This window comes from Salarias fasciatus, chromosome 8 (assembly GCF_902148845.1).
Source record: "Salarias fasciatus chromosome 8, fSalaFa1.1, whole genome shotgun sequence".
Classification (NCBI taxonomy): domain Eukaryota; kingdom Metazoa; phylum Chordata; class Actinopteri; order Blenniiformes; family Blenniidae; genus Salarias; species Salarias fasciatus.
This window is the reverse complement of record NC_043752.1, coordinates 544,922-818,384: the sequence shown is the minus strand read 5'-3', so window position 1 is coordinate 818,384 and position 273,463 is coordinate 544,922. Positions and strand designations below refer to the sequence as shown.

Sequence of the window (273,463 nt, the reverse complement as noted above, 5' to 3'; positions counted from 1 at the left end):
CTGCCTCGCTCACTTGTTACTCTGTAATCCAAACTGTAAAGGCCCAGGAAATTAAATAATCACGCCATTGCTGCAGGATTATCCCATTTAAAATGATTCCAAACCAAATTTATATCAGAATAGAGCAGAGTTTGCGGTGCAGGAGAGAGTGTGTTCACCAGGAGAACCGAGGGTTCAGAACAGGGTCAGGATGAGTGTCAGCTCTTCAAGTGAGACTTTTTAAAGGCGGAAGACGAAACAAAAATCTACCGCGGACATTAAGGCACTCTGAGAGACACTCAGCCACGTTTCAATGTGTCTGAACGGACGTTGCAAGACTTTAAAGTGTGAAGGTGTGGCAGCGAGAGGCAGCGAGACGCTGCGACAGCGTCACATCACAGTAAACCTGAAGCGGCCTCGGCTCATCAACCAACCTGTTTTCCAGCGTTATGCAACAGTTCAAAGGTCAAACCGCCCTGGATCCTCACTGTTGACTCATGACAGTGACTCTCAGCTGGAGTGAAGGCGCGGCTCTTCAACAGGAACAAAGACATCACAGCTGCTATTCAGAGCCGGGATCCGACCCGAGCTCCAGGCTCCGAGACGCCGCCTGGCAGGAACCTGGCATCGAACACAGCGTCGCCACAGAGGGCGCTAGGGGAGCCCGACCGGGTCAATCAGTGTGTGACTGGACCCTGGCATTAACAAACTCCACATTTATCCACAGGAAAGTGGACTGGCTGAGAGCTAATCACTTCTGCACTGATCGCTTTTCAAATTACAGCAATCAGGATGAACTCCAACTTCAAGACAGAAAAAAAACTAATTCTCACACTGAGTATGATAAAGTTACTCAGTTTTAAATAAAACCAGTGTTCCCAAATGTTGGACAACATCAAAAAGACAAAATCAAATCTTAAATAATTAATTATGAGAAGCTTCTCAAAAAAAACAAGTCTTTAAAGGTGTTTTAAAGATCCTGAAGAAACTCTGTCTCCTCCAGACTTCAGACCACGTTTGTTTGGTTTTTTTTTTTTTACAATAAAGGTTTTTATAGTCCATAGATGTTCCATAAGACTCAAAACTCTTCTGCTTTGCTTCTTTTACTTTTCAAGTATTTTACTAGAACTAAAGAGGACCGAGGATGAAGCCTTGGGGAACTCCTGAGATCACAGTGAGCGCAGAAACAAGGGGAAATGTCAGCAGAGCATCTGGAAGACGTGTTTCTTGTGTGTCCAACTGGGTTCATTCAATCCAACACTGATTTGATTAATCAGCTGATTTCTGTAACCATTAATATTTCTGACTCCAGTTACTCAGTGTGGAGGTTTTTCAGCTTTCTTCCACTACTTCAGCATTTATGTGGGGTGGCTGTCATTCAGTGGGGAGAGCCGTCGTCTCACAATCGGGAGGTTGTAAGTTCGATTCCTGTCTTCCCCTGTCTGCATGTCGAAGTGTCCTTGGGCAAGACACTGAACCCCAAATTGCCCCCAGTGGACGGACTGAGCGCCTTGCATGGCAGCCGCCTCCACTGGTGTGTGAATGTGTGTGTGAATGGGTGAATATGATAATGTAGTGTAAAGCGCTTTGGGCTCTGTCAGTGCAGGGTAATGCGCTATAGGAGTGTAGTCCATTTACCATTTATCAAACACATTAATTATGGGTTATTGATCAGGCCAGGATCATCTGGGAACCAGAACATTTGTGTTTCTGGAGCTTCAGCCTCAACAAACTGGAAGCTAATGGCTTCACGGTGTAGTGGACTGCTCTCACACCTCACAGTGACCCTGACCCTGGGGCTCCAGGGAGGCGTCACACTGGTCCATGTCAGTGCCGGCCTGACGGAATCCCCCCGATTGGCCCTACACGTGTTTGTTGTTGTAGAAGCCAGAAAGCCTCACGGCGGCGGCTGACACTTGGTCCATATGATCCAGATCGATGAGAGAATCTGAACCCCCCCAGACTGCAGCGACAGGAGGGATCTCCCTGACGGAGGGCCATCCAACACAGGAGACTGTTTTCAAAGAAAGTTCTGATGACCTGAGACCACAGCTGGATGCCAGAACACATCTGGGCCCAGGCAGGACGGACAGAGGCGGCAGGAAAGATGCAGACAGAGGAGGCGGGACGCGGGCGGGACGCAGGCAGGACGCAGGCCGGCTGCCCTCTGCCTCCCCGCCATTGGTCCATACGCAGCAGCCTGCGTCTCGTGCACCATGTCTGCCTCCATCCTCCTGCGCGAGCGGGTCGCTCCTCCCTGCTGAGCTGATCAATCAAACGCGCTGAGCTCCGCTGACAGTTACTGCCTCATGCAGATCAAACCAGCTGAGCAACACACACACACACACACACACACACACACACACACACACACACACACACACACACACACACACACACACACACACACACACACACACACACACACACACACACAACCAGCCGATCCCTGCTGCTTTCAGGCGCAGTGACGCGCGGGACGCGCCCAGCAGGACGCGCCCCGCCGCGCGCGCGCGGCTCGCATCTCTTACCGGCCCACGGTCTGGTTGGCGAGCTGTCTCATCCGGTTGAACTGCTTCTTCATCGTGGGTTTTTTTCTGCGTGTCCTCCGCAGATCTCACGGAGGGGAGGGAGTCAGATCTCCGTTAAACCTCCAGCGGGCGCATCGCGCTGCGGCCAAAACACCGACACACGGCCCCGGATTAAATCCGCCTCATGTCGCTGATGGGGACCGCGACGCTCCGCTCGGTCATCCGCTCCGCTCCGCTCGGAGGGTCCGGGAGGATGCTGGACCAGCCTCTCTCTCTCTCTCACTCTCTCGCTCTCTCGACAGCATGACGTGGGCTGGTGCATCATGGGAAATGTAGTTCATTCTAACACGACTGACAGATCGATTGATGGATGGATAAATTCCAAATGAAGTTAACAAATATTAACATAATGCAAGACAGTAAATTTTAAAGCTGGCCATGACTCGAGCCACACGAAGACCTTCAGTTTTGTCCAACATCCTGATTGTTTGTACAAAAATTGTGTTTTTTTATTTTCATTTCCCAAAGTAAAGTATTCAAATTGCCCTGGGAATTAATGCTTGAGCAGTAAACACGAGCATAGCAGTCTGAGCTTGAATAAATTAGTGAACGACAATAGCAATGTTTGCAACTACGGTTCTATTTGCTGAGTGGAAAAGGTAGATCAAGCTTTACACGCTGAAAGAGCAACACCAAGTGATCTATCTGAAAAACTGCAATAATGTAAACTCAAATGGGCTAAATCACGTTTCAGGGGGATACTGTCATACTTTTCAATAAATATATTTCTTTATTGTAAAGATGAAACAGATAAGGAAGCATGATTTGGGTGGATTCTGGTGCAAAACATTGAAAAAGGTGGATTATTGGAGTATTTGGGCTTTAAAGAAGCGGTCTTACCAGGGCTCTGCAGCCTGATTGCTTTATCCTTCAGGAGTTGCTCACACACCTGGAGCCCACCACTGATGAGAAGAGTGGCATTTTGGGTAATGTCGTCTCTCATAATAAAATTGAATCTGAACAGATGGAGGAATTTATTAGCATGCAATAAAAGAAATATTTTCATCTTGAGATGTTCTCAGAGTTAATTGTTCTTAATTTCTTTATGTGTGTTTCCTCACTTAGGGTTTTAAAAGTGTATTGCGCCTCCTGGTGGCTGTAAGAGTCAAAAGCTGCTCTCAGTTCAACCAGGATGAGACAACCAGAGCTATTTATTCTCCTTAAAGGACAGATGACAAGTTGAAAATAAATCACCTTTATCACGAGAATGGTTCGGATATTAATTAAAAGCATGTTTAAAAATAAAAACAAATCACTTAAAAGAATACTCCGAAGATTTGGGACCCACGCCCTATCCCTATCATTCACACAGTGAGATAAGCTCATAAATACCTATTTGTGTCCGTTCGTCCAGCTGCTGGCTCCCAGCTGTTAGCATCGTAGTTAGCTTAGCTCAGCTGCTGGAGGTGAAGAGGAGACAGAGCCGGACTGATGAAAGTGGACAAAATACTCCTCACAGTGGTCCAGGGGACGGCGTATTAGCACGTGAAGTAAATCCGAATGGTTATAAAACATTTTAAAAGACGTGTTTTCTTTTCAATCCATTAAAATAACATTTTGATACACACAGACCTGCGCATGTGCAGTGCTCTGCGGAAGGATATACCGGCGCACAGCGGCTGAGTCTATGGCTTCTATATTTATTTACATTACTCATTATTCTCTAACATCATTTCCAGTTCTCTCTCTTTCCTTCTCTCTTTCCTTATATCCTGTTGCTGTTTGTTCTATTTCTTTTCTTCTTTTTCTTCTTCTTCTTCTTCTTCTTCTTCTTCTTCTTCTTCTTCTTCTTCTTCTTCTTCTTCTTCTTCTCATAGAGGTTGACAAACCTGAGTCATATTCCTTGCTTGCCATGCACAAACTTGGCCAATAAAAGCCGATTCTGGTAAACGAGGTCCGTGGGAGCCGCGAGTTGGTGTAGTTCCAGCTCATGGCGCATAGGGGCGCTGTTAGCTATGTCTATGCCGTGAGCCCCGGTATACCAAAGAAGAAGATCGTTGTATTGTAGTTCCCATGACAGTCTGTAGGGGCGCTGTGAGCCCGTGTCCGGGGTGTTGTCCGCCGCTGAAGAAGAAGTGGTGTTTAGTTGTAGTTCACTTGTTGAATGGCAGCAGACTGAAGTCTACACGATCTCGCAGTTTGGAACTAATTCATCAAATTCAACACAGCGTTTCCGCGGATCTGTCCGGAACTGTTGGCTGAGTCAAAATGCGGGACCGAACCAAAGAGCTCGGAAATGTGAGTTTAAAAGTTAGCGGCTAACCTTAGCCGCTGAGCGCTAACATGCTAGCTTCTGAAGTTCACCAACTGAGTGAGAAAGAAGGTTTAAACCTCCGATTCTGCTCGGATCATTGAATCCCACACACCTAACCCGAATGGCGGGTCAAAATAAGCATGTTTGGTGGTTTAATAAGCCCGAGTGTGAACTTTCCCTGTGACTTCCGTTTGTACTGAGCGGCTCCACGGGCCGAACAGGGACAGAGCAGAGCAGAGCAGGACAGGGCAGGACAGGACAGGACAGGGCGGCTGCTGCTGCTGCTGCTGCTGCTGCTGCTGCTGCTGCTGCACCAAACACTCCAAAAACACCCAACTGCCCCACTTTGGCTTCATCTCTGTTTCTCCGATCTCACCGCAGAACGCCGAGGCTTCCGACGACGACGAGGAGCGCAAAGCTCTGATGTTCAGACCGGATGACAAGGAGAGCGAAGCGTTCTTCAAAAAGGTGAATGTCCTTCAGAGTGTCAGCTCTGCGGTCCGGATGAAACTCAGCTGTCAAACTGCAGAGATGGGCGTAAAAGCGCCCGAGCGGCTGCCATGCAGTTTGAGGTTCAGTGTCTTCCTCAACAGCACTTCAACAAGTGGACAGGGGGGGTGATGGGGAATCAAACATGCAACATTCTGATTGAGAGTCAGTCCACTTCTCCACCAACCAGCCGCTGGATGGAAAGTGTGGAAATGTAAGACTAATAGATTTAGTTTTGTGTTTGTAGTTGTGGAAGTCTTCAGTCAAAGGGAATTATTGTTGGTTGTTTCACATGAACTGGGTCGTTTAGCAAAGTGAAGACAGTAACTTCACACGAGGCAGAAAGTACGTTAGGCTGCACGGTTCAGTGATGCACAGCTACAAGAAAAACAAAATGCCACAATTAGATAAAGTTTTTCGTATTTGGACCAAGTTTCCTTTGGAGAAAGCTGCAGGATTTCTCTGTTATTTTGATTTTGTCTTGTGTTTTGAGTTTTACTGCCTCGTTTGAAGAAGATCTGCTCTTCAGACGGCTTTATCTGTGCAGCAGAGCAGACTGAATCCTGGTTCTCTCGTCCTCAGGCTCATGAAATCCACGAAGCTCTGCAGAAACTGAAGAAGATGGTGTCAGACCTGGAGAACAAGCAGAAGACGGTGCTGGGCGAGGCGCTGCCGGACGAGAGTACGTCAGCTCAGCCATTAAAAACCAAAAACCGAGCAGCTGTCAGTGTGTCGGGGTCAGAGGTCACGAGACTCCTCCTCACTCTGACCTCCTGCTGGGTGAGTGAAGACTTTCTGTCCCTGCAGGTAAGAAGAAGGAGCTCCAGACGCTGCGAGAAGACATCAAAACGCTGGCGAGCCAGATCCACAAGAAGCTGAAGAGTGAGTCGTCCTCAGTTCAAGGTTCTTCTGTTTCCATCCCAGAAACTGAAGCTTCTGTTCACAGGTATCGAATCCAAGAAGGGAGACGAGGATGGAAAATATGTTCCCCTCCACATCCGGATGCAGCGCACTCAGGTACACCTCCAGCTTCTTTTACACCTCAGAATAAAGTTTATCACCTTATTTTATAGATTATTTACAGTTTTATCAGTGATGTTGAAGATATCTGTTCTGTTGCTCAGTGTCTGAGTCTGTAGAGCTCAAACGGAGATCTTTATTCTCTATTAAAACCGTTTTTAACAAATGTAAATTAGAGAAAAAATGTGACTTTGGCCGGACGCTGAGTGAACGAGTTGTTTGTGTTTGTGAGCGACACTCAGTGCTTTTCTCCCTGCAGCACGGCGTCCTGTCGAAGGAGTTCGTGGAGCTGATGGGTCACTGCAACACCATCCAGGCTCAGTACAGAGAGCGGAACGTGGAGCGGATCCAGCGGCAGCTGAAGATCAGTGAGTTCTCTCTCTGCTCAGACCACTTCCTGTTTTGGCGCGTCTCTCCGCCACATCACTTTCTGTTTTGATTTTAAAATCACCTGAAGGTTCAGCGCTGCTCTTTCTGTGCTCTGAGTCATGAATCTCTGTAAAGATGTGAAACATCAGAGTCTGGATGAGTTCTGGACTAGTCTTTCAGTCGGATCCAGTTGAGTCTTCAGCCAACATGGATCTGTTGACACACTGTTTAATCGGCCGGCTGTCATTTAAAGTCCTGTTTGCGACGCTGTGATTCCAGCCGGCAGCAACGTGACCGACGAGGAGCTGGACTCCATGCTGGAGAGCGGACAGACGGATGTTTTCACCCAAAACGTGAGTTTGTGAGTGTGAGGCAGCGGTGGAAGCCGCCGTTAACGCTGTGAACTGAGGTGGTGACAGATGTGTCCTGTTGTCTCTTACTGCTCAAACGGGACCGCGGCTCCGGTAAGAAACCCCGGCAGCGCCTAGACCAGCCGTAGTCTGAGGCCAGCGGAGAGCTGGGAGGATGTCAGAGGGTGTGAGGGCGGTGTGACCTTTGACCTCTGGGCTGCGTGTCTCACAGATCCTGATCGACGCCAAAGCCACCCGGCAGGCGCTGAACGAGATCGAGTCCCGGCACGACGAGATCCTCAAGCTGGAGCGCAGCATCAAAGACCTGCACGACATGTTCCAGTACCTGGCCATGGAGGTGGAGGCGCAGGTACCGCCGCCGCCGGCCCCGCCGCCGCCGGCCCCGCCCCCTGCCCTGCTCCGCCCCCCCCGCTGCTCGGTGTGACGGTTCCGTGTCTCCTGCAGGGGGACCTGGTGAACAGCATCGAAGCCAACATCAAGGAAACGTCCAACTACATCGAGAAAGCCAAGGACAACACGGAGAAGGCCGTCACCTATCAGCAGAAGGCCCGCAAGGTACGGCCCGTCGCCATGTCGGCAAACTCCTGTTGACCAGGGGGCTCCAGGCCGGAACCCCCGCAGCCCCAGATTAGCATTAGCTTAACAAGAGTCTTCAGGTCGTTGTCAGAGCGTCTTCCTCCCGCTGACTTCTCTTCTTCGCTGGATTTTTGGTTTGGATTTTCACCTGCCTGTCGCTCTTCTTCTTCTGCAGAAAAAAGTTTGGATCGCCATCTGCTTGGCCATCCTCATCATCATCATCGCCATCGCCGTGGCGACGAGCTTCTCTTAGTGGCTGACAGGCGTGGCTCCTCCCCCTCCGTCATGGAAACTCGGGAGCGGGTGGAGTTGCTGGTTTTGCCCCCCACCTTCACATTTCATATCGGTCGTCCTCTAACAGTCTAACAGCCCCTTCATCATCATCGTCATCCTCGCCGTCACCGGAGGAGAGAAAAGCTCTCCGGTGTTTAAACTCACGACTACAATCGTTCCCGGCAGTGCTGAACAGTTTCTGTTCTGCAAAGCAAAAACCAGGAGATTCTCATCACTGTTACGTCGCTCCTTCCCCCTTCTTTAAAAAAAAAAAAGGAACCAAGTGACCTTGAGCAAGGCACTCTGCAGTATTGGAAACCCAACACTGGCGCTGGTCATACTGTACTCAGGAAAACTGTGTCGTTATGTTTGTGCTTCTGGATGAATTTGGAGAAGTAAAGATCAGTTTTATAAAGTGGGACTTTTCCTTTGACAGACTAATATAAATGTACATAACCTTTATTGCTGATGATTAAAATGAACTTTATACAGATGATTTTTTTTTAAACTTGAAAGAAATTTCAGGCTGCCTCCATGTAAGAAGTGTAAATACAGATGTTTTTGTGTGTGTGTGTGTGTGTGAGAGAGAGAAATGATTGTGTGACGCTCGTCTCCGTTGCTTGGCCGTGAGAGCGCAGACAGGAAGCGGCGCTCCTGCTTTTACCCGCCTGGTATTTATGATTTGAACCTTGTGAGCTGCTGCAGCCAGGTTTTGTAAAGCGTGCACTAACACTGTTAAAGGGACGAGGAGAAGCTTCGGCCTGTAACGCTCTGCTCTGATTGGACCTTTAACCACAGGCTCTGTGCTTTTATTTTGTACATGTGTTTTGGTCACTGTGTCTTCACTCAATTCTCCTGTAAACAAATAAATTATCTGTCGGACTCGTCCCGCTCTTCATCATTTCAAAAGCAGAGTTTCCAGACTATAAGTCAATTTTCTTATTTATCTGATCGAGTCACCCGTGAGAACAGTGTAAAGTATCACCCGTGGCCACTAGAGGTCGCAGTTTGAGAACCACAGAAAGGTTCAGTGTTTAACTGAAGTTCAGGAGGTCAAGAACAGGTCAGACAGGAACAAACATCGATTCACAGAAAAGCAAACAGAGCTGATTAAGATCATTAACCCTTTAACTGGATACTCAGGGTCACAAGACTCAAAGTGAAGAAATTCTCATTTCCTTTTTCACTTCTGCAAGAAAAAATTCCCATAATCACAAAAATACCGTTATTTTACAAAATATTACAAAACTAAAGTTAAATCTATTAGGAAATATTAATTTGCACGTGATTACACACATTGGGCCACTCTGGTCGTTGTGGGGCCATGAAAACATCTTCACTCTAACGCGCATCGTTCAACTGTAACAGTGGAATAATCTGATTTTCTAGTAGTTTTCAGTGCTGAAGTTTTTCCACATTTTCTGACTGGATGGACAATCTGAGAATCTCAACAAAAAAAAAATCGAACTTTAATCTGAAAACAGGTGAATGGAAACACCGACCGCCTCCCCGCTGAAGGTAAACTCACCTCAGCTGCACCGGACTCAAACCGGTGATCAGAGAAGACCCTGATGGAGCAGATCAATCAGACTGAGCAGACTCGGGTGTTTCCATATTTCTCTGCAGTCTGCAGCAGGAGACACTCTTACAAAATCATTTCAGTGCTTCAAAATGTTCAGATTTTAAACTGGAATTTTACCTTTCACGTCTTTAAACATTTCCCTCATTTTTAAAGTTCTACAGATTATTTAAAAAAAAAAGAAAAAAGCAGAAGCTGGATGTTATTGAATCCACTGTAGACGAACAGATCCTCTAATTTCCCGTCTCTTTTCACTGATTACTAAAAAGTGTCACCAACCTTTGAAAGAGCACAAACATCAGCTAATTTTTGGTCTTTTTATTCAACTGTAATTGTCTTAATCTTCAAGTAAAACAATGTGGAATTACAAGGGATCAAAAAAGGAATGCAACAAATAAAGAGACGAAAACAAAAAAAAGTAGTAAGACCATCACCGTAAACCAGGCATCCACCTTTTCCCAGAACAATAAATCCACAGCTGACAGTCTGTGGAGCTGCACCGTCATTTATTTGTACAAGAACAGAGAAACAATGTGATGGCAGGAAAAGAAACCGTGACTTTTCAGGTTTTGAAGCAGGATAAAAGCATTTTGTCTTTTTTTTTTTTTTTTACTTTATTCAATTTGTTGGCTATTTTGATTTTGTGTTTTAAGTAAGAGAAGATCAACACCTGGCTCCAGGGGCGTCTCAAGGCAATCTGAGGTTCAGAACCATTTGGCCGAAGAGGCACTCTGTAACACTGACTGGAAACACCCGACGGAGGCGGGCCGCGATCAAACCACCGCCGGAGGAAAGATCTGGGAGTGAAACCTTTTTCAATTAGCAGATCGGAAGGATTGAGGGGCCAATTGATCAATTTTTTAAGCTGAAGTAAAACACCCTGAAGTGGGCGGGGTCAGGGCGGAGGTGGGAGGGGCAAGTTATCAGATGTGCAAATGAGGAAAAGGGCTGATTTGAGACGAGTCCAGTGGAACCGAGGGCGAAAAGGGGCTCAAGCAAAGACGCTCCAGCATAGTGCAGCAAAGATCCGCTCTCTTCCTCAAACCCGGGAAGAAATAATAAAATATGCATAACTTATCGACTGACTACAAAGAAACCAGAGCCAGAACAGATGACCACATTTCTCAAAACCAACTTTCTAAACCGCCAACTTACAATACAACTGGTCACTCCAAGGTGTTTTTTTTTTTGAACGTCAAACAGATTACAGGGGGCGCCGTTTAATCTCATCTGAACTCGGAGGGTCTGAGTCTCCAGTCTGTAACGCTTACAGTACGTCGTGTGAGCCGACCTCCACCTCCCGCGCCTGTCGTCCCCCTGAAGTCCCAGTGGTGAAACGTTCCCACCGCACCGCCTCCCTGGTCGCGCCGCCGCCGCACCGCCGGCAGCCCCGAGCCTCCCCCAGCAGTCCGTGTCTGCGTGGCGAGGGGACCGGATCCAGCTAGAAAAAGGGGGAGGGGCTTCAGAGGTGAGGGAGGTCCCCGGCTTGTGCAGCGCGCCGTTCCCTTGCTGTTCCTTAAGAGTGCAGACGGAGCAGCAACCACTGGGGGGCGCTGGCGTGCTGTCGCGTCGTGCTCTGCAACACTTGCTTCCATTTTTTTAAAAAAAGTCCCTTTGGCACTCTGGTCATGTCTTGTTGTGACGTTGGTGACTGGAGGAGGAGCGGGTGCTGGCCGCCGGAGAGCGGGCCTGAACCGCGGCGAGCGCGGCGACGCTCCGCAGCACCCGGTCGGGCGTCCCCTCGTTCCCCGAGCCGCTCGCCGCCGCCTCCTGCGGCGGCTTGTGGGACCTCCGGCCGTCCTTGCGGCTCTCCCGGCGCTGGCCCCGCTTGTCCCTCTGGTCCTTGCTCTTGGCTCGGTCCAGGCTGCGGTCCCGCTCGCTGCCCGACGAGGCGGCGCGGGAGCGCGAGCTGCGGCGCTCCGTGTTCTGGGAGCTGATGCTGTGCGTGCGCTGGCTGCTGTTGCTGCTGCTGCGGCTCCGGCTGCTGCGGCCGCCGCAGTCGCCCTCGCCGTCGCTGCTCATGCTGCTGCAGGCACTGTGGCCCCGGGATGAAGGCTGCCCCTCTCCGTCGCCTTCCTTCCCCCCCGACGACTTCCTGCTGCCCCTCTCCTTCTCCTCGGGTTTCGGCCTCTTGTACTCCGCCTCTAGAGGCGGGACCAGAGAACCGGGGCACTGTCTGGTGGAGCGGGATGACGAGCGACTCGTCTGATTGGGCGTCGAAGGTTTGCTGCCACTGTTTTTATTGTTGTTTAGACTCACAGAGTTGCTCAGGGGAGCTGTGGGCACACTTTTGCTTTTGGACTTTTGGTTTTTGTCCACGGAGGATGCAGATTTGGCCCCTGAGTCTCTCCTGGTGGTGTGACCGGGAGTGTCCACCCTGCCTTTCATTGCCAGGAGCTTGGCGGCTGCGTTGAGCGCCGAGCACCTCTTGCCCAGGACCTCTGGCTCCGGAGGCAGCGGCGGCGTGCTGTTCGTCTGGACTTTTCCGTCTTGTGACGGCTGAGACACGGCAGATTTTCTGGTGATCCTGACAGAAGACGTGTCGCTGCCGGACTCTCCTCCCGTCGACGTGTTGGTGGTGTTTGATGTGCTTTTGTCAGAGCCGTGCGCAGGTTTGGAGGCCTTCCTCTCCTTGGTGCCCTTGTCCTTCTCTTGGTCCTGCAGCCGGCGCTTGGCCGAGCGAGTCAGCCGGTTCTCCTTCCGTGTCTCTTCGCTCTCCGAGTCAGTGGAGGAAGATGAAGACCTTGAACGCCTCGCCGAACGGGAAGTCGATGTGGCGGACTCCTTCTCACTGCTGTCCACTTTCTTCTCCCCTCTCTCTTCCTTCTCCTCCTCTTTCCCGGTTTCTGAGGTGACGTCAGTTCTCTTCTTCTTGGCAGGATGTCTGTTCTCATAAGTCCTCTTATGATGAGCGTGTCGAGTGAGAGTTGACGTCGAGCATCCAGACGATGGCGAAGAGGAGCGTGTGGAGTCCTGACTACTCTGACGACTCAGAGATCGCTTCTGTGGCAGAAGTTTATGATCCTCATCTGTTTTCTCTGCTGACTGTTGGCTTAGATCTTTCTGCAACGTGGCTTCAACTTTTTCATCTCCAGCACCTTCCTCCTTTTCTGCATTGGACTCTTTGGTGACAGAGGAACTTTCCAATTTTCTCCTTTTAGGTTGGGACTTGCATATATCCTGCTTGTTGTTCTGCTCTTTGTTAGTATTCGTGTCTGCATCCACCTCCATTTCAGAGTCACTTATAGAGTTTTCCGGTACTGAATCTGCAGACTGTGTCTCAGATGAAGCACCGGTGGGTTCAGGGGTTTGTTCTTGGACAGTGGCTTGTGTGATGGACACAGGAGGAGCCGCTGTGGTAACTGAAGTTATGGATGCGGTGGCAGACGTGGTAGTTTTATAATTTCTGTTCTCATCTGCAGCTGACGTTTCTAGGGATGGTCTTTTAGGAGAGGAAACTCTTTGCGGCGCAGCAGTGGAAGTTGTCACGGGGGTCTTGGTAGTTTTTTCTCCAGGTGTCGCCATCGGGGGAGAACCAGAGGTATCTAATGTAGAGGAAGCTGTGACTTTAACGGTTTCCGTTTCAGGGGACGACGTTGCTGCAACTGTGTGAACCTCAGAAGATGCAGGGACAGATGTGGTAGGGACAGATGTGGCTGGGGCAGAGACAGATGTGGTAGGGACAGATGTGGCTGGGCAGAGACAGATGGGGTAGGGACAGATGGGGCGGTGGCAGAGGGAGATGTGGCTGAGACAGATGTGGCCGGGGCAGAGACAGATGTGGGAGGGGCAGGGACAGATGTGGCGGTGGCAGAGGGAGACATGGCTGAGACAGACGTGGCTGGGGCAGAGACAGATGTGGGAGGGGCAGGGACAGACGTGGCGGTGGCAGAGGGAGACGTGGCTGAGACAGATGTGGCCGGGGCAGAGACAGACGTGGAAGAGGCAGGGACAGATGGGGTAGGGACAGATGTGGCGGCGGCAGAGGGAGACGTGGTCAGGGCAGATGTAGCCGGGGCAGTGGAGCAGATCTGAAGAGGTGGTGCAGCACTAGGTTTGAGAGGCTCTCCAGCTGGTTGAGTCAAAGCAGATACTTCAGTTGCTGATGGGGTGGTTCGGGTTTTGGTATCTGGCACATTTGTCGTTGCTTGGGCAGACAAAGATATCGCTGTACTTACTGTAACTGGGGAAGGTACAGATGGCTGTTCAGGCGTGGTTGGGTTTGAATTTACTTGATTTGTTGGGACTGTTGCTGCTGGAGCTGCTGATTTTGATGGACAAGCTTGTACTGGTTTTGCTTGGGCTGTCGAGACTGACGGACAGGTCTGAATTGTTTTTATTGTTTGGTTAGATGGACAAGCTTGGGTTGGTGTTTCTTTCACTGATGTACTAGTTTGGGGAGTCTTTGCTGCTGTTGGGTTTGATGGGCCAACATGAAGAGCTTTTACTGTCGCTGTTGGGTTTGTTGGACTAGCTTGAGGAGTTTGGACTTTGGTTGTTAGGTTCGGACTATTTTGGGCAGTTTTTACTGTAGTTGTTGGGATTGATGGATTAGCCTGAGGAGCTTTCAGTGTTGGATTTGATGGGCTAATTTGGGCAGTTTTTATTGTTGACTGGTTTGATGGACAGGCTTGAGGAGGTTTTACTGCTGTTGGATTTGACAGACTCGCTTGAGGAGGTTTCATAGTAGCTGTTGGGTTTGATGGACTTACTTGAGGAGGTTTTATTGTAGTTGTTGGGTTTGACCGATTAGTTTGCACAGTTTTCACAGTAGTTAGGTTTGACGGACTAGCTTGGGCAGCTTTTACTTCGGTTGTCGTCACTGGGACTGAAGCTGAGGAGGCTGACTTTGGTGAAGTTGGGCTCAGTGACGTGGAAGATGCCTTGGCGACGGCATGAGTTGTGGTTGCAGCGGACGCCACAGAGGACTGCGCTGGATTGCCGTCAGCAGCAGTTTTAGCTGTGAGTGATTTCACTGTAGTGGTGGCTGGTTTCATCACCCCTGAATCTGCTGCAGAAGTCTCTGTCAACGCAGCTTTGTCAGTCACAGCAGATGGAGTGGGAGCAGCCGGTGTAGCAACTGCGGTGGATTTGGCAAAGTTCGAGTCTCGTCCCGTCGTTTTCACAGTCAGAGTTGAGGAGACTGGCTCAACAGCAGCTTCAGAAGCAGTGGTAACCCCAACAGTTGGAGTGGTAGAGGACACGATACTGGTGGATGGCGACAGAGAGGTGGTAGTGAGTGGAACAGTGGTGCATGAGGACAGCGGGACAGAAGAAGTAGAAGCCTGTGCATCTTGAGCTGAACTGACAATCTGAGCGGAGGTAGGAATGGGAGAAAGTTCAAGTGTAGCTGGGGCCTGGATTGAAGTTGAAACAGGTTTACTAGCTTCACCCGTCTTAATTATGAGTGCTTGATTGGGAGCAACAATGGAACTCCCACTCTTAGTGTCCGTTTCCTCGGCTTTGGTTGACGGCGAGGTTGTGTTTGTGTTGGCAGCAACGGGGGTCGGGGTCTCAGACAAGACTGAATCTGAGCTCAGTTCAAGTTTTGATACAGCAGACGCTTCAGAGTTGCGTCCTTCACCAGCAGCGTCGGATACTGTTACCGAGTCTTTGCGGGGACGACCCCTCTTTCGTTTCGGGGACTGAGGGGGCTTCTCTTCCTCGCATGGCGAAGTGAGCATGGGGCTGACCATGTTGTCAGACTCCATTACTCTCTGAGAAGTCTTAGGGGGCCGGCCCCTTTTTCTTTTCAATGGTGTTACAAGAGAATTCAAGCCGGACTCCGTGGTGCCTGACGGGGCCTCTTTTCCAGGCACAGAGTCCGTTTTCTTGGACTGGTTTCCTCCTCGTCCTCGTCCCAGATGGTGGTGCTGCTGCTCTCCGAGCTGAGCCGCCATGCGGGATTCAGTTTCCAGCCTCCGGCGCACAGGGAGATTTCTCAGCACAGGCATGTCGGGGGAAAGGTGAGGCGGGGAGTAGGGCGGATAGCTTCTGACGGGCTGTGGGATGACCGATGGACTAGGGGTGGGGTCCTGGCCCTGAGGGGATTTGGTAACAGTCGCTTTAGTTTTGCCGTCAGAGCTCAGGGGCGTGTTGTCTTTGTTCGGTTCGTCGGCGCTCTCTTCTGCTGCCGCCTCCTCCAAAGAGCCTCCAGTGCCGCTTCCCCGCCGCCGCCGCCGCCTCGGCTCCTTCTCCTCCACCACAGTGACCAGACGGCCCTGGGAGCTTCCGCAGGACTTTGGCCGACGGAGAGTCTTCCACCAGGCCTCGCAGGACTTCATCATCAGCAGACTGGCGTTTACGAGGCGATCGGGAGCTGGTCGAGGGAGGAGACATGGCGCTGTGGTCTTTACTGTCCTCATCTTTTGTCTGATGGTCCACAGGGCAGCTGGAGTCCAGCGAGGACTCAGAAACCCTCCTCTCGATGTCCTTGTCGTCCCGACCAGCTTTGGAGTTCTTGCCGTCAGTCTCTCCACCAGTGGGATGTTTCCCTGCAGGGGGGGAGGTGGTAGCAGGGGAAGGCACTGGATTGGGATGGGTCCGGTTTGGTTGAGTCCTGGTTTTGACGGTGTGGTGATCTCTGGCTGGCGAGGACGCCTTTGAGGACTTGGAGTCTTGGAGCCTGGCCGAGGAGGAGGTTCTGGGGTGTGACGGGGTGGTAGACACGGCGCTGGTGTCTTTGGCGGCCCCTCGTCCTCTCAGACCACGGAGTCTTTCAGGCACTTCTCTGGGGGTTGTGGGCTCCGGCTCTATGTCGGGCGAGGCTCCGCGGAGCCGGCCGCTGGTCCTCGTGGAGGTCACGGTCTTGTCTTTGGGTTTGCGGCCGCGGCGGGAAGGAGGCGGCTGAGCCGGCTCTGCAGAGCTGGGCCTCGACAGGAAGTCGTCGTCATCGTCGTCAGATGACGCGTGGAGCTTTAGGCCTTCCTCTTTGGCCTGATCCAGGCCTTTCCTGGCAGCCTCCACCTGCTCCTGAACACACACACACACACACACACCGGACAGGGTTAAAACTCTGCAGCTATGGTGCCGTTTTATTTAATCACTGACACTTTATGATATCTAGATCCATAACAATGAAAAACTATTTAATGAAAGAGTAAAACAGATGAATCTTCACCTCTGCCTGCTTCAGCTCCTCTTTGCACACATCCTCCAGTGAGGCTTCCAGGAAGTTCATGGCGTAGCGTTCGATGGGAGTGAGCTGCAGACAGACACGTTGTGATGAGACACAGTCAAAACACTAGCCAGGATGTGTGCTGCTTTTTGAGAGAGAACACTACAGTCGCACACCGAGACCGGTCTGGGGAGGGCTTCAGTCGCACTGCTGTGGAGCCCAAACCGTCTCACACATCTGGCAGTTTCATGAGCTCAGTCGTATTGTCAGCCAGTCGATGTTTAATTGATATTTTGTCTGATAATTTCAGGATTGCACAATAACAACCGTGATGTGTTGCCGAGTTCTGAGAACCCCTCGTGGAGATGGACCACAGACTCTGTGGAAAAGTGCAACAACAACAACAACAAAAACGCACAGAATACACTGAAGTGTGTAGAACTGGGTGATGGTGCACAGAAGGAAAATGTGGTTTAACAAGAGACACGCATCTAAGTGTCGCTGTGAATGGAGCACTACAGCGTCTACGACGCCATGGAAACGTGCTCCGTGTCAAAATGCTCTATTTGGGTTCATATTGCTCTGTAACCATAGAAACATGGCGGTCCCTGTGTCAACAGATGCAGTAACCATGGAAACGGGCTGAAAGTGGAGCAAACAGACAAAGTTCTGCCTGGTTTTGGATTGAAACCGACTACAATCAGTTAGACAACAGCCTGAACCGACAGATGCAGAATCCCCTGACCACATGGCTCACCTGCTCCACCAGGGCGGCGATCTCCTGCTCAGCTTTGGAGAGCTCCTCCACCTCCTCCTGCTCGCCGCCGTCGTCCAGAGGGATGTTCTCGTTGAACTCCGCCAGCTCGGCCACCTGCTCGGCTTTGGCCTGCGAGGCGGCCACGATGTCCTCCTCGTCCTCGGCGCGGCACAGCGCCTGCAACCGGGAAACACAGCGGATTTTAGATGATCTGCAGATAAGGGGCGGAGCTCTGAGCCTCTAATGGTCATTCTGGAATTTCCTGAGGAAACTCTGTGGTTGTATGCCGACATTTAATTCACAGCTTGTGTTATCGATCATTTTTGTGTTTTCGTGCTCCACATTTCTCTGTGTTCGTCTTCAGTTCGTTTTCTATCCATCTCCCATAATGCTCTCCCTTTCCGGCGTCACTCTGCCCTCCACCGCTGCCCGTTTGCTGAAGCTGAAGGTCTGACCTGCTCCAGGATGGTGGTGCTCTGCTTGTTGACTCCCTCCTCCTCCTCGCCGTGAGGCAGCGACAGCTCCACCGCAGCCTCTCGCTTCTCGCCGTCGTTCATGTCGAACAGCTCGCGGATCGTTTGCTGAGCAGCGAGAAAGACACAGCCGCGCCGTTTTCATTTTCACATGGAGACCATGAGACCACTGACCCACCAAATCCATGAACCAGATCGGAGTCCCTGACACATCTAACCCGAGATCAAACCACTGCAGACTATCATCAATCATGCTTCAGTCTAAAAGTAAAAGCGTCAAAATGTGGTAAATTTTGAATAAACGCCACACTGATAGCTGTACATTGATCATTTATCACATATTTCCAGAGTAATGATAAACATTAATGCTAAAACTGGAGAAATGTGTCATTTTATGCTCAGTCCAGTGCTTCAAAATGTATTTCATGAAGTGAAAACTGACTGCAGTGTTGATATATCCTCATATAACACTCTGAGGTGAATTGAATCACATTTTTTAAAGATAGAAATGGTTAAAATCTCCATTTTCAGCTCACAGCAACACGTCTGACGTGTCTGGATAAACTCAGCAGCTCTCCATCGACAGGGTGAGGCATGAAACACGTCCAGAAAATCTCTGGAAGCGGGCCAAAAGAGAAGAAGAGGCACCTGTTTGAAAAAGGCAGTGGTGAAGTTTCCTCCTTCGATGGCCATATCTCCCAGCATCCTCTTCTGGTTGGCTTTCTTCAAGATGTTCTCCTCCACCGTGCGCTCGCTGATCAGTCTGAAGAGGAAACGGACGTGGTTGAATTGATCCCACTGACCTGCTTCCGCCATGAGGACGTTTTAGAACAGAGATAAACACTCGGCGCTTCGCTGTAGAGTAAATCTAGACCCGGGACAGGACTCGATGGAGCCACCTGTAGATGTGGACGTCCCTGGTCTGCCCGATGCGGTGGCAGCGGTCCTGAGCCTGGGCGTCCATGGTGGGGTTCCAGTCGCTGTCGTAGAAGACCACGGTGTCGGCGCCGGTCAGGTTGACGCCCACGCCGCCGCTGCGGGTGGACAGGATGAAGCAGAAGATGCGTCGGTCCGCGTTGAAGCGCTCCATGAGGGCCTGCGGCGGAGGAAAACACTCGGGGGGGTGAACACTCGTCTCCGGGGCGCGGCTCCTCGGCGGCTGCCGGGCCGACGCCGGGCGGCGCTCACCTGTCTCTGCTCCACCCGCGTGCTGCCGTCCAGACGCAGGTAGATGTGTCCGTGGTAGTTGAGGAACTGCTCCAGCACGTCCAGCATGCGCGTCATCTGGGTGAAGATGAGCACCCGGTGGCCGCCGGTCTTCAGCTTCCTCAGCAGCGTGTGGAGGGTCTGGAGCTTCCCTGCACACACACACACACACACACACACACACACACACATCAGAAACACAGAGCAGAAACATCCAGAAAAGAAAGGCTGAGCAGCGCGAGGAGGAGACTCACCGCAGTCGTACTGGATGAGCCGCAGGTCGGGGAACTGCGTCCTCATGTAACACTGGATGCGATGGAGGCTGCCGGTGAGCGGCGCCGCCTCCGCGGCCAGCATGGCGGAGAAGACGGCCTGCTTGTGGCTCAGCGACGGAGGAGGGTGGCAGCAGTGCATGGAGATGGGCGGAGCCTCCACCGGGGGGATCGCGAAGGTGAACCTGCAGAGAGACAGAAGAAGAAGAGTGAAGCCGGAGAGCCGAGGCGTGGGTGAGTCGGGGGTCAGGGGTCACGTACCTGTCGATGACGTCCGCCAGCAGCTCCAGCCGGTCCTCCACGCCGTGAATGGCCTCTCTGACGGCGGCGCTCTGCCGCCACAGGTCCGGCCGGTTCTGCGCCTGAGCCAACAGGCAGCTGCTGTGGCCCGAGCGGCCCCAGTCCGCCTCGGGCCGCGGGGGCGCCGGCGAGGGCCGAGAGCCCGGCAGGAAGGTCAGGAAGTCCAGAACCTCGCGGCCGTACAGCGGTCGGGCGCCGCAGCGGCGCTCGTTCACCCCGAAGATGAAGTCCAGACGGCTGTCCTGCTGCTGCTTCAGGCTGTCGGACAGCCACTCCTGAAACAGGGAGGGGAGGAGAGGAGGGGAGAGCAGCTCAGAGAGACCGACGGCTGCAGGGACAGGAAGTAACAAAGCCTCACCTCTTCACCTGAACCGTTTGCACTTTTCAACATTTCAAGGCAAATACCTGTATTAACGTCAGTGTAGCAGTACAACAACAATAGTTTGAGTGTTTCAGACTTTTCTTCCTCGTGTGTGTGTCTGTACTGACGCTGCACTGCATCAGGAAAACCTGCGATCACGTTGTTGAGGGTTGGGATGACGATATGACTTGAGATAAAGTGCTTCAGTATTTGGTTGTAATTTCCATTTTTTGCTGTCTGTGGGTGTAGTACACTAATTACTCCACCAGGGGGCGTAACTGCACTGTGGATCATCAGGTGGAACCTTGGTGAGGAAGAGGAAAGAGGAAGGGAGGGGTTACCATGTGGAACGGAGAGCGTGGAGGCGGACGGGGAACTCTCCTGGGAGGGGGGCCGGCCTTCGCTCCCACGCCGGGCCTGGACTTGGGGGTGACGGCGGTCTGACTGCTGCTGCCGTCCCGCGGCGTCAATGAAGACTTGGACACAGACGAGGACGACGTCACCGGGGTGGAAGCTGGAGGGGGAGAGGAGACGTTTCACCTGGCGTCACACTGCTGGCCGGAGACCGACACCGCGGCTCTAAAGAACAGGAGCGGGACGGCGGGGAAGGCCGCGGCGGCGTCCTGAGAAGAAGAAGCTGGAGCTGGTTCGTCTCACCTGGCTGCTCCACACCTGTCGGAGGAGGAGGAGGAGGAGGAGGAGGAGGGGGGGGCTGCACTACTTTGAGGACAGGGCGGGGGGGCTGGGGCTGGCTGGAGGCGGAGCCGGGGATTCTGGGAGGAGCTATGGTGTAGTGGGCGGTGGCGGGGCCGGAGGTGCGCTGGGTGATCTGCAGGGGAGCAACGGTCCGGATGGGGGTGGTGCTGGCGTGGGGGTGGAGGGAGGGGGGGACCTGGGGGGTGACGCGGGGGGACGGGGCCACGGCCAGGGTGGGCACGGCGCCGCCCTCCTTGCCTGTTGACTGACGCACAACGATCTTCACCACACCGGGGCTGCTCACCATGGACGAGGGCACTGAGAACACACACACACACACACGGAAACGTGAACCCTGGCTCTGACACACACTCCTCAACGACCTGAGAGAACGATCAGAGTCCGCTGGACACAAAGGTCAGCAGCTGCACGACTCAGGAAGTTCACGCCGACAACCGGTAACAGCATGAGGCTGACACAACAACAAACAACACAAAGCAAAGGAAGATGCTCTACGGTCTGGATGTCAGAGGAGGAAGATGCTCTACGGTCTGGATGTCAGAGGAGGAAGATGCTCTACGGTCTGGATGTCAGGAGGAAGATGCTCTACGGTCTGGACGTTGGAGGATAAACTCCTGGATGCACTCCGCCTGAGGAGCAGCAGGAGCTTCTCACCCTGAGCGGCGGCGTTGTGCGGCAGGCGGTTTGCAGAAGGGGCGGCGGTGTTCACGGCGTGCGTGTTGGTGGCGGTCTGGACCGTCACCTGCGCCGGCTGGCTGATGAGGTGATGCTGGACGCCGCTGGACACCAGGTGCATCACGTTACCTGCAGAGCAACGAGGCCAGAGCGCCGTCAGTCCGGAACCCTGAGCTTCAATGTGAAAACCTCTTTGACCTGCCGGGACGCCGTGGAAACGCCGGGTTCCTGAATTCAGCAGGGCGGGGTCTCACCCTGGAGGGGGCGCGGCGCCGCCGCCGGGACCTGGTGGATCTGAGCTCCAGACAGCGTCAGCTTGTTGCCCTGCAGCTGGAAGGTGACCGGCTTGCTGCCCTGACAGGAAGACACCGGGCGGCCCGCCAGCGAGGCCAGCTGGGCGATGCTGACCACCTCCCCAGCTTCAGCACAGGAGAAGCACAACACACGGGGGTCACAAGGTCAACTCACCACCAGTTCAGTCACTGATCATCAGCAGGTCCAAAAGGGTTTTCCTGACTGCTTTTGGAATCAAACCGTTCGGCGCTGAACTCACAGGGGAGCCTGGCCTGCATGTCCGGGCTGAGCAGGACCCTCTGGGGCAGGACGGCGCCCGGGTTGGGGCTGGGGTGGGCGGGCACGCCGGCCACGCAGGGGCCGGCGGGGGGCCGGACGGTCAGCACCGGCTTGGGAGCGCTGGATCTGACCGCGGTCTGGGAGGCGGGGTTCAGGGAGGGGCGGGGAGGAGGCGCCGTCGCCACCGAGCACACCACTGAGAGGAGGAGGCAGACGGAGGTCAGAGTGCGTCCGCCGCTCGCAGGGTCTCTTTCAACGAGCCGTCGGTCTGGTACCTTGCTGAACGACGGGAGGCGGAGCGGGTGTGGGCGCCACCTCTGTGACGGGCGGCGGCTTCGGGGTCTGAGCGGCGGGAGCGACGGAGCAGGTTGGTTTGTTCATCAGGAGCACCGGTCGGTTGTCGCCTTTAGGAGGAGGCTGGAACATCCTGGGAAGGAAATGAAGACATGTAGGAGCAAACAGGAAGTAGCTCTCCTCTTCCATCAGCAGCACCGAGCCGGCGCCATCACTCTGCTGCTCGGCTGGTCCGGGCTCCAGGTCCTACCTGTTGACCTTCATGCGGACCGGTCGGGGCCTCGGGGGGGGCTCGGGCGACTCCACGATCTCCTGGATCAGCTGCCGGCTGACCTTGTGGCGCGGCAGGAAGACGTCGGCCTGGTAGCGGGACACGCGGCGCTCCAGGGCGACCAGGTGGAACATGGAGAGGTCGCAGCGCTGAGAGGCCAAAGCACAGGCAGAGCGTGGAGATGTGAGGAAATCACCGAAACCCAAAACCCGAAGGCCTGAGCCGATCGGACGGTCGAGGTGAAAACGTCTCCCTGCCGCGGACCTTGAGAGGACAGACGTCCAGCGCGTCCTGCACCAGCGAGGCGGTGTGGAAGATGATGGGCTGCGTGATGAAGGGCGACTGGATGGGCCGCGGGTCGAACAGGTTGGGGTGGTTGCACACTTTGCGCAGCTGCATGAGGATGTTGATGACGGACATGAAGTGTCCGCTGGCCAGCGTCTCCCTGGTCCTGCGGATCAGAGAGCAGCGACAGACCGTCAGGAAGGATCAAGAGGCTGTTTGAACCGGCAAACGGTGACGCCACTCCGAGACCGCCTCCGTTGCTCTTGCAGTTCGGTGGGAAACTTACGACGCCTGCGCCATGAAGTCGTCGTAGAGGAAGCGCTGCCTCTTGGAGAGGCGGCAGCGCACCACGTGCTCGTACTTCTTGGGCATCTGCTTCTCCACGTCCACCTTGATCCGGCGCAGCAGGAAGGGCCGCAGCACCTTGTGCAGCCGCTTGACCAGGCCCTCGTTGTACTCCTGGCTGCCCTCGATCATCCCCGTCAGCGGGTTGGAGAACCACTCCTTGAACTCGCGGTGCGACTGGAAGACGTGCGGCATCAGGAAGTGCATGAGGGACCACAGCTCCATCAGGCTGTTCTGCAGCGGCGTCCCGGTGAGCAGCAGCCGCCGGTGACTGTCGGAGGAGAGGGTCAGGTGATCTGGGTCGACGCTACGAGCCGACGGGCCGTCGAGTCGCCGGCCGGACTCACCTGTTGAAGTTCAGCAGACTCTGCCAGCGCTGGGACTTGAAGTTCTTGATGTTCTGGGCCTCATCCAGGATCAGGTAGCGCCAGGACTTCCTCCTGAAGGCCTGATGGTCCTGCAGAACCAGCTTGTACGAGGTGATGCACACGTGGAAGGCGTTGGGCTTCGTCCAGCCCTGAAGAGGAGGGAAAACAACACAACTGAAGTGAGACATCTGCTGTGTCCATGCTCCCCATGTCTGCCGCACCACCGACGCTCAGGCGCTCTCATGCTACATTCTGGGCTCTGGCGTTCCATGTACGCACACGGATCCACTCATCCTCAAGGTCCTTTTCCGATTCTCCAGACTGTTTTTTTGCTCTTTTATTACATATTTATATAAAATGAGCACATTCTTGTCAGCATATTATCAGCATGACAGTTTATTTGGCCTTTTTCTGTTTCTGAATGGCGAGCGATCACTAGATACTTCCGCTTCTGTCAGAAGATCGTCTCCTCTCTCCTGACAGTGTTTTATCTCCGTCCACCAGCTTCTCTCCCTCTGGGTGTCTTTATAGGCGGAACTGCAGCCTGATGGCTTCACACACACACTTTTCAAAGTTAGCATCTGTAATGGTTATTTTGCTGTGGCGCTCTGGCTCATGCGTACGCACAACACAGTCACAATATTAGGGCTGCGTGCGGACCCTCGCGGACAGGAATTGACCACAATTTTTACGTCACAGCAACCGATGCGGAACGCTCCATACGCAGACATGTGAAGCATGGACCAGGCTTAAGGCTCAACTTACAAAACAAGCCTTCAAAACGACAAGGAAGACACACTTAATAACTACAACACATGCAAAACAGACACATAATAAACACAAATGTAACAAACAAATGTCAGACAAATACAGAACTAACAAAAATGAGCAAAACATCTGTAAATAACATCAAAGTAACCAAAAAGCTATTATAAAGTCACAAAGAAATACTGAAAATATGTGCTAAATAAACACAAAAAGAAATAAAACTATTATCAAGCAACATGAAAAAAACATCAAAACAAAGAAAAAAATCTGATTTGGCTCAGAGACAAATGAGCCAGATGTTCAACTGTATATCTAATGGATCATTTTAAAAAAATAAAGGGAAATGAGAACAGTGAGGAGAGACATTCCAGATGAGAAGAAGCAAAGCGGAGCCGTGTGGCTGGTCTGGACCGATCCGTACCGATCCGGACCGATCCAGATGCGTCAAAGCCTCGTCCTCACCTGTCTCTTCAGCTTCCTCTCCTTCTGGCTGCCGAAGTACGTGAGGATCTTGAAGCCCGGACACCAGCGCTTCAGCTCCATCTCCCAGTTCAGCATCACGCTGGTGGGCACGATGATGAGGTGAGGACCCCAGTTCCCTGGAGCACAAACACAACCCGCCGTCAGCTGAGCGGCGGCGGGACGGGAGCGACGCAACAACCGCAAAACATCAGCAACACTGGGCTGAATTCTCGAGGGTGTGCCTGAATTAGATGTCCGTACCCTTCTCACAGGCGAGGTGGGCCAGCAGGGCGATGGTCTGGATGGTCTTACCCAGACCCATCTCGTCGGCCAGGATGCCGTTGAGCTTCTTCTCGTACATGGTGACCAGCCAGTCCAGACCGATGTGCTGGTACTCTCGCAAGGTGCCGTGGAGCAGGAAGGGGATGGGGGTCTTCACCTGGACAGAGAGGCAGGGTGTGAGCGTCTCCAGACCCAGAGTCCAGATCCAGAGCGCCCGAGAGCGCCGGACCCACCTTGGTGGTGGCCAGCGTGTAGCCTTTGGGCTGCAGACTCTCCGCCGTGGCGGCGATGTGGCTGATCTCCTTCTTGGGCCGAGAGCCGGAGGACGGAGGGCTGTGGTCCCCCTCCTTCAGCAGGACCTCCATGCCTTCGTCCCCACCCTCGTCCTCCTCGCTCTCCCCTTCCTCCTTCTCACTCTCGTCCTCGGCGCTGTCTCCTGCCGAATCTGAGCACATCGAGGCGATTTAAGGCTTTTATCATCCAAAAGCATCTGATGCTGAGATCTAGGAGCTGGAAAGACGGCAGAACTGCCTGGGACAGAAGAGAGCGTGACCTCTGACCTGAGGAAGACGAGTTGCTCTCCACGTCGCTCTCGTCCTCTTCGCTCTCCGCCTCCTCGTCGCCGGAGTCCTCCATGTCGGAGCTGGCCTTGGAGCCGGAGGCCGAGGCCGACGGCGCCTCGAAGTCAGAGGCGTAGGCTCCTCTGTACTTCTCCAGCAGCTCCTCCATGCTCATGTCTCCTGCGGGGACGGCGGACAGACGCTCGACTCGCTGCGTCCCACCGGGAGGACGTGACGGACGGCAGCGACGCTCACCTTCTCTGGCCAGGTCGTCCAGCTCCTCTGCGTGGTTCACGTTTCCCTCCACCTTCTCCTGAGCGGCGATGGTGTCCTCCTCGTCCTCCGCTGGGAGACAGGAAACACACAGGCGTCACTTCGGGCGGCTCAAACCTCAAACCCCCCCCCCACCTCCCCGAGAGCAGAGCTCACCGTCCTCCTCGTTGGCGGTGAATTCCCCGTCCTCGTCCTCCTCCTTCCGCTCCTCCTCCTCCTCCGCCGACGAGGACGTCTCCTCGGAGCACTCCTCCTCCGAGCGCTGGTCCTGCGGAGCGCAGAGATCCGGTCATGCCAGGACTGGCCCGAACGCCGCCGGGGGACGGCGGTCCGCTCCGCGGTACCTGAGGCAGTTTGAGGGTGCTGATCAGCTGGTCCAGAGGCAGCAGGCCTTCCTCCTTCAGCAGCTCGATCTCCCGCCGGTGCGTCTCGGCGTCGTTGCCCTCCTGCTGCTCCTCCACCTCGATCGTCTCCTCGTCGTCCTCCTCCTCGCCCGGAGGCTCGAAGTCTCTGTCTGCGACGGGAGGAGAAGGCCATGAGGAAGAGGCAGCGCTGAGAGCACAGGCTGCAGAGGATGATGGGAAAACAAATGATCGGCTCGTTGTGCCTCTGAGCTGAGGTTCGGTTCAGATTTCATGAGACTCGTGAACCCACATCGATCTGCACGACACGATGAACACTCAGAAAACGTTCTAAATCAGACAAAAGCTGAGAGTTCTGGACGGAAACAGCGGAACCGGTGCCGGTTCTGCCGAGGCGCTGCAGCTGAATGACCGTGAACCTGAACGCCTCACTCATCGGGCGCTGCAGACTGGAGCAGCCGGTCTGACCGGTTTCAGCCGGCAGCAGGTACAGGAACCCGGATGTGAGGCGCCAAAGAAAGTAAAATGATTAAAAAAAAGGCCTCGAATCCCAATGGGGCCGGAGATCTCAGCAGCGGTTTGAGCAGGAGCGTGACAACACGCCGTTCCCACACAGCGGCGGCCTTGACGGTGGAGCGCCGCCTTTTGTAACCGTGAAACTGAGGAAGATGAGGCGCCAGGCGTCGCCATGACGACGGCCCCGTCTGAACCGGCGTTTCAGCTCCGCCAGGCGACGGACGAGGGGAACCGCTCACCGTCCTCGTCCGCGGCGGGCGGCGCCGAGTTCTGCGCCGCCGGCGCGGCGTCGGCGGGTCTGCTGGGCGCCAGCGACTTGCTGAGCAGGTCCGAGTATTTCTCCGTCTGGCCCACGATGAAGTCCAGCTGCAGGTCCAGGGCCTTCTTCCGCTTCTCCTCCAGCCTGGACTGCTGCTTGTACTGAACCACCTGCAGGGAGAACCACGCCGCTGAGTCCAGCCTCAGAGGAACAGAATAACACACACAGTCACACACTCACTCACCTTCTCCACGTTGCTCCAGAACGCCCGGACCTCCTTGGCGATGGAAGAGGCCACCCTCCGGATTTTGGCGTGCTCGTCCCGCTTGGCCTTCTCCTCCTTCTGCCTCAGATCCTCGTGGTGCCTCATCACCATCCGGACCACCTGAGCAGCGAGACAGCGCGGCGCTAACAGCAGCTAGCGGCACCAAAACTGTAGGAACCGCCCGGGAGGAACCGTCCGGACGGAACCCTGACGGGAACGTTTAGCGCCTCAGCTCTAGCGGCCGTACCTTCCTCGCCACGCCCCTCTTCCAGCGCCGCTCCTGAGCGAAGTCGGCCGACAGCCACTGCATCTCCTCACACAGGTAGTCCCAGTGCACCTTGGGCCTCTGCGGCTCCGTCAGGCGGGTGAGGCGCTTGGTCGACCAGAAGCCCTCCCGCTTCAGGGCCTGGGTTCGATGCTCGATGTCGGCTTCCTGCAGGCAGACGCAGAATGAGACGCTCTGCGTTTCCAGACGGGGGGCTGAGGCGCCGCGACTCTTCAAACCCAGCCCCGATCGTCCCGCTCGGTCTGAACGAACAGAAGGAAGCTCACGTGTTTGGCCAGCTCCGCCATGTCGGTGTGGCGCTCGCCGCGGGGCCGCTGCGGCGTGCTCTGGTCGCTCGGCGAGGAGGCGGAGCTGTAGCCTCCCAGAGAGGACGGAGACACGAACTTCCCGTGAGGACCCCGCAGGGGGGACGACTTCTCCCGCCGAGGCGTGGACCAGTCGGACGGGCCCGGGGACGGGGACAGGGACAGGGAGTGGGAGTGGGAGGGGCCCGGGTAGCCGGCGGCGGAGGTGGAGGGCGAGACCGGGGACGACTTGCTGGAGACTCTGTCTGCGATCCACTGGCGAACCTACAGGAGGAGCCGGTCACATGACCGGGGGGAGGGGCGGTTATTCCAACGACAATGGATCAGGCTAGCAAAGCGTTTCAGAAGCGGCGTGTCGGTCTGAACGGTGGCGCTGCCAGGAGGAAGGTGTGTGTGTGTGTGTGTGTGTGTCCCGTGGAGCGAGCCTGTCTGCTGCCACTCACCTTCATGAACAGTGTCTTTCTGTCTGTCCTGCTCTGTCCACGCTGGAAAACACACACGGCTCAGCATGCGGCCAACGCAACACACACACACATCACCACACAGCAAGGCGGCGAGGCTGCACGATACACGCCGCCTCAGACCAACCGGTCCAGCTCACGGTTCAGAATGCGACACGGTCCAGCACCGTGCACAGAACCACCACCTAATCCACTTCCGTCCATCTTTGGACGACGAGTCTGCGACATACCGTGCAGCCGGACACGTCCAGAGAGACGGCTCCGGAATAAAACCACAGAGCGACAAGCAGGATGAAGACATGCTGGAAAAACCACCAAGATCAACTCTGAGCTGAAACCACCGCCGTGATCTTTCTTCTGTCTAAAGAAAGAACATGACTGTGTTTGTGTGTGTTCACTTATTTAATGTGGAATCATAGAAAAGGCAGTTTCAAAACTTCTGCGTCTCAACGTCACTTTTCAGTCAGTGAGTCCAGAACATAATAAATCCAACTTCACTCACATCTTTTCTCTTTTGCTCAATAAGTTAAACTTCTCTCCTAAAGAGCGACACGGTGACAGACTCTCTGATTCGCTGCAGCGGACCGAGACACGAGGTAGAGCAGCCCTGCGTGTTCTGAACATCTCCGCCTGAAGCCGATCGATACGTCGCCTCCGAGCTCTGCACGGCGAGCCACTCATGACAGGAGTGTGTTAAAAACATGCGCAGACCGTCACACACACTGATGTGGGAACCACGAACGAGTAAATACGAGAAACCAGTGACTGAGTGGACTTAACCAGGAAATTCACTTCAGAGTTCGGATCAGACTCTGAACAGAAGTTTCTGAAACATCCTGACAGACGCTGATCTGTTCAGGTGTGTGTGAGGAGCGAGGAGCTCCCGGTGTGTGAGGAGCGAGGAGCTCCCGGTGTGTGAGGAGCGAGGAGTGAGGAGCTCCCTGTGTGTGAGGAGTGAGGAGCTCCCGGTGTGTGAGGAGTGAGGAGCTCCCGGTGTGTGAGGAGTGAGGAGCTCCCGGTGTGTGAGGAGCGAGGAGCTCCCGGTGTGTGAGGAGCGAGGAGTGAGGAGCTCCCTGTGTGTGAGGAGTGAGGAGCTCCCGGTGTGTGAGGAGTGAGGAGCTCCCGGTGTGTGAGGAGTGAGGAGCTCCCGGTGTGTGAGGAGCGAGGAGCTCCCGGTGTGTGAGGAGCGAGGAGCTCCCGGTGTGTGAGGAGCGAGGAGTGAGGAGCTCCCGGTGTGTGAGGAGTGAGGAGCTCCCTGTGTGTGAGGAGCGAGGAGCTCCCGGTGTGTGAGGAGCGAGGAGCTCCCGGTGTGTGAGGAGCGAGGAGCTCCCGGTGTGTGAGGAGTGAGGAGCTCCCGGTGTGTGAGGAGTGAGGAGCTCCCGGTGTGTGAGGAGTGAGGAGCTCCCGGTGTGTGAGGAGTGAGGAGCTCCCGGTGTGTGAGGAGCGAGGAGCTCCCGGTGTGTGAGGAGTGAGGAGCTCCCGGTGTATGAGGAGCGAGGAGTGAGGAGCTCCCGGTGTGTGAGGAGCGAGGAGCTCCCGGTGTGTGAGGAGTGAGGAGCTCCCGGTGTGTGAGGAGTGAGGAGCTCCCGGTGTGTGAGGAGGAGCTCCCGGTGTGTGAGGAGCACCCGGCAGGCGTACCTTCAGCGGCGAGCTCGTCTCGCTCTTGTCGGCGTCGTGCTCGTCGTCGCTGCCTTCCTCCGGGCTGCTGGCCCGACCCGAGCGGGCGTCCCGGGCCTCGGCGTCCCGCCCCGCCTCGTCCTGCTCCATGTCCTCGCACTCCTCGTCGCCGGAGAAGGAGTCGCCGCGGCTGTCGTGGTCGTGGGGCGGACTGGCGGCCGTGCGGGTCGGCGGCGCGGCGGCGTCCGGAGCGGCGACGGTTAAGGCCTCGGAGGTTTGATGGAGCTGAAGGAGCGCGCTCCCGCTCGCTGCCGTTTGGCTGCACGGCGCCCGATCTGAGGCTGCGGCGGCGGCGGGAGCGGCGGCAGGGGGAAGGCACTCCTCGGGCGCCGTGCCGGAGCTGTGGGCGTTGGCTAGCGTTCCGGCGGCGCTCTGCTGTTTGCTCACGTGAGCCAGAAGCGAAGCGGGGACCTGGAGCAGGGGGGTTTCTCCTGGTCGGAGGAGGAGGCGCGTCGGGTCGATGCCGGCAGGCGCCGCCGTGGACTCGCCAGCCGTGGTTTGGACACTCGGTGACTGCGTGGCGGCCGCGGCGGGAGCTTCTTTGGTCCCATCATGAGAAGAAACGCAAACCTCGGGCGGCTGGTGGAGGAGGGGCGGGAGAACCGAGACGGGCTCGCCGGGTCCCGCTCCCTCAGGGGCCGAGGGAGAAGCCGTCCCAGAGCAGAGCGCCACCGTTGGCTCGCCGCTGTCCGTGTGGTCGATGGCGACAGTGGCGACTTCCACCACGCAGACCTGGCCGGCGTGCGCCACCTCCACCGCCTGGTCCAGCAGCAGGTGCTGCTCCACCGCCGCCTGCAGGCCGTGGGCGTCGCCGTCGGTCTGAGCGGCGCCGCTCCCCGGAGGCAGGGCCTGCTGGGAGATGATGATGGTGTCTCCCTCCAGGTCCTCCTTGACCGTGAACTCGTCCGAACTCTCCAGCAGCGCGTTGAACAGGTTCACCTCGTAGCCCGGCGAGTGGGGGATCTGCGCGTCGCCGCCGCCGCACACCGTCTCCTCGGCAACCTCCTCCACCAGCCCGCAGAACTCGTACACCTCCATGGGCTGCGAGTCCAGCTCCACCTCGGCCTGCACGGCGCCGGCGGCCAGCTCGATGGCGGCCTGGCACACGCTGCCGTCCTCGCGCTGCAGCAGGTAGCTCTGGTTGAGGTGCACGTTGGTCCAGGCGCCGCCGATGTGCGCCTCCTCCCGGACCACCACGATCTCCCGAGCGTCAGCCGAGCGCACCAGCTCCGCGATGGAGCCGGACGGCTCGGCCTTGACCACGCCCCCCGGCTGCAGCGACACCACCAGGCCGCCGTCGAACAGGGCTGGGCCGTCGGCGGGCTTGGCGGCGCCGTCGGTCTGGAGGGGGCTGCCGGGAGCGCCGGGGTAGAATCCAGACGGCGCCTCCTTCGCGGTCGGGGTCTCAAGTACTTCTGGATGAGGTTGTGTTTCAAAGAGCACTTCAACGCGCTCAACTGCTTCCACGGAATTCACCGCCTGTATTCCAGCGGCGGCGGCGAGCTCGGCGGCGTTTCCCGACAGCTCTTTAGCCTGGCCATCAGACGGGTCTGAGTCCTGCTGAGAGCGGTCCGGCGCCACGGCGGCGTCCTGAACTGTAAATCCAACACTCGATTGAGGGTCCGAGGGCGGCGATAAGGCTGCGGGGGGCGGGGCCTGCGTGACGACGCTTCCACCCGTGTGCTCGTTTCCAGTGAGTTCCGTGTTCCGTCCGGCCTCCGGGTTATAATCCTGCTCTCCCCCCGTAGTAAACACAGATCCAGCAGCGGGGGGCGGCGGCTCGGTCTGGGTGGCCGGACTGACCGGCCGGATTTCCTCTTTACCAGTTTGTGCCACCGTGCCGGCGGCAGAGGGGCGAGGGGGAGGCGGCTCCATGACGGCGGCGAGCGGAGGGGCCGGGCGGGGGGCAGCTGCGACCGGCTGCGGGGCTCGCCCGGGCGACTCCCCGGCCACATCGTGTGCAGCCTGGGGGTCGCCACCCAGCACGTCCACAGCCGGAGAGGCGAGCTGCCGCACCGCCGCCTCCGCGGAGCGTCCTTCCTCCGAGCTGCTCCGGCCACTCACGGCACCTGGGGGGCGACACGGGGGGGCTCCAGGTTATTCAACAGAAAGAACAAGGCAGACCAACGGTCACTGACACCTTCCTCATTCACCTGCTCCCACTGAGAGCAAAAAAAATCACCATAAACTGATATAAAAATCAGGTCAAGACGCCAGAAAGAAAAGAAATCGCAGCATTAAGAAGAGACAGAGACACAAAACGACATCTAAGAAATAGAAAAGCTTCCAGAGACGCTGAACAAGTTAAAACTGACACACTGACAACAAAAGGCACACATCACAGCAAAAAGAGATGAAGATGAGCAAAGAGCGGCCGAAGATGTCCAAGAAGTGTAAAAATGATAAGAAAACAGAGACGGGAGTTTCCTCACCTGTCTGTTGTGTGAGACACAGCTCTTCTGTGCTTTCTACTTCCAGGATGCTGAAATTAGGGTCTCCTCCACATATTCTGAGGAAGACACCGAGAAATCCAGACAGAAACTTTATTAGTGAAACCAAATGAAGACACGGTCAGACTGGGGGGACGGAGGACATGATCAGGTGCAGGAGACACATTTATTAAAGGGACAAAACATTAATAAGAGAGATGCGACAGAGATGTCAGTAATTCACAAACCCTAGATATCCTAAACAAACAAACAAAAGCTGGGTTCATCAATATTAGTTTGGAACAATCAGGAAATGACAGGAGGAAACATGCAGTCAAACTTTTTCATTGTTTACTTGTGTGATACTGTTGGGTGTTAAGATACAGCTGGAATTAAACAGCCAAACACTCCAGAACCACAGCAACTGGGTTCTTTAACCTGATGTGAGTGGCTCTGCTTTTAGTTTTGATCACATCTGCCTGGAGCGCTTTGCTGTTTGTGAAGATTCATTCATATATATCTATATTTTAATGCAGAGCGTGAAAGAAAGAAACCCAGTTTACTGCAGGTTTCTGTTCACCGGCTGTAGGACTACCAGGGTGCATGGTAAATGTGTGATACATCACACAGAAACAGGAAATAGCCCAAAAACTATCCACACATGTTTTAAAATCCCCCCCAATACCAAAAATAAATAAATAAAAGCACCTCGGGCTGAGAGCATCACCCACCCTGCCTCTGCTGCATGGAGCTTATTTCACTGTGATTAGCAGCAGCTTGCTCCACAATGTGAGAGCTGCTGCAGGCTGGACTGGACCTGGTGTGTGTGTGTGTGTGTGTGTGTGTGTGTGTGTGTGTGTGTGTGTGTGTGTGACAGAGAGAGAGTGGGTTATTTTGCAGCAGTAATAAAAAATAGCCGGTGAAGCGGCGGCGGCTCTGTTAGCTGCAGCAGCACCAAGTTGCCTTTGCTGCAGTCCGCTCGTCTCCTGCATGTCTTTCATTGTGTCCACATGGACGTGCACGATCAGTCCAGCCTTTACAAATCATGTATCCTGCGGGGACGTGTACGTGCGTGCATGCGTGTGCGTGCAGCCGGCTGCGTAGGTTTTAGGCATGAATCGCCTCTTTTTTTTTTTCTTTTTTTTTTTTATGTGGACGCTGTCACGGATCCCACTGGGGCAGGAGCAGCCGGGGGAAGCGCGCTGCTCCCCGGAGCCGGACGTGTGACCGGTTAACGCCTAACGTTGCCGGTCCGTGTGTGCCGCCGGAGCGGCTAGCTGGCTAGCGCTAGCCGCCACAATAATAACAGCGCCAGGGTGGCATGAAGGGAGAGCCCGCTGCTAACTAGCCGAGCTAAGAAGAGTTCCATTTGATGCGCAGGCGCCCCATCCCACCCGCGGTTATGTAATGCTCCAAGCTCCAGAGAAAGCCGGCTGGCGCTCGGAGACATTTGATAAGTTACTCGGTGGCGGGGCGACAGAAACACCCCGAAAAAGTGGCATTAAAAGCCGCTTGAGCATGCACCACCGAGGGGGACAATCACTCGTGACGTCATTGCGTGGGGTCAAATCTCTCTATGGAAAAAATTATTCCTTAAAATTATTTAATCTTGGACAGCAAAGACTGCCTTTTCCAGACGATATTGATAAAAAATGCGAAAACCAATGTTTTAAAGTTTCATATAAATTTTGCAACGATTACACGGGGGATTTGGGGGGACCCGCGACTCCCCACTGCCAGCTCTTTCAAAGCGACGGTGTTGAAATGCGGCATTAACTGGGATATTTTCTACTGTGAGATGGGAATTGTTCTTTGTATTATCTCCATGTTTCAGCACCATGTCTCCTTCCAATGTCCTTACATTAAATTTCAAGATAGTCAGCTAAAGAAAGGCAACAATCCGATGTGCAGTCCAGTCGCGTCCTTTCGTTAGTCCGAGCCCCCCTCAGAGCCCCCCTATTACTTCCTCCTCGCCCCCCTCCCTCTCAAGGCCGCCATCTTAAGTTCCCACCTACCTGAAATTTCCGACCAATTTTCTTTTACTAAATTCTCGTTGAAGGAGTCGTCATCCGCGCAAAATCGCACTCAATCCGTGATGCCAGTAGTCCAAACCGCCTCCCGGTACCCAACGAGGTACCACTAGGTCTGTGGGAAGAAGTTAAAGTCCGGACCGGGAGAGCAGGGTTTCGGCGCAGAATGTAGCGGTCGCGGGGAGGAGACTTTACGCAGCGAAATGGTGGCGGCGCGCGGCTGCTGACAAAGTACACAACACCGCCAAGTATCGCGAGACTTCATCCAGCGCGCCACTTGAATCGGAGAAAGTCTGCCGACTGTTCGTTGTGGTGATAAAACCGAACATTTAACACTCAAGCCTGCGGCGTTTTGAACACTTCTCTTTGTTAATGGCGATAAAAACGAACATTTAATAATCAAATCCGCATCAGTTTAACGACGTTTGTTTCATAGTGATGATATAATTAAAATTTGGACAGTTGAACACCAGGTGCGCCTCAGCGAATCTAATATTTTGATCAATTTAATGGATTTTACAAATCAAACCGGAGAAATATAATAACAGCATCACCGTCAATCCAAGTTGTAGTATTGGTTTGGATTGACCTTTTACTGATAACAAGGACATTTATCCGAAACATTTAGAATTTTTGACATGTTCTTATCAAATGGAGCTTTATATGAATCAATTTAAGAATCAAACATCCCAGATATGAGAATAAACTAAGAACGTTTATTAAAAAAAAACCCCTCATATTTAGGTGCAAGACTGCATCGTGACAAACACACACGGATAGTTTGTGTATATATGTTTAACACTGCAAATACATAGAATTTATTTAAATATTGAATCATTTTTCTTCAGAAATAGTTGGAAAAACTGAAACTGTGTGATGTGAGCAGTACTGAGACAATTTTTCATAATTTTTAGTTGTTGATAATAATATATAATAGATAATTATATATATATATATATATATATATATATATATATATATATATATATATATATATATATAGTATCATATACTGCATATTGTATTAGATATATTATTTGTATTATATAGTTTAAAATCCATTCACTCTGCCATTAACATTGTATATTTTATATGTTATTATATAGTTCTTGTTATATTTTTAAGACTCATGTTGTACATACAGTTAGATCTTCCTTGTTTGTTCGCTCTCTATCATCAACCCTTAGTAGATTTGCACTATTACTTGTTCGTATCACACCTTTCATTACTTTTTGCACCCCCCTGTGTACTATGTGCCTCTTGCTCTTGTAAATTTCTCCTTCGTGAGATTAATAAAGTCTTCTATTCTTTCTTCAAGTGTAACACGAGTGTGAAACTGAACGGTGTCTTGTTCGACCTAATCTATTGGTGTCTGAACAGAAGGAAAGTAACCTAAAGTCACCCTGCAGCTGACAGGGGCCTCATGCGAGACCTTGATCCGTGAAAATCAACAGATTTTGATTAAAAAACTTTGCCCTGTCAGAGAAAACCAAAAATTACAACTAAGTTTAAAGACCTGCCTGGTAAAAAATGTCATTTCATTTCAGCTCTTGTATGTGCATCTTGTGATAATTACAATGAAAAATACTAAAGACGCTCCAATATTTATTTTGCAATGACTTTACTCTCCAGAGTGTTTGGACATGAGCAGGGCAGCACTAAACCCAGCCGAGTCTGAACTGCAGTCAGCGGTCATGTCATTCCCCTTCCCTCACTCAGATCGGCTGCTCCACCTCCTCACCCGCGCTGGTCTCCGTCCTGAATGGTGATTGGTCAGACGCTGGCTGTAGAAGACAGGTGTCCGTCTCACCTCACCGACTCGCCTCGTCTCAGCGTGTTCTGGCCTCACAGGCGAGAAGTTGTGATCACAGCAGAGGATAAATGAGGATGAACAGTGTTTAGTGGGGCGTTCCAGGTCTGGATCTGGGTCCACTTCGGTCTATCAAAGACCTCAGATAGTGCCATTTCAAAATCTGACTGAAATGAAGGATGGGGTGGGGTGAATCAGAGACTCAGGTCCTGTGATAAACTGGTCCTCTAACCAGGAGGAAGCTGCTTTCATCTGGATCACCCACGGTCATGCTTGACAACTCTGATCCACACATTCAAGGAAAAAAAAGACCCTGAAAGTCAAATAAATGACCCACACACCAGAGTAAACAACAATTCATTTAATAATTAATCTTTGTGGTCTCTAGGGGAGGGCTTTGAAAGGTATAAAATGGTCATATTAAAATAATCGACCCAGTCTTTTCCCTCTCAGGATACCCACTGTCTAGTTGTCCTTATATGGTTTTTCTTTCAGTTCGTCAGCACGTCCCACCTCTCTCTCTCTCTCTCTTCGTGTACATAACTTACTTCTGTTGGATGAAACAACTTGACAGGTTCATTGTACAAGGCTCCCATAGTCCTAATGGAGACAACACACAGCCATGGACACACAGGCAGACCTCCTCCCTCTCAGCATCAATAATGGTGGCGGATGAGATCCGTGAGGAGGCCACAGGTCAGAGGTCACAGCGGAAACCGCTTCAACGCTCACAAGAGTCTCCGGTCGGACAAACACACGTTCGTCTTTTGCATGATTTGAAAGGTGGACTGGGGAGAGAGTACTGGCTGACACCCGAAACAATGACAAGTAACGTAACAGTGAATATATTTATTATTATAGAAGATAATTAATGTTAAGAATAATAATTACAAAGGCAATTTCTCTAGACTACTATAATCTGGTCCTGCTCATAGAGTCAAGAGGAGACTGGGGAGACAGTTACAGGAAGCTCTAGAAAGGCTGTGTTCACTCACAGCGTCGCACGAGTTCATTTCATCCTTAGAAAACTAAAAGAAAGGAAGCCGAGGCGGCGGACGTGGATATCAGTGGAGCTGAAGGCGCCAGCAGAGCGGGAAACTGAGGTATGATGCTCACTGATCTGAGCGACGGGTCTCGTCGGCCATCTGTCGTCTCACAATGACAAAGACACAAAAACAGAACGGAAAGCACCACTTTCACCACCGCGTTCCTAAAAAGAGAAGGAGGGAGAAGCTCGTCCACCGCGCCGGCGCCGGCAGCAGGGCCGGCCGGGGGCGTCTTCAGGGCGCAGCACGGCCCTCTGGGCGTCCTCCGCCTCTCCACACGGCGCTCTCAGCTGAGCAGGAGCCAACAGCCGGTTCCAAACAGAAAACACAACACAGGGATGCACAGAAACCATGTACCTTTAAATTGCACTGATAGAACCATTGGGCGTGTTCCGGGTCCTGCGGTCCCTCCTCAGGGTCCGGTCTGGCCCGCCGGGGCCGGCGTGGGGGGGGGGCATTCAGCGGTCCGCAGGAGGAGGAGGGGGCAGGTTGAGAGCAGCACAGTGATCCTGACGGGTCCCCGGGTCTCCTCCAGGCCCGTCCCTGTACTATCTGGACTCGCCGTCCTTGTGGGCGCCGTACAGAGCCAGCTCGCCCGGCCCGCCCAGTCTGGAGCCGCGCGGCGGCGTGGACGACCGGCTGCCGACGGACGGAATGAGCGGCGGCGGCGCCCCCACCGACAGCGCCCCCACCAGGCCCGCCGGGGTCTTGGTCAGGATGCCGTTGGGCATGTGGTGCGGGTTGAGCGGGCCCAGGCGGGAGTACAGGCCCGGGTGGTGCTGCGGCGCGCCGGGGGCCCCCGGGGGCAGCGGGTGGGACAGCAGGCTGGGGTGGAGCTGCTCCAGGTGGGCGGCGGTGGCGGCGTGCGACAAGCCGGACAGGTGAGCGCCGTGGGGGAGGTGGGGGTGCATGCCGAAGTAGCGAGCCCGCTCAAAGTCTTCCCTCAGGATCTGGGCGCGCTGCTCCTCGTCCATCAGGCCGCCGCCCGGCGGGCCCAGCTGCGGCGGGCGGTCGAAGGGGTGGGCCATCAGGCCGAACTCAGGCCGGACCGCCGAGGACGAGGCGGCGGAGGTAGAAGTGGGGGGGTGGTGGGGGCCGGCGGCAGCGGCGGCGGCCGCCACGGCCGCGGCCCGCTCCGCCTCCATGAAGCGCTGGTGCTGCAGCAGCCGGGCCAGGTGGGGGTCCGAGCGCAGGGCCAGGTGGGGGTCCGAGCGGAGCAGCGCCTCCCGGCGCTGGTGCTGCTGCTGCTGCGCCGCCAGCTCCCTCCAGGGGTCCCAGGTGAAGCTGTGCGGGCCCTGCGGGGGCCCCTGGTGGGGGCCGTGGGGGAAGCGCTCCCCTCCCGGGCCCACCACCAGGGCCGCGGGCCCCGCGCCGCCCGGGTAGGCCTCCATGGCGCGGGACCGGTCCAGCAGGGACAGGTGCTGGTGGTGGGACTGGGGGTTGGGCGTCGGGGGCGGGAGGGGCACGCCGGGGGTGGGGGTCAGGGACAGGGAGGACGAGGACGGCGTGCCGGAGCTGTGGTGGTGCGGGTGGCTGCCGGGCCGGTCGAAGCCGTGGCCCGGCAGCGGCGGGGGCAGGGTGATGGGGATGTGCTCGGGCTCCTCCTTCCTTTCCTCCTTCACCTTGACGGGCGGCAGCAGCAGGGGGGGCTTGGACGACGGCGTGGCGGTCCGGTCCGACTTCTTGGCCTGAGACAAGGAGGCGATGGAGGCGGAGGAGGACGCGGCGCCGCCGCCGCCGTCTCTTTGGGAGTGTGAGGACTCGCTGTGGAGGCCGTGTGCGTTGGGGCCCAGGGGGCGGGGGTACAGGTCCAAGGGGGAGGGGGCGGAGCGGGCGGAGGGCGGGGGCGTGGTCAGCACAGAGGAGGACGAAGACCGCGGTCTGTCTCTGTCTGCCGCCAGAGAGGAGGGGCCGAGCGGCGGCCCCCTCGAAGACACGCCGTGCGGCGGCCGCTTGTCGCCGTCGCGGTCTCGGTTCAGGCTGCGGGTCAAGTCCTCGATGGGCCCGCCGCCGCCCAGCGAGCTGCTGTGGCCGTTGACGTGAGACACCGGGGTGCTGCTGCGGGGCTTGAAGGACGGGGCGACCGGGGACATTCTCACCGGGGGACGGCCGTACAGCAGGCTGTCTCTGCAGGACGAACACAGCAGCATTTCATTACCAGTGTTTCCCTGTCTCTCTGCAGCGCTCGGGTGACTTCGACCTCGTTGTTCAGATTGTCTCATGTTTTTATATTTTGCTCTAAAAGTCCTGAGTGAAGCTCGGTTGATGACCGGAAGACAAACTGAAGGAAACCGTTATGAACCTGACAGCTGCCGTCACACATTCCAGTCAACATGTAAAACAGAAAGACTCATCGCCTCATCAATATCCGGCTATACTTCCATTTAAATCCAACCACTCTGTTATTTAAGGTAACCGTGACTCTGTTCTGCACTTTCCCCACTGAGGCACTAATAAAGGTTCCTTATCTTATCCTGTTTAAGTGTTTACTGAAGTTATTGCACCAATATAATCAATACTTGCATGTCTTTGAATTGCTTCACTGCATCAGAATGTATCTAAGACCGATTAAAGCTATGATGATCGCCCTTTGACCTGTGAAACCTCTGAACACATCTGGCTCAGGACACTGACTTCCTGAAGTCTTGTTGGTGTTTTATTGTGAAAAGCCTTCCTTCACTTCCTGTGCGGTCTGGGTGTCTCACCTGTCTTTCTCATCCTTGATGTGGGGGACGTCTCTCCTGTCTCCGTCCTTCCCTCGCTCCCTCTCGTCCCTCTTCTCGGGCCCTTTGGCCCAGCTGGGGCCGGCGGGGAACCCGGACGGGGCGCCGTGGAGGCGGTTCCAGGGGTCGTGGTGGTTCGGCGCCGACAGGCCTCCCACCACGCCGGGCGGCGGGTCTTTATGGCCGAACACCGAGCCTGCTGCGGACGGGAGGAACACCACCGGGTCAGAACGCCGTGGACACCAGTTCACACCGCTAAACTTCACAATGCAGAGTTCGGGACAGAAAGATTCAGGCCTTTTTGAAATGTTAGTCATTTGAGTCCATGTCTAGAAAATACTCGTCTTTAAAAACACGATGTCCAAATCCATATGAAAGACTGAACATGTGTTTGGAAGAACAACTGGAATGTGGAGCTCAAAGTTCCACAAACGCCACCGACACCTGAACACGTCAGCGGATCAGGAGAGAACCGAGTCTGGGTTCTTCAGGAAAACGAGTCCGACGGAGGAAGAAAGAGGAGAAGAGTGACGAGATCAGACTGACCCAGCGTTGGGCTGCCCAGTCCTCCAAAGGCACCAGAACCCAGAGTTCCCAGCGAGGTGAAGGGCGGCGAGCGGCCGTACGGATCTACAACACACACACACACACACACACACACACACACACACACACACACACACGGTTAATCCATCAGAAGCTCTGGCAGAAGGACGGCGACACTGATGAAGACAAGCAGAGTGCTGCAGAGTCACACCAGACTCGGAGCAGGAACCTTTTCCCGGAGCTTCTCCGACTCTTACAGGACAATCGGAGAATAAAACACCAGACTGTGGTGAAAACCTGTCTGTACTCAGACATAAAAACAGCTGCTGCCGGCCCGCCATTCACCGAGCCACATATCGACTGTTGTTTCAGTCCTCCAGTATTTTTTGGGGGGAAAACAGTTTGATTGTGGTAAATACTGAATAAAGTTAAACAATTCCTTGAGGTGAAGAATGGAAACGTGTATAAAGATATGTACATTAAAAAAACAACAGCAACAAATAACTTCAGGTGGGACGACGGGTCTAGAAAGTGTAGTTTTCATTCTCCACGAGGAGGACGTCCCCTCAGGGTTCAAACCGAGGCGCTCTTACCCAGGTGTGCAGACGGAGCGAGGAAGGAGGAGTGTGGCGTCGACGGAGAGATGAAGGGAGTGGAGGACGGATTGACTGCACCTTGAAGACGGAGACACTCGCATTACTACACTGCAATTCAGAGAACCGCGAAACTCCTGGACGAAAATAAATGAGTGCCATCAGCGCTCTACACACGCCACGGCTTCACAGCTTCAGGGAAACCAAACAACAACTGCGGGCTTTCTATGATTAACAAATGACATGCAACGTTTGGGACTTCAGACCAGATATTACCAACAGTTTGTCTCTCGTTAGATATTTCAGAGTCAACCCGAGAGTTACGGCTGCAGAGGGGAAAGAACCACAGCCTGACCGCCCATCTCCTCCTTTACTTTGAAATCAATGAAATCCTGAGTTGGATTTTTCTCTGGTGGGCTGGAAACAGAACAAGAGACAGGAACCGCAGCGTCTTCGGTTCTTCACTTGACTTTTAGCAGAGATAATCCAAACTTCCAGCTTCCACGGCTGCAGTTGCATCTTTAATATGTTCTTAAATCTCCCCAAGGCTCCGCTCAGCCCCCATTGGAGGAGCTCCCGTTGGGACAGAACACACTGGACGCGGAAGCGCCACGCGTGCGGAGTTTGTGATCACCTACAATGTTATTAACCTTTCTGACTGCCCGCACACAACGCGCATAGGAGCGCGCTCTGAACCAGGGCCAGTGCACGCCATTGAAATGAACGCGCAGGGGGCTGGCAGAACGGCGAAAGGGATTTGATTGGTTCCTTAAGAGCGGTCCACGCCTTACGATTGGTCGGAGTTTTTACTGTCCTTTGGCCGCTACAGTTGTCAGATTTTTTTCTGCACCTTTTTCCGTCCACATAATGTATTGACTTCTCCCAGGGGGCGAGGAGCATTTCACTCAGTATGACAAAAAGTGTTTTGGGATAACATCGTCTACCCTAGCTTTAAATAAGTTGGGCTGACTGTCATTCGGGATCTAAGCGTCCTCCTCTGTGAGTACTGGACCTGTTGACCTGTCCTGGTGTTTCCAGACTTCCCTCAGACTTAAATGAAGCTGAATACAAACGAATGGAGGGAAGAAGTGACCGGCAGTGAGGGGATGAGCTCCCGTCCTGCAGCTGGACCCTCGGGTCTGTTGGAGAAGAGCCGTCCTGTACCTGCAGCTGAGAAGAGGCTGGGAGGTCTGGTCAGGTCGTGAGTGGGAGGCAGGGCTCCTCCCATGTGGCCCAGCTGCCCCAGGCCCCCGGCGCCGGGGAAGCGGGCCAGCAGGTCGCTGCGGAAGTCCAACTTGTGAGGATCGGCCTGCATCAGCTGAGAACAGGAAGCAGAGCGGTGAGCTGAAGGCGTCCGGCGCCCCGCGGAGTGGCGGCCTTCTGAGAGGAGACCCTCACCTTGACCTTCTTCTGATGGCTCAGGATCATCCAGGCCACGTGCACGTGCATAGCGCACCACTTCCCCGGTTTCTGCACAGCAACAGAAATCAGACGGCGTTAGCGCGCGGCTCCGGCGCCTGCCACTTTCAAGCCTTTGCACACAAAGTCAGACGCTGCTCAGAAAGATCTCGTCAGTGACTGCCGAGGGCTCGGCTTCACTTCGGGAATATGCATTGAAAAGAAAGAAGTCAAGAAAGAGAGACGGTGAGAATGAGTTAGTAGGGACTCAAGGAAAAGACTGGGGGATTTCGGGGCATCCGACTGAGTGTGCAAAGGCAGAGAGCAGAGCAGCAGCAGTCCAGGTTAGGAGTGAGATGAGTGCAGAGAGTGAGTGAACAGTGAGACAGTAACGACAGGCTGAGAGCTTTCAGAGGCCAAAGATTTCAGAAACATCTGTTTTTGCTTACATTACTGATTTTCAACGATGTCCCAAATGGATCAGTTAGCTACGAGAGAACAGAAGTGTGAGACCACTTTTAGTCAACACAGCTCACTCCGTCACGGGGAAAAGGTTTTGCACTCTCTGCTGCACTGACGAGGCCCGTGCCGCGGCGCCGGGCCGCCTAGAGCCGAGCGCCGCCGGCAAAACGCCGGGACGACGCAGACCGAGTGGGTGGGTGGGGGGGCGGGGCTTACCCTGGGGTCTTTGGGCTGCAGGTGGTGGGGCACGACCCCGAGGCGGGCGGTGATGTCGGGACCCGTTCCCTGAGGGACGAGAGGCTGTCACACACACAGCACAGGCCGCGGTCAAGATCTGGCGTCTTTCACCTTCATATGATGTGATTTTTATCTGCTCTGACCGACTAAAGCAGCTTTTCTTCATCTCTGAGTTACATTTTCTTCCTTTAACAAAATGGTTTTTAAACAAACTACAAAATAAATCAGATTTACAGGTAAAAATGGACAAAAATATTGAAGTTCTGTCAAGAAATCCATGTCTGGTCTACGTGTGACATTACACTGTTCAGATATTATCACTAGTTACTAATCTGATTACTTCAGAAACTGGATATTTTCATCTTTCGTGTGGATTTAAACAAACTGACATTCAGACCACACATGAAAGTAGTCCCAAACATTCCCACGTTACCAGAATAAACAGGGGTTTAAAAGGAGAGAATCCTCCCAGACGTGCGGCTGGGTTCTGCTCACCTTTGGCTGAAAGGCTCCCTGCAGCGAGCTGAACGGGCCGGTGGGGGGAATGACGGGCTGGATGCTGGGCACGGAGGGCGGCGGGTACTGAGGGAAGAACTGACACCAGACACACGCCGCTCAGGCTCAAGCTAACAGGTGAATTCTTCTACGTAGAAGCAGCAACATTCCAGCCAAAACGTAAAAAAATACTTTGACTCGAACGAGGAACGAGCTCAGACACTCACCGGGTGTCGGTACAGCCCGTCCATTTTGCCTGCATACTTATCAAACTGCAAGAGAAAACGTACAGGGGTTGAAAGGCCTGGCGGACCCCCCTGCCTCTGTGCGAGCGGCGGGCGGGGGGCGGAGCCGGGTCTCACCAGAGGCGGCGCCGTGGCCGTGGGGTGCAGGAAGGGCGTGAAGTGTTGGTGTGTGTGCGTGTGTTGGTGCTGGTGGTTGTGCTGATGGAACTGGAAGGCCAGCGGCGGGATGCTCTGCTGGTTCTGGGACGTCCGGCCCGAAGAGCCCGACGCCGAGCCCGACGCCGCGGAGGCAGCCGGACCGCCGGGCGTGGAGCGGCCCGCCGCGGTGCCCTCGGGCCCGGGGACGCTGCGCCGGCCCTCACGCTCTGGAGGACGGAGGAAACAAAAGAAAAGCAATGACGATGAAGATGAACACTGAACATGTAACACACCGACAGCAACATTTACTACAAGAGCCGTCTCTCAATTGGAAGGTTGCAGGTTTGATTCCCTATCTGTCCGCATGCATTAGTCATCAGTTCTTCTCCGTGGAGCGCACCTGCTGCTGCTGCGGCCGACTGGGCGGGGCCCTGGAGCAGCGGCGGCGGGGGCGGGAGGCCGGGCGAAGGCGTGAACAGGGCCCCCGAGTTGGCCCTGGACGGCGGCCGCAGGGGCCCCGAGGACCCCGAGCCCCTCATGTAGGGCAGAGACACACTGGTGGAGGGGGTGGGGGGCCGCACGGACGACGAGGAAGACGCGACGGACGAGGCTGGAGGCTTGACGGGGGTGCCGCTCCTGAGAGGACAGAGGGGGGGAGGGCGGAGTCAGACGACAGCCTTTCTAAACCCGACGCTTCGCCAAACCACTCACCTGTTGTAGATGGGGTGAGAGCGCCCAGACAGCGTGAGGAGGAAGGTCTTGGACTTGGCGAGCGGCGGGCTGCCGCCGTTGTGCCGGCCGCCGTTCCCGTTGACGGGGCTGGAGCGGGCGGCGGCGGCGGAGGCGCTGACGGTGGAGTGGGGGAGCAGGCAGGAAGAGGTAGAAGAAGAAACCGGCTCTGGGAAGTGCGGCTCCAGGCTTTTCTCCTGGCTGCGCTCCAGGCCGGACACTCGCGGGGTCACCATCAACCGCGACACGCCGCCGCAGCGCGCCGGCAGCGGCGAGCAGCTTTTGCCCATGGAAGTGCCCATGCTGGAGGGGGCGGGGTCCACAACTGCAGAGGAGAGCAACAGTCACTACAAACAGGAAGCTCTGACGAGATCCAGCTGCTTCACGCCTCTCCTGTGAGGCTGCAGATACCGCCGGCTCCTCTGAACTTAACGTAACGATCAGAGACGGAAAACCAAACCGGCTCCTTCTCTGTCCACGTCTTAATACAACCTCACTGTCTGCAGCGTAAAGCAGCAGGAACCGGCCACCGGGGCTGAACGTGTGAGTGTCTCAAACCTTTTCTTGTGCTGACTGTGAACACCGGATCCATGTCGTTGTCGGAGGCCTGTGGAGCAGAGCGGAACGAGAGCGTCACTGCGAGGTTCACACACCGCTCCTCACACTACAGAGCACCGGGCCTGAAGCAGGGAAATCCTGACGACACTGAACACACCAGAGCTGGCAGAAGCTTCATAAAGACACTGAAGAGGAACCAAGCAGCAGCCTTTACACCATTTGGTCAAGACCAACCGAACCGCAGAGCAAACCGTCATTCTTCTCATCAGCACCGCTGTGAAGCCTGCAATCCATCAGGAGCACGGGTGGAGGATCCCCGGCTCCCCGGAGGGACGGGTGAGGTTTGAGCAGCGACGCCTCGGTGCTCCTCTTCTCCATAACACCACTGTGACTCAGCAGGAAAGAGGGATGGAGGGAAGGATGGAGGGTTTTTTTTCCCAGCAGCAGAGTGCTGCCTACAGCGGGCCAGAATCAAGCATTAACAGACTGAAAGTAGAAAATATCAACGTCTCACACGGGGATAGATTCAGAGCGGCGTTCAGTACGACCGCGGCGTTCGCTCGGTGCTTTTATTCTGACGGCTGTGAGAGTGGGTGTGTGTCCACACTTCTTCAGCTCTGCTGTTCTGATTCAGAAATGTCAGAAAACTACACAGTGTTGTCAGGATGTCCCCAAACAGCAGTCCCAGCGGGCCTGGAGGACGGTCAGCGGCACACACCTTGTCTCCTGTGTCACTCTCCGTGTCACACTGAAAGGAAAACACCACAAAAAAATAACATTTACATTAGAATAAAGTCCAGAAAGTACGGAAAACCGTGTCTGGGAGACGTTCTTTGTTGTAAAAATAGTGGGGAAAAAAAGTCAACTTACAATGTAGCCCGTCTCCAGAGGATGGCCCTGGAAATGAAGGACATGGATTCAGTAACTCCAAACATTCAGAGTGTTAAAATGTGATTGATTAACAGGAAGAAAACATGACGAAACAATAACAGAAGTCAAACTCCTGCTTACAGGAAATAATAAAGAATTCCAGCCATCAAAGAAAGACGAGGGGAAAAGTGTCTCTGCCTCAAAGTATCTACAGGTTTCAGGTGAAAGTTGTTTCCATTTCAGATTGATTATTTCATCTCTCCCTGGCAACATAAAGCTTTCTGAACTGAAGCGTATATTAATTTGAGACAGTCTCATGAGATTCACTGTGGTTGTCCTCGGCTCCACCTCGTCCAGTAACCCGGCTGTCTTTCTGTCCTTGTCTTCCTCTCAGAGTTTCCATGTGTGGCTCCTGATTGATCTTCTCTCCACTGCTGCTGGTTGCGTCGTGGTGTGTGTGACGCTTCCGTCAATACTGGGTTCTTTAAACACCCTTCTGCTCCCTTTCACTTCATGTCAGGCTTTGAGTCACATTCTGGTGCTCTTACAGGTGAAACAGACGAGGTGCTCTGAGTGGACTTGTCTGATTAATTGATTGATTGATTGATTGATTGATTGATTGATTACCCTCTGAGTGGGAGTGAGTCAGTTTGACTAGGTCATTTGCGACCGGCTGTGTTCTGCGAGGCTGGCGGCTCACCTCTATCTTCCTCCTCTTGTTCTGGCTCTTGTTCAAGCAGCTGCTGGAGTAGCTGTGCGGGGCGCCCTCCTCCGGCTCGGACAGCGGGCCGCCGCCGTTCTCCTCCGGCCCCCTCTTCCCCTTGTTCCTCCTCCCCAGCATGTCAGTGCGCTGACTGGGCTTCAGAGAACAGTCCATCTGGGGAAAGACGGAATTTAAAGCGTTGCTTCAAACGATACCATCAAGAATGGACGTGAACACCAGAAATAAAATAAATCCACTCTTAATGGAGACGTTCTGACTGAGATCCTTTCTGCCTAGTTTCTACTGTGAAAAACCTTAAAAATAGAAAGGATGATGCAACGCTGAGCAGCCTGCAGGAGGCCGTTACTTCAGCTGTTTGTGTGTACGTTCAATTATATGGTGTGCTCTGTAGCCGTGCTGTGGTCGACCTCTAATCAAGGGTACTTCACACCGAGTCCTTCCCTTCTCTAGGATCTCAACACATCAAGAACAACACGACAAACTGCAGCACTGATTAATTAGGCCCCTTCAAATCCTCAACTTCCTGTCCCCCCCCCCCCCCCCCCCCCCATTTCAACTTGATACTGGAAAGATTCACTTCCTGAGGCACTGGCTAATTAAACCCAAGAGGAGAAATAGTCACACATTCATCAGACTGCTTGTAACATGAAGGTGAGAGCTGAGCAGGGTCAGGAGCAGGGGTCAGGACCGGCAGGGGGCCGAATGTCCGTTCACTAACAGCTTCGACAGACGAGAGTCTGTTCAATTCAGATACAAGATGTTTAACCGTCACGCAGACATTCAAGGGTAAAGGTCACGATCCTCAAATCATGTTTAATATATCCAAATGTTCAAAGAATCTTTTATTTTTAATTACATTGGTTGTTTAATTGCCAGATGAGCAAGTCAGGAAGACATTCAATTCTGCTTCAGTGTCACGGCTAAAGAGAACAGGAAGTGGTGAAATGTGCAAAAGCCGCTTGTTAAAACACAACAGTGCGATTAAAATGCGTGAATTCTGTGACTGGTTTGAATGTTCATGCAGAGGGAAGGTGATTTTCAGTGCAACAACTGCAGCAACAAAGTACAGTTAAATGAAGAAGGATTAATAATTATATAAAAGGCTGGGCAATAAGAAGCAGTCGCATCCAAACTGAACTGGGTTTAACAGCACGATCATGAGCGGCGCCATTAACCTCCAGTCTGACCCGCCGGCGTGAGGAAGACCCCGAGCCGGCGGTGGAAATGATTCTGGCCTGACCCGATAATACTGGAGAAAACAGCTCATCTGTAACTGTGCTGAAGCCGAGCTGTGAAGACTCAACAGATTTTCTCCGCTATCGCCACAGAAGCAAGACGGGAACAGCGTTTCCTCCAGGAGTCCAGAGCGTCTGCCTTTCATCTGAACTCACGTTACAGTTGTACTTATACTGTTAATTGTTTTATGCCAAATGTTGTCCTGTACACCAATCTAAAACCTGCTCTTGCCTAAAAATGTCACCTTGAGGTCTTTTGACTGAGAATTAAAGCTGAATTGAGCTCAGAGTAACAAAGTGTAGGAAATATCAAGAGGCTTCTATTAAACAAGTCCAGGTAAAGAAAAGTGCTGTGAAGTGGAGAGACGTATCAAATTAATTCAGAATTATGCAATATTTATGTAGAAGAGGCCAACTGAAGCATATTAAGTGAGGTCCAGTGAAATCCACTTTACATTATCTTTAAAAGGTTTCGGTTTCTGCACGCTCTGCTTTATTGTGCTGACCGTTAAGCTGAAGAATAAAAAACTGAGTTCCTGAAACGTGATAAAAGGTAATGTGAAGGACAGCCTGGTATTTTGTTCCTATATATGAAGGAGAAGTGATTTAAAGCTAAAATCCTCCCGCTCCTCTTCCTGTCTCCTTCGGGCTGATCTGTCTTGTTCATTGATCCAGAGTACGTCTCTCAGGTGAATCCAGGTGTTTCCTGTGAGGTGAAGCCTCCGGCAGCAGACCTGCGACGCCCCGTCGGTAACCTGTCAGCGTTTCGAGGAGCTTATACAAGCCACATGAGCGGGAACCAGTCTGACGAGGCCCTTTCCTTTTAGGCAACAGGATATACAGGTTCTGGACATGCATGATTAGGAACTACTTCCTGATCCAAAAAGACAAAGTGAAGGAAACCTGGAGAACAGGAGCATCCACCACATCGATCACGTTCTCATCCATTAATTTGTTCTTATAAATCAGCTCTGGCTGGCATTTAGAGGCGTCAGTCTCAGAGTGAAACAGCTTCGTCAACAACGCTGATAATAAACTCAGACTGATAAAATCATACCGTCTGTAGTTTCTTTTACACGCAGTCAAACCGCTGGCGCCGCTCTTAATAGATCATTTTTAAACATGAACACTGCTGAATCAGCTGTTTATCGCAGCGAGCGACATCACATTTAAAAACCAAGAAGTGCGGCGGAGGTGTGACCGAGCCGGCGCGTCTGATTTACTGTTTATCTGCTGAGTCGTCAGCGGCCGAAGCTCATTACAGCAGAAGTTAAAAACCAGTGAGAAACACACGGTCGTCCCCATAGACGCCATCCTGTCTGAATCTCATCAATCAACAACTCAGTAGCTGGAATGAGGAGACAGCGTGAACATTTACCCACACACACACACACACACACACACACACACACACACACACACACACACACCACACACACACACACACACACACACACACACACACACACACACACACACACACACACACACACACACACACACACACACACACACACACACACACACACACAGCTGGCTCATCTCAGAACACTCAGGACTACATTTACAAACTTTTAAAGCTGCCCGACCGGCGTCTGCGGCGCTATTTGAGTCATTATTTGAGGCAGCGACGTGAACGAAACCGTTCTTTTTAAATGTGCCTCACAAGCCGGACGAAGCGTCTTCTGCTGGAGGGAAGGAGACGACGTGACGGGCTGGAGCGCAGTGGCGAGGAATGGGACGAAGCGGGGGAAAGGGCCGTGAGGACTGGCTGCCATGCTCCATGAACACTGATCAATCACTGCGTTACTGATGTGGGTGTTAGAAGCATGACAGCTGAAGGTGGGAGCGGAAACGCCAAATCGGGACAGCAACATTATTTACTCCTCAAAAGGCTTCAATTTCAATTCTCCACACCAAGAAGATCCATGAATTTGAAAAAGTTCTGTGACATTCACTTTCTACATAAGAAAAGTCAAAATCAGCAGCAGGAATTCCAGTTCTGATGGTTTCGATACCATCTCCAGAGAATCCAGCTGAGGGACTCTGTGTTTTAGCTTCAGTCCGATGGCTGAAATACGCTCCGGCGCACAGCCAGAGCCTTCTGCACATCTTCTGCATTCCTCATGTGTGTAATTTGGTTTGTTTCCAGGGAGCTGACAGGTACGTAGCAATCACAGTAAATCCACTGATGACCTGTGGATAATATTAGTCGGGACACAAATCCTTATTTCAGCAGTTTTGAGATTTAATGGACATCTGGCTAAGAACCGGTGTCCACATGAATTTAAGCCCATGCTCTGCCCTGTACTGGATGAACAACCACGTGCACAAAGAAAGCCTCTTTAAGCCTCAAGTCATTCAAAAAAATCAACAAAAATCAGGCTTTTCCAGTTAGTCTCAGGCCGTCGGCAATTAAATCAATTATTAAAATATGTTAACCTCATAGCTTTTGTTCTGAGGATATGAGCAAAATGGAAATCATGCAACTTCCACAACTGGTCCCTGTTTTAACAGCAGGTAACAGAGTTAACTGAGACTTGAGAAACACTTTCAAGTGATATGAAAAGTCCATGCAATTAATTCTCGCTTGTTGTGCCGAGGTTTCATAGAGCAGACTTATCCTCGGTGCATCTCTTCACCCCTGAAATGCCACCATCTCTCAACTTAAAAACAGCCCATGAAGTCAACCCATAACTATAGGCTTCCTAAAGGAAATCTTGGCTCTTTTTGCTTCATTTCTTGTCATTTAAACATACAAAGTAAGCTGCTACATGTCACAAAAACATGGACTTGATGCTTTCTGTGTGACTCAGTTAAATTTATAACTTCAAAAAAAATCTATAAAAAGAAATACAGCTAATTCACAGTTTCCAGTATCGTCAGTCAAAACGTAGGTTCTCTCCATCAAGCAGTCTGGCTGCAGACACGATCATCTTTAACAGGATATGAATCAAATAAAGAAGATTTTGTATTTCAAAGCTCTTCAGCGTAGTGAACAGTGTTACACCAAAAGCACAAACAGTCTGCTCAGCACCGCCACCCCATCGATTACACAGGATGTGAATTAATGCAGATGTCGCCTTCTGTCTGCACAGATCTGTCGTCCTGCTGAACTTACATATAATTCATTTAAAAGGCTTCAGGAGTCCTGTGCTGAAGGAGCCTTTCTACAACCTGCCAGCTGTCTGTTCTCCACCCACCTCCAGACTAAAAACTGGCTCCACCAGCTCACCTCCAGTTTTAAAGATCAGCCTCAGCTGCTGTGCTTCACATTACCGTGAACATTTATCTTTTCTCTGAACAACTGTTTATTTAGCTTTACCAACAATATCACTGCTACTGAGCTGCCACTGCTACGTCGATTATCAAAACTATGTCCTTCTTCTTCTGTTTTTCTACAGATATGAGGGGAGTTTAACAGCACACAAATACCAAAACCTGTGTTTGCCAGAGTGATGCCACTGCCATGGAGCCAACACAGCATGCAAAGAACTGAAAATTCTGCCTTCTGTATAATTTCCAGAGAGAGAAATTGTAGATTTATTGCATCTTGGCTCCCCGCCTGTGCAGACTCTGTCCTGCTGGTCAAGATAAATGTAACTCATTCAAAAGAAACCTTCAGAGCTCTGCTGAGAAGAGCCTTCTAAAAACTTTCTTGCTCTGTTTTTGGTCTCCACCCAGTGCTGAAGTAAAAAAAAAAAATGGCTCCCTCAGCCCTGCTCTGACCAGTTTCAGCTGCTAAGTTTTATATTATAACCACTTACATGAAAATACCAGCGAGCTGCAGCTTCTGTATCAAAAACCTAAATGATCTGATGGTGTGATTGTCTGTTTCATCAGTCTTGATGGGGATTTACTAAATCAGTTGATCTTCTATAGCACTTTGATGAAGGAGGGGAAATCACATATTCAATCAATTTGTCACATTAAAAAAGTGAATGCTGCCTTCCACGTGATTTTATGTATATAAATCTAATGCAGCTATTGTATTCTGATCAATGTCCTTGTTGAATTTTTGCAGAGAAACCTTTCTAAAAGTTGCTTATAAAGTGAAAACTGTCAGATCCAGCTCACCTCTGGTTTAAAAAGCTCTGCTCCAGCTGTGGTGTTTAGCATTAGCATGCATATTGATGTTTTAACTGAAGACCTGTCATGAAAGCATCACTTCTAATGAGCTGCAGGTGCCGGATCGAAGCAGAGAAAGATGCTCTGGGTGTCCGAGCGGCTGTCTTCTCGTTAATGTGAGGGATTTCAGTAACCTGAGAGCTTAGGAATGGGGTGTGTGGTGGTGTTTTGTCTCTGAAGGGCAGATTTACCTCCAGTGCCTCCAGACTGATGAAGCTCGCGATAGCGAAGCCGTCGATGAGGTCTTCCTCGCAGGACACCGACTCCCTCTTCCTCCGCCGCGGAGGCCTGTGTCTCCCGAACCCGGGCCGGCATTCCCTCCCACCGGGCCCCAGGACACTGTTGGTGCCGCAAGCCTCCCGATCGGAGCCCGAGGACAGGGATGTGGCCCGCTCCTCGGCCAAGTTCACTCGCCTCCTCCGCCGCTCCCTGTCGCGCTGAGACCGGGACCGGCGGCTCTGCCTGAAGCCGGTGCTTCGGCTCGGGCCCTCCATGGTGAAACACGCCACCTCCAGTCGTGACTCCAGGCACTTAAATCGAGTCCCGGTCCGGTGGAAGGCACCGAACCGCAGATCAAACCACCAGCACTCAGGCCCTCTCAGGGGGAGCCCCCGTTAAAATGGCGTTAATGGAACCAGTGGCTATTATTTACCGTCCTCTGACAACAGTCTGCTGGCATCGGTGCCTCTCTTCCGGCGAAATTTGAGAGTCATGTCAATGAATCTGAACACAAACTTAGATCCACATGGGGATTTTACACATGCACGACGTGCACGCGGGTGTCAGGACATCGCAGACTGTCTGGCAGGGAGCTAACGTTAGCTAACGCGCAGGAACCGACAAGTTACCAGCATGTAAACAAAAAAAAGGACGGGTCGAGCCGTGCCGCACACAAAGCGGACCGAATCCTCTCCCCACCGGCAACCACCAACCGAAAACCTCAAGAATATTAATCACTTCATCAAAGACAGCACGATCTCTTTTGGATTTCCACACACGCTGACAAATTTATTTGCCAGTTAGCAAAACGTTAGCAAGGCCACTGAGCGCAGATGTCCCTTATTTATGCACCTGCAGCCACTGTGGCATGAATTTACATCGACGCGAGGATTGGGGTGTTAATTTCGACACTTTTTGCGGGTTAAATTGGGGGTTGAGAGGAGCTGTCTGTTTGATTTGACGTGCCACAGCGAGCTAGCGTTAGGGACAGCCAATTAGCTCATTCGGATAGCATTTTACACGGCTAACTCGATACAATACATCCAACCCGCAACCAAAGAATTAAACTTTATTCTTAAAATTGTCGCGGTAAAGCTGACGGCCCGGCTCAAAAACCGCAGGGCTGGCTATCACCTCGCCGGTAGGAGAGCAGAATCTGACCCGCTGTCGAAGTGTTGATGGCCGATAGTTGAATTACATCAAAAGAAAGACGTAACGTTAGCACTCCGGCTAGCTTCGTTAGCACATCCAGCTGTTAGCCAGCTAATGTAACTATCTCAATTGTCTCAGGAAGCAGTAAATCAAAGACGCTTTTATATGTTATAAACCAACCACGGGGTACCACTAATAATGTCTCGTTCCCCTTTCACGCAACTCTTCTTTTGTTCTTTCACCATTATAAAGAAAAATTTGAAGGCCCGAATAGGAAAGCCTCGGTGTGGATTTCCATACAGCGGGGTGTCGGCCGAGCCCCCAGTGGGCTGGGCAGCTCCTCCAGGCAGCCTCTGTAATCCAGGGTTCAGGAGAAGGTGCCGCCGCTCGCAGACGTTTCCGCTCAAAGCTTCCGCAGTTCGAGGGAATACAGAGAGGCACGGAGCGGCTCCGCTGCTGCCCCGATCACTAATTCCCACGGAATTGGAGATTTATCGTGAAAATGAGGGAGACACAACCCTGTCAGCCGTGCAGTGCATTGTGTGCGCTGCTCTTCTTCCTCCCTCAGCGGGCTGGCTGCTCTGCGACTCCACCTGGGTCTACCGCCGCCGTGTGGACGATGGTGGTAATGCTGGATTTTTTTTTAAAATCAGCTGTCAAACACACACGCACATATTCAATAAGACATTTCACAACATTAATTTATTACATTATTAATACTTTAAATGCAACCACCAAAAAATAAAAGCTTTACAAAAATATTCCCAAAGTGATGAAAGAGAAACACAAAAATACCTTTAAAAAATGAGAATGATTGACCACAAGGAAGCGCAAAGATGCAAATAGGTGTCCAAAAACTAAAGCTAAAATAAACACTGCCACTACGATTCACAAAGAGCTCAAGACTGTTGAAAAACAGACCAAAAATATTACCTTTCAAAATACATAAAGTATACACACTGAAGGAAACACTACATAACCATAGGGAAAGAGAGACACAACATTGCCCCAAGGAAACAAACAAGGAAACAAATTGTGGAGAAGTAGGCACACAATTTTATAAAGGAAATAAATAGATGATGAAATTCAAAATTGAATCTGCAAAGTAACACAAAACAGCCTGAAGAAAACAAAAGGGAGGAAAACTAAAAACTTACAGAATGTAGCCCAAAAGACCCACAAAGAGTTGTGGATAGTTAAAAAAAAAACCCACACACACAAAATGTCCCCAAGAAACATGAGAAAGCTCCAAAAAAGATAAATGAACCACAGTTAGACACAAACCATTCCCAGCGAAACACAAAGTTTAAAACTCATGAAAGCGAGAGAGAGAGGCAACACAGCTGACACCCAGGGAGGAACACAAAGCAGTAACAAAGATCACAGAACAACCACGGGGGAACAAAGAGCTATTTCAAGTTGTTGCAAAACCACAAGAAACTGTTATGAACTGTAAGAAACAGATATAACAATACTGTAGAAGATCCAGGAGTTATTTCAGATTATCAGACAGGCAGCAAAACATCCCACTGAGACACCGTGTCAATATCACAGACAGGTAGGAGACGTCTCACAGGAAACGGGTGACGCCATCTGGACTCGCTCTGATGTCTCAGAAGACGTTTTGCTCCATTGAGTGACTTGATCAGTTCACGTCGTTCCCCTGATTAGATTAACCAGCCTGGTTGGAGAAAGAGAGACAAAGGCTGGCAAGAATCCAAAAAGGACTACAGGGAAAAAAATCAACCTGTGTGAAAACGTCAGACAACCCTCACCTTCAACTATTTACTGTCTGTCACTTCAAGTATATTAAATACTTTAAATCCCGACAGCATCTTCCAGGATAGGTCAACACAGAGACCCACAGCAGCCAGAAAGAAGGAAAAACACCACAAGATTTCACCAAACAATCCAAGACGATGGGAAATAAAGGACCAAAAAAAGATGAAACGTGAGAGCTGGGAAGAGACACGACACGACTCCAGTTAATACAGAAAATACTTTATTAATCCTGGGGCGGGGGCAAAGGGATATTCAGAATTAAAAGAAGAAAAACATCTGCAGCCGCGAGTCTCTTTTTTTTTATCTCCGCTTTCAGTCATCTCCAGTGTCTGGGAGAAGCAGCGGTGTCCTGCTGGAACGTTGTCAAGAGACGGAGACTCAAGCTTCCTGCTTCCTGGAAGATGAAATGAGCACAAAATCCTTGAAAACAGACAACAGTTATATCTAGACGACTGAGACATTCTGAAAAATGTGGACTTATTGCAAAACACCAAGAATAACTGGACGTTTTGGAAAAAGACAGAAAAGTCAGTCAGAGACATAAAATCCTTCAAAATAAAAGAGGCAGAAGAAATGCTGCTTTATGTGTCTGTGCTTTGACTTAATGCCACTTTGAAGAGAAATCTGCCTTTAGAAAGAAACAAACCGCTCGTGAGCAGCTGAAAATGAGTGTGTGAGTGTGTGTGTGTGTGTTCTGGCATCGAGGTGAGTCACAGCAGGGAATGAGCAGGTAATGGCTGTGGCTTCATTCCATTTGTGGGAGGTCCAACTGCTCCTCAGCGCTGACTCAGCACCGGAGTCATCAGAAACGCCGCCAGACTCCACCGGCGTCAAGAGTCCAAGAAATCACAGCAAGAAGCTTTTTGATACCGAAAATAACTGAATCTACAGAGGAAAGTGAGTTCAGACCACTGACCGCGGTCAGAGGGAAGCAGCCAGACGCTCACTGACGATCAGAAACACCAGAAATGAGACACAGAGGCTCAGAGTCTCCTGGTCTTTATTCCAGAACAGAAAACGCGCTCTGCTCCAGCCTCAGCGATCAGCAGGCCGACCTCCTGACCTCCTGGACTCCAGCAGCGAGTGCAGCAGGATGCCCGTGGCGACCGACACGTTGAGCGAGTCGACGCCGGGGATCAGGTCCCGGCCGGCCGGGACGGTGAGTAGGGTGTGGCAGGAGGCCAGGAGCTCCGGGGAGAGCCCGGCTCCTTCGCCGCCCAGCAGCAGCAGCGTGGGTTTGGTCATCCGGAAGTCGCGGCAGCGCCTGACGGGAATCCCGGTCCGCTCGCCGTCCGGTCCCACCGTGCCGACCACCTGCCAGCCCCGGGCGGCCTTGGAGCGCAGCAGCTCCCCCAGGTCCTGATACCCGTACACCCCAAAGACCTCCAGGACGCCCGAGCTGGCCTTGCTGACCACCGGGGACGGCGGGCAGCTGGAGCGCACGCTGCTGGCCACCCGGTCCACGCCCAGGAAGTAGGCGGAGCGCAGGATGGCTCCCAGGTTCATGGGGTCCTGGATGCGGTCCAGAACCAGCCACAGCGGGGGCGTGGCCTGCCTCTCCGCCGCCGCGGGGTCCTCGGTGAGGAAGCCGAGCGGGCTGGCCTGCAGACACACCCCCTGGTGGACTCCCCCCGAGGACAGCCGGTCCAGCTCCCTCCTGTCCACCCGCTGCACCGGCACGCCCCGCCCACGAGCCTCCTCACACACCCTCACCACGGAGGGCCGGCGGGACGCCTCGCCGTCCTTGACGTACAGCGTGCGGGCCTTCCTGCGGCCCTGAGAGAGCGCCAGGAGGCACGGCGCGACCCCGAACACGACCTCCAGGCGCTCCGGCCCGGGGCTCGGAGCAGCTCTCTGACTCCTGGCTGCAGGGGCGTCCTCCAGACTCAGCCTCCTCAGCTCCGGCGACACTCTGCTGCTGGAACCGGCCCTCCAGGCTCCACTCTGACCTCCTGACCTCTCGGGGTCCTCCTGGCGACCTCCGGGCTTCAGCCGGGCCCCGGAGCGCCTCCTCGGCCCGCCGTCCTCCGGGATGAGCAGGGGAGCTGAGGCGTGGTACCCGGCCGGTTTGAGCACCGCTCTCCTCCGAACAGCGAGGAGAAACCTGTGCTGCGCGACCCCGAGCAGCCACATTCCGCAGCACGCGCCCGCTATTTCAGAATAAAAGCCTCCTGTGCTGCCACCGCTGGTCCGTCATGTCAGTCCAACCTCTGTTTCAGCATCTTCAGCCTCCGCTTCACACTCCAGAGCTCTGGCTCGCTCCGGCTCTCTCCCTGAAGTCCACACGTGCACCTCCGCTTCATCTAGCCCCCGGAAACACAGCTGGTACTTACAAAATAAAAGCTCCACACATCCTGTGCTTAGGAAAATAGTTTGTTTTTAATTTATTTTTTCATAAACAATTTAAAAACTGTGACGAGTTTTCGTTTTTCATTTTCATTGATTTATGATAAGTATGTTATAAAAAGAAGCAAATTAGGAGTAAAAAAATGCAACGCTTTTTTAAAAAATGGCAAAGATGTTTTTTTTCAAACAAATCTTTATTCATAGTCACACATTCAGCAGACAATAAGACCAACTGCGTTCAGTGAGTAACATCAAATTTACATGAACAGTATGTGAACAACGCTTTGAGAATAAAATAAAGAAAGAAAGAAAGAAAGAAAGAAAGAAAGAAAGAAAAGTGACATTTCATGCTGGGGGTTATAAATACTTTCAGGAACACATTTCTTCTGTTGTAATTTAGTTTTTGTATCTCTAGTTTGTCATACTGTTAAAAACGCCCCTTTTGAACTTGTTATAAAAAGAAAAAGATTTTCTTTTCAATGTTCCACTGTATTTGCAACAACTAATGGATCAGGAATGAAAGCTTTGTCAGGACTCATCGCTCACTGGAGGTTTATATGACCGTTATATATCGATCTTGAGCATTTGTTAATTTTATAAAAGTCGTGAAAGTTGGTGCATTGAAACAAAACTTCCTCCTCACCGGATAACTGATCGACACGCCTGCATTCGTTTACAGCCTATGTGACTTTTATTTCCAAAGGTTTATCTATTCGTGACGTCACGAAAAACTGACGTTTTCTCTTCACATGCGCGATTACGTCATTCCCCGGAAGTGAAACTCTACGCGGAAGTGTGTGGACGAAAACAAATAATCATTTCTACTGATTTGAGGAGGAGAAGACGCCCAGAGCCGCTGCCTGCCCGCCGTCTGTCCGCTGCTGACCCGCGAGGAGTCCCGGTTCACGGTGAGGGATCTCCGTAGGCCCGGTTCGACACCACCGGGGTCCGAGCGCGTCAGAGACCGAGAGAAGGGAGCTGATAGGCGGCTACAGGTCCGAGGAGAGGCCGCGGCTGACTGCCGGAGTCCGGAGAGCACAGACACTCTCCCGGTCTCAGCGGCCCGTGTACGGGTAGTTTTTTCAGTCAGTGGCAGGCGGGACTCGGGGATTCCCCAGAATTAACTGTCAGAGCTGATCGACTGACTCTAACGACATTAAAGACATTAATCCTCAGCAGGCACCTCAGGTCTGCCTACCGAGCTTTACTGGTTCTTCGATTTTAGCTTCTAAAAGTTGAAACCAGTCTCGGTGTGGGCCCCGCAGAGCTCAGACATGTGGGATTCCCCCACTCCCTCCCCAGGACAGAAAGCGTCTCGTCATTGTGGTCAATCTGTGTCGTTTTCTGTTGTTTGTGCTTGTTTCAAGTCTTCTTAGGAGAGGGGACATGAACTTCTGCTTATTCTGGAGTTGTTTTGTGCATTTGGAAGGTTGTATTTTGTTTTTGGAAATTTCATGTCATAACTTTTATTGGAGTTTTCTTATCGGGATTTTTTGTCTTGTTTTGTTTCCGACTTGTGTCTTTTAATAGCCATTTCTTGATGTTTTTTGTGTCTTCATCAGGATTTGGAATCGTTTCATCTCATTGTCATCATAATTGGTCTTTTCTGTCTGCTCTTTACCTCCATCTATAATTTTTTATGCCTCTTTGTGTTTGTTTTGTGTGAAACTGAAGCCAGTGACTCGCTCCACAGAGTGAGGTTGTTTGATGTTTCGTTCCGGTTTGTGATATTCTGCGTTGATCCAGATGGAGTTCCTTTTTGGCCATAAGAAGAAACCGGAGGAGATCCTGAGGCAGAACCAGCGGGCGCTGAACAGAGCCATGAGGGAGCTGGACCGAGAGCGCACCAAGCTGGAGCAGCAGGAGAAGAAGATCATCGCCGACATCAAGAAGATGGCCAAACAGGGACAGATGGTGAGGCGGAGGGGGCGTGGCTCCCGCCGGGACGGGGTCGGATGTGAAGAAAACCCAAATAACCGTGATCTGCTCGCTGCGATTGTCACAGGACGCCGTGAAGATCATGGCGAAGGATCTGGTCCGCACGCGGCGCTACGTCAAGAAGTTCATCATGATGAAGGCCAACATCCAGGCCGTCAGTCTCAAGATCCAGACGCTCAAGTCCAACAACAGCATGGCGCAGGCCATGAAGGGCGTCACCAAGGCCATGGCCACCATGAACAGACAGGTGAGTCCCCGGTCCGCTGGTCAGCGGGCGGCGGCGTGAAAACAGGCCACACCCTCGCTCCAACGCTCCTCCTTCTCCCACAGCTGAAACTGCCCGAGATCCAGAAGATCATGATGGAGTTCGAGCGCCAGAGCGAGATGATGGACATGAAGGAGGAGATGATGAACGACGCCATCGACGACGCCATGGGCGACGAGGACGACGAGGAGGAGAGGTGAGGCTGGGGTCATCTGGCGCTCAGAGGGCGTCCAGGGAAGAGCAGACGCTGACCTGAAGACAGGGAGGCGAAGGAGGAGGAGAATCTGGAAAGATGACAAGAAGAGACTCAGAGCAGCTCAAGCAGGAAACACAACAAAGTTAGAAAGATGTGAACATTGAGGGGCTTTAGAGGAGGAAGATGTCTGCCATGGTGTGTGTTTAACCTCCTGTGCCGTGTGTGTGTGTGTGTGTGTGCTCGCCATGCAGCGACGCCATCGTGTCCCAGGTTCTGGACGAGCTCGGCCTCAACCTGTCCGACGAGCTGTCGAGTAAGTCCCGCCCCCGAGCCGCCCTCTCAGCCCCCGCTTCTTCCTGTAACGCTGGCGCCTTCCTTCCTTTCAGATCTCCCGAGCACCGGAGGGAGCCTGTCGGTGGCGGCGGGGAAGAAGGCGGAGCCCCAGGCCGCCATGGCGGACGCCGACGCCGACCTGGAGGAGCGTCTGAGCAAACTGAGGAGAGACTGAGCAGCAGGAGGACTGTGAGCCGGGGCGATTCCCTCCTGGCGTCCTGCGTCTGAGCGGCGGCTGTTTGAGCCGCGGTAATTAAAGGTGTATGGCTTTCTGTTTGAGGTGTTTTCATTTAATGCGTATCTCATGTATCTACCAAGAAAAACAAAAAGATGTATGTATAAACCAACGGAAGGACTGACAGGTGCAGCAAACTCTCGTTTTGTGGAAGAATTTGCCAAATTGAACTGGACAGTCTGTAAATATCAGATTAAAGTCACACTACAGTTAAAGTGTGAAGGAACGCAGAGAGGAGGTGAAGAAAAACCATTTTCTAGAGCTTATGTGTAAAAATGTCGCCTCTTTTTGTACACAGGTTGGTTTGATGTTCTCAACTCATCAGCATCATTAAAAAACACTTTCAGCCCCTTTTAGTCTTCTAAGGCTTTTTTTTGTTTAGTTTCAGCTGTCAGGGTTGATTTTGTCCCTGGATTCACAAGTGGGATGATTTTTTTTTTTTTTAACCAGATCTCCCTCCTAGACTAATGGCCTTTTTCAAAACAGAATATTTCATATTAAAAATGACATTTTCCTCAATTTAAATGTGAGTAAAGTGACCTCTCCACAAGTGAAACCTGACTGTTTAAAGATGGAGGTCGTCTCACCAGAAGCCGTTCTGATGGAGAACTGTTGGTGGAGATGAATCATTTCGATTCAGTCGACTTTACTGCTGCGTTCTTCACCAAAATGTTTAAAAATAAAAAGTCTGTGGTGTTTATTTCTGATTTTCTTTACTCAATAAATGTTTTGTTTCCCAATTTCACATGACTGGTTATTTGGTTTTACTGCTAAATCATCGTCACATGAACATTAAAAACCAACATTCAGACAGAATAAACTTCTCCATCCACACATCGTGGACAAATTTGTTTTTATTCCAAAAAAATTTAACTTTCAAAACTGTCAATTTGTCAACATACAATCATAGAACAATATTGAATGTACTGAACACTTCCAACATTAAATAATAGAAAAATAACAGCCATGTTTTATATGTACATTTCTGAAAGTTATGTACAAAAAAACAAACAAAAAAAAAAAGTGTATTTCCAAAAGAAGCCCGGGCTCCTCGAGGGGCGGGCGGCTTCATTACCGAGGAAGCAGAACAGCTGTTGCATCTGAAGTACAAAGAGGAGGAGCGAACGCAGCCAGGAAGAAAGAAAGAAGAGGAGCGGCTACCACTACAGCTATCGTCTACAAAAAGGCCGCCGCCGCCGCGTCCCGTCCCCTGCCAGCGACTCGCCGTTTAGATAAGAAACACAGGAGTGAACGATCAAACCAAACATGTTATTGCAGAGCTGCAGATCCCAAAAATAATGATGAGGAACGGTTTTTAGTCTCCCGGACAGCGAGAGATTCTCCTTCGGCTGGGAGCCGGAGCCTCTGAACAGAACAAGCCCCCTCCGGGGAACAGAACCGGGGAACCGGTGGGAACCGGAGCCTGAACGGCCCTTTGACACAGAACAGACCGCTTCACGTCGGATTGGCTGGAGAAGAACGATTTCTCTTTTCTTAAATTAGATATATATGTAATCATGCTGGTTCAAAACTCCTAAGAATCACACGAAACATTGATAAAATCTTATTGTGCGCTAACAGTGATATAGGCGACACACACCACGAGACAGGCACACCTCCGCCCCGCCCCCGCCCCTCCCCCGCCTCCGTATTGCTCCTGGAAAATATCTCAAGCTCTGTTTTCAGTCAAAAATTACTTCTAAAGTTTAGAGTCCCCGGTTCTTCCAGCACCAGAGGTCCGCCGGGACGCCGTCGGCCAATCGGACGGCGGGAGGGGAGGAGCTGCAGGACCGACCGGACGCAGGGCGGGGACTGGAATCTCGCCGTGGCGTGACGCGCGGCCTCCCGTTTGGAGGCGCCGGCCCGACGCCGCGGCTCGCCGTGATGCACGGCGGGACCGGAGAGGCGCCCGCTCGCTCCGGCGCCACGACCCGCCTCCCGGAGAGAATCAAGACGATCTGGGAGGGGCTTCACTTCCGGCAGGTCCGGTGCGGCGTGTGTTTCTTGGGCACCTCGATGCGGCATCGGCTGCGGTCGTCCAGCCACGGCAGCTCGAAGTTCCTGCAGACAGGAGACAATGTCCCAGAGTCAGGTCCACACAGGTGATCGAGGAGTCGTCCGGTGATCTCCTGGTTCTGATTCTGTGATTCCAGAACAAGGAGGGAAATTCAACTCACTGTTGTGACAGCTTCGGCAGCGGCCGGCCGAACGCCACCACGGGCAGGAACGGCGTGATGACGATGGTCTCCACTGCAAGAGACCGAGGACGCCGTGAGTTTCTGAAACTCAAACCTGAGAAACGCGCTTGGTGAAAGCGGACGTACCGTCTTCGGTGTCGGGGTAGAAGGACAGCAGCTCGGGCTCCACCTCCTGAACCACCTTCTTCCTGTTCATGCGCTGCTGCAGCCGCTGGAACATGCGCTGCTCTCTGATCCGCTGGATATCCCACCTGGGAACAAACACCAAACACACGGCATGAAGCGGCGCGTCGGACTGCTGGAGCTCCTTGTAAGGCAGCTCCTGCCTGAATGCCCGACCACATTTAACCCCAGCGCCGGGATACTGAAATACGCAGAGCGACAGCTGCGGCTAGGTAGCCGCGCACGGCTAATTTAAGAAGAGGCTGTGACTCCGCCGGGTCTGAGGTGACGCAGCTCATCACATGAGGAGCAGCAGTCCAGATCCAGCGGCACCGGCGATCCGGCCGTCTGCTCTTCAGAGTCTGGTCTGAACGGCTCGGCTCACCAGAGAATCCTCCAACACTGCAGAGTGTTTCCAAACCGTCACATGCTTTAAACACTGTCTGTATTGTTATTACTTCATTTAGTGGAAGTTAAAAAGCCTTCAGGTTGTTTCAGGAACTATGACGTCAGATAAAGTTTTCTGACTGCTTTCTGTTCCACCGGGAACATCAGTCAAAAGCGCTGCAGCAAAGCATGATGGGATTGTCTGGCTGGGTACCTTTTCCTTCTCTTCTCGTCCAGCTCCAGCTTCAGGTGGCGTTTCAGGAACACGGAGTCGTCCATGGACTGGGTGGAGACAGAGGCCAGCGTGTTAGAGAGACGCCGTACACAGAGACCCGGACACTGAGAGACGGGCGGAGTCTCACCTCAGGGGGGTGAAAGGACGAGTCCTCGCTCAGAGGCTCGATGTAGTTCTCCTTCCACGAGGGAACTGTGAGGAGGACGGACATGACAGGTCAGAGACGGGCGGCGCTCAGGGCTGATGCAAGGTTATAAATGTAAACAATGAGCAGGTGGTGTTCACTCACTGGCCACCTCCTCCTCCTTCTTGGGCGACGTCTCGCGCAGGGGGGACAGCGGCGGCTGGTTCCAGCAGCACAGGTACATCTCTGTGGTGGACATGAAGGGCAGGTCCTCCATCTGGCAGATCAGCTCGGGCTCCTCCTTGGCGGGCAGCAGGCCGTCCCTCTCCGGCGGCGGGCGGAGGGGCAGCACCTCCTCCGGGACCTCCTTGTTCCTCAGCTCCCTCTGATGGGGGGACGCCGGCGCCACGTCCGGCTTCTGCGGACTCGGCTTGGGAATTTTCGCCCGAGACTTCTGCAGCTTTGGGTCCCCGAAGCAGGACTTTCTGCACAGACAGGAGCGACTCAAAGTCAGTCACCACGATATGAAGGCGACTTCTCAACTACAACTGAATCTGAACTGAAACAACCACATGGACACACTGACAGGAAGGATCCCTGTTTTTAGATTAAATGTACATGAAATCCTTCACACAGTGCCATAAAACTCCTCAATCACATTTCACCATTCCTAAATAGAAAATAACCTAAATGGACATTAGTCTCCTTTTAAGATTATCTATAAACTACTACAGTCTGAGAGCAAGCTGTAAAAAGATTAATTAAATCTGTCTTGAAAGACTTTTTGGGTGTAAATGTAAACCAGATATGTTGGTTGGAGCGGTTTTCTGCATACAGTGATTGTACTGTACTGTATTGTATTGTATTGTATTGTATTGTATTGTATTGTATTGTATTGTATTGTATTGCGTTCATCCTTCAGGTGCTGGAGGAAGAACATTGGAAATAGAAAAGGAAACAAATACTGCAAGAATAATCAATATTGCAATATTGCAGTATTATCTCTAATTTGTTCAATGGGAGGAGCTACAAAAGAAATAGAACACAAAGTTTTTCTTTCCCAATCCATCACTAGGAACAGAACACTGACTCCCCGTCCGCTGCTGCTGCTGCAACGTCTTTTACCTCTTCTGTCCTTTCTCGCCGCGGCTGAAGGGCAGCGGAGCGGCCGCCTCGGGCTGCGGACTCTCCTCCACGTCCAGGTCCCACATGTCCTCCTTGTCGGGGGTCCAGGGCTCCAGGGGCTGGAAGAGGCGCTTGTCTCGGGGCGGGTCCTTCCGTGTGAGCTGGAGACGCCGCTCCATCCGCTCGATGCGCGCCAGCAGCTGAGGGAGGAAAAGATTCAGCGTAAATGAATGTTAGAATGGTCAGAGGTCTTCCAGGTTGGGGCCGTCCTGGACCAGATCACGAGGTGGCACTGCTTTTAATTTTTTAGTTTTTGAATTTCAGTTCATCTTTATCATGAGGGCTCGATGGGGAAATGAACGGGACAGTATGAAGGTGTTAACACACTCAGCTGTTTGCCTTCATTAAGTTTTTCTCATGCTGGGTGTCTCACCGTTTCTGCACAAAATAATTTTAAATACCATCCATATGAGGATCTGTGTGGTTTTCCTTCTATATGCCGTCTCTGCTCTGTGTCTGGTCTCAGTTATGTCGTGTGTATTTAAAACTTTTATGTAAGTTTATCTATAAGTTCAAATAATTTTTCATGCATTTGTTAAAGTTGAAGTTGTTCTATGTTTATTACTAGTGTGATGTTTTAGTGTATGCTGTTGTAATAAGTTACGGTTATTCTGAGTGGAACCATTTTAATGTGATCTATTTGTGTAGAAGTTTGAGTGATTCTTCACTTATTTAGTCTGATCTTGTTTTGCAAATTGATTCTTAGTTTCCATCTGTTCCATCTTTGTGTTCACCTTAAAAGAGCTGACAGAAAGCTTTTGTGACGACCTGAGGCTGAAAGCAGTGATTTCTGCTTTCACTCCTGTGCTGGACGTACTGAATGTGATGGTGCGTGAGTTCACGTCACTGTGGCGGAAACACGCCGGTACGTACTGTGTCTTTGTCAGCTTTCAGCTCGTCTATCTCCTTGTCCTTGGACTGGAGCTGCTGCTGCTGCTGCTCGATGAGGTCCAGCTGCAGGAGCAGGATCTGGCGGAGGCAGTTGGCTTGCGTGTGCGGGTTGGCGGGCGTCTTCCTGATGTTCCTCCACTTGCCCTCAGAGGACAGCTCGATGGACGCCGTGCCCAGCACTTCGGGGACGACCCCCTTGGCGCTGTCGTCGGCATCCTTCGGGCTGTTGTTCACGGCCATCTGAGGGTTATCCATATTGTCTATCGAGAGGGGTTTACCTTTCACCGGGGTTCCCTCACCCCCCATTGGTCTGACAGGGGACAAAATCCCCACAGTTGTACTCTCCCCTGGAACTACTTCTGCAACTGTGGCAGCGAGGGCAACTTTGCTGCTCATGTAACTCTGGTCGAAGTCCTTGGATTTGCCTGGGATCTCGGCCCCTTTCACGTCGTGGACATCGAGGATAAAGTCACGGGACTCCCTCTTGAAGCTGACGGGGCTCACGGAGGAGGTCCCGATGTCGACGGCGTCGAGGTTCTGCTTGAATCCTGCGCTGGGGATCAGTGTGGACCTCAGAGTCATGGCGCTTACGGCGGGCTGCTCATCCTGCGACGCCTCGGCGGAGCAGCTTCACCCCCGCAGCAGCAGCGCTCGTTTCCCATGTGAACCGTCGGCTGCTGTCCTGCGGACACAACATTAAACAGCTTTCAGCGTCTTGTTGTTGTTATTGCCGGAGAGCACAGCGCCTCCGAGCCGCCGGTTAAACTTGACGGAGGCTACGAGACGTAAGTGAGCGTGATCCCGGGCATCCTCCGAAAATCGCCCGCCGGATTTTGAGATTTAAAATTGCGCTACTTTACAGACACACAGACGCCAAACTGACATCGGAGCCGTTAGTTAAGTGGGAGTAAAGCTGACGAGAAGCGGTATTACGTGGAGCTTTCAGGCTGGGGGCTGGAAACAAGGACTCGGGAGGGGCAGTGTAGGACACTGGCAGCCATCTCCTCCATTTTGGTTCTCGCGAAATCATGAAAAACAATAACAGCTAGCTAGCGGCTAACGTTAGCCGGCGAGATTCGCCAACAAACGGCGCGCCCGAGCGATTCGAGGCCGAACAGTCGCGTCGTGAGGCTCAATGTCCACACAAAGCAGCGGCTAGTGAAGCGTATTGCAGCGTTAAGCGCTCACCTCGGCTATACGTAAAGTCCACCTGCAGCTGCCTTCATGTTCCCTCCTCAAGACTTGTTTTAAAGCGCCCTCCACTGCGCATGCGTAATTTGTTGGATAGCCATTTCTAGTGTTTTGAAGGGTTCCATCGAAGCTGCGCCGGCAGGGGGCGACAGAGACGCACACCCCTTCAAACGACACGTTAAATTACACTTTAATCGCGAACGAGCGATTAAATTAAGTAATGCAGATGCCGAGAAAGCTTCATCAACCATCACATTTGTCCAGAGTGTGATTTGAAGTTCCAGTGCTGTCAAATTTAGCAGAAAATCGACCCCCGCCAAACATCATATTCAAAAAATGCAGGACGGAGTTGTAACGACTGTGTGGGCGTGGCCTTAGAGCAACGTAACGTGTGACGTAAACAGGGGCGGATGTAAAAAAAAAATATATGGGGTGGCGAGAGGGGGCCCGGAGGGGTGGGAGCATATGTCAGATAATATATACTGAATTTAATCAGTTGTCACAGTTGGGAGAGAGACATTATGAACACTCTGAAAAAGGCACGGACTGCTATTCACAAACTCATTCAGAACAAACTTATTCTGATGCAACCAATGTCTTACATTTCAGGTTTCATCTGAAACAGTTCAAATTAGGAATAAGTGACCATATGATGAAATCTCACATGATAGGAGACACAGGTGTGTATGGTAACACTATAGTTGGGACATTATCACAGGAAATTCATCAAGGCAAGATACAGGTGATGACTGGCAGATGTGTGAGAGAGGAAGCAAACAGGTTTTGACTGTCAGCATCGAGGCGCTATATGAAGCTATGAAGTTACAGAAGCTTCTCCTGGTTCCCTCCTGGAGTGTCTCAAGGGAATAGTTTCACATTGGCTGTGCTGGCACATCACATCTGGACTTCGATCAACTCGAAGAAGGAGGGGAGGAAAAAAAACAGCACAACAGCTCAGTTAATTAATATAAAAAACTCTAAACACAATCCAGTTGGAACAGTCATTAATTTGTGATAACCATTAAACACACACTGACATTTTAGCCTGGGAGATTATTTTTAGGTTTATTTGTTGAGTTTTGGAAGTTAACTTAAGGAATAGATCTAAAATACACTGTTCACAAAATATTAAATCTCTGTATCAATGTCATACAGACAACAGGAAAGAGAGACAGCAAGACCGATTTGTGGCACTGGCAACTAGCAGTGGCATGCCACGATTTATGCCACTATTTGGAAGACATGCCACAGTTTATGTCGCCGTTTGTGAACATGCCAGGGCTAATGCCACGGTTTGTGCCACTGTTAGGAAACATGCCACGGTTTGTGCCACTGTTTTAGAAAGATGCCACAGTTTGTGCCACTGTTTTAGAAAACTGCCACGGCTATTGCCAGTACATATACCGCTGTTTGGGTGAAATGCCACGGTTTGTGCTGCCGTTTGGAAACATGCTACGGCTAATACCACGGTTTATGTCACTGTAGGAAAAATGCCACAGTTTGTGCCACTGTTTGGGAAAGATGCCACGGGTATTGCCAGTACATATACCGCTGTTTGAGCGAGATGGGTCCGTGTACGGACAATCTACCTTTTGTTAGTTTGATTTTCTGTTAAATTGACTTACCCGGTAATCAAATTGCATAAACGGGTCCTTTTCTTGTATTCTCGATTGTTAAAAAAAAAACAAAAAAAGGAGAATTCAACTCGTTTTACCGTACTGACTAACAGATTTTCCACTCATTATTTCCTTAATGAGAGGTGGGCGGGGCTTAACGCCGCTCTCGTCAAAGTAAAAGTGTTCTCAACACAGCGGTAAATGTCTCACTGCAGCTCCAGCCTCCTGCCAGGACTGTAAATATCTCATAGCAGTAATATTATTACTGTGCACACTTGATTACTCTGTGCTTTGCTGCTCTTTGGTCCTGATTGTTAGACGCTAAACTGCATGTTTTTCGACTCAAGACTTCATGAAAGTAGTCACAAAAAATGACCAGCAGGGGTCACCCGTAATGATCTCCTCATCACTCCGAATTTATACCCTTATGTCTTTATTAATTTATAGAAATGTTGATATGCTGAAAAATAAAATAAAAAAAAATCTCATGTGGCTATTTCTAATTAATCTAGTCCTCACTGGACTGTAGCCTCATCATCTGTGATTAGTGGAGTAAGACAGTGGAGTTATGCAGATTATTGTTATATTGTTTTCATCTTGTAAATATCATAAAACCAGGACAACAGCAGGCTTCAATACACATTTCAAATGGTTCTTCTGGCAGAGACGCATCATAATTCATTTACAAATATGACATGATCAAAGAAACGGGAGCCATTACAGTCAGAATGGTCTTATTGTTATACAGTGTACAATGAGATTGTAGTTTCTCCTTTCCAATGCAGGCACAACCAATATAGCAAAATAACAAATGCAATATAAATATCACACGGTAATTTTTTAAAAATATGAAAGCATTTTAAAGAACAGTGTGTTAAAAAAGTGTATTGTATGCTTTACTTCAACTGTTTTGCACAGGTTGAGTGATATGACTTGGTGAACAGCAGCAGAGACAGAGCGGCATTGTATTGTTGAGAAGTTGTTTCATGTGAGAATTTAGGATAGTGATGGCTCTTGGAAAGAAGCAGTTTTGCAGGCTGTTTGTCATCACTTCAGTACATCTGTAAAGCCTCTCAGAGGGCAACAGATCAACAAGCTGAGAACTGGATGTGATCTGTCCTTGATGAGGTTCTGAGTTCTGTTGAGGCACCAGGTAGAGTAGATGTCCATGAGGGAAGGAAGAGGACAGCCAACAGTCCTCTTTGCTGATATAAACATAAAATCATATTATCCTGGATTAGACATATTTTTATTTAGCAATTAAAATCTCAGAGACCCTATGTGACCAAAGACCAAAACCAACCATGAACCCAGCCTGGATGAGCAGCTCCTCAAACCCTGACGACGTCAAATTGTCTCTTTTAACCAAATTGAAACTAAAAAAGGTTGGTTGTTTGCAGTGCTGTCAACAATGCAAACAGTTCCAACTTTGACAAAAGTAAAATACAAGACATGCTTTTTCTTATTTCACACTCCATATGTATTCATTCATAGTTTTCATACCTTCACCGAAAATCTATCATGTAGATAGTCATGAAAATAAAGAAAAGAAAAAACATTGAACAAGAAAGTGTGTCCAAAGTTTGGACTGGGAGTGTTTCCCAATATCAAACAACCACTACAGCTTTCTGTCTCTGCTGTCACTACTGGAAATATCCTGACAGATTACATATCAGAGCGTCAGACTCTGCACTTGGCAATTTCTTCATTCACTCCAGACAAACCCTATAACTTCTGTTTGATGTTACACTCCTTTTGCAGGCAACTGACATGCCAAAGAAATTAGAAAAAAGACTGAAGTTATTGATTCATTGAACGTTCAAGTGGTATAAAATATGCAAATGATAAATTAATACATGCAAATTGGTGGGGGGAGAGTTTGGGATTGAGTCTTTCAATTTAGAAGGGCTCCATCTACATAAATCCACAGTCCGACTACCACCAGTATGACAACAATATGAGGTCATGGATTCACACTGCTGACATGAGACGACCATCAGAAAGGACACTGACCATTCCCAAGCACAGGTAAACAGGATTGATGTTCATCTCAGATTATACATTAATATTATAGTCCAGAACAAGGGAAGCGTGGCCAAATACCGTCATATCTGTTGTGCCTGCACTGGAGAGGAGAAACTTTCAAATATCATTGTACACTGTATAACAACAGTAAAACCATTCTGATGGTTCCAGTTTCAGTGTCCATGCTCTCTGTGACAATGAAGCATGATACTTTTCTACAAGAAGTTCCATTTGAAATGCGTATTGATGAAGCCAGCTTTGTACTGGTTTAATTATATTTACATTATAAAACATGAAAGTAATAGCACAATAATCTGTTTTTTTCAGGATATCAACATTTCTATAGATTAACAAGACGGAAAAACACCGGAAGAACAATAGAGACCTTGCCCTCCGGGCATGATGGCCGAAGGCTCGGTCCCTAATAAAGACATAAGGGTATAAATTCGGAGTGATGAGGAGATCATTACGGGTGACCCCTGCTGGTCATTTTTTGTGACTACTTTCATGAAGTCTTGAGTCGAAAAACATGCAGTTTAGCGTCTAACAATCAGGACCAAAGAGCAGCAAAGCACAGAGTAATCAAGTGTGCACAGTAATAATATTACTGCTATGAGATATTTACAGTCCTGGCAGGAGGCTGGAGCTGCAGTGAGACATTTACCGCTGTGTTGAGAACACTTTTACTTTGACGAGAGCGGCGTTAAGCCCCGCCCACCTCTCATTAAGGAAATAATGAGTGGAAAATCTGTTAGTCAGTACGGTAAAACGAGTTGAATTCTCCTTTTTTTGTTTTTTTTTTAACAATCGAGAATACAAGAAAAGGACCCGTTTATGCAATTTGATTACCGGGTAAGTCAATTTAACAGAAAATCAAACTAACAAAAGGTAGATTGTCCGTACACGGAACCCATCTCGCTCAAACAGCGGTATATGTACTGGCAATACCCGTGGCATCTTTCCCAAACAGTGGCACAAACTGTGGCATTTTTCCTACAGTGACATAAACCGTGGTATTAGCCGTAGCATGTTTCCAAACGGCAGCACAAACCGTGGCATTTCACCCAAACAGCGGTATATGTACTGGCAATAGCCGTGGCAGTTTTCTAAAACAGTGGCACAAACTGTGGCATCTTTCTAAAACAGTGGCACAAACCGTGGCATGTTTCCTAACAGTGGCACAAACCGTGGCATTAGCCCTGGCATGTTCACAAACGGCGACATAAACTGTGGCATGTCTTCCAAATAGTGGCATAAATCGTGGCATGCCACTGCTAGTTGCCAGTGCCACAAATCGGTCTTGCCCCTGCTGACAGGAAAGTTGAAAGATTTGGATCTTAAATTTTGGTCTTCTTTTTCAGTAAAAAAAAAAAAGCTAAATTAACTCTACTAGATGAAAATGGACACAGGTCTTTCATGAAAATATGTCTTCTTGTGAAATTATGATCAAGCGTGGGGGTTATTATGGGTCTAAATTATTCATTTTATTTTATGACAACATAATAGCTTGTTCATAATTGTTTTTTTTTCTCCCCAGGTGTTCCAGGTACCAGTTTGAGGGCTGAGTGTCGCTGCAGTTCTACTCCAGGCCGCCAGAGGGCGCTGCGGCCACAGAGAGTCACTCTTTACTTCCTGGTAGTCAAAATGGAAGCAGCTGAACTAAGATGAGCGTAAAACCAGACAGAAACTGGACAAAACTCAAAATTCTACATCGACGTTGGTTTATTGCAGTAGTTAATGAACTATTTTAAAACTAAAATCATCAATGAGGTGCGGAGTGAGGCGAAAACTGAGAACTGGAAGCGAAGGACGCTTTGAAACGAGCTGCTTCTGCTGTAAATAATAAATATTTTTATTTTCGTTACATTTTTTCTCTTAGATTTCTTTTTGACATTTTCCAACAAGCCTCGGTAAAATGCGTAGAGGAGTCGGCGCGGGGGCTATCGCCAAAAAGAAGCTGGCAGAGGTAATTTCTCTTTAGAATGATTTATCTGAGGAAACGTCTTAAACTGCATGTGAGAAATCTGCAGTTGAAACTATTCAAGATTTTCATATTTGTACTTCTATTTGTTGGCTGTGATGTCTTTTTATTTTAATGGTGGACCTTAAACGAATTAATATTTAATTTAGTAGTGATTCTACTTTCTCCCCAATTCCTTCACTGAAACACTTTCATTGCTATTATTGCTAAATTCTGATTCATAAAAACAGAAAAATAAAACAGTTTAGACGATGTGGAAATGTTTTGACTCTTCTAATACTAGGAGTTTGATCCAAGTTAAGGAAACATCTTTTATAGTTATCTACGAAGTCTGTGATGCTAAAACGTTTGTAAAAGACAGATAATATAATAGAGATAAAATATATAGTATAATATAAGATCAGTATAATCATACCAAAAGAGCCATACCAGTGTTGGTTAATAAAAGGTTATATCGTCTTGTATGGATTGTTACAGGAACCTTTTCAAGTGAAATACGTCATATTTACTTTCTGTGTGTTAAGAAATGAGATATTCTGGCAAAGACAACATTTAAATGAATGAATGGATTTAAATGTGCTTAAAACTTGTGAAATTCTGCTTTCTGTACATTTGCTGTACATTTCTGTCGATGTTTAGGCCAAATATAAAGAGCGAGGAAATGTCCTGGCAGAGGATCAAATCGTCCAGGTGAGTTTTTACTATTATTGCTGAGGTATTGTCTTTAAACCAGAGATGATCTCCCAGTTCAGAAAGTTCTGAAAAGGTGTTGCTTGTTTCAATCAAAATTAATGTAATTCATTTCTATTGTTAAAATGCTGGATTTTACACACACATCCTGTTTTTTCCCCCAGTTACCTTTTCACTCGTCACAGTTCTACTGACATTCGACAGATTGTTTGTTTGTGAATGAGTGAAAGCCGCTCAGAGACATGAATGAACGGATGAATAAAGCCTCAGACGATCCTCTCAGCTGCTTCTGTTCTTCCTGCAGATGTCGAAGCAGCTGGAAACCTTCAAGTCCCACCTGGAGGAGTTCGCCAGCAAGCACAAGCAAGAGATCCGTAAAAACCCTCAGTTCAGAGTTCAGTTTCAGGAAATGTGTGCCACCATCGGCGTCGACCCGCTGGCCTGTGAGAAACACACACACTCTGCTCAGCCTGCGCAGAGAGGGACGTGTGTGTTTGACAACTCTTCTTTTTTTCCTGTTGTTGCTGTTGCACAGCTGGAAAGGGGTTTTGGTCGGAGATGCTGGGAGTTGGTGATTTCTACTACGAGCTCGGAGTGCAGATCATCGAAGTTTGTCTCGCTCTGAAACACAGAAATGGAGGTTTGTGATCAAAACGGTTTAAAAAACAGTGTAGTTTTGTCCACTTGTTGGCTTTAGCTCCATCTTTGACCTTTTCTAATTGTGTAGTACCGACATGAAACAGCAGGTGGCGCCACTGAACCTCAGTTTGAGCCAAAGACATCAGATGGCCTCTGCTCTTTGGAGTGACTGGAATGTGTGTTTGGGTTTAGGTCTCATCACGCTGGATGAACTCCATCAGAGGGTGCTGAAGGGACGCGGAAAGTACGCCCAGGAAGTGAGCCAGTGAGTGTTTTCCCCGGGAGATGTGTGATACGGCAACATCGGTCAGGATGAACAGTTTCTGATCATTTCACGTCAATACAACAGACGTGAGCCACAGAAACCGTTAAATAATACTGAGAATAATTTACTTTATTATTGTAAATGATTTAAATATATTTTTAGATTCAATATTTTGACTAAAATCACACATTAGTTGTGTTGCCTTTAAAAAAAATCCCTTTAAATATTAAGAATCAGGACATCAAAGTCTTCAGTCGTGCCTCCTGAGTGCGAGTGTCCTGCTGTCACCTGAACACGAAGCCTTTCCGTGACCTTTCAGATCCGTCTGTTCTCGCTGTGCATCGTGGGAACCGCGGTAAAGCAGGAGTCACTTCTCTTTCTGAAGTTCCGCCGATCTGTCCCCTCAGGGACGACCTGGTCAGAGCCATCAAGAAGCTGAAGGTGATGGGGAACGGCTTCGGGATGATCCCCGTCGGCGGGTCCTACCTGGTGCAGTCGGTCCCGGCGGAGCTCAACATGGATCACACCGTGGTGCTGCAGCTGGCCGAGGTCTGGAAACCCGCTCCTCTGAACACCGAGACGTTTCAGTGACAGCTCTGAAAACACTGATAACCAGATCATCTGAACTCAAACACACTCAGGAACATTCATCTTCATTGAAGTGGTCAAATCCACCTGAAAACACACCTGGAGTCAGGGTTTTGGGCCTGATCTGTTCTTTTAGGTTAACGGCGTGGTGGAGTTGAATCTTTCAGAAATGTTTCCTTTGACACTTCCAACGTTGATGGGACTGATTTGAAACTCTGGCGTTCTGCTCGTGTGTTTCCAGAAGAAAGGCTTCGTCACGGTGACGGAGATCAAGGAGAGTCTGAAGTGGGAGAAGGAGCGAGCCTGTCACGTCCTGGTGAGTCCGGTCCCGGTCCCGCCGCCCGTGGAGGTATTGATCCGCCGGTGGAGGTGGCGGTGACTGACGGGTGGTGCGCTGCTTCCAGGATCACCTGCTGAAGGAGGGCCTGGCCTGGCTGGACTCCCAGGCGGCGGCGGAGCCTCAGTACTGGCTGCCGGCGCTGTTCTCCGAGCTGACGTCCCGCGACGTCACGCCCGAGGAGGCCAATCAGATGACGCCGTGAGAGCGTCCTGGACTGCAGGAGGCGTTCCGGTCCTCCAGCGGCGCCTCAACTGCGAGGCAAACTGTCGGCTCCACGTTCACAAAACAAACCTTTCAGTCTACAAACTCTCTCTTTCAAAATAAAAGTCTTCTCACATGGATTTCAGTTTTATTTTTTCCACAGAACAAAAATAATTACAGTTTGTATTCCGCTGAAGCAGATTCTCCCGTTACACCGCTCATCCAGCCGACATGTCAGAGCGTCGGATTTCAGGTTTCATGAAGCTGTGCAGTGGATGAGCGGGTGGAGCGGCGGCGGACTCCGCTGCTCCGTCAGTGTCTTTACAGAAGAACCATCGGTGTTGTTTTCACTTCACTCTGTGCTTGGACAGTTCAACTTAATCACTCGAGCTTGTTGTGGTTAAATATTGACCTTGACTGGGACCCCGGTTCGACTCCCATTGGTGACGGGAAGCCTGCCTTCACCTCGACCGAGCGTCTCTTCAGTACTTTAAAATGTGAAGCAGTAATCTGTTACAAGAGAAATGAGGACTGAGCGAGATAGAGAAAGGCTTACAGAGAGAGAAGTGGCTGCTCTTCACCAGATTTCCATTATTTATACATATTTATCCTGGAAGTCATTAACCACGTGTGAAAATCGTCCATTTACACTTCACCGGGTTGAAAAATCACGTTAAAACTGGATGTTTCAATAAGTAGATTATAAAGCGTTAAATGAAGAATTACTGCGTTAGCTGGGCTCAAACAGCTGATCTCTAGTTTGCGGTGGAGCAGAGGTGTGGCGTCCGCCGCCGCCGCGCTCACAGCTCGTGGCTGTAGACGTGGTCTTCGAACTCCGACTGCTCCATGGCGTCGCAGACGACGCCGCAGAAGGGGCAGAGCCGGTGGCTCTGCTGGTGCAGCTGCAGTTCGTCCGGGGTGATGCCGGGGAAGCTCTCCTGGCACAGATGACACACCAGCGACTGGCGGGGGTCAGAGGGGGGGGGGGACAGAAATAGAACAAGGTGGGACGCATCAGAAGCCGTAACAAAATAGGCCGCGGATTATGTTTTAAGTCCGCTTCAAAAATAAACGGTAAACAGACGAGAGCCGGAGGAGGAACCGGGTTCTTCTCACTGCAGGATTTACTCCCGGACTGAGGAACCGAGTGTCAGAGACAAACCTCCATCAGGTGTAACACAACAGCTTCACTTGCATTTCTACAGTTTTTCTGTCCTCTCAACTTTCATTAAAAAAAAAGCTCATCAGTCTCATGATTTGTGAACCCAAACTGTTGATTTCCAGCTATTTCCATTTGGATCCAAGTCGTATCGACAGCAAGCAAAGTTGTTAAAGTGTTGGATGAAAATATCATGGCAGTGATGAGAAAGGCGAGGTTTTATTCCTCTTTACAGTTTTTATGTCAGTCGCAGTGTTTCCAGCTTACCTCCTCCTCCTGTTGCTCCACATCAGGACCTGAAGGGACAAACACCTGTTAGCGTCTGAAAACCAGCAGACTATCTCCTGGTTGGCCGCAAGCGTCACATATTAATGAAAAGAAAATCCTTAAAGTGCATCAAATGCAGTTCTTTCTCATTATTCTCGATTATTTTTGGTTTTCTCACAATGTAAATTCTCTTGAGGACTATAAATCAGCAGACATTGTAACAAAGAGACGAAATGCTCCACACCGAGTTTCTGACACAGGGGAATCCTTGTTCCTGTGCTGGATCTCAGAAACGGGTTTATGAGGATTAAAAGGAAAGTTTTGAGCTTCAGACTCAGAACGGAGTAAATCTCCTTCATGCCCATAATTTAATTTTGACACTTCCATGTATTTTACATATAAATTACACATAATGCACTATATGAAATTAATCTAATGTTTAATATGATCATTGTCTGAATGTCTCAAGGTCTGAGCAGGCGTCTGCTTCTCACCGACGTTCCCGTAGCGGCCGTCGGCCCCTCCGGCTGGATTCTGCCGCGAGGCGCTGGGAATGCTCTCGGCTGCGGCGGCGGAGTCGGACCGAGCCCTGTGCAGCGCTGCGTAGTTTCTCCGTAAACCCTCGTTGTCTCTCTTGAGAGCCTGACGGGACGGAAGAGACGGTTCAGGTCAAGAGTCTGGACGTTTCCCCGAGCGGCGGCCGCCTCCTGCTGGACTACCTCGTTCTCTCTGTGCAGCTCCTCCTTCTCTCGCTTCTCCAGCACCATCAGGTGATCCTTCTCCTCCATCACCATATCCTTCTCTGCCATCAGCTTCAGTATTTCTGTGAGTTGCAGCTGGAAGATTGAGGAGTTTTAACATCGACACAAAGCGAGACCAGACTCACACACAGCCGAGACAAACTAACACATCTAGAGATTCAGAGTCTGGAGTGTGTTTAAAAGGTATTCTTTCTAATCCTAAAAAAACATGGACCACCAGACAGAGCTTAGCTGGCAGCTGGAGGTTCCCGGTTATATTTACAAGATATCTAACGAGGCTCCAGATGGCGCTGGAAGCGTCGCTCTACCTCAGCCTTGCCGCTCTTGCGCTGCTCCTGCTCGAGGAGTCTCACGACTTTCTCCAGCTGCTGGTTGACGTGCTGCAGCTCTCTGTCCAGAAGCTCGCCTTTCCTCTGCAGGTTCTTGGACTCCTCCCTCTCAGCCGCCAGCTTGGCTCGGGCTTCGTCCAGCTGCCTGCCCAGAGCCTGACAGCGGTCCTGAGGAGGAGGCGGCGTTAGAGCAGACGTCCCCGGACATCCTGCTGCTACCTGGGCTCGGAGCCGGTGTCCACCTTCAGGTCTTCGTCTGGGAGGCTCTGCACCGTCTCCACCTCCGGCAGCCTGCTGGACAGCTCCTGGTTCCTCTTCTTCTCCTCCTCCATGCTTTGGACGAGGCTCTGCTGCTTCTGCAGCTCCGCCTTCAGCCTGGCTTTGTCCTTCTCGCTGGTCTGAAGGTCGACCTGTGGGAGGGGAAGAACAGTCGAACCTGAGAAACGACCCTCTGCTGCTCACAGGGTTCAGTCATCGCTCGACGTGGTGGTTCAGAACCTCTGACCTGCTGCAGCTGGATGCAGTCTCTGGTCTTGGACAGCTCCCGCTCTCCTTCTCGGACTTTGGCGTTCAGCCTGGAACGCAGAGGCGGCGGCCGTCAGAGAGTTCAGCACAGCAGCTTCAGACTGTTGACTTTTTTAGAGGAAGAATGGACGGAAGGCTCACGTGGCGATCTCCTCGCTCTGGAGGTCGATCGTCCCTCTGAGGACGGCCAGCTCTTCCTTCTGCTGGTTGATCTTCATCACAGCTCGTTCATACTTGGCCTGCTGGGAGAGTGACAGGAGTGACAGGAGTGAGGCGGCGTCTCGGCAGCAGGCCAGAGCGTCCTCACCTCTTTCTGCCTGGCGGAGCCGTCGGCCGGCAGGCTCTCGCTCTGCTGCTTCTGCTGCGTCTGACTCCGCTGCTGGAGCATCTCTTCCTAACAGAGGAGGCAGAGTCAGGTTTCCAGGCTGGGGAAGCAGCGCCAGGCTGAGATTCTACAGCAGGAAGTGAGGACGGACCTTCAGCCGCCGGTTCTCCTGCCTCAGCTGCTCCAAGCTGCTCTCCAGGGTTTCCACCGCCTCCCTGCTCTGACGCAGCTCCTTCACCACGTCGCTCATCTCTCCGGCTTTCTTATCGACGTCCTCCTGCGCAGATAAACCACGGGGTCAGAGTTCATTCTCCGGCTGGCACACGGTGAGGATTGTCTTTGCGGCGAACAGAGACGACCAGACACCTTGAGGGCTTGGATCTGCTGCTGCTCCCGCTGCAGGGCCGCTTTCAGGGTTTTGTTTTCGGCGCTGGACCGATCCAGCTCGCTCTGCAGCTCAGCTTTTTCACGGACGCTCTGCTCCACCTGCTCCTGAGGTCAATCAGACGCTCTGAGTCAATAACGAAGCCTTGTTTACTTTGCGTCTGGGGCGGAACAATTGCACGTCAATGGAATTCGACATGACAGGAATGTGAAACGCCGTCACCGTCATTTCCAGTTCAGGAGCTTCAGTTTTCACTCCCACTTATCACAATATCATTACAGGCTTTCATTTACAAGTGTGGTGTGATTCCCGGAAAGACTGTAGCAACTAAAATAAGATATAAATAACCAGATGCATAAAGAAACAAACAACATGGCCACAAAGACATACAGAATTACCTAAATAAGTTCTAAATATGCAAATAGAGATACAAACTGAGACTAGAGAAAGAAATATTTCACCAAAATGGAACAGAAAACACACAGAATTAAAGAGTAATATGACCACAAAGTCATTTAAAGTAGATACAAAATGACATAATAAAAAAAGCATTTTCACTGATAAATCTCAGTCACAAAGGCACAAATTTATTTTAAAAAATCCAGGAAAACAGCAGCAAAGCGATTTAAAATTTCAACAAAATGGCAAAACATAATCGCTGAAATATGGTAATTAATCACTAATGCATTCAAATGAGAACAAAAGGGCAAAAAGGAAGGTTTATACTTTCACAATCTCTCCATCTTGTGCACTTTGTTAGTTTTACAGATGGAATGTCCCCTAACTAAATTCAACAGATTATAACACCCGACTGAAAAACGTTTAATAGCAGATTAAAACCAGAAGCAGTCGCCGTGTTTCCAGGCAGCGCCTGTTTTTGTTGGTTACCTGTGTGGTGATAACCAGCAGCTCCTCATCCGGGCCGCCCTCGGCGCTCGGCTCCGCCGGGAGCCGGAAGCAGAACGGCGTGCTGGCTCCCTTCACCTGCCCGCCGCCGTCCACATAGCAGAACTGGTAGAACTCCAGGTCGTCTTTTGGCAGGTAATACTCTGAGGAAACACACACACATTGGAATCTGATTCATTATGAAACCATTAGACTCTTTCTATTACTCTGCAATCAGATAATGACACTGGAAGTTACACAACAGCGTCATCAGCAGAAATGCTGAATAAAATTGAGAAAAGTTCAAAAAAAGAAAGAAAAAACTTGGTTTTTCTGAAGTGGAACAGTACAACCCTCTCCTGAACACTTGTCTCACCCTTGAACACAGCTTGACCGGAGACCGTGTGCTGTCCAGCCACATCCTGAGTCTGCTCCACCCACACAAAGGTGTGGTAGTCCTTTGTTGAGCTCCATCCCACCTGCAGGGGAGACATGGAGGACTGAGACCCGGACAGAGGTCCCTGTGGGAAGGCCTCCCGCAGCACTGCCCCCCTCACCTTGAAGATGCCCACCCAGTCTCTGGAGCTGGGCTGGAAGGCGTCGCAGAGGGTGTAGGTGCAGGTGATGGGGGCGGCCGGGGGGTAGGAGTAGGGGATGTCAGTGAACACCACCCGGGAGAAGGACGGAGCTGCCTCCGCGGCCTCAGCGGGACTCTCCATGACCAACCTGCGGCCGGCGAATCAGGAAACAGCGCTTCATGAAGCTGACTGCTGTCAACAGGTGCCGCAGATCGGCCTCCTGACAGCAGCAGCAGCCTTCTCCTGCGCCTCCACTCTTCTTCCTCACTTCACCGCGTTTTTATTCCATTATGGGTTTTTTTTTTTTAACTTTCTGCGCACTTTGTAACTTTCAACACGCACTAACATTGACCGTTAAATCACATTCCGGTGGCTAAAAAAGGCCCACAACCCGCCCGTACAGCATCACACTTTCCTTTAAATGACTATTAATACTTTGTAAAAACTCTTCAAGGACAAGAAAACTTTATAAATAATAAAACAAAGAAACCGAAAGTAAAAGAAGTCAAAAGACCGCACCCCAACCTTCATGAAAGATGAAAACACCGGTACATTGCAATTCCCCCCCAACACGAGCTCTTCGAGGACGAATAAAGTCAGATTAAAGTCCTTATTTCCAGATTAAACTCACAGATTATGAGAGAAACGTCGCAGGTCCGCGCGCGCCGCCGTCTCCGCTCGAGCACTGCGACGCCTTCAGGTGTCCCTCGGAAATTTCTACCCCCAGCATGTAAACACAGCGCGTGAGCAACAGGTGTCTCATTTAGAGTTTTTTTTTTCTTTAATTTTTAAATACCCACACTGCATATTAACTTAGTGAAAATATTCTCTGCACTGCTTGGATGTATTTTCAGGTCCATTTGGATTAAAAATAGTGGAGTTACAAATCACAAACAATATTCTCCAAAGAGAAAAATCATCCATGAATTACTTAACAGAATGAACTGCTACTAAACAACCAAACTACAACTCAGAAATCATATTTTTGACTTGAGGACCAAATAAATCCACTGTTTACATCTGTTCATCAAAAGAGGAATGACAACAAGCAGTTGAATGCTGGGAAATGTGTTCCTCAGAAAAACTGGTTTCCTCAGAAACACGAGAGGGAGCCAAACTGCTTCCAGTGGAGAAACTCATTGTTGTGCTGCTGTTACTCAAAGTACAAGTTAGTTTTAAATTAATTTAATTTCTCGGGTCTTTGAAACATTGAAACTCGCCTTAACATGTGCTAAACTTTTTAATTTTCTTAATTTTAGAGAGAGAAGGGAGCACTTATGGACACGACTGGTTTATAATATGTTGCTAATTGAGACAGTTCATTTAATTCTGAAGTTGTACGTTGTTGATAGAATTCTCATCCTCACAAAATCGCTCAAAGGAAAACCTGAACTTGTAAAGCACGCTCCTGCACACACTTGATAGAGTAACTAGACTATATAGAAACAAGACGAAAATATGTTGTGAAATCTGAAAATCTGTTAGTTTTCTGTCATTTTAAGGAGATTTACTTGGAAATAAGCACTTCACAATAGTGTGTTGTTGAATTAAATGTCCAAATTTTTTTTCATTCATGACTTGAATAAATGTGAAACGCCTTTCAACGACCAGTACAAATGCTCACAATCTATCAATTGTCAAAGGTTTATACACTGAGAAATCTGTCAGTCCAGCGAATTTTGTTAATTTCATATTATTGTAATGTTCCCTCTGCATAAACTAAGAAAGGAGCCACGATGTGTGCAGCACAAATCCAAGTAGCTGAACATTAATCCCCTAATACACAAAAAATAGATGCCAATTAAAAAAATTTAAATTAATGTGTTCAAAAGTGCAACACTTATAAAAACACATATCTGGTCATTCATTGCCTTCCTATCCATATTTTTTTTATTTCGCATTTTGAAATCATCCCAATAAAAAATGTTTTTGCATGTTTGAAATTCAATTCAAAGAATAAATAATATGAATAAGAAAATAAAACATAAATAAGCTACTGCTGAAGGACGAGGACTAGTAGACATATTTCAGTCAGTGCATTTTATGAGAAACATTTTCTACCATAATGAAAAAAAAAACACCTGTTTAAATGTTTATTCCATCAGCGGCCGAACAGCCAATCAGAGACGAGCACCCGGCTCGTGATTGGCTGAAGTCTGAACGTGTGTGTGTGTGTGTGTGTGTGTGTGTGTGTGTGTGTGTGTGTGTGTGTGTGTGTGTGTGTGTGTGTGTGTGTGTGTGTGTGTGTGTGTGTGTGTGTGTGTGTGTGTGTGTGTGTGTGTTCTCCGGTTCATTCATGTTGCCCTGGCCGCCCCGCTCAGCGCTCCACTGCTCACCGGGACCGGTTCTCTCTGTCTCACCGGGACCGGGCGACACGCCGCGTCTCCTCCTGACGGTAAATAACCACCAATCCTCTTATTCGGGTTGTATTTGCGGTTAAAGGGAGTTGCTAACAACACGACGCCGAACGCGCTGGGCATTCCGTTACCATGGCAACAGGTCACGCACACATAAGCTGTTTGTTTACCTGCCTTTTTTTTTGTTTACCTCTGTGCTTGTTAGTTTCTCACCACACTGACCTACGTAAACCTTCCTGAACTGGCCCAGTTTCTGTCGATGGAGGAGCTTGACCCTGATCCTACTCAACTGACTCTAAACATTTTAATATCGATTTATCAGTGAGAGGAGTTTCACCACATTGTTCCAGGGTGAGTCCTGGTTTTGTGCCTTTGCACAATCTGATGCCAGGTAGAGAAAAGGTATCGCGCTACTGCTAACTGAGAAGATCATTACACACAAAGTAACGTTACTGTTATTCAGTTATTTACTGTAATTGACACAAGCATTGATAACATATAAAATGATTCATTTTTGTGATGAATTTAGAAAATATCAACAAATAGGGGGCATGGTTAAGTAGATTTTACTGCTATGAAAATAACCCTGTGTGAGTATGGTGGTTCACTGCACTGTGGTTTCCTCTAAAAACATGTTTCAGGTTCCTTTGTGTCTCTTATGTGCGTGTGCATGTGGCGCCATTAATGGTTTTTATCTGTCTGTCTTTCCCCTGTGATGGACTGGTACCCTGCGACCCGGCCTTACCCAGAGTGCACTTTGCCCAGGTTCTACCCCGCCTTCACCCAGTTAGCCAGGCTCATGTTTTACATCTGAACACAGCAGCACAGTTATCCAAAAGAGAAGGCCGATATTGAATAATGTCCCCTGCTACAGAATCGATCAAACGGGCCGTGGTTGGAAGTGTCGTTACACACTGAGAGAGGCGAAAAGGTGAAACCTAAAAATTGAAAATATGTTGACAAGAGAAAAATATCTGTCATAGGATGACTACGGAGGTAAAACGAAGTGCTTGAATAAGATGCAAAGTGTGTAAAGAGTCTGCAAAATGAGCAGAATTCAGATAGCAAGTGGATTTAAACTGAATTGAATTAAATAACAGTTGAGGAAAAAACATAAACAAGTGCAAAACAACAAATATCTGCAAACCAGCCACAAAGAAACCTCCAAAACTCAGAGAGCTTTGTCTTTAGCAACACTGACACTGACGTCTGGCACTATTTTTCTGATAGTTCACAGTAAATGCAGTTTAATGTCAGGCCAATAGTTGGTGTGTGTTCCTGTTTTCAACCTGTTCTCCAAACCAGAGGACAAACTGCTGCTGATGAATGCAGCCTCGTTTAATATCACTCAGTAGAAACACACCAGTAGCACATTAAATTATAATTACCCTGCGCTGTAATTGAGAGCACTCATGGAGCGCGCGCACACACACACACACACACACACACACGACTTGGCAGCAAACACAAACATGGACATGACCCATCAGTTCAGCTGGAAGCTGGCAGTTGATCTTTAAAGGATCATAACAAAGGCGAGACGAGAACAAGTGAGCGTGGAGGAGTGCAAGATGTTGGATGATGATTAATTAAAACCCACTGATTGGTTGACTGATGGAGGAGTCAGCTGTCCCTGCAGGATCCTCAGATTGTGTGCTGCTGTTGTTTTAATCTGACCGGAATCCAGTGGGGATCCATGACGGCTGGGAAACCGGCGCTCCAGTTTGTACTTTCTCTTCAGGTCTGCCGACAGACAGGAAGGTGAAACTGACAACAGGAAGCAGCTCACAACATTACAGCGTTTCTTCATCTAGGAATGGGATGCTGGGAGTTTCCCATTTCCCAGTTTCTGTCTCTCGTGTGGCAGTAAAAATAAGCAGCATGGCGGCCTCTGGCTTTCTTGCCACAAAGCAGCCAAGAAACCTCATGCCTCCAAAACCACGGGAATGTTGTCGCTATGAGCCAAAACAAGATGAAAATAACTTATTTTTGCACAGAGACAGTAAAATTTCTTCATTTTCACGAAGGATCCACCTCTGGGATCAGTTTAAAACCTCCCGCTGGGATTCCCAAAGTCAGACGGAAGTGGGTCACAGCACGGGATGTTTGATGCCAAACGCTCCAAAGCTCCAGTTTTCCAGCGGGTCTCAGAGGTTTGACCTGCAGGGCCGTCACTCCGCTCGGTCACTCCACACACTGCGGCGGCACAGATTTCACTCCTGACAGCTCTGAGGCGCTGAAAAAGCCTTTCTCCTATTTCAGTGAACAAATATCAGGGATTATCCGCTCTCCGCTCGCCCCCTGCTGAGCTCCGCCCCTCAGTTTCTCCCCGTCGTGTCAGGAGGGCTCCGGTATCGGTCCCCCCACCCCCCCCAACCCTGATCGTCACCAGATCCACTACCTGAGTGTGTAAGTCAATCTGAAGGGAGGCCTCCTTGTGATGATGTAAATCTGCTCTGTGTGTGTGTGTGTGTGTGTGTGTGTGTGTGTGTGTGTGAAGGCCCCGTCGGTGGACAGTCCTCGGGTCTGAGGTGCCTGAGGAGTGTTGCAGCGTCTCAAAAGGCTCCTGAGGGAAACATCTGTAGTGCCAGAGGTCGGGCAGCGTCTCCTCCTCCCCGATGAAGGCTGAAGGTAAGAGGCGTCGCTCCAGCGACGACGAGGAGGAAGAAGCCGTTCTCGAGTTATCGCAGCCTGAAGTGACAATCCCACAGTAAATGTAGGATTCAGCCCAGATGTGTGTTTCTCCTGGTGTTTTGAAGGCTTCGGTCTGTTGCATTAATTCTGTGTTTCACTGTGGTAATAATTTAAAAGTCATTTTAACTATTTTATCTTCTAAGGGGATTATTACTGATGCACCCATTTACATTTTGTCAACATACAGTCAAATACTTGATATAGTTGTTGCTTATAGGGTTTAAAAAACAGTTAAAACAGTAAATTGAAGCATTTGTAGCAAATCTAGATCATTTGAAACAGGAACAAATGAAAATATCCATCAGTAATTGTCTTAGTTGAATACGTGGTCTTGACAGGGTTAACAGTTAATATGAAGATTCACCATATGAAGTTTAAAACTGCTCAAATTCACACTATTCTGTCTTTTAAAATGTCTCAATCAGCTTTAGGCCCCTTTCAGATTGACCATGCATTATTGAGCAGTGATCTCCTACAATACACTGAATTATTTACAGAAGAGACTCCTTGGGTATGTTTGGAAATAGATGCTGTAGTTTTCTGTGAACAGTGCTGATGTTAAGCACAGTTTTTCTTTTTTTTTTTTTAATAAATGCATGTATGAGGTGCTTGAAGGGCGAATGGGAGCCGAGAGGCCAAACGCAGATGACACTCACGCTGCTCTCAACACCTTTCTTCAGTCACTTGTCTGATTGAGGGTGAATGAACTGATTTTCTGATCAATTGAAGATTAGATGATGGAGATTTTATTTCTATATTTATTTGTCCACATCATGGAACATTGAATTCCTGAGAAGTTTTCACTCACACATCTCAGGTGTCATTTCTTCCACTACACTTTGACTTTCCAGTGACTAATCCAGCTGATAATAAGCCACTTGAGGGTTTTTTTTTCCTGGTTGTGGTCTCTGTGTGTGGCCAGCTGTTCCTCGTGGAGCTGTTGTTGTCACATGTGGAGCAGAAATCCTCCGCGGGGCTGAAACTGTATCCGAGCAGGGGTCAGTGGGGCGTCTCAGCCCAGTGTAAAGCTCACACTTCAGGGCCAGGATTATCCAGATCACTGGATCAGAATACTGTCACCGTGCACCGTCCGGCCTCCCGCTGCGCTGGTGGGGCGCCCCTCCTTCACGCTCCCCCGTCGTTAACCTCACCTTCACCCTCCAAGACACCAGATAGGATGCAGGGACGAGCGGCCGAGACGCTGCCCGCTGGCCTGGGGTCAGAGGGCAGACGTGGATTCAGGTTTAAAGCCTGATAAGCGTGACCCGACAGGATTACGCTCCTCCTTCAGTCCCGCTGCTCCCTTTGGCCTGTGTGAATCTAAGGGTATCCATCCTTCCATCAGAACTGCTGCCCGGCTGATTTTTGTGTCCTAAACGGCACTGAGGGCCGGGGTGAGTCACTGACCCTCCAGGATTACACTGCTCTCCGTCTCACTGCAGGATCTGCACTTTTTGTGATAGAAAGGATGGATCGTCGTCACTTGAGTGTGGTCAAGTGTTGAGATGCTTTTAGCCTCGACACTCCGCTGTCAGAAAATGCAGTGATGTACGGGCCGCTTATCAAGAAGGCAAATGGCTGAAAGTAGACACACCTCCTCCTCCTCCTCCTCCTCCTCTTGGATGTTGTTAAAGAGATAAACAATCCAACAATTCCAGTTTCTTGAAAAATGGGGAACGAAGCCATCCTGGAGGGAATGAATAGACTGAGATATGTTTATAGGTGTGAGTGTCTTGTTTACTTCACTGATGCTGCTCTTGATGTCTTCAATGATATAATAAAAAGCACGGCACTTTAGTTAAAGAGCGTTATCTGAACATGTCTATTATTCTGGCAGCTCTGCATGGTGTCAGGATTAATTCCCCCGGCACGCCGCTGTAGTGTTACCCCACTATCTGTATCCGTCCTGGCACAATAACTCTCAGCGTGTGACAGCGCGCTGACAGCCTGTGCACTCACCTGATGAGAGAAATGGAAACGGAAACATGATTCTGAGCGCGCACTTACAGCATGTACTTTGTTCTGTTTGATTGAATTTCAATGAGAGGCTTTGCTGGCAGCACATCCAAACAATGTGTAAACGAAGAAACCGCTGCTGCAAACTGAGGCGCCGTCACTTGCTTGTTCTGAGTGTTTTGGCCAGTCGCGCATGCATGTTAGTCTTTTCTCGTCCAGGATGGGTCCAACTGTGGACAGCACGGACAGGAACGATGAAGCATGTAAATGTGAGCAGCAGGGGGAGGAAGAGGAGGGAGAGAGCCACGCCGAAGCCTGTACCTGCACGGCGCTGCCCGTCAGCAAGAAGAGGAGGAAAGGCAAGAAGAGGTACTGATAGACAGGACGCTTCCTAATCTATTGCCAGACGAACTCATGAGATCTTATTCTACCGGTCTGGTTCAAAGGTCATGGCCATAGATGAGGTGATGAAACAGAGCTTTGCTTCACACCTCAGCAGGCCCGCAACAAGAACTGTGTGAGCGCCCCTGGTGGTCAGTGCAGGACAGTGCAACTATACAGAGTCCCGCCAAGAGATGCCCTCCCCCACTAGTTAACTTCGTTAATCATGTGAGAGAATTAACCATCACGAAGTCAGAAAAGAATCAATAAGGCAGCGGTGAGTGATGTTCTATATGAGGCCTACATGTCTTGAACAAACGGAGTGATCTAGCAGCGGGTTAGCTAGCATGCTAATACTAGCTTTAGCTCGCCTGCTAATGTTAGCTGCCTGTAGCAAGGAGTCCTGAAACTTTTCAAACGGGCTGATAACAAGGCTACATGCTGTAATATGTTATATTAACAGATAAGGAAAAGCTCCTCCACAGTTTATTGTATTAGATATGAGTTATATAGACATGAGTTTTAAACTTGTTTATCTGTCTTTAGGCATTAGATTTTTGTGTCTGCTTCTTGAGTCAAATTAATATTGGAATTTTTAATTTTATGTTTTTAAAATCCTTTTTTTTTTTGCTCAAAAACTGATTTTTGGTGACCCCCAAACATTTAAATTATCCATTCTAGTTATAGAGGGTTTTCACCGACGTCATGACTTGGGCGGTACCCTCGCTGCGCCGCCATATTGGAGATACTCAATGTAAACAATCATACTGACAGTAGTCTCGATTGTGTGTTATGGAACAATTTGAGTGCGTTCAGCCATGTCGAAAGCTCGTGAAAACGGACTGAAGAAGCACAGGAATATCGGGAAGGCCTTGGGTTACAAGAGAAAGCCCGATATTTCGAGAAGCTACTGTTTATTGGTGGTAAAGATCTGTAGGAGTTGGCTCCCACCTCCTGGACCCTCACTGGGGACCAGCGCTTTCGTAGGGGTTGGGGTTGTAAATAATTGATTAAAACGCAAATATTACCAAGCTGATGGCTACAAATAGTGTGATAGCTGAAATATGGTTTGGTTTTTTTTCTACATAAAATACTTTAAAAATCTAGCACAAACTGTTTTTTTTTTCAGGAGTAATACATCTCTTAAGGCTAGGGACAGAAAAATTCAAGTTTCTGTAGAAGCTAAACGTTTATGAATGATCAAAGTAACATATGAAGTCATTAATGAGCTTAAACTGCTGCGCTCTGTTTCACTTACCTGACAAGAAATGTGCCGAACAAATTCGGATGTTGTCCAGATTTTTCCCTCGTTGATCTTGGTTAAGCTTTGCTAACCACAAGCGCCTCCGTTCCTCTGATAGTTTTTGGCATTCCTCACCCTGGATTTTTATAACTTTTGGAAGTCTATTCATTCATTCATTCATTCATTTTCTACCGCTTATCGGGGTCGCGGGTGGCTGGAGCCGATCCCAGCTGCTGTGGGTGAAGGCGGGGTATGCCCTGGACAGGTTGCCAGTCTGTCGCAGGGCGACGTCTATATAATTCCAAATGTTTTTCTCGGTCTGACCTATTGGTACAACCAATGACACGGAAATAATTTACCATTTTTCTTGATAACGCTCTGGATCTTCCTTAGGACTCGTGCTTTGTTGTGATACGGAGTACCTCCAAGATGGCGACTTCCGGGTCGATGACGCGCCTGATGACGCGACGAGAAAACCCTCTATATGTTTAGTAGCTTGATTGAAAAAACCTTCCCACTTTTGTCCAGTAGGGGGCGAAATGTTTCCCGGATTATAGTTTAAATCCCCTTTTTAGTTTATGAAATTATACTTGAAGTGTCCTTCAGGGGAGAATCTCAGGTGCTAAATGAGGAGGTTGCAAAATTGTCCAGCGAAGCAGATTCCTGTCCTTCTTTCTGTCTTTCTTCTCTTCCAGATGACTGTGGATCAACCTCACCAACTGCAAATATGACAGCGGTATGTTTGATTCAGTCAGCTCCACCTCTCTGCTCATATCTGGCAAAGCAATCCGAAGTTTGTGACTTACAGTGTAGTTTTCATTGTTCTGGGTCTAGAATTTCATTTTAATGTGTCCGATTCTCAAAGTTTTTCAACACTTCGCCCTATTAGAACTCTTCCTTCAGACTGGATCCAGGGGCTGCTGTAGCGGTCTGGGATCCTGTCTGTGTGGAGTTTGCATGCTCTCTTGCATTTTCTCCGGGGGCTCTGCTTTCATCCTGTTGACACACGACTCCAGTGACGGTGCTCACCGCTGCTTTGGGCTCCTTTCAAACACTTTCCACACGCTAACCAAAGTGCATGGCGTTTGTTTTGCGTCAGTGCGGCGAGCTGCTCGGCGATACGGCCTGAGAGAGGCGGCGGAGGGAGACGACTGGACGCTGTTCTGGACCGACTGCTCCGTGTCTCTGGACCGGGTGAAGGACATGAAGCGCTACCAGGTAGTTACACTCATCTCTGTTGTGTTTAATCAAATCTTATCAAAAAGAGGATCAGACATAAACACGCTCCTCACAGAAGATCAACCATTTCCCGGGGATGAGCGAGATCTGCCGCAAGGATTTACTGGCAAGAAACATGAACCGGATGCTGAAGCTGTTCCCTAAAGACTACAACATCTTCCCCCGGACGTGGTGCCTCCCTGCAGAGTGGGTTCACCGCCCGCCGCCGCCGCCTCCACCTGCTCGCAGCCCCCCCCGCCCTCGTGTGACCCCCGACTGTCCTCTGCAGCTACAGCGACTTCCAGGCGTACACCAGGGCCAAGAAGAACAAGACGTACATCTGTAAGCCCGACGCCGGCTGCCAAGGCAAAGGCATCTTCCTCACCAGGTCCAGCAGAGACATCCAGCCCGGAGAGCACATGATCTGCCAGGTGTACATCTCCAGGGTGAGAGAGTGTGTGTGTGTGTGTGTGTGTGTGTGTGTGTGTGTGTGTGTGTGTGTGTGTGTGTGTGTGTGTTCTTGTATTTCTATCCTTGTCGGGGCCAAATGTCCCCACAAAGATAGCAAAACGTGGAACGACGTGCCTTGTGGGGACCTTTTTCCGGTCCTAAGTAGGAGAAACAGTGTTTTCTTGACCATGTTGTTGTTACTGAAAAAAGTAAAAGTGCAAAAACATTTCTTTAGGGTTAGGCTTTGTTGTGGTGTGGGTTAGGGTTAGGGTAAGGGTCAGGGTTAGGGGCTAGACATGAATGGGAGTCAATGGACGGTCCCCACAAGGATAGAAATACGAGACTGTGTGTGTGTGTGTGTGTGTGTGTGTGTGTGTGTGTGTGTGTTCCACAACACTTTAATATGAGTCCAGGTCCTTCATGGTCAAGAACACAGGTGTAACCTCCTGTTGAAAACTAAAGAACAACTGGTGTTGTTAAAGCATAGACTGTCTTATGTTAAATTAAATGCAATAGATTTGTTCAGAAGTGTAAAAATGTCCTGATATCACATGTTTTACCACGTCAAGCTACTTCCTTGTTGCGCTCTCTTCTTCTACATTACTCAGGAGGAATGTATTGTGAACGGACTCGGTCCTCCTGTCTGTCGTCATTAGAAGGAGTTTGAGGTCTGATTGTGTGTGACTGCCACGTTTCCCTCAGCCTTTCATTCTGGATGGATTCAAGTTCGACCTGCGGATCTACGTCCTGGTGACCTCCTGTGACCCCTTCAGCATTTTCATGTTCCGGGAGGGACTGGCTCGCTTCTGCACCACCAAGTACAGCGAGCCCACACACGGCAACGTGGTGAGAAGCCGGCAGAAGGCGAGACAGTGAACACACTCGTTACAAAACCCCTACTGGCTTTGGGGGGGCGGAGGGGGCGGGGCATATAGTCCTACCTTCCAGTCAGCCGGTGGCTCCCTGTGTTCGTGACTCCAGGAGGACGAGTGCATGCATCTCACCAACTACTCCATCAACAAGCACAGCCAGAACTTTGTCCGGGACGAGGACACCGGCAGCAAACGGTGAGACCTGACGGGGCGGCGGCGCTTGCGCTCCCTGCAGACCCGCCGAGGCTGACCCCCCCTCCTCCTCCTTCAGGAAGCTGTCCACGCTGAACAGGCACCTGGAGTCCGTCAGCTGCAACACGGAGAAGCTGTGGAACGACATCGAGGACGTGATCATCAAGACCCTGATCTCCGCTCACCCCGTCCTCAAGCACAACTACCACACCTGCTTCCCCAACCACACGGCCGGCAGCGCCTGCTTCGAGATCCTGGGCTTCGACGTGCTGCTGGACCACCGGCTGCGCCCCTGGCTGCTGGAGGTCAGGACCCCTGATCGGGCGTAGTGTTCTGCCCCAGTCTAGGAGCTGGCGGGGGTCAACATGTCAGTGACTCCCAAGAAAACGAGGGCCACAGCGCGAACCAGTCCGAAACTCAAGTTATTGACTGAGAATCTGAACAGAAGGTTTCAGGGTCAAGAAGAGCCTGAAAATATGTGTTTAGGGCTGGGCACGTTAACACGTTATTAACGCGTTAACGCACTGCTTCCTTAAAGCCATACTTCAACATTTTGGCAAATTGGCCCATTTAGCGCAATTCCTTACTCATTTGAACAGCATACTTACTGTTTTTATGAGGGCGAGCTGTTGTTTATCCAGAGGTGAGTCGGGGAAGGTTTTCGGGACGGACACAATGGAAGTGGACGGTATTTTTGTTCCCCCTCATCAAACTCATCAAATACACAATCCAACAACCCCAAAACACTCTGGTGGACACGTTATAATCCGCACATTCACTACGCTGTGGAATATTAATGCAAAACCACGAGATTGAGTTGTTTATGCGAAGATTGCTCAGACGGAACTACTTACTAAACATGGCGTCTGGGCGTAGTGATTTCAAAAGAAAAAGTAGTTCCCAGTATTTGCTTCAGTTTCGTAACGCTACAATATTATTTGTTGGTGTTCCACAGCGTAGTGAATGTACTTTTGAATTCATTATTGTATTTTGCGCATAATGCAATTAATCTCAATTATGAAATGTAATCGTTGCCCAGCACTAGTTTATATGTGGCCATAATGACTGTCATCCTCCTGTGACCTCTGACCCCAGTGAACCTTGTGCTGTGTAGACGGCTCCCTCACCGAGTGCGTCCCGCTGCCTGCAGGTCAACCACTCGCCGAGCTTCACCACCGACTCGCCGCTGGACCGGGAGGTGAAGGACGCGCTGCTGTACGACACGCTGGTGCTGCTCAACCTGGGCGCCTGCGACCGCCGCCGGATCACCAGGGAGGAGCGGCGGCGGGCGACGGAGCGGCTGCAGCAGAACCGCTCCAGAGAGGCCAGGTAGAGGTCGGGGCGCCCCGGAGGTCGCGGCCCGGAGCCGCCCGCTCACGGCGCCGTCTCCCCGCCGCAGGTCGGAGGAGCTGCGGCAGTGCCAGGAGGCCACGGCGCGGCAGACGGAGCGCTACCAGGACAAACACCTGGGCGGCTTCAGGAGGATCTACCCCCGGGAGGGGGGCGGCGACCAGTACGACAAGTACTTCAAGCACAGCAGCTCGCTGTTCCAGGAGACGGCCGCCTCCAAGGCCCGGGAGGAGTGCGCCCGGTACACACACACTCCACACACACTCCACACACACACACACACACTGTCTTATTATACAGCAAGCACTTCAACGTACCGGGGGAATAATCTCCTGAGAGGAAACACAAAGAACCCTGCAACGACATGTCCAGAGCATTCATCGTGTGTGTGTGTGTGTGTGTGTGTGTGTGTGTGTGTGTGTGTGTGTGTGTGTGTGTGTGTGACTCCAGGCAGCAGCTGCAGGAGCTGCGTCTGAAGCAGGAGCAGAGGGAGCGGGACCAGCGGGGGGGCCGCAGAAAAGACCTGCAGGGCGAGACGGCGGGGGAGAGGGTCAAACCGCGGCGAGCGGCCCCACAGCAGCCCGCTGCGGCCGCCGAGCCGGTGAGGCTCCGGTCGGGGGTGCAGCGTCCCAGCAGGGCCACAAGGGGGCGACAGGCGGCACGTCCTGAGTGATGGATGGCTCATATCCTGGCTGAACCCTCACACACACTCTCACACTCTCACTCACACACAGACACACACACACACACACACACACACACACACACACACACACACACACACACACAGCAGAGGCAGAGTAACACTCATGCAGATCATTCCCATTAGATGTGTCTGAATTAGTTCATCTTTGATAGTCGTGACGGGAGGAACAGGCGGCGTTTAGCGTTTAGCCGCTGACAGTAACGGCTCAGCTGCTCGAAACGCTGCTGCTGGCTGCACGTCCGCCGAGGCCAGAACGTCTAATCCAATCAAATATGTGTGTGTGTGTTTCTGTACAGCTGCATCTGTCCAAAGTGTCTCCTCGTCCAGAGGAAGCAGAGGTCCGAGGAGAGGACGAGGAGGAGGAGGAGGAGCAGATCAACGCTCTGCTGCAGAGGAAGAAGCTGCTGCAGGACATGGGGCTGGTGGATCACATCAAGCAGCTGCTACAGACCCAGACCCAGACCCAGACCTGGACCCAGCCCCCGCCCCGGGGAGGGCCCGCCGTGCAGGAGCCCGCCTGCAGCCACCAGCAGGGCCGACTCAGACCACCGCAGCCCAAGGTGAGCGCAGAGCGGCGGCGCCGGCTGACCTGAGAGCAGCCGGCGCCTCACTGAGCCGCGGTCTGCCTTCCTGTTCCAGCTGGACTCCCCGACTCCTCCGACTCCGTTCGCTCAGAGGAGCCAACAGCCGCAGGTCCAGACGCTCGCCTCCAGACAGGGCGCGACCCCAACCTGCCAGAAACAACACCCTCCTCAATACATGCAATGAAATGATGAAATAAGGCCGTCGGCCGCACAGCCCTTCAAAACACACTCAGACTGGAGCCAAACACACAACAACAGACCTCAGATCAGCTCTGGAATCCATATGAAATGATAGGAATTTACAGGAATATTTAAATATCACAAATGTCAATATTCTGTGCAAGATGTATTGTTTTATTTGAAGAATTTACACAAAAAACAACATTTAAATCCGCCCTTTGCTTCATCCATGAGTTGTGAAAATTCAAATGTGACAGAAATCACAATTTTATTTGTTTAAACAGTAAAAACTTGTATTTATTTGGCATGTTTTTTAGAAGTGCTTCAAAAAAAAGCTTTTAATTTTGTTTGGGATTTGAATGTATCAGTTCTTCACATTATTCTCTGGATTTCCTTCCCTAAGACAGAACCATGCTTTGAGCTTGACGTTTAGCACAGATCCCTGGAGTGTGTGAGTTCAGGGAATGAGCCCGCCCCCCGTCCGTCCTGGACGCCGCCCAGTCTTTGTTCTGATGAAGAGTTCTAGTGGATGATCTCCATGGTTTCTGCTCCGCAGCAGCAGCAGCCGCTCCGACCCGCCGCCGAGCAGAGGAGCCTCGGCGAGTCCGTCTGGCTGCGGCACGAGTCCGCCGGCGCCGGCGTGCAGGGCGGCGTGCAGGGCGGCGTCCAGCGGAGCGTCTGGTCAGGTGACCTCTCCGCATCCCAACGCCTCTCGTGACACTTTCAGACTCCTTTAACTCATCTTCAGAACAGCATCACCTTCTTCGTCTCAAAACCGCAAAAATAACTAGAAACAGAACTTTCAGTGACCGGTTTACTCCACATATCAATCACACGATTAAATACACCGTTTAAAACATAACAGGCCTTTGCAGCGTTCAGTTTCAGTCAGATGTCCATTTATTTTTTTAGAAATAACACACACACACACAGCTTTTCTTCCATTTTTCTGAATTTACAGTTGAAAAATATTTTATTTATAGCTTGATAATGTTTAAATAAGTCTCTGCACCATCACATGCTTGGAAAATCAGTATTTAATATTTATGACAATTAAGTCTGACAGTATTTTGAACAGTTTAACCTTTCTGTGTTTAAACTCTAACGGTGCTCATAGAAATGTGTGTAATTTCAAGATTAAAGGATGTTTCTATTCTGCTTAGAGATCCATATAAGTACAGAACAGAAACATGACAAATATACAGTGAATGGTGTGAAGTGAGCAAATAAATACATATTTTTAACCATTTTGATTAAATAAAAATCTCCAAATGCATTTTTAAAATGTACATTTCACACTGTTAGTTTCAGTAAAGTAATAATCAGTATGACCTGAATGAAATGTAGTTTTCTATGTTTGGTGCTGATTTTCTTCACATCTTTAATAAAAATCATCAGTCAGCTGAAAAAACAGGAAAAACTGGTGGAAATGATTTGATTAAAATAATTCTTCTCAGATTTACTGAAGATTTAGCAGGAAAACATGAAGTGATCCATCACAGATTCATTGTTGATCATTTCTTCATTTAACTGTAGCAGATTCATGAATATTTCAGTGCAGAATTAGAAAGCAGCATTTAGGATTTGTTGTGTTTTAACAAGATTAAATAATCTGTTTCTAATCATCAGTTAGCTCAGTGTATTGATAATTTGTGCAAATTTCCAGTTATTTTATCAGCATTTATATGGTCTCTTTGTGTGTGTGTGTGTGTGTGTGTGTGTGTGTGTGTGTGTGTGTGTGTGTGTGTGTGTGTGTGTGTGTGTGTGTGTGTGTGTGCAGTCAGTGGCTGTCCGGCTGCCAGGCAGGACATCAGGAGCAGTTCATACGCGGACGCCCGGTCCCGCCCCGGCGTCCCGGTCTTGAGCGTCCCAGTCCCCGGCTCCGGTCCCGGTCCCGGCCCCGCCCCCCCTCGCTGTGCCATCCCGCCCCTCCAGGACCCCTCGGCCCTGCAGAGCCTGCTGGTGGTCTCGTCCCGGGCCCCTCTGCTCCGGAGGCCTGGCTTCTCTCACGGCGGGCGGAGCTCCTCCCAGAGGGTCCCCCGGCTGGGCAAGGAGCAGTGAGGGAGCGGTGGAGCGGTGGGGGGTCCCGGGGGTCTGGAGGGGCCTCCCAGCAGGACCCGAGCCGGGTCCAGGTTGGACGGAGCGGAAGGTGGAGGGAAGCTGTTCCCCACTCAGCGCCTCCAGGAGGCTGATGGACTGAAACCCTCCAGAGTGCCAAACAGTCCAGAAACCCTCCAGTCACAGCTGCTTCTGATTCCTTTACAGTTCAAACACTGGGAGGCTGAAATCACCTCAGTTATAATCAAGATTTATTTACTTTATCCAGACTTATCATCTTTTAGTATTATTTTTTAGTTATTATTAGCAAATTTGCTTCCTCTGATTTATGGAACATTTTTTTCTGAATTCTAATGTTTGATATAATTTTATTTAATAATAAAATGCTTTTTATGTTATTTTGTTGTGTCTTCATGTTTTTTTCCCCATAATCCAGATTGAATTATTCTGTGTCTGTTTCCTGATTTTTTTTAATTTATTTTTAAGTAACAGCAGAAGTTTTTTTTCCCTCACATTTTTTCATGTCAATTTGAGAAATCCAGAAATTCAGACTGATTCTTGCTGGATTTTTTTTGGTTTGGACTGAAAGTTTCATGACCTCTTTACTTCTGATCTCTAATTTAAATCAGAAACAATGAGATTTTTTTTAAAATACTACTACTACTACTACTACTAATAATAATAATAGTAATAATAATAATAATAATAATACATCATCTAAATGGAACCGAAGCTTGTTTACCCTGAGAGGCAAGCAGGCCCACATAACAGGATTATTTCACTAAAAAGATATTAAAATACTGGAAAGTAAAATTTCAGGAGGATGTTAATCTGTTATTTTTAATATATGAATGTATAAATATGTTGAATAGTTTTTGAGAGAAAAAAATGAAGCGGATTTGTGTTTGAATGAATTTCAGACTGATTTGTGCCGAAAGGCCCGCGGAGATAAACATCTATGAAAATGGATATAAATGTCTGTTTTAAGCAGTTTTTTCGTGCAGAATGTTTTCAGTGATTATTTTGAGAGAGGACGGTGGATTTTGGGCCTTCTGCACCGACACACCGCGGAGTGTGTGTCCGCAGGAAGCCTGCAAGATCAGGAGAAGTGGGGGAAGAGAAGAGGCCTGCAGGACCAGAAGCGGCAGAGTCCAGGAATTTATGGTTTTACTGCGTCTATAAATGTCGGAAATGCGCTTTGAGAGCAGCAGCCTGGTCAGTTTCAATCAGCCAGGACGGAAATCAGACACAATGAGAGAAAGAAAATTAACAAAAAAGGTTTTTTACTGAATTAATTAGAGTGCTGCTGGAGAACTTTCCATTTTTTTTTTGGCTGTTTGGAGTTTTAGTGAAATCTCTGTCAGGATTTCAGACTTATGAATGAACGGATCGATCTGAAGTGACTGAAGGAATCCATTTCATCGAGGAAAATAATTTCAGTATGTATATAGTTGATGAGAAACTGGATATCAGAAAAATGAGCTTCGGTCATCCGCGTTTGGAGGTTTGAGATCACGAATTTGCTCGAATTGAATCCAAATCAACGAAAAACATCCGCGATGTTCGAGATTCCGTGGAAGTGAAGCCAGAAATGAAGTAATCTGAGTTTTAAACGACACAGCAGTGTGTTTAGAGAACAAGGAGAAGCCGTACACACCTTTTTTGTTTAGTTTTCTCTGTGAGGATGGAGGAGATTCAGGAGCGCATCCTGTGATTCTCACTAAAAAAAAGCCCTCATTTCCATTTCCCCAGGTTTCCCCTCTTTCGGCTCCATCCGCCGGCGCGCTGGAACAATTCTGAGCTTTTGGACAAAATAAAGATGGCGATGAGAAAGCGCGTCCAAAGCACAAAAACGGCTGCTGTTTATGAAAATTTACAACTTTGCCATGGAAGTTTACGACTCGCGGGGCGCGGGGATTGGTCGCTGGCGGTCATGTGGACAGCAGGAATGGGAACTTATTTCCCATGAGGTTATATTGCAGCTGCTGCTTTTTTCCGGCGCTCATTCACTTAACAGTAGTAACACATCCTTTTTTCTTGGCTCTTTGTAAATGCAACACGCGTGCGGAGTGTTGTTGTGGCTGGGCCGGCCACCGTGCGTGCGTGCGTGCGTAATTTTACCCCCCAAAACAGTGTGAAAGTGGGCGCTGGAGCCTGAGCGCGGCGCCTTCCTGCGCCCCGTGCGCCACCTTCACCTTCCTGACGGGGAAAATGAGGGATCAGCGCACTCCTGCATGGAGGCAGCACTCCCGCCAAGTCACTCAGAGAAAGTGAGGGGCATTTTTTGGGAGGGAAGAGGAGGCTGAGAGGAGGAGAGGAGCCGCGGCGGAGTGGCACACCACACCGGGAATGATGGATTATCAACAAAGGTAAGGGCAACCATGTTTCTAATATGCCTGCGAACAACTGCGCGCCAGTGCGCCTCCGCTGCTGCTGCTGCTGCTGCTGCTGCTGCTGTGGCTCAACTGTCACGCCGGGCCTGCTGTTTATAAGGCTGCAAATAGGCAGATCCGTCTTAAAGAAACGCTCATTATCCAGTCCGGATCAGGTTGCGGCCGATGCGCGATTCACAACCAGTTGCTGCTCCCTGAATTTAACCCCTGAGATGCTGCAGCGGCTCCTCCTCGAGCCGCACATCCAGCAATTCCACCTCAAATAAAACCAGGGGAATCGGTAAAAACGTGTTGTGTGGAGGGCTGCTGGACTGGAGGATGTTTGTATAACGAGGCGGCTGCAGGCCACGCAGGCTTGATGATGATGATGATGGTGATGGTGATGATGATGGTCAGATGAGGCCTGCGCCACCACGAAGCCTGATTTTATCAAACTAAACCAGAAAATCTCATTTATCTGCTCTGATCGCGTGTTTCAACATCTTTCACTTAATGCTGCACTTTCTGTTTTTCTCATTTTGTTCTCCAAACGTGTCAGACTCACTTTACGTAAATGTGGCGCCTGCAGCGGCGTCGCCACATCGCAGATTTTCCTTCCGCTTTTCTCGTTTTTATTTGATTTTATCCAAATGTTTCCGTTCACACTTTCTCTTTTTGATTTTACATATTCTGTACATCGGAAATGGCCATATTCCGCTTCTTTTATTCCCTTTATTTATTTATTTCTCGTCTCCGGCGCCTCTGCAGCCTGTTTTTTTTTCCCGTTGTCTTTGACGCTGCAGCAGCTTTATTGAGCCATAATCTCACATAAAAACACAGAGATGGTTTGTTTGTCGGTGCGGTGCCAGAAGCTGCGTTTCCAGATGTACGGCAGCTGTCATCGGGCTGCAGCGGCTGCGGCCTGGCTCGGAGGGGTCACCGTGTGGAAGCTGATGGCTCTGTTTATTTCTAATCAACGCTTATCAGATTGTTGGAATCAAATATTGTGCAAATAATTGAAGAATAAACTGAGACGCCACGAGCGAGCAGGATTTTACGCGAACGCAGAGACGAAAATAGAGAATTTGGTGTTTTAAAATCAGAAAATATGGTTAAGATACTATAAAGTGTCTTTTTAAACAACCGAAAAGCACAAAAGCAATTTAGATTCACGCTGTTAGTCGCTGCAGTGTCTGACGTCTGACGTTTAATCTCTTTTTATATATATATATATATATATATATATATATATATATATATATATATATATAATATGGTCACTTCTTGAAAGAGTAACGCCATCTGAGGGGGAGGCTTTTGGCAGAATCGAGGAATTATTATAAAAAAACAAATTGTGGTACTTAAGTAAAATCTCTGTTTTTGCAAAAAATTAATTTTCGTTGCTTTAAATCAAGAATAAAGTTTTATTTGCTGAATCTTTCGCCTTTCCTATGAATTAAAACTGTTACCGTGCTCTAAGGTTACATAATATCAAGACAGATCTCAGACTTCTTTAATTTCACTGATTATTCATATTAATGAGTGAAGAAGATTCTCTGGGTGAGACTCCTATCTGGGACTTGTTCCTGTTTTTACCTCCATGACCGGGTGACTGTTGTCCTTTTGGTCACGGTGTTCAGGTGATGATGATGATGAGGAGGGGGATGATGGTCTGCGTGCAGGCTCGTGCTCTACTCCTCAGCTCGTCTTCATACACTTAAGTGGGAGTTGAACCGTGAATCGGGACGAGCTCACACCTGCGAAGAGGAACAAAACTGCGTTATTGGCGCAAAGAGTGTCGGCTCGGTTCACGTTCATGCTTCTCTTTGGATTTTTGGCAGCAGTTTTTTGAGGATAAAGAGTTTGATTTGAGTGTTGATTAGATTTCAGTTTTTTAGTGGGATATATCAGTGGATGTTGGACGCTGAGCAAAGCTGCAAATTGTGCGTAAATGGAGAGTGTTTGGCATTTTGTTTCCATGCTCTTGCGCTGTGTGGGAGAGAAAGAGTGCGGAGGAGGGAGGACTTGTGCTTTCTGCTTCTATCACTTTGTATTTGCATGAAGGAAAATCGCGTCATGTTGCTCATGCAGGTCATATGTGCTTTTCTGAGGCATATGTGTGTTTCTGGGAGTCGTAGCGCGTCTGTGTGAGCGTGCGTAAAGACCGACAGGCTCGAGCGCTTCAATTCAATTCAGCGGGGACTCCTGCGCGCAACAAGAGCCCCCCATGGGTGCAATAGTGCAAGCACAGACGGCGGTGATTGGCCAGAGGTTGATCAGATGGTACACTTCCCCTCTGTATTCAGTGGCACCTCACAACCCCCCCTTTCAGCAAAAACCAAATCTCCGATAAAGTAATGGCAAAAGCACTTGGACTATAAAAGACAACAAATCATATTCCTCCGGAGTATATACACCCCGTTGTCCACCCAATGAGTTCCTATTTTGTTAACTCAACTTTTCCCGTGTCTCTGCCGGGAGGACAGGACTCTCTCCTGGGTCAGATACCGCTCTATTCCTCGGGATACACCGATCCGTTAAGACACTACTCCAACGCGGCCACATATGGAGCGGCCAACATGCAGGAGAAGGTTTACCCGGCGTCCTACTACCAGCAGACAGGCGCGGCGGCCGCGGCCATCTACGGCCGGGCCGGCGGCGGAGCGCCCTGCGATTACAACCCGGTCGGGACTTTCTACAAGGACGCGGACGGCTCGTGCGCTTTCTCGAGCCGCGAGGACCAGCCGCTGTTTGTCACTCAGGAGCACCAGCAGCGCAAGGCGGAGTGCGCGGAGCAAGCTGTCAGCATGAGCAGCAGCCTGGACGACAAGTCGTCCACCCTCATCTACCCGTGGATGCAGAGGATGAACGCCTGCTCCGCCGGTGAGTACCGGGACAGAGTGCACGTTTGGCTGTGGTCGGTGGCGTTGAAGGAGCGCACCGGGTGAAGCCGCACAGACACATAAACAGACGCAAAGCAGGCGCTCAGCTGTCAGGCGTCCCGTCAACTTTATCGGCAGAAAAGATGCGTCAAATATTCAGAAGATCACATCGCGCACAAAGTCATCTGCGCGCTTTGATCGCGGCACATTACGCACGGAACTTCGTGCGCCTTCAGGGCTTTTGGCCACTACATCATCATCACATACAGACAACCGCACGCGCACTCACGGCGACGCGCGCACATACTGGGCCTGAGGCACCCGGGCTCCAAGTTAAAGCCCTCACCCCGGGTCACATGGCCTCGTTTTTTTTTCTAATCAGGCTTTAAAACACACCAAATATTCCACAGACCTTTTAAAAGTTTAAGACACAAAAGGATTATTTTTGTTAAAACTTTACAAAAAAGCAGACGTGACGCAGTCTGGCGGTGACTGCTCGCTCCTATTGTGCGCTACAGGACAACACAGGTGCCACAAGGAGCCCAAACACAAAACACGCAGTCACAGCCCTCCTCTCAAAGTGCGTCTTAGTGAAAGATTTCCAAGTGAAATGCATGTAAACTCACTTCATGGTGCATTTCTGTGACAGTGTGATTTTATTGGATATAGTAGATTTGGAAACAAATATCATCTTTTAATGTCAAACTCAGATTCGTGCGTAAACACAGAAAGGAAATAAAGTACAAACAAAACTGAAAATATATCTTTTTTTCAGTTTTATATGTTGAAGTTCATTATTTGCTACACTGTGAGCACGACAATGGGAAATAATTCAGTTATAAAACGATTTTGTTGTATTTTTTAACATCAACTGCTAGAGATTTTTTTCATTATTTCATGTACAACTTTTCTAATTAACTCCAGATTTAATTATTAATTAATGACTCGTTTTTTTTTAATTTTTGTTTGAATTGCAGGCCCGTTTGGCAGCAGTGGCCGCAGGGGCCGACAGACCTACACCCGCTACCAGACCCTGGAGCTGGAGAAGGAGTTCCACTTTAACCGCTACCTGACCAGGAGGCGCCGGATAGAGATCTCCCACGCCCTGTGCCTGACGGAGAGACAGATCAAAATCTGGTTCCAGAACCGCAGGATGAAGTGGAAAAAGGAGAACAAACTCCTGAACCCCTCAAAGAGCCCCGAGGAGGAAGAGGAGCAGGTGGAGAAGAAGAGCTAAAGATTAATTCAGAAAAAAATAAAGGAAGAAAAAAAAATAAAGGGACATTAAAACAAAAGGCATGTGTGTGCGCGCTCTCATGTGCACACCCCAACAATAAAATGTACCATTTCTTTGTAGATATGAAGTGAATCACATGTTAGAGACGTGTAGAGTGACTTTCTTTCAGTATCTGCACGGTGATCATTAAAATCAGGTCCTCCTCTGTTCGTCTTCGTGCTCGTGTCTTTATTTTCGGGGACTATGCAAAAATCCGCCAAAATGTAAATAGGTGAGCGTTTTGCAGCCGCGCCGTTACCTCATCCCTGTAGGCCTCCTGGGCTGGATTCCTTTTATTTGCCATCCTGCTGACATTAAAGGGGTCTCTCCTCTCATGTGTGTGGTGTCGTCGCTCTGTGATCGTCTGTAGAGCTTTGTTGTTTACAGCTGTGCCATCAATCCTCCCCGGTTCCATTTGTACAGATGGGAAATGTTACATGTTATTTATTGTTGTTCACCTGTGTTCAATGCACATCTGGATACTGTGTGCAATATTTTGTTTAGGAAATTGTACATAGAAATAAAGGCTTTTTGATGTATATTGGAAACTCTGGTGGTTGTCTTTCTTGCGCAGTTGGAGATTTATTATTACTACTATTATTATCATTATTACTATGAGTGGTCGTGGTCGTTATAATTATTGTTATAATAAAAAAGAGTGTTGCGGTGCTTTTAAAGCCACAATAAGCCCGTGGATTTGCTATAAATCCGGTGCAGAGATTAAGACAATTTGCAGATCGACACTCTGCGTGTTAAGGTGACAACAGCGCGCCTGATAAGTCTCCGTTATGCGCTACCTGAGCCTTTTGTGGCCTACATTATCCGAGTGTTACATAAATGATGGATGATCCGCGGGGCCTGACAGCTCGCGCGTCCCGGCGGGGCGATGCCGCGGTCGTCCGGAAGATGGCGCTCTCTGCCTGCGCGGCTCTCGGGGGCGCAGCGGGGAGGCACCATTGACTGGAGCCTAACGACCATTATTTCGTCATCATTTGTAACCATGGAGCATGAATTACCTCTTGAAGTCATCAGTGAGGATTTACGACTGGTCAACAAAGGCACGTGATTCCCGAACGCTCTCCCATATTTGGCCGCATACCTGGCAAAGTACAGTAGGGCTTCATTGCTTATAATTCATGATTGCATCCATAAATCGTGCAAGCACACAGGATTATAGCGACAAAGATCTACAAATCGAGGCTTTAAAAATCCAAGCAAATGAGCTCGTACTTTGTAAACTCGTTCTCAGGGCGCTATCCAAATGGCTCCGACTATCAGTTACTAAATTATGGGACTAACGGCGCTGTGAGCGGTTCCTTCAGAGACCCTGGCACCATGCACTCCGGGTCTTTCGGCTACAACTACAATGGCATGGACCTAACCGTGAACCGCACCAACACCGGCGGCCACTTCGGCGCCGTGCGCGAGGATGCCCGAGGATTCGGGCCGGACGCCCGCTACAGACAGACGCCCACTTGCTCGCTCTCGTCCCCGGATCCGGTGCCGCCGTCGTGCGCCACGGCCGGCCGGGAGCCGCTGGAACTAAAAAGCGCCTCCTCTCCTCCCTCTGACCGGAGCGCGACCTCGGGCGCCAGCGGTCTCAACAAAAGCGGCGGCGCTCATTTCACGGAGATAGAGGACGCCACCGTCGCCTCTGAGACCGAGGAGGGCGCGCACAGCAGCGGCGGCGGAGGCGGCGGCGGCGGCTCCGGTACGGCACCGAGGGCGCAGCAGCAGCAGCAGCAGCAGCAGGAACCCAACGCCACCTCCTCCACTCCCACGTCAAACGACTGCCAAACGCCACAAATATTCCCCTGGATGCGGAAACTGCACATAAGCCATGGTATATTTCCTAATACTATTTTGTTATGAGGGGTGTCAGGCTGACGGTGCGCCATAAATCTGTCAGGTGTTGCATGAGTGAGCAGGCTGTGTGTGGATGACTCCAAAAAAGAAAAGCAGGCTGGATGTGTAAAGTCTTTATGGGCTTGTTTGCTGTCACGGGGTCCGGGTTAACTGCCGCCGGAGCCCCGGGGAGACGGGAGGATGCTTGGCGCGGGCTGGCGGTCTGAACGTGGCGCAGGCTGGCCGAGGTGTCGGCGGGAAGGCGGCGGGTGTGTGTGGGTGTCGTGGAGTGTGTGTTTGCATGCTTTCCTTCGTGCATCAGCTCATTTCACACCGTGACCCTTCTTGTCCATGACGCACAAATCCTCCCCAGCCATGAGAAAATAACCACGTTTAGCAGTGAAATCCTGTCCCTCTTCTGTGTTGGCCTGCAGTTTGCTAATGTTGTGGATTTTCTGTAAAATTGTAGATATGACTGGACCTGATGGGAAAAGGGCCCGAACTGCGTACACCCGCTACCAGACGCTAGAGCTGGAGAAAGAGTTTCACTTCAATAGGTACCTAACCAGACGGCGGAGGATAGAGATAGCCCACGCCCTGTGTCTTTCCGAAAGACAGATCAAAATCTGGTTTCAGAACCGCAGGATGAAGTGGAAGAAGGACAATAAACTGAAAAGCATGAGCCTTGTAACGGGGGGCAGCGCCTTCCACAACTGAACAACTTTTTCTTTTCCTCCTGTGTGTGTGCGTGCGGGGAGGGCAGAGTAAAAATAATAATGAGAATAAATATTAAAAAAGAAGAAAAAAGGAAGAAATCATTGAGTACTGTAAAGCTATTGAAAGCGCAGCACCTTCCAGCATGCTATTGTGATAGAAAAAGAAGTATTCTGTGGTCTTAAATGCCATTTTTAGTTTACTGTTGTTGTACTATGATAGCTTAGATGTCCTATTTGGAGAAAAAAAGACGATGTAAATAATGACTGGGGTTATTTGTCCATGCTCTCTCTTTCTCTCTTTCTCTCTGTCTCTCATTCTTGAAGGTGTTTCAACTTGAGCTCTTTATTGTAACTTCTTGACGGTCTAACAGGAGTAAACTCATTGTACAGATCAGCATTAGAAAAAAAGAAAAAAAAGGAAGAAAAAAAGGAGAAAAAGTTTCCAAACCATATGCTGCTCTTCATTGAATGTAAACCTAATGTATTCGGGGCCATTCAAAGCGCTTTAGTGTAACTTTTACTGCTATTTTTGATGGTTAACTTGTGCCCAAGATCCATAAACTTTCAAGCCAATGTGTAGCTCTAGGATATTTTGTGCATCTATTATTATTATTACTATAATTATTATTGTTTAGATCTAATTATGAGCAATGCAAATGTATTCAACCTGTCAATGTGATAAATTTTTAGTGCAAAGGGTTATTCTGTGGATAGGCAGTGATGTAAGCTTTTTTCGCCAATAAGCTTTTTGTATTTGTAAGTGAACTCATAGCGCTTGAAAATAAAGTTTCTCTCAGTTGCTTTGAACGTGTCTCCACTGTGTTATCACTCAGAGTTTAGAAGAAAATAAACCAAACTCGAGTCGTGTTTGGGAGCTTTCACGCATCAAACTTCAGGCCGCGCGGCAACTTCTGCGCTCCAATCAGACTTATCAATGATTAACTCCTGAAACTTCCTGACAAAACCTGAATCTGGGCCAATTTTTTTCCTCGTATTTTTCTAGCTCTGTTATTAACAGACACGGTGAAAGAGAAGACTTCTTAAAAACTTACCTCTGCTGACCTCGTTTTGCAGCCAGACCCGTGCGTAAAATGTAATAGAAAACGCACTAAAATCCCCAAAAAGCGAGGTGGCTTTGGCTTTACAGGTATATAGGCAAGGCTGAAGTTGGTAAAAATCTCCCCCTTACCAAAGATTGTATAGGCCTATATTACTTACAGACTGTGAAAAGTCACGTGAGGTCCATAAAGTTGGTTTTATGGTTTTGGGGAGTAGACAATGTACTATATAATTCACAACCTTGAATGAAAGTGACGGCTTAACTGCGTGGATGGGACTGGAAAGGCTGGACTGGGCAAGGAAGTGTCCACTCACATGCTGGTCCCTTTAAACTGCAGGGAAATATTATTTTATTATTAAATTATTTTTCAAATGAAAGGTTAAATATTTTGAAGCGGCAAATCAAATTGTAAAAAAAAAAAAAAATACGCTCTTATAATTTAAAAACAAAGAGCAATTTATGCGTGAATGTCCACACACTTTATTTTTAAGTTATAACATTTTTTTATGTACATTTTGAAACTTTTATCCTTTAGAAATGGATGTGCAGGCCTTAGAATCCCGACACCGTGCGCACAACTTGTGTTTTCAGCCGCTCTTTAAGAAGATTTTTAAACTAACTGCTTTATTTCCAGAGGCTGAAACGGGTTAAAAGTAAAATTAACTCTATTTAAGGAAAATATGTGGCTTTTCTGGGAGAGAGGGAGGAGGGGGTCAGTTGACATAACACGAACTTGAGCGAGCTCCTGGAGTGATTTATTCCGATGTGCCGAGTCACCGAGCGGCCAAAGGTGAAGCGTCGGCCAGCTCGGAGCTGGACGCAGGCTTCACTGCTCCCACATAAAGAACCCTGCGCTGCGTGGCCCTATGGAGCTTTGTCTACCGGACACTAATAAAACATAATGATATTACGCGTAGGAAGCTGAAAAGGCAGCGGGACGACGACTTGTGGAATATTTTTAAACTCCCTCCCAAAACTCAACTGCAGTTAAAAAAAAAAAGAAGCAGAAGAAAAATGAAATGAAAAAGTTAAAAGCAGTGGTGGGCTATATGGGTCCCAGACATTTTCCACATATTCATAACTATTAAGTGGCAATTTAGCCCGCGTAATGAGTATTGCATATTGATAGGGGTAATCTGTACCCGGATCTCATGCATAATTCATGTGTGCGGGATCATCCGCGGGTCAGGAGACGGCGCAGGCTGCGGCGCAGATGCGTCAGGAGGGACGCAGGCTGCGCTGCGCTGCGCACTCTGCACCGTCACCACCGGGGCGCAAAACCTCTTTTTGCATCACTTTACTGGCGATTTACTGAGATTTTGGCGGAAGAATCACTGTGTTTGGCTCCGGTTCATCTGTTTAAAGACCTGCAGCACCTGAACGCACCACAGCGGCTCCTAATTTCAAAACAATGCACAGAAAACGCTCCATCTCCACCCAGATTTTCCTTTAAAATCTGATAACGTCTAAATCCTTTGTTCTACTTGTTGAAATGTTGAATCTAGACAGAAAATGAAGAAAGTATTTCACATTTAAATGAGCGAAAAGGGTCAAAAAGCATTGAACTGAAACATAAAGCATGTGCAGGGTTGAGTCTGCTGAGACTGTCTGGGGGGGTCCAAGCCAAGGAAATCTCTAAAACTGCTTTTTAAGCAAAGCTTTTTAAAACCATACTGCTGCTGATGATGCGACCAACACGAAATCATTTCAGCTTTAATTATTATATGATTCCAAACTGATAAACCAAGAATCAATTATGTTTTTGGAGAAGGTGGGGGAAGTGTGTGTGTGTGTGTGTGTGTGTGTGTGTGTGTGTGTGTGTGTGTGTGTGTGTGTCGGGAAAAAACGTAAAACACACAAAATAAACATTTTTACTTGATCAATGAACAGTGGATTTAGCCTTTTATGATACTTTGATAAAAGCGGTATTTTGTGCTACAGTGTGTGTGTGTGTGTGTGTGTGTGTGTGTGTGTGTGTGTGTGTGTGTGTGTGTGTGTGTGTATTCAAATATAGATTATTGTGTAGTTAAAGAGATAATTTGAGGAGGGTAAAATCATCTGTTTCTCTGGGGAAAGTGCTCCCTCCACCCCTCCTCCACCCCTTCCCGCGGGTCCAGCCAACAAATAAATATATGGGTGAAGCTCGATCACGATGAAGGCTGCAGAGGATTTGATGCACGAAGTTGTGTGCATGTTTTGATGCGCTAAAACTTTTCAAGAGGACATTAAATTCAACATTTTCTATTTAGTTTGAGGTTAAAGTGTTTGTTTAAAAGATAGCGAATGCGGATTCGATTCGAAATAGTTAATACCATTAATAATTTCTGATATTAGTTGAAATAATAAATGTAGAAAAAAAGTAACATTTTATAAATATTCAGACTGTGGTCCAGATCATCATCAAGGCAGCTGCAGTTTGTCCCAAATCATGCTTTTACCGCACATCAGGATTTAATCCTCAGTCATCACGCAATTTGATGAACGTTTCTTAAAATGAAGGCCGCCTCAATTCAAACAAGTTTCTCTCAGAAATAAATTGCTGTTAAGAGTTCAAACCTAAATTAAAATAAGAAATCTGCCATGATTTTTGCTTTTGAATATAATTAGAATCAGATGAGGGGAATAAGAAGACAGGCTGCTGGAGACGTGACACTACATGAAGACAGGATTTGGTGCATGAATTCACATGTAACTCGTTATTCTCTAGTTTGAGGTGTAAATGAATCCCTGGAATCCAAACCCAGGCGTCTTTCCACATCATGATTCAAATCAGGTCATTTTATTAAAACGAACTGCTATCCAGATTCAAATAAGGGATTTGTCGTAATTGTGCCTTTAAACACAGATAAACTGTCTCATCCTCCATGAGAGGATCTGCTGAAGGTTATTGAGTTTTTTCAGTTTCCTTTAAAAGAAGTCCCCTTGATTCCCACCTGACGCCTTCAAAATAAGTCAGAGACCTTCTGTGGAAACTCCCAGACTTCGCAGGTGCATTGCTTTATTCAAATACTTTTTACATTTAGCCTCCAATGAGCGTCATGTCTAATGATGGTTGTTTTTATTTCCACCTGTGTGTTTTCACACGGATTTAGAGTCACATCAGTTCATCCTGAAGCGAGTTCTGTCCAAATAATGAATTTCGGATGTAAAACTACAGATTTGACCTTGATATTAGTAGAAACATTCAACCAGCAGCTCTCGCGTCTCTGTTCAAATGTAATCCAGTCTTATGGATTCCAAACTCACCGTTAAAGCTGGACTCTGCTGGATCCTCCTGATGTGAGTGCAGTGCGGCTGCTCTGCCAGCAGAGGGCGCCTCAGACCTGCCCCAGAGGATGATGGATGAGTTTTATTTCCCCTCCGCTGTCTGCAGGCCACAGCCCTTAAAATCTGCTTTTAAGTGTGTTTGAGGCCGAGCTGCTGCTTTTTCACACTTTATGTTGCCAAAAACTTACAGGAGCTCTGAGAAAGTTACAGTCTGAAATATAACAACACGAAGCAGGAAGGAGGACTGAAATAAAGTCCAACTGCACTTTGTTTTAGAGTAGCACATTAAGTTTTCTCATAAAAATCCTCTTATTATTATAAAAGGACTCTATCAAGGCCTGGGACACAACCGGAAAATACTGAAAGAAATCCATGTTTTTAACTGTTAAAATGAAACACTGACTGACGAGAAAACATCAAAACTTCAGACAATAAAAAGTCTGTTTGAGCTGCAGAACTGGAAATTAAATTATTAAATAATCGAGTTTAGGAGTTTAAAACTATTATTGGTGCATTTTGAATCTTTACACTCCATTAAAGGGTTTACCAATCAAATGATTGTTGAATGAAACCTTTAAACGGTAAACTGTCAGGTATTTTCAGAGAAAGGCCTTTCTAAAGTCAGAGCCGTTCCTGTTCATTCATCCCGGAAGTCTTCCGGTTTAATCGTCCGGTGCTTTTGGCTGATGGACGCACGCGATCTACCCAGAAACAACAAATCATTTCCGGTTACAGGACTTTTATCTGTGGACACTTCATACTCACCTGTTTTGGTCAAATGCGCAGCGCGATTGACGGATCTTAATAACGGACCCGTGATTCGCGCAAATCGCCCGCAAGTCTTTTTCAAGGATGGGTTTTACTCTCACGCACAGGAATTCAACTTTTTAAAACAGAATTCACAGGTGTGAGTTCTCTCACGCACTAACAGGCTAAATCACTACACTGTATTAAAAAAAAAATTGGTTGAATTGATTATTCATAGGGTGAAGCGTTTCACGAAATGTTTTGAGTTGACTCAGTTACTATTTAAAAACATTGATTGAACGAAAAACTCTTTGTTGGCTATTAATTCAGCCAGTTGCTTAATAATCGTTGACAGAACGAATGACTGTTGGCTTATTAATTGAGCCAATTGAAACAAATTAGTTGACACCATGTCATATTCCACATCATGTGCTCACTCAACTAGGACTTATTAGTCATTACAACTATAAAGTAATAATTGAGTGAATAACATAATAATGACTGCATGAATTAATATTTAAATGATATATACTCAACATAAAATATAGCCTAATTAAAGACTAATAAAGACAAATTTACTTTAAATTTTTATTTTTCTGTGTACAAAACAAAACATTTAAATTCAAAAAAATTACACAACATTTGAAAAGAGTGCAAAACAGAGCAAATCCAATAGCTGACAGTATAAGCTGTAAAGGAAAGTCTGGGGTTCAAGGCTCGTAAGGAGGTAGCAATGGCGCAGCTTCCAGGCCTCCCGGAGGCCCCACAATCTCCAGGATACCCATTGGCACGGGGCTTGAGGCTTCGTACACACCATCTGGCTATAGAAAAGCTCGGTTTTCTCCCCCAGGTAATACTGCAGCCCTTTGACAGCCACCACCCTCCGATGTTTAACGATCTCTGTGGTCTGGATACACAGGACAAGTCAAGTCACATGCATATTGTTCATACATGTACATTATACAGCATATTTCATACAAGACGTGTAAACTCAAAGTGCTTAAACATGAAAACAAAGTAAACAGTTCTAAATTAAAACAAAAAACAACAATGTAATGCTGTCACTGTACAATTTTTTACAATGTCGACTCTTTCAGACATAGTGTGGGAATGGAGTGGGCAGGCAGCTCATTTCACATCTAGAATCTAAAGGCTGATTCATTGTAACTGCATACATACATCTACTGTATGTACAGTGTACTGAAAACGGCTTCTACTGAAAATAGCAGACTGACAAGCTCACTATGTGACATTGTGAGCTTGTCGATCAGCTATTCTCAGCAGAAGCTTTACCCACAATAACAGAAAACACTATTTTCAATCGTGAGGGACTCCGGACACCCAGTAGGGTTTAAGTGATGAAGACACATTTGTCCGTTATTTTCCATCTTACCTGCTCGTCTCGGTACTCCAACAGACTCCTTAGTGTCACTTGAGTGGGGTGGTGAGCTACGGTGCGGAGCTCTGGTGTGCTCATCCAAGGAGGGGAAGAACGTTTCCATCAATTCTTTTCCTGTTACTCTTCTGAATTCTGCATGTACCTGCAAAACAATTAGATAATGAAGAGACAACTTGTGAATGTACAACCTGTAGACAGATCATAGCAAAAACCACAGATGTAGCATCACGTCACTTGCTCAGGACAGATCAGAGTGACCATCTTCAATACCAGGCTTAAAGGGCCATTCCACCTTTGAGGCATCAGACCCTTTATTTATTGTTAGGGTATAAGAAACATGGCCCTGGTGTTGTTTTTGTGTTTATTCTGTGTTTCTAGAAATATTAGTCTAACTTCCTCTTGACAAAATCATTACATCCCATTTCTCTTCCCACCTACAGTTAGTTCCACCCCTCTCCAGTGCATATGGTTGTCTCAGTTGTGTGACATTTTATGTGTACTTTGAGGAAGGAACAAAGTAAAACATACACAAACTTACCTGATCCAACAAGAATAGGGCTGGCCATCTCTGGCTGATTGTGGAGACATGCACATCTTCAGCAACGACCTCCTTTCGTCTGAGGGAGAAGATACATAACTATAGATATGTGACAGATATTTACAGGGTAGTGCAAGTCAATGAGAAGAAACTGTGTCAAGCAGAAGAAACTGCCCTGAGTAGAGAGATGCCAAAATAAAAAGTTAAGATGGAAGCCAAAGAACGGCACAGCCAATTTATTTCATGATGTGTTGTGGGCTTGTAGATCTGTTGTTTTCACTAGTTTGGGTCCTGGCAAATGTCATAATTCCCCTTTGGGTCACAGGCAAAAAGGTTTGGGAGCCACTGCTTTAGGAGACTGTGAAATGACCCTTACAAGTTAGGAAAAAGTGTTTTCCTTAAAGGTATAATGGAGGATTTTCTCGATAAAGTCAAAGCCAAACGTCTGTTACTCGCTTTTTGAAAAACGCGCATGCGCCAGACCGTCCTACCTGCTCTGCTGCTCCGACGAGCGCGCTTGACGGCGTGACGCAAGCATTTCTTCAGCGTGATTGACATGTCAGAGGACCAATAGTTGACGCTCGCATCACGCCATTCATTGGCTAAAACATTGTCCATTATACCGTTATATATTCAAACAACTTTAATGGGACTGGGGTCCATTTAGTTCAATTTGTACTTTGTCAGAGTTAAGGGAACCCAGTGGTTTGAGAATGACAGGATTACAGCTACTTCCAGAGCAAGTATTGATATAAATACTAATGCTAGAAAAGCTGACCTTATTAAAGCCTTCAAAGCTAGCTTTCCCGCCGAGACGTTTGCTTCCCGACTGATGGTTTGCTTGCTAGGCTGTTTACCAGGCAAAACCATATTATAAATCTATGCTAGAGGAAGCTGGCCAACGAGCTGACGGCGTTCGTCTGCCAACAGCTCTCGCACAGAGGCGCTGCGATGCCCGCGCCGGGGCGAGTGTCAGCTAGCCGGCTAACGGGCGGACGTGCCGCTCGCGGGACAGGAGCTAGGCATCAGCTAGCGGGCGAACGTGCCGCTCGCAGGACCGGAGCTAGCTTTAGCTAAACCCTGCCCCGCGGGTTTAGCTAACGTGCGGACGTGCTGCTCGTGGGGCCTCGGGCGCTGTTAGACGGCTAATGCTGTTGGCTTGTTAGCTGGCTAAACATTGACCTGATGAATTAGAGGGGTAATATGTAAGTTAGCTGCCCGGCTACCCAAGCTAACTGGCTAGCTAGCAAGCAAAAAATGTTACAGTCCCCCAAGAACAGATTCCACAGAAAAACAAATTTCTTTTGACTCTGGTTTCAGAGATTGACAATGTTAATAAGCAAACGCACAGTATTGCTTACCTGTCACTCCTCGTCCCTCCGTGAGGCCGTGTCGACAAACTTTGTGGCTTTGCCGTACTTCCTTTGCTCGAAGTTCATTACCGTAAATGACGCCGCCCACATTTGTTCAGTCAACAAATGCAAAACTTGTCCAATCCATTCACTCAATTACTGTATGTTAGTTGAGTCAATATCAGCCATTGTGGGCGTTCACCCAACAACAATTTATCACCTGACTCAATATTTTTTATGAATAATTGTACAAACATTTATTAACTGGCTTTCCCAATAACAACACTTGAGCCAATGGTCTATTTCAACTTGCCTTAGCAATCTTCTAATTGAGTCAATGTTTTGGTAATTGGGTTTTTTACGGTGTACAGTAGTACAATAATAATACTTGTTTTTATTCTTGACTTTTCTCTAAAAAAGATTTTACAGTCACGAGGTTTGTCCAGCTGTAATCCGAACTAAATTTAACTGAAACTTTATGTAGAAGTTATTTTGGTTATTTTAATATCTTTAATATTGATTAAAATACAACATGGATCAACAATAAACCATGATAAATGTAAAATTTATGATCACAATGAAAGGTTTTGGAGCTCAGATCTGAACTCAAAGTCCATTCATCACACAATTTACTTCATTTATTTATTTTTACAAGTGTATGCTGATAAATGCATCCCATCATGACTTATTTGCTATAATAGTTATAAAGTAATGCATTCATTACAAGAGTCTTTATGCTCAATATTAATATTTATCAACATAAAAATGACATTTCTGAGAATTTAAACCTTCAAATGACTAACTGCCATGTCACATTAAATGTCTAAGAATGTTTATAACTGCATACCTGCGATTGATTGATGTTTTAATTAACAGTTAATAATTTATAACTGGATATTTACTTTCAGCCCTTTTAACTGTATAATCCTGTTGAGATTAACCCTTTATTGATGATTGATGACTATTCTGAACTCTTGATGATTCAAAAGTTTTATTTGCAGCTTATAAACATTTTGATTCAAAAACTTGAAGTTGAAAATTTCATTGTATTTCTGGAGAAAGAAGCTCTTTTTATCAGGTATTAACTGTAATTTAGGATGATTAGCTGATTGAAATAATTTAAAGGCTTCTTAAGGTTAAATGTGATGAAATGGCAATTAATAGCTAGATTTGAATTCTAAACATTGATTTCAGATTTTTTGAGCATTTTGAATTTCGCTCCCTCCACTTTGGTAATCTGGACATGTGATAAATGAACCTCTTCTCAACACGTTGAACCTCATAACTGAACATTTTATTGGTGTTTCATAGCTACTTGTGACATAACCTTGATGAAATAAACTGTCAAACATTTTATTAGCAGGTTTTAAGCTGTTTTTTTTTTTTTTTTTCACCTAATGTGAAGAATTAAACTCTCACCTGTTTAGTCAGGACCGAAAATTGAAAAAGCCCCTTAGAAAACAACATGGTAGGCATTTTTGAGGAAAAACATTTTAAGCATTGTTTCTATATGATTTTTTAGTGCTGAATCCATTTCTGCCGGTTGCCCAGCTGTAAAAGTTACCGTTTAGTCATAATTGATTCATTAGCATAATTAATATATTAATCGCCCAAAGTTAGAAATTGCTATTAATTTCCTATTTGTTAATATCATACATATGATTGCTTGGTATCATTGTAAAGGGGACCTTCTAGCCTTTAATTTAAGCCCATATTTGCATTTTTTTGACAAACACAGAGGTCACATGACCTCTTTAAACTATAAATTACACACATTTTCCCACAATTTTCGCATAAACTACATAGTTTATTTTATCCCTGTGGGATCAAGGGATATCAAGGACCCAAAAGCCAACAATCTCAATACTAAATACAGGAAATGTATGATATTTCTTTGTGAGAGGCTATTGTGAGCCTTAAAATAGCAGTAACCAGTTCAGGCCCATTCACCTCCATTCATTCTTTGCACCAGCATTATGTAAACAAAAAAACCCACACCAATTGTTTAGATGTAATGATACTATTAGTAATATTAATGCAATGACAATCAAAGGCCAGGTAGACATTTTCCATCCTTGTAATCAGTAAAATTCACTGAAGATGGCAACAAATTACAAATATAAATAGCAATGATTAAATCAAAATGACATTACAGGTTCTTTGTGATCATATTTTTTTTTCCTTCAGTGCATTACATATTCATGCAAGCGTCATTTGACTTTCGGCACTGACAGGATGCAGTGCATGGGTTTGGCTTACAGCCGCACCGGGCTGTCTTCCATCCAGTTGTGCAGCCACAGGTCACTAGCTCCTCACAGCATCTGGAACTGCAGGCAACGACATGAGTTCAGGAACAAGCACGTTGTTCTCCATCTTCCATCCCATATTTTCACGGGGTGGCAGCACCGGGTACTGCAGGTGGGCCTGCCGCCAAGCCAAAGTCTGGAAGTGAACATGATGGATGTGAAATTTCAGAGCGTCTCTGGTGGGTGGGTCTCTCTATGGTCATGCCTTTAACAAACAGGCCCAAACGGACTTCACTGATGTTGTTTGTGTTGTTTGCACCGTATAATTTACAGAAAAACATTTCTGCATCCATGATGGTGGAGTCACTAAGCTCAGGACCTTCACAAAGCCCCTTGAGTAGATGGCTGTGCTGTCTAAATACATTCCAGCAGGTCTTCTTCGTGTGTCCTGAAATGTATGATGTCGAGTCACTCCCACTGAGTCCATGGAAACCTGGAAGTGGCTCAAGAACCTCTTCATCCATCTGCAGCTTTTCTACAACTGCACGGATGGGGATGTACTTTCTGTCCTTTGCTGTCCCTGCTTTCATCCAGATTTGTTGGCATGGCATTCTGTGGAAGTAGGCGATCAGCAGAATCAAGACATTGGTGTCTCTCTCACAATTGGAGTTGAACTTCTCAGCATTGGGGTTGGAGTTTTTCCACATCTGTTATAGACAGTTCCTTTATACGATCAATTGCTGGATGGTTGTGTCTATCACAAAGTTTGTCTCGTGCCTGTGCAGCACCTTTTATTGTGTCAAACCCCTGCTGTCCTCCTTTTGATAACTTTTCGTTTTTGTCTCCTGACAGATGAGACATTCTTCTAGAGCCAGAGAGTGGCCAGTGTCCTTCAGAGTGCCAGCAGCTCCATGATCACGCTGAAACAGAAATTAAAGTGCTTATTTAGCCAGCTTGTTAATGTCTTCTTCTTCTTAGTGCTCCAGGAGGGTCAGGGTATCCCGTCCCGGTGCGTTGAGCCGACCAGATGAACCAGGTTTTTCCATTGCTGGCGATCTTGTGCCAGCTGCTCTGCATCCTCCACAGCAGCTCCGTGTTGTTGGAGGTCACCCGCAACGACGTTGAGCCATCGGGTGCGAGGTTTCCCTTGTGGTCATCTCCAGCCTGAGGCCTCTGGGTCAAACTGGAGAATGGCTCGTGTCGGATGTTCTGGGAGTAGACGAAGGACATGGCCGAGCCAGTGGGTTCGGTGTTGTGCAACCAAGGAAGATGCTCGGGGCTGGCCTGTGCGGGCTCTAAGCAGAAACTCGCTGGGGCCACCTGATGTTCTCCATGGTTCTAAGAGCCCTGCTATCAAAGCCATCGATTCTGAGGCCAGACTGTCATTCAGGGGCCACGTTTCTGAGCCATATGGCTCAGAAAGGATGGCAGCAGGATGGAGAGTACGGCTAATTTGTAAATCCGGAGCTTCGTCGTGCGTGAGATGATCTGGTGCCGCCAGAGTGGTTTCCAGAGGGACTGCAGAGCAGGTGCTGCCAGGGCTCGTCTGCGGTCAGTCTCTGGTTTTAGATCCCCGCTGTCGGTCACCATGGACCCCAGGTACACAAAGTTCTTGACAGGCTCTACAATGTCGCTCCCAATTTGCATGGGAGGTGAATTCACCTCGCTAGCTATCTTTAATCAATGGAATTCACTGATTTCAAATAACTTGATTGATTTACTTAAACACATTCATCAAATAAAAAACAAGTGTTAGTTGCCTAAGATGGATACCAACAAAGTAATGAAAGCTGTCAGCATGCATGTTGGCCTCTTGTCTGCAGTAACTCCCTAGTCGGGTTCCAGGCTCACAGTAATCCCCCAGATTGTAATAATATGGTGATGTTATACAATTTCTGAAACTCCATAGGCAAGTCAGTATTTCAGTATCTGTTTTTTGTGTCTCTGGTATTCCTAGGTACCATAGGGCTAAAACAATGAAAATAACTTAGGCGGAATTTGTGAAAACAAATATGTTCTTTGTGGTTTGAGGAGCTCGAGTGACCACCATGTGTGCCAGAAAGGTTGATAATTGGATTTAAATGAAAGCTAAAAATGTCCTCTTTAAAATAACACCAAACACAACATTATTGAACATTGGGAAGTGCCCTAACTATGAGCCTAAGCCAGGATAGGCAACAGTGTCTAACATCTAAATTACCATGGAAGGGGGATAACTTGGAGGAGGAAATATAGAAAATCAGGGGCCTTATTTGAAGGGCAACCGGTGGATTCTTGTTTGGGACACCTTGAACTTTCAAAAAATGCTGGTTGCCCACTTTTCCTCAAAAATGCCTACAGGGTCACATGATTCTGAATTTACAGCCCAGTCTAGTTGGTTTCCCATGTGAAAATGTTTGATTATTAACTCACTCTTGGTATAATAAACCTTTTATCAATAATAATGGTACATTTTGAACATCAAGTCTTCATACAACCTGTTAACCTTTTTATGATTATGACTGAACATTTAAAGGGTTTTTCAGCATAAAAAGACATTATTAGCATTCAAAATCAGATTTTTGTGACTTAAAACAGTCAAAGGTGTTATTTGTTCCAACCTCTGTAACAGAGCTTGAGTCATATGCTCTTAAATATAATGTAAAGCCTTCAGAAAGAGGAGAATGCTCCAGTGTGGAGGGTGTGTTTGAGTCAGAACAGTGTGTGTCAGTGTGGACAGTGTGTTTCAGAATGATCATTGACTATAAGCAACTGCTTTCTTCGCAGGTTCCTGTCAGCTGGCACATGTCATCTATATTCACCCTGTAGATCCGAATTTGTGTAAATTCATCAGCAGCCACAAATTCGCACCTTGGGGAGCATGTAGGTGATAACCCTTCAGCCCGAGCAGAGAAACATCTGTGCTGATGTTTCCTGAGCGAAGCATTCAGTTTCCACTCACACAGCCGCAGGCCTCCGGGCTCAGTCTCCTCTCTCTCCTCTTTAGCGCCTCTCTGCTGCAGAATGTGACATCTGGGAAGAGTTGCAGGGCGAGTCCTCAATGTGGGCATTGTTCTGCATGTCATTCATCACCGCTCTGCTCCTCACTGAGGCTGAGCAGCAGCAGCAGCAGGAGGAGGAGGAGGAGGAAGAAGACTTGTTTTCTCCTCCAGTTTGCAGAGAGAAACATGAGCAGGGCCTGGATGGACCGGACAGAACGGAGAGTCTGCAGAGGAGAACAGACCGAGCAGGAAAAGTAAGTTTCTGTCACATCATTTTTTGCTTTTCGCTTCAGTAACAAGTCAGGGAAAAGTACATTTTCATGAATTGAATTCAGAAGCCAGACTCTTGATTTGAGCCCAGCAGCAGTGAACTTGTTGCATAAAGGCTGCTTCAGTGGTGCACAGTGAGAATTTCTGGGTTCAAGTCCAGGCTGGGCTTCTGTTTACATGTTCTCCCTGTGCGCTTTTTCCTCCTGATCCTCTACTTTCATGCCACAGTTTAGAAGCATTCAGGTGTGAATGTGTGTCTGTTTGCCCAGGTGAATCCTGAGCAGTCAGCTGGGTCAGATCCAACACAGCAAACACCCTTCTGTACTGCTTTATCAGGATCACATGAACGTCTGACCACTGCTGGGAAGCTTCAAAAAAATAATTCCACTTTTCTGAAACCATCCATATCCAAAGGACCTTTGTTCCATGTTTTAAATTTTTTTCATTTCACTACTATTTTAAAGTCTTGACTGAGCTCAAAGTGAGAAACGCTTCAACAACAGCAAACAAGTGTTTATTTAGTCGAATTAATTTGATGAGGAATGTGCTGAAATGCATAATCAATGGTCTGCTTCAGTCTGGTACCTGCTGTCAGCTGGTTTTAACTTCTTTAAGCTGCTGTTTGTTAGCTGCTGTCAGCTACTTTGATCCACTATTAGCTGTTTTTAGCTTCTTTTACCTGCTGTTAGCTGTTTTTAGCTTCTTTTACCTGCTGTTAGCTGCTGTGTTTAGCTGCTGACTGTTAGCTGCAGCGACTGCTCAGCTGGAAAAGACACTCATATTGAAACTATTTGGGTGATATTTCAATTCTGAGTTGTTTTTTTAACCTGAAAAGCGCATTATAAATGAAGCTTGATTTGATATGACTCACACAAGATGCAAGGTGTTTTTCGCTCTTCCTGTCAGTCATCAGGAAACGGTTTGATTATTTATTTAATGGTGCGCATGCGCGAGACCGCCCCTCCTGCTCCTCCAGCGGAAACGCCCATCAAATGCCGGGAGCAAGCATGCGCGAGCTCATACTGCTTACCTGAGCGTGGACGTCGCTGTTTACCGCACTCGTGCGACTCTCAGCCATGTTCGAAGTCTGCAGTGAAGTCAGCACAACGCTGAATGGCTGAAAGCGGAGTGCACGGGGCGATTCAACGCTCATGCGCATGCGCAGCCCGCTGAGCCGGCCAGGTGCTAGCACGCTGAACGTCTTGACGTCAGCGCCTTCACCAGAGTGATTGACATGGCGGGGAGCCAATAGCTGAGAGTTCTCCATACAACCTTCAGGTCATTCAGCCCACTTTTGAAAATGGGTCTGTGTCTTTTGACACATCGTCCACAACTCAGATACACAAAGGTCAGAGGTCACCCTCATGAGTGTATGAGTAGCTTCCCAAATCTCCCTGGTCTCTGCACCATACTGGTCCATTTTCTACCGGCTTCTTGATGGGGAGCCTGTTTCTATGACAACGACTCCATGTATGTGAAAACATTTTGATAGCAGGACTGAATATTGATTGCATCCGGCTCAACCAACCCGGCAGACTCCGGATCAGCTGATCAGCCTCCAGTGTTTACATCCTCTCTTTCACTGGAGGCTAATGTGAGCTCAGCGGGGACAGACTCAGCTTTCACTGTGGCATTTCTTACAAATATCAATGTCAGAGTTTAGAGAACAGGAAACAGGAAAATTCTTCAAGATTATAGAAGGTGGCGTCCAAAAAAATGATCTGTCAAAGGGCTGCCCAGACAGCTTTTATCTGTGAAAGTGTGAATTTAGTCCTTTTTTAACGTTTGCTGGCATGTGTGAAAACATGTGGAGGCTGTCCTTACGCAGATGCTGCAGGTGGGGTTTCTGTATGAGTGTGTGTGAGTGTGTGTGTGTGTGTGTGTGTGTGTGTGTGTGTGTGTGTGTGTGTGTGTGGTGGTGGTGGGGGGGTCTACTGGCTGCCAGTGTTGATTCAACCCCCCTGCATTAAATCCGAGCCATAAATCGGCCGCTCCGCAGACACGTGGTTCCTCCAGCTAATTGACAGGACAGGTTGCAGCGCTGCATTTGTCAGCAGGCCTGCAGCCTGTGAGGGTGGAGGAGGGTGGAGGGGGGTGGAGGGGGGGGGGGGGGGGGGGCATGTCCATCAAGGATCAGACAGCAGCCTGAGGACTGATGGGATGTAAAGTGCAGCTGCAGGGATGTTGTCATATGTGAGTGATGGCTGCGGTCTGCAGGGATCAGGCGTGTATTTCTATTTACCCTGTTCGTCTTTATTCAGAGTACACCCCCTGATCACCTCCGTCCATCTGCACCCCCTCCTTTTACCCCCTCCGCTCATATATCAGGGCGGGTTTATTTTACTTAAACAGCACACTTATTGCTGATTTTCTTTGTATTTTTATGGCATTTTTTATGGGCCATCAGTGAGAGTTATGGGCCATATGCAGCGTGTTACCAGTTGATCGGTACGCCACCTGTGTATCCTCCACTACTGTACTTGAGTACCACGCTGAGCTACTTGAGTATTTTCTCCTTCTGTCACCTCGTTATTGAGACGCGTTTCATTCGCCTCTGAAATGAACGACAGAGGATGCACACAGAAAATTAATTATCATCTTTCGTAGGACAAGATAATAAAAAGCTTTGATGATATTTATTGAAGCTGAACCAAATCTCCTGCATGCACTCGAACACATCGCAGGCTGTAAACGTGGAACTCTGACTACAGGACTGTTACTGCCAAAATAATGTAGTTACTTCAGTGAAAGATCCTCCAGACAGGCATATTAACACACAAGAGGACATTTCACACACAAATTGCAGCGCCCATTGATAAAAACGGGTCTACAAGGCAAACTCATTGGAAATTTCCCCCATTTTTATTGGATTCATCAGGTGTGGGACCCTTCATCAGAGCGCTCAGCCATTTCCTCTGCTTGTTTATGTTTCTCAGAGGGGTTTTGCTCAAACACTCCATATTTTATCACAAACAGCAACTTATACTCCAGATAATTAAATATTTGGAGTAAAACTTCAGACTGAGATGGATCTGAACCTGATAACAGAGAACAAACCTGCTTTGTGTACTTATCAGTGCTTTATCAATGACGTGAAGCTCATAAAGTCATTTATCCACTGATTGGGGGCAATAACTCCTTTTATTGCTTGATTATGTGTTTTTCCTCACAGATTTTTACTCACTGTCCACATTTTACCCCGAGCAGCAACTTTTATTGCTGATATTTGAATATTTGGAAAGAAATGGATGAGTTTTCAATTTTCTCCCAGTCATTTCAACATCCAGGGTGATTTTTTTAACCTGAACAGATTTAGCAATAAGTGAGAGCAGAGTCTGCTTAAGTTAACGCACCACTGCTTTTTATTCCTAAAAGACTCAAACAAGCAAACACTGAACCGAAGAGAAAAGAGAGAGGAACTACACACACATTACCGCTCACAATTTCTGTCACAAAAACCTCTCAGACTTTTCCAACAAGCGTCAAAAGGCTGTTTCCTTCTGGCAGAAAGCCTCATTTCAGAATTCAGTCAACAGCAAGCTCAGATAAAAACACACCAGATCTGATCCTGTTAAACACTCTTCATGAAATCCTCCTCACAGATCAGATCATCTTTACTACAATATTCTGCTCCGTTGAGCCTGAAACTTTAGTTATTTGCAGTTTAAAGTTTGTAAATGAAAAGTTGAAAAATACAATTTCTATCTCACAAATACAACAAGCACACATCCTGTTTAGAGACACTTCAGTAGTTTTCTTTGCTTGATTGTGTGTTTTTCTCTCTGCTTTTAAAATCCACTCTATGTTTCATCACTAACAGCAACTTTTACTCCAAAATGTGTGAAATAAAAGAGACTTTTAGGTGGTGAAACACTCCAGAGAGGTATGGCAGTGGACAGTACATGCTGGCAGTCTGCATCCACATTCTGAGGCTGCACAGGAAATATTTTTCTTCATGCTAAACTACAGTTTATCCTGCATCTTTGGAAATCACATTGTGGAAAAGACTGCTTCCACCTCTGAGAAGTCAAACTGCTGTCTGAATGCTCACTGGGTTTCTCTTCATGCACACGTTCAGGCTGCAGAAACGAAAAACACGATCAATTTACTCTAAAAGGAAAACAGGAGTTTATGTTGAATCTTTCGGATGAGTCCTGGTGGGATGCATCACAGATCAAGGCTTTCCCTCCGAAGGAACCAGCGCCTCTAGTTAAATATTATCTTTAAAAGCCAATCAAGGCGATCGAGCTGAAACGTGAAGATGAGAGATCAAAGCGCCGCTGATCGATCCGCCTCCAACTCTAAAAAAACCCCTGAACCCTGCAGAGGCCTGATCAGATCCCGGGATCCAGCTCTCACTGACCGCTGCTGCCTTAAAACCATCTGATCACTCATTTAAATGAGAGGAGAGGGAGAGAGAGGGAAAAAATCTCATTACATAAAAGAAGATGTAATGCATGTGGTATGTGAGTGCGCGCAAACTAAACACTGGGTGATGAACGGCGGCTCTGGCACGGCTCCTGAAGCGTGCACGTTTGAATTTATTGCTCCAGAGCTGGACGGCTTCCCGGGATTATTTCAGCAGAACAAAGATGTGGCTATACCCAAGTGTGTTTTCTGGGCACCGAGTGTGACCTGAACGCACCGGAGTGAAATGACGAAATCTGGGCTCTTCTGGCGGCTTGAAACGCCGGTGCTGATGGTGGGAGGCATCGTCTTAACAGGCCATTTTCCTTATCTAAATCCACTTTAAACGAAGCTGAGAGCCAAAAATATGTCAGCTCTCGTTGCCCTCCGCTGAGGCCCCCCTCAACCCCCCCTTTGATGCTTTTGGGTTTTCATTTTCCTCTAATTGCCGCGGGGATGTAGCCAATTTGCCATATAGAAATGCGTAAAAAGCGCTCTTTCCTGACTTTATCGCGGGGCCATTACCATATATGAAACTGAGCTTGCATGATCAGCAGAAAGGGCTTTCTTTCCTTTCATACACACACACACACATACACACATACACACACATCCACACCCACACACACACACAGTGTGCAGAAATGCTATAGCAGGGCGGTCTGAGCTGCAGGAACAGTGTCCAGTCCGCTTCAGCCGCCTGCAGCCGCAGACATCCCGCAGCGCGTCCCGCACCGCCCGCCGCCGCTCCGGGATTACCGCGCCGCTCCGGAGCAGAGGAGGATCTCCCGAACAGGTGAGGGGAGACGTGTCTCTGGGAGGGTCGCTGCAGAGGGCGCGGGAGTGGATGGATGCTCGCTGGCTGCTGGAGGGACGGCGGCCGAGCTGCTGCTGCTGCCGCCGCCGCCGCCGCTGCGCGCGGACAGCGCGAGCTGCTTATGTGTCTTTATGATTTACGAGCGTGACTCCAGCCGCGGTTCAACCAGAGTTCAGAAAGCTGCATGCCTCCAGACTGCTCCTCACTGTCACCGCTCTGCTCTCTGCGCCCCGCGCACTAATCTGCGTTCTGGTGTCTGCTCGGGTGAATCCAGAGAAACAATCAGACTGAGAGGACTGAGATTATTACGCCTCCACTTCAGGGTTTTTCTGGATTTCTGCGTTTTGGTTTGCATGTGGAGAGAACATTTTGAAAAACAGAACTCGTGAGCTGAATGGGGGCGTTTCTTCAGTAAAGGCCTGTAATGTAATATCAGGAAACAAAACGGAAAAGACAAAAAAATCTACACTTTATTTAATCTGCCTTAATCCCACTTGAGTAAATGATGTGCATGTTTCTCCCAGGTGTTTATATTTCCCTCTAATCCCATGTGATCCAAACAAAAGGCTGCCTGCAGTACAAATGAAGAAGAGTGGCTTTACAGCCAGAACATTCACAGGGGGAGGGAGGAGAAGTGTGGACCCCCACCTCCCCAAAAATACAACGAAGCGGCTTCTTGACTGTTTCTACTCCTTCGAAGGGCAAATAATTGATATTTTATTTATTACATTCATCATTTGTAAGCTCTTTAGTTTTTATTTCATTTAGATGTAAATACTGCAGGGTGGACCCTCCTGCCAGATCCTGAAGAGACTGACTGTGTCAGAATCTTTATTGTAATATCTAATTTTCTTCCCATAATTTCAAGGAAAGAAACGAGGCAGTGCAGTAAGTCTGATTTATGGTGGACTTCCTCACAGAATGTGTACAGAATCCTCACAGAATCTGAGAAAACTGCTGTTCTTTTAAATGCAAATATACAAACAGCAGATAAACACATTTTGAGTTAAAAGCCAAAAAAAGAAGAATTTTATTCCTTGATTCATCATCACAAAATTTCTGGTTGATTATTTGCACTTATTCAAGATAAAAAATAATTCTAATTTTCCCTTAATGATTAAAGACATAAAGAAACTTCAATGGTGGTTGGTGGTGGGGGTGGCTATAGAGCCCCCCCCCCCCAGAACCCAGCCTCCATATGATTTGTGGATTCATAAACATCCTCTGTTTTTGCTGGTTACAAGATAACATAACAATATTTTGTGTGGTTATTTCTCATAATATTCATCTCTAAAACAATGTGATTTGGGTTTTTTTTTTTGGGGGGGGGGTTTAGAGGTCTGGACACTCTTGTCATTTTATAGTGTAATGCTTGTTTCTAATGTTTGTTTCTATTCATTTAAGGATTTCGAAAACAATTTTATTTCTTAGCTGTTACTCCTATCCAAAGAAATCTGTATTAAGATTACTTTAAATGTCAATAATTGTATTGTTATTGCTATTATTGTTATTAAAGATAAAGCTGTTTATTTTGAGAATTAATTTAATCGAATGTAAACATGGTTAAAAAAAGAGAGAAACTGGACTTCTCCTTAACTTTACTGTCACTCCGAATTATGGGAGCGCCCTCCAAAAAAAACCAAACAAACAAAAAAAAAAAACCTGCCAACGATTTCTATTAACCGTTTCTATTAATTTAAAAGAGCAATCAGAGCATTATCGTTGTTCCTGTTATACTCAATGCAAATAAAGAAACATATTTACGAGAGCAACATAATGAATGCGTAATGCGTAAAGACGCAGTCAGAAACCCAAAACACATTATTGGACCTCATGCCCTTAAAAAATGATGTTGGGATTCCCTGTGTGGTTTGTGTCCATATTGACAGGGACTCGGAGCATTTCAACCCCAGCCTGAACTCGTGTTTGTGCAGCTCGCATCACTGAATGGGGCAATAAAAAGAGGCTGAGTGGCGGCGACGCTCCGCCGCTTCAGACAGAATCAAAGATAGAAATCTAATTGAATTTCTGCACAGCTTTTACAGAACTGTCGTCGCTCTGTGTGTTTTTATTCCACAGCAAACTCTTTATTTCGGCCTCTCTGGCCTGGAGAGGCTTGGCTATTCATGTCAGCGCGCTATTGAGTTGATAAGATGGATCATGGAGTCTCCTCCCTGATTCTGTCTCCGTCTTTCTTCAGGCCAGAGGCGCTCGGCTCTCTGGAAACCTGCCATGTGACATTTGGCTGCCAGCGCTCCGCCAGAAGGTCAAAGGGGCCCCGGTGCACATTTCACGGAGATGCAGAGAAGCAGCGCCCCGGCCCCGGGCCTCCTCCACCAGCAGCACCAGCACCGCCTCTTCGGCGCCTCTCTGGACGGTGTCGGACGGTTCGGCTGCGCTCTGGGTCCGGATCCGGATCAGCAGCAGGCGGGGGAGGGGTTTTCCCGGAGGTCCAAACAGCAGAACCTCAAGTTTACACCGAGCAAAAAAATCTTCCCCTGGATGAAAGAGTCCAGACACACAAATCAGAGAGCCGGCAGGAGGATCGCAGGTCTGTATGACGGGAAGCAGCGAGTGGAGCTTTTTCATTCACTGTCCCCGGAACGAGCTCCTCTGGCTGCAGTTCATTAGGGATCGTAGATTTCCTCCTTTTCGGGTTCAAAGGGTCAGTTAGCTATTAATTAAGCCGCAGCCTGCGAAGGAGGAGGCCTGTACTCAGAGACGGAGCAGAAAGACGAAGAACAATAACATTTGGTGGCTTTTGACACGAAAACCTCAGAGAAGGATTCTGGAAAATTTAAATTCAAAACAGGATGAAACTGACCTGACAGTAGCTATATTACAAAATAAATAATGAATCCACACGCTAGTTTTAATATCAATTTTCAATTAAATTGTAATTTTATTATTTATTCACTTTATAATAAACTGCTCAATAAACCGTTTTTCCTTTTTGTTCTAAATAACCAAAATAAAAGGTAAAACTTTGTTATGTGTAAAGATGACATGAAGAAAATGTGATGAGTGAATGAGTGAAAGGGAAGAAAACATCCATTATAGATGGTTTTATGAATCTCGAAAACATAAAATATGTATTTACGTTTTAAACAGTACTGTTTTTAGTCTGTGTGTGTTGTTGTTGTTTTAATTATGTCATTCAGCTGGATGAAATATATGTGCGTATATGAGTTTATTTCCATTCAGGTAACGGTGACTGGTGGTGAGCTGGGTTTGCTCTTCCCATTTTAACGGATCTGCTTGAAAATATTTTGGTGCGTCAGAATCAGATGAAACACACTGAAAAGTCACACAATGATTAATGCTGTGAAGAAATGACAAAGGGTTTTTCAGAAGGAGCTCCATATTAAAATAAATGTGATAGTAAAAAAGAAAATATCTATTTGAGGGCAGGAGGAAAAATAAGGCATCAACATGTCTTTACAGTGTTTGTGTTGCTGATGGACGCCATCGACTAATTAATGTTGCGCAAATAATGGACCCAGAGGGTTAACCATCATACAAAATTAACAAAATGCGCAACTATAAACCTGCCCGATCGATAGATTGCGATCGCTGCATGCTAATTTGTCTTGGTAAAATGCGCAACGTGATCGATGGATCCTTGTGCAAATATCAGATCCATTATTTGCGCAAACAGAGCCGCTCTCCATCCGCACCTCGTTCAGACTTCCTCTCGTTCGTCTTCACAGACTGCAACATCCCCGAGAAGTGTCCAAGCGCGAGCCCGGCCTCCAAGCGGACGCGCACCGCGTACACGAGCGCACAGCTCGTGGAGCTGGAGAAGGAGTTCCACTTCAGCCGCTACCTGTGCCGGCCGCGGCGCGTGGAGATGGCGGGCCTGCTCAACCTCCACGAGCGGCAGATCAAGATCTGGTTCCAGAACCGGAGGATGAAGCAGAAGAAGGACGAGAGAGTCCAGGGCCTCGCCTCCACCGCCTCCTCCTCCACCACCAACACCACCACCACCACCTCCTCCTCCTGCTGCTCGCCCCAGTCCTCCCCCTCCGCCCCGGGCAGCCCCACTCTGTCCAGCCTGGGCTATGTCCATCTGGGCGGGGATTACCAGCCGGCCTCTCCTCGGCACAAGTCCCAGCAGCAGCAGCAGCCGTACCCTGCAGAATACCCCAAATACCCGGCGCCGTGCGTCACGCAGTTTGACGCACAGTACAACACGCACACCACAGCAAACATGGAGGAAGCAGAGCTGAGCGGCCCCTACTTCTCCCAGAGCTGCTTTCCTCAGGACAGAATCATGCAGGCTCCAAAACTGACGCATCTGTAGCAGGAAGGCTGTTCGAACCCGGACTGTGCGAAAAAACCCCCAAAACAAAACAGAATGTGAAGAAGCACACTGCTCTCTTGACTCAGTGCATGAATTCATATCTATTTATTCAACTGATAATTCTACATATTTATCTAAAAGTTTAATTATTTGTTTGTTCTTAATCATTTTGCCGGATGTGTTGACTTTTACGCACAGACCCCCTTTAAATTAAATTAAAACGTAAGCTGTTTTCAGCCAATAAAAATAAAAAAATATGTTTTGACATTTCAAAACGGTCTTACAGAGAAAATAACTATCTCAGAACCAGTCAGTAAAAAGTCATTTGCGACACTTAAAAGTTGCAAAATTTGCACATTTTGTTTTTTGTTTTTTTTTTAATCGAAACGATTGTAATTAACTCTAAAACATTAGATTAACTTTTACTTAATTTCAAAATTAGATCACGTGACAGTGGTAATTATAGTGTTGCGTTTGGAAAGGTTTTCCATGATAGTTTCAGTGTTGTTAGCTCTGGAGCAGGAAATGGAATCCGAAAAAAAACGCCTGCACGGCTTTTAAACTCGTCTTTTGTTCTTTTTATGGGTCAAACAAGCTGCCAATCTTTAAAAAGAGGCATGATGGATCACTGAAGTCGCTGCGCTGCAGCAGCGTCTGACTGCAGCATTCATCTGCCCGGGTGTGTGTCTGTAACAGGACATTACTCCCTCTGACCAAGCCTGTCCGCATTAAGCTTATTTAATGGTTTTACGCATAATGTGCTTTAAGAATTACGCGGATTGCGCAAGTGAGACAAACTGAGAAAAAAAGCAACAACAAAAAAACAAACAAAAAAAACCACAAATCATAAAATATGAAAACAATTAACGATTAAAATAGTTCAGAGAAATTGGAAGAAGTAAAATGAAAACCAAAATCCACGATTAGCGTTGTTACTTTTAAACGAAACTAACCCATTCGTGCAGCAGAGCTGTTGAAAAATTAAAATCAATTAAGAAGAAACTGTAAATACATAAACACAAAATTAAAATACAGTGAACCCCGAGTTTGGAATTTTTTTTTATCTTTAGCATTTTTCTATTTTAGGGCGACAGTAATGTTTTAATGGCTATTTATAACGATAACGCAGCCATGTTATTATTATTTATTTGTTCCTCGGTTTATTTGATTTTTTTTCGTCATTAATTAGTGATCCCTGGCCCGTCTGCCGCTGCGGGCTGAAAATGTGTCCTGATGTTTGTGTTCTTATCAGATGGATGAGCGAGTTTGATTGAAGCGTTTGTCATGTAAATGCGAGCCGTTTGATGGACGAGCGCGCGGACCTGACAGAGTGCTGCGGGTCCTTAGCCATTGGCGCTCGCGGGGTCACATGGTGTGTCAGGAAGGTGATATGAGGGTGGAAGGCAGTTTTACAGCTTTGACATACTACCTAGAAGGCTTAGGGGCAAAGGGAGCACCGATTAATGACCGCTCGGTCTTGATCAGTTCTTGAGCAAACAGCAGGCTCCAGGATGAACTCCTATCTAGATTACCCCGTGTGCAACCGAGGAGCGAATATCTTCAGTGCCAAGGCCGGATACCATAACCTGAACCATGGATACGCGTCGTCCAGCTCGTGTGCAACAAGTGAGTCGTACGCACCGGACGGTCGCCTGGTGGGCCCCTCGGCCTCTGGGCCCCAGCAGGCGCCGACCCTCCCTCTGCACCACCAGCCGCACTTGGATGTGCAGTTTGCGGCGCCGGGGAGCTCCATGTACGCCTCACCTCTGGAGTACGGACACCACCAGTACGGCCTCGCCCCCGAGCAGGACCGGGGCTTTATGCACGCTCAGGTTTCACCTCTCGGAACAAACATGGCTCCCTACACCGGGGACAGCTGCGGGCCCGGGGCCGCGTCCGGCGGCCAGTACCTACACTTTGGGAGCGGGGATCAGCGCCAGCAGGAGTATCCAGAGAGCCTCTACAGCAGGTTACCGCCGCAGTGCAAGGAGAGGGATTTGGAGCATGCAGAGGAAACTTCTAAAACCTTCGACTGGATGAAGGTGAAGAGGAATCCCCCCAAGACAGGTTCGTTTCTCTTCAAATCAGAATGTAAATTGTGCGTAAACGCTGCGTAAAACGCGCACCAGCTGACTGAACGACACCAAAGTGTTTGAGATTGCTCTGAAAATAAATTGGATCTAATGTTTTCCTCAATGTCACATTTTTCATCGTCATGCCTCAGGGCTGTAAGTGCCATGTCCTCCACCCCCTCCTCCCCCCATCATCCATTCATTCACGTCTCACCCTCTCATAGCCGTCCTGTCGGAGTTCGGCGTTCCGGGCCAGCACAACGTGATCCGCACCAACTTCACCACCAAGCAGCTGACGGAGCTGGAGAAGGAGTTCCACTTCAACAAGTACCTGACGCGGGCGCGGCGGGTGGAGGTGGCGGCCAGCCTGGAGCTCAACGAGACGCAGGTGAAGATCTGGTTCCAGAACCGGCGGATGAAGCAGAAGAAGCGGGAGAAGCTGGGCGGCCTTCTGGGCAACAACCCGGCTCCCGTGGAGAAACTGGCCGGCTCCGATTCGGCTCCTCCACAAGGAAAAGGAGAGAAACTGTGAAGCTGATGAGACTTTATATAGAAAAATAATATTGTGGAGGTCTGAAACTTTTTTTTTTCTTATTTTTTGCACCATTCCAGAGAATGAAAAAAAGGCTTGTGGACTTGTCAGATAAACAGGGTTGGTTCTGTCTGTGTCTGCTCATGTGTTTACATTACAATAAGTCAGATGCAGAAAAAACCATTTTTAAATATCATGTTGGTTTTTGATCCTATCATGAGCACACACTGGTTTTGTGTTGGACCACTGACATGCTCAGTGTCATTGTTTGCACTATTTATTTACAGGGTATTTTCCAACAATTGTTGAGATGATTTAGTTTAATAAACTCTATAAAATAATGAAAATATAAAGTACTGTGATTTCTTTGCATGTGACAGAAAATCAGCTCCCATGAGTTCATTTAAAGCTTAGATACACATTTTATATTATTATTAAATTTCTGTGTGTCCTTCTAAGCCTCCATGTTATTTACTTCCATTAATAGTCTCACCAAAGTCCCCTTGCATAATGTGACAAGAGGAATCTTTCACAACACATGGGGTGGGTCGCAGCTGACCTTTTCACCTCGAAATACCTCCAGGGGCTCTAAACATGACAACAAACTGCAGGGAGCCAGGTCTCACCCCCAGTTTCTCCTCGGACACAGCTGACGCAGAAATCCATTTCAGTTTTATGCCATTTAATGAGAAAACACGAATTCCAGGGAGAGTTCAGCATCTGTGAGCTCTTCTGCCCTCACCTTCCTCCAAACCCTGGCCGGACCTGACCACCTAGTTTCTTGTGATGCTGAAGGGGCGGCAGTTTCAATATTTGCACTGGGTGTTAGGTTTGCACACACAGTTCCTGCCCCGACAGCACTGGCCTGTTGTTGCCCTTTTTCTCCCCCAAAGCCCAGGTTCACGCAGAGTTCAGGCACAAATGAATGCAGAGACAATCCGTCAAGACACCGGCGAAGCTCGGAGAGATAAACTCTGTCCCCCTCGCACCTTCTGATTCTCCCAGCTATTGCTTTAAACACTGAGTGTAATGAAGCTGTGGGGCATTTTCAGTTGAACTTTAATCTCTTCGAGGCATCTGAAAACACATTTCTGGGGAATGGAAATCAGCCAGCATGGTAAAGATATCTGCGTGAGTGTGCACTTTCCTCACAGCTGTATTATCTATTAATACGGATCCATGAGTTGAAGCTACGGTCGAAACAGCACAAAACACATTACTGTAGGTTAGAAAAAGGTCGAGAGGTTTGTTGTCATGTATTTCCCCCTACAAGCCAACAGCGGATGAGTCACAAGGCCAAGGACTGAGGAGGCGACAATCGATAAGGTGAATAGTGACAGATCCAACAACAAAAAAAGGAAAACAAGTGTGGGACTTCATTCCAGAGGTGTGATCCCTGCCATCTCTGGAGGTAATACCTCAGCGCTCCCAGCGGGCTCTCCATCTGGAGGTGTCAGAGTCGGCGCTGCAGCCAAGGCGGCGGAGACAGATGTTCAGCCGGGGGAGAGGAGGAGGATGTTTTTCACCTTCAGATCAGCGGCGCTCCTCTCTGCCTTCCGCCGGGGAATGTAGGGCAAGAGAAGGAGATCAGACGAGGGCAGAGCGGACGGAGTAGCGGGAGGGAAGACACTGAAATACACACGACGCCTCTCAGCTTCATCTTCTGCTCTGCTGCTGCTGACAGGTTTGGGATGTGTGTTTCTCATGACAACAACTGAGAGACTGTTTATGATGGAAAACTGCCAGAGAGCAGATAGAAACCATTCAAGTTTCTGTGAGGACAAGACCCACACACCGAACAGGATCTTCAGCTAGTCTGATTCATTCACACCATTCAAATGTCCATCAGGGGACGTTTATATGTCTGGTGCTCTGCCCAGAGTGTCCTCATTCAGCCGGGACCGGCTCCCTGAACCGATGGAGCTGTCAGGAGATGTGGATCAGTCCCTTGAACACAGGATGCTATTGCTAAAAAAAAAAAAAAAGAACTTCTCTCAATATCATAATTAAACTGTGAACAAACAAAGAAAATCACATTTTACTGAATATGGAGCCTCGTCTGACAGAGGGTTATGGAGCGTGCTCTTCCTCTCCCTCCTTTGATAACCCCCCCCCCCTCTGTTTGGGGTCATCTCGGAGCTGTTTGTACCCCATGCTGCTGGCAGTTGTTGCAGGCTCTTTTACACGTCTATTGCCAGGCTCACTTCCTTGGGTTTCTAGCGGTTCCTCTGTGGCGCGTCGCTCTGCAGGGCCCGGCGGCTTCAAAGGAGAAGCAGACCCGGTATTCATGGCCTCACGGGGGGGTTGCTCCTCGCAGAAGACAACACACAGGAGACATTAGTTTCTTGTCATGGCAGGTATCAAACACAGCTTTTTTTAGGTTAACGCCATCGATCTTTGACGGGTACAGTCCAGGTGTGACAGGCAGCGCAGATGAATGCCGCTGAAATAAAGTTCCATCAAACCGAGTCATATTTCAGTTTGTTCTGCCGTCAAACGATCTGGCTTCATCCCGAGTGGGGAACAACGAACCTGCGCATTATTCCCGTCGAGTCGCTTTCTAATCCTCCGACGGCACAAGGAAGGAGCCAAAACACATCCAAAGAAAATCTGAACCAAAAAGTGTCACGAGAGAAAAGATTTCAGATCAGTTTCCTTTATTTTCCTGCGTCTGAAGCTTCTCTCCTCAACAGAGTTACACTCACCACACACCCGCTAAATTCCCTGGAATTAAATACATGCTGTTTCATTCCTGATAGTGTTTTGAACATGTATGGCTGGTATTTTCAGAATAAAACTACACAGTGGCGTTGTGGTTAGTGCTGCCCTCTCCTAGAATAACACCACTTCTATTTCAGGCTCGTTCATGTCTAAATGCAGAGTGTGCATGTTACTGTGTTACTGTGTGTGCATGTGTGTGTGTTTTAGATGCTGTTCTGGGGTTTCTGTGAAGGATCGTGCAGTTTTCCTTTCTTACACTAAAATTTCCTCATTATTTGGTGAGTTTTTTTTCTTTTTTAGGAAAACAGTGAATAAATAAAATGATCCTTCATCAAAGAAACACATGAAATGAGTCAGGCTGTCTATTATTTTGTACGGAGGTCACTATCAAAGTCGTTCCTCCCTCCCTGTTCTGAGGGGAGAAAATAATCAGAGAGGAATATTTGGAATGAAATAGTAATCATGGTCAAAACTGATCGAAGCTGCAAGTTCATGAAGTCCCAAAAACATATTCTACAGATGTATTTTCAATCAATCTTTGGTCTTTGGGGGCTGGACTGTGGGTGACAGCAGGGTCAGGTCAGAGGTCATCCACAGGAGAAATCCCACACATGCTCAGGGAGAACATGCAAACTCCACACAAACGAGGCGAGAGTGAGAAGAGCTGCACTAAACAAGCAGCCCTTTGGTTTTCGCCTCATCCAGGTGAGTCTGAAGGTGGACCGCCAAACCTGGGTTCACCTTAAAACCTGGAGTCCGGACTGAAACCGGGTTCTGACCTCCTGGCTGTGATTATTGAGGGTTTTGTGAGCAGTCCAGCTGGTTGTGTGATGGATTCTGCTTCTGTTGTTCTTCGAGGGGAGCGTGTCTGGATGTGTGAACAGTTCTCTCCTTCCTTTGTTGAGGCGTGGAGCCTCTTTAAAGCCCAGTCCGGGAGAGTCTTGACAACCATCCCCCCCTCCGAGTCAGGCTCAATTGGATCTGGAAGTGCCAGCCGACCCGGAGCTCTGGTCTCCCGGGTCCCCTCCCTGCGACTGCATCGCTCCCTCCTCTCCATCAGCATCGTAACTGAGAGAGACAAGTGACTTGGCCTGGGTTAACATCTTAATACTCCCCGGGATTGCCTCCAGGATCCAAATGGCTACCCCTAATAGTTTTCCTCCTCTGTGTGCCTGTCAGGCCGCCAGGGCCGCACGCCGCAAGAAAAACAAGAGCAGCTGAGAGGCAGAGTAACGAAGCAGCGCCACGAAATAATGAGGGGTGGTGAGGAAGAGGAGAGGCTTTCAGGTGGAGACAGCGGAGTGAAGCCTCGCTCAGGTGCCGCCCCGTACTTTGCATGGGGAGGCGGCGCACTTGGAATTAAAGCGGCTCCTTCCTTCGGGAGCCAGAACTCAATCAGTGTCACGTCACATGGTTCAAAGCAGCCAATTCGAGGCTGCCAGGAGGCTGAGAAATGCAAGGTGACAGTTCATTTTACCGGTGACAGTGTGTCGGTCTCGCTCGCTGCTTCCCGAGTCAATTCCCAGCGAGCAGTGAAGGTTGCTGGAGACAGACAGCAGCTACCCCCCCACCCCCCGCCTCACCGCCGCCGCTCTCTCATCGACCCCGCTCTGCTTTGTATTCCAATTAACTGGACAGAGGCAGAGGCGGCGGTGTGCAGGATCACGAGCCAAGGCAGACACATCCTTCTGGCGTCCTTCCAGTCTCTCAATCCCTCCACCATCAATAGTGCTGCGCTTCCCTTTTCCCGCCGCTTTCCCGTCTCCTCCTCGGCTTATGACAAGGGCCAGTTGTTCCAGGGGGGTAATTCATGGATCCTTCTTTAACGGCCGCCTCCAGGGACAATGTCTGCGTCATGAAGAATAGGTCCCTCTCACACATTCATACATCAGGTGTAATAGAGGTGTGTGATCAGTCAGAGCGGCAGACTCGCCGTAACCGCTACCCTTAACAGACACCTCAAATAATGCTGAATTAATATTTTGAAATGGCTCATATATCCTAACATAACACAATTTGAATGATTTTCTATTCGGCGCTCTCAGGGGTAACATCGGTTTGAGTCCAAGCTGCTGTTGCCGGGCCGACTGAAGCTTGTGGGTTTAGCGCAACACATTCGCTCCTCTGTCTTTCGTGTCCTCAATCTATCATCACCTTTCTTTTCTCCTTTAACTTTGCCGACACCCCAGACCCCCCCGCCGCCCCCCCGCTGCCCCCCTGCCCCCCCACGCTGACATGTGTTTGAGCAATGGGAGGGTTGGGAATACAATGATGCTGAGGAAATCCGAAAAGTAAACCGGCCCTTTCTGTCTCCTCCAGCAACACAAACATTTACAGCCGACCCTCAACAATCAGGACAAACAGCTTCGTTTTTAAGAACCCAGAGCCTGGAAACGCCGTGGCGGGTTTGAATCTGGGCCTCGTCTGAGCTGGAAGGTGAGAGAGTGAAAGGTGACGCAGTGATTCAGGGCAAGAGTCTGAAATTCAACAACTTAAAAGAGAGAAAAATGACATTTCTTTAGCAATTCAAGCAACAAATCTGCATAAAGAAAGGCTCTGAAGTCTTTTATTTACATTCATAGCACAGAAGAAACCCTCTGGAAAAATCTGTTATTTTATCTTTTACGCTTTTTGTTTCGGCAATTAAAAAAACCAGGGAAGCAAAGAAAGAATCAAGTTAAAACCTTTTTAAAATGAAAAAATATATATATTCAAATCAGTGCTTCTCTTAAACTCCAGCTTGAGATGTTTTTGCTCTGTGAAAGGTGACAGACTGTTTTCACTAAACTGACCTGGAAAGAGTTTGTGAACATCATTATTAATGAACCAAGGAAATGAAGATGTATTAAAAACCAGTAAAATGTTCTTTTCTCAACATTTTAAACAAGTTATTAACAAAAATGTGTATTATTACAGTAAAACACTTCATGGACGTTCTGAGTGTTTTCTATTGAAGCTGTAAATACAAATTAAAGGGAAACAACTGGATCGTGGATTAAAATATCCTTCAGGTTCTGTTTGACATTGTTCTTCCTCTTTTTATTCTAAAATAAGTCTTGATAAGTTTAAATTAGGCTGACGTTTGAGCTCAGACTTCATATTTTTGCTGCTGTGAAACACGACAGAGTGGTTTATAGCAGCATTTTTAAAACAAGATTGATTTCATGCTCTCGAGCTGCAGCTCTGCCTTTTTGGCGTGATTTCTGAGGACTTTTACTCGGTTGGCATAATTATTCCCAACATTTTTTCGGGTGAAATGAAGATTCCTGGCAATAAGACGGGCTGATGAAGGAATTACTCAAAAGCTGAGTGTTTAATTACATGACACAGATCAGATAATTAAATATGAGATCATTTGCAGAGCAGCAGCTGTAGCAGATTTGTTGCACAGTGAGTTGCTGTATTTTATGTCTACATCTGGCGGCGCACCACCACAATGAGAGTCGGCACAATAATAAGTTAATCCCACCACAGGAGAGGAAGGAGTTTTGCTGCAATTAAGTGAAAAAAATAGATGCATTTATTAGAACCAGCTTCCCAAATTGGCCTGAACAGTTGGGAAAATTGAGCAATTCCAAGTTGGAACACATTTTCCAGGGTGAAAGCAACAACAACACACTTTTAACCCTTCACAGGGTGAAAACGTTCAAGTGAATGCAGAGTCGTTAGTAATGCTCTCACACTTTTTTTGTATTTAAACAAATTAAAACCGACTGGTGTCATTTTGCTGGACTTCATGTGACCTTTCAACTGAACCAGAGAGAAGATAAAGACACCGTCAGAAGATGCAAATTAAAGAAGAAGAAAAAGAGAAAAAACATTTAAGAATGGCAATAAATTCCAAGAAAACAAGTAAAATGTCCCTAATTTCCCTATTTTCTTGCTAAATATTTTCCTATAATTGTTTCTCAACAGGTCAGCCTCCTTTATTGAACCTGATCCTCTTACAGAGGACACACAGAAATACTGAATAAGTCGACAGTTTTACTTGTACAAACTACAGTGAGGGTTTTTAAACACTGCATCACTCGAAAAGGCGTCACTCAGGTGGTCTTGTCCACTAACGTGGGTTAAGGCGACCTCTTCCAAGGAAAATAAGTAAATCCCACCAGCGTTCACGTCCATATATGAGGAGTTTTACAATAGAAGTACTGAGTTGATCATTATTTACAGTGATCTGAAAAAAAACAAAACAACTTTCAACCCAAGCAGCGATGATTTTAACAGGCGTGGCTGCAGCCCTTCCTGGAGAATGCATTGTGGTGTGTGTGAGTGTGTGTGTGTTTGCGGGACATCACACACTCAAAGGCAGCACCTTGGTGCCTCCAGGTCCCTCCTGCATCTCCCTCCCTCTCTGCTGCATGCTCTATCAGATCAGAGAGACCTGCCGGCCCTCCCCACGCCGCAATGCAAATGAGCAGGAATGTGCTGATAAAAGGGCAGATCCCAGAGATGAGAGGGCAGAGGGAGGACAGAGGCAGCCAAATGCCACAGGGAGGAGGAGGGGGGGGCGGCCGGGGAGGCAGTGTTGGTAGTAGCGGGAGATCATAGCCCTTGCTCCCCCTCAGCGGCGTTTGATACAGGGCCTTTGTCGCTCTTTCAGCGGCGCTTTGTTGGGTGGTGTAATCCCCGTCGGATTACAAAGGGCTTCCCTTTTCATATGGGGCTCACCCAGCAGGCAGGTGGCTGCGGCTCTGTGGAGCTGTCAGGGGGAGGGAACCTCTTTTCCAGGGGAGGGGACCCCAGTTCCTCTTACCTTCACAGGGGCTTTTTGCTGGGAGGCCAGTCAGGAGCAGGTCAGCGTGGGGGCAAACCCGACGAGGGACTCAACTCGCCCTGACCCTGCGGTTTCCCCTGGAGAGAGGCGGCAGGAAAGGAGACCACATCTGTCACCATCAGACCGATACAGAACGCCAGGATCACATCTCCGCACCACAGTCCTTCAAACTCTGATACAAGCGTCAACGATCTATCAGACAAGTGATCAGAACTAATAATGAAGAGCTGATAATCGTCACAGAAACCATGAAAAATGAAGTCAGTGCAGCTTATGAATATTTCTATAAAGTGTAAATATTATTAAAGCCTGATATTTTGGCTTTAAGCTTCTCGTGTATTAACATGAACAGTAGTGTGTTGGAAACGCACCTCTGACTGTGAGTTAGTGTGAAAGGTCAACGGACTGATGCTGTTATTTAGAATCTATGATAAAATATGAAGGACTGGGACCACACAGCTCTCGCCGTGCACTTTGCATTTTGCTCACACATTTTATAAGAAACATGAAACACACACTTGTGACTTGTTTTAATATTTTTGGGACGTTAAAAATTCTTGGATGAAGACTGACCTTAGAAATGATGCCAAAGGTTGAGTTTCCCGCTTCCAATTTTTTTTTCCCTGAAAAGCCCTCTGAAGGGCTAAAGATTGGAGAAAACACACTGTGAAGATGAAATAAAGGACATTTGTCAAGATAAGTGCCAAATACAATCACCAACAGTTATAGTAAAACAGATAGATCTCAATTAAAGACAGCATGATGCAATTTGACATGTTTTTCACGTCTATTTTTTTAATTAACATTTTTGGTAAAGTTTTGTTATTATTTCCATTTATTTCTGACAGTGTCTTTAATGTTGTTCATATCAGTTTTCTCTGGTTCAATTAGGTTAAAAAAAAAAACATAAGCCCACATGCATCCTGAGAGTTCTGAGTACAATATATAAATATACAAAAGTCTATATTTAATTAAACAATTAAAAAACAGAAATCCATGTTCACTGTCTTGATGAAAAATCAGTGCATTTGGACATTATTCTGTTTAATGAGGGTAAAAAATTTTAACATCAGTCCAGCAGAGTGGGATCGATATCCGGTGAATTCAGTCGATGTGAGCAGAGTCTGATCGAGCCTGGCTCACTTGATGGCTTCGCTTGTAGTCTTTCAGTAAAACAGGATCAATAAAGCCATGTTGAGCTCCACCACTGCTCCTGCCTCCTCTCTCTCTCTCTCTCTCTCTCTGTGTGTGTGTGTGTGTGTGTGTGTGTGTGTGTGTGTGTGTGTGTGTGTGTGCCCAGTCCAGTTCAGTCCATCCCATTGCCATTCAGCCTTTACTGGTAATCTAAACCACCCATCCATGACCTGTCAGATATGGTGAGGGACCAATTTAGAGATGCTGCATTCACGTTGTCAGAAAGATCCTAATTAGTTTTTCAGCTTCAATCAAAGAAGCATCAAAGTGGTAAATTCACACAGAGAGAGGGAGAATTTCTGATATCCCGCCTGACAAGATGTGCAGCTCACTCTGAAGATTATTTTCAATCATTTAAAAATGGAGGGTTTATGCATTTCTGGTAAAATGCCAACAGCTATTCATATTGTTATCTTTGACAGGAGACAGTTTTATTGCAGTGGATTTCTATTATCCTGTGTTATTATTCATTGTGAAACATCGTTTTAATGCATGGAGGGATGACTGAATGAGCCCATTGTGGACATCCTCCAGGGACCAGAGGCTGAGACCGTCCAAATATCACACTCGTTTAAGACACAGTGGGCAAAAATAACCAAACTGAGAGGGTACAGGAACCTAAATAATTCAAATGCTGCCAATGAGAGGCAGAAAACTGGCAACAGCACACAAAACTATGACACCTTCACAAGGAAATGCAAAATAATCTCAACTCTTCCAAAAAGAGGCCTTGAAAGACCACAAGCAAACTAACAGCTCTAAAACAGTATAAAATGAAAGCAACGAGATGGAATATTAACACAATACTAAACTATGATAAGAGATGGAACTAGAACCAAAACACCATAAACACACACGAAAAGATGCAAAAATATCTATCTTTACATACAACATAAAACCAGAACACAGAATGTATACATTAAACCACCGAAGGATCTCAAGGAGACATTTAATTTGATAAATGCTAAATTTCTTTCAAGATTAAAAATGAATTTTATAGCTTACATGAGTCATAATCACCAAGTAATAATAGTAATAAGTATAATAAGTATTAATAATATAATAATAGTAAGTAATAGTAGTATAATAAGTAAGTCATAATAACAATAGCAACAATAGCAAGTAACAATAGTATAATCACCAATCAGCAAGTTTTTGACACTTCCGGATAGGCTTCATGTTTTCAGCCACACTCCGTCCACTTTATTCACAGTCTATGGTTATAATTCAGTTTTACAGGTGAGGATGGTACCTGAAGGCAGCATGTGGACAAAAACTGGATGCAAACATGTTTCAACATAATATTTCACAACGTTGCAATTACCTCGTTACAAAAGGTAAGTAATTTAAAGTAAAAACAGAATAAGTTATATAAATTCAGGCCTGGTTAAAATCACGAGTTTTTTCATTTGCGCGCGTAAAACGTGAGCACCTGAATGCATCATCGAGGGGAGATTTTGGAAAGACATAGATCTGCTTCAAATGAAATAAAACCGTCTAAAATGACGTTTTCTCTGTCAAATCAGAGTTAATTAATAAATAAACTTACCGAGACAACTTCTTACTTCCGTGGAATCCAGAAGTCGATTTAAAACTTTAATTAATTGAAGTCTGAGGGTAAGTGAAAAATGCTAACTCTAGAAATTAAGGTAACTGAGCACATGGTTGGGCTTTAAACGTTGCATATTTACACTTTTAGTAATTTTGTGCCCCCAAAAAGAATGTTTATCTCTATAATGAGTGGAATATCGTTGAATAACTTAATTTATAAATTGTTAATTAATAACATTTTGCTTAATTGATAAATTACGACTATACAGCATTAAAGGCAAGAGAGTGGAAATAACATTAAGCAGACTAGCATTCCTGTAACAAATATTAATTTAGGCAACAAGTCAAGTTGTTCGCAGTGATGTAATTTTTACACAGAGGATATTTAATTTAAACTTGACAAATGGGCTGAAGGGGTTTGTATGGTGGCCCGGAAGGGCCAATACGGCTAAACGCCCCAACTACACAAGCAAAAGCAACGAAACAACAACACAAACAAAGGTCACAAGTTCACAAACATCTGGCTTTTGCTGTTGTGTTGTAGCGTTTGCTGCTGGCCCTTCCGAGCCACCATACATGAGCTATTTATTGATTGTGTAGCACAAATAATTAATCCTTTATTTGCGCAAAGATCCGTTGATTGCGTGTCACATATCTGCAGTACCAGTGGAGTGGCTGCAATATGTCAGTCTGGCAGTAGGGCAGGTTAACACTTCCTTAATCTATTGATGCAAATGATTATGGTTAAAAAGAGCAGTTTTGTTTTTAGCTTTTTTATTTTCGTCCTGTTAGTTGTGCATAATAATTTCAGTGTAACAGTAGAGGCTTGGGCTCCAGGGCACCGAAAGCCCCCCAACTCCTCCACCTGGAGACTGAAGCACCCAAACAGCAATGTTGAACAAATGTACAGTTTGGGTTTGTTTTGCAGCTTTGTGTGGTTATTTAGCACGCAGACGTGGGATTGGCCACCTGTCCAGCCAGGGTGGAGCCTGCCTTCACCTGTATCCAGCGCTATGCCCGAGACCCTGCAGTGGATAAAGCAGTTCATGAATGCATAGTGTGCATATTGAGTCCCAGGGGTGTCCTCTGAGAATTGGGCCTCGGAGACTCTCTGCTTCTGCACACCTTAGTCTAATATTGATGTTACCAACAAGCTTCTGCAAAATCTCAATGACAAGCCCGTCGTTGCAATTTGTGTGTTTCAACTGGAACAAACCTGAGACATGCAGGATGCCGGGCCTCGAGGTGCGCCTGGTGCATTCGCTTCACCACAGCTGATAGTAATGATTGGCTCCTTATAAGTAACCTGGTTAAAGAAATAAGGATATGAACAAAAACAAAGCCCCACACAGCAGGTGTGGCTGTAAGTTGGCTGAGATTCACTTCTGGTTTTCTTCTGCTGAGCGGCGCTCGTGTTGGCCACCTCGCCCCCTCACTGCTAAACCTGACTGCGGCGCTTCGAGCACACCGAGGTGGTTTTCTCATGTCAGCCGAGCCGTCGTCAGGCTGCAGAGGAAGTGTGTGCAGCTGCTCCACCCCGCTCGCTGCAAATAGAGATGCATGCACGGAAGTGAAGTGTCATTACAGGAGGACACAGGTGGTTCGATGGCTTCCCAGTTGATCTTCTGACTATGTTACTGCGGGGTTTTCGTGTTCCAGACTTGTCTTTCTGCCATGGAAGTGTAAACAGTGAGACAGACGCCAAAGTTTGAAAAAATAGTCCAGATAAGTCATCGAACTTCAGGTGGAACTGCTGAAAACCAGAAATGGGGTCAATCCCGGGCGACATCAGGAGACTTTTGGAAGGTAAAATATTAATTCTCCTCTGCTGACACAGCTTATTGCACAGTTCATTTATTCTTATATTGTCTGTATTGTCTTCATATTTCCATGTCGTGTCACTGAAAACGGTGTAAAGAGACTCGTATCTGTCAACAGAATGGAAGTTAGAAAGTGTTACAGTCATAATTACACCAAAACAGCTTCCCACAAGAAATGTGTCTCGTCAGATTACCAGAGGAAACCGTGGAAACCACACAGCTCCTCATTTCTCTCCTTTACTTCCACACACGATAATCTGCCAGCAGCAGAGCGATAACCTGCCACTTGCTGCATTTGCATGCGCTTCCAGGACGATGAACGCCGCTTTGCATGCGTGGCTTCGTCTGTGCGACGAGACAGAGGCTGCGTAAAGAAATTAAACCAGATAAGCGATCTGGCCTGTTTTGACTCTGCTATCAGGAAGACGTGACCCGCTCTTCTGTCTGTGACGGCAGCACCACTTGAAGTCTGATTAGCTGTTCAGATAAGTGTGCCAGGGACGGACGATGTCCAACACAGCTGTCTTTTCTACTGGTTTGACTGCAGAATGCCTTTCTGAGGTCAAAACTGGAAAAGAGCTGAAGTTATACTGACACAGTTCAATGGTACATTATGAGAAACGAACTGGACGGAGGCTGCGGTTCCTGGGAGGCCATGTTTCACATTTTAGGACAGTCAATTGTTTTTCCATCTTACTGAATAGATTTTCGGCTCTTTGAATTTGATCTCTTGTGTTTTTACATTCAGGTCTCCTCTTCAGCTTGTGACCCAAAAAACTCACAGTTTTCCAAACTCTCTGTCCTCCTCAGACTGTGAGTTGTTTGTATCCGACATCCTTCAGGATGAAAACCTGAGTGAAGACGTCGAGGAGACCCGGCAGGTGTTGCTGAATAACTTCAGGGTCGTGTACAGCAGGTAGGATTTCAGCTCCGCTGCTGGAGTGTTGCCGTCTAACTTCACCATTATCCATGTTTTCTCAGATTAAATATCTTTAATCGTTGCTGCGATTGCCTTAAACACAGTTTTCAAAGGAGCTCATTTCCTCTAAGCGTGTCACCTTCAGGATCCACAGCCGGAGCCACGCTGCTCTTATTTTTTATGTTACAAGTTTTCCAAAGCTCTCATTAAGTGATCTGCTGCTGATTGGGATCATTTGATTAGAATGTGTTGCAATTTCCAAGCGTGAGCTGAGAAAAGCGAAGGTGTCTCAGAAAGCGTGGTCGTTACTCCAGACGCTGTTTCCTGTGCTGCGCGTTGAGAGAAGCAGAATTACTTCCTGCTCAGAGAAGCTCCAAAGCCACAGATTTCTGAAGTCATCTGTGCAGGAAGCAATAACAGAATTTGAGAAGTGAGCCGTGAAACTGAGAAAGACCATGGAAAAGGTTGTAATTCATGGAAGCTATGTTGACTGTGCTTTTATTTTGGTTTTTGCAGGAACCCTCAAGAGTTCCCGTCAAAATGTAAGTGAGCTGTGTGAATTATTTGTGTCTTGGTGTATAATCCTAACCGGACAGAGTTTTAGTAGAATCCGTGAAAATGGCGTGGGTTAAGGTTGAGTGAAGGGAGGAAGATGCTCTATGATCAGACGCTGACTGAAACGTAGTGAATCGACTATCAGAGGATCAGCTCCAACGCCCTTAAACAGTTGGTCGGATGAAAGAAAGACGAATGCTCTGACATTCTTGATATTTATTACAGGCCGGTAATGAGAACTTTTTCAAGAAGCAGAGATCTCACATTTATCAATACTGAAACCTGAAAATAAAATCCACCAAACAGCTGAAGAACAGTTTGAAGGCACGGAGGATAAAGCAGGGGGCTGTTCTATTATCCTGAAGGCCCATATGTTAAAGGAAGTGTTAAAGCTGCGGACATAAAGGCCGGCCGTTTTAACAGACTGATTACTGAAAGACTTTTGTTCTTTCTGCAAATGTTTTTATTGTAATTTGTCCAAAGCTGAAGCCTGTCAGACGTTATAGTAGAGACCTTACTTCTGTTTCCATCAACACAAGCCTTCTTTCAACCAATCTATTCATATTCATTCTGCCAAGATTTTATTTTAGATTTACAAAGTGTACAGTTACATATCCAACTCTTTCACCTTTTGAATGTGAAAGTCTTTCTCTGGTTTTGCTGAAAAACCCAACCCTCATTCTGCCCCTTTAAAAATGAGAGCATTGACACAGAAAAGAGGAAAAAAGTTAAAGTTAAATGTGCAGAAATCATTTCCCCTCAGGAGATCAGTAAAGTATTGAAAGGCCCTGTCTGGACTCGAACCGCTGATTTCTCCCTGTGAGGTGACAGTGCTTCCCACTCCGGGTCTGTCGTCTCGCTGACTGTCTCTGTTTCCCCCTCAGTCGACGACGACGGCTCTGACGACAACCGCAGCTCCAGCCTGGGCCGCTCGGCGCCGTCGGACGACGCCTCGCTGGCCTCGGACTACCAGGACGACGGCGGTCCCGAGTGTGAGTGAACGGCTCAGAAGCGCCGGGTCAGAGACGAGCGTTCCACTGCACTGCCGGCTTTCTGTGCTCAAACAGTAAACGAGAGAACGAGACAGGAAATGTGTTTGTGAGCTGTAGACACGAGGCCAGGACAAACCGCCGCACAGCGGGGGGGGATCTCAGCCGAACGGCCGCACGGCAGGAGGGCGGCGGTGAGAACCTCGCCGCAGGAGGCACCGGCGCTCCGTTTTGTCCCACCCCGCGTCGTCTCTGGCGCCCTTAATTTGAAAAGCAGATGAGAGCTTCCCCTCCTCCTCTCCAGGTAGACTCACTGAGACCTGAATGGTGACCTAGAGCTCCCTCCAGTGGCGGAGCCTTTGTTCCTCCGCTGGCCCCCAGAGCGGGTGGAGCGGTTGGGGTGTGTGTGTGTGTGTGTGTGTGTGTGTGTGTGTGTGTGTGTGTGTGTGTGTGTGTGTGTGTGTGTGTGGAGGCAGCCCACACAGGGAGGAGGCTCTGTAGCTGCAGGCTAATGCAGTGATTGATCGACGCCGATCCCCTCTATTCTTTCACAACCGGGTTTGAAATACAACACTGTACCTGAGGGGCCATGTGTGTTCCATCCCTCTCTGCCTTTATCAATCTCTCCTTCTATCTTCCCTCCCTCCCTCCTTCCCTCCGTCCCTCTCAGCTCTCTGACTCTCTGCGCCGGCTAATAGTCCTTGACGTGACGTGCCGCAGGTGGGCTGTATTGACCCGGCCGCCTCAGGACGGCGTCCCGGCAGCTCTCTGACGGTAGAACCCAGACGTTTGTGGAATTTTCGGACTGGAGGAAGAAACGTTCCTTCACTGCTTGTTAAAGCCAGCCGGACGCAGCGAAGCCAAAGGCCCCCGTTATTCTAGAACCGGTTTGATTTTCCCCCAGTTTCACAAACAAACCCCGGCAGATGGCGCGGAGATCAGCCGCCGTAACACAATCATCATTCTTCTCTTTTTAGCAAATCGCTCATTTCAAAATAAACACGAGGAGCTTTCCTTTTGGAGAAACAAACAGAAATCAAACCGTAAAACACTTAAAAAAAAATTCCCTTCAGGCTGTAATGGTTGCCTCACTGCAAACGGCGCCGTCTGTTAAAGCGTTGGAGCTGGAACGCCGTGTCATGGCGTTGTCTGTGTTAAACCTCCCCCCCCCAGCATTTTACTTTGAATATGGAGAATTAATACCCCCGCACGCTTAATAACTGCACGTTCTACCGTGTGATCGATAATCATAACATTCGACTTTGTGAGGAAGAATGTGCGGCGCGGTTTATTGCCGCCGTGCCGGCGCAGCGAATGGCCTGTGTCCTCAGCGAGGGGGGCACCCGGAGTTCAGAGTTCATCCTCTGTTCACCGGCGGCTGAGAGATGTGGCTGGGCTCGCTCTCCGCCGCTGGGCGGGCCGCTGCCAGGCGGGAGGGAGCGTGGAATAATGGCCGGGCCGCTTAATGAAGTCGGACACATTTCAGGACGAACCGCAGCCACAGTTTGGGTTTTATTTAAATTTCCTTTTCATCCTTTTAATCAGCAGAATGCCTTTGTTTTGAGAATGGATGATAATTCTGTGATTCAGAGAGTGGTGTGTGCCGCGTAAGGTAGAAAATTGAGTTTTTCTTTTTCCTCTTTTGAGTTTAATTGTACGCTTTCATTTGCGCTTACTGTACACAATGGAGACTTTGTGGCGGCGAGGATGTATTATGTGTGGTAATCGACTGGCTGCCTTCGCCGCCCCGCATTCGCTCCCTAACCAGAGAGTGAGTGAGTGTGAAGTCGATGGCTGCCTTTACGCGCAGGAGGAGCCTGCGCCGTTTGATTAGATGCGCCGGCCTGTTGTCTTCAGCCAGCCGGGTGACACCAGATTTGTAACTGCTGACAGGAACAGATGGAGCCTCCATTGTGAGCCCGGGCGTCTGCATGGTAATGTGAACTGAGTTTCACCCGCCGACCGCACCGGTGACCTGACCACGCCTGCAGCATCGCCCCCCCTTCCCCCCCGCCGCCGCCACCACCGTCCTCTCACCCCCCCGTCACGCGCTCGCTGCCATTCCACTGCATCGTGCACACAAACAAACGCACGGGCGCGGCGTTTCTCCCTGGGAGATGCGGCGCCGCGGCCCCGTCCTGCTGTTCGCGGGTCAAGTTTACCGAGTGGAAACGGCCTGTTTGTTTTTGCGTGATTGCAGAGCGGCGCCGGGCGCTCGGGGATGTTTGCAGGGAAGCTGCAGGAGAGACGGAGAAGATGTGTTTCGCTCCTGTATTTACAGTCATCAGATACAGAAGAACCTCAGTTTTCACCTGTTCAAACCTTCTTTCATTACAGCCGACAAATTTAAACCCAGAGCTGCAACAAACAGCTGATCAGACATTAAATCCTGACCCTGTGTTTTACATTTAAATGTGAAACTTGACAGTTTTTAATTTATTTTCTTTGGGATTTTTCTTTCTTTAATGCATCATGACACATTTCAGGTTTCATCTCAGGGCTCGAAAAACACTTGTTCATCATTTATTGACTTCTCAAAGGTCAAACAGAACATTAAAGCATTGAACAGACATATTTTATTAATTCCTTTGGGAAATTCCTGACATGTTGGATCAGAAGTCGCATCCTTAATTCTTTAACTTAATGAGTGACAATTGAGACAATTTGGGACTTTTAAACTATAAAAAAAACATTTATTTTTCCCTTTCATATTTCACTTGAAATAAAATAAAAATCCAACCTTCTGCAGTCTGAAAGGAAACGTTGGGAAATGCTTGAGGAGGAGAGGCGAGGCGGTCGCCGTCAGACGCCACATCGCCGCCTTTTCCACTCCGATCGGGTTAAAACCAGACGACGATTTCATTTTAGTGTTTAATTCTGCAGGTTAACACATTAGATTATCAGTTATGTAACGGGGTGGAGATAAGCTTCACGGCCGTCTTTGAGTTTGTCGCTGATAAAAACAATTGTCTTCTTTCTTTTTTGTTAAATTCTTTAAAGAGTGTCTGGCAGCTTTATGTTTTCTTACTAATTTTAGGGGAAATATTAGAGTAGTTGCCCTATAAGGGTTATTTTTTTCGTCTTTTTTTAATAACACGAATGTAGTGGTGTTTTCAGTCATCCAGTGATGCACGTCAATAATGCACTGAAAACAGCTGCATCTTTTTTTTTTTTTTATCAGACAGCCAATGTGTAGAATTATAGTCCCTCTATTATCAGTTTGGAACTAGAAATGGTGATATTTGTGTGATTTTTGTCATTTCTGAGCCACTTTGCGACAGACTTGGTTGTACCGTTGTCATTCGATGGAGGATCGTGACCTGGTTGATCATTTGATGGAAGTTTCAGGTGTGTCCTCCTGTAAATGAAGCGACTCGGCCCTGGACCCCGATTTTCCCGAAGCGATTCCCCAGTGCGGCGGGATGAACAGTGTGACGCTCCGTCTCGCTGTTGCCTGTTTCTCATTTGAATATGAGCGGCCACAGTCACAGCAGTATGACACGCCGCTGCTCAATAGAATATTAAATCTGAGTTCTGAGCGTCAGTGAGGGTCAAACCCGGGTCTCCTGGCTGGAACAGGAGACAGACCCCAGCTGATGGATGGACGCTCCATCAGCGATCCTTAATGCAGCGCCTGGGTTTGAAGCAGAATCAACTCTGGGAAAATGGGGAAGTTTGCGGATCAACCGGTGAAACGTTTGCGTGTGGTTCTCCGGATCGTGATTCTCCGGGTTCTCCGTCCCTGAACCTTGGACTGGGTGTTAGTTGTGGGGTTGACGAGAGCTGAGATGAAACCACAGGTTTGAGGCGGACTCAAGAAGTTATGTTCGGCGTCGGCGTGAGGACAGCGGTCTGAGGCGAACCGCAGAGCCTGGACAGTGTTTTGGGTCTGCAGATTCGCCCGTCTGCGCCCACCGGCTGAACTTTTGACCTCCGACCTCTCTGCCGGCCAGCCCGCGACCCGTCTGCTCTGCGTCGACAGAGCGGCGGAGCGACCCTCCCCGCCGCCGGCCGTCCGCCGCTCCGGTCGGCGTCTACCGCAGCGGCTCGTCGGAGTATCCGCCCGGAGAGTCGTTTTTCACGCCGCTCATCGGCGTATGGATTTTGTGACATTTGGATAGCGGCTGCTCGTTTGCGAGGAAGCGAGGAATATGTTAATGACCTCCACTCTCCCTCGTTCTCCTTCGCTCTCCTCTCCTCCCTTCACTGGCTGCCTGTGTGCTTCTCCAGAAACACACACACACACACACACAGAGCGAGGCAGGAGCGGGCTCTGCGCGTCGCTGCGACTGCTCGCCATCAGGGTTCAAAAGTTCACGCCGTTCCCCCGGGGCTACTGTGCTGCTGCAGATGCTGATAGTCTTTTCTTTCTCCCTCTCTCCTGGCTGCCTTTCTTCCCCTCTCTCCCTCGCTGTTTACACTATTAATCTTGTACACTCTCTCTCACACACTCACTCATGCTGCCTGGCAAGAAGAGAGCGGCTTGAAGGGGGGATTTGGACGTATTTAACCGAAGGGCATCCATCACTCTCATCCGGGGCTCGGCCCCCGCCGATCGCCACACACTGCCGTAGTTTTTTTTTTTTTTTTTTTGCATCCTCGCGGTCTGTAAGCCCCGCGATGCAGCTCTGCCCCTCATTTGCTTTGTTTTATTGTTGCGCCGCATATAATTACATCCCCGCGTTGCCTCTGGTGCGGCGCGGCGCCCAAACCCGGGGAAAAACAGGCGAAGGTAAATGTGCGGCAGTCCATCTGTAAAGAGGCACGTCGGCAGAATGCAGAGTGGGGAGCCGGGGCAGGGTGGCTCCTAATCTCCCCCAGAGCTGTCAATGTCACAGACAAATAGCAAAACTATCAGATGCGGCGGGTTCACCCAGAGGTTAGCGTTCCCAGGTACCTCCTGCACTCACTCCCTCTCTCTCTCCCCCTGCCTTGCAAATGAGAATTTGATTTTGCCCTCCGCTGGAATCCATTTCTGGAGATGAATGAAGTTTCGATGCCGAGCCCAGGTGGCCCCGCTGATTTCTTAGGGAAATGGATGGAGATGGGAGAGACGTGTCGGCCCGTGCACCGACAGCGACACGGCAGCGCCCGGCCCCGCCGGGACTCCTGCCTTTAATTGTTGCCGTAACGCGGCTCCTGGAGGTCATTAACTCGCCCTTGCGGCGGCGTGGAGGATGCTGGGCAGGAGTCGCCCGCTGCCGCTAGCCGGCGTTTTTACTGGAAGGACGCTTATTTTTACCACTGATTTATAGGCGCCTTTAGTGGAAGTCAGGGACCGCTTTTATTGTGAAGGGATCGAAAACATTAGCTTTATTTAAAAAAAAAAAAAAAACAAACAAAAAAAACAAGAAGAAGAATAAAGCACTTAGATAATTAACTTCAAAATATAAATTCCCCGCAGCGCCGATCACAATTAAAGTGAGTGAAATGTCAGGCTTAAATAAACACAATTGAATTATTTATTTTCAGATGTACTATTTGGCCTCATTTAATGGCCTCGGTGATTGTAATCTTGTAATCTGTTGTGCGGACATAATTTTAAAATATTGCCCCTGTTCTTGCTGTTTTATAGGACGTCTATTTTTCATTAATGCGCTCAGAAACGGGAAAAAAACCCTCTTTTGAATGAACTCCTGCCACAGCCGCTTTTGATTTACTGTTTTGAATGAAGCAACACAAAACACACGTTTTCCAGATTATTCATTAATCTGCATTTATTTAACAAAACAAAGTCAGTGGAGTCAAATCACTGCTTTTGAAAAGTTTGTATAGAAATGTGAATAAATTGATCCAAAGGATTTTTTCATAATTACCTTCACTGTCAGTAGAATTAATCTGATAAAACTCTTCTGCCTTTACAGCAGTTCTGTGATTTATAATTATTGAAATAATCACTTAATGGTGACTTTTCTGAAACTAAACAGGAAGTGAAAACAGAGGAGCAATAATGTAATTTACTCTAAAAGTGTAATATCTAAGTTTATTTTTTTATATTGGGTAAATGATACATTGAAAACTGTCAGCCCTCTTTATAAAAAACAAAAGCTAATTCATCCATACTGACAATAAAATACAGCGTGTTTAAAGTCATATGAATGAAAAAGTAAAGTTAATTATCACGATGAAAATTCACCTGTTTCCGTGAGCGTTTTCACCTCGTCTTCACTTCAAAAGAAGTATAATTTTAATAGCATCTGTTGCTAATGCACCTAATGGGGAATAAATAAATAATGATAATAATAAAAAGGCAGTTTGATGTAATTATTGGTATATTAGGTACCAGGATGGTAAACTCAGAGGCGTTTTGTGAGGAAGGGTCTGGGGTCTGAATCACTGCTCAGCCTTCACTCTGCAGGGCCGCGCTCCTTCCTTAAAATTACATTTAAAGCATTTAAGTGGAAATAACAGGAACGTCTTAAAGCCGCAATAACTGTACATTCAGAGGGCAAATGTGTTGATTTTCTCGCTGAGTGTTTTTCCCTCCAGGCCCCGTCGTAGACGGCGTTATTCCCCATCTTTATGGCAGACATGCGGGCTCCTCTGTGGGCCCCAACGCCGCCATTGTTGGTATTTATATTCTTACCACTGTTTTTTTTTTTTTTTTTTCCTCCTTCTTTCTGTCTCTTGTCAGTGAAGCAGCTGAGAACCATCCCCAGCGATTAGAGGATCATTGTATCTGCAGTTAAGCATTTGAATAGTGGTAGTAAATCTGGAAAAGGGAAATTCAGGGTCGCTGTAGACGCTGCTTATGGCTGCCCAGGGGGAAGCCCGTGTCACACAGTAAATTTAGCCCCTTAGTGTCTTTACAGTGGCCGGCCTGCCATGTTTAAATGTTGGAATCCGGCGAAATGGAGACCAGAACGGCTTCACATCTATTCCTCTGTGGAAGCCCTGAGAGAGCGAGTCGGTCGGTCACCTGGAAGAGGAGAAACACCAGCCGTGGATCAGGATGACAGATTCAGCACGATTACGTCTCTGTACTTTTTATTTCTTTGTTCTCCTTCACTTTCACTCCATTGTCAGATTGTTGTTTAATCCGGTTGGCGTCGCCCGATCAAAAAAAAAAAAAACCCAAACGGACCCTGATGGTTCCTGCATAAATTCCCGCTGCCATTAAGCGTTATTAGGCGGCGCTGCAGCCTGATATAATGCACTGCATGTTGTCTCTGGTTCGAACACATGCATTAGGACGCTCTAAACATGGTTTATGTATCGATGACTGGAGTCCTAATCTAATCAGGGGGAGGGAGGAGGGCCGGGGCGACATTGTGCCCTTAACCTCAGAGCCGCTCAGTCTCTGTGCGCCCCCCCGACGGCCGCCGCGCTGGAGGGACGCGCAGCCAAGGCCTCCTACTGTAATGAGGAAAAATGTATCAATTTGGCCTGGCCTGTGCGCAGATTGAGCGCCGGGCGGGTGAAGGTGCACCCGGCGAGTCCTTTTTCCTAATCAAGGGCGGTATGGAAGAGGATTGCGGTCTGGGGCTGGCAGAATCAGCAGCATTCCTCCCCGCCGCCCCCTCTGGGCCTGGGGAGCCTCTGCCTTCTGTTTCACCTCATCAGCAGGGTTCAGCCGGGGGTCAGGTCCTGCCCCCCCGACGCTGCATTCAAGGCAATACCTCTGCTGCTGTGAAAGGGCCGGGCCGAGGAGAGAGAGAGCATACGATAACTTTCACGTCTGTGTTTCTACCTGTGCTTTCAGGAGGGGGGGGTGGCGAGGGGGGGGTCACCTCTGCTCGGCTCTATTGATCCCACTCCCAGTGTTAATGGAGGCTCTGCTTTGTGCTGAAGGAGTAAATACGCACGGCTCCCTCCGCATTTCTGCACGTCACAGTGAAAACCTGATGCTCGATGGTGTTTTTGTTCCGTTGCGAGACGTCGGAGCGGTAAACGATGGAGCTACGGATGATCGCCGTCCGACTCGGTGTGCAGCTGTTCAGTAAAGCAGGAAGAGAAAACTGTGGTTTTAAAGACTTCTGTCACCCAAAAGAAATGCATATATATTCAAAACAGAAGCGTAATTCTGTAAATATTAGCGAATATATCACCATCTGCAGTAATAAAGCACAGAAAAGACGAACTACAGATTTACTCTGCAGTCTCACATTTTAAAGCAGCTTAAATCTATTTCTCTTGTTTCAATAAGTACCTTTTCTAAACAACTTTCTGACAGTTTATAAGTCAAAGAACGAGGATGTAGCTGTGGGAATGAATTATAAATAAATCCATAATGATAGTTGTTGTTAAAGGCTATAAAGCAGCGTTGGTTCTATACAGCAGAAAATAAATGCGCCGCAGCCCTCCGACTAAAACTTCCAACTTCAAAGGTCTTGTTTAAATTTTGTACATATTTATTTAGGACAAATAATTGATCGATAATTATTGTTGAGTTGCGTTCGTACATTTTAGCTGCATCTCTGAAGAGACGATCACATTCAGAAGTTAAAATAATTCCCAGGAAGCTGCAGAAAGGAAAAACTATAATTAAGAAGTGCAGACTTATAAAGACAAGCTCAACAACGTGGTTGGATCTGCTAACTCTGACACTGGAAATGGCATTTTTTAACAATTATAGTTGTTACAATGCTTCCAAATTGACGATCAAACATCAGCAAGCATCACAGTTAAAAAAAAAAAAACCCTGAAGTTATGAATGTCAGTGTTAACCATCCAGTTTCACAGACTAGAGAAGTGATCTGTTATCATGAAATGGACTTAAAAAAAAAGACCCATGTATGATGGGATTATTTCAGCGCAGCCTTACAGACAGTCGCAGCCAAACCGTCGTTAGCGAGACGCAGCAGTGCAGATGTGTAATGTAACATCAAGAGCAGCGGCGCCACATGGAAACCTCCTATATGTCAACTGCGGCCCTAAAAACGTCACTTTAAATGTACTTTCTGGACATTTTATAGACCAAATGAACAATCAGCAGCAGAAGCATTACTGAAATGTTAATTAAAAGGAATAATACTTGGTAGTTACTCTCCTGGAGAGAATAAAACCTCAAAGATCATCACAAACAAGGCTGCAGAAATTAAAATAATCCCTAAAAAAAGAACAAAAAACAACCTCACAAACACTATAGTGTGGAATAAAGAGCTTGAATCTGTCAACTTTGGTACCAGAAATGACATTTTAAAAGTGTTTGGTTAGTTTTTACATTTTAAAGATTAATCTGCATCATGAAAGGAAAAAAAGAACATATGAAGTTATACACAAAAAAAGGTAAAATACTCAGCTTTGCAAAAACAGAATCTCAGTCGCCTAATTAAAATACATTTTTCACTGTTTACAATAATTGTATTGGTTGTATATTTAATCTTTGATGACTAATTAATGAATTAATGCAACTCTTAAAAGTCTCAAGGTGCCATAACACACTGACACTGCACTTTTCATAATTTTCTGTCCATATATGAATTAAATAACTGATGTGTTCTCAGTGAATAAGAACAACTGAATCAGAAAAGATAAAAAAATTTAAATAAAAATTATGACAGCAAAATTAAATTGATCCCAGTTTACAGTTCAAACATCCCAGAAACAGCTGGAATCCGTCACCTTTAGCACCATGAAAAACATTTCAACAAAACCTGTTTCCCTTATTTTATGGGCCACAATATTCACCTGCGTCACAGAATGAATGTCAAATGGATCAATATTGATAACGTCTGATAGATAAAGCCTCGGAAAATTAAAATACAGAGAGAAGCTTTGACAAAAGAGGCACCGAAGCCTGACGTCAATCCCAGGGATGACATTCTCTGCAATTGTATATCAGTATGTAGTCTGTGCTTTATGGTCTAAGTGAATCATGAAATCCCTTAAAATGTTGTTGATACAGCAGAGTTTAGGGACACAAAAATTAAATATCCAAAAACTAAAAATGCACAGTGCGGCGTTGAGAGGAGGTGAAAATAAACAGCTTCACCTGCAGAAACGACGTTTCTCTTTTGTTTCATGAGATTTAATAAGAGCATTTCAGAAATAAAGAGAAGAGAGAAAGAGAAAAGAAAAAAGAAAAATAAGACATTTATTGCTTCAGAAATACAGAAACTAGAACATGACTTAAAAAGTCAGATGTGGACGTGAGCTGTTGGTGTTGACGGAGGCCGATTTGCCCTGCAGGATTCAGACTCTGACTCCACCGGAGAGCAGGCGGCTGAGCTGCACCTCCCTGCCTGATCCCACGCCGCCCCGCTCTGCCCTGAACGTGGCTGAGCGCCGCCGTTCATCAGGAGGAGCCGGATCTCTCACTCGGCACCAGCCCCGCCGCCGCCGCCGCCGCCGCTTCTGTTTTGTGGTGTTTTCACAGCATCCTTTTCGGGTTGGATGTAACGTAACGCATCAGTCCTCCCTCCCGACCGCTCCCCTTCACTTTGATTCACTCTCCATCCCGCCTTTGATTGACTTTCAGCCTAACTAAAGTGGATTTTAATGAGGGAATACATTAACTCCCTCTGGTCCTGCGAGCATAAATCAGCCTTTTCTTGCGGGATCCGCCGCCGAGCTCATAACGCCACGCTGAGAGAGTGTGAATAACCAAATGAGAGATGGCGGCCGCGGCCAACCGCTGGCAGCTCAGATGCATTGTTGTGTTTCGCCGTCGGAGGCGAACACGAGTTCGGAGGAGATCGGGGCAAACGCCGCTCCGTCGGGATCAATCCGGCACATATCTCCGGTCGATCCCTATTGACTGTTCTCCTCCATTTGCAAAAGGGGTTCCGCTGAAATCTGTTCTGGCTGATGGCCGCCGAGAGACGCGAGACTCGGCCGGCCGGGCCCCGAGCAACTCCTCACCTTGATTTACGAAACGCGCGGATGCGACGCCGGCATCGCATCCGTCTGCCTCTCTTTGTTGGTAATTGCACTCAGCTAAATAGGTTATGCTGAAATATCAATAAATTGCCATCAAATTAATGTCAATACCAAAGCTGTGGATGGTGCTAATTAAAACGCAAAAGGGATGAAAATGAAGTCGTGGCATCGCCCTGAATAATTGATAACGCAATTTATGATTTTTATGAAAGAGTGCCGTCTGTCTGGGACTTTGATGAGGCCTTAATTAGATGCATTAATGTGTCTCTCTGTGCGGCGCTCAAACTCCAAACTCAAACAGCCATCATGCTTTTGGAGGGTGTTTTTTTCTTTTCTTTTTTTTTTTCCTTAAACGCTCTAAATTACATGTTTTCAAATAACATTACCTCAAAAGATCCACTTAAGGTTGCATCGGTCCCACAGAGGTGTTAGTGTGTAATTTTCATCTAAGGAGGCATTGTTAGCTGAGGGCCAATCAGGCTGTGCTTCTGTTTGGGGAGGGCTGCAGCGAGGGGGGTGGGGGTGGGTTCAAGGTTGTGCTGTAGTCAGTGTTCGCACCACATTTAAAATTTAAAGCGTTCAGGTCAAACGGGATGGTGTTGGAGTTTCTCCGACACTCTTAATTCCACGTTTTCAAACAACATTACGCCGGAGTGCTTTAGTTTGGTTCTCATTAATGGAGGCTCGGTGAACTCGGCGCCGATCAGCCGGCTGTGCTTTTATTCCAGGTGGGACCGTGGAGGTTGTGTTGTGACTCGGTGGACGAATCCAGATCGTTTTCACATCTTTAACCTTTTATGAAACCCTCGTAGAAACACAGAATTTTAACCCGAGGGTGGCGTTAAATGTGATTCAACACTTTTAAAAGTGCAATAAAATCTCTTAAAATTGACCAAACAAAGAACTAATTTCACAATTTCAGCCTCTGAAAATCTCTAAATGTGTCACATTTCCTCTGGTAGATATTCGCTGCTGCATGTTCTGTAATATTATCTTATTTATAGCAAATGAATCAGGTCGAAAGAAGCAGAAAGAAGTCACAGACGCCGGGTTGCTTCCTCTCAGACCTCTTTCGGTGCCGGAGTCTTGGCGGTCGGGGTGTTTACTGCGACTCTGGACCCATGGTGGGCTCTGCTCCCACTCCGCCCCCCCGCCGTTAAAGATTCATACAAAGAACAGTCAAGTGAGGTCAGGTCACCTGGCGTGAACGTGTTAAGCACGCATGAATGTGTGATGTTTATTGACTCGCGCCGATCGCCGCGATCCCGTGTTGATTTTGCGCCTCCTCATCTATTAGCCGGGCTCGACCTTTGAGATAAATGAGGAGCGAGGGAGGCAGACGGATGAGGGGATTAGAAGTGGGCTGCAACAGGGAAGCAGGCGCGGGAAAAGAAATGGAGGCGCTGGCGGCGGATGAATGAGGTGGAGGAGCATAATGACCGCTGGTTGTTATGATGTACTGAATCAGGTTCTCTTTGACAAAACAGTCCTCAGCACCCTCTGTATTTATAGTGTCAGCGGTCAGTCCATCCACAAAGGCAGGCCGATGATGTGTGAGCGTGTTAGCGCCGCGAGGTGTCTGAGGCGCTGCTCTGGAATGACCCGCTCATCCGTCAGCGGCGCCGTGTCGGCCGATCGCACGCCGCTTTGGGGAGGAACCTGAATCTGTGTTCGGTTCTGAGTCAGTCCAGAACAGCAGAACAACAGTGGCCTTCCTCTGCGCCCTGGGTTACAGGACTGACCGGAAACAACACACTCTCTACCTGAACACACATTTTACTGGAAGAAAACACTGGTGTGTGTTCCAGCCTCTGCAGTGTGTGTGTGTGTGTATACCATCCTCTGTAGTGCGTGTGTGTGTGCCAGAATCTGCAGTGTGTGTGTGTGTGTGTGTGTGTGTGTGTGTGTGTGTGTGTGTGTGTGTGTGTACCAGCCTCTGCAGTGTGTGTGTTGCAGTGTGTGTGTTGCAGTGTGTGTGTGTCCCAGCCTCTGCAGTGTGTGTGTGTGTGTGTGTGTGTGTGTGTGTGTGTGTGTGTGTGTGTGTGTGTGTACCAGCCTCTGCAGTGTGTGTGTGTGTGTGTGTGTGTGTGTGTGTACCAGCCTCTGCAGTGTATGTTGCAGCGTTTGTGTGTTGCAGTGTTCGTGTGTACCAGCCTCTGCAGTGTGTCCCAGCCTCTGCAGTGTGTGTGTTGCAGTGTGTGTGTGTGTGTGTGTGTGTGTACCAGCCTCTGCAGTGTGTGTCCCAACCTCTGCAGTGTGTGTTGCAGTGTGTGTGTGTGTGTGTGTGTGTACCAGCCTCTGCAGTGTGTGTGTTGCAGTGTGTGTGTGTGTGTACCAGCCTCTGCAGTGTGTGTGTTGCAGTTTGTGTGTGTACCAGCCTCTGCAGTGTGTGTGTTGCAGTGTGTGTGTGTTCCAGCCTCTGCAGTGTGTGTGTTGCAGTGTGTGTGTGTGTTGCAGTGTGTGTGTGTTCCAGCCTCTGCAGTGTGTGTGTTGCAGTGTGTGTGTGTTGCAGTGTGTGTGTGTTCCAGCCTCTGCAGTGTGTATGTTGCAGTGTGTGTGTGTGTGTACCAGCCTCTGCAGTGTGTGTGTTGCAGTGTGTGTGTGTTCCAGCCTCTGCAGTGTGTGTGTTGCAGTGTGTGTGTGTGTTGCAGTGTGTGTGTGTTCCAGCCTCTGCAGTGTGTGTGTTGCAGTGTGTGTGTGTTGCAGTGTGTGTGTGTTCCAGCATCTGCAGTGTGTGTGTTGCAGTGTGTGTGTGTTGCAGTGTGTGTGTGTTCCAGCCTCTGCAGTGTGTGTGTTGCAGTGTGTGTGTGTTCCAGCCTCTGCAGTGTGTGTGTTGCAGTGTGTGTGTGTTCCAGCCTCTGCAGTGTGTGTGTTGCAGTGTGTGTGTGTGTTGCAGTGTGTGTGTGTGTTCCAGCCTCTGCAGTGTGTGTGTTGCAGTGTGTGTGTTGCAGTGTGTGTGTGTTCCAGCCTCTGCAGTGTGTGTGTTGCAGTGTGTGTGTGTTCCAGCCTCTGCAGTGTGTGTGTTGCAGTGTGTGTGTGTTCCAGCCTCTGCAGTGTGTGTGTTGCAGTGTGTGTGTGTGTTTGCAGTGTGTGTGTGTGTTCCAGCCTCTGCAGTGTGTGTGTTGCAGTGTGTGTGTGTTGCAGTGTGTGTGTGTTCCAGCCTCTGCAGTGTGTGTGTTGCAGTGTGTGTGTGTTCCAGCCTCTGCAGTGTGTGTGTTGCAGTGTGTGTGTGTTCCAGCCTCTGCAGTGTGTGTGTTGCAGTGTGTGTGTTGCAGTGTGTGTGTGTTCCAGCCTCTGCAGTGTGTGTGTTGCAGTGTGTGTGTGTGTGTCCCAGCCTCTGCAGTGTGTGTGTTGCAGTGTGTGTGTTGCAGTGTGTGTGTGTGTGTTCCAGCCTCTGCAGTGTGTGTGTTGCAGTGTGTGTGTGTGTGTCCCAGCCTCTGCAGTGTGTGTGTTGCAGTGTGTGTGTGTGTGTCCCAGCCTCTGCAGTGTGTGTGTTGCAGTGTGTGTGTGTCCCAGCCTCTGCAGTGGGCATTCGGCCCTCTTGTTTCCAGAGCAGTGTGAACTCGGGGCGGCGGCTGCTGTGCGGCGGCGGCCGGGGGCCCGGGGCCCGGGGCCCGGGGCCTTGCTCTTTGTTTCATTCCGTCCTGGGATGACATGTTTGGTTTTCCCGGCGGTGACGCGGGCCCCTGCGAGGGGGGAGGAGGGGGGTGGAGCCCAGCGCCCCCCCCCTGAATGCGGGTGTCACACCCGCCCGGTGTAAATGATCCTCGGATTGTTTCTGCGTTCGGGGCTGAACGGCGGCTTTGCTTCTTCCTCCCCTCGCTTGACGGATGATTCAGAGGAAGCAGGGATTTGTTTCTGACGCGCGGGGAAGCCAGGTACTCCGACCGCTGCGGGTCAGCCTGAGGTCAAGTTCCCCCTCCGGATGGCAAAAGGCTGGAAATGGGAGGGCTAATTAGATTGTTTAGTTAAAAGTTGGGCCCTCAGCTCACCGCGGAGCAGCTGGTGGAGAGCCCGTCTCCGGAGGCAACCTGCTGTGAAGCAGTTAAGACACTCCTCACTCACTGCACCGCCCCGGCCGGCTTCCAGCTGCCTGACGGCGAGGAAATGAAACCCCACAGAGTCCTCTCCTCTCCCACGCAAGTTACGCAGCAGAATAAAAACTAAATTAAGCGCATTGTGCATCACCAAAAACTACGGCTCTGATTAAATTACAGCTCTCGGGCTGCCGTTGTCTCGTCATGTTTGAGATTTGAGTTCCTCAGCAGCGCCGCTGTCACTGAGCAGACGAATGCACTGCAGCGCCGCGCAGCACTGAGCTCTATTGATCCCGGTCTGTTCAAGCCTGGCGGGGATGTGTGTGTGTGTGATCCGCCGGGTTTGGAGCCTTTACATCCAGGATCCCGTCCATGTGTTGGGAATCATTTGACTGACCTTTGACCTCAGAATGAGTTTCAGGCGACTTACAAAGGAAAAGAAAAACACTTAATGTATTTTCAGCTTCTCATAATTTACGTTTTGCTGTTTTCTGTGTATTGTTCTTTTTTAACACATGAATGTGGCTTTAACCAGCTGGTGTCCTGTGCTCCAGACTTTGGCGACATCCCTCCAGTGGCAGCGCAGGATCTGAGCAACATCATGAAACAGGGATACCTGGAAAAGAAGCGAAAAGGTGCAGCAACAACAACAACAACAACACACACACACACCGAAGCTTCAGAAAGCACTGATCCACTGCTGAAGCGCTGGATGTGATTATTCATTTGACACGTCTTCCACAGACCACAGCTTCTTTGGCTCAGAGTGGCAGAAGAGGTGGTGCGTCCTGAATAACTCCATATTCTACTACTTCGGCAGTGAAAAAGGTTTCTTTAAACACCGGCGTGCAGACGGACACTGTGCATCCACCTGCTTTGAATGACCTTACATTGTCCTCTTCCTCCTCCTCCTCCTCCTCCTCCTCCTCACAGACAAACAGCAGAAGGGCTCTTTTCATATCAGCGAATACAGCGTGCAGTTGGTGCCCAACCTGAGAAAAGACTCCAAAAAAGACTCCTGCTTCGAGCTCTACGCTCCGGGACAGCGGCCCTTCCAGGTCTGTACCGCCTCAGCTGACTGCTGCACATCATTCTCTACAAAATAAAAAAAAAAAAAAAAAAAAAAAAACATGAATGGATGAAAAAAAAATACAGAAAAAAACACTAAATAAATTAAAAATGATGAATGAAATATATCTTTTGAGAGGCAAGTTTTAAATAAAGATAAATGGGTGTTTGTGCGTTCAGGTCAGATGTGAGGTGTGATTGCGTTGTGCATCATATTGTTGAGGCTGTTGTGAAAAAGCAACATGAAATACGTACATTAATTATATTTCAATTCATGCATCAGCTCAGAGCATCAGTCATGTTTATGGGCGGGTTCAGGACAATAAGCATGAAGCGCCGTGCTGATGAGGCCCCGATGGGCGATGCTGACGGCAGATAAAGAGCAAAGCGATGATCTCAGGTCGTTTTCCTGGCACAGTGTACAATAAAATAAATACAGTTTCATCAAATGTTTTTACAGCATGTCTTTATGTTTTGTTTGACAAAAATTACCCGGCAGTTATTTTGATGAGTCCTCATGGAGAAACATTTCATCCCGACCCGGAGCTCCTCCTTTGACCTTAATGTTGCTGATTTAAGAGGCGAATTACCAGCCAGCCATTAGAATAATTTTATCTGAATCAGGGTGTCGTTGAGTGTGAATGAAGTAAAATTAACCATGTGTTCTTCTCCACCTCTTGTATTTTTGTTATTAGATTTGATGCCCCGGTGTCTTTATTGGAAATACCTTCATTTTATTAATTAACACCGTCACTGACACACACCGCTCGCCTCGATTAAATATCGCAGAGCGGGATCATCAGAAACGTCCTGTTTTTAATCATCTTTCTCGGCCCTTATTGGACACGTGGAGAGATTTGACGAATGATTGGCTCGGTGATTACAGATGTGTGTGTGTGTGTGTGTGTGTGTGTGTGTGGTGATAATCAGGCTCTTATTGCCTCTCTGCCCCTGCAGTTCGCTGCCAGCAGCCCTCAGGAGGCCCGGGAGTGGGTGAACCAGATCAGCTTCCTGCTCAGAGGTGAGCCTGCTGCGTTCCTGCTCCTTTCTCCCTGCAGACCGACTTTTCTTCTCCCGGCGCTCAAGTTCTCCGGGGGCAGAAAGGTCACGAGTGCAGCGGGGCGCTTTATCATCTGTGACTGGTATGAAAACCCGTCCATCCATCAGTGCCGACTCAGCCCCGCGCCGCCGTCCTGAATCTCCTCGTTCGACGTGTCACCTGCCTTGTCACGCACGCCATCACCAGTCTTTAGTTGGATCCCACCCCCTCTGCCCCTCCGCCCCTCCGCCCTCCCTCCCCCTCCTACCGAATTCCAGCTTACAGGAAATTGATTGGTAGACGTTCTGGTTCCCCTCCAGTGACATTGATTTCTGCCTGGCGGCTGCTGCTCGCCGGAGGACCTGATACCCCGTGTTGCAGCGTCCAGTCGCCTGCGATGAGACAGCTCCTCCATCTGAGGCGGCGCTCAGCCTCCGCCGCTCTAAAACGGGCTGGGCCGGCCCACTGGCTTGCGGGAAGTAACAGACACTCTGCAGTTTGTCTTACTTCCTCCCGGCACGGTCCTTACCGTCCGATCCGGAGCATGCGGGCCATTACTCATCCTCCTCACCTTTACGCGAGAACCAGACTGACTTTGAAAAACACGCAGACAGAGTCTCGGGGGTTTGAACGGCGTTCCGAAGGCCGCGGCGTTTTACATACACGGACTGATCCGATTACAGCGGCGCTGTCCGATCCCGGCGCTGCCACAGCTGTGATGTTTTCCAGCTGAACACATGAATGTGACACACGTGTCTTCACGAAACACCTGATGGTGACGAACTGACCACAGGAGAAACATGCAGGACAGGAGGAGGAGGTGGACGAGGACGAGGACGAGACGCTTACAGTCGATACAGCAGTCCCAGACCAGTCAGATAACACACCACATCACCTTCCTGTGCATTAAAATGACTCTGGAGAAGCGGTCTGGCGGACTGTGGTGTCTTGTTTGTTGAAGAGCTGAAGATTTTTGTCTTCATCGCAGGATGAAGAGCGGCCCGCTGCACTCTCACCGTTTGGCCTTGACTTGATGGTATTCGTAGACAGATCAGCTGCCGTCTGAAATCTGTATGGCTGCAAAATCAAAACATGGTGGACATGACGACTGTCCATCATGTTATGATCTAAAAATCATAATAAGAACACGATTTAACAGGGAAATGTGAGAAGAGCTGCTGTGGTTTGAGTAGCAGTAAGTTGAAATATGGTTAATTAGAGAAATGATTAAAATCTGATGATTTCTTTAGTTTTCCTGTAACATTAAATGATCCCCGCTTCACTCATGAACCCTGTTCAGCATCATTAAAGGCGCTCATGTGCTTTTCTTCCTGTTTTGAGCTGTTAGAAATAAGACTTCAGCCTGTAAGGCGTCTCTGCGGCGCCGCGCTGCGTCCTGACGCTAACGCCGGCCGTGGCCTCGTCTCGCCCCCCCTCGCAGATCTCAGCTCCAACTTCATCCCTTTCGACGAGGACGAGGAGGAAGAGGAGGAGCCCTACGACGACATCGAGGGGTTGTCGGGCTCCGCCCCGCCGCTGCCGCCGCAGCCCCAACCGGTGGCCCGGGGCTCCCAGGACCCCGACGTGGACGAGGACGATGGCGAGGACATCTACGAGGAGCTGCCAGGTAGGAGGAGGAGACGGGGGGGCGTTCCAGCAGGAGTTCATCCACACTGTGAAATCTGTCAGCAGCTGCCCTCCCCGGCTGATCACTCATTTTAAACCAAGCGCCCTAACGAGCCGGCCGGGGCCGAGGCGGCGGCTGTGGAGCCACACAGAACAGGAAGAGCAAGATCCACTTACTCCAGATCTGCTTCCTCTGCCCCCCCCGCCCCCCAACACTTGTGCAGCCGCTCCCACCGTGCTCCGTCATACACCGTCCAATTAGCTCACGTTGCCGGGCAACAAATAGCCTCACAATTCAATCCACTTCCACAGTTTTTTTAGGCTAAAATGGCCGAGCAGCAGCAATTTGGTTGAAAGGAAGTGAAAACTGCATCTCTCGCTGCTTAAAATAGTCCCGGCGCTCCTAATGCCCCGTCTTTAATAGAGATTAGAGTTTGAGTGTCGAGACCCCCGGACAGCGTGTGTGAGCGTCTCCCGCCGTGAGGGGGAGGCGGGGGGGGGGGGGGGGGGGGGGGGGGGCTCGAGACGACCGCATGTGTCAGGCCGGCTACAAGATCCCGAGAAGGACAAAGGGGGTGATGGGATCTTCTCGGGGCCGCCGTCCATCACGCTCCCTGTTAAATAAGATACATCAAGATTCAGTTTCACTCGCTGAGTACATTACCTTTGCCAAAATCACCGGCCAGAGGGAAATCGCTCTTCCAGCTGTCACGGCGCGGCTCAAAGCCATCTGGGAAGAGGTACAGGCCCTGACCACAGATGGCGTATCGAATGACCCGCTCTTTCTTTCACTTTCTCACCCCTCGGCTTATCAATCACTCCGCAGCGCTCCTCGCTCAATTACAGCCTTTACGCCCTGATTAGAGGATGATTGGTTATTTCAAAGAAGCGATCAGGTCGGGACCAGCTCAGCGGGGATGAACGGGACGGTCAGCGCGGCTCTCTTTCCGTCGAAAACATTTCTATAACAGTGGGGAGGGGGGCCGAATCTGTCCTCCGCCTCGTAGCGATTATTGGTCTTTACCAGCAGAAACAACAGAACGCATCAATAATGCAGCAGAAGCTGAAAACCTTCTCAGGAATTAAAATGAAAACACTGATTCCCCCTGCTGATTGGATCTTATTGTTTCATGAATGGGATCATTAAAGTAGTGTAGCGGTTAGCTGCCTCGATTCAGAGCTACAACGCTGTCGGTTTGTGTCTGAACCTGGAGATTTGCATGTTCTTCCTGTGCGTGTGTGTGGGAGATATTTTGTAGTTCGCCGTTCCAGTTTCCTCTCACAGTCCTAAAACAGTCTTTTGATGCTAAATTTCCACACAGGGTGTGTGTCTCCCCGTGATGAACTGCTGATCAGTGTATTGGTTCGAGCATTTTAAGCCATCAGAGCTCCTCAATACATGAAGCTCAGAAATATCATTTATTCTGAAAGGCGTCTTCCTGTGGAGCCTCCAGCTGTCCCGCCTCCGACAGCAACACTTTTTGCACTGTAGACTTTATTTCAGATATTAATGCGTTTTCATTGCATTTCTGTTATTCTGTATTATGATATGATGTTACAGCGAGCTCTGGTATGTGTGATCGGCTGGAGGTGAGTAGAGCGCTAAAACATTTCTCATGCAAAAGTTAATTTTACTTTAACATGATGTTACTAAAATACATGACAAGGCGGAGAATTAGTTGAGAAGGATTGATAAAATATTCGGAATAGAAAAATTTATGAATGATTGCTGAACAAAATTCGGATTTGTGAAATTGTATACAGTAAAAGTTTGAGTTTGATATATATGCATCCCAAAAAAATATCACATTAAGCCAGTTTATGCACAAAAATATTGTGAATAATTTAGATTATTCTCTTAAACAAAATTGTAAACGTCCTCCTTGATTTAAATGCTGCTTTTACTTGTGAATCAGACTCAGTTTGAACATAAACACGATGCTGAGGAATAACTTCAGTTCTATATTCTAAGTTTGAGGGAATTTTAACACCTATTTTCTGAACCGGGTCTTTGAGTCACCATGGTTTTTTTTTTCGTATGCATTAAAAAAAATCTGTTTTTATTTATCTTTTAATTTAGTTTTAATCGACTCCTGCTTTGCTCCAAATGCGCTTTTTTTTGATAATGTGTGACATGAAGTTCCCAGAGGCTCCTGAAATGTGATAAAACTGAGACCATTGATTGTGAACATTTATCCTTCTCACAGTTGCTGGTTCACTTCCTTTTTCCTGTGGCTTTTTGGACTGGTTACATAGAGTCAGGGGGCGGAGCCTGAGGCAGAAGCCCCTCCTCCAGATCATTGGATTAATAAACTGAGTGAAATCTACAGTTTTTCTTCAGAATTTTATCCAAGTAAAAGTATAAAACTTCTAAATTACTCTCACCAGTACGAGGTCTGCAAACAGTTACTCAGGTATTAAATGCTGAAGTGAGTTTTGCGACACACCTGGATTCAGCACTCGAAAGTTTCACCTGGACTCCCTCTGTTTCGGTCCTGTGACGTCCTTCGGAGACGTCCAGAGGACAGAGGCATGTTGGGAAAGACAGGCAGCCTCTCAATAAATAGAAACGTTCCTCCGTCGGCTCATTTATAGCTCGCATGAATGTTTAAAGCTGCGTCTCCAGAGCTGTCATTCAAGTTTTTATTTCCTGTTCTTGTTAATATTAAACATCCAGAAATATTAAGTCTTTGCAGTATTCTTGACTGCGGCTTCATTTTTTAGGTGAAGTGAACCCCCCCTCCACCTCCACCTCCACCTCCACCCCCCTCCACGCTCTGCCTCCGTCGGCCCGGTCGGCGCGGCGCTCCGAACACGCCGCGGTTCGCAGGCGGGACTCGGAGCCGGCGCCGGTATTGGCTCCGGCACTGATGACTGATTTTATTGACTGGAAAATTAAATCAGCTGGACGTAGAGAGCGCCGGCCCGTGGCGGCGGCGGCGGCCTCGGGGTGGAAACCATCCTCCTCCGCAGGACAGGAACCGGCAAATGTTCAGACCAACTGGAGGAAAGGACGCGGAGCAGGGAGTCAGGGAGTCAGGGACTTCAGAACACAGCAGGAGAACAGGACAGCACAAACACTGATGTGTATGCAGAAGCAAAGTGTGTGTGTGTGTGTGTGTGTGTGTGTGTGTGTGTTCCTCTTCCTGGAAGCGGCGCTGCACGCGGCGCCGGGAGGTGGATAGTGTTGCCGGGCCGCCGCCCTGCTGTCAGGCCGCCCGGGTCCCGGATGGATGTGGCGGACAGACTGCAGGCGTATCGCCGTGTCGCCTCCCAGACCGCCGGGGGCCCCGCCCCGCCGTCAGCGACACGTCCGCCTCCGCACGCCCCCGCCGCGGCCCGCCTCGCTCCTCCCGCCCTGATCGATGCAGGCCGATTGATCCCGGTGCAGGAAAATAAACACGTCACATGGATATTCATCAAGGAGTCAGCGAAGAGCCTGCTGGTTCATTCTGTATTTATATTAGTCTGACAGGACGGTTCTTTGTCCTCCATGTGAGAAGCAGGAGTTCAGATTCCTGCAGGTTTTATTAGTTCCCAACATTTTAATCATTTATCACATTTGAAAATGAAATGACTCGCCTGAGAAATGTTTCATGGTTTTTATTTTATCAGTGGTCCCAGCCTAGATTTAAATAAAGAAACTTAACCTATTTAGTGTCACGGGGGACTTATTCAATTAATTAGTCTTCATAATTCATTTCAGAGCAGTTTAATCTCATTTTAGGATTTCATACAAGAAGGAACATTTTTCAATTAAGCCTGATTCTGGTGAAAGAAAAAAAAAAATCAATGTTGATACAGCAAAAGTATGTCTATCTTTTAAAAACTTGAAGTGTGTGTGTGTGTTTTATTTTGTTTTATAACCTTGACATTACCAGGTTTAGCATGGTTAGCGTTGTGCCGATCTGGACGGACGGGGTTTCTTCAGTGATGTTTGGATTCTGTGTTGCTTGTTTTTCCACACAGCTGCGTTTCTCATCCAGTTCTCTAAACTGAAACTCTCCACCGAGCCAGTGAACGCACTCTGATGTAATAACATCTGCTGGCCTGCCGTGGCTTTTAGCAGCGTCACACGATGTGCTCCTGCTCTGAAATTTACTGACTTTTTCACTGTTATTTTCATGGAATTAATGTAAATCAATGCAGACCACTCCACACAGTGTTCAGCCGAGGGCGGGTGTGTCCTGCAGCGTTTGGCTTCACTGTGATCAGAGAGGACGGCGTCTGATGCAGTTTTTAAAAATCGGTTGTAAACTGCTGGACTAGGTCGCTCCCGGGCAACATAATGAGTATTTAAAGGGATTGTTAGAATGATGAAACCACTGAATGTAGCGACGCTCTTCTCATTGAGGGATTCTCCTCTGAATCTCTTGCTTTTACAGATTTGCTTTATTAATCTTATTTTTTTTTTCTGTTTCTTTCTTGAAGAGGATTTTGTGGAGCCGCCGGACGAGAGTGCCGAGAAGAACACCAAGTCAGGTCTGAAGTTCTTGACAAACACTCGCTGAGAACATTTTCACGGCGCCTCTTGAAGTGTTTAAACTCGTTTTCCGTGCCGTGTTCCCCTCAGACTTTGCTAACTACTACCAGTGTTTGTGGGACTGCCAGGCGGACGAGGCCGACGAGCTGGACTTTCACCGAGGAGATCTCATCTACATCATTAGCAAGGTCAGCAAACTCGATCCGGGAGCTTCTCTCCGTTTCTACATGGATTCGGTGTTTTCTGGACGCCGGCCTCCAGTCACTTCCACACAGATTGCTGCTCCGCTCTTCCTCTCTAATGGAAATCCATTCCTGATTGCCCCCTCGACTCGCAGATATAATTACAGTAGTTTAGGACGAGTACGATGAGACGCAGACGTGTAAAATGTCTAATTATTTAAGGGTTAAACAACATCAGCTCCAGTAATAGTCTTCATTTCCCACCTCAACATGCTGATATCCCCAACATCTAAATTCCTGCGAGCAGCGGAGAAGCACCAACAGTGGCGTTGTCTATTCCCGGGCCACCGGGGTGAAGTGCCATTGGGGCGCTGCGTAATGGCGCTGTTGTTCATTACGGCGCCTCCATCACGGGGGTTAATTGAGTAGGCAGCCATGCGAGGCTCTGCGCTTCTGTTGGACGTAAACTGCAGGTGAAGCCATCCTGCATCTCAGCTCTTTTCCTCTCAATCTATTTCCCCGTGCTTTATGGCCATCTCCCAGCCACATGCAGAGCGTCTACCAGAGAAAAGACGCCCTACTGGAAATCAATGGCTTGTAATTTGGGTACTTCTCCTCCGCCGTGTACAGGGACTTGTTCCCGGACTGTCGCTATTGGTCGGCTTGAAATTGAATCATCATGCTCTGTGTTTGGGGCCAAATTATCTGAGGAGCAGAGGCAAGAAGGAGGAGGCGTTTTCCTGAGTAATTATGTGTTCCGGGTTACAAAACGATGCCTCTAATGTCAACTTTCCCGCGTCTTAAATCACTGGTTAAAGCAGAGCTTCCTCAAATGTTTGGGCCAAAATAGAGAAAGTTATTTTAGCCCCATCTGTGTGCGTTAGCATGTTCCAGCTTTAAGAGACAGGCCTGCAGGAGGACGAGCCGGCGGACACCGTGCAGGTGAAACTGATTTTTAATTGAGGCGGCGGCGGTGGAGCGATGAGATGCTGCCTCTGTCGGCGTTGCGCCTCTTGAAAATGTCATTCTTCACCCTCCCAGGACAAAAGCCTGGGCCGAGCGCCGGCAGGTCCGCCTCGCCTCCCGGGGCCCCGGCCCCGCTGGCGGGGCGGATGGCGTTGCTGCCCCGCTGAAGGAAGTCCCGGTTGGAGGCGGGACGAGGCCCCGTCTGTGGAGCAGAGCGTTTTAACCGTCGGCTAATGGACTCGCAGTGAGGCTCAGGCCGTAAATTATTTAAAGCTGATCTCCCAACTGCTCCTCAGTGTTTGCTTTCCCGTTTCCTTTCTGTGTGTGTGTGTGTGTGTGTGTGTGTGTGTGTGTGTGTGTGTGTGTGTGTGTGTGTGTGTCCTGAAAGCATCACGTTCCCCTCATGAATAGCATTATTTGGATTATAGCCCGTAATCTGCGCTCCATTTGGACGAGCCCTCGGGGAGGTCTTCCCCCCGCCGCCCCCGCCGCTCTTCACTTCTTTACGGGGGATCCCTGAGAACCCTGACCTCCGCGAGTGAAATACGGGCCCTTGGCCGGAACGCCAGTCTGCGGCTTCGCCGCGGACGCAGACGCGCGGAATGGCCGTAATAAAAGCAGGGCCCATAAATTGTGCGGGAGGGCGGGAGGCCTGCTTGTCTGTGCTGTTATGTCAACACTGACCATAATTACAAGGTAATAAGGACACGCTCTAAGTGCTAAATCAATGGTGCTAACAAACTGTTATTTTTAAAGCGGGGATGTGATTGAGTGCCGGGGTGCGGAGTGGGATCGCCACAGGCAGCCCGGTGTCACATGGCTGTGAACGGAGCAGAACATGCCGATGGTGTAAAAGGCCCTCATCCATCATTATTGATCCCTCACTTACTGTAAAGTGTTCGCATTTTTACTGTATCTGCGTGCACAGCCCCCCCTCGTGTGTTGCTGTGCGTGTCTTTGTGTGTGTGTGTGCGTGCACGTTTGTGTGTCACTGACAGAGTAAATAAATTAGGAGCCTCACAACTCATATGAATCCCATTAGTTTGAGAGGATGAATCTGGCCGTTTGCCGCCGCTGCAGGTTTCTGCAGCCCTGAGCCGTCGCTCAGCGCCGCTCCACGGCGGCGATGCTGCTCAGCTCGCCGCCGCGCCGTGCGGGAACGCCCCGGAATCCGTCCCCTCACTCCGTTTCTCATGTCATATCTTCACTGACACTGAGCTCAGGTGGTTTTTGCAGCCTCACTCTTAAATGTTTGGGGATGATTCTCACTTCACCTGAGACTCACTAGAAGTTTACATGTTTGTAAACTGAAGTGTGGTCCTGATATTTTGCACTGCTCCTTTAATAGAGTAACATACAGCGTTTCTGACTGAGATGCAGATCAGCTCAGCTTCAGCGGAGATGCTGCTGTTTCCTCACTTTGCTCCTCCCAACTTTCAATCGAAGATATTTTCAGTTTTTGTTCAATTTCCTCTGCTGCTCTTGTTTCCCTCTGCAGCTTTGGCTTTTTGACGTCTCGTCCTCAGATTTATTTGCTGTAAAGCTCCAGCGTGTTTGATGACTTCCCCCGGAAAACGCGTCCAACTCGGCGTTATCGCATCCCGCTTGGCGCCCGCTGCATCCGATCACTCCGCGGTGAAAGGCAGAAATAATGCGTGCGAAGCCCTCATTTGAAAACGCCTGTCAGCGTCGCGGCGCTGATGGCGTCCTCAGTCGATCACACGCAGCCCACAACCGCAGTCTGCATGAGTGAGCTGCAGTTTCACACAATTTATGCAGCGTCTCACTAAATCAGGCCGAATTAGCCTAAAAAGATTTTTTTCAGATCAAGCGGCCAACTGGGCGCCATAATTTCCCAAAATGTAGAGGCAGAGAGAGGAAGGCCAATTAACCACGTCTCAGCGCCGTTTGCCATTATTCCTTACACATTGTGAACGCTTCTGAATTTAAAGGTAGGAAGTGTGAAATACATGCGTTTGAATCAATTAGCTCAGCTTACAGCCGTACAGTCAGTGTTTTACATTTAATTAGAAGCTCCGAACTCTCATACATCACTAAATAATCAGCTGTGATCCGGTGCTCTGGTCCAGGGCAGCAGTTCCTCATGATCCTGCTTTAGAGGGTTACAGTTTCGAACTTTATTCTTCGCTGGCTTTAAATCCTCCTGTAGAATACCTCCTGCTCGATGCAGAAAAGAAAAGAGACGGTGCGTCGCGTCATAATTAGCTTAACCAAAGTCTGCAGGATGGTTCAGATAAAAATTAAAAAACACTGATCTTTATCTGCACATGCAGTGACTAATTGTTCTTGTATCCTGCAGCAGTGTGACTATCTGCTAAGAAAACACTTTAAATGACTGACGTTTCCACATTTTAACCCTTTACCGGGTGAGAGCCTTTATTTAGGGACTGAAACGTTTCCGGCTCTTTCTTCCAAGATGAGAAAGAATCTCAGGTCTTCTGATGATGTGAAGCAGCAGAAATCTCCATTTATCGTGTGTGGTGTGACTCGCAATTTCAAGGTTTTTGGTTCAGAAAAACATGAAGTCTGTTAATATTCCTGCACATGGGACAATAAACATATTAAAAGATTCAGTTTTACTTTGAGAATAATACATTCAAATCAACAAACTCATCTATGGTCACGTAATTTACATGAATAGTAAAAGTAGGTTGAAGACAGCGGAGTCTATTTTGTGACACAGTGTCTACCCAGAATCCCCGTCATGTCGAGCCGACCCCGGTCTGGGAGGGAAAAGGTTTTTACTGCGACTTTAAACCTCCTTCAAGCGTTCCACCTGTCAGCTGATGGAGAAGCAGCTGGACGGAGGGATGAATGAAGGCGTGCTTCGTTACACCGGCACAGATGTGGCCATTTCCACTTTAAAGATAAACAAATAAATATTTCCCGCTGTTTTCTCAGCCCCTCCGGTTTTTTTCCTCTCCTGGCCGACCTCAATAATCCTGATGGCCCTGCTGACTGTGGTTAAGCTAATCGTGAGGCACTGTGGCCTGTCTGTTCGCCACACAGAGGTATTTGTAGCAGGATTTACAGACTGTTGTAGCCATATCTATTAATTTATGGCCTCGGCTCAGAGCGATCCTTCCTCTTCCCCCTGACATGTGTAATACCTGTGTACTTTTCCGGCCGCGGCCCTCGCTGAACCGTGGGGTTGTCCTGCATTCCTGCCCTCTAATTTATGTATCTGGAATCAAAAGAGGCTGCGGGCTCTACAGGTCAGCCGCCGCATTCCTGTATTCCCACGAGCACTCACGGGGAACGGCGGGATGGAGTGGGGCCAGATTTATGGCCACAAACCCTTCCCAGGTCCTTTAAACCTGGCAGCCGCTGCCGCCGCCGCCGCCGCCGGTGCCACTGCCGCCACCTCTCTTCCTCCTGCATCCAGCGTCCAACCAAACCCAGAGAGAGGGAGACGCCGGCCAATCCGCTGCGGCCCCAAAGCAAGGCATCCAGCCTGTCTGAGACAGGGACAACGTGGACACCACTGACACCTTGTGGCGGCTCGCGCTCCTGTTTTTAAATGACGGCTGACGCGAACATCAAAACCTGATTCACCGCTGTGCAGATTTACCTCCTTCGATTTATCGTCACCCAAAAGTCAAGTAAATGTTTCATAACTGAGAGTGTGAAGTTGATCCGTGTGGAAGCGGTTTCTGGAAACGCTGAAACCCTCTCAGCGAGCTCCTAACAGGATTACTCTGTGTTTTACACGCTGCTTTGGCCCGCTGCCCAAAGGTCACAGCGGCTGAATGTGGCCTGAAGAAAAGGGAAGAGTGGGCTGAACAATCAGATGGGAAAAGTCAAGCGAGGGAGACAAAGAGTGTGTGTGTGTGGGGGGGCTCCCTTTATTCTTTTGTGTGAACTCCTGTCCCCCCCTCTTTGCTCCTTTTCTCTGTCACACACCCATTTAAAGACCCCTGGCTGCTATTGTGGCCATAGACACCACGACGCTATAGACGGGAAAGACATCCTATTTACCACCCAAAGTAGCAGGGGGCGAGTCTGGGGTGCGGGGTCACGCAGGAGGCAGCGGTCATCCCCCGGTCAACTACAGTAGGTCATTATTCAGCCCGAGCCAATAGCCCAGAACCGCCGTCCGAGCGGCCCACCCCCCAATCCATTCTGCTTAATTATTATAAATGAGGGGCGGCGTAAACAGCCATCATTACAGACACTCAGTGGCATACACAAATCCACTTTAAATTGCTATTAAGTTAAGGAGCGATCTGTAATCCCAGGCGAGCATTAGAAAGGAGCCAGTAGGTTTTTCTTTTTATTAAATCTCATCGTCCCTGAGATATTTTCAGACGTTCTCATGCTCTGTCATGTTTCCAATTTGAAGCCAATTCACTGATTTAATTAAAAGCCCACTTGGAAAATAAGAGTGGACGCTAAGTAGCCGTTTCCACGTGTGGCTGTGCTGCGTTGTGTGTGTTTCTGCGCTGATTTCAGCGAGATCGCAGGGTTTTTTGGCGTGACGTTTTTTTTTTTGCTGCTGGTGAGGTGAGGGTTCGGCGGCGGCGGCGGCGGATCCCGAGCGTCGGAGGAGAAGATGTCTCTTGATTAGGAGAGCAGTGATGGAGTGACTGCAGAGCTGCAGCAGGAGTGAAAACAGGGAGGATGCAGGCAGCTCCAGGAGGGATGGGGACGACAGGAACGGGAGGAAGAGGAGGAGAGCGGGGGAGGAGGGAGTGGAAATGGGGAGGGAGAGATTGTAACACCCAGGCGGCGGGTTCAGCGGCAGGGCAATGAGAGACTTCCTGCGCTCCATCACGCCCAAGGCCTGCCTCAGTCAGCTGGTGGCCGAGCAGAGATGCCTCATGTGTCAGGCTTATTAGCACTCCCCCTAGTTTGTATGCATTTGGGATTGTGTGCGAATGTGTGTGTGTGTGTTTCATCGTCGAGATGTGTGTTCGTGTGTGACGAGCGGTGGGGGTGGGGGTGGGGGGGGGGGGGGGGGGTTACGCAGACCGGGTTTGTTCGGAACTGTACCGGCTTGTTTCAGGGGATGCAGAACGGTGCTAAAGAGGTGTTTTTGTTTGAGGTGGACCTGGAGTCACCTTCCTTCCCCCCCCCCCACCCCCCCTCACACCCCCCCACCCCCGCTCCGGGCTCGGCGAGCTGTCAATCTGTCCTGCGGTGGGGAAGCTGAGCGATGGGCCTATCAGGATGCCGCCATTAGCCAGCCCCCTGAGTGGTAAATAAACGATCGCGCCGGTACACTGCAGGTGTTGTCATGGCAACCCGCTCTCGGCTGCTGGCCACGCCCACCCCCCGTCGTCCCCCCCCCCCCCCCCCCCCCTCCCGCCCTCCGTGCACTCGGCGGAGGAGTCACCGGGAGGTCAGCGAGTGAGCGTGCGGCGGCCGCCACGACACGGCGCTGTTCGGCAGCGCCGCCGCATTCAGCCAGGTTGTTGCCACAAACACACACTCCTGTGTGTGTATGTGTGTGTATGTGCGTGTATGTGTGTGTCACCGCTCACACTGTGCAGATGCAAAGTGTGTGCCGCTACATCTTCCTAATGAGACAAAAGCAGACATTTCCCAGAAGTCTGCCGCTCAGGGGACACTTTGATTCCTTCAGCCTCGACGCATCTCCCACCTCGCCTGAATACTTAACAGCTCGCCGCCGCCGCCGCCGCCACGAGCCCCCGAAACACCCCCGTCTCCCCTCCACGCTCAGAGCCACAGCCAAACAAATCACAGCCCCCCGAACACAAAAGCAAAGAGACGACGAGCAGGAGGGACGGGGGCAGGAAGAGTTTGCATAGTTTCTGTCATTTGGGTAATTTCCCTGCGCGTCGTTTGCAATGTCCCTATTACAGCAGGTGTACTCTGGATGAACCCATTTCAAGTGTGAGGAAGATGGACTCTGCACGCCTGACAGACTTCCACCGCCATTGGCGCCCTCTCCGTGATGTAGCAGTTGTATTAAAATGGCGGCGCTGATAATCCAAAAGACCTTTCTGAGGGAGAATTTGAGACCGACTGCACAGATGGGCGGCGGAGATAAATAAAACTCTCTGTCACCGCGGTCGCTGGAATAGTGCTGCGACGCCCCCAAGGGAGAGAAAAACTGTTTGGCTCCCTCTCTCCGTCTGTCCCCCCCCCCCCCGCCATCGCCTCCTCCTGTTGGAGCAGGAACCGGGCCGCCGTTCCGCCGGGCTTCTCCCCTCGCTCGCTGATGGGGGCATAAAAAAGGCCGTTTCTGACCGAACCTCCACACGGCGAGTCGCCGGGCCGTCGGGGGGCCAGGAGCGGCGGAGCGGCCCGGTCTGGCAGGCCGGTGGGGGGTGGAGGGGGGGTGGAGGAGGGGGGCTGATGGGGCCTGGGTGGACAGTCTGCTGATCGCTGTACCTGTTTGTGCTGAGAACACTCCAGCTGGAGGCTCATCCCTCCGAGTCCAAACGCCGCTCGTCAGCCGGCGGCCTCCTCTTTTAGCACCAGACGGAGTGTGTGTGTGTGTGTGTGTGTGTGTGTGTGTGTGTGTGTGTGTGTGTGTCCTGACGCTCTGAGAGAGGAGCAGAGAGGAGCTGGGCCTCCTTCAAACCAAGTTCCTTAAATGCATCAAGAACATCTGGAAACGGGAACGTCTGAGTTTTCAGCTTTTCTCGTTGCCGCTGTCAAACAATAAATCCTCATGAAAGTTTTTCGTTGTTTCATCTGATAGTTTTTAATTGAATCAGTCAGACGCAACGTGGATGCAGTTCAGAGGATTTTCTTCCTCGAACTTGAACAAACTGTCTAAACACTGCGTCCCTACAACACACTGAATTTTCCAGATGGATAATAATACATTTCTATTGTAGATCTGATGATTCCAAAAGTGTAAAATTATCTAAAATATATGGAATTTTTATGTTTAAACCTTCTGTTTTTTTTAACCAAAACTGTCATAAATAAAATATATAAACACATAAAATAATAATATTCACATTTATCATGAAATATAAAGAATGAAATTCATATAATAAATGTTTAAAATGAAGTAAATAAATTAGAAAATGTGAGTTTGATGTGAGTTGTCCTCTTATGAGACAATTCAGTTATTTATATGTGGATAATATAATTTCTGCTCTTTATTTTAGTTTAGTTTAAAATAAATAAAATTACAAAAAAGCTTAAAATCATTAGTTCTAAAGAATAATTTAAAAAATGTCTCATTTTGATTTTCCTTTGGCTCTACGGTAAATTCTCCTGATGGTTTTTTTTAATTGTGTGTGTGTGTGTGTGTGTGTGTGTGTGTGTGTGTGTGTGTGTGTAATCACAGTGTAGAGCTGAGCGCAGCTGATGGTTATTGTGGCGTTAACAGACCAGCTGCAGTTCCAGGCTGTTTCTCCGTCGCCTTGTTTTCACTGTTTCCTTCATTTTTTAATGAAAACTCGGCTCCTGGATGTCTCTGAGGACGCCCACGCCTGATCCGACTCTCACTTTTTAACCCCTGATGTGCCGCTGATCGACGACTGGCGGCTGATCTTTCAGGACTGTAACTGACTGCGGCTCTGAAAAGAAAGCAGCAGATCCCAGAAACATATTTTCACACATTTAATGAAAGAAAAATGACGATTTTCTCTTCCCAGGGAGTCCAGATTCTCCTCGCAGGTCCAGAGCTGTCCGTGTCCCTCCTGGACTGAAACACATTTGACCGTCTTCTTGGATTCTGTCACAGATTTCTCAGTTCCTCTGTGAGAACGGGGTCAGGGTGCGAGTTCCCGGCGATGTGCAGGGTGGCGCTGGCTCCGTCGGTGTTTTCAGGCCCTCCACAGCCGGCGGATGTAATTGCAGTTCAAATCATTGGAATGGTTGTTCTTGAGCTGATGATCCAGACTGTGGGCCGCGCCGCCCGTCCCCGCCGCCCGCCGGGAGACCTCACGCTCTTTATTTGCTCGTTTGGGCCGCAGGAGTACAACATCCACGGCTGGTGGGTCGGCGAGCTGAACGGCGCCGTGGGCATCGTCCCCAAGGACTACCTGCACCCCGCCTACATCCTCTGAGCTGCGACAGGTACCGCCGCTCTCCCGCCATCAGCATTATGGGCCATTACGGCGCCCGACGCACACAAACGGTCCCCCCGGCGCTCGTCCGGCCGCTGACCTGCCGTTTATGGCATCTGCCGGCTGGAGGAAGTACTGCATAAAGAGGCGCGAGGCCGGCGCCGGGGAGAAGCACGCCGTTACCGCCTCACCTGTCCTATTTAGGAAAATGATTCTCTAATACTGGAAGAGGACTCCGCTTCAAATGAAGGCTGAATTATTAATGCAACTTTTCTCTCACGGTCTTTATTTTATTTCTGTTTGTTTCTTCCTACAGCGCCGCCGCCGCCGCCACATCCCGCCATAAATATCACACACAGATGATCTGACCGGACTGTAAATGACGCCATGTAAATCTGCTGCAGCGCTTTTCCAAATCCCCGAACCGGCGTGAAGCACCGGGGTCAATCAGAGGGGGGGGGTCAACCTTTCAGCTGAGTTTTCTGACTTTCTGTTAAAAAAATCAAAGGTTCTTATTGATCATCCCCCAGAGTGAAGGCTGATGAATTAAACAAGGCTGATGCTTCAGTTTTGAGTCAAAAATTCCAAAAAAAAAAATTGATTTGCAAGAAGCAATATTTGTTTGACACAAAATATCGAGTTTTACAATCAATGTTGGGTTTATTCTGGGATCAGTTCTGTTGATAATTGTTTTAATGAATTTTTTTTCTTCGTTTTTTTATTTGCATTTTGTTAATATTCATAAAGATTCAGAATCAGCTCTAACGGCTGAATTTGTTCTTGACAATCAAGGAATTTGACTCCGGCTTTTTTTCGCTCGCTGTGTAAGGAAGACAAATAGAAACAACAGCATCAGGATAGAAGAGAAATATAAATAAATTGGAAATATTCTGAAAAACAGGAAGTCCCCATATTTACAATAGGATGAGCATCTATATAAAAAAAGAGGAAAGAACAGGAGAGAACAGGATGTACTATAACATCTTTAACAGTGTTTCCGGGGTGAAACAGGGTAATGCAGTATAAAGTATTAAAATATTCAATACAGGAACATGAAAGGACGTGCAGGAATATTGATCAGTGAATAAATGGAATGAACAGATTGACTTTTCATTTACATTCATATGTTTAATCTGACCAGTAATAAAAAGCTGTTCTCATTGATTCTGGGGAAGAAATGAAAGACAAATAAAAGAAAATAGAAATCTAACATGAACTGATCCTAAATAGACCAGGTTTGTCCATTTTTGGACCAATATCCTGTGAAGTTTAACTGATGCAGTTTTTGGTTTTTATTCTGTTTCTCTAAGACGTGCGTGAATATTGATAAATGATCTGAAGAATGATCAGTTTCAAGAAGCTGAGATTTTTCAGTTGGTAAAATTAGACTGACGCAAATAAATCATCTCACATTAAAAACAGAATATTTCAGCATATCGTCATTAATGCTTTGGTCAATAACGTATTTTTATCGGCTACAAAATGATGATTCTCTGGATAAAAGCTGTGATTTTGCTGTGAACCACATGGTCACAGGGCCTCCTGATCAATAGACACCTCCCAGGACCTGGTCCAGAACCAGGACCTGCTCCACATCCAGAACCAGGACCTGGACCGGAATCTGCTGCTGCTGCCCCCTGGTGGATTCTTCCTGCAGGTGCACAGCGGAGGTCAGTTCAGGACCTCTGGAGAGACTCGGTCAGTGGTCAGCACTTCACACCTCACAGTGAATAAAACCCGGTTCGAGTCCGTTTCAAACATCCTGAGCGGATGGATGAAGAGGAGTCTGTGCTTCATTTGAAATGAATTCAGAACAGAAGTAGAACGTTCTGCACGGCTCTCCAGAGCACCACAAACAGGAACATCTCCTGGAATATTCTCCAATAACGTGTCGTTTATTCCTGTGTGTGTCTTCATGGGGTCAGATGCACTTTATTCTGAGTTATGTGTGAGTTTCGCAGATTTTCTGTCATTTCTAAATAACATTTATTCTCCTGAGAAATCCCAAACACGTCTCTGAAGGTGAGTGCAGCGTCGACTTTCGGCCACTAGGGGGCGGGATTGGTGCAGCAGCTCAACATGCTGGGAGATTCACAACAAAACAAAGAAAAATGAGGCAAATTCTGGAATAAAACAAATCTTTATTCAAAATAAAATAAGATAGTGTGCATATAAACATGTATGGTGACGAGAAACACGAGGTCTCAGCAGAAATGGAGCTTTGCATTCAGAGAGTTAATTTAATAAAAACAGGAAGGTGTTAAAAAAGAAACAGGAAATACCTTTAATTTAAAAACAAACAAAACAAAGAAAGCTGGTAGGTGTGAAAACTCCATTTCTCCTCAGCGCCTCACCTGGAAGCTTTAAAGCTTGAACACGACGCTGAAAGCTCAGTAAACTGCAGGTCCCTTTAAACCATCGTGGGAGAGTCTGGAAACGGCGAGAAAGTCTAACCGCCGCCACACACACACATCCCAACACAACGGAAACACTCACGCCTTCAAGCCTTTATCACACAAACTGAAATATTGAGGCCGTTTTTGTTCTTTATCAGTAATGAAAATTACACCTGTGAAATTTAGATGCAAAAAAGTTCATTTTGAGTTATGAGTGTAGAAATAACTGGAAAATCTAATGACTTTCCAATAAGTCCAACTTTTAAGACTCGGAGGTTAAAATCTCAAAAGGCAGAAATGAGTTTTTTTAATTTATTTAATTTTCTCCTTTGCTCTGAAATTCTTCAAGAAACAAAGAAAAATGCTTTGAATTGTTCAGTCTGTGTGATAAATGTAGAGTATCGAGGCGTTTCACGTGTTTCATTGTCCTGCAGTTGAGAAGTGTGTGTGCTGCGGTTTAACTCCACTCCAGTCGAAGCACCGAAATAAAAAAAACTCGCCGCGTCATGAAACGGTAACGGTTTTCTTTTCACAGGTCAGAGTTCAGTTAAAACCAGCTTCTCTTTGACTCGGAGGATTAAAACAGTTCAGAGTTCTGAGACGGATCGACGCCGTGGGAGGAAGTAACGCTTGAGCTAAAACTGAGGTTTTACAGTAACTACAGTGAAGATTATCATCATTATCTGAATGGTTCAGCTTCATCTTTCCTCAAATCAAAATGCGCTCCTCTTCAAACTAAACCTGCTTTTTCGTGTTGAAATCTCTTTACCGACTCCTTCCTTCAGGGCTGCAGTAAAAGTGAACGGAGCCGATGTTAAGAGAGGTTTAGATTCCCGTCTTCTGTTGTGATAATTAGTCTTTGAAATTTTTAAATTATTCTGCATGATAACACACATTGTTATTATTATTTTATCTGGTAAAGTGACTGGATGTGAGCGCCCTCTGCTGGTCAGGCTGCAGAAGGCCTCGGGGACTCCAGGAGCTGTGCAGTGATCAGCGTCCCTGAGTGAGAACTCGCCTCGTTCCACGTTCGGCTCACAGGTAGAACATGGAGCCAACTGAAGCTGGTCGGGTGGAGAAACTTATGATTCAATAAATATCGAGTCCCGCGTCTCTCCTGGCCCGTTGACCAGTTGGAGCTTGACCCCCGTGTTGACCTACCGCACCTCCACCTCCGGAGCGTCTGCGGCGGCGGCAGCGGCGTCCTGCTCCGGCCGCCCGACGCCGGCTGGTCCCGGCGCGCCGCTGCTCTCCAGGATGCTGATGTCGCTGTTCTCCGTCAGGTCTCCGTCGCCCGCCGCCCACTTCACGTCTGGAGATTCACCCCGACGGTCCTGCTTTCCCGCGGCGCACCCGTTCACCTGCAGGTCCAGGACGTCCCCGCCGGACGCCGCCTCCGCCTCCGCCCAGCGACGGAGGCCGTCGGGGGACAGCTGCACCAAGCCGTTGGCAGCATGAATGGAGAGGCGGTCTTCATCCTCCTCCTCCTCGTCGCTGACCTGCACGATGCTCCCGTCGGAGGAGGCCAGTGATTGGCTGTCCTCGTCCGTCCCCATCAAGTCGTCCGGCGTCTCTTGGTCACAGAGTCCCTCCTCCTGCACACAGAACAGACAGAACCCGTCACTTCCTGCCCCGGAGGAAGCCGGAGCGGCGGACAGCGAGGAGCTGAGCGAGACGCCGCACCTGGAGCGTGTCCTCTTTGGTCTGAGCTGCCGCCGTGCCGTCTCCTGCCGCGCCGTCTCCCGCCGTGTCGTCCTCCGGAGCTCCCACGCCGTTCTCGGCCGGCGGCTCCTCTCCCGTATCGTCTCTAAAGGCTAAAATCTCTATCGAGCCGTCGAACCTCTCGGGCCTCCCTTCCTCCCGGCCGTCCGGCGCCGCGGCGTCCGGAGGCTCGAACACGCTGTCCACGCTCAGCAGGACGCCTCTGCCCACGGGCGAGTGCACGTCCGCCGGAGTCAGGATGTGGGAGCCGGTCTGGACGCGCCCCGCCGGGTCCAGGCTCTCATCCAGGTAGAACCGGGCCTGGGCGGCGCCGCGGCGCTCCACCACGGCCTCCAGCTGGTTCCTCCTCTGGGAGATCCTCACGCAGGGCTCCGCCTCGTGCCGCGGTCCGGCCGAGTCCCGACCCGCCAGCTCCAGCAGGTCCTCCAGAGGGTCGGCGTCTCCGCAGGACAGCAGCTCGGGGCTGAAGGCCTCGTTGGTCTGGGGACCGGGCGGATGGAGAGCCGGGCTGCGGGAGCAGAGACAGGAGGATGAAGCCACGGCGCGACGGGGGGGCGGGGTCAGACCGACCGCCGCAGCCTGCTCTACCTCTCCATGGACTCGTAGGACACCGTCAGGCTGGAGTCCTTGACCGGGTCGTCCTCCTGAGCCTGAGCCAGGCCCCGGTTGGACGAGGCGTAGGTGAGGATGGCGTCGGTCACCGAGTACGGCGTGTGGCCCTGGACGCAGTCCTGGATGTGTCCGATGGGCAGCTGCGTCTGCAGGAAGAGGTGCAGCTGGCTGTCGGACAGACACACCGTGGTGTGGACCACCCTGGAGGACGGGAACGGGAGGAGAACACGGCGGGCATGAGGGGGAACGTCACAGAAGACCCCGGGTGCTCACACTCCAGGACCGACCACAAACACTCACTTCTCCAGGAAGAGCTGCAGTCCCTTCCTCCGCCTCTCCAGGAAGTCCTCGTTGCTGAAGGAGAAGAAGGATTTCCCTGGAAGGTCTGGAACTGGGCTGCAAGGAAAGGAAACCTCCTTCAGACTGGAACACGGTCCGATCCTGCCAGCAGAACTCCTCTGTCCGTCTGGCTTCAGGACCGTTTTCCAGCTTCAGATAAAAACCTTCACGGCCCGAGGAACGAGCGGATGTCTTACACCAGGCCGGCGTTCTTCTGCATCTTCTTGCGGAGCCACACGAACTCGCTGTAGCGCCGGCGGACGCACGACGTCTTGGCCGTGAAGGCCTTGCTGTTGGTCTGGAAGGAGAGAGTCACAGGTTTAAATTCACGCCAACTGCCGCTGTATGGAGAGGACGGCAACTTTTATCCACTCCGAGGCCGCAGGAGGCGACGAGAACAAGTTCCGTCAGTCATGGTTCAGTGCCAGCACTTCCTGTTCACGGTTTAGAAGCTTTGGAAGAATCCAGTTAACATTTCCTCATAGATTCAGATGGCCGCCGACGGCAGGACTGAGGCGTCGTCACATGTCGGATTATCTCCGCTAACGTGCGACACGGTTCAGACACGTCTGCGGAACAGACCGGTCTCCGACGGGAGGGAATCCGTGAAACAGCCTCCCTACAGTCAGACATGCTGGAGCTGCCGGGGTGGCAGCGGGACGGTTATCCCATGTAGAGCCAGCCAGGTGTGGTCAGAAGAACAGGGAGAACATGCAAACCCCACACAGAGCAAGAGAGAGCTTTAAACCACTGGACGAGCCTGCCGCGGCAAAACCAAGAAGAGGAAGAAGAAGAAGAAGAGGTCAGAGAAAGAAGAAGTAAAAGCAGGAGTAGAAAATTAGAGTCAAAGAAAAGAAGAAAAGTAAAAATAAAAAAAAGTTACTGAATTTAATCTTGATTTGACCCAGTTTTAAACTAAAATGGCCGAAAGTGTGTAATCTGAAACAAACTGCTGCTGTGTGCTGCGTGGAGCAGTAAATGATCTACAGCAAACAGCAGAGGAGGATCACGAGATCAGCTGATCGGCACAGCCGCGTGGACGGCGAGCCTCAGCGCTGACACACCATTCCTCAACACCGCCGCCGCGTCAGGCACAGACGGAACAGTCCAACACACCGCCCGCTGTGGAGAACAGCCTCAGACAGGAGCAAGGCTCCGCCTCCAGGTGCAGATCACCTGGTGAGAAGTTCCAGCGAGCAGCAGGCTGAAGATCGGTTACAAAGGACAGAAACGCTGTTGAAGAGGACATTTAGTCCTGAAATAACTTATTTCTCTTTTCCGTCGTTGACCTCGGCTCTAACAGAGCTGTCAGTTATTGATTTGTTCCTTTTTTTGCATCTGACCTTTTATAATGAGACCTGACCATTCATTTAATCAATCAGCTTCACGCCGTATTGTTAACTCTGTGCAGACAAAACTACCACAAAAAGGTTCCAAACAGGCAAGGATGTACAAAGAGACCCGACAAGTCCACAGGAGGGTCAGATGCAAAACAGCAGCAGGAAGAAGGGAGACATGACATCAAAACAAATCCAGAAGAACTACCAGAAGGTACAAAACACCGCAAACAGACCCACAAAACCCACAAGTGAGCTGAGAGCAACGCAGCAGCCGCTCTGCCTCAGCTTCACTTCAGCTTCCACTCTGATACTCACATGCAGGAATATCTTGTAGTCCACATAGGAGTTCCACGAGCCCTCGTTCTGGATCCGGGGGTCCTGGACCCGCACAGCCACAAACTCCTGCAGGAAGGAAGGAAGCAGAGAAGTGCTGAGCGGCTCGCACGTCTGCGTTCTGCTGATCTTAGGACAAACACCGACTTCCCCAAATGTTGGCAGCGCGTCAGAGGAGACGGCCGCCGCTCGACATGTGAGCGGAGCTCTCTGCAGAGCGACGGCCGCCGTCCCAGAAGAGAAGAATGGAAAGTGAGTGAAAGCAGAAGCGGAGGGGAAACTACTCACATCTTCCTCGTGGTTGCTGTTCATCCTACCGAGTGCCGCACTGCAGGGCGAAAAAGCAGAACACGGTTCAGTGAAGTGGTTGCCAACGCGTGAGCATTTCTGCAGCGTGGCCACAAGCTGCCGGGCGGCCGGAATCCACCAGACCCCTCTCTGAGGAGGCTCGCACTCTGAGGGTCCCGGTTCATGAACCTGGAGACACTGACGGAGAGATGCACCCATGTCAATACTGAACTAAACGCTCTATGATTTTCTAATCTGAAAATCACGTAAACACTGAATATGAAAAAGTGATTAATTTCTCTACTTCCCAAAACAAACGCAACATAACAGCGTTAAAGTACTATTCATGTCAACACACTGCCCAGGTTAAAGCCACCCTAACAGACACAGACAGAAATAGATGTCGGCAGTTTGCATCGGACCAGATTTATCGTACCGATATCAGCCGATATTAAAAATAATGGATCGTCATTTGTGCAAAGACCAGTGGATGGAGCCTTGCCTTTTATCATAGCATGAAAGAGTTGCAATCTATCCATCTTGAGCATTTTGTTGATTTTGTATTAAAGTTGACCGGAATTAAGAACTGCTTCCATCTCCCAGCCTCATGAACACTAAACTGATCAACTGGTGTTAAAATGAAGGAAAGAGAAGCTTTTCACATTTTAACACAAGTGAGAACAGACTCATAGAAGGGTGTGACACACAAACACCAAACACTTTTATCACTTTTCCACCTTGCTGATGCTTTAAACTGGAGTGCTGCTGAACCAGCTGCATTGCTTCCCCCTTTAACAGCTGTCACTGTGAATGTTTAACCCGGGAAATCACTTCAACACTCCGTTACAGCTGCAGAGTTTAAGCAGAACTAAACTAACGCGAATAAAGGGGCTGTAAGGTGGGGACGCCGGTCATGAGGAGCAGACTTGTTTTGAGTTGTGTGGCCTGAATGATGACTCTCTAAAACCGGAGAACCTTCGCTGCGTCGCACTCACTTTCAGGGGAAGTCGGCTGTCTGCTGCTGCGGCCTCCCGCCGGCCTCCGCTGCCGCTCCTCCGCCCGTCGACGTCTCCTCTCTCCCGCTGAATAAAACCATGAAACACGGAGGGAGCTTGTTATCACCGACAGCTCCTTTCTCCATTCCGCAAGTCACGGGCAGCGGCGTGCCTGCGTCATCTATTTACGTCATTACGTCGAGTGCATGCCCGGGATCATACGCAGGGGGCGTGTCTAATCTAATAGGCGTTATAAAAGGAAAAGAAAATGCAAGGATTTTAGATAACCAAAGAAAAATAATTATTTTTAATGAAAATATTTGTCATATATATTCAAGACATTATTTTACTGTATTTATTTGTAGGGGGTGGGGGCGTTTAGACGGGTCAGAAGCATTAAAGAAGACAAAAAGAAAAATGTCAGAAAAAACCTAAACTGACTGTTTACACTGTTTACTATTTCAAACAAAAATATGAATGAATGAAGAAAGAATTTGCCCAGTGACAGGTGCAGTGGCGAGACTTTCTTTTAAAGTGGTCTCCAAACAACAGCTTTTATATATTTTATGTATATTTTTTTATGAATAATGGAAGCAGTTTTGTAAAGAACACGATTTCGACTAGGAAATTAATTAAATAAATCTAAAATGTTTTTTTTCAATTACCTATTGTGTACTTGGAACAGATAAGTAGAGAGATCGTTCATTAAGGTGCAAAGTTTCAAGAAAAACATTATTTTCCTTCTTCAACATCCTTTTATAAATGAGTACTCTAGGAATGAACGAGTTAATTAATTAATAAATAGGAGCTTGGGGTCTCTTTATAAAATTATTTGTTTTAATTGATAGTTATTTGATTTTCACAAAACGGACAGGTTTTGTAAACATAAATCTTTAGAAAAAATCCACCGTCTACTGTCATTGACGCTGACATCCTTCTAATCGACACAAACGAATGAACAGATGAATGAATGAATAAGCCAGCAACCAAACAAAACCAGATGCAAAAACCAATGCAACCACACGGTGGGGTTGTTCCTTGGTCCGTGCTTTGCTAACGCAAGCCAGCGTGGTAGATCTGCAAAGTAAACGGAAGAAGCTGTCCCCATTGTGTGACTCTGTTACGGTTCATCCAGACGTTGTTTAGTCCGCCTTGTTTTCAGACGCTGCGGCTCCGTAGATCTGTAAACTACCCGGAAGGAGCTGCTGCGCATGTGTGACAGCTGCAATCCATCCAGACGCTGTTCGATCCGTCCTGTTCTGACGCTCCGTCTCCTTCTTCTCCAGCAGACCAAGGGGCGGAAACGACACATTTTAGCCGAGTCGAGCTAACGGCTCCGTTTTAATAACAAATCAGCACACAGCGACGCTCCTGCTGCGGCATCTTTAATATTTGCAGTCTGACTTTAAGCCAGACGCAGTGTCTTAACTGAAAAAAAAAAAACTTTAAAATAATTAGCGCAGTAAGCCATCGGTGAGTAGTGTTTCTCCCTCCTTTCTAACGTGTTGTTGCTCTGATTGTGCGCTACGTTAGCCGCCTTTAGCTCTCGAGACTCAGACCGATTCAGACGAACCTCTTCAACCCAACACTCGGCGGCTCTGCGTGCGGGAGCAATTCGCGCTTTTATCCGACACACACATGTCGGAGTGTGTCCCGGGAGTCGCGGAGTCAACATGGAGGCAGCGGCGAGCGGCACGCCGAGGCTTTGTCGTGCTGAACGTGCCCCGCAGGCTCCAGCAGGCTCCCGCACGGAGCGGCAGCTGGACGCCTCCCGCTCTCCCGCACTAGCAGCCGCGGCATCACGCAAATTCCGAGCATCATGTGTCTGTCTGCACACTGGAGCGGGAGCCCGCGCGGCCACATTGGCACGCACACGTGCACGCGGCTGTTTTTGTTTTGCACACGTAAACATGCGATGACGTTCCTCAGGTTCACGCATTCATCCAGGTAGCAGCGGCGCGCGGGGACGTGCGGTGGACATGCGGTGAAACGTCAGTCTGGAAGCGGCTTCACGGCCAAACTGCGTTTCTCTGATCGAACATGAATTATAAAGACGGACATAAAGGAAGAATCTGTGAATGAATGAATTGGAATATCTGGAACCAAATCAACCACGTGGTGTAAATATAACTAGTTAGAATAATCAGTGCGTGTACAGTCTTACTATTTGTGATGTAATCTGTAGTTTCAGGGAATTTGTTTTTAGATTTTTGACTCGAGATTTCATTATAAGGGAAACAAGCAATTTTCATTTATCTTTTTTTTTTCTTTTACTCATGAACAGCTTTGTTGCTTTTGGTCCACACTGGATATAAGGAAACATCTACTTTTTAATTTTTTTCTCTTAAAAAAAACCATGAAGAAATAAATGTGGTGGAAGTTTGTATCATAGTTTTAATCTGGATTGAAGCTGGGTGTTTTTTTTGCTATTAATAGTAAAAAAAAAAAAAAAAACCTACTGTTTTTTGCATTGGAAATAGGGAGGAAAACAGAATATTAATTAACCTTAAATCTCTTTTTTATTGTTCCTAAGACTTCATACTTTTTGAATTTTCTTACAGTTTATAGCAGGTTTTTTTCCATAAAATTGATCGACTTGTTGAATATGGGTTCATAAGAATCATCAGTGATTCATTTAAAGGCGTATTTTTGTAGTTTTATGTCAGATGTACATTTAAACCCTTGTTACTCACAGTTTAAGGTTCAGGTAGCAGGAGACGGAGCAGGTTAGCTCCCTCGTCCTGAGGAAGAGGTTTGCCAGTTGTTGTTGTTGTTGTCGTTGTTGTTGTTGTCATTGTGCGTTGCTCCTCACCGTCGGCCATGTTTCTCCCACACCGCCGAGCAGGAGCCTGCTGACCCCCAGGTCGACCTGATCAGTATGAGTCTGACCACAGAGCCCTCCAACGACGCCCCCGCCGTCACAGAAGGTGACCGCACCGCCAGCCATCATCTCCCATCATGCACTTCTCTGTCCCGCTGTCCCGAGCTAACGTCCCCCTCTGCAGCAGGCGGCGAGGGAAACGTCAACCAGGCCGTCCTCCCGCCGACAGAGAGCAAGGCGCCGGAGAAGAAGGACAAGAAGCCCGACGACGCGGCGGAGGAAGAGGAGGAGGAGGAGGAGTACGTGGTGGAGAAGGTCCTGAACCGGCGGGTGGTGAAGGGCCGGGTGGAGTACCTCCTCAAGTGGAAAGGCTTCTCCGAGTGAGACACGGCGTCCTCTCCGTCTCGCCCCGCCGCCTCGGCGCCGCCCGGCCAGTCGTAACGTCCGCCGCTCTGACTCCCCAGGGAGGACAACACGTGGGAGCCGGAGGACAACCTGGACTGTCCCGACCTGATCGCCGAGTTCCTGCAGTCCCAGAAGACGGCGCAGGAGGGCAAGAGGAAGGCGGCCGGGGACGCCGACGGAGACGAGAGCAAGGCCAAGAAGAAGAAGGACGACGTGAGTGTCCGGGCTCCCCGCCGCCGCTGTGTGTGTGTGTGTGTGTGTGTCTGTGTGATGACGACGGTGTGTGTTCTGTCCCTCCAGACGGAGAAGCTGCGGGGCTTCGCTCGGGGTTTGGACCCGGAGCGGATCATCGGCGCCACAGACTCCACCGGAGAGCTCATGTTCCTAATGAAGTGGTGGGTGGCCGGCGAGCTCCTCCCCCCCGGCGCCCTGCGAGGCGTCGCTGTGTGACCCCCCCCCTCTGACCCCCCCCTCCCCCTCTCTCTCTCTGTGCAGGAAGAACTCGGACGAGGCCGACCTGGTTCCGGCCAAAGAGGCCAACGTGAAGTGTCCGCAGGTGGTGATCTCCTTCTACGAGGAGCGGCTGACCTGGCACTCGTACCCGTCCGAGGACGACAAGAAGGACGACAAGAACTAACGCCGGAGCGCAGAGAGGAGAGGCCGTAGTTTTGAACTTCATTCTACTTTCACCAGGGGAGGGGAGGGGGTGGGGGGGTCAGAGGTCAGAGGCAAGCAGGACACCTTTGGGCTCATTAGTCTGGGTGTAGTTCTCCCTCGTCGGGTTCATTTCTCTGTAAATAATCAGCTTGAGGTCGGCGCTTCGCCGCGCCGCCGTTCGCTCGTCGTGCTTTGAATTCGTTCCCGTGGCGTGAAGCTTTCCTGCCGTGTCCGCCGCCCGGTCTGTCGTGCGCCCCGGCGCCCCTTTGACGTCGGGATTCAAACCGTTCCTCCTGATTTCTGCTCATCTCTGTAGTGCTTTTCTTTCTGTCTTGCTTGTCGAGTTTTGGGAAATAAAACCAGGTTTTGTTACAGCGCCGTGTCCTCTGCCTCCAGACCTCCGCTGGTGTTCGCTTTCTCTCAAGATTCACACGTGGTTTGGTACGGAGGGGGCGTGGCTAACCGCAGGGGCGTGGCCTAACTTTGCTGAACTTGAAACGATCTTTATTCCAATAATACATTTCATCCAATTAATGATTCTGATTTGACAGTTATTTGAGGTTTAATGTATTTTTACAATTAAATGGATTTTGTGCTTCTCTATAATTTGGTTTGTTTGAAAGTAATGAGCTAAAAAAAAATTATATTTATTTCGACACAAAGTTCTAAATAAAAATCCCAGTTGTCCAAAAATCAAGCGTTCATCACAGCAAAGGAAAACTGGAGCACGAGAGTCACAGGTGAAAATAAAAACACTTTATTAATCAATAAAAACAATTCTTGATTGCCAGCAAATATCTGGAAACTACATCCAAACTGAAAGCCCGGGTCAGACTGGTTATGGAGACGGACGACACAAATCAAAACCCACATGGAAATATTTACAGAAAGGAAGCAGACGGACGGGAGAAAGTGCACGAAGTATAGCAGTGCTGAGTTACACCGGAGTGAACGCTAACCGGGCTGGACGAGGACTTCCTCCGCGCTCGCCGCCCCCTCGGTTCCCACGGCAGGTGAAACGACACACGGACACACACTTCATTCAGAGACGATAATAGCACTTCTACTTTGAGAACGTGGTGATTATTTTTTTTCTTCTCTTTTCTTCTTCTAACTCGGTTCCCAAAAATCTTAAAAGTGAAGATACTGTGGTTGTAAAATGAAGGCATTCACATCGAAGTGTGACTGATCCGCCGCTTCAGGAGGGAAAAATAAAAACGGTGAAACAAAAGTGAGAATCGAAGCCGACGGCGCGACTTTACAGCACTTCAGTTAAAAAACAAACAAAAGCCTCTGCTGGGCTTCACCTGTCCGGAGGTCCGGAGTGAAACGTTCAGGAAAAACCACAGAGGAAGGACTTCGCAAATGAAAGTGACTCGCTTCACCGCCTGCTGGTACGAAGCGGTACTACAGGAAGGATGTCGGCGCGAGCTCATCTCGTCAGCAAACCGAACTCTTCACGATAAAAGGAATAAATACTGCAGCTTTAACAAACACGCCATATCGTCACTTCTTCCTACAACACAACCTGCATCAACTTTGGCTTTATTCCACATATTTCTTGTTTTTCAATGTAAACACCTAACGTCTCTATTTCAATGAATAAAAACTAATTTAGGAAAAAAAAATCTGAACTTAAAGTTTCCAACTTGCTTTTGAAAATCTTAACTTTATTCCTGGTTTTTAAGATGAACTTTTTTTTTTAACCTTTAACCTAAAACATTTTTTGAACCTCTGAACACATCCCGACAGGTTTCCCTTTGGTAACTTCAACATTTTCACTTCAGCCACATTTTGCCTTCGTTTCAAACCGCCTGTTTTCATGTTTCCCTTCTTTTTAATTTACTTCACTTTACTCATTTTATTTTGCCTTAAATAATTACATTTCCTCTTATCTCCAGAATATTTGGTTTTTCTGTTTTTATTCCTAATCTGAGGGTTTTTCCAACATATTTAATTTTTTTTCAACTTCAGCCGTCTGACTTTTTTCCATTTTGATTTCACTTTTACTAATAAATCGTAATCCAATTCAAAATGTTTAATTCACTTTTCTATTTCAACTTATTTATAATCAGAAATTCACAATGTCTTTGACTTTTAACTTTGACGATTCCAAATGAGGTTGAAGCTTCATTAAGTTTTTTAACATTCGGTCATTCACTTTGTATTAGTAATCTGTAATTACAATCTTTAATCTTGATGTTCCAACATAATTGTCAGTCCATTCTCAAAATGCAGATGACAGGTTTCCTCCTCTGTGGCTGTTTCCCTGAACGCGGCGCTGGTCGCTCCTCATGCAGGCGAGTCTCGTTGGCAAATCGGTGACGAGGAGGGATTCCTGCTCCTCCAGCCGCTGCTTAAAGAGTCTTCAGATGAACGGAGAGAGAGTGGGCTTGTTTAAAGTGAAGCTGATGTGGCTAAAATCCTCTAACCTTGCTTATACTACAGATTATGAACAGTTAATTAGAGCCTTCCTAGACGCAGCTCCCGGAGTTAAACCTGCAGCGAAGGAACAGCGACAGACAGCAGAATGCAAACAGCCAAGCCTCTTAAGGACAAATTACAGTGCTATGTATAATTTATAAGGGAGTTGATACATTTTGCAATGCAGTGTGCCTCCTCCTGAAAACATCCTCCGCAGGACCTCCCGGGCCTCTTTTCAGCGGCGGCCGGCCCGGGACGCTCGCCACCGTCCTCCCACGTACCCCACCCCTCCAGGGCGCCGCCCAGCCGGACCAGGAGCTCCGCCCAGCCTCTGGTTCGTACTGGTGTCAACGGCATCCTCAAAGCGGAGGCCCTCCTGGTCGCCTGTGGTCGACTCCGCCCTCCAGCGCACCCAGACGCCGTCCTGAAACGGAAAAGCCTCCGTGACCAGAGGAATCCCTCAGCGATCCGATCGGGGCAGAGCTCCTCCAACCGTCCACGGACCTCCTCCGTCCTCCTCCTCCACCCTCCTCCTCGGTGGTTTGGCGCAAAAGGATCAAGAGCGGCTAATTGTTTTCTCTAATAGCTCACGTTGTGTCCTTTTCGTTTCCCTCCTCTCCTCGCCGGAACGAGGAGCCGCTTCTGCTTCAAAGTTGTTTCCAGGTAAGAAAATGTAGGAACAGAATGAAAAAGGAGAAACTAACGCAGGAAGAGTAGTCAAACGCCATTTCTCTACTCACCAGAATCTTCTTAAAGGAAAAAAGGACATCTCTCTTGCATCTGCAGAAATCTTTCTTATTGATTTTAGCAAAGTGATAGAATAAACTGCAGCCGGTCCCGCCCTCACTTCTTCTTGTCCTTCTGTTTTTTCTCGGGCTTGCGGCCCTGCTCGGCGGCCGCGGCGCCGCGCGGCGTGACGAGCACGCTGCCGTCGGCGCCGTACTGCAGCGAGTACTGGCTGGGGGGGTAGGGCCGGCCCTCCTCGTCCCGCAGCTGGGCGAACACCTCCTGGTACAGGCTCTGCATCTTCTGCTTCATCTGGCGGATGGAGCGCAGGAACTCCATCTTCTCCTTCAGCAGCCGCGCCTTGTCGCGCCGCAGGTCCTGCACGCCCTGCTCCAGGTTGATGATAGTGTCCAGCTTGCGCTTGCGGCAGTTCTGCGCCGCCAGCTTGTTCTTGCCGCGGCGCCGGATGTCGCGGATGAGCGCCAGCTGCGCCTCGCTCAGGTGGTGCTTGGCCAGCAGCTCGTTGAACTCCTCCACCGGCAGGTTGATGATCTTGTCGTTGGAGAAGGGGATCTTCATGGCGCGGGCGCGGCGCTCGTCGCGGCTGGAGTGCTTGTCCAGGAAGTCCTGGGGGGGCTGGAACTTGGCGCCCTGCTTGTCGCGCGCCGCCTTCTTGCCGGCGGCCAGCGGCAGCTCGGGGCGCTCGGGGAAGGCGGAGGCCAGCGGCAGGTTGTAGGTGTGGTTGTGGCCGACGCCGTCCAGCTGCGGCAGGCCGTGGAACTGCGTGGGGTCCTGGAAGCTCATGCGGCACAGCTTGCTGTAGCCGGGCTGGTAGCCGCCCACGGCGCCCTCCTCGGGCTCGGCGGCCGCCACCTCCGAGTCGGTGCTGTAGCCCACGGCGCCTTCCTCCGAGAAGGTGGCGGAGGTGGAGGAGGAGGAGGCGGCGGAGGAGCAGGACGTCTCGGAGCTGCTGGGGGACGCCGGGCTGCGGCTGGAGTCCAGGGACAGGCCGGAGTCGGAGTCGAGCTCGTCCTCCAGCTGCGACGCCTGCGCCTGGCTGAAGCCCTCCTCCATGGCGAGGTCCAGCAGGCTGATCTCGTCCAGCATGGCCTCCTCCAGCAGGCTGCCGAACGGGTCGGCCAGGACCGCCGCCGCCGCCGTGGCGTTGCTGGCCGAGCCGTTCACGTGCGGCGGCAGGAAGATCCCGGTCAGGTTGGTGGCGCCGAAGGTGGAGTTGACGTTGGAGGAGTTGCCGGACGGCGGCCGGAGCAGGGGGGCCCTCTGCGGGGCGCCGGCCGAGTCCAGCTGCGGGTTGAACGGCGGCGGGAAGTCCTGGCTGCAGCTGGGGAGCGACGCCTGGTGGAGGCTCACGTCCTGGTTGATGGGCGTCGGCCGGGCCGGCAGGCCAAACTGCCCCGCGGCGCCGGACTCCGGCGTCCCGGCGGCGGAGCCAGGGAGCGGCGCCGTGCTGTTCACCTCCATCGCCTTCGGCACAGAGAAAGACACCGACGTTACGTCTGGAAACAGGTTCTGGTCCTGATCTGCTCAACACGGGTTCACATTTACTTCTCAGTGTTTTGGGAGATAATGGAAGGCGGGGCTGAAATATCTGCTCTGTAAATACTGAAGTGTGAACAGACTCAGCGTTCAGCACGGAGCCGAGCAGACCGGAACGAGTGTGGGATTTATGGTGAGCTAGCTTTCTGGATTTTGAAAGAAGAATTGTCTGGTGAGTTTCTTTAGATCTGGAGAGACGTCAGGCGCTGGCTTTGTTTTCACACTGGAATCTACAATTAGTGTAATTATGAGCGTTAAAAATAAAATGCAGGCAAACGGTCTGCTGACACGGCGTGTGGAGGAAACCTGCCGCCGCTGCAGGAGGAGCGGTGGCAGCTGAAGGAAGATGAACCGGCGGAGTGGATCACGGAGGGCTGATCGTGTCCCGGCAGGTTTCACGGCATCGATCATGTGACCTGGTGAGGACGGAGCCGCTGGTCTCACCTGGAGCTCCATGATGGCCATGATGTCCTGCCACTGCTGCTCCAGGTCGAGCGGCGGCTCGGCGGCGGGAACCGCGGCGAGGCCCTGAGACGTAGACGGGACGTCCTCGTTGGAGACGGCCACTTCTGAGGTGACGACCCGGGCCGGGAACTGCAGGACGAGACACACGGGTTAGAGGGAGCCGGAGCCTGAACGGCGCTGCGATCAGGACCGATTCGACGTCTCTCCGTCACCTCAGCTTCTTCTCCGAACGGGAACGTGGCCTCCAGGAGCCTCAGGCATTCCTGGAGAGACGGTGAAGTCTGTGAGCCGAGGCTCTGGAGCTGCAACCAAACACAACAGTCACCGGAGTTACCCGACAGGAACCCGGGGTCAGAGGTCAGTGTGAGCCTGAGCAGTGTCTGCTGATCCACCGGCCTGTTTACTCGGCCGTGTGGCGTTTTAATCGCTCATGAAGTCTTTAATGTGACGACAAACCGCCTTTAAAGCTCCCATCAGGCTCAGTCTGAGTGTAAAGCGACTGACGCAGAGCAGCCGGTTCCGGAGTCTATTCTAACGCCGTTTACTGCACTAAAAGGACAGATGTGGACAGCTGCGCATTCAGAAGGTCGTTCACGTTTCTGATTGGACCACAGAACGATTCCCGGCTCAAAGCCGTGGCTGTGAGGGAAGACGATCAGCTGATCAGGACATCCTGATTCTTCACACCTGCAGTTCACTTCATCTGCGGCTCCTCCTTCAAACTGGGTCACGACAGACCAGACTCCGCTGCAGAAACCCAAACATCATCTCTCTGTTGTGATTTAGCGTTGTGGGTAACAGAAACCGGAGTCTGTGGGTGCGACCGCCGGCGTGCAGCAGCAGTTTTACGAGGATTACGTTTATATGCCACCGGGGCTTGAGATTCCGGGAAGCGGCTGGTCGGCTAAAATCAAGCGATGCAGCCATTTTCTGTGCTGAAGTGCAGCGGTGTCTTCGTCTGACTGCACCTGACGAGCTGTGTGGGTGACGCTGTCACACACACTGGCTCATTACGCAAAACAATCACTGTTTTTCATGTGAAATAAACACCCCCACATTCAGAGACACCCAGCTCTCCGCTCAGAGCTGGAGATCTCTGACGCCCGGACCAACCTGCTCCGGGATGCTCTCTCCGGTCTCCCCGTCCACCGGCGCCGATCCCTGGAGGTTGATGCCATTCCTCCAGCTCTCCTGCTCCTCGCTGGCCTCCTTGCTGTCCTGCGGGCTGGGCTTCTCCTCCTCGCTCTCCTTCTGACGGTTGCTGTAGTTGAACACTTCTCTGCCTGCGCCGAGGTCGATGTCCTGTCGCCATAGGATGTCAATCAAGTCGATGTCCTGGAGGGAAAGCAGCACATGGCCAACGCCGTTAAAACCGCCGTCTCAGTCAACATGTGGAATCAGTCCCGCCACCTCGACAACATCAACAGCTACACCAGCTGCTGGCGCCTGTTAGGAATGGAGTTTGTTTCACTGTTTTGAACGGTTTCACAAAAACAAAGTGGCCGATCATGAAACAGGACTCAGATGATACAACCGTGACCGAAACGCTGTGACTCGCTGATTATCATGTGATCAGAGGGAAGTCTCAGTTTGTTAACGTCCAATAAAGATTCAGTGAGAGCCCTCACTCCGGGGCATTAGTGTGACCAGGAAACGTCGCATACGAGTTCGATAACAAACACGTAACAGCAGTTTTCAGGAGCAAAATTAAAAACTGGGAGTCTGCCAGAAAACAATGTTGATGGAATAACAGCTGTAACAAATGTGACTCGACTGGTTTGACTAAAAATATCAGCCTCAAACAAAACACACAGGGCGTGTGGACCATTAAAAGATCCCAGTGAAGATCACTACGACTGGGTAAAGCTGTATTTCTGTTGCAGTTTGGGACAATCTTCAACTGTTTAAAGACATTTTAAAGGTCAAGCAACCAATAAACAGTGCAAAAATCATAACAGATTAATTTACCAGTGAAGAATAATCATGAAATTCTCCTGGGTTGGTGGATGTGCGTTAACAGAAATGTTGATTTTGACTTTGTGGTGTGGCAGATGTCTGTGGTGACAACCAGCATCTGTCAGAGGAGGCGTCGCCGCCTCCTGACAGATACTCTCCAGGTGTTACGGAGCAGTAAAGACAGAAACATGCGGCAGTACCTCTTTGGTCAGGTCGTCATTGCTGTCCCTGTTGCCCTGTTCCTGGTTGCCCTCAGGGGCCACGGCTCCCAGGCTGCTGTCCGCTGCGTTCAGGTTGTACGTGGATTCAGGCGCTCCGCTTCCTCCCCTCATGGCCGGGGTAGCGTCAGGGTTGTCAACGTCCTCTAGGCCGGCCCCATTGTCCAGGGTGATGCTGGGGCTGGACTGGCTGCTGGCGGACACCACAGTCTCAGAGTCCCGATGCACCAGCCAGGTGTTGAGCTCGGTACTGGGCACGGAGAGGCGATCCAGCTGGCGCACCTGGTTCAGCAGACGTCGAGTGGTGAAGAAGTGGTCCAGGTCCACACTCTTTGGATGGATGCCATAGCCGTCCAGCGTGTTGCGCAGGTTGTGAAACTGTGTCTGGGTGTAGGCTGAGCTCGGCCCCAGGATGATCTCTCTCAGCGGGGGCAGCTGATTGCTCAGATAGGTGTCAACGTCCACCCGCACCCCAATGAGACTCAGAAGGATGGTGAACTGAATCAGGCCCTCTGTGAAGTACTTTTTCAGGTAAAGCATTTCTTTACAAAGGAACAAAAGGTGAAAGTAAAAAATAAAAACAAAAAAGGGGCCAACTCTCTCGGATCAACACTTCAGTGCTACCACTAAAAGATGGGGACAGATACATGAACACAAAAAGTGGATGAGGACCGTGAGGGGACGGGGTCTTCAGCAGGACTGTTTCAGAAAGCTCCACAGGATCCAGATGAGGTTTCCACTTTGTTCTTCATGAGGAGCTCATCCTCCCAGTCCTGACAAAAGTGAGAGAAGACATCTTATTGCTCTGCATTACATCCCCGCTGCTCTCAGCCCTGAGACTTTCCACCTACCTACATTTGCATCAAGCACATGTTAATGGGAATCTGCTAGCAGCCACTCCATCCTCCCAAACACTAGAGAAGTGATGTCGGCTCGCACCGCGGACTGCCCTGCCCTCTCATTGTCGCAGATTCAGCGGGTCAGACATGGTGAGCCGTGATCTGGAGGTACCACCCCGCCCTGGACAGGACACTACTTGGTGGTGGGCGCAGCTGAAGGTGAATGAGGGAGTCGGTTCGGCGGCGGCGGCTCGGTCGGTCCCTCCCTCCTCTCCACAGCTGCGCCTATCTCCGTCCTTATGACGTGAGCCGCACGCTACTTCATGGATTCAGACGCCCGCCTCTGCCATCAAACGCTCGAAACTGCTTCACCGTGAAGCTTAAAGTCGCTCTAAATGTCGGTTTGAGAGATAAGTTGCGCTTCTGTTTACCCCGAAAAGTGACAGGTAGCGCCGCTGGTAGCATCAAACAATCTCCCTAGCAACAAGTGGTGAAAAGATGATGGACGGCTTCTGCAGCCAATCAGAGGGCTCGACGAAGGTGACGACACATGACTCCAGCAAACACCAACCAATTAAAACTCAGCAAGGGCGGGGTTAAGCAGAAATGCTAAACTACTATTGGGACTCAACCTACACTCCAGGTTAGCCTTGAAGCTATTTCCCTGCTAACTACCACCAAAAGTAATTTTAAACAAAACGTAAAAGCGGACACACACGAACACCCACTTTATTCACGTCTGCGCCACCGTCAGCTTACGCCACGAATCACAGCAGCTCATACACCAGCATAAGCGTTTGTTAGTTAATTGAAAACCTCTGGGTTTAATACTTACGCATGAAGATTTATCAACTGTGTCTTCATGCCCAAAAGTGCACTAGCAGCTAAGAGCAGCACTCAGGTCCGGTTAAGTTCGGAGTTATTCCCCAGTGCTGCCCGGTTTCTCATTCCCCAGCCTTTCCTCTTTGAATGGCCCACCATGACTTGCAGAAATGTTAGCTGGCCCGGTTAGCATAGCATTGAAACACGCTTCCACACTGAGCATGCGCAGAACATTCTGGTAGCAAGCTTTCATCAGAGCGCTTTAAGCCTCCTCAAATTATATTAAAGAATGCATCAAAAATAATATTCACTGCTTTAAAACCAAGTGAACCACACGAATGTTGTCATTAAAAAAAAAAAGAAAAAAAAAAAGCCCTACAGTAAAACACGCTTCTACAGAGTATGCGCAGAACATTCTAGTGTCAAGCTTTCATCATCCAGCTGGAAATCCCCCAAAAGACCAGAATATACACCTCAAACGTCCGTAGTCATTTTAAACAAGCAAAACATCTCGTTTGTTCCCATTCACTAAAATAATGGAAAAATAATAACAAAAATAATAAACCGGAATGGTCACATTCAAAAAGGAGTGCGACTTTTTTAATGTGCACATATAATTTACTCATAATACATCTGAAAGTGATTTATTTCCAAAAAACTAATGTCACTTAGAGGCACAAAAATGCCTTTTAGCACAAAAAAGCAAATAAAAAAGAGGATCACTGACGTGAAATGCCAACAAAAGGACAGTAAAATGCAAAGTGATATAAAATGCAAAACATTTAAATCAAAAAATAAAAGGACGAGACGTTAAATAACATTGCATATAAATTAAAAATACTAAATAACCTCAACTTATGTATAAATGACCGAAAGGAGACAAAGACAATCACAATGCGATATAAAACAGCCAAGAAGTTCAAAATGCCCTTTAAACCCCGAGAAGTAAAAAAGGACACAATATGACCACCAGGGGGCGCGAAACGACTCAAAATGATCACAACACACAAGACAACACGTTTAAATAAAACTACAAAATCAGGCAAAGAGGAGAAACAATCAAACAAGGAGAATTTAAAACCTGAAAACAACACTGGATCATAAAAAACAATATAAATGATGAAAAAAAAGACCAAAAGAAGGCACAGCATGGTTCTGAGTTGAAACAGCAGCAGACACCGACAGAAACTTACACAACTTGAAAATTTAACATAAAAGTAACTAACTAAAAACAAAGAATGGCCAAAATAACCGATTAACATCTGCAGGACTGAAATATGAAATACAAAATGCTGACAAAACTACAAAACTAAATAGAAGCGTTCTGTTGTGAGGGGCAGTGCTTTAACATTAAATTCCAGGGAGAGAAATTTGAAACAAGTTGATGAAGCCATAGAAACAAATTTGGCCAAAATGTCTGAAATTGGTTCTCGATGTTAAAAAAAATACAAATAACTCAGTGAAAATGTAAACAATACACAAAGACAACCGTTTTAATTAAAAATCATATTTTATTTCTCCATGGAAACCGTGGCGGCACGGTTAAATGGTGACTCCCATCAGGTTGACTGGCCGGTTGTGGTATCGCTTTGAAATGTCTGCTTCAATCTGCGAAGACAACAATTCAAGGTCAGAATACCCGGAGGAGTAATGTTTCTGAAGGACTCCGTCAGTGCAACACGTCTTCCTTCATGTTTCTCATGATAATTCGAGTTGCGGTTTTTCCGTCCGAGCTTCCTGCAGCGAAGAGGGAAAGCAGCGGCTCTGGGATGGAGAGTAAATGGAGTCAGTAATTGAATACCAGCTTCTGGAGCTCCCGGGTGCATCCTGCCAGCAGGTCGACTCGAGGCTCCAGCCGGGACTGCTCCTGCAGGGCTTCCTGCCTCCTCTCAGCCATCGTGGCTCCTTTCAGCACCAGGATGTCTGCCTGCTTCAGCTTCTGCCTCAGGATCTCCGACACGCGCTCCACATACCTGGAACAGAAGCCAACAGCCTTTCTGCTGATCCACCTGGAGACATTTCTCTTTACTGTACAGACATTAACAGCATTAAAACTGTTTAAACACTAAGTTAAAGGAATGAACTTCAAATATTTTCTACTTGATAACTGAAGTCTGAACACCAGGAGGCGCCAAAGACAAACTTTCATCTATCTTTGAATTTCCTTTCTTTAAAAATAAGGATTTTCTTTGAAACTCTTCTTTGAATCCAAGCCGTTTCCCACACCGTGGTCGGCGTACCGTGGCGAGGCCAGGATCATGAACAGGTGCTGCATGCGGAGCGAGGTGAGCCGGCCCAGCAGGTCCTGGACCTGGGACAGCAGGTCCCGGACGTGCTGGCGGGTCTGGCCCTGGATGACGGAGGGGGCGAGCTGGAACTGGCTCATGGAGACCACGTCGCCCTCGTCGGCCATCTCACTGACCCGCTGCGACAGGAACACCTCCAGCTGCGGCGGACATCAAACCACACAGAGCTTAACGGCTGGACGCCCTCCGACGGCCGGCGTCTGACACCACCCGACCGAGCTTCACCTCCATCAGCTCGTCGATGAACAGGCTGCGAGACTGCGAGTTCTCCAGCAGGCTCAGCGCGTCCTCCCCCCTCGCCACGCCCTCCGGACCTGCCAGGAGACACGTTTCTGTTTCCTGAAGCCGTTTAGCGCTCAGTGACGCGCCGACAGGTTTGAAATGGTGCTTACAGTCCGAGCCGGCGTCCACCACTTCGATTTCCAGAGGAGCCGCTGGACCGTCGCCCCAGTCGATCCCGTCTGCACCGGCGTCCTGACGACAGGCAAAACCAGGTTTTTTAAATGACGCAGAGGACCAAATCTTTTCATCTGTGTTGTGGGTTCATATCTGAACTGGATCCTGAATCTGAACAGACCAAAGAAAACCAGGAGGTGCTGAGGCGCCTCACCTCGGAGCCGGGCTCCACACTGATGCCCCAGTCGATCCCGTCCTCCATCGTGATGACTCCTGTCACACCCGCAGTCTCCGCCCCCTTACCAAAGTCACCCCAGTCGATCTGAGGAACATTTTTAAAAGACGTTCAGGATGGGCTCTCCCATTCCCTCCCTCAGCTCATGTTGGCTGAAGAAACCAATACGGCCACCTGGGATGAGGTTCTGCTCGGTTCTGACAAAAAAAACTGACCGTGTCCTCGGTGATGGAATCAGGAGGAGCTTCCTCCACCGCCGGACGCTCCACCACTGACGGCACCTTCCCTGTTCTCCACTCGTAGAAGGTGGCGTTCCCTTTTTTCTGGGCGAACGTCAGCATGGGCAGCACCGCTTCGGACCTGCAGGAGGCAAAATGTGAAAACACGAATAAAACGGCTGCCTGTCTGAGAGTCGGATGAGGGAGAGGTGATCATTAAAGCAGCGTTGGCTCCTGAGTCGATCTAATCCGATCAAAGTGTTTACATGACGCTACTTCAATCAGATTACAGATGTCCGTGTAACTGCAGCTGCTGTGGGGAAAAAAGGAAGCTAAAAAAACCCTCCAGCACTCACCAGTCACACACAAAGTTAGTGAAAGCAGAGTAGAGCTGGATCTGTTCCTCCAGCTTGGCTGCATCCCTGCCGACGCCGTCCAGGACCGACGGCAAATCTTTCACCAGAGCCTGAAGCTCTCGAGGGACGTTCTCCCCCTGAACCAGGAATCACAGAGAAACCCGTCAGTCACCTCTGGGACAGTGGAGCGTGGAGTGTAAACGGTGAGGCACACACTCAGAGGTACAAAAGCTGTCGCTATGGTCGAGAGCGGCGAGAGAGCGTCAGCAAAAAGATGTCTGAAGCCTGGGATCAATTCAAGCTTAAAGAGAAACCAGAATGTTGTATTATGTGTGTATTATCCGATCACTGAAACACTCGAGAGAATACTGGACTTCAAACTGAGTGGATATCTGCTGTCCTGCTCAAGATGCTTCACATGTGAATTTCAGGTTGAAGCTGTGACTTCTCTGGATTCAGGAGACGAACAGATGATAGATGAACGTTCCGAGACCAGACGACAGAGCGTGCGAGCGCCGTGCAGGACCGGCGGCCGCTGCACTGACCGTGATGCCGTACTGCTTGCAGGCGGCGTAGTAGCGCTCCCTCAGGTCTGCAGCAGAGCTCTGGCACTCCACCTCCCGCCTGCTCAGCTCCTGCTGCAGCTGCTGAGCCTTGGCCAGCTGCTTCCTCAGAGCCGGGCCCTCGTAGCTCACGTTCCGGCTCAGCAGGCTGGCCACCTCCGCTGCAAAAAAACCCTCTGATATCACTCAAACGCTCCACTCGTGCAACAGAGCATTTCACTAAACGGTTATTTATTTTGTATGTAAGAGAAGGGGATTAACTTCATTTGGAACGACACTTACCTAAATAGACATTATCTGTTTCATACAGGGAGACAATCTCCTGCCAGTCCTGGAACAACAAAAAGGAAATGCAATTCTGTGATCACCTCTGGACACTTCAGGATAACAGAGTGCAGGACCTGCTGTGGGACGTCGCTCACCTTCATCCTCTGAGAAGAATATCTGCCAAAGATGTTTTTAGATGAGGCTTCAGTTCCTTTCAGTATCTCCACTATCCTCAAGCAGTGGAAGTAGTGAATGTCTGCCAGAGAAAACATGACAATGTGAGACAATTTGCAAAGTGGAAGAGGAGAATAAGAGTGACGATCAGTGTAGTCCTCATGTCTGAGGATGCTGGAAATCCATTCAACACTGATAAATGCTGCCAAACTACGTGATGTAGAGTCTCTCCTGTAAACGAACAGATGTGGAGCCGTGACGGACGTACAGGAGCCGGAGAGCAGCTGCTTGATCTCCTCATTCTCAGGCATATCCTGGATGGCGGCGTTGATCTTTTCTCGGATCACCTTCACAGCATTCTGCCATTTCAGGTTACAGTGGCGTCGATCCAGCAGCCAGTCTGCAATCAGTCAAACACTCACCGGTCAGATCGTCCTGCACAAAACGACTCACCTCTTCAGAAACCTGCTCATGCATCGTCTGCATTCTGCAGGCTGGATTATTCTAATGGTGTGTTTAAAGGTCTCAGTCAACAATAATTTGTATCTCTATCTCTTAATTGATGTTAAATGTTGATTATTTCCTTTAGTACTCCATCTTTATATCTCATCATATTTGGTGGTGATGATGATGGTAAAACAACTGGTCCAGTTTGCAGCATGTGGCTGATCCCGCACTGCTTTCACACACACTTTTCACAAAGCGTGTTGATCTGGTTCTTACCCAGCAGCTTGCTGGTCTGGATGTCGATGGGGAGATTTTGAATATTCTGTTGAGGAAACAAAGAAAGGAAGAGAGGAATCAATGCAGGAGGTGGAAAATCAAAACAACAACAAGCTGAGGAGACGGGAAAGTGTTCATGTACTTCGAGTGATTCAAACTGAGCTCGCGGCGTCATTAATCTAACCCCGCCGAGCGGAAGTGTGTCCCGGCTCACCTCCATGATGAATCCGCCGCTTAAAGACCGAGTCCGGGAGTTTAAATCTGCATTTTAAAATGTTTTACACAGATTTTCTCCCAGTCCGTCACATCCGGATCTCACTGTGACACGTTACGGGAAGCTCAGCCAATAGGAGGAGGGGATGTTACGGCAGCCTCAGCATCAACCAATCAGGTATGGCTTCACTGAAGACTGCAAGCTGATTGGTGGATGGTTCGGTGGCTGTAATGATTAAACCAGCCGCTAGAGGGCAGTGTGCTGTAGTAGTAATAATCTGTCATCGGTAGATTCTACACCTTTAACAAACTCCAGCGTTTCAAATAATATTTTGTCTTCTAGATCGTAGCATTTAACATTTAAATTGGCTCAATTTCTGTGAGTAAATCCAAAATACATTTAATTTTTATGGATTAAATTATGGGAGGAATAAAATTTTCCTTCGATTTTTTTTAATCCACTAATAAAGAACAGTCATAAAATGACTGAGCTCCTTGAGGGACACAAGGAAATGTTAATCACATGCTGTCACATGAGGTGGATTAGAATTCACCTCTGAGCCTGTGACCATAAAAAACACAATAAATATATTTTCAAAGGCAGGGTTGTAAAATAAGACATCAAAACACTTTCACGGTGTATTAAAGTCACATATGGTGTAAGTTACACCATATGTGACTTTAATAGTAGTATCACCAGTTTCTGCTCCTGTCTGCAGCCTGAAAAAGTGGAACTCACTCTATATACATGATTATCTGTAATTTATAAGATGTACGGACACCCTAATCTAGTTTCACAAGAAATACTGTGACTTTTAATCAGACGATGTCCTTTTCTGGTTCTTGTTGCTGTAACTTTGTATGTTCTTGTGATTGTCTAAGTCATTAACAATACAAACACATCCATAATCATGAAATACGTATGTTGGAAAACAGCTATACTGCGGCATTATGAAGAGTGATTTTCACATGACTTGTTTATTGTCTCTTCAAGGCCGTATCGTTCAGCGGTCTGCTGGAGAACCGTCTGTATGGAGTCAAAGAAAAACACACAGCAATACAGAGACATGATTGACTTGCAGAGAACTCAGGGATTAAATTTAGTTTTTTATTTATTTATTTATTTTTTGTGGATCTGATCACATCAGGAAGGTAAAGTGCTATGGTCACGCAGTTCCTCCGTGTGTGTGTTCATTCCTTTTTTATGGCGATCTGATTACATAATGGTGAAACTGTCTTTTGTTGTGGTGAAACAGAAACATAAAAACCTCGAAACTTTCCCAGTCCGGAGCTGGTGGAAATGGAGCGCCTGCTGGTTACACAGCTTTGTTTTTGTCTTTGTCTGCATCCATCAGTCCATTATACCTGAGTAAACACAGACTAAACACATAAAACTCCAACCATCGGACGTGCTGCGAGCGTCGACCTGGGCAGAAATGAGAAACTCTCTGCAGCCGCCGGCCTGACTCAAGCTCATTTGAATGGTGACCAAAACTTGCAAAGTGAGCGTCCACTCACCGTCTGTGATTATACACAGCCCATGCAAAACAACTGTGAGTGTATCTGCTCCCCTGAAGCTTAAGATCTCTGCTACTGCAATTAGAAAAGTCACTGAGCCTGAAACTAAACACAACACCGAAGAAAACATGAAGAAAGGTTTCAGATTGTGGACTGAAAGAGAGATTTCATTTAAATGTTTCACTGAATCACATGGCTGGGAGGGGGGGGGGGGGGGGGGGGGGGGGGGGGGAGGGGGGGGGGGGGGGGGCTGTGTAGAGGCTGTGCTTAGCAGCAGGAGTATAGGAGTGAGGCGAGGGGCAGATCAGAGCCAGAGGCAGGGAGATGCTGCACCTGTTAACGATCACCTGAAGAGGAAGAAGACTGACGGGACGGAGAGCAGAAGAGACTGAGGAAGAGTTTCCAAGCATGGTGGAGAAGTTTCCCCTGTGAGAGCGTCTCCTTCAGAAAACCCCACGTCCACCAGGTAGGAAGCCAAACGCCTGAGAGAGGGTCTGAGTCCGGAGAACTTTTGGGAGTTTATCTCTACAAACAAACAGCAGAATGGAAAAAAAGAAGATCTTTTCTGATCATTTGACCTGTTTGTTCATATTAATTAAAAACTTCCACTTAAATAACTGTATAACGTCTGAATATGAATCCAAATTTGTATCAGCACTGTTTCTCAAAGGTCAAATTATTTCTTTCTTTAAAAAAACAACAGTTTTAGACTTTAAAGGTTTCTCGTCTCTCTTCCACCAAAATATCAGGAAATTTAAAGAAAAAACAGATCAACCAAAGCATGAACTGACATCTGACCGGATAAATACAGAATGTCTTTACTCACTCACATTATTTCCAGGTGAAAGTAGTTTTTAAATTCTAATCTGCTGATGTACCTTATTTAACGTGACTTTACGCTCTACATGTGGAGGCTTCTAATGGAAAAAAATACACTTTCAAGACATTTTCTTTTTTTTATTCTTCAAATTCAAATCTAATCAGGGGAAAAAAGTGAACTAAATAAAGAAATGCTCAACAGTTCCCGTGCTTTGCTCTCCACACACACCTGTAAACCGATCCGTCCGTCCTCTGGCCCGCTGGATTCCGCTGGGCTCCGGCTCGCTGCTCCAGGTTCAGCCGATCAGGCCACACAGACGGACGCACAGTCTCAGACTAACCTCAAACACTTCAGAGCACCTGAGGGAAACCCAGGCGAACCACTGCACCGCCGGGCACGCCGGGGACTTGAACATTTTCAGAGTGAAGAGGAATCCAGACGAGAATTCACTACATCATGAATTTCACACTTAATCTTTTTCTAAGTAAAACACAAACATCAATAAAAGATTATTGGGAAAATAGTCACACTTTAAGCTTCACCTTCTAAAATTTGACAGAAACACTTTTCTCACATTCAATCAGAAAGTAAATTACTTTCATTTTTAGTTTTTGAAGACATAACTAGGAAAATGAGTGACTTTTACATCCAGTAATCTGACATTACTCAGGTATAAAGTAATTCGAAGTTCTTTATGCAAAGAAATTCATTAAAATCAGAGATAAGCTGTGAAAGAGCTGCTGCCGTCCTCCAGCGCCGCGCTCGGTTCAGAGAGTTCAGCTTCAATGTGGATGTGGATCACAGAGTCCTGCTCTGCAGACAGACACAGACTGGCTTTAAAAACCGAGTCCAGCTGTTTTAAGTACGTTTAAAGTTTGAGTCTATTTGAAAGAGTCCAGGTTTGGTTTCCTGGTTTTCAGATTCAGCTTGAAAAGGTTTGGATCTGGTTGAAGAAATAATTCTATATTTGCTCCCTCATCTACATCACATTTGAGCTTATGAACAATAATAATATTATTATCAATAATGCAGTTTTGAGTTCAGGATTGATAAGACGAGCCATGAATGATCGTGTGTGTGTGTGGATTTTTTTTTTAATATAACCCACTTCCATTGAAGCCATCGGCCGGCTGAAGGCCTCTGAGCTGCTCAGCGGTCTGTGCATGTCGCCACGCTGTTCCCCGAGCCGGGCGGCTCGCCCACTCATGACACAACAGCATGGTAACTTATTAAAGAGCGCCGTCGGAGCGGAGGCCTTCCTTTGAGTCAACAGCGGTTCGCGTCTCAAAGGTCACGTGGAAGTCAAACAGGCAGGAGTGTGTGTGGAGGTGCTGCCGGGCCTGCGCTCTGCGACAGCTTCAGGCAAATGCTCGGAAAAACGTCTGGAGTAGAGCGACCGGCCTTCAGCGAGGGAAGAGACATCATGGCGGTTCTGAGAGTTCGAGTCTGAATCTGCCTAAAGTAGAGTAACTCATGATCCGGTCACCAAACTGACAACTTTAATTTTCAGTCCGGTCCAGCGAGCTGCTGAGAAACGTCTGGCATCGAAACCACAAAAAACCCCGAATTACAACCAGGCTGTGGTGGAATACATGTCTGTGTTGTGATGAAGTGGAAATGTTGAGTATTCCTCTCTCCTTCTCAGTTGTCAGGAAGATGCATTTGTGGGATGAGCAACAGAGCTGAGGATGAAGGTTGTTTCCAGAAAACATTTTGCTTTTCTTTTGAGCCCGTGGGAAAAAACCTCTTGCCTGATCGGCGCCGATCAGCGCAGAGAAACATGAAGAAACTCCAAGAGATATGAAGCGATATGAAGAGATATGAAGACATATAAAGACATATAAAGAGATATGAGGAGGTGAGAGATAAAGATCTGCATCCAGACAGCTGAACTCTGTCCTCTCAGGCTGTAACACTCCTGCAGCACATGGTTTATTAGACACCATTAAGATCCTTCAAACGCACTGGCATGAGGATCTGGTAATATTTTACCAGCAGCGACCAGCTGGACTCCACTCTGCTGCTCATCCCACAAATGCAAGTCCCTCAAAAACATGGCTAATGTGGTTTATTCTCAGATAATGTTGTAATAACAGAGAAATGATCTCACGCTCCCTCTCGCTGTGCGTACTTTATTTGTTCTTGTATTTTGCGACAGTGATCAGTTACCAAACATCGTTTAGTCAATAGAGGGTCAGAATGCGACAAAAGAGAAGCAGATTATCTTAAAAGCTTTTTTTTTTTCTTCTCTAGACTGAGTGTCTGAACACCAGCAGGACAGACGGACAGACCATTAACCTGCAGCGTTAATGAACACACACTTTCACATCCAGTGTGCTTCATGTGTGAAGAGTTCAATGTATGCATGCTGAACTATGAGGGCGTGTGTGTGTGTGTGTGTGTGTGTGTATTGTGAAGCTTTGCACGAAGGCTCCCAGCTGCCAAACATCACGTGGTTGAGATAAAAGCGGCGGAGTGTCTGTGCAGCAGGGCTGGACTCTTTATTTGCATAGGTGCTGGCGATAAAGTGGCCACACTAAAGCGGGACCGGCGTGGCTCTTTTCTTCCTGCCACCGCCGATAAAAGAGAAATCAGCTTTTGTCAAAGGCTGTAAAATCCCGTTTACAAGCTGCGTCCGAACTCAAACACGGCTCGGCGAAAAGCAGCCGGGCGATATCTGCATCCGAGGAATCAACAGGCCGGCAGTTTGTGGAAGCTCAGATATTTCGGTGTTTTCTCGCGTGTTTGAGTTTCTGTGACTTTAAAGAAAAGGCTGTATTGACAAAGGTGACAACAAGCGATGAACTTTATACCTCAAGCTTAATCAGCAACTTTATTCCCAGTGATAACAATAAATGTTTATAACGACAATAAATGTTAAGTTGCATAAATCCCACAAATCCCTCTTATGTAAAATGTTATCATGTGGAGGGAGGAGAATCAAGCTTCCTGTGGGAGGGGCCAGGAACACCTGTTAGGACAGGTGAGGACAGGTGGAGACAGGTGGAGACAGGTGGAGACAGGTGGGGACAGGTGACAGTTTTCACCATAGTGTGATGGAGGCTGTCCACCAGGAGGATTTATGAGATTACCTCTGACTCAGTGGAGAGGACAAAGTCTGTGTTTTCAAGTGTTTTTAAAGAGACGTAAGGCGTCGTCCTCTGGCGGTGAAACGAGCCGGTGACCTGTGGCAGTCCCGGTCCAGGACCGACCGGTGGCGGTCCAGGACCGACCGGTGGCGGTCCTGGACCGGGAGGACGTTAAAGCTGACCCTCCTTTAGGGTGATAATTTATCTTGGTTGGTAAAAGGTAAAGCTCAGTGCTGAGCGAGCATCAGCATCTCATACAGGAGAAAACGTGATGTTAAAATGAAAGATTTAGAAATGCAGACGTTCCACGGTGAGAAAGGCGCTCAGCGTTTTTTGTGCTGAGTTTGCATGTTTCCCCTGGGCGTTGTGGTTTTCCTTCACACAGCGTATGATCACGCCTAAAGTTAATTAGTTGCTCTAAAACATGTGAGTGTGACTGCTGAGCAGTAAAATGAGCCTCTGCTCTGCAGAATACAAGGAAAATAAAAACCTGGAGAGATTTCTCTCTAATCAAAGAGTTTCAGCTGCTTCGCTGGAGGGAAGGAGGAGGATTCACTGCTCCTGCTCCTCCAGCTCTTCTACGAAGAATAAACTCTTTAAAACACTGTTTCTTGAGAGACAATACTTTACTCTGCAGGTTGAAGTCCCGGCATCAGGAAAACGTCTCACTGCTGCACAAACACAACCTGCTTTTAATTTTGTTTTTTAAGAAAAGAATAAGAAAGACAACAGCATGAGACAGATCCACCCACGTTTCATAAAACCCTTTCTAAGCCACTGCCAGACGCTGAGACAGGCCTGCATCGTTTTCTGACTGTCGTCGTGAGCTGCTGCCTGATGTTCTGCTCATTTTATGCAGTTTTATGAAAGCGAAGCGTCCGACTGGAAACCAAAGATCTGGCTCCACGATCAGTTTTCTGAGCGTTTGGAGGATTTCCGTCAGAAATCACACCGAGGCTCGTAGCTTGTTCCTCTTGATGTAAACCGTCGGGTTCCTGCAGTTTGCACGTTCTTCCTGAGCTCACGTGGTTTTCGTGATGCGGGTTAACGACCGCCCGCTGACCCTGGACCTGGTTTCTGTGGTCCTGTTGAGCCGTTCCTGCGGCGCCTGCAGAGCTCGGTCTTTGTTTTCTCGTGGTAACGGCCGGTTTGCTATCAGGCTTTGATATTTCTATGAACGCGGAGCTCTGACTCATGGGTTCAGGGTGCAGCTCCGGCAGGCCGGCGGAGGGACGGCGCTCTGTTCGATTCCCTTTCTTGGCGAGAACAGAAAGAGGAAGTGACTGCAGCGGCGTGGTCGCCTGGCGACAGGTGGACAAACAGAAGAGACAGAGACTCTCATTCATGCCGGACTCTGACGTAACCGAGGCGTCCAGCCGCCGCTGCTCCTCCGCTTTCCGCCTTCGTATCAGATCGCACAGCAGGGAAGACGATCCCGCTCAGCTGATTACTAATTTACCTGCCGGGAGCAGAGTGTCGGGTGTTGCGGCCCGTTCGGTTACACACCGCTGATCGCGAAGATGACCAGAAGCCACACACACTTTGTGTCTGCGTTGTGAGAAGAGCAGAGGATCCATGAGCTGACTGCGCAGCAGGACTTCATGAAGCCTCATTTCTAACATCAACCTTGTGAAAAACCACAAACAAGCACAAATATTTATGTTAAATGAAGATATAGGCTGCAAAAACTCAACGTGAGAGATTCTGTTATGTATATATATTCACAATATATGACTATTACGAAGACAATAAAATGTTTATTTAAAACATTTAATAAAAGTAATTTTCTTATATTTGTAATATTTATATTTTTGTATTATAATTATGTTTTCCCATGATGCTCTTCGATGTCTTTAACATCTTGGGCATAAAAGTAACATTTATTACATCTGAAACCCTCGGAGTTACTTGATATATCATTTATTTACCCAACATGAGATTTAACTTTACAAAAGCTCAGAGTGCAGAGTGAGAGAGAACTTCAGATCAACACAAACCAAATCCCTCAGTATCCCTCAGTATCCCTCAGTATCCGTCAGTATCCCTCAGTATCCGTCAGTATCCCTCAGTATCCGTCAGTATCCCTCAGTATCCGTGCTCCTCGGCCGAGCCATCATGACCATCGTCTCCGTTCGATCAGCACTAACCTGCTCAGATTACAACTTTTCTCTCTTTTCTATCTGAAGTCAGTAGAAACTCCACTCAGTTTTTCTCACAGTATCTTCTGATGTCTGTTGACTGGTTGACTGGTGGACGATCAGGTGTGTTTCATGTTAAACTGGTGGCTGAGAGCAGCTGATTTTCATTTCTCGGCCTCTGCTGATGTTTGAGATGAATTCTGGAAAGAAAAGAGAATCTTTCTGCTCCATCTGCAGCTGTGACTCCAGAGCGCATCGTGTCAATAGTTTCTTCTTCGTTGGTGTTATTTTCTGTCCTGAAGTGTGCTTTGCTGCAGTCCCTGCAGGTCCTCCCGCCCTCCCGCTCTCTGCCGGCGCCGTCATGGCCGACTCCAGCTGGTGGAAGCTGAGCTTCTCCCGCAAGAAGAAGTCGGAAGCCAAGGTCCTGTACGAGATCCCGCCCGAGTACGGCAGCAACATGGGGAACAAGGAGCACCCGGGCGGCAACGCCGCCACCGAGCAAACGGAGAGCCAGCTCAACGCCAGGCTGGAGAAAATCGTGGACAAGTCCGCCACCAAGGGCCGCCACGTCAAGGTGTCCCACTCCGGCCGCTTCAAGGAGAAGAAGAGGGTCCGCAGCACGCTGGCCGAGAACCCCAACCTGTACGGCGAGCACAAGCCCAGCAACGAGAACCTCAGAAAGAACTGAGGCCCCGCCCACCAAGCGCCCGGCACCTAGCACATACTTGATCATACATGTGTCATACATCAGTGAGAGGCGTGAGGACGGCGTGAGGACGGCGTGAGGACGGCGTGAGCGCCATGTTGCACTGCAGAGAGATACTCCACACATCTGGCAGCCGGTGGACTCACAGCTCAACAAACAGCAAACGACATTCACGCCTTTAAAGATAGCAGACAAGATTCAAAAAGCACTGCAGAAGTTTTCTTTTTTAGACTGAGCTCACATGACCTTTTTTGTGCTGCACTGTTGTTTTATAAATCAGAAAAAAAGTTCATTGAGGTAAAACACAAAATGACACTCAACTCAAAATTACTGTAATGAAGGTTTTTATTTCTATTGACAGACATACAGATGTTTTTGTTCACTGTTTAGTTTTTTTTTTTGCACAATCATGTGAAAAATGTAATTTTTCAAGTGGAGCTGAGACAAAAAAAAAACAAAAAAAGAAGAAATTGATTGAACGGTTGTGCCTGTTTTGTTGTGGTGGCTCCAAAAGGTACGAGGTGATCTCTCTGATTAACTACAAATAACACCTTTTAGAGCCTCTGTATTTAAGAAAGAAAATGAGTTTTTGTTTTTCTGGAATCCTTCTTATTTGTAATAAATGTGCGATGTTGATACGAACCGCTCTCCGTATTTGTGCTGCGGCAGGAGTGTGTTTTCTCTGATTTCAGAGGCGTCTCTGGGTTATGTAAATCGCCGGTGTGTCGTGTTGACATGGTGACAGTAAGCAGACACTGATATCTGACCCTCGTGTCGTGCTGCTGCCACCTTTTGTATCCCAGCATTCCTTCTGCCAGTGCGGCGAGCGGCTGCCGGACGCATTCAGCCATTCACAACCATCCGAGCAGCGGTTAATGCATAACTTCAATTTGGTTTTGTTAATCTTTATTGCCTCCAGTTGTCAAGGCGCTGGAAAAACACAGCACAGTCCATGAAAGAAAACACACTTGTGAAAAGGTTTTATCTCCTGTGTCATGAAAACTTGTTTAATTATAATTTGATTTGTAACAAAAAAATGTTAAAATATATATATATTATTGGAAAAAATCAATTTGAATGCCTTTTATTTTCCTTGAAAATTAGTATGAAAAAAACAACAACAGAAGACAGAGATCAGGGGTCAGGGTCAGGGACAGGGTTAAAGACCAGGAGTCAGAGACCAGACCAGGGGTCAGGGACCAGGACCCAAAGACCAGATGAAGACCAGAGCAGTTGATTCAAAAACAGCAGGTTCCAGAATCACAGAGTTCTGTCCACACACACACACACACACACACACACACACACACTTGTATTTCTATCCTTGTGGGGACCGTCCATTGACTCCCATTCATGTCTAGCCCCTAACCCTGACCCTTACCCTAACCCTAACCCACACCACAACAAAGCCTAACCCTAAAGAAATGTTTTTGCACTTTTACTTTTTTCAGTAACAACAACATGGTCAAGAAAACACTGTTTCTCCTACTTAGGACCGGAAAAAGGTCCCACAAGGCACGTCGTTCCACGTTTTGCTATCCATGTGGGGACATTTGGCCCCGACAAGGATAGAAATACAAGAACACACACACACACACACACACACACACACACACACACACACACACACACACACACACACACACACACACACACACACACACACACACACACACTACTGCCGCTGATTCCTGGGGGGAACCTTCGTAAACTGGCTCAGCAGCACTGCCGGACACTTTACCCGTTGCACCAACAAGCAGGTAACAACAGGTGAGATGATTTAAATATTCCTACATAAGTTTCTTATGTCCACCTGACGTTAAGTCACTAATTATTATATCCGGGTAGCATCGCTGACATGTTAGCGCCTCATAAAGAAAGCTCTGTGGAATGTAATTTTAAAAAATCTCGGTAATTGTTCTAATTTTCCGGCAACGATATTCTTGTTAATCTATGAAATCAAATAAAATATAGGATTCTGTTGTTAATTAAAAAAAAAAGTATTAATACAGGAAAAACTATGAATACTACTAGATTATGAGCTCTGGTGTCTTTATTTTGAGGTTTAAACATGTTTTATTTTTTGGACTCAAAAACAGCTGTTTTTATCATAAAAGTTATATTTCTTACAAAGAATGAAACAATTTCATTGATTAGAAATTAAAATTTATTTCTATTTTACATTAAAAATTACCATCAACTCCCTTTCCAAACAGTACAATACAGTACACACAATAATTGGCACAATTAACAGCACTTAGATTCAATATTTCACAAATTAGACCAGGACAGTCAGTTCATGATGAATTAATGACTGTTGACAGACTACTGTGACAGGATGAATTATTTTACAGGGGGTGGAACATCCTTTAACTCCTCTAAACCTGAAGTTCATTCATATGAGGACAAGTGTCCCTGTTAATTTCATCCACTTGAGGGGAAAAAAAACTGCAAGCCAGTCATGTGACCATCATGTCAACACAAACAATACCGTTTCAAGTAAGACAAAGTGATTATTGCTAAAGTGAAAGTTAACTGCCTCACTTTTTCCTGAATGTAGCACAAACTCAGAACTGTGCAGCAGATTTAATGGAGATTATAATCCTGTTGGAAGTGAAATTAAATCCCACGTGGTTGAATTGCTGATGGCGACGGGCAGCTTTAGTGTCCTGAAGGTCAGTGACAGCGCCGTTAACCACCTGTCGATCATTACCTGATGGAGCTGCTGGACTTTGCTCTTGTGTCACTCAGCACAATTTTTTTTCATCATGACTTCTGATAAAACGTAAAGTTGCAGAACGGTGATGTTGATCCACAGCTACACACACAGTCAGTTTCACGGTGTTACACACAGCTGCACCTATTTATCACACTTCAGACGGTTTGGGTCGGTGTCGACGAGGCGGATGCGGTGCGAGATGAGATTTCAGTCCTTTCTGTCACATCCTGTGCAGGCCGGTCTCATGGAGACAGTCTCTGGTACACCCAGCCCCCCTCGGCGGCGTGCTGGAACTCTCCGGGCTGCGACTCTCCGTCCTTCGGCTTGGTGAAGACGATGCGGTCGTGCAGTCTGTTTGTCTGTCCCTGCCAGAACTCGATGTAGTACGGCTTCACGATGTAGCCGCCCCTGTGAACCGAGCACGGGAGAGTTACCGCGCCGCGAACAGCAGCTTCAGCACCGCAGCAGGGTGAAAAGACTTTTACACTGTTCTGTTTGACTCGAGAATCGGGACGTTAGAGGAGGAAGATGCTCTGTAACCTGGACGTGAGCTGGAGTTACAGTGTGAAGGGTTCATGGATGAAATGACTTTTCCTCAGTCGTAGCAGTGATGCTCACCAGTAGTCGGGCATCGGCACCTCCGTGTTCTTGTACTTCTCCTCCAGCTCTGAGTTTTTCTGCCGGAGATACTGGAGAGAGAAAACCAGGAGGTGAGCTCAGACCATATCTCATATCCCACAGAACCAAACCGTTCAGAAAGCTCTGAGTTTCATCACACAAACTGCTAGATCATCAGAGAACAAGCTGTATCCTCATTCAAACCAAAAAAGACTGGAAAAGAGAGGAAATCTTGGAGAATATTTATCCATCCATGTCAATCATTCTCATGGTAATGTCACCCGAAATCTGCCACTTCCCGCTGAGTGTGCGATTCTCACGTTTCTGTCGGGAACCGGCGTGCTCTGCCGGCTCACGACGGCTCCGATCTGGCTGCTCTTCGGCCGGGAGTGGAAGTAATCGCAGGAGTTCTGGTACGGGATCCGCTCCACCGAGCCCTCGATCCGAATCTGCACCAGCAAAGTGAAGCAAAATGAGCCGCTTCATGCAGGACAGGAGACGGGCCGGCTGACAGACAGCGCAGCGGCTGTACCTGTCTGTTCAGGGGCTCCCAGTAGAACACCAGGCAGGCGTGAGGGTTACTTTCCTGAGGAGGACAAACCGAAGCAAATCCTTAATCACAGTTTTAATGGACTCTATGAAACCAGCAGTTTTAAATAAAAGCATCTCAACACACTGGCTTCCACAAATACATGAGACAAAGACAGAACAACCGATTAGATATGTTCAAGAACTGATGCAATTCAACACTTTTTAAGATGTGAAAAGATAACATAAAAAAGGAATAAAACAATAGTTCAAGATAGTTCTAAGAATTTTTTTTAGTTATTTGTTTTGATGAATAAAATGTCAGAATAAATTTAAAAATGCAAATTAAAGATCCTCAGTCGGGAAAGCGGATGGATGTGTTGGCTTGTGCGATTCTATTCTTTTTATTATTGTGTGATTTAAACATTTAAAATGTCAGAGCCAAAAAAACAACAACAACAGTGAATTAACAGTATTTTAGTTTAAATGACAGATGATCTTGTGGCTGCTGGTTTACTATTTTCTACTCAACACACAAGAAAAATCCTTCAAACTAACATTTAAAGTAGCAGTGTGTTAAATGTGGTTACTTCCACGTGTGGCCACCAGGTGGCTGCAGTGAGTCACTGGACTGACAGCTCGACCTGTCAGTGGAACTGGAGTTTTGTTTTGATCAGCTTGTTGTGGCTGGACCGGATCCTGATCGGTGGTGGATGTTGTGAATGAGAGGAGGGGGATGGTGGTCCGTCCTCGTGCACTGTGCACGTGTCTCTCACCAGCTCCGAGCCCTTCCTGCTCTCGTAGTTGGTGAAGAAGCGGAACCCTTCGTGGCTGTAGCCTTTGAGGAGGACCATGCGGGCGGAGGGCCGTCCGTCCCTGCACACACACACACACACACACACACACACACACACACACACACAGGTGAGAGCCTCTCCCACACACGCCCGCTGGTCCTCTCGCCCATCCATGTTCACGCACTTGGTTGCCGTGGCGATGCACATGGCGTTGGCCTCGCCGATTTCAGGACACTTGGTGGCTTCGTCGAACCAGGTTCCGAACTGCTTGATGGGGTCCAGAGAGGAAAGCTGACTCTCCTCGAAGCACTGTGGAGGAAAAAACCCAGCTTCACCCTCCACTTCAGCCGCTCACACTCATTTGTTCATTTTAAAACACTTTTTTTTTCTTGTGGAGCCGTTTATGTGCATCATCGATTCTTATTTATCTTTTAAACTCCTACCTACTTTATTATTTATGTATTTATTCATCCATTTGGACCAGTGAAGGGAATAACTGCATTAAAATAATCAGCATAACAAATAATTAACTAAATACTTTTGCCAGCATTACAAAGCCGTTACCGTTACCGACAATCATATGAGGCGCGGTTCTCTTACTATAATTCACCACTTTCAGCTGGTTTGTCCTCCAGAGTCTGATGGAGAATGAAGGTTGTTTCCAGAAATAAGGAACAACACTGGTGCAAACTGTGTCACGTGACGTAACGGAGATACAGCCATAGAGAGTCCTGATCCTGGTCCTGGAAATGACTGTTGTACTTGGTGCTGTATAAATAAAGCTGAACTGAATTGAATGGTGAGTTGTGTTGTACATATTAGTGTCATAATCATTTAGATGAAAGTACATAATGTGAAACAATAATATTTAAGTTAGATGCTTATTAAATTCAGTATGTTGCCCTTTAGTGTGTTTTGTAAACAAAAACAAAAACAATGTTGCTTTAAAAGCGATACATTGTTGCCAGTTCCTCAGATAGGGTCTACATGACAATCTGCAGAGCAGCTCATTTGCATATCTAGGTCAAATAAGATGATGATGTCATTTAATACTGATACAATGTTGCAAACTCCTCAATCAGGAAAGTTCTAAATGACGTCATCATACAGACAAGGAACCAGTTCCAGATCAAATCTGATCGGTGTCTGGTGTCAAACACAGGAACATTTGAATAATTTAGATAAATGTGTTTCCTGTTTGTAATTTATTCTGTCAAGTGTCCATTTATTTCATTAATCACATGTTCAGCTTTCTAATTGAACATGTATCTGAAGTTCCATTAAGAGGTGATCCAAGTTCTTTGACATATTTAAACATGTTTTTTTTTTTTTTTAAGTAATGCAATAGTTACGTTGTAGAGTAATTACTTCTGCAAAGTCTTCTTCCTTTTAAAATGGAGTTTTTCCTTTCCGTGGTCTTTATTCTTGCTCTTGTGGAACTGTTGTGTTTTCTTCTGTAAAAGTGTCTCAAAGTGCCTGTGATGTATTTGGCGCTATATAAATCAAACCTCATTCAGCTTCATTATTTAGTTATTTTTTCAGTATATTGGTTTAAATTGTGTTTTAAAGTTCTATTTTCAAACTACATATGTTTTCTTGTATAACATTACATTCTATGATGGATACATAGACAGATAGATGTAAGAATTCTCACACACTGCATTGTTTTAAATAATAAAAATCAGATGAAACAGATTTTAATCTTCAGGTTTGGAGTTTGTGTTTCTAAGAATCAAACATGCTGAAGCATCTGCAGAGCAGGAAAACAGCTGCTTTCCCTCCAGACAGATGTGATCGTGACCTTGAAGACGGGTTATTGTTGGACCTGTGCATCCTGGAGAAGCTGATCCAGGACCTGGACAGGCTGATCCAGGACCTAATGGAGCTGATCCAGGTCCTGGAGAGGCTGATCCAGGACCTAATGGAGCTGATCCAGGACCTGAGGGGGCTCATTTAGGACCCAGAGAAGGATGAAGGACTTGGAGGACCTGATCCAGGACCTAACAGAGCTGATCCAGGTCCTGGAGGGGCTGATCCAGGACCTAGACTGGCTCATTGAGAACCCAGAGAGTGATCCAGGTCCTGGAGGGGCTGATTCAGGACCTAGTGGAGCTGATCCAGGACGAAAAGGAGCTGATCAAGGACCTAGATCAGCTCATTTATTGAGAACCCAGAGAGTGATCCAGGTCCTGGAGGGGCTGATTCAGGTCCTGGAGGACCTGTTCCAGGATCTAGATACTGACTCGGGACCTGCAGGAGCTGAACCGGGACCCAGTGAGTGATCCGGGACCCGGAGCAGCTGATCCGGGACCTGACATGTCTTACCTCCTCGTCCCCCTTGTACTTCTTCCTCATGTCGCTCAGGTCCATCGTGCTGCTTCCGCCGCTCGTCGCTTTGCTGCAGAACTCGAGGCCAGTGACGCTCCTGCCCCCCGCCGTCAAAGGGTCACGACAGAGAGGATTTAATCCCAATCTGCTGATTTGCCGGAATAAAACTGCACTGAGGATGCGCCTCATGCTGCTCGCTGACGTAACGACGCACTCTTCTTTACGTAAGATGTTACGAAAACGTGCGACTTTTGTAACCAGACGCTGCAACGCCAGCTGATTTTAAGATAATATTTTTACATCTTCGCGTTGTGAAGGTGAGAAAATGACCGTGGTTGGTGTAGCAGACTGTTTTAAACGCAAAAAACATGAAAACGATTTTTAAAACTACACATGGGCACGTTACGGTGCGTTCAGGTACAGTCTGTAAAGAAGACCTGCAGAAACCTTTTTTTTTTTGTTATTAATGCGATTCGTATGCAAAACACTGGTATCATGTAACAGCTTCATTTCTATTTCAAACCTAACATTAAAAAGCTGCAAAAAATCCAACAACAACGTTACCAACAGCAAAACCTCATGATCCAACACTTCCACATGAAAACACGGAACTTAGAAATATTCAGAATCAGAAAAAAAACCCCTGTATTTATCATCGGTGGGCAAGAGGGGCACATTGAAAGGAAAAGCAACAGAACAATAAGATAACAATAAAATGATAATCTAAAAATCGGCAAGTATTAGTCATATGTTTCTTTTTGGACTGTAAACTGGGTAGCGGTTCTGTGCTCTTGATCATCTTGGATTTAATAAAGTGAGAAATAGACACTTCAAATTCTTATTAGAGTGTGTGATTTATTTAATCACATGGGTAAATAGATAGTTGTACTTTAAGAATCTGAATCTTGGAAACTACTTTGCTGCTCAAAGATGTCAGTGCAGCGAATGAAATTACAGAAGTTAAATCACATAGAAAATATAAAGGAAGGTGACAAACATGAATATACACCAAAAGAGGAAAAGCAGTGTTTACAAAATGTGGAACTGAATTGTTTACAAACCATGAGAATATTTAACATGATAATTACATTCACACATTTAGAAATTTAAGTGAAGCACATCAGAACCCTGAAACATCGATACATCAACATTTGTTCAGTGAATATTACCTTAAAATTGTTTCAATAACTCAGATAGACACATATTCTTGGTTTTTAGATTGTGTTCTTACAGAATTACTAATTTATAAAGTAACACATCAGATTTTAATAATTAAAATTTGCACTGTGAAATTTAAATTTCTGCCATATTGAAATGTTTTCCCATTGGAATTGTTAAATTGGCCTCTTAATCTTATTTTGAAATAATGGCAAATAAAAAACCTACAATCACATTCTGAGCTCTGCTCGATAGTGGTTTTGCCGACGACCCTGAACACATCATTTCTCACTGTGACGTCACAGGTCACGTGCTTCCTGTTGAACATGGCGGCGACCTTGTGTGCGAAGTGTCTGCCGAAACAGGGTGAATTAAAGCATTTATTTCTTTGAAAACACGCGCTATGCTTCTGTTTTCAGCTGTTCGCTTTAACCGGGGAGCAGCTGCGTCGCGTCCTGCCCCGGTTCTGTGTTTTCTCCCGGTTTGCTGCGTCGACGGCCACCGCGGCTGCTTCGGCTGATTTTAACCGGCTGTTGTGTCTCTCAGGATGGATTCCCCTCGCGCAGAGTGTCCGGCACGGCTCCAAGGCCGTCACGCGGCACCGGAGACCCGTCCACATCCTGAAGCAGAAGCTCCTCGCGGTCACACAGTACGTCCCTCCTCCGAGGGCCGCTCCGCCGGACGCCTACCCGAGAGAGAGCCAGGCCCAGCAGGAGGTAACACACCGCGGCGTGTGTGTGTGTGTGTGTGTTGCCTGGTGCTTTTGAGTGATGGCACCATCTGAATCATCATTTCTATCATTTGTAAACCAAGTGAATTTTGATGACTGGATCCCGGTCCAACACGGAGCTCGGTGGACTCTTCGTCTCAGAACTTCCTGTTGATCAGCTGCTCGGCGTCTTTGTCTCATCGTGGCCGTTTCGGTACCAACTGATCAGGATGTTTCTTGACCTCCTCACGAGATGTTGTCTCGTCTTGTCTTCTGCCAGGAGAGTCCTCTGACGCTGATCAAGAAGAGGCAACTGGAGACGTTGTTCGAGGACTGTAAAATGATCGCCGTGGTCCAGAACAACAACAGCAGCTCTGAAGATATGATCATGTTCAAGCACAGACTCCATAAACACGGCATCTCCGTCAAGTTCTTCCCCAACCAGGTAAAGCGGACCGGCCCGGCCCGGCCTGGCCCGGCGGCGAGTCACAGTTTGAATCTGAGTGTCTCCAACATTTCCCGGCTGGATGTCCTCAGGTGGTGCGGTCGTTCCTGCGAGGCTCGGCGTTCAGCAACATGGCTCCTCTGTTCACCGGCCCCACCGTGCTGCTGGTCAGCCCGCAGCTGAAGGTGAAGGAGATGCTGACGTCTCTGCGGTCCAGTCCGCAGATGACGCTGCTCGGTACGTTCCTGGCCTGCTTCAGTCCGGCTGCTCCGCTCGAACCCGTTACAGACACATGTCGACAGAACGACTGCAGACCGATCGCTGTCGTCAAGTCAGGCTGAGCCGCTGCAGCGTTTGGGGAATGAGCTTCAGCGACGTGGCGCTTTGACAGAGTCCAAGCCGTTTCACACTGTTCGCCACATTCATCCACTCACAGGAGCGCCGTGCACTGGGAGCAGCGGGGCCTTCAGCGTCTTGCTCAAGGACACTCAGACATGTAGAGATGGGGAATGGAGCCAACAACCTTCTGGTTGCGAGACGATCGTTCTCCCAGCCGAGCCACAGTTGGAGGCTCTTTAATCTTTACTTTATATTAAAACAGTGAAGGAACAGCAGAGATAATCTGAACTGATTAGATTATCAGTGTTTCCTGTTTTATCAAACTCCTGTTTCCACCTGAAACAAGACAAGTGACCCCCAGACTAAAGAGCATCTTCCTCCTCTAACACCCAGACTTAAGGCCCGTCCATGCTTCACATGTCTGCGTTTCCGCGTCCGCTTTGGAAGGTCCGCGCACCACCGATGCGGACGCGCTTTCTCCCATGCTACATTTTGAGCTCAGCTGTGCGCGTCTCATGCAGGCGCGGTGATCCACGCAGCCTCGAGAAGCTTTTCCGGCTCTACAGACTGTTTATCTGCTCCTTTATTACGGATTATTTAGAGAAAATTAAGCACATACACTGTCAGTACATTATCTTTAAGTATTAAAGTTTATTTAGCCTTTTTTTTCTGTTTCTGAATCGCGGGGGCGGCGCCAGAGCGATTAGTTACTTTTTCACTTCTGTCTGCAGACCTTCTCCTCCCTCCAGACAGTCTCTCTCTCTTTCCACGAGTTTTCCACTCTTTCGGTGTCTTTAGTGGAGCCATCAGGCTGGAGCTCCGTCTACTTTCACTTTTACCGTCATGTTTTGTTTGCTATGGCGCTCTGGCGCAGGCGCACACTTCCGCGACCTGCGCGCAATGCGCAACGCGGTCTCAATTTCTGGCTGCTGCGCGGACGTCCGCGGACCGGTCCGCGCGGACCCTAGCGGACAGGAATTCATGACGATTTTTACGTCACGCGGACCAACGCGCAACGCGCACCCATGCGGACATGTGAAGCATGGACGGGCCTTAAAGAGCATCTTCCTCCTCTAACACCCAGACTATAGAGCATCAAACTGACCCGCAGGGTGCCGACAGCTCGCCACCCTGCAGGAATCCATTCATCTGCACCTTGTTCAGTCCTGACACGCTGATGGAGACACGGCCGGAGGCGATGCTAGAGTCACCTTCTCATGGAATCACTTTGTCTTCTACTGAGGAGAGAAGCAGTGAGGATAAATCCATCACCGATAGGTTCGGTCTGATGGTAGAACAGAGGTTAGATATGTGATTCAGAGGTTCACTGGTTCGAATCCCACTGATCAAGCTTCCCACTGTTCTCAGGACTTCATTATGAGTAGGATGGGTGTGAAGGGGAATGGGGTTATTAGAGTGTATTTTCTGTCTTTCTCACAGTAATTAACTGTCAGTCATTCAGTCAGTGGTTAGTTCGACTGTTCGGAGTGTTTTAGTTCAACAGTCGACACATTCAGAAACACCAGACCTCTGAAACATCCAACACAGGAACCCTGGGAAGACGAGTCTCAGTCTGGCGCCGCATGAACGGTCTGATGTCAGCAGAGGGTTTCTGATGTGAATCACGGTTTCTCTGCTCTCGACAGGCGCCTGCATCGAGAAGACGCTGCTGAGCTCGCAGGGCGTCGTCGGCTTCTCCCGGCTGCCGTCTGCCGCCGCGGTCCAGGGCGAGCTGGTGGGCGGGCTGACCGCCATGACCGCCCGCACCGCCTCCATGCTGCAGCGCCACCCGGCGCACCTGTCGGCGCTGCTGCAGCAGTACGTCAAGCAGCAGAGCCCGGAGGCCGGCCGGGACCCGGCGGCGAGGGCGGAGGACGCCTCGTAGAGGAACCGGGACCCGCGGGACTCTGGGAAACGCTGTGGACAAACTCCGCCCCAGGCAGGGGTCTGAGGAGCGGCGCTTCAGAAAGGACTGGTTTCGCTGGACGTCAGACTCAAGGTCACAGAAGGACGGTGCTGCAGGAAGAAGTCTCACTCTGTATTTAATCATTTCTTTGTGATAATAAATGACATGAACTTTATGTGTCATTTGGATTTGAACTTGTTTCCATTTGAAAAGTTCACACTGTTTCTGTTCAGTCCTGCAGGAATAATCTGATCTAAAGTTGATGTTAGAACCAACATCGTGGGAGAATGAAACAATCAAACCACACACTTCACCATTTCAAGTTAAAACCTCCTCCAAATGGAATTTATCCTTTGTGGATTCCTGACTGCTGTTTGATAATAGAGTGTGTGTGTGCGTGCATGTGTGCGTGCGCAGAGCAGAAGGTGAAGCTTTGCTGAAAGATATAAGTGGCGTCATTAAAAAGTCCTCCAGTCAGCCACAGTGAACCGAAGCGGTTCATTAATCTGCAGATTACTCGGCATGCTAATCTGGGTCAGTCGGTCTCTTCGGTCCTGCTCTGCTCAGGGAGACAGACGCTTCACTTATTCTGTGACCTGCAAGCAGACACGAAGCAACCAGGAAGTGAGTCCGTCCCTCTTCATCCTGTGGAGGAAACATGCAGGTCTGGGCTCAAACACAGGATTGTGTCACTGTGAGGGGAGAGTGCAAACCACTACACTGCAGAGCATGCGTTACATAACACAGTGGAAGATTTCAGTGAAACCACATCTAGTGGTGATTACTGTCTCAACAAAGACCTGAAGTCTGTATGTTTAGTGCAAAAGAAATAAATGTTGATGAATCTGAATCTTTCTCAGAGTTTTAATTCTTACGTATTCTTGCTACGATGACACTGATGAATTCTAACAAGCAGAATTTATTGTCACTTCACTTCCAGAGAACGTTTCTTGAAAGACGATGAGTCTGATCTGAGAGAGAAAGATGAAAATCTAAATCCATGAGTTTATTTAGTTTGTGTAATTATAGTTTGAACAAAATTTAGTGTATTTCAATGTTTATATTTGTAGGAGCCACAGCCAGTGAATGTGTCACATGGTGTTTGGGGTTACTATGGCAACGCACGGGAGCTTGGGTCACGTGATGCCTGCGGTGATTGACAGGTAGCTACAAAAAGGGGCGTGTTTACCTGCAGTCAGCGGGTCGCCGTCACTTTTGTAATATTTTTATAATTTTTTCGTCCTACTTCTTGTGATCCCAGTTTGTTCTGGCCATGTTTCCTGACCATCTTTAAAATTGTCAATAACATCTTGCTCCACCTCCATTAAAAAAATGTGTTCAACTTTACTCTGAGCAAACAACTCGAACATCTCGATCCACAGTTCACAAAAACTGTGCGATCCCAAAAAGATCCTCTACCTTTGCTCAAACAGCTTTTTCATTCAAAACCATTAAAGAATGGAATCATCTCCCAGACAGTCTGAAATGTTCTGTAGATTTAAACATGTTTTCTAGAAACCTGAAGAAATATATTCCTGATATCATCAGTCCGGTTGATTTTGTACATAGGATTTGACACTGATGTATATCAATTTTAAATGAGCTAATGTATTGTGTTTTGTAATAGTTTTTAACAAATAGTTATGTAATTGCATTGTTATTGTTGTGAACCTGCCCAGGGACTGCAGATGGAAATTAGCATTTGCTAAATCTGGTACAAAGCATCTTTTCTATTGAAAGATGAATGTATTTGTACATGGTCCCTGTCAAATAAATCAATCAACTAAACTAAACTATGAATCTTAATTCAGCTTTATTTCACTTCAGTTTTTTTCTGATTTCAACACGTTCTAAATGAAGGAAATAAATCTGGAGGAACAGTCCTTGATTGAGGTTGCTTGAAGTGTGTGTGTGTGTGTGTGTGTGTGTGTGTGTGTGTGTGTGTGTGTGTGTGTGTGTGTGTGTACAGTAAGAGGAGCTGCTGGATTTGCCCTCCTCGCAGACAGTCCCTGTAATTCCAGTTAATGCGGATAAAGGCCGGACACGGGGCGCTCACTGCGCACAGTGCGCACTGCGCAGCGCACAGCCGGCTCGGATCAGGCGCAGAGGACACGACCAGAGACACCGAGTTCCTGCATGAAGATGTGCAGCTTTTGGTGATTTGGTCGGTTTGTTGTGGAGAGCGGGAGACATGCTCCTTCCGCCGCTGCTCGGTTCCAGGTTTGTGGGATTAAGACGCTGCGGACGATGAGAGCCGCTGCTTCCGGTCAGGTAAGACTCTTATTTCCACTATAACCTTTTAAATTACAGGTCATTTCACAAGTACATTGACGTTTACAGTTGGAGAACAGAGGATAAAGCCATCTGAACCTTAAATCATTAAATCGCCCTAAAAATCCTCCTCACGCGATTAACGTTTTGCACCAATTTGCACTGAAATCTTTAAAAAAAAAAAGAAGAAGATAATAATGCAAATATAAATAATGCAAAAGAACAGAATTTTCTTTACTCAAGTGCAACTACTGTGTCATGATATTAGTTACAGTTAGACGTGTTTGGGGAAAAACAGGAAAAAAATGTCTGCATGTTATCAACATTCAGTTCAGACTTAAAATGTCTCAAAGCAGATTACCTCATGTCGAAGTTCTGAATCACATTAAAACAATGACTTAATCAACTACGGTAATTTCCTTCAAAACAAGATACTTTGAAATTACTGGTGTTCTCAGGACCATCAAAACACAGAGCAGAAGGTTTAAGATGAGTTCAAACTGTGGCTGTTCTCAGTATCTACTCCAGATTTTAAAAGTAGTCACATAATGATGATTCTGAGGAAAATGCACCCTGGGAACAAACCAAAGTTCTGCTTGATTAAAGTAATGAGAGTACTTGTAGTTTGTTACTTGCTGCTCTTGCGCCGCGGCCCTGCCATGTAATGGGCTTTAGATTAGAGGCTGCAGCCCTGAATAGTTCGCAGGGGCCTTTAAATGGCTTGTGAGCCATTAACTAAGACTGCAAAGCAGGTCTATCAAACATAAGGCCCACGGACCCAAAGCAGGCCGCAACATGGTGCTTCCCTGAAGCAGGAACCATGTTTCCTCAGAGGACTGCAGATGAAGCTGAGCTTCAGCCCTGCAGCGGGAAAACACACCTTGATGCTCAGGAAATAGCATGTTCTACCTGTGCGTTCAGGAGATTCCCCCACAGTCCGGTTCAGGCTCAGCCCAGACCTGAGGTTACTGGAGAGTCTGAGTGAACGCGAGGGACTGGCAGTCTGTGTCTGGGACTGACTCTGGTGCCACCGGAGTTTAATCTTTTAATTCTTTGCATCCAAAATGAGGAGGTTTGTCTTGATTTCTGAGTTTTGACTTTGTTATGGAACCAGTCCTGGTCCCAGTCCCGGTCCCGGTCCCGGTCCTGGTCTCTGTTTGGCTCCTGATCAACAGTCACTGCTGCTGAACAGGAACATGTGTTGGCGTTCCTGTTCTCTTCATTAGATCAGCTCGTCTTTCTTTCTCCTGCCGTTGTGATTCCGTTCATTCATGAATTCAGACGTCATCTCTGTGTCACAGCAGCAGCTGGGATTTGTGGGAAAAAGCCTCCAGCTGTCATAATCTCAGTCTCAGCTGCGTCCTCTGGCAGGACGCTGTCTTCACCGTGTTGAATATTAAACCTCTGGTCGGGTTGAAGACGACCGAAGTCACAGAAACCAAAACACTGAGGTGTTTATTGCATTTCCAGCATGAGCCGTGCACGTGGCCGATCGTCTCCTGTGCTGCTCCATCAAACTGAGCAGCTGCTTTTGAATGAGGGCAGGTCTCACCTGGACAGGTGAGCAGCTCAACACACACACACACACACACACACACACACACACACACACACACACACACACACACACACACACACACACAACACGCTCAACAAGCTCAACACGACACCTGCAAACAGCTCCTGCATCTGAGGAGCAGTCAGCAGGAGACACCGCTGAACTGCAGGCTGTAGCAGCATCTACATGTTTCTGATTCACACTTCTGATTCATAGATAGATTTTTATTTTCACGTCTACTTTCAGATTGATCTGGTTTATTTCTCATGTTTCTTTTTGGATCCATGTATGTCGATCTCAGTCAGAGCTGAGGGGCTTTTTCAGGGAGATCCGGCATGTGCAGCATGAACTGTTTCAACAGTTCAGTCAGTTTGAATGAACAGAAGAGAAGACTGCAGATGTGATTCATTCTGCATCATTTTTATTGAATTGTAGTTTCAGTTCTTCTTCATACAGTGTAGACTGGTTCTCTGGCTGCAGATGGATGAAGCAGGAGTCTGGAAAGAGGACACTGTATCGTTTTGGGGAAACCCAGTCCCCCAGCAGCCTCCCCCCTGCTCCCCCAGCAGCCTCCCCCTCTGCTCCCCCAGCAGCCTCCCCCCTGCTCCCCCTGCTCCCCCAGCAGCCTCCTCTTCACTGACTGTGGTGAGACTTCTTCCTTTTCTGGAACAAGCGGCTCCAGAAGCTCTTGGGCCGGCTGTCCTTCTCCGCCTCCTCCTCTGTTTTCACCTCCTGCTCTTCAGCAGCTGCTTCTTCTGACTGTCTGGTCGCCAGTGCTTCTAATTCCTGGCCCTTCCTCTTGAGGTGTTCTTCTTCTCCCAGCACTCCCACCTCTGAAACAGTCATGTTTCCCTGGATGCTGGCGACCACCTCCTTCAGCCCAGAGCCGTTCTTTAAATGCAGACCAGTCCATCTGCCCAACAAGTCCTGTGTCTCCACCACGACCACCTTGTTGGTGTCCTCCGTGGCGTTCCCAGTCTTCTTCTTCTTCTTCGCTCCTCCTCTGAACAGCTTCCTGAAGCCTCCTTTTTGTTTCTTCCTGGCCTCTATGGTCTCCACCAAGATCCTGTTGGTTTCTTGGACTTTGGTCTTCTCTTCCTGGAGGGTCTGGTTCTCCTTTTGGAGCATTTGGTTCTCCTTTTGGAGGGTCTTTTTCTCCTCCTGGGGGGTCTGGTTCTCCTCCTGGAGGATGTGGTTCTCCTCTTGGAGGAACTGCTTCTCCTCCTTCAGGGTCTGGTTCTCTTCTTCCAGGGACTCGGTCTGCTCCAGGAAGGAGTGGTTCTGGGCTTCGAGGAACTTGTTCCTCTCCTGGAGGGACTCGATTCTGGCCTGGAGGAACTGCTTCTCCTCCTGGAGGCTCTGGTTCCCCTCCTGGAGGCTCTTCTTCTCCTCCTGGAGGGTCTGGTTCTCCTCATGGAGGAACTGCTTCTCCTCCTGGAGGCTCCTGTTCCCCTCCTGGAGGCTCTGGTTCCCCTCCTGGAGGCTCTTCTTCTCCTCCTGGAGGGTCTGGTTCTCCTCATGGAGGAACTGGTTCTTCTGTTGCATGGTCTGTTTCTCCTTCAGGGACTGGTTCTCCTCCAGGAAGGAGTCGTTCTGGGCTTCGAGGAACTTGTTCCTCTTCTGGAGGGACTCATTTCTGGCCTGGAGGATCTGGTTCTGCTCATGGAGGAATTGGTTCTTGTGTTGCACGGTCTGGTTCTCCTTCTTCAGGGTCTGGTTCTCTTCTTCCAGGGACTCATTCTCTTCCAGGAAGGAGTGGTTCTGGGCTTGGAGGAACTCACTCCTCTCCTGGAGGGACTCGATTTTGGCCTGGAGGGACTGCTTCCCCCCCCGGAGGCTCTTGTTCCCCTCCTGGAGGGTCTGGTTCTCCTCATGGAGGAACTGGTTCTTGTGTTGCACAGTCTGGTTCTCCTCCTTCAGGGTCTGGTTCTCCTCCTTCAGGGTCTGGTTCTCCTCCTGAAGGGTCTGTTTCTCCTCAAGGAGGAACTGGTTCTTGTGTTGCACAGTCTGGTTCTCCTCCTGAAGGGTCTGGTTCTCCTCCTTCAGGGTCTGGTTCTCCTCCTGAAGGGTCTGTTTCTCCTCAAGGAGGAACTGGTTCTTGTGTTGCACAGTCTGGTTCTCCTCCTGAAGGGTCTGGTTCTCCTCAAGGAGGAACTGGTTCTTCTGTTGCACCAACTGGTTCTTTTCTTCCAGGGACTCATTCTCCTCCAGGAAGGAGTGGTTCTGGGCTTGGAGAAACTCACTCCTCTCCTGGAGGGACTCGATTTTGGCCTGGAGGGACTGCCTCCCCTCCCGGAGGCTCTTGTTCCCCTCCTGGAGGGTCTGGTTCTCCTCATGGAGGAACTGGTTCTTGTGTTGCACGGTCTGGTTCTCCTCCTTCAGGGTCTGGTTCTCCTCTTTCAGGGTCTGGTTCTCCTCAAGGAGGAACTGGTTCTTGTGTTGCACAGTCTGGTTCTCCTCCTTCAGGGTCTGGTTCTCCTCCTGAAGGGTCTGGTTCTCCTCATGGAGGAACTGGTTCTTGTGTTGCACCGTCTGGTTCTCCTCTTTCAGGGTCTGGTTCTCCTCAAGGAGGAACTGGTTCTTGTGTTGCACAGTCTGGTTCTCCTCCTTCAGGGTCTGGTTCTCCTCCTGAAGAGTCTGCTTCTCCTCAAGGAGGAACTGGTTCTTCTGTTGCACCGACTGGTTCTTTTCTTCCAGGGACTCTTTCTCCTCCAGGAAGGAGTCGTTCTGGGCTTGGAGGAACTCACTCCTGTCCTGGAGGGACTCGATTTTGGCCTGGAGGGATTGCTTCCCCTCCTGGAGGCTCTTGTTCCCCTCCTGGAGGGTCTGGTTCTCCTCATGGAGGAACTGGTTCTTGTGTTGCACCGTCTGGTTCTCCTCTTTCAGGGTCTGGTTCTCCTCAAGGAGGAACTGGTTCTTGTGTTGCACGGTCTGGTTCTCCTCCTTCAGGGTCTGGTTCTCCTCCTGAAGAGTCTGCTTCTCCTCAAGGAGGAACTGGTTCTTCTGTTGCACCGACTGGTTCTTTTCTTCCAGGGACTCTTTCTCTTCCAGGAAGGAGTGGTTCTGGGCTTCGAGGAACTCGATCCTCTCCTGGAGGGACTTGTTTCTGTCCTGGAGGAACTGCTTCTCCTTCTCCTCCTGCTCCAGCCTTCCTGCCTTCTCCCTCAGATCATTTTTCAAAGCCATGATCTGAATTTCTCTGTTCTTAATCGTCTCCAGGAGCTCGTCCATATGGGACCGCATATCGAGAAGTTCCCGAGGAACATTGAGCCGATGGCGATTGTTCTGAGGAAATCCGCCTCTGCCTCTGGGTTTCTGATTGCTGGACATTTCTGGGATGTGTTTGTGGCTGACTGTGTTTGAAATGCTGCTAGCTGTGTTTGAGATGCTGCTAGCTGTGTTTGAGATGCTGCTAGCTGTGTTTGAAATGCTGCTAGCTGTGTTTGAGATGCTGCTAGCTGTGTTTGAAATGCTGCTAGCTGTGTTTGAGATGCTGCTAGCTGTGTTTGAGATGCTGCTAGCTGTGTTTGAAATGCTGCTAGGTGTGTTTGAGATGCTGCTAGCTGTGTCTGAAATGCTGCTAGCTGTGTTTGAGATGCTGCTAGGTGTGCTTGAGATGCTGCTAGCTGTGTTTGAGATGCTGCTAGCTGTGTTTGAGATGCTGCTAGCTGTGTTTGAGATGCTGCTAGCTGTGTTTGAGATGCTGCTAGCTGTGTTTGAGATGCTGCTAGCTGTGTTTGAGATGCTGCTAGCTGTGTTTGAGATGCTGCTAGCTGTGTTTGAGATGCTGCTAGCTGTGTTTGAAATGCTGCTAGCTGTGCTTGAGATGCTGCTAGGTGTGTAGAAATGCGTTGAAATGTGCTGAATCGCGCTGAAAGTCTCGCTGTGGGCAGAGATGCAACAGATGCTTCCTTCTTCGCCGGAGTTCTGATACAAAGTGGACCAGATCAGCTGAGCTGAGCTGAAAGGGACATAACACATGATGATGTCATCAGAGACCAAAGGCATGGCCAGTGATGTCACAGCCAATGGTTACCAGCGGTGCCTGTTACCATGGCAACGAGCTGCGCTCAACCAGCCAGCAGTTTTTAATGGAGTGCGCATGGTTGAAGAAATGCCGTTGTTTGAGAACCGAAAGGCAAGATTGAAAGATTTTTGTCCACTGTGGCCATTGGAAGCCTTTCATGGATTTATGGTGAAGATTTCATATCTGTAGGATCATCCATTCAGCCACAGCGGGTTTGGAAAGATGTGTGAAGTTTTGGATTCAGGCGAGAAAATCTCTGTCCAAATTGCATTGGAGCGGATGGGAGAAAATTCAGCACTCTCCTCAAACAAATGCATCTGGACGAAAACCATTTGCGAGAGAGCAGTTTTTGGGTTTTTGATTCGAGAGCCTCCTGCAGTGTAAATTCCTTTCTCTCACTCTAGCCTCTCCAATACACACCTGTTATAAACTCAAAGAAATGGCTGAATTTCTCTCCATACTTGAAGGCTCAGTGTTTAAATTTGGTAAAAGATATCGAAATGAGATCTATGCATCTGCGTAGAGGACAAAAACGCCTACGTTTTGTTATGTAAATGACATTTCTATGTTAAAGTATGGCGACTCACCGTGGAGTTGTTTGGGGATGATTTTTTTGTGTTTTTCGGGCAACTCTCATCCGGAATGAATGGGGAACAAATGCCTGGTTTTTGGTCATTTTCTCGGTTATTTTTCACCGGAACGCGGAGAAAATTCATAGCACACAATTCCTGGAATTTACATACGTTTTGACGTGACTTTTATGGTGTCATTCCTGCTCAAATAACTACATTTAAATAGTAACTTTGATATATCCAACCGTGACTTGATCGTCAGATCTCAGTGCGACTCTGTTTCAGGATGAATTGAACAAAATGAACTACTGATGACAATATTTTGATCAAGTGAGTGAAAAGACTCTTATGCTGAAACAGTAAACCACCATTATTCCAGAGATGGTCCTGCTGTGTTGACAGGTTGTGAATTAAATTCCAGACCAGTCACAGCCAAATGTCAGCTCGTTTCACTGCGATCTGATTTTCTTCTCAAAAACTATTTAACCAGTTAATGTTAAACACGTAATTCATCGAAGACAAGTTGAATTATTGAGCATTGAGTTGATAGAAGATGTTATCGACTGTACTTTATGTGACTGTGAGGCAGAGCGCTGTGCCGCCTCTAAACCAGCTCAGGAAAATCCCTTCATCCTGTTTCTGCCTCATGCTTTCATTACTGAGGCCGGCTCCTCTCATCCTCTGCCGTCCTTACATAACAGCCTCTGGACACATTTACTGAGATAGTGGCTCAAATTACCACACATAAACAACCCATTTTCTGTCCAGCAGGCTGCTCTGTATCCTCTTCTCCCTGAGACGAGTTAAACTGCAGCCGTGTCTCCAGAAGAGGTCGGCAGAGTTCAGACTCACTGTCCATGACTGTTTAGAATATTATTTAGAGAAGTATTTTATTACATCTATAAAGTTTGGATTGTTTTCAGTTTGTAAACAGGATTATGAGTTTGATTTGAAGTTTTAGCTCTATTTCTTGAGTGACTGAAGTTTTTTAGGAAGCATTTTTAGGCATTTCTTTGCTTGAATCAGGAGTTTTTTTTGTGATTTTGTCTAACTTTGTAATAAATAAATACTGATTTCAACCAACAGGATAAGTGTACATGCTTCTGCTGTTTTGTAGTGGCTGTTCTAACTTAAAACACACTCTGTTTTCTTGAGTGGGCTTCTGCAGTTTGTATTCCGTTCACTAATCTGCACTGATTGATTCATCGGGGCTCCTTCAGCGTTGCGTCAGTGCACTTTGCCTTGAGATCAAGTTACTCCACGTCTGTCCAAGTGGCTCCGAGCTGCTAAAAACAGCTCCTGAAAAACCAATTAAGCAGAGGTTAAGCTGCTCCTGCAGGTGGTGCCTTGCTGCGGCGTCTCATCGTCCACAATATGCTGGATTACTGCGCACAAGCTGCATGTTCAGATCAGTTACAAACGCTCTGCACGTCCTCTTAGAAATAAATAAACACATTAAATTTACATGAATAAGGTTAAATATGAATTGAGTCAACATTATTGAACCTGGATATCAGTTCATTAAATATTCTCCTGTTGTCTTTTCACTTCTACATCAGTAAATTAAATTATTTCGTGTTTAGAATGAAAATGCATCTTGAAAATGAATTTTGTCGTATCTAATAAACCACCAAACTGAAAAAAAAATCAATTATAAAAAATTCCCATGAATTGATTGTAGAATGTTTTCAAAATGTAAAGTATCACAGTATTTTTACAGCTTCTATAAATGTGACTTTCACTCACTAAAAACACGAAAATGAGACATTTCAGAGTCTTGATGGAGGATATTTGAAGACCTGAAAGAAAGTTTTCATACCTTTAAGTTTTTTGTAACATCCTCAACATGTCTGAGTGTCTCCGTTTCATCATATCGACAAAGAATTGATCCTCAATCAGATGAACTTCAAGCTTTAAGTGTTAGAAAATGAACATTCAGCTAGCTTTTTTTGCACCAACTTGATTTTCTTTTATTGTTCTTTTTCTGTCACATTTCTTATTTTCTAGTTGAAAACATCAGTAAAGCAGACCATTCAATTTTTTTTCAAATCATGCAAATTTCAGTCTCCACCATTTCTTTATATTATAATCAGGTTTATCATACTCAGTAACACATTTGGAAACACTTATTAATTAATCAGTCATCAGGCAATTGACTATATTTGGTCATTTCCTGTTTCTTTCAAATCAGTGGATATAAAGTTGAACCAAACAGCTGTACTAATTTACAGGAATTTAATTAGGTTTTCTCAATTTACAGTCATTTCCATCGAGAAATGTGGAATTATGTGCAACTCTAACAGTTTCTAATTATCTAGAAACAGAGTTTAAGCATCATAATATTATTGTAGGTGTTTTAAACCATGCAGAACCTTTCTTTTGGTGATATTTAACTCACCAAAAGGTTTTAACTGCTGTAAATATCTGTTTTTTTTGTTTGTATTTTATTAATTTAACATATCGTCCATACTGTAGACTAATTTTAATTTATTCCTCTTACACACCTACATAATCATTCACATAAATTCACCACACTCGATCAATTTTACACTGGTTTGCCTACAAGATGGCACAAAATAACACAGACTTGGATTAAAACATGTATTAGCAGCAGTGTTTCTGAATGATTCTACCTGACTTTGTAAATACATGAAGAAATGTGAAAATTAGAACTCTCAATAAACTGAATTATTGCATATTTTTTAAACGAAGAGATTAAAGAATGAAATATTACTTCTGTTAAACGTTTAAAGAGGCGGTTTGTGGGATTGGTGTAATTCTGTGTGTGTCCATCAGGAGGCAGCAGTGAGTCCATGCTTTGTGTTTTCAGCTCAGATCCTGAGTTTACTCATCCTCTGTTTTCCTTCTCATGGGGAATGAGGACAGATTTCACCTTGAATTTACCAGACAGAACATTTCTCCTAACTTCTGATGAACACTGCCGCTCCCACCTCCTCCGTCACCGTGTCCACCATCATTAACGTTCTATTTTTCTGTAATGAAAAGCTGGACTCCTCCTGGTATTTTCCCAGTGGCGCGCTCTGTTTGAATATTCACTCATTCATTCACGCCTCGGGCCAATTTAGGGTCAGCACCAGTCCACCAGAACTCCGTTCAGTTTCATTTATAAAGCGCATTAAAAACACAATATAAATAGAAACAAGAGTAAATGTGAAATATGAAGCGCATGTATGTTTGTTTCAGATAAACTTTATTTATCCAGTAATGGGGACCCGTCCGGCTGGGGTGACTTTAGGTTGGATGGAGCTAATGATGCAGAAGCTCCGAGCTCACCTGGGTTAGGTAACCGGATTACTCTCGTCCTCCAGTCTCCTTCACTGCTGGATGGTTTTTAACACTTTCACTTCGCTTTTACAGCTTTTTCTCCTTTTCCGGAGTCACAGGCAGATCCTCATCAATAACAGCTTCACTTTCTTCTTTTTAATTCAGTTTTTGGTGTTTGATGAAGTAAACGGTGTATGAAGTGTGGAAATGAAACAAAAACTCAACGTCCTTCAACAGCTTGGCTCATGGGCGTGTCGTCTGTTGTGTTCCGTCGTCTGTTTCTCAGTGTCCTCTCTGCTCGCTCTGTCTTTCAGGAGGATTGTGAAGGCCTGCAGTGAGCTTCTCTCCACGAACCGCGTCTCTGACATGGACTCGTACGGATCTTCCCTCAATCGCAGCCAGTCGCTGGCGAGCGGCCTGGAGAAGACGTCGCCCACGTGGAACAAGCCCAGCCACTCCCGGAGCAGCAGCACCTTGTCGTCCCGCCACTCCAGACAGGCCAGTCGCAGACCCGTTCATTTGTCACGAAGTAGAGCAGAAAAAAGGGGCCATCCAGAGTTCTGCTGATTTCTTTGACATGTTTTCTTCCTAAATTCCCGCCAGCTCAGGTTCTGAGCCGCCGCCATGTGTGTGTTGGTGTGTTCAGGTGGTGAAGGACTGGGAGGTGATCGACGACCTTCACACCGAGGTGCAGCTGCAGCCCGGAGCCGATCATCCTCAGGAGGCGCCGACCCCGGGGATCTGTGAAGGCTACCTGCTGAAGAGGAGGAAGTGGCCTCTGAAAGGCTGGCACAAGGTGGACACACTCACACGCTCACACACACACTCACACTCACACCTCAGCCTCCAGGTTTCCTGAACCCGTCGGGCTCTAACGCCGCCGCTCTTTCCTTTTTCAGAGGTACTTTGTCCTGGAAGCTGGAATTTTACGATACTCCAAAAACCAACACGATGTGAGTAAATTCCCGTGATCTTCATTTATTTTTGCAAATTTAGATCCGGAATCAATTTTATGTCACAACACTCTAGATTAAATTCATCAGTTTTAACTTTGTCTTTCAAGATCTGCTCTGAATTAAATAAATACTGAAGCTGAATTGAGCTCATGTTTAAAGATGGAAAATAATGATGAAAATAATATTAGATCGATAACTATAATCAATGAGTATGAAATGTCCCGCTAGAAGAGTTTTGCATTTAAAGCTATTTTATGTATCAGCATATACAAATAATTAGATACAACTTTGTGTCTGAATATTAATGATATATATAAAGTATGAGAACAGATACACAGATAAAAAAGGTAAATATTGTAAAGATGTCATGCAAAGGTAGGTTTAAAAAAGAGATGAAAAGTAACTAAATGTAATCAAAAAGGTTAAAACGTCAAAACAGCATAATTAAACAATGACGCAAAGAAACAAAAACGGATAGTAAAGTAATCACCATCACTACTTCTGGTTCCAGAGCCAATCATGAGTTCCTGAGGTTAACAAACAAGCAGCACAATATTCCATATTTGACAACCGCGCCATTGGCTGTAATAACTACCAGACTACCAGATAACTACCAGATAGCTGGACTGGAATGGGCTACCAGATAACTACCAGACTAGTTGTCATAGCTCGACTCGTAACCAGTGTTATACCTAACCCAGACTGGTTGGTTCATCTCATCCAACCTCTTTGTTCCAACCAATCCAAAGTCACTGTCTTAACTGACCCAGACTAGTTGCTATGAGTAACGGTCTCAGAGCAGCAGGTTCAACAGTTTCAGCCCGAGCTGGGTTGATCTTCAGGACAGGAAACTCAGCTGAGGTGAGTCGGTTTGATCAACTCCAGTAGTTTCAGCACGACTTAAATGAATAAATATGATACAATAATGATAAAACTTAAAAGTGCATTAAGGAGTTTTTGCACGTTTCATGCGAAACAACGGCCCCTGCAGGCCTTGGGCGCAACTGCAGCTGAGTGAAACGCTCGTGCCTGTGGCTTGCGTCCATGTACGTGCACGGAAGAGGGGAACTCCTTCCTCCCTCTTTTAGCAGTGCTGGAGTAACATTTAAGTTTCTTTTCCCTGGTGGGTCTGTGTGGAGCTGTGGCAGTGCCAGAAGCCGGTCTGTTCTTACTTTCTGGAAGATCCATCCTCAGTACTGCTCAGTTGTTGCTCGCTGGTGGAGAAATGGCAGACAAAACGAAAGCTAAGTAAGTCAGGCCAGCGGGAGGCGCGTTACGTCACATCCTCTCAAATTCTCCCCAAGAAATACAAAGTGCCAGACCGGCACTGCAACTTTCAAGTGACAATTTAGCGCTGTTAGCGGTACTTGCAATGAATATGTCAGGGCACATTGTACACATCATTCAATATTTGCATTGTATTTATGGCGGAAAATAAGTATTTTTAAATTTGAGAAACTCTTTAATGCACCTTTAAAAAATAACTTTTCAGATGTCCAGATATAAACAGAATAAATATGTCTTAAACGGAAACCAGGCTAATATAAAAAACAAGAACATAAAATGCATGCCTTTCATTTGAAATAGAATTTCTTTCCTTGAGTTGTGGATGGACTTGTGGATTTGTTTTGAAATGTGGAGCGGACTTTGGAACATCAGCATGTGAAACACAGAAAATAGTGAAAACGTGTTTATCAGGCCCCATGTCGGCCCCATGTCGGCCCCAGGCCGGCCCCGTGTCGGCCCCATGTCGGCCCCATGTCGGCCCCAGGCCGGCCCCATGTCGGCCTCGGGTTGGCCCCTCCAGTAAAATAGGTCTAGAACCGCCACTGGACTCCTGCACTGGGTGTTTTTCCACCGCAGGTCCCCAGAGGAAGAGTCCAGGGCTCGCTGGACGTCAGCCTCGCCGTGATGTCCATCAACAAGAAATCCAACCGGATCGATCTGGACGCCGGAGACATTCTTTATCACATGAAGGTACAGGCGGTGCAGGGTACTGCAGCTGCTCTGCTGAGGGAACCTTAAGGAAACACTCCGGTTCTCTCCACAAGGCCAAGAACCACGAGCTCTTCTACATCTGGGTGACCAAACTCCAGGCTCACCGGCTGTACAAGAAGAACGAGGCGGCTCAGGTCCACAGCGGCTTCCTGCACTCTCTGTCCACCGCCTCCACGGCAGGGCCGGCCCAGAAGAACGGGGATCTGGTGAGCAGGCGGTCCGGTCCGGTCACACCCGCCAGGATCAGTGAACGGAGTGTGACGGCGCCTCTCCGGTGTCAGCAGAGCTTCTGCCGGGCGTCGGATTCACCCGGAGCGGCGGGAGCGCCGCCGTCGGCTCGCACTGCGGCCAACAGTAAGGTTTCTGCATGGCTGCAGCAAAGCCACGACCCGGACACCTGCGTGCAAGGTAACGGCACGCACGCACGCACGCACGCACGCACGCACACACGCACACACACACACTTCGAGAGGCTCGTTTTACTGGACTCTCCATTCTTTTGGACTGAGTTGTGGAATTCAACCTTCTGCATGAAAAGTACATTTATGGTCCCAGAACACATAAAATTATCATGTTTCAAATTTTTTTCGCATTGGTGTGGTTGTTAATCCAGACATCCAGCAGGGGGCAGCGCAGTCTATGCAATCTATTGGATCAATGATCCAACAAACTATTTCTTGCTTCCTGGTCCTGATGTCCAGCTGACGGCGCGTCATTCACACACACATTCATACAGTCCTTCCTCAAAGCTGTCCTGTTCTCTTTCTTCATCGTTCCTTTCTCTGGTTGCACATGCGCTATACAGCTCAAGACTGCCCCCACAGGCTATCAGTGGAATTACTCTGTTCAAAACCCAGCGGTTGAACATCGAGCACGCCGTCTTCAAATCCCATCATGGTTTGAATTTAGAAGACTTGAGCAGTTTGACAGCTGTCACAATCTGTGTGTGATTCGATGACTGTGGCTGATATTATACAGCATTGAGAGGTGGGGTGAATGCGCTGTGTGCATGCAAAGGTCATTCTCTACGGGTAAAGTTTTCACTAAGTTCTGATAAACAGGTCAGAGGAGTTTGTGAGATTTAAAAAGTTGATGCTGATTTTATTACTGAAGAGATTTTTTTCTCATTTTGTGTCCAAAATAACGGAGAAAATCTCTCAATGCTATTTCAATACAAAACAACAGCTAACATACTGCTTTTTATCTTTGGAAGATTTAATTACAAAGCTCTAACATAAATCATACGAGTATGTAACACACTTTTTGCAATTTTTTTTAAATTGTTATTTTCAGCAGTACATAATGCAGCACAGAGAATTAAGTTTTCTAATCATACATTGATGTTCAAGTGAAGTATCATTTTAAATTAAGGTAATTTACATCCGTTCTGATTGTAAATTGAATGTTTGGTATCTAAAAGTCTTCCTCTGCATTTCATGGTGTGGAGTTGTTTCTGAATACTCTGATGACATTTGCATGGTGGGCGGTTCTCAGGACGAGTTGTGTGTCCTTGCAGAGTTGAACCGGTGTCATGTGGACCTTTCCGAGCTGAACCGTTTGATCCAGAGGCTGCAGGCGCTGGAGGCGGGTCAGGCGTTCACCAACGGCGAACTGCAGCGCATCATCAGCATACAGGTGCACACAGCTGCGTTTTACTGCGGACACCCAGACTCACTGTGGGTTCAGACTGACAGCGACGTGGATTTGTTTAGTCTGGGTAAAGATAACCTGTCTGTTGTGCAGAATCTCTCTCTGGAGAAGCCGAAGAAGTCGAAGTCGGGGAGGATGTGGGGTCACTCTCGCACGCTGTCCAGAGTGGAGGCGCTGGGAATGGTAAGAACGGTCTGCAACCCACAATTTCTGCAAAGCCAAACCATTTGACAGTGATTGGTGCATTGATTTGTCAGTGTTGCATGGTAATGTGCAATCACTCTGTAAATACTATTTACATTTGATGTAATTAATATATTAACTCCTTGAATATACGACATCCCAACCTTCCAATAATATTTTGGGCCTTTCTTTAATCCAATTCAAAGCCTATTCGTGGGATTACTAAATCGGTGAGTCAATTGATGATAGTTAAAACATGAGACAAGTTGATGCATAATCAGTGGTTTACCCTGCACCCCCCACCCCGCCCCCCATAGAGAAACCAGACCCCGTGACAGCATGAGGAGCATGTGGACCTGGTTTAGCCGATGGCCTCCAGGTCCACGTCATCCTGAGAGTACGTCATGTTGGGGTTGGAATCTGTTAGAAATCTGGTGTGTTCATGAATTTGGGAACTGGGAAAGTTACCAGATGGGAACATTCCATTTGTAAATGTTTGGAAATGAAATTAATTCCACTGACAAACTGAAGCAAGCTCGTCCTGCAGGCCAGGATTGACTCATGGCCGCCCAGTTTTGACCCATGGACCACGTGTTTGACACCATTGTCCCATGCATACTGCACCCCCTTTTTTTCTGTTGAAGCCTATTTTAACGTCAGTTCCCATTCGTTGATCCGTTACCCAGAACACCTTTAACGCCCGCTATTTTCACCTCACTTTTACTGAATTGACTGATCTCAGATTGACTGATCTCAGATTGCCCGCCCATAGAAAAATGCAAAATCACCACCAATGGACTCTAAAAAGCAGCATATGGAAGATATGGTGCAAAAGGTTCAGAAATAAATAAGAGCTGAGAATGCACAGTAAACACAAACAGCCACAAAACATCAGGAAAACACAAGTTCACAACACTGGCTGCTAATGCCTCCGAATCTGACACCAAATTGCCAAAAAAAAATAAAAAATACAAATGACTCCAAGTGGATTGAATTGTTTTATTCCCATCCCCCAGTTATTCATGGACTCACCATATTTCCACTGATCAATGAAACAAACCTGCTGGTGTTTCAGATGCTTTAGCTTCAGTTTTTTGATCTTGTGTGAGATTTTCCTTCCTGCTTTAAAAGCAGCCCTTGAAGAAAACCTGCAGGGTCGTGGTTGTAGATGCCCGTAACCTGCTGGTCACTGCAGCTCCCAGTGAAGATCCAGCCATCGCTTCCCACCCTGGATGTTTCAGTCACTTACCAACACAGTGGCGGTGCTGCTGATGGGAATCTTCAGCAGAAGCCTCGCAGCAGCACCATCATTCAGGCTGTCCTCCGTGTTCACGCCACACACATCACAGGTGGAACTAATACCTGAGAGCAACTCATTCAAAAGGAAACTGAGTTTAATATGAAAAAAGATGATGCAATTAACAAAACAAGGAAAGAAATAAAAGATTCAGTTAGATTTAGTTTAAATGACTCTTGTGAATTAGTTCCACCTGTGTTTGATGAATCGTGTGTGTGTATGTGTGTTTGTGTGTTATCTGCCCACATCTGACTGAGGTTTTTTTTATCGGATGAGGAACAGAAAATGAGGATGTCCTTTGTCTGTCTTTGTCTTTCATATCATTCACATTCAGTCCTGCATTGTTGATTGATTGGAGCGGTTAAAACAGGCAGCGCTGGAGTTCAGTCCAGTGACTAACAGCAGTTGGCAGAAGCTCGTGCACTTTTAACACGACACTGAGAGGAACAATCCTGGCAGTTGAAGCTTAAAACACATGAAACCAATCACTCATGTGGTTTTATTGGTTTTCATTGACCTTTTTCTTGTCGGGTCAGTTATTCTGTGTGTTTATTCAGAGATGTAGTGAGGGAGGACATGGGATGGGTGGAGATATCCTCTTCAGGAGCTGATTTACAGATTACCAGCGCTTCCTGCTCTGAGCACCACATCGCGGTGTAAATGAACATGAGCAGAGCGGAGACTGAGCTGGACCTCCTTCGTCCCCCTCCTCCTCCTCCTCCTCCCCCTGCAGCTCTCCTCCAGTCACCTGGGCAACTCGCCCCAGCTGGGAGCGTCGGTCCCCTCCATCCCAGAGTACGTCTACTCTCAGCTGGCGCCGCCCAGCGTCACGTCACCCGAGGGCAAGAAGATCCAGCAGGACATCTGCAGCATGTCGCTGCGAGGTCAGCGAGCTCGCCTGTCTAGCTCTATCTGTCTGTATCTACATCTGTACGTCTGTCTGCAGCCAGCTGCTGTTGCCACATCTGTATCTGTAAGAAGATGTTCTGAGATGTTTAGCGTTGTGTAGGATCTCGACGTGCCGCGGGACTGTGACGGCTCCGGCTTGTTTCTCGTCCTCTCAGTGCTCACGTCTCTGAAGTCGGTGCACGACGCTCTGTCCCAGGAGCGCCAGAAGCTGCAGGAAGTCTGGGAGACGAACACGAACAACGTCCACCAGCTGAACACGCTGGCTCCGGTGAGGGTCGCCCGCCCGCCCCGCCCGCCCCGCCCGCCTGGTCTCTGGTGTTTCTGCTTGGTTCTGATGTGTCTGCTCCTCCAGCCTGCAGCCGTGCGCCGTTCGTCTCACGGACCGCCTTCGGTCGCAGACTCGGCCGCGGAGTATTTCGACGCCAACGATGACATTGTCTGTGGGAGTTCCTCCGAAGTGTCGGACGAGTCTGGACTGAGCGATGGAAGCACCAGCAACTCGGAGCCGGAGGAGGGACACGGTGAGGCCTTCTGCTCTTCTGTCAGTCAGAACCCAGAAGCTGCAGGATCAGAAGGGAAACTCAGAGTAATCAGCACTGTGCTCAGTTCTGCTTCTGCTGTTTTGATTTGTTTCTTTTCATTCAAATTGCAGCTTCAGCCACACGTAAATACCGTGCGAGCATCTCCCGGACGCCGAACAGCGTCGTTCCCAAGAGCACGGGCCGGAGAAGCAAGCTGCCCGCCTGCTGTCCCGACAACAGCCACGTGGGCCTGATGGCCATCCTCTACAACAACATCGGCAAGCAGCGCTCACGCCGCCGAAGCCCGGGCGGGCGGGTAGGGCCGGGGCTGATGGCTGTGCTGTGCTCCTCCCCCTCCTCAGGTAAAGACCTGGCTCGGGTGTCCATGCCTGCAGCTCTCAACGAGCCGGTGAACCTGCTGCAGCGGCTCTGCGAGGAGCTGGAGTACAGCGAGCTGCTGGACACCGCCAACAGCACGGCCGACCCCTACCAGAGGATGGTGAGACCCACAATCCACGGCGGTCTCCCCGGGAGGCGGCCGTGCTCGCCGCTCCTTCACCGTGTCGCCGGAGATCAGACCGATTGAATCCATTCTGCGTCCCAGGTTTACATTGCTGCCTTCGCCATCTCCGGTTACGCCACGGCGACGTTCAGGAACCGCTACAAGCCCTTCAACCCGGTGCTGGGGGAGACGTACGAGTGCATCCGGGAGGACCGGGGCTTCCGCTTCATCAGCGAGCAGGTATCGTTTCCTGGAAGCAGAGGTTTGGTCTCCTGGACAAAGTCTTTCCTATTTCATATGTCTTTCTGAAATGTCTCCATTTTCGTCCTCCTCGCCAGGTGTGCCACCATCCGCCCATCTCCGCCTGCCATGCAGACTCTGAGAACTTCTCCTTCTGGCAGGGTCGGTCTCTGTGTGCCTCTTACTGCCTTCACTTTTAACTGTTTCTGTCTGAAGATTCACTACAGCTTTAAAACGCTGCACAGAGTCACATCTCGAAGATAAACTATCATCCGTGCGATTACATGGGACTTTTTATTCCTCTATAAATCCAGATAAAGCCTCATTCTGCTCTAAAATGACCATGTCATTCAAAACTTTATTCAGAATTAAGTTTAAATCCGAACAGACCGGCGGGTTTATTCTCCTTTGGAAGTGTAAATATATGCTAATTAGGTGCGACTTCATTCTGGTCTTCCTGCGCATGCTCCGCTCTGATGACGCAATAATCCAAGATGGCGGCCCGCGGTCCGCGTTTCAACTTGTCCGGAGACGATTTAATTAATGGGAGTTTTCGAACAATTGGATGTAATGAAATGAGCGGATCGACGGGCGCCTAACAACGCGGACATTTCCAAAGCTGCAACGTCAAAGTTAATCCAGAAAGAAATATGAGGAAAACGCTGTTTACTTCCGGGAGATTTCAGTACGTCACGGCCGCCCCGTCCAATCAGAACGCTTCACACACCGGCGTGAGAGAGGAGTTAATTGTTATTTTTTCCCATGTTAATACGACGCTCACGAATATAATTCTGAATTACTGAATTATTATTAATCCAATTCCGAATTAAAAACACCCTGTAACCACACTCCATGTGTATTTCCAAACAGACCAGCGATGGAAAAATAAATTCTGGGGGAAATCACTGGAGATTCTGCCAACAGGGATGGTGAATGTGACTCTTCCAAGGTGAGTTTGAGATGTCAGTGTCGTGTGTTGACCTCTTTACTCCTTATTTGATTATCTACTTGAGTTTTAATCAAGCCATGTGTTGTATTTGTGATTGCAGCTCTTTGTCCAGGTCAGCATGAGTTTAACTGTGTGTCTGAATGTGGTGCCTGCTGTCGTTGGCTGCAGGTATGGAGATCACTACGAGTGGAACAAAGTGGTGACGTGCGTCCATAACGTGCTGAGCCAGCAGAGATACCTGGAGCATTACGGAGAAGTCACCATCAAAAACCTCAAGAGCAGCGTCTGCACCTGCAAGATCACGTTTGTCAAGGTGCGTTCCATCACACACACCTCCGACTCCCACGTTTCTCCGGCTGACACGTTTCCGCTCTGCCGCAGTCTCGTTACTGGGGCTCGGAAACGAACAAGAACGAGGTTCAAGGTACGGTGCTGGACCAGAGCGGGAGCGTCATTCACCGGTTCGGAGGTCTGTGGCACGAGGGCATCTTCTGCGACACGCTGCCCACGCCCAAGTGTGTCTGGAAGCCCAGTGAGTTCCCCGGGACGCAAACCTGTGTGAAATAATCACTGCAGTGGTGTGAGATGAGCCTGTAGTCTGGAGGTCAGAGGTCATGAGTACCAAAGTATGTCAAATCCAGAAAACTGAAGAGGAACAACTCAGAGACATGCAGATGTTTAAGTCTGGTGGAGCTGATGGAGTGAAGGGTGGCGTTGAAGTTCGCATGATGAATCTTAATAAATAAGGCAGGAATCGACGCGATGCACTGAATGGAGCTTCTTTTAGGGAGAAAATACTGAATACTGTTCAATACCTGCTCCGAACTCCAACAACTGGAGCAGACTGAACTCTGTCTAAACAGCTGGAGTTTTTTTTAGTAGTTATTGAGTTATTGTTCTTGATCCGTCTGCTTGGACACACCGACCACGAACGCCGTGACGACATCATTCTTTCTTTATATAGAGACAATATTTTTAATGTTTTTCTTTTGATTCCAACATGTTGATATTTTTACCAAAGTTTCAGTGAGTTTCTTGTTTGGGAATACTTACAAACGAAGAAAGAGTGACAGAGCTGCTGTCTCTCTCTGCTATTAGCATTAGCATTAGCATTATCTGAAGCTGTTTTCTCTGACAATAAGCTTGTCAATTATCAATGCTTATCTAAGATAGTTAAAATGAGAGGCTTTTATTTTTTAAAGTAGCTTCTAAACAGGTTCAAAGGTCATCAGGTATTGATGAATCTGCCCCTCGGGTGTTTCTGTCTCGACTCGCTGCAGCTGAAACTCTGGTTGAGCCTCGTGTGTTGATGGGTCTGGCTTTAGCGGCGGACGGATTAAAACTTCAGTGAAGTGAAACGATTAAGCGCGCCTGCTGCCAAAACCACTAATCAGCACAAATCCAAGTGTCACGTTTGCGCCGCGGCTCACCTTGAAGGCTCGTGTCTCGCCGCAGATCCGCAGCCGAAGGACCACCTGCTGTTCTACGGCTTCTCCTCCTTCGCCCTGGAGCTGAATGAACTCTGCCCCGACCTGAAGCCGCTGCTGCCTCCGACCGACAGCCGGCTGCGCCCGGACCAGAGGTCAGCAGGTCGCCTGCGCCTAGCCCAGGAGCGACGGAACGACACAGCTATGTGAAAATACAGCAGGGAGCACCGTCTGTGGCCACTAGAGGTCACTGCGGGACAGCAGAGTGACTTCAGACCACAAGCTTTAGTTTAACTGTTTTATCAGAGATGCAGGAATTCATGAAGCAAACACACATTACTCTGAGCCGGTTTGTGACAAATAGAGATCAGATCAAACGGAGAGGATGGAATCCATCTGGATGAAATCAGAATTTGTTTCCAGATCGGAGGTTTTATTCTGCTCCTGTTTTCTGTTCTCAGATTTTATTCCACTGTCACAATTTCTCCATTTGATTTTCTCAGTATTGGTATTTATTTGTTGTTTTTCCGGAATTATTCGGTTTAATACACAGCTTTTTTGTTTGTTACTGTATTTATTTGTGCTTTTTTAGCAGATATGTATTTAGTGGGCCTGTTTTACATTAAAACTCATGTTTAATACATGTTTTGATCCAAGTTTCCATTTTTAAAACAGTAAATGATAAAATAACCATCAGGAGCCAGTTTCAGGTGAAGGTCATGTTTTCATCCCTCGGTCAGACTGTTGAATGAATTCTGTGCACGTGGAGTCGGACACGGTGGTGTTTTAAGCTCCTTCTGGATTCTGCGCAGGATGCTGGAGGAGGGAAAAGTGGACGAGACGGACAGGAAGAAGGACGAAATCGAGGAGCTTCAGCGGGAACGCAGGAAGGAGCTCGCCAAGAGGGGGGAGGAGCACGTCCCTCGTTTTTTCAAGTAAGACAGGAAGCAGGGAGAACCGATGTGAGTGTGGTTACAGGGTGTTTTTTATTCTGAATTAGGATTTATTCTGATTCATAGAGGAGTAAAAAGGCCCTTGTAAACACACATGTCAGGTCGTCTGCGACGACTCAACACTTTGTGTTTTGGGATCCGTTTACATGACAATGCTGCTCGGAGTCACTGAAAACACCTGACGCGTCCCGCCGTCCTGTCTCCTCCAGGAAAGCCAAAGACTCCTGTGGACGGGACGTGTGGCTGAGCAACGACACGTACTGGAAGCTGCGGGAGAACCCGGGCTTCGCCAGCGTGGAGAACTTGACTCTGTGGTGAGGCGGCGAGGCGGCGAGGCGGCGGAAACAGCATACATGACGCGCCGTGGCGGCGGCGGGGAGAGTGCTGCTGTCTGCACACCCGTGACTGGCTCACGGAGAAACCTCCTCCACAAAGCACCGCCGCTCACTTTTCTAACACCTGTTTCTTTTTTTTAGATTACTTCGATCTATATATATGCATTTATATATATATTTTTGTCAACTTCAGCAGTTTTGCGATGCACGCTCGGCAGAGACGTGTAATGACTTTTAAAAGAACAGTTTTTTTTCTGTCACTGTAGTCAGAAATGGTTGTGTTGCTGTGTGACAGATGAACTTTTGATCACATGGTTTTATAAGACGGGAGGAAGAGTCTCCTTCACAGCAGGCGCATCTCAAAAACATCCCAATGTCTGACGAGTTTCACTTCGTCGATTATTTCTGGGTAATGAAGACGTCAGTTAAAACGGGGATCAATAAAAAAGATTCTTCTGGTATTTTCAGATACTGTTTTTGTAATTTATTGTAATTTATAAAAAAGGTACAAATAAAAAAGGAAGAAGAAAAAATGCATAAAACATTTCCTTTTAACTCTCAGCATATTCTAATTTTTTTAAGATGCGCCTGTTCAGTCAAAATGAGGCAAAACAGCTTCAAAATTGCTGATTGATTATTTTTTGATCCATAATTTGTGAACATGAAGCAACATTCAGTATAGAATTGATTTAAATGATGAAATATGCTGTAACGCTGTGTTTTTATGTGGTCCGTGGTGGAATGAGACTCCAGCTGGTTGGAAACTTGGACACTCTGTATTTATTCATACAGTTCAATAAACCGCTCACGTCAAACTGTCTTTTATTCATGATTTATTTTCTTTGTTTCTTACCTGGTCAGTGCGACGTGATCCAGAAACGTTTTGACACTTTGGTCTGAACCAAAGTTTGAACGCAGCCTTAAAAACAGACATTTACTGAGTGAGATTTCAGGAGATAAATGGATCAGGTCCATCCGCCCTCCGTCAGTCAGGATCGAAATGCGTCACTTCAACATCTAATAACATAAATACCAGTAATCCTGCAACAGTCTGAGTCACTGGCGACTAAACTTTGGTTCGATTCTGGATTTAATCCGTCTTCACAAGAACACTTCACAGAGAAATCACCACTTGTGTAGTTTGTTTTTTAAAACCTTATAAGAGTTTAAATAACGGCTCATATAAAAATGAACAGGTTTGTGCAGAACATCACAAACAGACAACTGGGAAGATTTTTTTTATTACATTTATGAGTATTTGTCAGTGTTTATTAAAAACCAAATGTAGATATCATCACTGTTCTGTTTTTTTTTTTAAATTTTAGATATTTTTCCTATTCCTCCCTCCGCTTGGTTCCTGGTTTTATATTCATTGTGGTTTTTGTTGTTGATCCAACAACCGACAAACAATTTCAGATCATATTTTCTTCATATCTGTTTAAAGAATCTACATTTGTTCTGCTTCTTGTGTTTCTCATCAAATCAGTGGACCACGAGAAGTTAGCTGATTGTTCTCACCTGCGTCTCATCAAGCCGTCTGTCTGGTGTGTGTGTGTGTGTGTGTGTGTGTGTGTGTATAAAAGCAGCCAGTCTGTGTGTCTCTTTGCTGCCTCTCTTGTCTCTCTTGTAGCTTTACTTGTTGGACTCGTCGCTCTTTGCGTCTCAGGCGTTTGTGTTCAGTTTGTGAGGCTTGCAGCTGCTCTCTTGCTGTTTCTGGTTATTTTTGACGAGGATTCTGGATTCGACTCGCACGGCAGCAGCGGGCTTGACCTTCAACCTGCTCGGGGCTGCAGGGAGTTTCCAGACACGTCGGATTCAGTGAAAACACAGAGATGAAGCCGTGCTACGAGGCGGCCATTTTTATCATGTATAAGCTTTAATTTCATGAATAAAAAAACAAAAGTACAATACACAATTATGCCACCTTTTCAATAAATAACAGGCTCTGCTTCTCCTCCAGAAACCCTCCTTTCATTTTTCTGCGCTGCATTTTAAAGGCTGTTGGGGAAACTCTCAGAGGAGGTTTGTTTCTCCGCTGAGCCGTAAACATGAATCACACACAAGGAAAACACTCTGGCTGGAGCCGACCTCTCCGTCTCCGTCTCCAGAAAACAGCCGAGGCTGCCAGTCGTCCTCCGGCCCAGGGGACTGGAGGCATTTCCAGAGGTTCAACATCTGGCTGGAGGGCCGCCTGTAATGTCTGAGATATCCAGCAGGGGGCGCTCCTGAGGCGCCTGGCAGCAGCTCTCCTGCTGCCCTCCATGCCTTCAGGGTCAATTCAGAGCACAGAAACAACACACAGCACGTGAGAGTGGAGCACAGCAGCGCCGGTGACCGGTTCCCGAGGCGTCGGGGACCAACTCGCTCCGCTAACGCCTCTGGAAACACGAACCGTCCCGCGAACGGCCTCCGTTTCCTCCCAGACACCAACAGAGACGAGAACTCAGACAAACAGGGACACGAGCCGATCTGGCTCCCGGTGAAGCGTCACACAGTTTGTCCTCTTTAAGACCTCAGAATGAGCTTCGAGTGTGTGAACGGACAGCTGAAGAGGGAACTTGTTCTGGTTCGCATGGTTTAGTCCGTGCGTCTCGGCGGAGTTGGTTCAAGTCGTCACACTGAGACTGAGCTGCTCCAACACTGATCACCACACCCAGGGTGTCAGATGGGAACCAGAGAACACGATGCACGATCTCCAACCTGTTCATGAATTTAACGAGTCATCTCACAGAAGATAAAGCAGGAAACGAAGAATGACGTAAAAATACTGAAAGGTCAGATTTCTGGAAAATCTACTGAAGCGTAAAGAAGTCTGGACATGTGCCATCTCTGTGTAATTACTATGAATAAATATCCTGTCTGATTATTGATCCTTGATAAATGTTCATGAGAGCACTGAGTGTATTTTTCACTAATTTTTGAAAACTTCTGTCATGAAGTCCAGTTTTAGAAACGATATGAAAACAAAACAACGGACAGAAACAACAGCTGATGGATAATCCGTCTCAACACGGCTCAATATTTAGCTTTCTGTCTTCTTGAAAGGGACAGCCTATATCAAATAAATTATTAATTCCTTCACAGGTCAGTTTTAAAATCACTCGAAGGAAACACCAACAAATTTAGATAATAAATGAGAATAAAGATAGTTTTTCTCCTGTACTTTAGTTTGTGCTCAAAATTGAATATAAATCATTGAACTTGAGGCTAAATATTAGTGGAAATTGGACGGTACTGAGTTCATGATCTGTTTAATTTAATGACGAAGTTTCCTATAAAAAGACACAAAATGACATCGTGCAGCTTCAGTTTTAAATTTGTATTTTAAAATTACTCATAAAATTATTGTTGTATTGCTCTAAGAATATTTGTGAAATATCATCACAAAACTTTAACATAGTCAGAATTAAAAGCTCCTGACCCGCCTCCTCTGGGAGTTGGGTGTATTTCGGTTTGCAGCGTCCGCCCCGCCCCGTCGATGTGGGGCTCGGTGGGGTTCCAGCGGCCCTGCTGGACTCCGGGGGCCCGCCTGTCGCCCCCGGTGTTGTCTGAGGCTGTTAGCACACCTGGTGAGGAGTGAGGCGCTCGCGCCTGACGGCCGGCGACCGCAGCCTCACTCTTCATCCTGTCAGCGGCCGGGCGCCGGGCCTCTGTCAGCCGGCGTCACCCACGACTCGGGGGGAAATTCAGAGTGTCTGCGCGGTCACTCCGCGCTTCCTGTTGGCGGCGGTCTGAGGGTGACAGTGCCTCGTCTGGTTACCTGCAGGGCCGACGTGGGCATCCGGCCTGACCCACTTTCAGACACGGCGATTTGGGGAAATCCTGGAGGGTTTGGGCGAGATGGTGGAGGAGAGGTGACACGTGCCACTTCCCGAAGCTAAACTTCTGATGCTGCTAATTAAACAGAAAATACAGAAAATAAAAAGTACAGTAGAAAGTATGCTAGCTCGGCTTCAGGAGGCTGCAGAGACCAGACTTTTAATCTGAGCATGCTTTGGAAGCAATATGTGCAAACTGATCACGGCTGAATCGCTGCTGACGGCATGATCAGGTTTTACAGCATGGACTGTAAAACACGCGGACAGCGATCTACTCTGCAAGACGCTTCAGTCCTGCCTGCAGGATGAGCTCGCAAAGCACCAAAACACATTAAAGTCCATTTTTAAATCTTCTTTAAACCTTCTTTCAAAGATTTACAAGTTTATTTTCAGCTTGATCTTAAATAACCTAAAGATTCCATGTTATCCAGTTTTTTTAACAACTTTCACAGAGGCGTCAGGGTTCCACGGTATTCAGCAACTCTGTGTTTAAAGTGTATTTCCCTGAATCCAGGCTTGTTCCTGAATTTGAGCCGGTCTAAAAGTCCAGTTTGTGTGTCTGTCGGGTTTCCCACATGTTTTGCTCTTCTGCTCCTAAAATGTTCAGTCAAACACAAAACATGCTGCTTTCAGTTTTCCACCGGACCGTTTGGTTATTTTCAGTGAAGTTCCTGATGCTTCCTCTAGAGGGCGCACTCTTCCAGTGGGAATTCAGGTTACAATAAGGCGGGAAAGTGCGTCATTACGGCTGACGTAGCGTTAGCATCAGAGCTAAACCATGACGGTGAGTTCATAATAAAAAAACACTGCAGAAACCATCTCTGGAGAAGTGACATGATTTTTTTTTTATCCAGATTAGTTTGAAAAGAAATACTGAACAGATTCTATTTTTTTTAGATTTTATAAAAAAATAATTTAAATTTTCAGAATGTCCTTGTGTTGTTTTGCACTCAAACCGAAGGAAAACGTTGGGTTTGTCTGTATTGATGGATTATGATGCTCTAAATTCGCTGCTGTGGCCTAATTTAGATCCACCCGAGGTGTGTGTGTGTGTGACCTCTGACCTGGAAGAAATTAGACATGGAGGGGCGACCCTGCTGATGAGGACGTGACGACGGAGACGACGAGGAGCTGAAGTCTCTGGAAATGACTGTTATTGATTGTGGGCTTTGTGTTTTCAGACCGACGGGCTTTAGCAGGTTGGAGATGCGCATTTCCAGTGTTTTATCCAAGCAGCTCAGTCCGCTGGATTTCTTTTTAACACTCCTGACGGATTATCTCAACATCTGGAATATCAGCGCTTCACCATCAGAACAAGACACAGAACACTGAAATGAGGCAACTGTTGACCGTGTCCTGGATCTGGGTAACGGTCGTTTACAGCGCCCTCCGTCCCTTCAGTCACTCAGTCTGATTGAAATGTATCATAAAATATTGATTTCATGAGGTTCAGTATTGCTTCAATAATCTATGGATGCAAGAAAACAGCCTAGTGTGTGTATCCTGTGTGCTAAAAACCAACTTTATAAATAAATAAACAGCGAGTTGCAGTATTGCAAACCTCGGATTTGAACGGACTCCAATCAATAACGTAACGTTTGAGTCCTGCAGATGTTTTTCGTGAATCCGTCTGGTGTTTAAGCTGAGAGATATGTTGGATCACATCCAGCTGCACAGACTCACTGAAAGGTTACGCTAACATGGCCGCGGCGGATTAACCTCCCCTTCCGAACATGTGCCGAGGCTAATCTGTCTTAACCTTTGACCCCGGTTCAGTCAGCGCTGCTCTCTGCCTGCAGTACCGCAGGCTGGCCACTAGTGGGAGCCGAGGTGAATCAGGCCTAATTAAAGAGAGGATTGTGTGTTTGTGTGTGTGAGTGTGTGTGTGCGTGTGTGTGTGCTCAGACTCGGCAGGGGGAGATGAATGTGTGAGAATGTGTGTGAATGGCTGAGAGAGGCGAGACAAAGCCGAGGAGACAGAGCGGCGAGCGTTTGACGCAGGACGAACAGACACTCCCTGCAGGCGTCTGTCACCCGGCAGATATGCAGATCTTTTCTGTTGTTGTTGTTGTTTTTATCTCCAGATGTTTGGCAGGCTTTCGGTCACAGGTCTGTCGGTGTGTTTGGCGTTTGTGCGACTGCGGGCGGCGTTTCAGTCACATCTGCTTCTGTCCGCCGCCGACTTTGACGCCAACCTTGAGAGTTCCTGCCGACGCTCGGCGGCGCGGCGGGACAGTCGGGACACGAGATGAGGTTCTGTTTTCTGGTACTTGAGTTTTTCCGCGGCACAACCGGGAGACTGTTTCCCGGCCGTGGCGGTGGGGCGGGCCGGGCGGCGAGGGGCGGCGCCGTGAGGCTCAGTGGGTATAGTAGCCGTAGTAGTCTGCGTCGCTGTTGCTGTCCTTCTCGCAGAGCGGCGGCGGCGGCGAGTTCTCGGTGCTGGACGTGTACGGAGACACCCTCCTCTTCTTGCTGTCGGCCACGCCGCCCTCGAACAGGCCCGAGTCCACCGAGTCCGCCGACTTGACGGAGGGCGGCTGCAGCCAGGGGTCCTCGGCCAGCGCGGCGCCGTCCTTGGGCTTGTCCGGCAGCAGGCCGGGCGGCGGCGGCTCCAGGAGGGGGGGCGGGTGCAGCCGCGGGTTCCCGGGCGAGGTGGACGAGGACGAGGAGGAGGACGAGGACGACACGGGGCGGTACCAGCCCAGGCCGGCGCCCGGCTTGGCGGCGTGGCCCAGGTACTGCGGCGCGGGCCGCCCGGCGCCCCAGCCCGCCGGGGCGGCGCCCGACACCCCGCCGGGGGCAAACGGGTGGTCCGGGTAGTAGCTGAGCGCGTGGTGGGCCGACGTCTGCAGCGGGAAGGGCTTGTAGAAACCGTTTCCCGAGAAGTCGCCCTCGTAGGACGAGGCGAAGTCCAGCCGGCTGGCGGCGGCGACGCCCTGCTGGGGCGGCAGGTACCAGCGGCTGTGGGGGGCGTGGCCTGGGCTGGAGGGCGGGTCCTTGTGCTGCGGGTAGAAGCGGCCCTGCGGCAGCGCGCCGGCATACGGCTCCGGCAGGTAGCCCTGCGGGTAGCAGCTCCCCGCCAGCAGCTGCTGGCTCTCCGGCGGCGACGGCGTCAGGCGGTCCGGGTCGGGCGGGGCGTACAGCCTGAGCCAGCCGGAGAGAGCAGAGTGTGAGAAGGAGAGGAAAAGAAGTCGCTGCGACTTCCTGCACAAACCTCAAACAGTATCAAAGCGCCGCAGCCCCTCACACCCTGCGACTGCAGCGCGCTCAGCAGCGATGCATCGGCTGCCAGGACGTCTCGGCTCTATCGGACAGGTGATCGCTCGCTAGCTGCTGTTTCTTCCTGTTTTCATCAGACCGGCAGCCGGAAACTGACATCAGTCCTGACTCACATAAACAAACGGTGGCTCTGAACGCTGAGCGGAGACGCTGCTCGTGCAGGATTGGTGAAAGATGCACGCTTCTTTCTATTCTTAGAAAACGCCAGATATTTCTACAGAAAGGAGCAATGCACGACATTTCAAGGCGACAGCATGTGACACACACCGAGTGATCAATGAATTAACAGCAGTGTCTTTAAAGGTTCATTAAGGAGCTTTACAACCTTAAAAATACTTATTTTCCACCATAAATATGTTCCACATTTTTAATGATGTGTACAATGTGCCCTGACATATTTATTACAAGTACTGCTAACAGCGCTAAATTGTCAGTTGAAAGTCACAGTGCCGGTCCGGCTCCAGCATTTTTTTGGGGAGAATTTGAAAGGAATGACGTAATGCGCACTCCGGCTGGTTAGGTTTCGTTTTGTCCGCCATTACTCTGCCAGATGCTTAGTGAGCAACAACTGAGCAGGATCTTCCAGAAAGTCAGAACAGACTGGCTTCTAGCACTGCCACAGCTCCACACAGACTCCACCAGGTAAGAAGAAATCTTACTTGAGCGCTACTAAACGAGCGAGGAAGGAGTTCCCCGGGAGCCACAGGCACGAGTTTTTCACTAAGCTGCATTACGCCCAAGACCTGCGGGGGGCGCTGTTTCACATAAAACGTGCAAACTCCTCAATGCACCTTTAAATATGGCTCATTAGGGGGGGCAGGCGAGGCCCGCAGCAGAACATCAGACTTCATTCCACTAGAAACTACAAAGAAAAACAATTAATTCAGTGTTTTAATTAAAATGTAACGGTCGTTTCTACTGTTTTAGTCATAGAAGCAGACGCTGACGTGAGCGCTCCATGATTCAACTGCTGCGTTTTTATTTGCAACTTTGAAGGAGAAAATAGAGGAAATGTTTTGTTTTCATCTGCATGTTGTGCAATATTACTCAGTGTTTAAATGGTTTTTCTGTAATTGTGCTTCTGCTGACATTCTGCTGCTCGGTCAGGATCACACTGCGAAGCAGGAGGCCCCTGAGCCAGGGTTTGACCCCTGAGCCAGGGTTTGGCCCCTGAGCCAGGGTTTGGCCCCTGGAAGCTCATAGAGAGCCGACTAACCGCCTGAACAAGAGAAAGAAGTTTAAAAGATGACTTACGTGTCGTAGTTGTCGCGAAAACCTTTTGCGAAGGGGTTGTGGTCTATTTTCAGCTGAGTGATCTGTGTGGAGGGGTGGGGACAGGGGGGACAGGGGGGACGGAGGGGGGACAGGGGGGACGGAGGGGGGACAGTGACTCAAGTTTAGCAAGAACAACGCAGCGTTTCTACTCCGAGCTGAAAGGAAGAAGTCGTGAGCAGCAGCAGAAACCACCAGCGGGCCTGGAGAGGAGGCGGCCCGGCCCGGGTCGGCCGAGGCGCCCTGACTCCCCGCTGAACCTCCACAACATACGTTCAACACGCTTAAAGGACGCGCAGGAGTGCGAATTAGTGCTCATGCATGGCTGATGCACGGCTGCGTGAATTAGAGGCGTCCAGAGAGAAGCACGTCTGTTTCTCACATGAATCATTGACCGTCATCTAAACGTGTTTCAGGGTCAGAACAAGTGTTATTGTGGCTTTCTGTGAACGACCGAATGCAAATGAAGAGCTTCTGAGGGATTAAATGAATAAAGCAGAAGCAGCGTGAACTCATGCTGCGGTGAAAACAACATTATTGATTTAACTTTACTCAGAAATAAAGAAAGTGCATAAATCGATCAGGTGTCCCCTTGAAGCACACAAACCGGTTTGTGTGTGTTTTCTTTTTTTTTTGTTGGTTTTAATTTTTAAACAACTTAAAATATTTCTCAATAAAGTGTTTCTAAACTGAGCAATTAATCAGTGTTTTTGTATTTGTCCATTCGACATTATCTATACATTAAATCGAATGTATTGATTTATTTACTTGAATTTGTTGAACTTGAGTTTTATTGTTTGAATTTAATTTATTCTGATTCAACAAAATCGATTTTATTAATAAAAAGTCAAAATTGGATTTATTTGGGGATTTTCAGTGTTTCTTATTATTATTTTTAATTAAAATATTTTTATGTTTTTCTCTCAAAGATCTCTTAAATTCATTTTTTATTCATAAAATTTTAAAATTTGCTGTTTGCTGCATCCAGTCTTTTCTTGTGCATTTTTAAAAAGAATTTATGAAGCTTTTTATTTTGAGCCGCATTAGAAATGTACTAATATTTGATTGATCGATAAGTGATTAATCTCCCCTTTTCCTTCTCTTCACACCTCTTACATGAGATTTTTATCTAGTCAGAGGAGATGTTTTTCTCTCTGCTATCACTTGATTATTTGGAGCTGAAATCCGTCTCCATGTTTGTCAGAAAATAAAAAGCTCAAATGAACTTTCACCGTTTGTTTTTCCGTCGATGTGAGTGAATGAGTTGATGGACTTGCGGTAAATTGAGGAACAGTCATTCAACAAGTCATTTCTCTAAAAATATGAGTGGGGAACACGTCGTAATAAAAACAGAGAAGTGAGAAACTTTCTTTATCTTCACACCTTTGGGTTTTCTGAAAGCATGAATTTGGGCGTTTGATTGACTCACGTCTGCGTTCTGATAAGCCGTGACGGCGATGAACTGCGTCTCGGGGAAGACGAAGGTCTGCGCCTTGGAGGACAGGAAGGGGTCCTCCGACCCGTCCTCCTTCACCTCCACGATGTGCAGCCGGGGCTGGTACTTATGGAGGGACTGGAGCACGATCATCTGCAGGGACACACAGCGGGAGAGCCGCCGTCACCACGGCAACGGACCGGAACCGCAGGAGGCCAGGAGACCTCCGGAACCAGGAGACCTCAGGAACCAGGAGACCTCCGGAACCAGGAGACCTCTGGAACCAGGAGACCTCAGGAACCAGGAGACCTCCAGAACCAGGAGACCTCAGGAACCAGGAGACCTCAGGAACCAGGAGACCTCTGGAACCAGGAGACCTCAGGAACCAGGAGACCTCAGGAACCAGGAGACCTCAGGAACCAGGAGACCTCTGGAACCAGGAGACCTCCGGAACCAGGAGACCTCCGGAACCAGGAGACCTCAGGAACCAGGAGACCTCAGGAACCAGGAGACCTCCGGAACCAGGAGACCTCTGGAACCAGGAGACCTCAGGAACCAGGAGACCTCAGGAACCAGGAGACCTCAGGAACCAGGAGACCTCTGGAACCAGGAGACCTCAGGAACCAGGAGACCTCCGGAACCAGGAGACCTCCGGAACCAGGAGACCTCCGGAACCAGGAGACCTCCGGAACCAGGAGACCTCTGGAACCAGGAGACCTCCGGAACCAGGAGACCTCCAGAACCAGGAGACCTCTGGAACCAGGAGACCTCAGGAACCAGGAGACCTCTGGAACCAGGAGACCTCCGGAACCAGGAGACCTCAGGAACCAGGAGACCTCCGGAACCAGGAGACCTCTGGAACCAGGAGACCTCCAGAACCAGGAGACCTCCAGAACCAGGAGACCTCAGGAACCAGGAGACCTCCGGAACCAGGAGACCTCAGGAACCAGGAGACCTCCGGAACCAGGAGACCTCAGGAACCAGAAGACCTCAGGAACCAGGAGACCTCTGGAACCAGGAGACCTCAGGAACCAGGAGACCTCAGGAACCAGGAGACCTCTGGAACCAGGAGACCTCAGGAACCAGGAGACCTCAGGAACCAGGAGACCTCCGGAACCAGGAGACCTCTGGAACCAGGAGACCTCAGGAACCAGGAGACCTCAGGAACCAGGAGACCTCCGGAACCAGGAGACCTCCGGAACCAGGAGACTTCACCCAATAACCAGAGAAAACAGAGAAACCTTCGAGTTTTGACCACTGTTCTCCCAGAACGCCTCAGAAAGGCAACAGAGGATCTTCCTGACCTCTGACCTCTGACCTCTGACTCCACAACACATCACATCAACAGAAGATGTACCAGGAGACCTCAGGAACCAGGAGACCTATGTTCCATTCCCAGATAGAACACCGTCAAACAACCCCGAGATGAAGGTCCAGACCCTGAACACAGAGGCTGATGGGTTTTGACGAGATTCAGAGACTGAAGCCGCGGATCCAGAAGACCGGGGCGGGACAACGGAGGGTGGGGCGGCGCCGGGGCCCAGGCCGGGGGGCCGGGGCCGGGGGGCCGGGGCCGGGGGGCCGGGGGGTCAGGGCCGGTACCTGAGCCACGTTGTTGGTGCTGCCCTTGTTGTTGGTGAGCTTGAGCTTGCTGAACGACACCTCTTGCCTCATCCAGTGGGCGCCGGTGTTGGGGGAGTCGGGGTGCATGTACATCCTGTTTCCTGCAAGACGCAACGGACATTTAATGGCACATCCTCCATGGAGGCTTCGCTCAGCTGACAGCAGGAAAGACAGAAATCCTCTCAATGAACCCGGTAACTGGCTCGATCAGGAACTGAATCTGTCTATTGGTTTATGACTCTGTTACTGAGCGCGCTCAGTCCAGCGTTGAAAGCTGATTATCTTCTATCAAACACTCCGTCGTGGCTGGAACTGTAACCAGCATCACATTTTATCATCTAAATTCTCATTTCTCAGAGAAGTAACTCGTCATCATCACCATTCTGTCTGCCTTCATCTCTGTGGTTTCATTCATATTTCCTAAAAATAAATGGAGTTATTTCTCTTTCAGTTGTTTCAAGACAGAAATATAAAATCAACAGTTTCAAACCTGCAAACTCACAAAGCAGAAGAGCTGCTTGAAACAAACATTTAGAAAAAAATACTCCAAAATAAAAAAAGAAATGTGAATCTGCATTCTTCATAATTTTGCTGCGTTCTTCTTCTTCTTATAATTATTTACTACTATTATTATTAATTTGCATTATTGCATTTTTTAGGTTTTTAACATTTTTTACATTTTTTTGCATCTATCTGTTATTTTTTTCTAGTAAACTGTAAATTTCAGCTTCATGTTTGCGTAAAGTACCATGGAAATTATAAGGTGTGCAGGTGAAACAAAGAAGCCCGTAAACAGTTCTAGAGAAAGGTGTTTCCTGTGAATCTGGCTGATGCTGCTTTTGGTACTTTTCACATTTTAGAAGTGTGGCGCTGAGATTGTTTTCACAGCGTTACCACAACACAAAGCTCCACGCCACATCCCTCAGATATTAGCGCTAATGAAGTGGAGCTTCTGCACCGCAGCTTCCACCTTCCGTCACACCTGGCCGACGTGTGGCAACACCTTTCACTCTATTGTTGACACAATTCTGCTTTATTAATCAAACCGGCTCCTCTGAACATGAAGAAACAACATTCTGAACAGGGAGTAGACGTCATCGGCTGCAACCAGGTGACCTGATCGGTGGTTTTGTGGTTAACACTCTTTCTTCGTAGTGAGAGGGTTTGAATCGGGACTGATCTGGGTCAGTGTGGAGTTTGCATGTTCTGCCTTTGGGTGTGTGTGTGTGTGTGTGTGTGTGTGTGTGGGGGGGGGGATTTCATGTCTTTTCAGATCAGCTTTAGTTTATTTGTGCACAAACTCTTGACAAACACCAGAGAGCAGGATGCTGTTAAAGCGACAGACTGCATGTGTGAGTCGTACCTGGCATGTTCCCCTCTGCTTTCCCACACTGGACCCACTTTCCGCCCTGGTACCGCCAGTGGTGCTGATCCGCCAGAACCACGTCCACGTAGATGTTATAGTGAGCCGACGGGTCCAGAACGCTGATGTTGAAGCTCAGGAAGGGGAACATCCTCCTGCAACAAGCACCACAAATACAACATTCAACATTCATCTCCTGTGAGGAGCGACCAGCGCCCCCCCCCCCCCCCCCCCCCGTCCGGCCGCTTCTTCCTACAGAAACTCAGACTATTTTAATATGGCTTATGAAAATTACACATGTCATGCTGCTGAATAAATGAGGTGCTGGAACTGTGGGGACCGGGAGCGCTCTCTGAGGGGGTTCATGTATGTAAAGCTTGGAGGAGCGTCTTCCTGCGCAGACCTGGAAGGTTACGCGATGCGTTCAGTGTCATGGCCACGGCAGGGTAATGGCTGCGAGGCGGCGGCGACGGCTGACACCGCGGCTGAATATTTAATGGCGCTCTTAATAAAAGATGCCCCACAAGATGCTCCTGATTGCCGCGGCTTCACGTGTTGAACTCGTCCAGATCACTGAGGGCTTCAGTGAGACGGGTTTACCGGGAGGTCAGGGCGTCCCGGAGCGCCACGGCCCGGGCACGCTCCACTAAACTGGCACACAAACATGAGGACTGGATGGAAACAACAAATACACAAAAATGAAGGAGAAAGGCGGGTCATTAATCAGTAACATCACGGTAGTGACAGTAATGATTCCTCCCTGATCACCGTTCACATTATTAACATGATTCTGATTACTGATGTTTCTCTGGGCTCGCTCGCTTTACTGAGCATGTCGTAAAGCTGCTGTCTCCCTCAGCTAGCTTCTTACACTAATTCATCCCTCCTGAAACGGTGTTAAGCTCTCCCTCTCAGGGGAATATTAGCATTGACCTGTAGGCACAGGAGCTGTGGTTCACATTAGAAGATTTAAATAAAGGTTCATTTGTCTTTCACACAGCTGTCTGCATGGTGTTAATAAGGCTGCAGAGCATCTTCCTCCCATCAAGTGAGTGTAACAGCTGACCTCTGCTGGCCTCCAGATTATCGTGCACTAATCCACCACTGAAACTCATCCAGCCGGAAAAATCTGCTGTTTCCAGTGTTCAGTTTCTCAGAATAACAGCGTCTTCGCTTTTCCTTTAAATCATTGTTTCCTTTTTAATTTTCTATGTCTTGTCAGAATCTTACATAGAGCGCCACACTGCACAGCGCCCCCTATAGGCAAGCTTTAAAAGGACAGATGGTTCAGAAAGGAGAGATGATGCTTTGGTGCATGTTATTCACTGATCGAGGCTCACACAGCTCAGCTGCTGCTGCTGCAGTCTGCAGGAGCCCTGCTAATGCAACCCTGCTAACGTAGCTCTGCTAATGCAGCTCTGCTAACGTAGCTCTGCTAACGTAGCCCTGCTAATGCAACCCTGCTAACGTAGCTCTGCTAATGTAGCTCTGTTAATTCAGCTCTGCTAATGCAACCCTGCTAACGAAGCTCTGCTAATGTAGCTCTGCTAATTCAGCTCTGCTAATGCAACCCTGCTAACAAAGCTCTGCTAATGTAGCTCTGCTAACATAGCTCTGCTAATGCAACCCTGCTAACGTAGCTCTGCTAATTCAGCTCTGCTAACGTAGCTCTGCTAATTCAGCTCTGCTAACGTAGCTCTGCTAATGCAGCTCTGCTAATGTAGCTCTGCTAGCGCAGTTTTGCTAACGTAGCTCTGCTAATGCAGCTCTGGTAATGTAGCTCTGCTAACGTAGCTCTGCTAACGTAGCTCTGCTAACGTAGCTCTGCTAACGTAGCTCTGCTAATGCAGCTCTGCTAGCGCAGCTCTGCTAACGTAGCTCTGCTAGCGCAGCTTTGCTAACATAGCTCTGCTAATGCAGCTCTGCTAGCGCAGCTCTGCTAACGTAGCTCTGCTAATGCAGCTCTGCTAATGCAGCTCTGCTAATGCAGCTCTGCTAACATAGCTCTGCTAATGCAACCCTGCTAACGTAGCTCTGCTAATGTAGCTCTGCTAATTCAGCTCTGCTAATGCAGCTCTGCTAGCGCAGCTCTGCTAACGTAGCTCTGCTAATGTAGCTCTGCTAATTCAGCTCTGCTAATGTAGCTCTGCTAATGCAGCTCTGCTAATGTAGCTCTGCTAGCGCAGCTTTGCTAACGTAGCTCTGCTAATGTAGCTCTGCTAGCGCAGCTTTGCTAACGTAGCTCTGCTAATGTAGCTCTGCTAGCGCAGCTCTGCAGCGCTCATCTTTCCTACTGCAGAGCTGCCAACGTGTGACTGAGCAGCCCAGCTGAGGGCAGGCCGCCCAGCAGCCATCCATCACGATGCAGCTCATCTTTTCTCCGAACATCAGAGGAAAAACAAGAACGGTCCTGAAGATGCGACCCTAAAGTGACCTTCTCAGAGAGGTCAGCTCAACACGACCTCGGGTCGAGGGCGCTTGATTTTAATCACTGATGGATCATTTAGGGGAAAGGCAACAAAATAATCCTAAATAATTCTCTGTTTTCATGTTTTTGAACATAATCTTTTTCTTTTTTAAACACTTCTTTCATTTAACACTGGGAACGTGACGAGATGTCGTGAAATTATATCAAAATGAGATTTCTCAATTAAGTGAAAAGCGGGCACAACTCAGAGGCCGACCAGACTGTGATTACACACCGAACAGAGCGGCCCGGACAGGAAAACGGCCAAAATGCGGTTAAAATGCAGTTTTTAGGTCCAGCTTCCCGGAGTCCTGCAGAAGCTCCTGATGTTCTTTGGTTTAATGAAGCTTCATCTTTTTGTGATGTGTTCGTTTACAGAGCAGCGGAGTTTGAGCTCCGTGTCTTCTTCTCCTGTATTTCTGGCAGAGTTACAGAGTTACAAAGCTACAGCGCCTCCCAAAGGCCGGGAAGATGAACTACATTGTTTTAATTCGTTCTCATGATGTCCTGTGGATGCAGACACGCTTAACCCTCAAATTATTCCTATTCCAGGCAAATTTAAGCTCAAAGCTACTTTTATTCAACCTTGAAGTTTTTTTTAAAATTTTATTTACCAAATATGATCCAGGCATATTCCAAAAGTCAATAAGATGATGTACAAGAAGCACCATTGTGGGAAAAGAAATCTCTGCTTTTATTTACATTTGAACCAAAAGTGGCATGTCCAGAATTATTCACACCCTTATTAATAATTAACAGAAAAGACTTCATTCGCTATTATAGCCATCAAACCCATCCTTACTGAGCAGGGGGACTCCAGGGGACTCTACCACTTGGATTTTAGGATGTCCCCTCATTAGACCTGTGCACAAAATGCACCTGTATTGTTTTGTGAATGTTAAATAAAAAAAGGTCCGTTTTTCCAGTCATATATTTTGTTGTTTCAGTTTTCTTAAAAGTGAAGTGGAAATCTCGTCTCATCTCGTCTCGTCTCGTCTCGTCTCGTCTCGTCACACCCCTGCTGAAGATGAGTCTACAATGTGTTTGGATGAAACAGACTTTTGATTTTATCTTTGCTTTTTCCCAAAGTGTCAAGCAAAATTCACAGAACTCCCTTTAATTCAAAGGTATTCCTGTCCCTTTTGTTTTCAGGACTGTTCTTACTGAGAGACTCAACATTTCCGCTGCAGGTTGTTGGTTTGAGATGTTTCCAAACATTAGAAAAAGCTCAGATATTGAAGGATCATGAAAACGCGCAGGTTTCCAGCCACATCAGGCCTGTTTCCTCCTGCAGCGACGGCACGCTGACGTCAGGCTCACACTGAGAAAGCTGTGGCTTCGTCTCCGGGTTGATCCCTTCTGTGTGGAGTTTGCATGTTCTCCCTGTGCACGAGGGGGTTTTAGTTTGAGTTTTCCAGGTTTCCTCTTCCTGCAGACTGTGATTAAACCGTCCAGTTGCGTTTGGAGGGAGAGATGTGGACAGGATCGACCCGGAGGTGAAAAGATGAAAGCTTTGAGTTTTCAGTTGAAAACAGGCCTGAAACCTCCGTTAGCTGAAGGTCTAACGCAGGTCAGTAGTTTGACCTTTCATGTTCTTCAAATATCTCTCAAATCCACATTAAATATTACTGATTCATCATGTGGCACGGACGACACGTTAATATGATAAATTCATTGCTTTCAACTGACAATTAAGTCTTTTCTAATTCTGACTCTCTTCTCTAATCTCTTTGAAGCCCTGGTGCTCCACTGCTTTTAAATTCATGGGCTGAAGACTATTAGGTGTGTTTGAGAACACACACACACACACACACACACACACACACACACACACACACACACAGTGGTAAGGTAAAACCCGTCCTGAGCGGTCCCAGTCGGGCCCTTCTGGTCCGGGGAACAGTCCTTCTGGACTCTCAGTGAAACACAATCGTGGCAGCAGCTCTGTAAAGAGCAGGTGAAAGTTCTCTCCTTCCACTGCAGCGCTTCAGACCGCTGAAAGCAGAAACTGGGCGGCTCAACGCATGAATGGATCGGTCCGCCTCCGCCGTGTCGGAGTGACATCCAGAAAGAGGCGAACCGTTTGAGCGCTGCTGATATTATCAGCTCACTTCAAGACTTTTATAGGAAACCAAAACTGCACTTTTGTGGGGAAATGATTGAAAACACATCACAGGGGAGCGTTTGCATGCGGGGGAGGATGGGTAGAGCTGCGAACACGTGATAGCGTGCAGCGTGGCGGCGGTGTGGTAATGAAGGCTAAAAGTCACCATGCTCCGTCTGCCAGCGCTGCGCAGCGCGGCGTTTTATTTTTACATGTCAGCTTCAGATAGGAGGAAACCCGCTGTGGAGGTACAAACCAGCGCTCTGCAGCACGAGTGGGAATCAAACCTGCAGCCTGGCGGGCGGCAGACAGACTCCCGGAAACAACCGGCCGGCTCGCCCAAACCTGACAGTAACAGCAAACGTCTGCCGCCGCCGCCGCCGTCAGATAGACGGCGGCTCTCAGACGAGGCGGAGAAGCAACTCAGAGATGCTGACATTTAGGAGAAAAATCAAAATGAAGAGGAGACACCAGCAGGTGGGGGAGGGGGGGGGGGGGGGATGGGAGTGAAGGAGGAGGGAGGGAGGAGGGTTTGTCCTGGGGGGAGGGGGGGAGGGGGGAGGGGGGGGGGGGGGGGTCCACCAGGGAGAGGGAGGACTTTTCCACATGAGCGCAGCCTCTGATTCATCTGGACAGGAGTTCAGGTCCAGTTTTTGTCACCGTGCCTTCGCTTGATCATCTGTGACGAAAACATGCCGGACTACAGCTGCTGCCGGACACAAGCACTCTGCACAACACCCCCGTCCGCCTGTCTCTCTGTCCTCCTGTCTGTCTCTCTGTCTTCATGTCTGTCTCTCTGTCCGTCTGCTTCCTTCATGGACTCATCGCACCGCCGAACGCTGCGTCAGTCAAAATCGACACCGTTCTGCAGTCAGTCGGAGCGGGAAACACCCAGCAGGCCGCAGCGACTGGAACCCGGACTGAAGACAGAAACATTGTCTCCCTGCAGGTGAACTCTTCACAGTTCGGCCTGGAGCCGCGGCGAGCGGCAGCAGACGGACTCAAACCTGCGAAGTAGGCCGGCCCCTCTCACCACTGCACCACCGTGACCCCGTGTTCTCTGCACTGCTTCCATTTGTCTCCCATCAGCCACACACAGGTGTGGGTTCAGCAGGTGAAAGGTGGTGGCGCGGTGCAGCAGTGGTTAGAGCTGCCCCCTCACAGTGCCAGGAAAGAGATGACAGTTTATCTGTTTTTTTCTAGTCTAGCCTCCGTGAGAATTTCTCTGTATGTGTAGTTTGCATGTTCTCCCTGAGCGTGCAGAGGGTTTTCCTCGGTGCCTCACTGCAGCGGCCAGTCATCCAAACCTCCGTCACACGACGACGTTTTCCGGTGAAAACACAAAACTTTGGCGGCGTTTCAGGAGTCCGCTCACACGGGGAAAACGGATGAAGTCACAGATGAATTCTGGGAGCAGATGTGTCTCTCAGGTCGGTGAAGATGACCTGCGCTCCACTCAGGTGCCACAGGAAGGTTTCTGAGGCGGCACAGAGGAAGTGCTCGTTTCAGCGATCTGAAAATATTGGCGCTCTGCGCCTCTACGCACACGTAAACAGCTGAACAGGAAGTGACAGGTCATACCGTCAAAACCTTGAAATAGTCCCACTTCTGCTTTCTAAAACACTCCGAGCGCACGGACAGATCCGGCACCGCCTCCAGGACGGGCGTCTCCCGTCCGCCGCCGGTTCGGACGGTCTCAGCGTTCAGGCGCTGCTCCTGGAAAGTGTTTTTACTTCAATTCAGATTTATGATCTGTAAATCTTTTTTTTTTTTAAATTGTTTACATTAGCTCTGTGTGTGTGTGTGTGTGTGTGTGTGTGTGTGTCTGTGTGTGTGTGTGTGTTACTGAAATCACTGAAAACCACTGTGACCTGCAGTCTGTGAAAATGAGCCTAACTGAGTCGATCAAAGCAGATTTTCTGAACGACGCTATAAAAACACTTCGGCCTCATTTCGACTGAAACGGGTGGAAGTGAAGCGGCAGCCGCCCGACCCTGAAGCCCGTCACGACTTTTCTGTCTGCCTCTCGTGCATCAGTGGTCCGGTGGCTTCATACCTCGAAGTACAGAAATGAATCGGACGGTTTCCTGTGGACGAGCTGCAGACATGTTTCAGTTCGGAGTCGGTGGAGCAGAGCGAGCAGAGGAGCATGAATCCTCCGGAGCAGCTTCACGCTGCTCCACTCAGACCGAGGTTCACGTTTATTTTTCTAAAACTAACAACTCAAAGTGGCTGTAATGAAGCCGTGTTGTAACCCATGTTCTCCCTGAGCGTGTGAGGATTTTCTCTGGTTTTACCTTCAGACTCCAAACATTTGCCTCTGAGGTGAAGTGGCGGCTCTGAGTTCTTGTTTCAAGCGACTGAAAATAGTCTTTCACACTTATCCTGTGTTGTTCTCTGCAGCAGTGTTTGTGTAGTTTCATTACAAAAGCAGCCAACAGCCCCCACTAGTGGCGGGAGAAGCTCACTACGCCGTTTTCACAACGTTGCCGTGTAAACGCAAAACTTTTCTGAAGCCAATAAGCAAAGACGAGTTTTTTTCACTTGAGCCGTTGTCGTGTAAACAAGGTCTGCAAATATCTGGTTTGAAAGTGACGATAAACGAAGTCAAGACACATTTTGAATGAATTTTCCAGAATCAAAATCCCCTGAAAGCGGCTTCTGGTGAAACGCCTCCTCGACTCATTTCTGCACTCGAAGCCCAGCAGGTGTTTCTCTCTGTCGAATGCTGTGAATTCGGGGGAATTCTTCCTGATAATTATTCACCTCATCAACACACACGATGTGTGTGTTTGCACCTGCGCCTCCCTCGGCACCTCTGGCTCCTAAACTGTTTGACCTCTGACCTGCTCTCGGTTTTCCTCAACTTCGGCCTCAAATGGCATCAACAAGTGAGGATGAGAGAGGTGCAGATGAGTCCGGCCTCCGTTCCTCTGCAGCCTGTAAAAATGTGTCCGGATTTCAAAGCTTGAGGTTCTGAAGGCGAGGCGAGGCGAGGCGAGCAGGCCGGGCGCCGAGGCTTCCTGCACTTCAAAGCCGCTCGCCGCCGCCATCTGAAGCCTCGGCGGCGTTTGACCCTGCTCTCCGCGGCTCTCTGGAGCTCCTCTCACCTCTCGGGTTTTGATTAACATTGCAGGCCCGGCAGCCTCCTCTCCAAAACTCCAGCAGCAGCCCGAACCCCAGATGAAAATTTAAGGAGGATTTTCTTGTGATATCGAAGGAAGAGGAAGAAGAAACATCTTTTTTTTTTTTTTTTTTCTGTTTCTCTGCTCGATTCTTCCAAAAATCTGAATTTTTGTTCCAGAGAGTTTTTTTTTCAGCTCGTCTGATGTTTTTGCTGCAGCTTCAGATAAAAACCCCAAAAACTTTGTCTTCCTGAAATTTGTGTAAGTTGAGGTTTGTGGGTTTTTTGCACACAGTGAGAATTGAGCGTCGGAGGGAGGCGACGGCTCGGCTGCGTTTCCTTCTGCTCTCTTCTGCTCTCAGACCAGACCGTCTCAAATAAAGGTGTTTTTAGAGACCCGATCTGACCACAGTCAGGGTTTCTGGTGAACGGACTGGTTCACGCTGAAACGCAAACAGAAACATCTCAATTTCATGCAGAAAAAACCAAAATCACCACAAACTGCTGAATATTTGTTATCGCAGAATGAGTCACTCACTGAAAGACTTCACCGAGCGTTGAAAAGCAGTCTCATTTTACAGAAGCCTGTCCAAATACGACTTTAAAGAAGCGTTTCTGAACTCCTACACTTGTTTCACAGGTGAAAGGTTTGAAAATGTGCGACTGAAAACTTCGATCTTTATCTGCTTTCAAATAATGTCCAGAAAGTTGACAAGAAACAGAAAAGAAGCATTTCCAGAGTTGACTGATGGAACCGAGCGGCACAGGATTCAGTGAGAGTCTCACTGATGACGAGAAATAAGACTGCAGATGGACGGATCGGCGATCAGAAACACATTGATTATCAAACTGCAGTTCTTCATAAAGCTTCCCTGAAGTGAGATAAGACGCCTGTTTATCAGAACCCTGATAAGAAACCACTTCAAACAGAATCAAACTGCATTCAGTGAATTAAACTTTCGCCTGACTGTAGCTTGAAACTGATTAAAAATAACCAGCAAGACGAAAACAGAAACTTTCTGCTCCTCAGTCTGTCTGTCAATAAAAATCAATCAGCAGCAGCGGAAACTGCAGAAATGTGACTTTCAGTTCATTAAAATAGCTGAAAGGAAAAAACAAGATAAAAAATGTCCATAAACGTAACAAAAGCATCATCACCTGCAGTCTGACTTTTTCTTTTTAACAAAACACCAAATTCTCTTTAAATTCAGCTTTCATCTGACTGAAAATAACATGAGATGATTCCCCTTCAAAATACCTCATTTTTTTAAACTGCTGTACAGCTTAGAATTAAAATAATTCACAATGCTTCAGTAAAGTGTGAAAACAACATTTTCTAACAGAAAATTCCTCAAAAAATACTCCTGTGATTGTACACAAAATACCCAAATCTTCCCCGGAATTCCCAGAAAATAAACCTGCTTTTTGCCCTGAAAGGTGGAAACATGCTTGTTTGACTGGTAAATGACCAGGAAGTTGATTAGAAGCATTTCAGGTGTAACTGAGCTGCTGTGAAGCTTCTCTCTCAGCTGTCAACCACAAACTAAAGAAATATTTCATCTTAAAAGACTTTCCTGCAGCTGTCAAAGTGAACATTTTGCTTTAATGCTTTCAGAACCGGAAAGAACAGACGCAAAACTTAAAAAAACAAGAGTTTGAGAAGTGAAAAAAAGTGATTCGTGTCTTTTTAATTCGGAATGAGGCTGTGAGGAGATGAATGAAGCCTTTGGAAATATCAGTGTCCTATAATGTGACAGCGCGCGCGTTTCCTGCGCACAGATCCGAGCCATGAGAAAGCCATGGCCTCAAACCTTCTGTCAAACACAAGTGTCGCATATTAGTGAATTAATCCTCATCGACATGACTGCAGCTTGATGCTCGGTGACCTATCAGGGAGGCCCGGCAGCATCTCCGCTCCCCCCGCTCAGGTCAGGAGCTTTCTGCTGCGCTCCAGCAGCTTCCGCACCCACTTCATTCACCACGCTTTCAACTTTTATCCTCTTTTAACTCACAACCAGGCAGTTTGCCTTTTTTACATGCACGGAAAATATATATAGGATTTTATTTACCTGCCATTTTATTATCATAAGCTAATTAATGCTCAAATCACAGTAAGATGGCAAATATTTCGACCTTTTTGCAGGGAACAAAAATATGAAATATTAAAAAAAAAAAAAAAAAAAGATCCTGTCCACGGCAAAGCACAGTAGTCCCGCCACAGAATACTTTTCCCACAGTGAATGAGGCAAGGCATGATTTTTGAGCCTGCTGTGATGTGGTGAAGGCCCCCCGCTGACTTCAGGGGTCAAACTGAAGCTCACATCGGCTCCACTTTTCGCACCATCAGCTTTGGTCCGCGACCAAATTTGACGCGTATAAAAGCGCGTCTGTGGCGTGAACTGCGGTTGATTAGACATTTTAAAGAAGGCCCATTTCTTAAAGGAAGTGACATCTTAAAGGATTTCTGCAAATGTTTAAGAAATGACAAATATTTCTAATATTTTTAATATTTTTCATTTTTTTACGCAAAATAAACACGATAAAAATTCACTTTTAAACTATTTTATACTTAATGTGAAATTTCCCTTTACTCCTAACTGTTATTTCAGTCCATTTACAGCTCCTGTTGTATTTTTTTGTGTTATTTCTAATAGTGCAACGAATCTAAAAGAGAATTTGTGAAAGTGTGGAATGCGGTGCGCTCTGCGTATTGGAGCGCGCGTGAGTTAAAATGTGTGAAGTTGGCCTTCCAGCCTCCACGAGCTCATTTATTACAAACAAAAATGAAAAGTAAATAAACCAAGGGGATTTTTTATATATATATATAAATGACACTAAATGTGTCAGTGTTTTAAAGCTTACATTAGTGAAAGAGTGAATAAAGTGCGTAAAAGCTCAACTCAAGCGGTGCCAAATGTTCCCTTCTGTCATTGTCGCATAAAGATGTGTGACAGTTCGTAAGTTGAATATTCCCGGCTTACCTCCCCTGCTTGGTGATTATCATCTCGGTTTGGAACTTGTGGAACTTGGCCCACAGCGGGTAGTTATTGAGCAGCGCCTGCGTCTTCCCGCACACCTGTAGCCCAGGTAAAGGGTAAAGAGGCGCCCGCTGGTAGCCGTGCTGAAAGCTGACGGAGTAATTCTCCGGGGAGGGAGAGTACACGTCTTTCCCCGGCGTGGGAAACCCGTCTCCTGCGGCGGAGATGTATCCCTGCCCGGCTGCGGTTCTTGGCGGGGAGCGCACGCCGCCGTACGGGCAGCTGCTCAGGCTCTGTGCGTAAAACCTGCCGGGCTGCGCCCCGTATCCTCCCACCGCCTGGTCCGAGTGGTACGGCAGAGCCAGCGTGTCCTGGCCGCTCTGGACCGAGTCCGGGTAGTAAAACCTGGCGTCCTGAATCCCCATCTTGAACTCTGTTAGATCCTTGCTGCTGCGGTGGAGGTGACTGCTGATGTCGGCGCTCTTTCCGAAAGTTTGCGTTTCAGTCCCATTCAACATGCTGAGGTAGAGGCTGCCACCTATGCCGCCCATTTGCAGCCGCGCTCCCAGGCTCTGTCAAAAGTCATATGTTTGCGCTCGGACGTCCAGCTGGGTTAACGGATGCGCAACACAAATAAAAGGCTCCAAACCGCGCGTGGCGGACTGTGATCCTCAGCTGGAGCCAAAGCGCACCAACATGGTCTGATGTGAACCTCTGTCACCGCCGCGCAGAGGCTGGGGGGCTCAGGAACATCACCGACACCACCGAAACCACCTACGTGTCTGGAAACTCTTCTTTTAATCACCCGAGCAGGTGTTTGTCTTGTCTTTTTAAAGAGGAGTCGCTGCTGGAGACTCGAACCCGCGCCGCGCGCTGGAACCGGGATATATACATTTAGTAAGAGGTCATGTTCTGGAGGAGTGTCTGAGGACGTGATAGGCTCCAGATATGAAAGAGAGACATCCCCCCAATCACACACACACACACACACACACACACACACACACACACACACACACACACACACACACACACACACACACACACACACACACACACACACACACACACACACACACACACACACACACAGTTCCTTTTTAATAAATTATGCTTGAAACAGGAAAGTTTCAGCTGAGACGCTCTGTGCCTTTTGTGATCAGAGCGCATTAATAATTAATATCAATGCGTTCGCAGTTTGGTGAATTTAATCTTCATTAATATTCATTATTAATACACTTATTGACTGGTTTTACAGCTTTTCGACTCATTTATTTTGAACTTATTGTTAAAATAGGATTTTTGCGCGTCA

At 48.3% G+C, this 273,463-nt stretch overlaps 24 protein-coding genes and 2 long non-coding RNA genes across 41 annotated transcripts; 13 read left to right on the top strand and 13 right to left on the bottom strand.

Moving 5' to 3' along the window:
- The first annotated feature begins 4,613 nt into the window (after nt 1-4,613).
- Nucleotides 4,614-8,809, top strand: stx4 (syntaxin 4). Its single transcript, XM_030098728.1, has 10 exons — nt 4,614-4,808; nt 5,206-5,292; nt 5,896-5,995; nt 6,121-6,195; nt 6,260-6,330; nt 6,593-6,701; nt 6,982-7,055; nt 7,285-7,422; nt 7,518-7,628; nt 7,825-8,809. The coding sequence occupies exons 1-10, from the start codon at nt 4,779-4,781 to the stop codon at nt 7,900-7,902; spliced, it is 873 nt and encodes a 290-aa protein (XP_029954588.1). The 5' UTR covers nt 4,614-4,778; the 3' UTR covers nt 7,903-8,809.
- Nucleotides 8,810-9,804: 995 nt separating this feature from the next.
- LOC115393671 (mucin-5AC-like) lies at nt 9,805-15,401 on the bottom strand. The gene is made up of 2 exons (XM_030098777.1): nt 15,108-15,401; nt 9,805-13,551 (listed from the first exon to the last, which is right to left on the bottom strand). Exons 1-2 carry the CDS (start codon nt 15,399-15,401, stop codon nt 11,128-11,130), a joined length of 2,718 nt encoding a protein of 905 aa, XP_029954637.1. The 3' UTR covers nt 9,805-11,127.
- Nucleotides 14,365-31,641, bottom strand: srcap (Snf2-related CREBBP activator protein). Its single transcript, XM_030098729.1, has 31 exons — nt 29,953-31,641; nt 27,815-28,117; nt 27,510-27,695; nt 27,242-27,382; nt 26,978-27,167; nt 26,205-26,374; nt 26,017-26,128; nt 25,843-25,932; nt 25,588-25,767; nt 25,261-25,472; nt 25,007-25,184; nt 24,746-24,882; nt 23,495-23,664; nt 23,089-23,418; nt 22,782-22,968; nt 22,497-22,666; nt 22,228-22,379; nt 21,933-22,148; nt 21,634-21,798; nt 21,359-21,508; nt 20,645-21,001; nt 20,329-20,501; nt 19,588-19,901; nt 19,309-19,511; nt 19,037-19,206; nt 18,748-18,944; nt 18,497-18,611; nt 17,831-17,956; nt 17,376-17,552; nt 16,622-16,705; nt 14,365-16,473 (listed from the first exon to the last, which is right to left on the bottom strand). Exons 1-31 carry the CDS (start codon nt 31,027-31,029, stop codon nt 15,580-15,582), a joined length of 7,326 nt encoding a protein of 2,441 aa, XP_029954589.1. The 5' UTR covers nt 31,030-31,641; the 3' UTR covers nt 14,365-15,579.
- A 16-nt stretch (nt 31,642-31,657) lies between these two features.
- On the bottom strand, nt 31,658-34,637 carry LOC115393630 (uncharacterized). Its single transcript, XR_003931969.1, has 3 exons — nt 34,436-34,637; nt 32,424-32,500; nt 31,658-32,060 (listed from the first exon to the last, which is right to left on the bottom strand). It is a non-coding gene; the product is annotated as an uncharacterized LOC115393630 (long non-coding RNA).
- Nucleotides 34,638-36,606: 1,969 nt separating this feature from the next.
- fbrs (fibrosin) lies at nt 36,607-54,314 on the bottom strand. Of its 5 annotated transcripts, none has more exons than XM_030097843.1 (18): nt 52,579-54,314; nt 47,001-47,177; nt 46,301-46,327; nt 46,149-46,178; nt 45,431-45,479; nt 44,855-45,197; nt 44,544-44,779; nt 44,123-44,370; nt 43,988-44,032; nt 43,761-43,859; nt 43,245-43,328; nt 43,016-43,054; nt 42,567-42,638; nt 42,333-42,486; nt 41,169-41,249; nt 40,576-40,659; nt 40,012-40,228; nt 36,607-39,433 (listed from the first exon to the last, which is right to left on the bottom strand). In XM_030097843.1, exons 1-18 carry the CDS (start codon nt 52,879-52,881, stop codon nt 37,855-37,857), a joined length of 3,867 nt encoding a protein of 1,288 aa, XP_029953703.1. In that variant the 5' UTR covers nt 52,882-54,314; the 3' UTR covers nt 36,607-37,854. The 5 variants fall into 5 exon arrangements, with proteins under 5 accessions (XP_029953703.1, XP_029953704.1, XP_029953705.1 ...); XM_030097844.1 differs by having other exon boundaries at nt 40,012-40,225; XM_030097845.1 differs by having other exon boundaries at nt 43,245-43,313.
- Nucleotides 54,315-55,730: 1,416 nt separating this feature from the next.
- mrm1 (mitochondrial rRNA methyltransferase 1 homolog (S. cerevisiae)) lies at nt 55,731-57,837 on the bottom strand. The gene has a single exon (XM_030098378.1). The coding sequence runs from the start codon at nt 57,671-57,673 to the stop codon at nt 56,576-56,578; it is 1,098 nt and encodes a 365-aa protein (XP_029954238.1). The 5' UTR covers nt 57,674-57,837; the 3' UTR covers nt 55,731-56,575.
- Nucleotides 57,838-58,647: 810 nt separating this feature from the next.
- Nucleotides 58,648-61,593, top strand: chmp2a (charged multivesicular body protein 2A). Its single transcript, XM_030097842.1, has 6 exons — nt 58,648-58,794; nt 59,633-59,800; nt 59,892-60,071; nt 60,155-60,285; nt 60,537-60,598; nt 60,672-61,593. The coding sequence occupies exons 2-6, from the start codon at nt 59,633-59,635 to the stop codon at nt 60,791-60,793; spliced, it is 663 nt and encodes a 220-aa protein (XP_029953702.1). The 5' UTR covers nt 58,648-58,794; the 3' UTR covers nt 60,794-61,593.
- Nucleotides 61,594-61,676: 83 nt separating this feature from the next.
- On the bottom strand, nt 61,677-67,549 carry msl1b (MSL complex subunit 1b). Its single transcript, XM_030097838.1, has 9 exons — nt 67,224-67,549; nt 66,018-66,717; nt 65,085-65,284; nt 64,125-64,444; nt 63,963-64,027; nt 63,815-63,882; nt 63,178-63,302; nt 63,031-63,103; nt 61,677-62,914 (listed from the first exon to the last, which is right to left on the bottom strand). The coding sequence occupies exons 2-9, from the start codon at nt 66,615-66,617 to the stop codon at nt 62,824-62,826; spliced, it is 1,542 nt and encodes a 513-aa protein (XP_029953698.1). The 5' UTR covers nt 66,618-66,717; nt 67,224-67,549; the 3' UTR covers nt 61,677-62,823.
- A 4,901-nt stretch (nt 67,550-72,450) lies between these two features.
- On the top strand, nt 72,451-75,711 carry snf8 (SNF8 subunit of ESCRT-II). 3 transcript variants are annotated; one of them, XM_030097841.1, is made up of 9 exons: nt 72,451-72,502; nt 72,747-72,833; nt 73,488-73,538; nt 73,843-73,981; nt 74,074-74,178; nt 74,370-74,442; nt 74,850-74,991; nt 75,272-75,346; nt 75,435-75,711. In XM_030097841.1, the coding sequence occupies exons 2-9, from the start codon at nt 72,783-72,785 to the stop codon at nt 75,570-75,572; spliced, it is 774 nt and encodes a 257-aa protein (XP_029953701.1). In that variant the 5' UTR covers nt 72,451-72,502; nt 72,747-72,782; the 3' UTR covers nt 75,573-75,711. The 3 variants fall into 3 exon arrangements, with proteins under 3 accessions (XP_029953701.1, XP_029953700.1, XP_029953699.1); XM_030097840.1 differs by lacking the exon at nt 72,451-72,502 and adding an exon at nt 72,506-72,637; XM_030097839.1 differs by lacking the exon at nt 72,451-72,502 and having other exon boundaries at nt 72,510-72,833.
- calcoco2 (calcium binding and coiled-coil domain 2) lies at nt 75,705-81,557 on the bottom strand. 2 transcript variants are annotated; one of them, XM_030097835.1, is made up of 15 exons: nt 81,417-81,557; nt 80,765-80,933; nt 80,584-80,686; nt 80,211-80,371; nt 79,304-79,429; nt 79,089-79,214; nt 78,920-79,006; nt 78,754-78,854; nt 78,593-78,662; nt 78,330-78,497; nt 78,067-78,255; nt 77,717-77,833; nt 77,492-77,639; nt 76,998-77,026; nt 75,705-76,533 (listed from the first exon to the last, which is right to left on the bottom strand). In XM_030097835.1, exons 2-15 carry the CDS (start codon nt 80,924-80,926, stop codon nt 76,372-76,374), a joined length of 1,749 nt encoding a protein of 582 aa, XP_029953695.1. In that variant the 5' UTR covers nt 80,927-80,933; nt 81,417-81,557; the 3' UTR covers nt 75,705-76,371. The 2 variants fall into 2 exon arrangements, with proteins under 2 accessions (XP_029953695.1, XP_029953696.1); XM_030097836.1 differs by having other exon boundaries at nt 78,754-78,851.
- An 8,523-nt stretch (nt 81,558-90,080) lies between these two features.
- Nucleotides 90,081-97,343, top strand: ttll6 (tubulin tyrosine ligase-like family, member 6). 3 transcript variants are annotated; one of them, XM_030098402.1, is made up of 14 exons: nt 90,081-90,152; nt 90,516-90,634; nt 90,714-90,841; nt 90,924-91,080; nt 91,787-91,930; nt 92,066-92,151; nt 92,228-92,453; nt 93,299-93,477; nt 93,548-93,739; nt 93,949-94,099; nt 94,501-94,764; nt 94,844-94,897; nt 95,525-95,654; nt 96,749-97,343. In XM_030098402.1, exons 2-14 carry the CDS (start codon nt 90,620-90,622, stop codon nt 97,027-97,029), a joined length of 2,007 nt encoding a protein of 668 aa, XP_029954262.1. In that variant the 5' UTR covers nt 90,081-90,152; nt 90,516-90,619; the 3' UTR covers nt 97,030-97,343. The 3 variants fall into 3 exon arrangements, with proteins under 3 accessions (XP_029954262.1, XP_029954261.1, XP_029954263.1); XM_030098401.1 differs by having other exon boundaries at nt 90,711-90,841; XM_030098403.1 differs by lacking the exon at nt 94,844-94,897 and having other exon boundaries at nt 90,711-90,841.
- Nucleotides 97,344-101,748: 4,405 nt separating this feature from the next.
- hoxb6b (homeobox B6b) lies at nt 101,749-103,553 on the top strand. Its single transcript, XM_030098390.1, has 2 exons — nt 101,749-102,281; nt 103,258-103,553. The coding sequence occupies exons 1-2, from the start codon at nt 101,831-101,833 to the stop codon at nt 103,515-103,517; spliced, it is 711 nt and encodes a 236-aa protein (XP_029954250.1). The 5' UTR covers nt 101,749-101,830; the 3' UTR covers nt 103,518-103,553.
- A 1,065-nt stretch (nt 103,554-104,618) lies between these two features.
- hoxb5b (homeobox B5b) lies at nt 104,619-106,263 on the top strand. Its single transcript, XM_030098389.1, has 2 exons — nt 104,619-105,399; nt 105,871-106,263. The coding sequence occupies exons 1-2, from the start codon at nt 104,775-104,777 to the stop codon at nt 106,116-106,118; spliced, it is 873 nt and encodes a 290-aa protein (XP_029954249.1). The 5' UTR covers nt 104,619-104,774; the 3' UTR covers nt 106,119-106,263.
- A 5,508-nt stretch (nt 106,264-111,771) lies between these two features.
- Nucleotides 111,772-114,842, bottom strand: LOC115393449 (uncharacterized). The gene is made up of 4 exons (XR_003931952.1): nt 114,490-114,842; nt 113,129-113,207; nt 112,585-112,732; nt 111,772-112,098 (listed from the first exon to the last, which is right to left on the bottom strand). It is a non-coding gene; the product is annotated as an uncharacterized LOC115393449 (long non-coding RNA).
- A 5,044-nt stretch (nt 114,843-119,886) lies between these two features.
- LOC115393262 (homeobox protein Hox-B3a-like) lies at nt 119,887-129,504 on the top strand. The gene is made up of 3 exons (XM_030098150.1): nt 119,887-119,961; nt 127,402-127,752; nt 128,912-129,504. Exons 2-3 carry the CDS (start codon nt 127,500-127,502, stop codon nt 129,502-129,504), a joined length of 846 nt encoding a protein of 281 aa, XP_029954010.1. The 5' UTR covers nt 119,887-119,961; nt 127,402-127,499.
- Nucleotides 129,505-130,669: 1,165 nt separating this feature from the next.
- On the top strand, nt 130,670-132,416 carry hoxb1b (homeobox B1b). Its single transcript, XM_030098063.1, has 2 exons — nt 130,670-131,571; nt 131,801-132,416. Exons 1-2 carry the CDS (start codon nt 131,016-131,018, stop codon nt 132,106-132,108), a joined length of 864 nt encoding a protein of 287 aa, XP_029953923.1. The 5' UTR covers nt 130,670-131,015; the 3' UTR covers nt 132,109-132,416.
- Nucleotides 132,417-143,943: 11,527 nt separating this feature from the next.
- skap1 (src kinase associated phosphoprotein 1) lies at nt 143,944-179,495 on the top strand. Its single transcript, XM_030098848.1, has 13 exons — nt 143,944-144,157; nt 144,982-145,087; nt 145,607-145,632; nt 146,530-146,637; nt 162,047-162,127; nt 162,237-162,320; nt 162,426-162,550; nt 163,518-163,581; nt 165,041-165,226; nt 169,657-169,707; nt 169,799-169,896; nt 178,779-178,881; nt 179,188-179,495. The coding sequence occupies exons 1-12, from the start codon at nt 144,118-144,120 to the stop codon at nt 178,869-178,871; spliced, it is 1,062 nt and encodes a 353-aa protein (XP_029954708.1). The 5' UTR covers nt 143,944-144,117; the 3' UTR covers nt 178,872-178,881; nt 179,188-179,495.
- Nucleotides 179,496-181,000: 1,505 nt separating this feature from the next.
- Nucleotides 181,001-187,049, bottom strand: snx11 (sorting nexin 11). Its single transcript, XM_030098972.1, has 8 exons — nt 186,897-187,049; nt 185,902-185,941; nt 185,596-185,682; nt 184,138-184,238; nt 183,902-183,997; nt 183,578-183,802; nt 182,951-183,497; nt 181,001-182,862 (listed from the first exon to the last, which is right to left on the bottom strand). Exons 2-8 carry the CDS (start codon nt 185,923-185,925, stop codon nt 182,425-182,427), a joined length of 1,518 nt encoding a protein of 505 aa, XP_029954832.1. The 5' UTR covers nt 185,926-185,941; nt 186,897-187,049; the 3' UTR covers nt 181,001-182,424.
- A 1,116-nt stretch (nt 187,050-188,165) lies between these two features.
- Nucleotides 188,166-191,153, top strand: cbx1b (chromobox homolog 1b (HP1 beta homolog Drosophila)). Of its 2 annotated transcripts, none has more exons than XM_030098717.1 (6): nt 188,166-188,369; nt 189,742-189,823; nt 189,905-190,097; nt 190,182-190,335; nt 190,423-190,517; nt 190,618-191,153. In XM_030098717.1, exons 2-6 carry the CDS (start codon nt 189,775-189,777, stop codon nt 190,757-190,759), a joined length of 633 nt encoding a protein of 210 aa, XP_029954577.1. In that variant the 5' UTR covers nt 188,166-188,369; nt 189,742-189,774; the 3' UTR covers nt 190,760-191,153. The 2 variants fall into 2 exon arrangements, with proteins under 2 accessions (XP_029954577.1, XP_029954576.1); XM_030098716.1 differs by having other exon boundaries at nt 189,902-190,097.
- A 362-nt stretch (nt 191,154-191,515) lies between these two features.
- Nucleotides 191,516-200,008, bottom strand: nfe2l1b (nfe2 like bZIP transcription factor 1b). 4 transcript variants are annotated; one of them, XM_030098708.1, is made up of 6 exons: nt 199,800-200,008; nt 198,108-198,898; nt 197,065-197,286; nt 196,164-196,214; nt 195,931-196,080; nt 191,516-195,414 (listed from the first exon to the last, which is right to left on the bottom strand). In XM_030098708.1, the coding sequence occupies exons 2-6, from the start codon at nt 198,663-198,665 to the stop codon at nt 194,047-194,049; spliced, it is 2,349 nt and encodes a 782-aa protein (XP_029954568.1). In that variant the 5' UTR covers nt 198,666-198,898; nt 199,800-200,008; the 3' UTR covers nt 191,516-194,046. The 4 variants fall into 4 exon arrangements, with proteins under 4 accessions (XP_029954568.1, XP_029954565.1, XP_029954566.1 ...); XM_030098705.1 differs by having other exon boundaries at nt 196,164-196,253; nt 199,800-200,007; XM_030098706.1 differs by lacking the exon at nt 199,800-200,008 and adding an exon at nt 198,977-199,716 and having other exon boundaries at nt 196,164-196,253.
- A 468-nt stretch (nt 200,009-200,476) lies between these two features.
- cdk5rap3 (CDK5 regulatory subunit associated protein 3) lies at nt 200,477-205,372 on the bottom strand. The gene is made up of 14 exons (XM_030098713.1): nt 205,239-205,372; nt 205,025-205,070; nt 204,570-204,701; nt 204,283-204,383; nt 204,143-204,191; nt 203,843-204,021; nt 203,298-203,434; nt 202,939-203,083; nt 202,703-202,810; nt 202,485-202,566; nt 202,318-202,406; nt 202,027-202,232; nt 201,588-201,759; nt 200,477-201,394 (listed from the first exon to the last, which is right to left on the bottom strand). The coding sequence occupies exons 1-14, from the start codon at nt 205,242-205,244 to the stop codon at nt 201,329-201,331; spliced, it is 1,518 nt and encodes a 505-aa protein (XP_029954573.1). The 5' UTR covers nt 205,245-205,372; the 3' UTR covers nt 200,477-201,328.
- Nucleotides 205,373-207,069: 1,697 nt separating this feature from the next.
- On the top strand, nt 207,070-213,897 carry prr15lb (proline rich 15 like b). 2 transcript variants are annotated; one of them, XM_030098719.1, is made up of 2 exons: nt 207,070-207,221; nt 213,129-213,897. In XM_030098719.1, the coding sequence occupies exon 2, from the start codon at nt 213,164-213,166 to the stop codon at nt 213,488-213,490; it is 327 nt and encodes a 108-aa protein (XP_029954579.1). In that variant the 5' UTR covers nt 207,070-207,221; nt 213,129-213,163; the 3' UTR covers nt 213,491-213,897. The 2 variants fall into 2 exon arrangements, with proteins under 2 accessions (XP_029954579.1, XP_029954578.1); XM_030098718.1 differs by having other exon boundaries at nt 207,081-207,221; nt 213,120-213,897.
- A 1,769-nt stretch (nt 213,898-215,666) lies between these two features.
- Nucleotides 215,667-220,705, bottom strand: pnpo (pyridoxamine 5'-phosphate oxidase). The gene is made up of 7 exons (XM_030098714.1): nt 220,496-220,705; nt 218,355-218,479; nt 218,150-218,249; nt 217,378-217,431; nt 217,166-217,294; nt 216,846-216,916; nt 215,667-216,635 (listed from the first exon to the last, which is right to left on the bottom strand). The coding sequence occupies exons 1-7, from the start codon at nt 220,685-220,687 to the stop codon at nt 216,470-216,472; spliced, it is 837 nt and encodes a 278-aa protein (XP_029954574.1). The 5' UTR covers nt 220,688-220,705; the 3' UTR covers nt 215,667-216,469.
- A 1,254-nt stretch (nt 220,706-221,959) lies between these two features.
- Nucleotides 221,960-225,893, top strand: mrpl10 (mitochondrial ribosomal protein L10). Its single transcript, XM_030098715.1, has 5 exons — nt 221,960-222,022; nt 222,203-222,372; nt 222,646-222,810; nt 222,903-223,047; nt 224,796-225,893. Exons 1-5 carry the CDS (start codon nt 221,983-221,985, stop codon nt 225,032-225,034), a joined length of 759 nt encoding a protein of 252 aa, XP_029954575.1. The 5' UTR covers nt 221,960-221,982; the 3' UTR covers nt 225,035-225,893.
- Nucleotides 225,894-237,134: 11,241 nt separating this feature from the next.
- osbpl7 (oxysterol binding protein-like 7) lies at nt 237,135-248,680 on the top strand. 2 transcript variants are annotated; one of them, XM_030098703.1, is made up of 21 exons: nt 237,135-237,266; nt 237,415-237,564; nt 237,668-237,721; nt 239,588-239,701; nt 239,776-239,928; nt 240,007-240,130; nt 241,239-241,357; nt 241,466-241,555; nt 241,762-241,785; nt 243,586-243,736; nt 243,917-244,282; nt 244,414-244,560; nt 244,645-244,781; nt 244,887-245,024; nt 245,123-245,186; nt 245,895-245,973; nt 246,142-246,286; nt 246,355-246,505; nt 247,429-247,555; nt 248,213-248,335; nt 248,563-248,680. In XM_030098703.1, the coding sequence occupies exons 1-21, from the start codon at nt 237,135-237,137 to the stop codon at nt 248,669-248,671; spliced, it is 2,697 nt and encodes an 898-aa protein (XP_029954563.1). In that variant the 3' UTR covers nt 248,672-248,680. The 2 variants fall into 2 exon arrangements, with proteins under 2 accessions (XP_029954563.1, XP_029954564.1); XM_030098704.1 differs by lacking the exon at nt 241,762-241,785.
- A 1,848-nt stretch (nt 248,681-250,528) lies between these two features.
- On the bottom strand, nt 250,529-273,001 carry tbx21 (T-box transcription factor 21). Its single transcript, XM_030098710.1, has 6 exons — nt 272,155-273,001; nt 261,479-261,633; nt 260,095-260,216; nt 258,487-258,645; nt 257,040-257,101; nt 250,529-255,650 (listed from the first exon to the last, which is right to left on the bottom strand). Exons 1-6 carry the CDS (start codon nt 272,700-272,702, stop codon nt 254,864-254,866), a joined length of 1,833 nt encoding a protein of 610 aa, XP_029954570.1. The 5' UTR covers nt 272,703-273,001; the 3' UTR covers nt 250,529-254,863.
- Between the last annotated feature and the right edge of the window lie 462 nt (nt 273,002-273,463).

Excerpts from the sequence above, each read along its gene's own strand:
- stx4 (XM_030098728.1), top strand. The coding sequence starts at position 4,779 with ATGCGGGACCGAACCAAAGAGCTCGGAAAT. Across the intron at positions 5,996-6,120 it reads CGAGGCGCTGCCGGACGAGA|GTAAGAAGAAGGAGCTCCAG; the intron begins GTACGTCAGCTC and ends CTGTCCCTGCAG. Across the intron at positions 7,423-7,517 it reads CCATGGAGGTGGAGGCGCAG|GGGGACCTGGTGAACAGCAT; the intron begins GTACCGCCGCCG and ends TGTCTCCTGCAG.
- LOC115393671 (XM_030098777.1), bottom strand. The coding sequence starts at position 15,401 with ATGGCGGCTCAGCTCGGAGAGCAGCAGCACCACCATCTGGGACGAGGA. Across the intron at positions 13,552-15,107 it reads GTCGTCCCCGCAAAGACTCG|TGCTGCACCACCTCTTCAGA; the intron begins GTAACAGTATCC and ends TCTCAAACCTAG.
- srcap (XM_030098729.1), bottom strand. The coding sequence starts at position 31,029 with ATGGAGGTGTACGAGTTCTGCGGGCTGGTGGAGGAGGTTGCCGAGGAG. Across the intron at positions 25,933-26,016 it reads CACCGCCAACGAGGAGGACG|CGGAGGACGAGGAGGACACC; the intron begins GTGAGCTCTGCT and ends CCTGTCTCCCAG. Across the intron at positions 22,149-22,227 it reads GCCTCCCGTCGTTCAGCAAG|TGGTGTGCTCGGTGGCGACG; the intron begins GTACCAGACCGA and ends TCCTCCTCTCAG.
- fbrs (XM_030097843.1), bottom strand. The coding sequence starts at position 52,881 with ATGGAGGGCCCGAGCCGAAGCACCGGCTTCAGGCAGAGCCGCCGGTCC. Across the intron at positions 44,033-44,122 it reads CGGCCACGGCGCCGCCTCTG|TTTGATAAGTATGCAGGCAA; the intron begins GTGAGACCCGGC and ends TTTCTCTTGCAG. Across the intron at positions 40,229-40,575 it reads ACTGGGCAGCCCAACGCTGG|CAGGCTCGGTGTTCGGCCAT; the intron begins GTCAGTCTGATC and ends TCCCGTCCGCAG.
- mrm1 (XM_030098378.1), bottom strand. The coding sequence starts at position 57,673 with ATGTGGCTGCTCGGGGTCGCGCAGCACAGGTTTCTCCTCGCTGTTCGG.
- chmp2a (XM_030097842.1), top strand. The coding sequence starts at position 59,633 with ATGGAGTTCCTTTTTGGCCATAAGAAGAAACCGGAGGAGATCCTGAGG. Across the intron at positions 60,072-60,154 it reads TGGCCACCATGAACAGACAG|CTGAAACTGCCCGAGATCCA; the intron begins GTGAGTCCCCGG and ends CTTCTCCCACAG. Across the intron at positions 60,599-60,671 it reads CCTGTCCGACGAGCTGTCGA|ATCTCCCGAGCACCGGAGGG; the intron begins GTAAGTCCCGCC and ends CCTTCCTTTCAG.
- msl1b (XM_030097838.1), bottom strand. The coding sequence starts at position 66,617 with ATGACTCTGAGGTCCACACTGATCCCCAGCGCAGGATTCAAGCAGAAC. Across the intron at positions 65,285-66,017 it reads TGAAAGCTGACAAAGACACA|CTGCTGGCGCGCATCGAGCG; the intron begins GTACGTACCGGC and ends TTCCTCCCTCAG. Across the intron at positions 62,915-63,030 it reads CTGCCGAAGCTGTCACAACA|GAACTTCGAGCTGCCGTGGC; the intron begins GTGAGTTGAATT and ends TCCTGTCTGCAG.
- snf8 (XM_030097841.1), top strand. The coding sequence starts at position 72,783 with ATGCGTAGAGGAGTCGGCGCGGGGGCTATCGCCAAAAAGAAGCTGGCA. Across the intron at positions 73,982-74,073 it reads CGGCGTCGACCCGCTGGCCT|CTGGAAAGGGGTTTTGGTCG; the intron begins GTGAGAAACACA and ends GCTGTTGCACAG. Across the intron at positions 74,443-74,849 it reads TACGCCCAGGAAGTGAGCCA|GGACGACCTGGTCAGAGCCA; the intron begins GTGAGTGTTTTC and ends CTGTCCCCTCAG.
- calcoco2 (XM_030097835.1), bottom strand. The coding sequence starts at position 80,926 with ATGGAGAGTCCCGCTGAGGCCGCGGAGGCAGCTCCGTCCTTCTCCCGG. Across the intron at positions 80,372-80,583 it reads CGGTCAAGCTGTGTTCAAGG|AGTATTACCTGCCAAAAGAC; the intron begins GTGAGACAAGTG and ends GTGTTTCCTCAG. Across the intron at positions 79,007-79,088 it reads AGGAGAACCGGCGGCTGAAG|GAAGAGATGCTCCAGCAGCG; the intron begins GTCCGTCCTCAC and ends CTCCTCTGTTAG.
- ttll6 (XM_030098401.1), top strand. Across the intron at positions 90,842-90,923 it reads ACGTGGTGCCTCCCTGCAGA|CTACAGCGACTTCCAGGCGT; the intron begins GTGGGTTCACCG and ends TGTCCTCTGCAG. Across the intron at positions 94,765-94,843 it reads TCAGACCACCGCAGCCCAAG|CTGGACTCCCCGACTCCTCC; the intron begins GTGAGCGCAGAG and ends TTCCTGTTCCAG.
- hoxb6b (XM_030098390.1), top strand. The coding sequence starts at position 101,831 with ATGAGTTCCTATTTTGTTAACTCAACTTTTCCCGTGTCTCTGCCGGGA. Across the intron at positions 102,282-103,257 it reads GATGAACGCCTGCTCCGCCG|GCCCGTTTGGCAGCAGTGGC; the intron begins GTGAGTACCGGG and ends TTTGAATTGCAG.
- hoxb5b (XM_030098389.1), top strand. The coding sequence starts at position 104,775 with ATGAGCTCGTACTTTGTAAACTCGTTCTCAGGGCGCTATCCAAATGGC. Across the intron at positions 105,400-105,870 it reads GAAACTGCACATAAGCCATG|ATATGACTGGACCTGATGGG; the intron begins GTATATTTCCTA and ends GTAAAATTGTAG.
- LOC115393262 (XM_030098150.1), top strand. The coding sequence starts at position 127,500 with ATGCAGAGAAGCAGCGCCCCGGCCCCGGGCCTCCTCCACCAGCAGCAC. Across the intron at positions 127,753-128,911 it reads AGCCGGCAGGAGGATCGCAG|ACTGCAACATCCCCGAGAAG; the intron begins GTCTGTATGACG and ends TCGTCTTCACAG.
- hoxb1b (XM_030098063.1), top strand. The coding sequence starts at position 131,016 with ATGAACTCCTATCTAGATTACCCCGTGTGCAACCGAGGAGCGAATATC. Across the intron at positions 131,572-131,800 it reads GAGGAATCCCCCCAAGACAG|CCGTCCTGTCGGAGTTCGGC; the intron begins GTTCGTTTCTCT and ends ACCCTCTCATAG.
- skap1 (XM_030098848.1), top strand. The coding sequence starts at position 144,118 with ATGGGGTCAATCCCGGGCGACATCAGGAGACTTTTGGAAG. Across the intron at positions 145,633-146,529 it reads TCAAGAGTTCCCGTCAAAAT|TCGACGACGACGGCTCTGAC; the intron begins GTAAGTGAGCTG and ends TTTCCCCCTCAG. Across the intron at positions 165,227-169,656 it reads CATCTACGAGGAGCTGCCAG|AGGATTTTGTGGAGCCGCCG; the intron begins GTAGGAGGAGGA and ends TCTTTCTTGAAG.
- snx11 (XM_030098972.1), bottom strand. The coding sequence starts at position 185,925 with ATGAACAGCAACCACGAGGAAGAT. Across the intron at positions 185,683-185,901 it reads ACAGCAACCACGAGGAAGAT|GAGTTTGTGGCTGTGCGGGT; the intron begins GTGAGTAGTTTC and ends TCCTTCCTGCAG. Across the intron at positions 183,498-183,577 it reads TCCTACGAGTCCATGGAGAG|CCCGGCTCTCCATCCGCCCG; the intron begins GTAGAGCAGGCT and ends CTGCTCCCGCAG.
- cbx1b (XM_030098716.1), top strand. The coding sequence starts at position 189,775 with ATGAGTCTGACCACAGAGCCCTCCAACGACGCCCCCGCCGTCACAGAA. Across the intron at positions 190,098-190,181 it reads AAGTGGAAAGGCTTCTCCGA|GGAGGACAACACGTGGGAGC; the intron begins GTGAGACACGGC and ends CTGACTCCCCAG. Across the intron at positions 190,518-190,617 it reads CTCATGTTCCTAATGAAGTG|GAAGAACTCGGACGAGGCCG; the intron begins GTGGGTGGCCGG and ends CTCTCTGTGCAG.
- nfe2l1b (XM_030098705.1), bottom strand. The coding sequence starts at position 198,665 with ATGCTTTACCTGAAAAAGTACTTCACAGAGGGCCTGATTCAGTTCACC. Across the intron at positions 196,254-197,064 it reads GAGAGAGCATCCCGGAGCAG|CTCCAGAGCCTCGGCTCACA; the intron begins GTTGGTCCGGGC and ends GTTTGGTTGCAG. Across the intron at positions 196,081-196,163 it reads CGTTCGGAGAAGAAGCTGAG|TTCCCGGCCCGGGTCGTCAC; the intron begins GTGACGGAGAGA and ends CTCGTCCTGCAG.
- cdk5rap3 (XM_030098713.1), bottom strand. Across the intron at positions 204,384-204,569 it reads GCAGCTGCTCTCCGGCTCCT|ACATTCACTACTTCCACTGC; the intron begins GTACGTCCGTCA and ends TTTCTCTGGCAG. Across the intron at positions 201,760-202,026 it reads ATGATCCTGGCCTCGCCACG|GTATGTGGAGCGCGTGTCGG; the intron begins GTACGCCGACCA and ends CTTCTGTTCCAG.
- prr15lb (XM_030098719.1), top strand. The coding sequence starts at position 213,164 with ATGGCCGACTCCAGCTGGTGGAAGCTGAGCTTCTCCCGCAAGAAGAAG.
- pnpo (XM_030098714.1), bottom strand. The coding sequence starts at position 220,687 with ATGAGGCGCATCCTCAGTGCAGTTTTATTCCGGCAAATCAGCAGATTG. Across the intron at positions 217,432-218,149 it reads GCAGGAAGGGCTCGGAGCTG|GAAAGTAACCCTCACGCCTG; the intron begins GTGAGAGACACG and ends TGTCCTCCTCAG. Across the intron at positions 217,295-217,377 it reads GGGAGCCCCTGAACAGACAG|ATTCGGATCGAGGGCTCGGT; the intron begins GTACAGCCGCTG and ends TTGCTGGTGCAG.
- mrpl10 (XM_030098715.1), top strand. The coding sequence starts at position 221,983 with ATGGCGGCGACCTTGTGTGCGAAGTGTCTGCCGAAACAGG. Across the intron at positions 222,023-222,202 it reads GAAGTGTCTGCCGAAACAGG|GATGGATTCCCCTCGCGCAG; the intron begins GTGAATTAAAGC and ends TGTGTCTCTCAG. Across the intron at positions 223,048-224,795 it reads TCCGCAGATGACGCTGCTCG|GCGCCTGCATCGAGAAGACG; the intron begins GTACGTTCCTGG and ends TGCTCTCGACAG.
- osbpl7 (XM_030098703.1), top strand. The coding sequence starts at position 237,135 with ATGGACTCGTACGGATCTTCCCTCAATCGCAGCCAGTCGCTGGCGAGC. Across the intron at positions 237,267-237,414 it reads CGTCCCGCCACTCCAGACAG|GTGGTGAAGGACTGGGAGGT; the intron begins GCCAGTCGCAGA and ends TGGTGTGTTCAG. Across the intron at positions 237,722-239,587 it reads ACTCCAAAAACCAACACGAT|GTCCCCAGAGGAAGAGTCCA; the intron begins GTGAGTAAATTC and ends TTTCCACCGCAG.
- tbx21 (XM_030098710.1), bottom strand. The coding sequence starts at position 272,702 with ATGGGCGGCATAGGTGGCAGCCTCTACCTCAGCATGTTGAATGGGACT. Across the intron at positions 258,646-260,094 it reads GCACCAACAACGTGGCTCAG|ATGATCGTGCTCCAGTCCCT; the intron begins GTACCGGCCCTG and ends GTGTCCCTGCAG. Across the intron at positions 255,651-257,039 it reads TTTCGCGACAACTACGACAC|GCTGTACGCCCCGCCCGACC; the intron begins GTAAGTCATCTT and ends CGGCTGGCTCAG.